The following is a 288,358-nucleotide window of genomic DNA, read 5'->3' on the forward strand; positions in this document are numbered from 1 at the left end:
CCCATAGTGCAAGTGATGCTGCACGTGGCGACTCTATTTTGATGAGACTGTGTGTGGTAATCTGGTCGGTAGCGCACTGACTGCTGAGGGGCTGGTTGTGGCCAGACGGTTTCCGACAATAATGGCGCAGTAATGAATATTAATGATTTATGTGGAGCAAAAATAGCAGCAGTTCCTAAGGGCAGTCACTTGAAAACAGTAAGGCAGCATAGTGGGTTACTGAATCTGCTGCATACATACGTTTGTAACATAGGGCCTAATTACGAGCCAGGGTGTTATCACCGACAGCACTGATAAGGATACCACGGGATATGGGTGGATTAAGAATACCTATTCCGAGTTAATGGGGATTAACATGGACTTTGTGTTTAACACGCCAAACGCCACATGATATGGTAAATACCACATGTCCCTGTTAAATTTCGTCAGGTTTGACCTGCTGAAATTTAACACTAATTATCGGAAGCTTAAATGCCTTCAAGCTCGTAATTCCGACCCGTGCGTAAACACAGTCTCTACTGACATCGAATCATCTGGCAACCTTGGCATAGTTTATGGTTTTCATGATTAAGTCCCAGTAGGAATGACTCTGCATTTTATATTTCTGAGAATGATAAATTGAGTACAGCTGAGCTGAATAGTAACATCATCTATTGATTAACAGTGGTAGTCACACAGCAGTAACATCTAGTGATACATAAAAGACTGTATTAATATTGTTCACGTCTCAAAGCTGTTTTATACAATTTCTCTTTAGAACACAGCTCTCAGATACAGCATGCCTGTCCTCCGTGGCTCCTTCCCCAGCGGCTCCTACTTCCAGTCAGTAAATACCTGTTGTGTTGTTGTTCTGCATGACACAGGCCTTCCTACTGACGTCTCACTCACCCCAAGCAGAGCTTGCGCTAGGTTATATATGACTTGGCGCCAACACTTCACTCAGCTGCCAGCTGGGTCACAGCGGTGTTTGCACAACACACCAATGACCTGAACCTGGAATAACAGCAAACAGCCGTGCACTAAGTCACTGAAGTATGACGTCACCGCTAGCAGCAGGCTTCCTCTGGAGAATGGCCGTAATCATACTCTAATTCCACAGTGTGCTGTACTTTCGATTTCTGTCAGCCACACACACACACACAAGGCTGCGCTTCACAGATAGTGGAATATTTCACTACAATCAGTGAGTAGAAGGCGCTGCTGGCAGACGGGTCTCCAAGCACTGAGAAGAGTTGCAGCTTGAGAGGTCTCCTGCTGTATCATGTGGTCTGGAATGACATGTAGAGTCATTGCAGTACAACAAGTCACACTCAAACTTCACTCCTATTTCAGATGATCAGACGGTGTCAATTTTTCCAAAAACTCAGAATAATGTGTCTGTATAACAAGCATAAAATACACCTGTGAGAAACGCCCTGAAGGGTACTTAAAACAAAACTACAACAAATATTGAACAAGCATTAGCCGCGCGGCCGAGCCGCAAAGAACAAAAAAACCAATGACGTACCCGTGGCTACCTCCCACATCCGGGTACCGGGGTGGGGAGCCAGCTGGAGCGTTTCCGGGTCAGCAGAGGCGGCTGCTACAGGCAAGGGGTGCACTGGGGACGCGGCTTCTGCTTCCACTCAGTCTCGGCGCACGGCTGTTGGGTGCCGTTTGAATTATGCAATCCAGGCGATGCGGCGGAGATACCAGGGGAGTCGCGACAAAAGAGCCAGGTGAGTGAGTGAGTGGAGGGGGGGGGGTGTGCGCGCGTGTGTGTGTGCGGGCGTGTGTGTGTGTGTGTGTGTGTGTGAGGTGTGTGTGGTGTGTGTGTGTGGGGGGGGTGTGTGTCAGAGGTGTGTGTGTGTGGGGGGGAGGGGGTAGGTGTGTGTGTGTGTGGGGTGTGTGTCAGAGGTGTGTGTGGGGGGGAGGGGGGAGGTGTGTGTGGGGGATGTCTGGGGTGTGTCTGTGAGGTGTGTGTGTGTGTGTGTGGGGGGAGTGAGGTGTGTGCGGGTAGGAGTGTGTGGGGTGTGTGGGTGTAGGTGGGGGTGTGGGTGTGTAAGGTGTGTGTGTGGGTGTGTGGGGTGTTTGGGTGTGGGTGGAGGTGTGGGTGTGTGAGGTATGTGTGGGAGGTGTGTGTGGGAGGGGTGGGTGTGGGGTGTGTGTATGTGGAGGTATGTGTGGGGGGTATGTGTGGGGGGTGGGTGTGGGGTGTGTGTGTGTGGGGGTATGTGTGTGTGGCACCCCCTCAAAAAAAGAAGAAAACAAATAATGAGTGTGTGTGTGTGTGTGTGTGTGGTGTGTGTGGGGGTGGGTGGGGTGTGTGTGTGGTGGGGGTATGTGTGTGGGGTGTGTGTGTGTAGGATGTGTGGGTGTGTGTGTGGGGTGTGTGTGTGTGTGTGTGTGTGTGTGTGGGTGTGTGTGTGTGAGGAGTGTGTGTGTGGGTGTGTGTGTGTGTGTGTGAGGTGTGTGTGGGGTGTGTGCGCGCGTGTGTGTGTGTGTGAGCGCGTGTGTGTGTGTGTAAGCGCATGTGTGAGCGCGAGTACCCAAGAGAGTCAGCCCGCCAGCAGAAGCGCGTCCTCCAGGCGAAATCGCCGAGGTAATGCGCATAACCACCCCCTCTCAGCCATTCCCAGGAAACCCACAACAATAGGTCTGTCGCCGGTGCAGCGCTATGCGCTGCTAACACCAGCGAGACCTAAAAACAAGCATGCAGTCAGGCTGATACAAGGAAGCCCCTCGGAGCAGTGAAAAAACAAACAAACACAGGAGCGTGGCGGCAAAAGTGGAAGCAGCTGCAGCGTCCCACGAGTGGTGTATGCGCAGCCAAGTAGCGGCAAAAGTGAAAGTGCTGCAGCGGTGCGCGCCGCTGTTCGTTACCGCAAGCCGTAGGCCTTTTCACATGCACAAGCGTGTGAAAAGGCCAGAGCGACTCCAAAAGGTCGTTTTCTTAGAGCAGCGCATGCGCGTTGCGCTAGGCTTGATCTAAAAAGAAGGTAGACAGTCAATCATACAATTTAGGATATCTGATCCTTTAAAAAACAACAATAATGAAATGCAGAGTAGCAGTAAAATACCATTGTGACACATTAAATTTCCAATTTTACCATTGCTTCGTTCATTCAGTGATTAGAAGAAAAATAAAGTACAACTATAACAGCAGCAATCAGTAAAGTGCCATCTGGCCTCACTGAATCACTATTTGTGAATTTACTTTATTGAGCCAGTTAATAGAAAAGTATACAGTATACATATGATAGAAGCAATGAGTAATAAAAACAAGTTGCTCGAGTCAGTTTGATCACTAACACTGCTCTTAATACCGGGAGTGGCCCTACGCCCCCGGCTCCCAATCAGGAGATAGAAGAATGCCACAACCATAAAACAAGATATTCAAATGTACACGTCATTTCTGCCTATCCGTATTTAGAAACTTGCTGATCGGTGGTAGCTGTTGAATTGCCCTTATGCAATAACCAATTGCACAGCTCCAGAGTCAGGGTCTGCCTTTTGTATTAACTCCAACAACTGCCAAAAAGCATTGAATCTTTATAATCCCCCCACCCGTCTTGCGTACACCTCCTCAAACATTTTTTGTCCTAAGCATTTTATTGAACCAATCTTGGTATGTTGGAACCCTAGATGTTTTCCACTTCTACAAAATCAATGAGTGAGCAATTAAAGACGCTATCCTTATAAACACCGGTCCCTACTTGCCAGTACCGGTACCCTGACTCTTTCTAAAGAGCTCAAAGAGTGCCACGCAAGCTTCTGGATCTATACTGACCTTTAGACTAAGACTAAGAGCTGAGAAAACCTTTCCTCAGAACTGCCCCAACATGTGCCAGGTATAGAAAAGGTGTATAAGTAACACACAGTAAAGCCCTTGTCGCACATTACATATCAAGTTAAATATTATTGAGTATCCCACTACTCGATTTCCATCTGGGAAAGTTCTAGTATATACCTATGAACCCACCCATTATTTGTGCTTTTAACACAATTGTAAAACAGGCTAGGTGCATCGTGTTGCAACATACATCAATGAAGAAAAGATGTGTGATAATAGGAAGTGCCTCACATAAGCAACCACCAGGGAGTGATTGGAAGGTTCTCTCCAAATTGCTCACTCTCTCATTATCAGTACTTTCCAATTTTAGGGTACGAAACCATCACCCAAAACACGTGTGGAAGTATCTTAGATGAGTGCAACCTAAACACTATTCTTTGTGTATGGTGTACATCTTATCAGCTCCCTATGAATCCTCGCAAAAGGGAGGGAAACTTCTTCTTCACAAGCACAAAAAGTTAAAAAAGAGTTGCTGAAAAGCGCTCTGCATATGTCTTTAATTTGTAGTGCCTGCACTCATAATTAAAACCACACCATGCTTTAGACCATTTTAAGTAGAACGGTTGACATGTTTCGTTGCCATATCAGTTTCTGGCAAATTCATCAGGGCCAGGGGACCTTCTTCCACCTTAAAAGTGCACTGGTTCATGCGGCAAGAAGGTCCCTGTGCCCTGATGGAACTGCAGTAAAGTTATATGGCAATAAAACATTTCAGCCGTTCTACTTAAAATTGTCTAAAGCATGGTATGGAGGAAGTCGTCTGCTGTGTGCTCCATTAAGGGTGACCAGTTGAAAGCTGGTGATGCACCAGTACTGAGTTCCCAACATACTATAGCATCGCACTCACTCACGTCACTAGATGCATTCGTAAAAAAAGCTCCTGCAATCCATGCATCATGTGCTGATCCTTTAATGATTATGAGTCCCACGATGGGACTACTAACAGATCTAGAGTATAGTATTGCAAAGGAGAAATGTCAAAGGTCAGTGAGAAAATTTCACAACAGGGTGGGAGTGTGATATAAGGGTGGCAAATGGCAAATTTCAAAGGCCAGTTGCAATTTTCTAAGAAAAAGTTTTGAGAGTCCATTCCATGAAAGTGGTTGTTCGTTAGCCAGCGAGATGTTTCTACCGGATGAACCAGGATCCTTACCCGTAGTGGTCTTCCATGGTTGGTCAGTGTCTTCTGGGCTAGTTCTTTGATCATGCCCAATGTATATCAGAGGCAGATGTTGTTGGTGAGTTGCAGGAGCCTCAATCCCAGAAGTGAGAGCAGCAGTGAGTTCTCTGTCCAGATCCAGGAGAAGCCTGGAACCCAAACATCAATAGGCCAATTAAGTAATCAGGTTTACTCATTTACATATCACACAAGAGACAAAAGTGCCCTCAGTAGTGGAAGCCTACCTTTACTTTTCAGCCTTGCCTACACCACTCTAAGGACTTCAGGCTGACAAAGCACTCATGGGCATTGTTGCAAGAAACATCCTCACCCACATACTATGTCCAACAAATGGGAGTAAGGAATATTTTGGGCTGTAAAGCTATCCTCTGCCAGCTTCAATGGCCAATCGCTGGCCTACAGTTCAGAGGAAGTTCATATACCTGTGTTTTTCAATATTGGTTCCCAACATCAGTTATATTCATCCATCTCCCAACATCAGTTATGCATAGTCCTTGTCCTGCACCTACTATTGAAACATCTGACCCCTTACACACAATAGCCACCATTATCTCTTCCCTCTTAGATAAACATCCTCTACTTGTCTATCACAAACATGCCACTCCTCTACACCTATTTGAGGTAACTCTTTCTCTTTGTATGGCAAATAAATCTCTTGATATTTCACTCATTAGTTGTCTGTTCGCCACACAAATAACATTAGGAGCGTCTGTACACCTTTTCTAGGTGTCAGTTTCTAATTATTAATCCAGGTGCCATTCGTCACTAACAGTCACAACAACTCATTGAAAGATCAGAGAATGACCAGCGGTGATCAAAACCCACATGTCAGAATTGCAGATGAAACCTTGACAACTCATTCATAGAGCGTAATAATGCCAAAGAAGTCCACAAAACTTAGTTAATCATTCACAATATTGCCAAAGGAGGCTACTACATTTCACTGACAATTTTAACATAGCAGCCATCTTTGTATGGTGCAGCCATTAGGCCTGCAGGTATGATCTGCACTGTGCAGGAAATCCAGCGTCATAGGGTATCTTAGGCAGTTTGAGACACCAACTCAACTAAACAAGGACAGATGTCTTTCTTGTGTACAGTTTTCCTTATGAAAAAATTAAATTTATTTTTTATTATTTATACTGGTTACATTTTCTGACCAAGGTAGAATATGGAAATTGCAAAACAAAAGTGTACAGTTAAGGCTAGAAGCCCCATTGCATTCATTTGGGTTACCTATGAGAAACATGCACAATATGCTTTTCGAGTCAAACATATATAGCCTTTATTATTTATTGCATACTTCAAACCATAGTTGCCTCATATCATTAGCTTGTATTTTCTCCATCTCATCTTATTGCAGGTGCAGACTTCGAAACCACTAGCATAGTGTTAAAACATACATAAAATTTTTTACCACACATGCAATGTTGAATACCACTGTGAATGGGTAGTCTGTCCCGGAAAAATACTTCATTGCAAAAACAAGCAAAATATATTTTGCTATGAGGAGAGGAGTTGACCTAACGGCTAGGGTGATCGATCTCAAATCTGGGGAACCGTGTTTGAGTCTCGGCAATGACGCTGAACATCCTGCGATTCTGGGCAAATCACTTAATCTACCCGTGCCTAACAACAACAAAAAAAGATTGTGTCCTCATGTAACACAACTGGTGCTCTTATAAAGCACTTTGATATCCGATGCCTGTGGGTCAAGTTTGAGCTATATAAAACTCTGTAAAAAAAAAAGAAAAAAGAAAGACAGTGGGGCATATTATCAAGGGGGTTTATCTCCGTTTTTTTGGCTTTAAAAGCCAAGAAAGCGGAGATAAAATTATCTCCCTATTACCTAGCTGTCGCTAACACCAGTTAGCGACAGCTAGTAGGAGATAGCGACCATCTTGGGCCCCACTTTGCATGTCAGTGATATTTATCACTAATTACATGCAAAGTGGGCGTGCCAAGATGTTAGCGACTGGAAACAGTCGCTAACATCGCTATCTCCTATTACCAACTTTTGGAGATATTCGCGTTTAGCCTGCCCTGAGCAGTTCTTAGCCATGTTATCCAATGGGAGGTGGATAACATGGCTAAGAGCATTAGCTTGGTAATGCATGAATATCGCTGACTTTTCAACGATATTCATGCATTGCGGCCGTTTTTTATCGCATTTGCGATAAACCTTGGTAATAACAATGTTTATCTGCGCTAAAAATCGCCGCAGCTCAGCGGTAAAATTTTGTCTCTAACCAAGCAATAGCGATAATTATCACTATTGCTTGGTAATATGCCCCAGTGATGCTTGTTTTTAAAAGAGTTAGTTTGATTTATGCACTTTCAATGCTTGAGATGGGCTCCAATAGACTTGTTATTTTGTGTAGTATCGGGCAGGTCCGCTGTTAAGTATGAAGCATTGAAGGCACCACCATTGCCAAGCAAGCGGTGGCCAACCCACACAGTTTAAAGTTTTCCATTGCTTGGTGGGGAATTGGTGCGGAAAGCCCTCACACCGACTCTGCGGAAGCGCTTCCTGCAAAACTTCATAGCACCAACCTGCCATGCTGTCACAATGGACTAGCTGACATTTTTTTGTTTTCCAAAAACAAAACTCCTAGCAGGGGCATAGCTTCAGGGTGGGGAGGGTGTTTGAAGTGTGACAACCCCCCAAATAAATGCATTCTTGGCTTGTCAGTTGGTTCTGGGGCCCTGAGTTGGGTCTGTTATCTTTGTGTCCTTTTTTCAAGTAGTGAGCCAGGAATGAAAGACAAAACAGGGACCTATAATGTAAAAAGAAAAGAGATATAGATACACATGTGGCTGAATTCAAAATATGAAACTGTATAACCTGGAATAAACAACAGCTTCCCTGATTATCAAAATTGTGTGATCCTGGGCACATATTTTATTTCACAGAGCCTCCTTTTTCTTTATTATCACATATGGTGCACTTTTAACTTCTTGAGTTCGGTATGTGAGCTGCACAAGCACCTCTTATACTTGTGCTGACTTGCCTCTTGGTTCACTAAAAACTTCCTGGTTGGGAGATGACCCACAAATGTTTCTAAACATCATGTTTATAAAATGTCTTTCTATGCAGTGGAATCATCTGATGTACTAAGTTGACATTGTTCCGCGTAATAGAGAAATATTCTTTATTTTGATTTTGAAGAGATTGTATCATATTTTTACATTATATTTGTTGCACGATATACATGCCAAATGTTATCAAGGCTTAGAGCCAAGACAGGGTTTACAACCATTACAACGAAACTTTTACCACGCAGTGCTGTTACAACGCAGGTTTTACTACGCATACCATTACAACGCATTACACTGGGGGGCGCTCTAGGATAGGGAATACGTTTAATTTACTATCCAACACCTTCCCTACTATCCACGGGGACTGGAGTTGGAATAGTAAATTAAACTATTCACTATCCAGCACCCCCAAGTGTAATGCGTTGTAATGGTATGCGTAGTAAAACCTGCGTTGTAACAGCATGCGTGGTAAAAGCATGCGTTGTAACGTCATACATTCCAAGACAGACCAGTAGCTCAGCTCCTGCTTGGATTGCCCTATTAATTTGCCTGCATGACTTGTGCTTGGTGCATGGGGCCGTCAGTCATTTGATCAAATGATTTGTAAAAGGCAAGGAATAGAATTAGGGAGCCCTGTCCCCATGCACTGATTTAACAATGCTACCACCAAGGTTTCTTGTAGTAGAGATGGCAATGAGTGCTTGCAGTGAAAATCCACTTCAAATAGGTGATCCAAGGACAGGGACTCCTGGCCATTGTGTTGTACAGGACTGTAGTCATGGGTTTCCAGGAAGAACTACCTGGGGCAGGTAGGACCCGCACAAGCGCAGTTTCAGCATAGTGTTTGAGGTGTGACACCCCTCAAATGCATTCTTGGTTTGGTAGTTGAATCTGTTGGCCCTGAGTTGGGTCTGCTATATCTGTGTTGGTTTTTCTGGTCATTCTTGTTTCACTTTGAACTTTGGCTTGTTTGTAAGGGTTTTAGATCTAAAAAATATATAGTGGCTGGTTCACCAAAAAAGTTGTAAATCTGCACCCCAGAAGTACTCCTTGAATGGGTGCAAAGTTTCTTCTTTTTGGTTATCACAAACCATGGCAGCGGTAGGCTATGAAAGCTGTGCCAGTATCAAGTTTCCTGGAATGCTATTGGCTAATCAAACACCCAAAGGGGATGGACCGAATGCTTGCAAATAGTTTAACCAGTGGAAATTGCTCTCGGTCGCATTCAAAACCACTATTTGTAGCATACTGTGCCACTCTAGACAAAGGTCCACCCAATGCAAATTAGTACAGTCCCTGCAGCTCATAGAAACAATCCATCCCAACCCTTGGTCATCTCACCCCTGCACACCCTGCAGCAGCCTATTGCATTTTCAGTTGGGACATTTCACATTTACACCCCCTTTTGGAGAAAATCAAGATCTTTCATTCTTTTGCCACTTCTGTTCATATCAACAAGATCATTATTATTGCCTGCTGTTTGTCATGCCATAAAAATAATGTTGTTTGTCCAAAGTTGTTGTAATAACTGGATTTTATCTAATTTCACGCAGTTTCACAGTGTCCATTATGTGGTACTACTATTGTCTAGTGATTTATGTTTGTGTTAGAATTTTAAAATTTTATATATATTATTATATCAATAAAATGAAAGTTTTAAATCTGTTGTACACTGAGCCTAAATGGTTAGCAAAGTCTTGTTCATAGGGCTTGATATGTGATTTTTGCCTTTTTGTTGCCTAGGATTGTTACTCTTCATATTTGTATTTTCCCTGTCCTAGGAACTTCTAGTATTTACAGGGGGTCCTTTATTTTGACCATAGGCTATGAAAGCTGTGCCAGCATCAAATTTCCCGGAATGCTATTGGCTAATCAAACACCCGAAGGTGATGGAATTAATTCTTGCAAATAGTTTAACCAGTGAAAATTTCTCTGGGTAGCATTCCAAACCACTATTTGAAGCCCACTGTGCCACTCTAGACAGAGGTCCACCTAATGCAAATTAGTACAGTCTCTGCTCCTCATAGAAACAATCCATCTCAAACCTTGGTCATCTCACCCCCGCCCACCCTGTAGCAGCCCATTGCTTTTTCAGTTGGGACATTTCACATTTACACTCCCTGAATCTCTTTAAACTATGCCCTTGACGCCCAGCCAGGAGAGTGTCAATGGATTACAAATAGAGATATACCGGACTAAGTACGTTTTTATTTCCAGCACACGAGGGATAGATTCATAGTTTTAATGCACAGTCTTCATTGGTATGCAAGTTGGTTCCAAGCATAAAAAACTGCCTGGAATGAAGTCAGAGGAGTCACTCTCCAAAGAATAGCCCCTGGAATACGTTTCTTCCCAGAGGATGGGAGGAAGTTTCCGATAGGAGACTTGCCTGAGGCCATCGGAAAAACAGCAATTTCCATGACTCTTAATGATGCGCGAGAAACAGCAAGAGTTCAAGCCACCCTTTTGCCTAATTTTGATTTATTTCTTATTATTGTTGGTACGTTTGCAAAATTCCCTCTTAAGGAAGTTACACAAATGTCACCCTGTCCTATTATCAAAAGTTTAGAGCTAGGGAAATGACCATTTTAAATTATGTTCCTACTACCCTCAAGTCTAGCTCTTCCTCCAAGTGCAGTGCTAACTTTCTGCGTCTTCAGTCACTCAGACACTCATTTAGAATTGTGTGGCCCAACAGACAAGTGCCTGACAGAGTGGAGGCACTGCCTCTGTGGGACCAGTGGCCCGCAAAATTTAGAATTCCCTGCCTGTCCATCACTTTCAGACAAATCTGTCAGTGCCGGTCAGCCTGTGATGAACCCGCTGACAGTTTTTTCATTTCCAAAAAGCAACTTCCAGTGAATGGTTTGCTGTTGAAAACCTAATGTTCCTCTTGCACTGGGACTTTTCTGCCTGTGTGTGAAGAATATCTTTCTATTCTAGGACCACCAGGCAGCGCATGAGAGGCAAAACAAGAAAAAATGGTGGAAATGGCATCGGAAGTCCAGCCGTAAATGGGCCATCCCACGCTATTAACAATGGGCTTAATAGTTTTTATTAAGCCCAGCTGGTACTCAGTTCACGGAGTTTGTGGAATTCTGGCTTTTTTCTGTTTGCGCTCGAGTATTCTTTTGACACTCAAACCGCTGGTGGCAAGACTCCTCGGCCACTTGCGAGCATGCGCAAGACTTCTCAAACCGCTAGCAAGACTTTGCACTCACTCGCATGGCTTCCGGCCACAACGGCACAAATCTAGCATCCTTAGTGCTGATAACAAATAAAATGGGTGAGCAGCTTTTCTGCTTGAGAATGCAGCTGAGAGGCATTTGGAGTGGATTTTCTTCTTAAGCTGGCTGTTGGAGTTGTTTTTTTGTGTGAAAAGCCATTTTTTTAAACGTTTATTTTCCAAACCAGAAGGAATTGCCCCAGAGACTCCAACTTCCTGTTCCTGTCCAGAAGGCTCCTCCCAGTGCTTTGTCCCTCTCCTGGTCACTATTCATTGGGATTTGGAGCTGGAAGGATCACTCTCCTTGTCTGCTGCATATATATCATTGGATTTAAGGACCTTGTTTTTGATATATCACAAGTTAGATGAAAAACTGGTGTATAAGGGTATTATTTGTTTGACTGGGGTCATGCACCTGGATTTATTTGTACTTTTATTTGATTTTTAACATTTATTGTGGTGGGTGGCCTACAGTTTTAGTAGGGGTCTAGTTATGTTTTTGCATTTGATTTTTCTTTTTTGCGAAGGAAAAAAGTTGCACAGTTTACTATATGTTATCCCTGTTTTTTAGTATATTTGTAATATTGATTTAATTAATTTTGTGGGCTAGTCTGCCAGTGGGCCTTCTAGCCAGAAGGCCCTGTACTCTTCAAGGGTGCATAAAACAACTGTTTCTGTGGTGTCTGTTGAAATAAAATATCATGCAGGCCATGGATGGTTTTGGATTAACATACAAAATGTGTTTCTTGTAGTATTTCACATTGTTTTCCCTGCAAACAGTGTTTAGATGAGGTAAGGCCTTTGAAGGATGTGTGTTGATGTGAACTTTTCGCCCTGTTAATTTTTGTCTTTGTCACTGCAAAATTAATGCTGTCTTCTCTGTGTTACCATGCCTCTTTTTTCTGACCAGTGTGTGAGTGTATGTGTGCATGGTATAGGCCTTTGTTGTTCATTATGCCATGCGCACATGGACCATTTGGTATAGTCAGTGTCCACCCTAGTGCCTGCATGTGTTCTTTGTTTTCCAGGCCTTCTGTTTGTTGTGAGTGACCAAGTGGCTGGCGGCCATTTTGAATGGCTAGTCAGTGTGCTTTCCCCATAGGCCTGCATGTCTGCTCTGTTTGTGACTATGCCTGCTTGCTGGTTGTTGTTGTTCTGACCATGTGGCTGGCTGCCATTTTGTTTAGCCAGCCAGTGTGCTTTTGCTATATTCCTGCAGTCTTCTCTGTTTGTGATCATGCTTCCTTGCTGGTTGTTGTCTCACCATATGGCGGGAGGCCATTTTGTGTAGCCAGCAAATGTGCTTTCCCCATAGGCTCATGTCTTATTTGTTTGTGGGCATGTCTTCTTGCTAGTTGTTGTTCTGACCATGTGGCTGGTGTCCATTTTGTGTAGCCAGCCTGTATGCTTTTGTCATAGGCATGCATATCTTCTCTGTTTGTGTCTGTGCTTCCTTGTGGTTATTGTTGTCTGACCATGTGCAGTGTGCTTTTGCAATAGGCCTCTTCTCCCTTTTGCGACCATGCCTCCTTGCTGGTTGTTGTTATTTTCTGACCTTGCAGCCATAGTCTTCAGCTAACCAGTTTGCTTTCCCCACAGGCCTGCACGCCTTCTTTATTTGTGGCCATGCCTTCTTGCTGGTTGATGTTGTAGTGACCATGTGGCTGGCAGCCATTTTGTGTATCCAGCTAGTGTGCTTTTGTCATATGACTGCTTGTCTTCTCTGTTTGTGCCCATGCCTCCTTGCTGGTTGTTGTTGTTGTCTGACCATGGTGCTGGTGGCCAATTGGTGTAGCTAGCCAGTGTGCTTTCCCCATCGGTCTTCATGTTTCTTTGTTTGTGGCCATGCCTTCTTGCTGGTTGTTGTTCTTGTCTGACCAAATGGCTGGCGGCCATTTTGTGTAGCCAGCCAGTGTGCTTTCCCTATGGGTCTTCATGTCTTCTTTGTTGGTGGCCATGCCTTCTTGCTGGTTGTTGTTGTTGTCTGACCATGTGGCTGACGCCCATTTTGTGTAGCTAGCTAGTAAGCTTTTGACATAGGACTGCATGTCTTCTCGGTTTGTGGCCATGCCTCCTTGGTAAATGTTGTTGTTCTGACCATGTGGCTGGTGGCCATTTTGTGTAACCAGCCAGTGTGCTTTAGCCATAGGCCTGCATGTCTTCTAGACATTCCTGAGGAGAATGCAGACGGACCACACAATTTTGCAATACAGTAAAAAAATTCTTTTTACAGTCATATTAACTAAGAGAAGTGCTGTTTGCCAGTGGCTTGTTACTGAGAGGTAACATATGATACCTTCCTACCCTTTTTTATGTGAGTATGGCTGTTTTGCTTTGGACGGTTACCTTTTGAATATGATATTATAGTGGAATTGTTTGTATCTATCGCTTATAACTACAAGCTTCTATTGTGCCTTGCACAAAAGCAGTTACAGTTTACCTGTATATTCCCATTATATTTGGAGCCACTCAGGCCGATATTGAATTCTTGTTGTTGCTACTTTTGGACTTAAATGTATGGTCTTTCGAATTTGGTGAGTCTCGCCATTTTTTACTGGCATCAATAGGTTATGCGGGACCTATGCTCTTACTTTCAGACTTTTGCTTCTTTGTTTCTTTGCTTTTCACTTTGCATGATTGTTAGAACTGGGATTTCTGGTTGGCTAAGGCTTGCGCCAAAGCCAGGCAGAAACCACCACTCGGGTCAGGGCAAAGAAGTTACACTCCAAAGATAACCCCTGCTGACCCCCTTGGTAGCTTGGCACGAGCAGACAGGCTTATCCCGGAGGAAATGTGTAAAGCATTTGCGCACGCACACAGCAACAACATTCCAGGCACACTACAAAAGGAACTCCACACAAGGTTATATAAAAATATCTTTTGTATTGTCAAAACACATCAGATAGTAATCACACAATATACATTGTGCCAACTGGCACGGGCAATATTCACAAGGGAATATTTACACGGGACAGGGCCACGTGGGCCACTGTCAGAATCAGCACTTAGCAGAAATTGGTACAAGTAACATAGATCATAAACCTACAACCAGCAACTACTGGTAATCACTGTACTCCACCTCAACCTGTAAAATAAACTACATTATGCACAGTCACCTCAGGCACGAATTACATTCTGCGCCAACCTCACCAGCATAAACACATTATGCCATCTCTCACTAGTCTAAACACATTAGACCCTACCTCCTTAGTATAACTCTCATTAGGGGCGGACATCACAGAGTGAAACATCTCACTAGCACAAACCTACATAGGTAAAACAACCTCATAATCATAAACCACAGTTTTAGAGGTATCAGATACAGGGTGCGCAAAACATACTATAAACAATACATTTCCTAGCACTACATCACTCTAGCACATAAATCACATTAGGCCATTATCATCACAAACATAGTAAGTAATCACATTAGGGCCTTGCGCCCTATCCATATACCAACCCCCTGGCCAACTGGTCATCTCATGAAGGGGCTCAAATGCCCTGTATCCCGAATGTCAGGGTGCGCTGTCAACGCAGCGCCAGTCAGCGGTGCGCCACTGCCGCAAACCTAAACATTGCAGCTGCCCACTACTTGCTGGGCAGCTGAGAACAAGAACAGGGCCTAAACTCTGCAGCTGGCACTAAGTGCTGTGCAGCTGTGGAAGGCCTGGCACCACTGTGCCACTTCTGTCCCTCCCAGGGACTCTCACTCAGATTGCGCCTAAACGGTGCAGCTGCCCACTACTTGCTGGGCAGCTGAGAAGTAAACTGCGGTCTGGGTCCTCCCTGGCCCTCTGAGCCAGCTGCGCCAAACGTTGGAGCCCTCTAGGCTCTGAAATCAACTGTGCCCAGGAGCACACTAGCTCCTTAGGAATAAAACTGCGCCACAGGTGGGAGCCATCTGGCTCTGAAAGCATGAGGCAAAACTGGGGCCAAAAACATGTGGGAGCCACTCGGGCTCTAGGAATAGCTTAGGGGCAGTGGAGCCATCTGGCTCTAAAATCAACACATGCCCTCGTGGGGCGCACCAGCGCTCTGAAAATAATCAAGCCCCCAAACACTGGAGCCGTAAATATACGAGGCCAGAGTAGAGCCACGCAGGCTCTGTAAACAAGACATGCCCCTCCTGGAAGCACTCGGGCTCCTAAACTCATTATGCGCCCAACGTTGGAGCCACATAGGCTCTGAACATGTCCACAAGCGTTGGAAATAACACGGACCCTCGACTGGGGAAACCCCGGGCCCCTCTAGCCCAGGAACCAACTATGCTCATCGTTGGAGTGGCCCACTGCCAGGTGGGGCCGCTCATGACTGGTCCATCAACACTGTGCCCCGACCTCGTCTCCCCCCCAACCACCTCTACTCACTGGCTGTGGGGGCTCTGTAGGATGTGGGGCTTCCTCAACGTGGGGCTCTCTCCATCACGAGAGCCCTGTATACCGACCTCATATCTTCACCCTGCGGTTGGGGGCAGGCACCGGCAATGTGCCTCGCTCCCCCCTCCGCCTCCGAGCTGCATTTTCTTGCACCTGCGGGGCTCTCCCTCAGCATGGGAGCCCCACACAGGCAGGCGCCATTACTCTCTGGGCTGCTTGAAGGACTTCCCTTCAAAACCGGAAGTCTCACCCGCCGTCAGGCACTATAGTGCCTGACTTCCTGTCCGCCCGCGGCTGCGGCGGTGAGTCTCGGGTGCAAGAACGAGGGGTAGGCTCCCTCTATCATTAGAAAATGCTCAGCGGGATGGCACCCACTGGGGATCACAGTAACCACGGGCAAAGCCGCGGGGTGGGCACCCGCGCATCCATTAAGAGCGCAGGGTTTGGCGCAGGGTGGGCACATGCATTTAAAATCACATATAAGCGGGGTGGCACCCGCTCGCAGTGGCATCAATGCGAGGTGGGCACCCGCTCTTGGCAGTGTTACAGGGGGATCCCTCGCCAGGGATTCCCTTTCCTCATCAGGCACAACACTGCCACGCCCTACACATTCATACTTCCTTGGTGCATTCAGAATACAGCGCTCCCTAGGTGCTCAGGCAAAGTAAAAGAGCAGCAAAAGGTCCCCAAGGTGCTGGAGCCTTTGAGGATGGAGCCAACAGCTCCCAACAAAGTAAAGTCCATTCACCAAAATTGACTCCCAATACTTAAAAGGCATGGATATAGCCTAAGGCTATTTCACCTGCCTTGGCAGTGTTCAAAGCTAAGGCCCAATCAGCGGCACTTTACGGGGCCGAGATTTGGGGTCCGTTTTGCAAAAAGAATTTTGAACCGGAGGAAAACAATTTTATACGGAGATTACTGAAAATTCCAACCAGAACACCCCTAATACCGTTACTTTTGTACACTAACATTAAACGTACTGACCACTTAGCAGTTTTAAGACCCTTACTATATTGGATAAGGATATGGACCACTCCAGAGCTGATTAATTATAGAGATGGTATGGTAGAGATCATGCAGATCAATGGGCATAAGAATATCCCCTGGCTAATGCAAAAACACGCTCCGTCCATCACCACCTTTGGTTTTTCTATCCCCCGGCTAAAACACATTTCATCCTTGGTGAATAAGCTAGATTTAACTTACTACTGGGAAGAGGCCTCAAAATTGACACCTCTCTGCAAGAAGCTCTTAAAGTCCACCTTCTGGTCCTACATGAATAATCAACTACTACATAGTTCATCTATGGGATCACTCACCCTGAAGTTCCTAACATTCAAAGATGACGCTCTGTCGAACCCTTTATGGATGAGATAGGCCCCCCGCTAGCGAAATCTTTATTTTTAAATTTTAGATATGGAATATTGCAAATAAATGCATATACGTCTAGATGGGGGGCTCCAAAGAAAAGGACTTATGTACCCTTTGCACACTGAAGGCCAAGGAAAATGATGTCCATCTACTTTTCTTTTGACCAGCCTACAAAACTGCTCGGAATCGATGGATCCGACCCCTATGTATGAATTTAGGTGTAAGGATTTGCAGTGAAGCAGAACGTATATTGAAGTCCAATACCTCGCAATTGGTGGTATTCTGGAGCTGGAGCAAGATTACCACCGAGCAGCTCACCACTTCCCTGAGCCAAAACCCTCCCACCAACACTACAGACTCTAACGAAGCAGCCCGCAAACTTACACAGTGGCTCACCAAATGCGCCGATGCCCTTGCACCGCGGAAGAATCCTCCCAGCGGACCCGGAAGCAAGAAAGCCTCGTGGTTCACCAACGACCTCAAAGACTCCAAGAAATCCTGCCGTACCCTTGAGAAAGCCTGGCGCCACGACCAGTCAACAGAAAACATGACAGCCCTCAAGAACGCCATCCGCAAACACCACCAGCTGATCCGCACCACCAAAAGGACAGCATTCAGAGAACGACTAGACAACAACACCCACAACAGCAAGGAACTCTTCAGCATCGTTAAAGAGCTCTCCAACCCCAGCGCCAGCAACAAAGACATCACGCCCTCGCAAGACCTCTGCGACGCACTCGCCTCGTTCTTCCACCACAAGATCGCCGACATACACAACAGCTTTGGCGCCCAGACCACGCACCCGACCACCGAACCAACGCCCCCCACCACCACCCTTTGAGTCTGGACCCCCGTCAGCACTGAAACACCATCAGCTTGATGAACACCATCCACTCCGACTCTCCAGCCGACCCCCGTTCTCATCACATCTTTAACAAAGCCGACTCCATCATCGCACCCCAACTCCGGAACATCATTAACAACTCCTTCGCATCTGCCACCTTTCCGGAGAACTGAAAGCATGCGGAGATCAGCGCTCTCCTGAAGTAACCCACCGCGGACCCAACGGACCTCAAGAACTTCCGCCCCATCTCGCTCCTCCGATTCCCCGCTAAAGTCATCGAGAAGACCGTCAACAAACAGCTAACCACCTTCCTCGAGACAAACGGCTCCCTGGACCCATCACAGTCCGGATTCCGAGCAAACCACAGCACCAAGACCGCCCTCTTAGCAGCCACCGTCAACATCAGGTCCCTGCTCGACAACAGGGAAACTGCTGCCCTCATCCTCCTCGACCTATCGCCCGCATTCGACACAGTCTGCCACCACACCCTAAAAAACGCTTCCACCACGCCGGGATCCAAGAAAGGCATTGGAATGGATCACCTCCTTCCTCTCCAACAGAACTCAGAGAGTCCGTCTCCCTCCCTTCCGCTCAGCGGCCACCAAGATCATCTGCGGCGTACCTCAAGGCTCCTCACTCAGCCCCACCCTCTTCAACGTCTACATGAGCCCCCTCGCAGCCATCGCACGCCAACACAACCTAAACATCATCTCCTATGCTGACGACACCCAGCTGATCCTCTCCCTCACCAACGACCCCGCCACCGCCAGAGCCAACCTCCAGGAAGGATTGAAAAATGTCACGGAATGGATGAAGCTCAGCCGTCTGAAACTGAACTCAGACAAGGCGGAAGTCCTCATCCTCGGACCATCCCCCTCCGCCTGGGACGACTCCTGGTGGCCCCCTGCACTGGGCACCGCCCCCAAGCCCACGGACCATGCACCCAACCTGGGTTTCATCCTGGACTCCTCCCTCACGAAGACCAAGCAAGTCAATACCGTCTCGTCATCATGTTTCAACACCCTGCGCATGCTCCGAAAGATCTTCCGGTGGATCCCCACCGAAACCAAAAAGACGGTCACCCAAGCCCTCATCACCAGCCGACTGGACTACGGGAACGCCCTCTATGCTGAAACCACAGCCAAACTACAGAAAAGACTCCAGCGCATACAGAACACTTCTCCACGACTCATCCTGGACATCCCCGACACAGCCACATCTCTGCCCACCTGAAAGACCTGCAGTGGCTCCCCGTCAGCAAGAGGATCACGTTCAGGTTCCTCACCCAGGCTCATAAGGCTCTCCACGACATGGGCCCCAAATACCTCAACACCCGCCTCACGTTCTACACACCCACCCGACAGCTCTGATCCACCAGCCTCGCCCTCGCCACCGTCCCACGGATTTGCAGAACCACCACCGGAGGAAGATCTTTCTCCTACCTGGCGGCCAAGACGTGGAACTCCCTCCCCACCCACCTACGACTGACCCAGGACCATCTCTCCTTCAGGAAGCTACTTAAGACCTGGCTCTTCGAGCAGTAGCAGCACCCTCCCTCCCATTCGTTAATCAATAAACTCTAGAGTTCTTTGTTGGAGTCTCTCTTTATCACTCACACATATGGTTCTTTTCACGACTTTGGTGGCATTGGCACTTGTGGCTTGGCATGTCCTGCTTGTGGGTGTTATTGTCCCTGTTTTCTTATTCACCTTGTTAAAAATCTTGGTGTATTGGTTTCTGCTATTTGATTTCTATATTCAATAACTATGTCTTGTTTTATTGTCAATCTTTTTATTTTAGAAATATTGACATGTCATTTTGGTATCGTTTTCATCTTAATACCTCTAGCCCTGAAGACGTCTGTGGTTTACTCCTAATAGATGAAAAAGGTGTTGGCTAGAATGGCTTGAAACCTCACCTTTGTTGAATTACATTGAATTACATTAAAAGAAAATAAAGAACTGTAGAGAACTCTGAGGATGACTGCGATTGTGGACTGTTCGCAATAATTCTGGACATTAACTGCTCAGGATATTCATCCATTATTAACTGAGAGAAGTGGGTGGGTGAGTTCACTCCCTAACCTAGAAGACAGAACATTTAGATATATGGTAAATTGGATCTAGGGGGCAGAAGGACTGTTTGCAATACATGTATCTGTACTCTGTCATACTCATTTATTTGTCTCCTAACAACAGACTGAAGGCGAATGCTGTGTGCTGCTTATTGCCCACACAAATGTTGACCAACTGTTGTAGTATTTGTCTTTATCAAATCTATCCCCAAATCCCATTACCCCTCCATTCATCAAAGCCCTAACCCTCTTCCCCAAAGCTGTGTGATTAATTGAGGTGTGGCTTAAATTACACCATAGATGGATCACATACTTGGTGGGGCGGATGTGGTGAAAGCAACCCAAACTTACTTCAGAATCTTCTAAGCAGCAGCCCACACCAGCCCATTACCAAACTGGCCATTAAAAATTATCCATACTTTTTTAGATATAGAATGAAGAACATCAGTCATCCGCATCATCATTCAGGCATTGTGTTGTGTAATCATGAACGCCTAACCTAAGCTTGTCGACTCCAGATTTGAGTCCATTTTTTTTATAGCTTGAGGATTTCCCTTATAATACTGATATCTCCACATTAGCCAAAACTTACTAGTATTGCTAGTTTTTCTATTTTAGCACATTCAGGCATTCTAATTATGCCATCACTACTTACTCAGGTGGTGTAATATCTTCGTAAATCTTTGATAAATATATCACCCACTTACTCAGTCGTTCTACTTCCATTTAGTTGCCTATGATGCTTAATCAATCATTCAGATCAAACCTACAGTTCGAGCTCAGCTGGGTGGAAATGGAAGTGAGACCTAACTTGTTAAGTTTTGATGCCTCCCCTGTAATTGTTTCATGTATATGATTGAATGAATGAGGTAGCACTTGTAAAGCGCCTGGTTACCCTAAGGTATCCCAGCGCTCATAGTTACGCAGACACCTGATTCAAGACATATCAAGGCAAAATGAGAGTTTTTAGCTGCTTACGAAAATTCTTGTAGTTTGATTGTGAACGAGTGTGGAGGGGGAGATGATTCCAAGTTTTGGCAACATTGTATGACAAAAGGCGACCTCCACTTCTCATTCGTTTAATTTTTGGAACTGTCATCCGATGTTTACTTTCTCATTTTAAAGTTCTTTTGGGCTGTTAAGGATGGATCATCGCACGAAAAATCAGGGATCCTTTTCTAGAAAGAGCTTTGTGTGCAATGCACATAGCCTTAAACTAAATCCTCTACTGAATCGGGAGCCAATGCAGAGAGGCAAGAGCAAGTTTGGCTGAGAAACGTTTCGGGACATTTAGGAGCAACTGGGCTGCACAATTTTGAACTGTCTGTAATATTTTGGTTGTAGAAAGTGGGGCTCCATAGTCAAGCCATGACAGAATCAGTGCTTGAACTAGCAGCCTTCTAGCCATGAACGGTAATAAAGGAAGGATTTCCTGATCATCCTCTGAAGGTCCTAACAGGTGGCTGCTATTTTCCGGACTTGTTCCTTAAAATCCAGGTTAGAGTCAAGCACAACCCCTAAACTTTTTATGTGCTTTTCCGGGGCAGGAGGAGGGCCCAGACATTTGGCCCAAAAGGATTCTATCTTGAGGGGTGCTCAATTGGCAAGGAGCATAATCTCAGTTTTTTCCCATTAAGCTTCAGATATGAGGTGTCCATCCACTACTTTTTCTTGACAGGAGGTTAAGCCCAGTCCAGAGTTGTCATTTTTATTCAAGGAGACGACCAACTAAGTGTCGTCCTCATAAGTGACAATCTGTACCCCAAACAGAATGACTATTTGTGCCAGGGAGCTCATGTAAATATTGAATAAGGTGGGACTCAGTGCTGATCCCTGAGGAACTCCACATGTAAGGGGCATTTGTTTGGACGAAATATCATCCTCAAAGACTAAAAGACTCTATTTTCTAAAAAAGACGTTAACCATTTAAGTGCCATTCCAGTCACTCCTACATCGTTGAGTCTACTAATCAACAGCGGGTGGTTTATTGTGTCGGAGGCTGCACTCAGGTGTAGTAAAATAGTTGCTGCGCAGCCTCCACAGTCAAGGATTTTTCTGGTTTCCTCCACTACCGACAGGAGTGCAGTCTCTGTACCCTGCTGTGATCTAAGACCTGTCTGTGAGGGATGAAGCTGGTTGTTTTTTCCCAGGAATCCAGAGAGGGATGAGGTCACATGCTTCTGAGCAATTTTTCTTATAGCTGGGAACAAAGATATGGGTCGGTAATTTGCCCATTCTACCGGGTCCAGATTATGTTTTTTTAACAGAGCCTTGACCATCGCCTCTTTCCACAGCGGAGGCACAATTCCAGTGAGAAGGGAGGCATTGATCAAGTCTAACATGATTGGAGAAGAGGTCTTACTAATCTTATTCAAAATGGTAGGAGGAAGTGGATCTGTTGGTGAGCCAGATTTAAGATGATTTGGTTTGGTCCAATGGGTGGAATTCCTCCAACAGGTCCTGTTCCTTTATTGAATCAGTAGAGGGTGTCATCTATTGGGCTCTTTTCAAGGGGAAGGATGTATAGATGGTTTGTATTTTAGCAGAAAAAGATTCTGCTAACTGGTTACATCGAAGTTGAGGATTATCTACAGTCTGTTGGGGGTCGGGGGTCAGGAGTGATTTTGCAATATAAAAAATTTCGCGTTGGGAGTTTACAGCAGATGTAATTCTGTCTTGATAATAGCAGCTTTGTGCAGATTTTATTTCTGACTTATATTGTTTTATGGCTTCTCTATATTTGACTTTGCTTTCGAATGAAAAGTTTTTTCTCCACTTACTTTCCAATATTTTACACTTTTGTTTAAGTTTCCGGATTCCGGAGGAGTACTAAGGATTTCTATTGAGTCCAGTTTTTATAAGTATCTCTTTTTTGGGAATGAGGGTGTTAAGCGAGGACTCTAGCCAGATATTAAATGTATCATTTGGGATGATGGGATTTGGGTAGGGTTTTGGTCTTGTGTTCTCCAAATTGGTCTCCCATAATTCCCACTGAAGTTTTGACCAAGTGCGGCTAAGCTTTTTAATTTCCCTCGCTGGTGGACTAATTTCACACATAACACAGGTAAATGGGAGCAGGAAATGGTCAGACCGTGGCAGTGGGATAGGTTGAGAGGCAACCAGCGTTTGAATATTTGAAAATACAATCAAGATCACTAGTATGGATGTAATTTAACTCATTTATCACACAAAATACTCCAACTGACCAACCAGTGTTCCGAGTTGCTGGTATGTTTTCTGTGCCCAAGTATAGGGACAGAGAAGGAGAGAAAAATATGAGGGGGGCCTCTCTAGTGGAAGGTGGTGCTAATCGCAACCGTGTGTATGGGAAAGAGAACCTTTTGTTTTAATTACCCTCACAAACCCTGGTGGTGTCATGCTTCATCATCGGGTCACCCCGACCCCTATGAGTCCCCTTTTCTACCCCAAATTATAATTTGGGGTAGAAAAGTAATAAAGGAGGAGGATTACAAAGATTAAGGACAGATTAAAATTTAGGCCCAGCACCATAACAGAGAGAAAAAGATGGCCGTGCCCATGTGGGCCGCGTGGTGATCTTGGGCACATTTAGATCCCAAGCACACTTCAGGACGGCGTAGTGCTGTTCAGGCGTAATCTTTGAGCGCAGATTCACTCAGATTCACCCAACGCAAACAGGTGTGCTGACAAACTCAGCCCGAAAGAGGAACTCTATGTAATGCAGCTGAGATTTTTTGCGACTCCACTGAATTTCGCATAGTAGGACTCTGCAAACTCCAACCACTCCTAGTTTTTATGCAGATAGGCATATGCCCCCCTAGGGCTCTACTCTAACAGACCCACTTAGTCTCTAACTTGTCCTTACATCCCTGTCTGGTAAGTTCCTCTCCTCTTTCTTGTTTTTTCGCTCCCCACTTCTCAAGCTAATGTATCTACGTCCCTGTTGTTGTAATCCTTTTTTCTCTCCCCTCATTCTGTGCAACATTTACAGTTTACCTCTCTAGCTTTTTTTCTATTCGAAACAATTACTCTTGTGCCTGTCTTTTTGACTTTCTTACTCGCTCTCCTTTTGCATCTCTTTGCCTTCACGTTTCTCTCTCTCTTTCATGCTCTTCTATCTCTTTCTCACACTCATTATCTCCCCATCTTCTTTCTCCCTTATCTTTTTATCCTTTCTCCATTTCTGTCTGTCTTTCCATCACTCCCTTCCTCTCACACGTCTTTCTCTCCCTTTTACAAACATGGACTCTCTGTGCTCTCTTTTTTCTGTCTTTGTTATCCAATCTCTTTATCACTCCCATTCTCCTATTTTTTTATCTCTCGACCTCTCAGGCTCGGTCTTTCTCCTTATTCCTCCCTCCCTTTTCTTCTATTAAGCTCAATCCCCTAAATCACTCATTCTCACAATGTCTGTCTCCCTACCCCCATTTCCCTGTCTTTCTCCCTATGTTTTGTCTTTAGATTTTCCCTTTTTTTCTGCCCCCAATTTCTTTCCGAATCTCTCTTTTGTATCCATTATTCTCTCTGAATACAGAACCTGCGGTGCCATCTCTCATGCCTAATCTATCTGCTTCCCAAGAGCAATGAGGCCTAAGCAGGACAGTGTATTACAGTGAAAACTCTGCTTATTTTGGCTGAGAGGAGTCCTGGTGAGGTAAAGTGGAGGAAAGACGTTAATATCATGCTGGGGTGGTGTTGTCATGTCCGTCCACTTCATAACTTGTTCTTTGCCCATTAAATAGTGCGAACTGCTGCAACAAGGCTGTGAGTATGGGATCTGCGAAGCCTCATAAGAAGGGGTGGGCATAACTCACGTAATACTGTCTAGCGTAATCACGTGGAATTACCCAGGAATTGTGCAGGATTATGCAGGATCATGAAAGTGTAATTCTGCATTTAGCACTATGCCCAATTGCACAAATGCCCCCTCACTTCCAAAATGGACTTAGCACTAAGAAATATCACTAAATGCAACTGAACACATAAAGCGAGCACAAGCTCCTTCTCACTGAATGTGCATTCGGAGTAGAATTTCCCCCAACGTACTCCTGACATTTATTGCTTTTTTCTAAGTGCACAATGCACTCTTGCATCCAAAATGGATGCAAGAATTCATTTTGCGCTAAGAAACAATGCTAACTGCAGCAGAACACAAATAGCAAGCATAAGCTGTCCCCTGCGATAGATAAATGAGACCTTGCAGTAAAAATTTTCTCCAGCAAACTATGTGATGAATTGTAATTGTGTATTTATTGGTAATTCCACATCAAAGAGTAAAGCAAATTACCATTATTACTCTGATTACTCCACCACAATCGAAATTCTGCCCAGGCACCCTCATATGATGCAGAAAGAAGAGGTCTCCGTGTCCATGAATGGCCCCAACTGTGCAGTCCTGCGAAGATAAGCTGCTGTGTTAGGGGGCATTCCAAATTACAAAGGTGTTTCATCCATGACATTGTAAAGCTTTTGGGAGGCCATTGAGTTTCCCCGCTGTCACTGAAACACAAAATCAGCCTCTCAGCCATGTCATCATTGCCTGTCGCATGTGTGTTTGCGCTGCAAAGGGAAAGGTCTTTCTGCTGCACATATCCTCTTTTTTAATGACTTCGCTTTTTAGGTCGATGCAACAGCGCTTACGCTGTTAGGTGATCTGCTATTTTTACTTTGTGGGGTCTGACTCCTCCCACAATTTGGATTGGCTTTCCTGTGTGTCCTTTAAAAATTAAGGCTTGCAAATGGCTACTGGTGGGTACATGTCCCACCTTCTCTAAGTAGTTCACTCCCATGGAGTATTGCCTCAAGAGCGAGCAGCCACACGCATGCAGTTTGTGTGCCTTTATCTTGTCTTTGTTTAAAAAGCAGTTCAGGCTGCAGTGCCCTTGATGGCTTACAATTCACTTCATGTCCCACCCCTCACTGCTTATTTTCAGAGCCAGATGCCCAGCGGTGCAGCAGACACCAAAACTGCTTAAGAAACTGAAACCATTTACCTGAATTAACCGCAGAAAGACAGATACCAAAGAATAAATAAAATGGCAGGAGGCTCTGTCCATAGGCAATTATAAAGGATGGAATGGTAGACTTCTCATCTCCGACCGTTATTCCCCACCTTCCGCATCCCCACTTGTCACCAGGCCTGGGCGTAGTTCGCTGAGTTTTGCTAAGCAGAACTACACGAGGTTACAAAAAAACTTCATGAAGTTCCGCAAGTGGCGGAGTGCAGTGCAAACTGCAGTTTGTGCTGGTATTCCTGCTGCTCGGGTAGAAATTCTACCAGTGCGGCAGCTCACGCGCACAAACTTACTGTTCACGATCGCGAACTTACGGTTCACGATCGCAAGCAGGGAAAAAACTCCGCCGCACATTGTGAAGCAGAGTTTTCTGCACTCCGCAAGCTACACAGAGTGTGGAGTGCAGAAAACTCCACAAACTCTGTGAACGGAGCGAGGTTCACTGGCCAGGCCTAGCAGCCTCTCCCTAGCCCCAGAAGTGAGCTGGAGGTACCGACGGAGAGTGCGGGGCCTCGTAAAACCTGAGCATGGTCCAGGTGAGGTGAGGTCCTTTCCCCTATCATGACGGAATCACACTTTCCAATTGATATGGAGGACTAGTATACATCGGTTGGTACAGGTTGTATCGTTTCCAACCTTTAATATTTCATTATTTTTTCGGTCACGAGTTTTGAATAACAAGTGCAACAATCATTGAACAGAGGCCCTGATGAAAGCCATGGGACAGGTTGTCCGCTAGTCAGAAACATGTTGGCCCTTTATTAGACAGGAATTAGTTACTGTCTTCTTTGCACTGTTCTGGTTTTAATTAGGGGATGTTGTTCGGCTAAGGAATAAAGGTTCATATATGGAGGACACATCATCCTATTTTAATTCACCACTTTTGTTGTTTTGTTGCACTACACTTTCTGTACAACCATCAATGATCAGCTATCAGTTGGCGGTTCAGAATTACTGGTGGACCACATCCAAGACCAGCAACTAACGGTGTGGCATTTCGGTCCCAATGATCAGGGGACTAGCCAACTCACACCTTTATGTTCCTTTATGTTGTTCATACAGAGTAGCTGGGGATTTGAACCAGGCATGGGTCTTTAAACTATGTATCCCTTTGACCCTCCTCTCACTGTTTATTTGTCCTATGCCCAGGCCTAGCAGCCACCTGACATACGCTTTCCTAAACATACATAGTTACATTGCTAAACATGCAGATACATACTTCTAGAAACACTTAGGTTCACAGGAACACTGCAAGACAGGCACAGCCATAGTCACACTATCAGACACACTGCTAGTCATACTCTGGCACCTTACGCATACATGTTGCTAGACACATAGTAAAGCTGCTAAATACACACACACTGCTAGAAACACTTAGGTACAAACAAACACTGCTAGACAGGCACAGCCATATTCACACTTTTAGACACACACACTGCTAGACACATTCAGGCACCTGACACATTCACATTAATAGACACATAGTTACACGGCTAAACACGTACACACTGCTAGAAACACCTAGTACATACAAACACTTCAACTTAGGCACAGCCATATTCACACTATTGGACACACACACACACTGCTGGATACACACATGCATCTGACACATACATGTTCCTAGACACATAGTTACACTGCTAAATACATGCACACACACATCTTAAAAACACTTAGGTACACACAAACACTGCAAGTCAGGCACAGCTATATTCACTCTATTAGACACACACACAGACATAAACACTGCTAGACAGGGGCACAGACAGAAAAGCTGCTAGGCACGCACAAACACACACACTACTATACATATGTGCATATACACACTGCTAGACACATGCACAGTCATGTACACACTGCTACACACACACATATACTCTGCTAAACATACACAAGCACAGAGATGTACACACTGCTAATCACACTCAGCACAGATACATGCCCACTCCTAAACACACCCACTGCTAAACACACATACATTTTGCAAGAGACACACATACACACTGCTATACGCAAATATGCACACTGCCACATGCACACAGGCACACATTCAAACACATTGCTAGCAACACATACCAAGGCATATAAACACTGCCAGAAACACAAATATACAATGCTAAACATACACAGGCACGGATACATCCATAGATACTGATTGGCACCTACAGGCACACAAACAAAGGCCAAAAGATGCATACAAACTACTAAACCCACAGATGCACAGATACTAAACACTGCTAGCCCCAAACAGTCACATTTCTTCACTGCCAGACACACACAGACACACACACATACGGGTACATACACACAAACACACTGATAGATCCTCATAGGGAAACATACACAGGAAAAGCGACAAAAGTGTGCACTAATGGAAGTGCCCTTTTGACTGGGGAAGAGTTAGTTTGAATGCTCTAATATTAACATGTTTTGCGTCGGTGCTTCCTATTACATTGAATGTGTTCTTAATACCATAAATAACATGTTACTATCGTAAATTTAATTTTACTCTCACTGAAATAATGAAAGGCTGAATTAACCTTAAGAGGAGTTGAACCTGTGACCTACACAGTCGGTCTGGCCGTCTGATAGGCCTGTGTGCGCGCACATATTTGTTGGCTGTATTCTAGTCTTGTGGTTCATGCATGCAGTCACCCATACCTTTAAAACATCTATACAGCATTTCATTACAAGTTCTAAACTGCCTCTATTTACAGAATGTGTACCACATAGGTCTCGCTTGCGGCGGTGCATGCGCTCTCACTTGCAAGGAATATTGTATACAACAAGGGGCTTGCAGCCCGGCCTTTGCTTAACATTCATTGGTTTCATCGTCATTCTTATTTGCTTACTTCCAATTGGCCATCATCTGCCGGCTACACTTTCTGTTCTTTCGGCTGGAGCATGGCCAAAGTACTGAGGGCTTCAGCGTAATTGCAGTCCTACCGCTGATTGCACTGCGATTGAGGTATTTTAATTGTTATTCTTCCCCTTTCATTCCTTGTTCATGTTGTTTTTCCCTCCCTCCACCATTGACCATGTAGCTTCTTCCCTTCCACCCCCTGCTGTCTGTGTTGCTTCTTCCCTTCTCACCCCAATCCCCCACTGTCTGATACTACTTCCTCCTCTTGCCCCCTTTGTCGGTGTTGCTTCTTACCCCTCTACCCTTCCGCTGTCCGTGTTCGCCATAAGAACAAAAAAGAACGATGGTGCACTTTTTTGCCCCACTGACCTTTATCTCCTATCCTCCCACTTGTTATCAGTGGTGCCTTGTTCTTTAGTTGCCTGTGCTGCTCACCCCCACCTCCCATAAGCAAAACAAGCATTTGCAATGCAATAGGTTTTGCGTTACTCAATGTTTGAGCTATAGGCATTGCAAATAATAATGTATGTTAGATTTTTTTTGTAAAAAAATATCTCTTCAGTAACATAAGCAATAAAAAAATACACCAAGCAAAGTAAGTGTGCAGTACCACAGGCAGTTACTAGGTGTCCCTGTGAAGTTATAAATGTATCTCTATTAGCCACAAAACGTACTGCATCCTTAATTCAGTTATAAAAAGAAAGATTGCCGCTGAATATGGATTTCCATGTTTTTTAAATAACTTATGCTACTGCTGAGATATTGTTTGATAAAAATAAAATCTAACAAACAATATCATTTGTAACACCAATAGCTCAAACTTAAACTAATGCGAGACCTGTTGCATTGCAAATGCTTGGTTAATTTGTAAGCTTCTTAATTACCATAACTGGTAGCATTATTTAAAAACTGCAGTTGTGAACCATCTGCCTTCACAACTAACATCCCTAGTTATTTATTTATTTATTTATTTATTTATGGGTTTATATAGCGCTTGAATCACTCCGCCAGGAGTATCTCTGCGCTTTTTGACCGGTAAATCAGCAGACATAATGTAGGGATGGAATTAGATTTCATTTTTGAATAAGATAGTTTTTAGAAGTTTACGGAATATTAGGTGCTCTTTGCATTGTCTTAGAGCCAGGGGTAATTTGTTCCACAGCTTAGGACCCATGGTAGACATGGCTCTACCTCCATGTCTGACCCTTTTGACATGGGGGACCACAAGGAGGAGATTGTTGCTTGATCTGAGGGATCGTGCTGGAACATAAGGAACAAATCTCCGCTCAAGATAGACGGGTCCCTGTCCGTTCAAACACGTATGGATTAGGCAACATATTTTAAATTTTGCCCTTTGTCTAACTGGGAGCCAATGTAGTTGATTAAGGAGGAGTTTGGAGGCAGTTCTTGGGGGGGCATTCAGAACAAGGCGAGCTGCCGTGTTCTGAATGACTTGTAGCTTATCCAGCACTCCTTCTTTGGCAGAGAGTAACAAACCGTTACAGTAATCGATCCGACTCAGGATCAGTGCTTGAACGAGAATTTTTCTTACTGAGTCAGGTAGGAGTGGAAAGACTTTGCGGAGCAAGCCGATGATGTGGAAGCATATCCCTGAAATATAGCTGGTATGTTGTTTTAGTGATAGGTCGTGATCGAGCCGAATTCCCAAATTCTTCACGACCTGTTTAGGTTCAGGGACTGCTCCTAACTCTGATGGCCACCATTCCGGAGTCCATAGTATCTTAGCCTCCCCAAATAACATGATCTCCGTTTTGTTGACGTTACATTGGAGATAGTTGGTAGACATCCATTTTGCCACTTCTCTCATGCCTGATGAGAAAGAGTTCCTAACCTCAGTGGAAAGAGTTTTGAAGGGGAAAAGGAGTTGCGTATCATCTGCGTAAGATACGGGAACAAAGCCGTATCTACGCAACACTCCTGCCAGGGGTGCCACATAGATATTAAAGAGCGTTGGGCTCAGACAAGAGCCCTGTGGCACCCCCTTAGAAATCTCAATTTCCGCCGAGCGATATGCACCCATGGTGACTCTCTGGGTGCGATCAGCTAGGAAACTCTTTAACCATTCAAGGGCTTTGTTCTTAAGGCCAGCGCCCGACAACCGCTGCGTCAGGATGGAATGAGACACGGTGTCGAACGCTGCCGATAGATCTAATAGAACCAAGATGACTGAAAGGCCCTTGTCCTGGTAGGCGTGGAGATCATCAGTAACAGACAGTAAGGTGGATTCTGTACTGTATTTGGGGCGGAATCCTGATTGGGATTCATCCAGGGCTTGTACTTGTTCAATATGTCCAGATAGGTGGCAGTTGACATGTTTTTCTATAATTTTTCCCAAGAAAGGTAACAGGGAGATAGGTCTTAAATTTGTCAGGTCAGACCATGATAAGGCGGTATTTTTCCTTATGGGTCTGACAAGTGCTCGCTTCCATTCCTTGGGGACAATGCCTGAGGTGAGTGAGAGGTTTACTAATTCCGTGATCATTGGACTTAGTTGTTCATCCAATGTGGGCATTAATCTAGCAGGGATAGCATCCTCTGGACTCCCACTTTTAATCTGTTTTATAAGGTTGGATGTTTCTTGAAGCGAAATAGGGGGAAAGCTGTCCAGAGATTGCGAGTCCGATATAAAATCAGTGAGATTAAGGTGGGGTGCCATGTCAGTCAATGAAGCCTGATTCATACATAGTATTTTATCATAAATTTTATCGATTTTATTAGTAAAGAAACCTGGTTAATTTATTGCCCTGCCTGCAACTTATTCACTCTGTACCATGAATGGCAATGCAATATAACAACCAGAAGGAGGTGCGAGTGGCACACAGTGAATGATATTGCCCAGTCTCCAGAGTCCAGCATTCATAAACAAACTATTTATAGCAGAAATCTGGTTCACTGCATTGATTATGTATGACTTGGTTATCGGTTGTTTCTCTGGTAGGAGCCCATGTAGTCTTGGCTGCTCCCTGAAGCTGGCGCTTAGCCACAACACGGCCTCTCAATTGTGAGAAGGCTCCACAACAAACAGTGGCTGGTCTCTGACAAAACACTTCTCCTAAGACCTTTGTTTTATTATTGAATCCACAACACACAGATGCATGACTTCCATCCTGATACACGTATATCCAACGGGGAAGTCGAAACAAACATGAAGAAGACGTACGCTCATTTGACTGATTTTCTTGTCACCCCTTTACTCCCATACAGTGCCATTAGGATGGCGACCCCATGCCCATGACCCGTCTAGCTACTAGTACAGCCCTAGCGCTACCAGCAATCCCAGATTAACAGCTGCTACCCAGGATACCTCAATTCATACTAGTGTTTCAGGGGTATATTATCAAGGAATGGCATTAAAATTATTGCCGCTTTAGCGGCAGGAAAAAGCAGCGATAATGGGCTTGATAATATGCCCTTGAGAATTTCCATAGAAGCCCATCTTCACACCAGAACATGGACTCATATGGAAATTCTCAAATGCATATTATCAAGACCATTATCTCTGCTTTAGCGGCAGTTTCCTGCCACCCAAGTGGCAATAATTTCAACGCCGTTCCTTGATAATATGCCCCTCAGTCTCTGTCCTTCTGCGTACAAACTCAAGGTTGTTTAGCCGCACCTGAGGTTTCACCAGTCTGACTACAAAAATGTTAGAATACATGTTGATTTTACATTTTGATACCATGTTTAGCTTGAGATTTGAGCCTTTTATCGAGAAAAAAAATTACCATACCAAAGTCCAATAATGTTATCAAGAAATAAAAAATTTAAAAAGGACATTAGTCCGTCCGTTTTTGTCCTTCCAAAGACCACTTGGTGTAGCTTGCTGTGATGTCATCAGGGAGCAAAGGTTTTTGCGATGTTGTGTCTTGCCCCTTTGAGTTTAATGACATTTGGCCATTATTTTCCAATGCAACATGCTACAACAGCAAACAAAGGGCATGTTATAAAATTTGGTAAATGGCATACAAATGCCCGGGAGGAAGTTGATCTGCTGTACCTGTGTAAATCATGTATCATATTTTGAGATTCCCAGCATGCGGATACATGCTTTTCCTCTACAGTGCTCCAGGTGACAGGGTGAGAGCCAGTGAGCCACGTTTGGGAGAAAGCCCCAATCAGCAGGCCCAACAGTCCTTGGCGGTATTTTGGGACTGCTGTCACAAATGTGGTAAACTAGAAATATAGCTCCCATACCGGTGGTATATTTTCAATAACCACTTAAAAATAGGTCCATGTAATATAGGAGTCTTCTCTTCGTATAGCAAGGACAACTTGAAACTTTTCTGTGCAAGATCACCATATTTTACAAGGCTCTCTTACCCACAAGGACCAGCACTGGAAATAGTAACTAGGCAGCAGCCATAAATCGGATGGGGGATCTGATACCATTGCTGGTGGCATCATGTCCACAGCATCTGTCTTCCCCACTGTTTAGCCAGTGGTGGACCCCCACCCGGAAGGCTCTCTTCCCCCATGCTCAAAAGGAGGATAGAGGAGGCTAGAGAATACAGAGAATTGTGGGTTGGACATCACCGTTTTTAGATGGAAGTCACGTTACCACCTTCGTCTAAATCAGGCCGAGAAGGTGAGTCTCCAACAGCGGTATGGATTATTCAAGTTCCAGTGCAGGAGAGAAGCTAACATGACACTGGTTGTGTCCCGGCATCACAGCCAGGCCCGGGGTTACAATATGTATTTACATCACATATATCAGTCATAGCGGATCAGTAGCTTAATTATAATTGTATTATGTTTTTATTGCTTGCATTTATTGAAACAAAAAGAAACCAATAAAAAGGTATGCTGTTTTGGACAGCTTCCACAATAGTTGTCATTCACGCTGTGAAAACATGAACATTAGGAAAATAATGTTACACACCTCGCTGAAAAGTCCACCAGACATTAAGACTGAACTTGTTGTGATTCAGCGGCTGCTGCTACTGCCGCAGGTCTGCAAAGCAAAAGAGGGAATTAAACAGCAGCATTCTCTCCACTGGATAATGATACAGAACCATCAATCAGGGACCAAAGTAGTATCGTACAATTAACCACCAACAGAGGAAGACAGCCTATTAATCAACCACCAATGCCTGCCATTCACATTTACACCGTGAAGGGAATGCAAAATAAGTTTGCCAGTCAGCCATGAATTCAGAGGATTACACAGCCATCCACCAGCCATCATTACATTAGGAGAGGACCACACATACCTATCAGGTTAGCACACGGCTGTCAAATACTCATCAGTGCAGGACAGCGGATGATTATCAATCAACCAATGCAGGTGGTTAACAGCTCCTATCAATCCATCAGTGAAGTACAACACATGCTTTCCAATCAGCCATCAAAAGAGAGCAGCACACAGCTGTCCATCAATGGTCAAAGCGTACGAATAGCACAAAAGCACCAACAGAGGAGAGCACATGGCTATGAATCCGCCATCAGTGCATCAGTGGAGGGCAGCACAAACCTATGGATCAGATATCAGTGGAGCACAGCGCGCCTATTAACGGGCTATTGATGGAGCGGGATAGAAAACAGAAATCTGTTTAAACCCGTGAAGTCACACTTCCATAAATAAATTAATAATGCTAACAATTTGTGTTGTGTGTGCTAATTCAACCTAGTTTAAAGTTACATTACATTACAGAACACGTGGGAAATTAACATGTGTGCTCATAAATGTGCATTATGTTGCATTCTTATGTATGTAGAAAATAATAAATTAATCTTGTCTATTGTCATGTCATAACTAATAGCAGCTGTTTTTAAAATAATGGCATGTGCTTATTTTGCTTCCCTTGTCTATGTAATGTCATTTCTACTATTATAGGTGCACATAAGGCTTTATGGATTTATGAAGACTGGTAAATATAAAATGCTGCTTTATTTGTGCTTTACTGCTAGGTAATTTAGACTAATGGGTTAATAATTAGCAATGATGGGAGGCAACAGAACAAACTGTATTTCTTTCACTAATTATCCTTTGTGTTTGTTTATATAATAGTTTTACAAATGAAGCTTAGAGATGGCTGCAGGAAAATTAGTACCCTTTTAAAAGTGACGCAGGGACGGTGGCGCAGAAAATTGACACTTTCTAAAAGATGGCCTAATGATGAAAATGGCTCAAGTGAAATAATTCTGAGAAGGATGGAAAAGGCCTCTGAGCTTTTATTTTGAAAGGTTTTGGATTGAACTGCTAAAAAGATGACTTTTTGGAGAAATTTGCTAACGTTTGCTAACGTGCCACGGGAGTTCAGAGCTGACTAGCTCAAGGTTAAAAAGGAAGCTGTCGCTACAAAATGTAGCAGCCTAAGGAGAGCTGCCAAGACTTCTAAATGAACAATGGACTAGTGAATTTGCCCGGGCATGTAAGAAGGAGGTGTCACAGTTTACTGTGGTACGAGGTGGTTCAGCCAATGGAGAACTAGAATTCGTCTGCTGGAATGTGAAAAATAGTTAGCTCAGCTAAATTAGGGTATAAGAATAGGTTCAGAGAACACATAGTTGGCTTACGCTCGAGAAATCTGGAGGACGATGTTATGCTGATGGACTTTACACGTGAGGACAGGAGTTTTTATTAATTACTTTATTACTAGGTGATGAGGGTAGAGACAGAGATATAGTTAGGATTTTGGGAAATGCTTAATTTTACTTATTCCTGCTAATGAATAATAATTCTTGATTTATGCTCTTTTTATTAATACTGAAAAATTCTTTCTTTATGACTTTTTCTAATGCTTGTTTAATAAAATACCAAAACCTAAGTTTTTCTAGATGTGTTAAAATAAACTTTCTAAAATGACAAGCTGGTCTTGATTATTGCAGATGGTTTAAACAACTATATTTAGATCTTATCGCCTCATGATTCAAGCGCTCTATTGTTAATATGGGCCTAGTGTTGTAGTGTAAGTTTTGTGGTAGTAGATAGTGTCATTTGTGCAATATTTTGATGAGAGCGCTGGATCAATTTCTGGTAGCAGAGGATGGTTTATATATGTTGTTTTTGACATACATGTTACATGCATGATACATATATGTAGGTAAATTCATAGGATTAAATTTTAACACATGTTAAGTTTGTTTGTTTTGTGGTATATGTGAGTTGTACCGGTACTGTTTGTGTGATGAGAAGGCAGTCACACAAGACATCTGTTCTGTTTGTAGTGATATCGCCGAGTATCACAAGAGGTATCGCCGTGTACCATAGTGTTGTCGCCGAGCAGCACAGTTTTAGGGCTAGGTGTGAATGTTGAATAGTGAGGGTTTTCTAAGAAATTAGAGCAGCATGAGAATAGGGACAAAGCGCCTTCCATAAAACTCACTGTGATAAGAGTATTAGTTATATTCAAGCTTGAGTGAAGGGCAGAGTAATGTCGGTGCATGATTATCTATAAACAGGTGAGAGTCCTGTACGGGTACATGTTTTATATCTATAAACAGGTGAGAGCCCTGTACGGATAACGGTGTTATTTTGCTAACGGTGCATGATTTCTATAAACAGGTGAGAGTCCTGTACGGATTTCATGTGTGTCTGAAGTTAGGGAATTTTCAGTGTGAAAGTGCGTGATTGTTTTGTAAGGTATGTTCAAGTGGAACTCTTAGAACTTTCACTTCGCGGTGGGTTCAGAGCAAAATGAGTTCATATTTTACGTGTTAGAAGGGTAGGGTAAGAGTTACTCTACTGGCAAATGAGAAATATTCTATGGGAATAGCGCCTTATATTCCGAGAATGAGAATACTTGAATGTATGTAAACTATCCTAATTAGAGAAACAGACAGATGAGTTTCGTTTTATGTATTGACTAAATTGTACCTAAAGTAATTTTAAGGTACTTAGGAAAGTTTAGGATAAAGTCTGTACCATTCTAAGACTTTTATGATAATGTGCAGTGTTTAAATACATTTAAAAGTTCTGCACGCTAATAAATTTCAATTCAAAAGTATTCAGCATAGTTGTAAAGTATAAAAAGGTAAACTGTGCTAATTTAAAACATTCAGGAGCATTTTAGAATGTTTTGTGTTAATTAGGCAATAATTAAAGTATTCCACGTTATTAAACTCGTTAAAATAAGTAAAAAGCGATTAGAATTAATTTTATAAACATTCCTCGCTTTAATTGTAGTAATAAACTGTTCTCCGTAGTTTAAAACCATTAAAATGTGCCCCGATCGAAAATTGTAAGGGAGGGGCTGGTTTTAGGAGTGAGAACGTGTGGGGAGAGAGTCTGTAGCTGCAGCAGCTGCCTACGTCAGAGCTTGCCGCGCTCTGGTTGGTAGAACTGTATGGAGCGTCATCATTAAGTAGCTCCCTGATTGGTTGATGTGCCCTGGAGTGTTAGAGCAAAGCAGCGCTCTCATTGGCTGAGGAGCGAGTATTAATTTAAATTGGTGCCTAGCCTTTGTGAATGTTTTCCGATCGCGCTGCATTTAGCATGTTGTGAGCGTTGTGTTGCTTGCAGCGCGAGGAGAGACTACAGTAGCAACAGTGATAAAATTAGCTGCAGCCGTGTAGTAATTGGCTGAGCTTACAGGGACAGTGCGCTAATTAGCTAGAGCGTGGTGCAAAAATTAGCTTAAGCACATTGTTAATATCTTGTATTCTATAAGTGTCCCCAGTGTATTAAATCATTGGCTTTCCTTTCCAATGAAATAGCGCTGTCCTATGTAATTGTAGTACATTTTGTGAAGGAGGGGGGCTGTTGAGGAGTGACTAGGGAGCGAGTGGGAGAGCTGCGAGCTGCAGCGGCTGTCTACGTCAGCCGCCGCGCTCTCATTGGTTAAAATATCGTAGCTTCAAGACAAGGCTGTGTCCTGATTGGTTAGGATGCCGCCGTGTCATAGAATGGCAGCGCTGTAATTGGTTAACAGCGTTTTTTATTAAAAACGATTGCCTGTCAAATAATATTTGTCCCAAGGTTTGAGGATGAGTTAAAGAATAATAAATAAGTGTTGTCGGCTAGGTCATCTAAAATAGAAATAAAATCCTGCTTTGATTTCTTCCTTAATAGGCGCTGTTGATTGGAGGGGAAAGGGCATTGCAACTGGTGTATATGGAGAGCACTGGACATTGTGTTTGAGTCTTAGAGTGTTTTTAAGAAGAGAAATTTTTAAGGTACGAGAGGAGTGAGCTGGAGCTGCAGCGCTCGTGTGTATGGAGACCGCCGCGCTCTAATTGGGTGAAGTAACGGAGCGTCATCAAAAAGCAGCTCTCTGATTGGTTGGAGCTGCCATGTCAATTTCAATTGTCCCCGTTTTTAATTAATTGTAATGGTTGTTGTGGTTGAGCGAGCGAGTTGACACGGGATTGAAATTGACATAAGGCAAAGTGAATTGAAGGCAACTATGCGCTGTATTCAGGTTGGAATTCCTAGAGGAGCGCTCTCAATGTTGGAACATTAGCGAGGGGGCTGAGCTGTAATTGGTTGAGGCCTTGCAAGATCGCGCACCCATTGGCTATTGACGCGTAGCGTCATACAAGGGCCGCGACCCTATTGGTTAAGGCTCTGTGAGCCCCGCTCTGATTGGGCGAGGCTCTATGAACTGCGTGTAGGTTAGTTGCCGAGAGTTTTTTTTTTAGAAACGGAGATTGCAGTGACTGTAGGTGTCACACGAAAGGCGAGTTGGAAAAGGCTGTCGCATCAAAAGAAGAGCCGCGCTCTGGTAGATTGTGGCATCTGGAGCATCGGGCCGAGGGAGAGCTCTGATTTGCTAGAAGGTTCACCCAATGATAGCGAAGCTGCCTTGTAATTGGTTGAAACATCGCTAACAGCCCTGGGATTGGCCGAGACAAATTAACATTAAAAAACATTTATGAGAGTCCTCTGCAGCCGTATTATTAATGTCACTGCTAATAATAATTATAGCAACTGTCAGCGAGCGTTGTTAAATAAATTAATTAAGCGCAAGGGTGTGATGGGAAAAAGTGAGCATCAACAGCAACTATAATGTGTTGAGATTGATTAAGTGTTGCGAGGGCAGTTCTATGATTGGCTGGAACTGCCATATTATTTACAATTGTCCCCGCTTTAGTTTCCTTTCAAATGCGCTATTATTTTAAAACGAAGCACATTGCAGCTAATGTAAAAACTGAGCGTTGTGCGCTGTATATTGTATTGGAGCACGAGGGAAGGTGCGCTCTGATTTACTAGCATAGTAAAGACATGCTGTGACTGGCTGTGACGTATATAGTCACGAGAGAGAGGAGAAAAAGGTGTGCAATGATAGAGTGTGTCCAAGAGGGGAGGGTTTGCTGTACATTGATCAGATAAAAGTGTCTGGAAATAAGGCAGTACATTGATTGACCAAAGCATTTATAATGATGTAATTAGCTGGGTATCCGCTTTTGTTTTAATCACACCATTGTTTTTAAAGACTGATACTGTGAATATTGCTTGCTGAGTAGATTTGCATGAAATAAATATTACTGTTTTGAAATTTTCCATCCTTCAGCGTTTTGTGAACATTATATATTATTCACAATTTATTAGAATGTCATAGTAAAATTTTATTACATTTTATTGATAAGGAGTTTTAAGGTTATTTACAAGCAAGACATTATATGTAAATTAAAGCAAATAGATTAGGTTTTCTTTTTACACAGGTATATTTTGCAGAAGGTGTGTAAGTAAAAAATAAGTACATTTAAAACACACATGTGATTATATGTTGATATTATTGTTATAAATAAATATATTACGTTGCTACTGTTTTTCCAAATTCATGTTTCCTTTACAGGTTTATAAAAATTAGTGATACAGGTGAATACACCTGATAGTGTTAAATTAATTAATTAATTGATCAATAAGCGTTGCAAGGAAAAATTAAAGAGTAAATTTACCGAATTATATAAAGAGAAAGAAAATGTCTTCCTTATACAAGAAAATGAAAAGGGTTGTTGCCAAATGCGAGAGCAAATTAAAGATTCCAAAATTAGCGAAAATAAATAATAAAAGCGTCAGAGTAGAAAATATAGATCAGTGTACAATAGATGTTGTAAATATGGATCAGAACAGAAATTCAAGAAGACCCCCAGAGCAGATTGATGTAACGCCAAAAGTATCAGATCAAACTGATAAAGTACCAGTTCAGAATTTTATTAAAATTGATGCGATAGAAAATCATGATGAAATGTCTGATACATCTGGAATTAATATTCTTAATTATGTAAATTCATCAAATGATTTGAAAGAGTCCATGAAAATTTGGGAAAAAGAGATAGTCCCTGTACTTAGAAAAGATGAAATTAATTCCGCAAATTTAAAGGTCCCATTAACTGAAAAGGTTTATTCCATTATACTTGAAATTGAATTAGTAGGGATTGCAACTCAACAAGAAACAGAAATGACTTCAGTTCTGGTAAGTGAGAAGTCTGACATTGACCTGATTAAATTGATACAGCCTGATGAGTCAAAATTATGCTTAAATGAAAAAGGAACTGAAATAAATGAGATAAATAGAGAGCTACAAATACAGCGACAGGTAATGGTTCAGCAGAATGACATGGCTTCATTGCCATTACAAATTTTTGTTAATAAGCAGTCAGAGAATACAGATACAGGATTAAATAAAGAACAGGAAAACAGTCCAAAAGGATTAAATGCACTTCCAGAATATTGGAATGAAAATGATGTTCTTTTGAGTGAAGACATTAAAATGAAGGACGCAATTGATCAACAGATTAAAACATTGACTTTTACAGATTCACTTTTCAGAAATGCAAATTTAATTAAAAGATTGATTGATGATATTCAATTGGCAGAAAGGTTTGCTGTCATGATATGTGCAGCATACAAAATGAATGATGAACATGCTTTGAGTTCACTAATACTAACATCTGTAGTTAAAACATGGCAGGGAGTCAAAGACTTACAAGATGATGCAACTCATGAGGAGGAAAACACATGGTTGAAAAACACATGGATGAGTACAGATTTTAGACAGCGAGATGAGGATAAGATTTTGTTACACAAAGATGGTAGAATAGTTTTGCTAAATAGCATGATTATTGACATGGACAGAATGTACCATAAAAGTGCAGAATTTCTTTACCAGAGGTGTCTGACATATCAGCAAGTGAACACAATTAAGAAAACAATTATGAGAATGGAAACAGAATTACAGGAGAGTGGTTTATTAACTGGATTACAAATAGATTTCTGTGAGATGTCACTGCATGATAAACTGTGCTACATTTTTGTGATTTACTGTTTGATTTCAAATTGGGTTGAAACATTTCAGATGAGACATGATGATGAAATTACTGTTGCAAAGTTATCAGATGGCAGAAAACATATCGAAAATAGATTGCTCCATTATACAGATAGAACAGAAATTTCAAATGTTGAGGAGCATGAGAATGTTACTATAAAAGACAGAGATGCAAAAATGTGCCTAGCTGCAGGTACAAAGTGGACAGATGTCCTTCCACTTGTTTTGATGTTTCTGAGAAACACTACTGATAAAAAGACAGATTTAAGTCCACGTGAGATTATGATGGACAAGGTCATGAGACAGACATTCATACTAGAGAAAAGAATGATACCTATCAATGATGGCATCAATTTGGAGAACTGCAGGAATTTATCAGATGAAATGATATCTGTGTTTGATGAAGATGAAACTGAAGTGCAAACTAGAGAAAAAGAGCAAGTACTTGATCTGTTACCAGGTAAAAGGATCAGGAAAAAGGTTCGTCTAAAAAGAAATTCTCTAGTGCCAAGGTGGCAGAAAAGGAGGCTAGTCAGTCTTGTCACAACAAATGCAGAGAAGTGCAAAAGACTGAAGAGGTGGATTGACACTGGCCATACTTTTCGTGTAACTACACCTGAAAATCCTGATGAGGATAGTGTCACAATTGATGATTCAGATTCTGAAGAAGAGCCTGAAGAGAATCCAGATCTTGAAGATCGACAAGTTGGTCGACATCTGGAGAACATGAATAGAAAACAAGCCTTGATTGAAGAAGACTTGCAAGTTGTGACTGAAGACTCAGAAAATGATGGAAATCTGCCAGAAAAAGAAGCAGAAGAAGAATGTGATCAGATTGTGATTCAAGACCAGGAGAGTATTGAAAAGCAGAAAAGTAGCTCTGAATGCAGGAACAGGAATTCTGAAACTGGGAAGTTGAAGGTAATTGAAGAAGAATATGAATTGCCAAGTACCAGCTACAAAGATGACATTCCTAACGGAGTGAAGCTGCCGAGTAAAGAAGTACCTGAGTCCAGAATGAAAATATCTGACACTGAAACTGATGAGAGTGATGAAGATTCTCAAATAAGAAAATTCAGAAAAGGAGCTTGGAGAACAGAATGTAATGTGACCAAGCAAAAGAAGAAATTACTAAGAAAAAGTGATAACTGGCCAGAAGAAAATGAAGGCCTAAAATTCAAATTGAGATACAGATCAAAGAAACAGATTGATGAAAAATCAAGTCAAAAGGATTGTGAAAAGAAAAGTGAGGCAGGAAAGAAAATAGAAGTGATACCTGTAATGGAGGTAAATAGTTGCAGTCAGGAAAAGATTGAAGAGAATAGTGACAATGATTGAAGTACATACCTGTTAAAAAATTTAGGTTTTCTGTTTTTGGCATAAGGCTGAAGAAATTTTGTTAGATGACACAAGGTCGAAGAAATTCTGTTAGCTGAAAAATTAATTTGTGACATTAGGTCGAAGAAAAACTGTTAGAAGGTTTAAAGAGTATAAAAAAAAAAAAAAAAAAAAAAAAAAATTGAAAAAGGGGGGTGTTAGAAATTTTTAGAAAATTTAGGTAACATTTTTAAAATTTTTGTTTTATTTTTCTTTGCAAGCTTAATGCAATTATAATTCTGCTTTGGTTAATTAAGGTTGTTGTTCTTTGAGAAATTAATAAGGAGAAGTTTAAGGTTAAAATGATAAGCAAGATACTGACATTTTATTAGTTATAGTTTTTGCAACACATTTATTGAAGCTTAGTTGTATGATACACAAGAGAATGAAATAGAACTAGAGGGGTTTCTTAAAACTCAATATGAGAATTGTAGATAAACTGATGAGATAAGTCTTTAGAAATACTAACACAGGTGAAATTGAATCATGTTCATCTTAGATAAATTCTTTGCTAAAATATTGGGTGGTGGTGTGGTGATTTGTTAATCACCAGATGAGGGAGTTGATGGAGCGGGATAGAAAACAGAAATCTGTTTAAACCCGTGAAGTCACACTTCCATAAATAAATTAATAATGCTAACAATTTGTGTTGTGTGTGCTAATTCAACCTAGTTTAAAGTTACATTACATTACAGAACACGTGGGAAATTAACATGTGTGCTCATAAATGTGCATTATGTTGCATTCTTATGTATGTAGAAAATAATAAATTAATCTTGTCTATTGTCATGTCATAACTAATAGCAGCTGTTTTTAAAATAATGGCATGTGCTTATTTTGCTTCCCTTGTCTATGTAATGTCATTTCTACTATTATAGGTGCACATAAGGCTTTATGGATTTATGAAGACTGGTAAATATAAAATGCTGCTTTATTTGTGCTTTACTGCTAGGTAATTTAGACTAATGGGTTAATAATTAGCAATGATGGGAGGCAACAGAACAAACTGTATTTCTTTCACTAATTATCCTTTGTGTTTGTTTATATAATAGTTTTACAAATGAAGCTTAGAGATGGCTGCAGGAAAATTAGTACCCTTTTAAAAGTGACGCAGGGACGGTGGCGCAGAAAATTGACGCTTTCTAAAAGATGGCCTAATGATGAAAATGGCTCAAGTGAAATAATTCTGAGAAGGATGGAAAAGGCCTCTGAGCTTTTATTTTGAAAGGTTTTGGATTGAACTGCTAAAAAGATGACTTTTTGGAGAAATTTGCTAACGTTTGCTAACGTGCCACGGGAGTTCAGAGCTGACTAGCTCAAGGTTAAAAAGGAAGCTGTCGCTACAAAATGTAGCAGCCTAAGGAGAGCTGCCAAGACTTCTAAATGAACAATGGACTAGTGAATTTGCCCGGGCATGTAAGAAGGAGGTGTCACAGTTTACTGTGGTACGAGGTGGTTCAGCCAATGGAGAACTAGAATTCGTCTGCTGGAATGTGAAAAATAGTTAGCTCAGCTAAATTAGGGTATAAGAATAGGTTCAGAGAACACATAGTTGGCTTACGCTCGAGAAATCTGGAGGACGATGTTATGCTGATGGACTTTACACGTGAGGACAGGAGTTTTTATTAATTACTTTATTACTAGGTGATGAGGGTAGAGACAGAGATATAGTTAGGATTTTGGGAAATGCTTAATTTTACTTATTCCTGCTAATGAATAATAATTCTTGATTTATGCTCTTTTTATTAATACTGAAAAATTCTTTCTTTATGACTTTTTCTAATGCTTGTTTAATAAAATACCAAAACCTAAGTTTTTCTAGATGTGTTAAAATAAACTTTCTAAAATGACAAGCTGGTCTTGATTATTGCAGATGGTTTAAACAACTATATTTAGATCTTATCGCCTCATGATTCAAGCGCTCTATTGTTAATATGGGCCTAGTGTTGTAGTGTAAGTTTTGTGGTAGTAGATAGTGTCATTTGTGCAATATTTTGATGAGAGCGCTGGATCACTATCACCAGAGAAAAGATGGCGCTCATTGGTCAGTGTTTAGAGGGATTACATATTACAGACGGGTAGGAGTGTTGAGGTTGGTCCGGAACGGGGAACAGCCTTTACAACGAATCTTTTACAACGCGGTACTGTTACCACGCAACTATTACAACGAAAGTCGTTACAACGACTTGCGCTGGGGGGCGCTCCAGGATAGTAAATAATTTAATTTACTATCCAACTCCTTCCCTACTTTCCACGGGGGCTGGAGTTGGAAAAGTAAATAAAAAAATTTACTATCCAGCGCCCCCCAACGCAAGTTGTTGTAACGACTTGCGTTGTAAAAGTTGCGTGGTAACGGTACGCGTTGTAAAAGTACGCGTTCTACCGTCATACATCCGTCAGGAACTGCTGTGATTGCAGTAGTACACCTGCGGGGAGAGCTTGGACCCTAACAGAAGGAAGTTGCTGGGCAAGGAGGTGTGTTGTGGTATCTGGCGCGGTTTCCTGTTCGACTGTTCCCAGGTATATAAGATGAGTTGTGCCCAGAAGCGAGGGGAGGGCATAAGTGTCGGAGAAGGAGGGTGCCCCTAAATCAGCACTGCACCCCTTAGGATGAGAGTCCTCGATTACACTGCACTGACCCTGACCAATCCCCCACCCCCGAGTTTGGTTGTTCGAAACCACGCTCTTCCTAGTTGCCATTCTTACCACCATCTTCCTTTCCACTGCCTGAAGGCGCATGGAGCGAGGGGCGCAGAGCGGCTCGCGCCTCAGTCCCGGGTCCTTACCTGGTTACAGGGGTTGCTGGTGCAGATCTCCACCACAGCGTGGAGGTAGACGCTGTCCGAGCCCGTGATCTTGAACGCATCAATCTTAAATCGAGCCTCGGTGTTGATCCCGTTCAGCACGACAGTCAATAAGAAACCCAGCTGAGCACTGGGGCACCTGCGGAGGAGGCAGAAGAGGGGGTTAGAAGGGGTACCATCCAGCCACTCACCACAGGCCCTACTCTGATCCTGGTGTCCTGACTCCAGGCTGCTACAGCCCATCCTCAGTCTATGCGCTGCCCCCGGTGCCCACTCTGCAAGGCTTGGTCGGGATAAAGAGGGGCCGGGGAAAACCCGAAGCAAGGGTTGGGCCCTGCTTATGACGCAGGTCTTTCTGTGCCCCACTCACAAGACGAAGTCATTGCAGGATCAACGAAGGGTCTGCTTCAACCCACACGGCAGAAAAAGATGGGAGACATTTAAGCTAATGCTGCAGGAACACTGAGCCCAGTGAAATGGATGCAAAAAAGACAACAACTGACCTTTTTCTATTCTCAAAGTGCAGCCCCGGGAATAAAAGGATACAAATATGAAAAATAAATAAGTAACTACATAAAGCAAGACAGAGTGGTCGCAAAGTGGCCAGATTGATTTTAGACTCACACAAACACATTAGCGCCACTTTACAGACTTTGCCACTGAAGCGCTACTTTTGCTTTCTTGTCTTTCTTTGAACAGCATTGTTTCCTCTGGGATGGGAACTAGTGCACCAATCCTGGTGGTACTGCAATGAGTGGATTGGAAAACAAAATGTGTACTGCGGCTCCGTGTTCAGGGATGTGGTCTTTTTTACCATACTGCTTACGTTTTGTAAGAATATAAACACTGGACATTGAAATGGGTCCATTCAGAGCTCTGTAGTCCTGTCCTTAACTTTTCAGATGAAAACATTCACTGATTTCTGAATAGTGGGTGCAAAAGCGTTAAGGTAACTGTGTTGTTCCTGCTTACATTTCACATGCTTTACTTAATTGTGCTTTCCCTAGGAGTGTTTGCTTTTTCCAGGATGTTGTTACTTTTTTTGTAGGCAGCATTTTGCTCTTGTCTAATGCATAATTTAAATTGAGCCGCATCCAGGTGTTTATAGCGGGGCACAATTGGTTTGTAGTTGAAGGCAGAGCCGGACTGGCTACCGGGCAGTTAGGAATGCTGCTGAGCTGGGGGATTATTTCGTTAATGGGGACCTGCTTGAGCTAAACGAAATTCGTTTTGCTTTCAGTATTTCGCAGCACATGCAGGTCTCCATGGATGAAATCAGCCTCCACTGCAGTAAAATCAGGCAGCAGCTCGGCAACATTCCTAACTGCCCGGTAGCCAGTCCGGCCCTGGTTGAAGGCAGTGCGAGTTTCTCTCAGTGGGGCAGTATGGTGTTCAGTGGGGGAGAGGATGTGGCACTACGGTCAAAGCTGCTGAATTTGGAACTGGGGAACCAGGTTTAGCCTTCGCGACCAGTTCAAAAGATCACTCCCCTGAGGGAGAACATTTCCATGCTAGACCTTAGAAGGCCTGCAAGACCTTAGAAGCTCTGTTGTCACTGGTGTCAGAACACCAGCGGGTGGACCACAGCGGGGGCAAGTGTGGTTCAACCTTCAAGGCTTGTCCACCACAATACATACTGAAGTTCACCGCCAGTTGTATGGGCAGGCCTATGAAGCAGCATACCCTAGAGCAACAGTGACTCGGTCACTGAGTTCACAGGACCCTTGAGAAGGGCTGGCTCTAGAGCTGTGCGACTGGCGTGACCGCACCGGGCGCTGACTTTGGGTGGGGGCATCGTGCTTGCAAGTATATCATGGTTTAAAAGCACTTGCTGACTCCTTTCTGGACTCCAGCAATTTTCGGCAACAAAATGTCATGATAACTGGTAAAAATATGTTCTTCCTAGGTGGAGATTGGAGTTTTGTCCATTGGAAGTGTTAACTCATGGAAATGTAGCACAGGGGATAATGCGCATGCTGCTGATGGAGCAAGGTTTCATACGTAAGGAAACTTGCTGGGATTCAGCCAGCTCAAATAACATGTAATTTATTAACCAACATGTTTGTAATATTAACAATTGCATTACACGACATTTTAGTATTTAGGGGAAGATTTCCTATGTGCTTTTACTAACAATAACCAGAGTGTCCTAAAATGGCGGCCGAAAATGCGGGAACATTTCTGTGCATGATTCTGCTACATCTACGTAGTGTGACATATCTTTGCTTTTGGTGAGAATTCTTGCAGCTGTGCACTACTGCCAAAGATGGCTGCTTCATGTTTCACATACTAATGCACATGCTCCTGCTCGTACTAAACTTTGTATGTCCTGCTTAACTATTAATGCTATAGTTAAAATAAGGTAATGGGGTTGGAGTAGAAATAAGTGGTATACAGTGCATTCATTTATTTTCATATTCTAACATGTCTCTCTTTGACTTTATTATTAGCTCGTATTTGGGCCTGAAGGGTGTTGCAAACTCCATTTTGAAAAAGCTGCATCTGCGCAGATTTTCACAAGGATCCTTAAAGCACTGTCATTGAACCACAGTCACGTCCTGACTTACTCGCAATGTTCCTGGGAACCTGAACGTCTAACCTTAGGAGAGGAATAAATATGGACTGTATTTAATACATTCTATATGATTTAAAACAGATATTGCTGGGTGGAATAAAAACATGGGAAAGTAAATTATGGGCGGGAACATTGATCAACTTTATTGAATGGAAATGATCTCATACTGGTATGGTGTGATGACCTATCCTCGCCTTTCTGACCAATCAAATAAAGGGGATACACAAATTTGCAACACTTGGGGTTGGTACCATGCCCTGGAAATGGTGTAACTAAGGTAGGTTCAGTTAGTTAGTTTGTCCGACATGTCACAGACCTGTCACTGACCCAACGTATGCTGAAGGAGAATCGAGAGCAGAGGCCTAGTCGAGCACTCTAACAGAAGAATCAGGGTTTTCTTTCAGGGAGGAGAATCGATTATCCAGTCGGAGTCCAAGTGTAGCCGCAGAGAGGGGTGTGACGCTGGAATTGCACTTAGCTGAGGTTGCCTGTCCTGCACCTGTCCTGTCCTGTTGGAACCTGATTAGTCGGGAGCCTCTTCTTGTCCCAGCCCGTTGCCAGTATTGGTTCTTGCACCATACTAGGTAAATATCAATCTGTGTGGTATGTCCTTGTACCGCTTCCCTTTCCCACCCTTCCCAGATACCAATGTCTAAAGGTATTCTCCTAAAGTCTTGCAAGATTTATGCTTTAATAGTTATTTTCTTACTTGCAAAGTCCCTAATCTCACTATTGTGGCACCTGACTCACAAAATATTGCATAGATAAAGTGTTTAAAACTTACCAAAGTCTGTGGTTATTTCATGAAGGTAAATGTCAATCGCTACCTATTATTCTAACTCTTTTGATCCTTATATTTAGGACTTAGAGCACAAGTGACAAGGATTTGGTAAGTCATGGTGTACAGGTATAAATCCTAAAAGGTAAATAATATTCTGATAGGCAGGAAGGATAGTTGGATTACCGGTTCAAAGTGTGAATGTTTATGAGCCCAGGTGAATTTGGTAAAATGAGCTGGTAGTCCCGCTCCATCACTGCAAAGAAGCAGATCACAAAATGCACATAATTAAATAGGTCAGTGTTTTTGTCATAGAAATCCTTTGTTACTTGCAGTTTATAAGTTAAAATCATAACATAGAACAGTGAGGTATTAACTGTCATCTAAGAGCTGAATACAAACTGCAAGACATAAATTAGAGAATGATGTTTTTTCCCCTAGTCTTTGATTATCCTAATATTAGATCCCCGCAGGATGCCATGAACCTGCTTATCTGTATGGAGGATCCAGGACTGTATTTCCACCTAACATCATTTTTACTAAAGGCCATTAATATCAGGAAATCAATTGTTATTAACCAGTGATTGTATTTTAAAGGGTATACTAGTCTGTGTACCATTTTGTATTTTGCACATTGCACTTTATCTTGTTCCTTGTTGGACTTTGCCGCTGGAATCCTAGTTAAACATATGAAAGGCTATCTTTTGCACCAACTGTATAATGAATTTGTGTCCGTCGCTTTTTATGGATGTTTTATATGGATGTAGTTATCCAAATTGATGACATCTTCTCTTTGTATGTTTTAACTACTGTTATGCTGTATGGCTGATTAATTCAACCAAATAAAGTTTTTAAACCTAAACTGAACTGATTATCCTAATGTTACAAAAAGTGTTCTTTTGGATAGACATCAATTCTGATTAATAAAGAGAACCCCCAACCATGGTATTACGTTTTAAATTCTGAGTTTGTGTTTCTCCAGACCAATCACTATTAACCCATTGGCTGCGGTGGTAATTTCGCCGCAGCGCTAGTGGTGAGGGGGGACCGCACGGCGCCGCTTTGCACTCGATGGAACCACTCCGTCACGCGCTGTGCTTGTGACGGAGAGGGTCCGTCACGGCCCCGACCGCTCAATGGAACGCTCAGCGCAGGCACAAAATCGCTGCCACGCAGGTGTGGTGGCTGGGCCGTGACGGAACCACTCCGTCATTAGCACAGCCCGTCCGAGGCTGGTGACGGAGTGGTTCAGTCAACAGCACCAAACGGGTAAAACTATATGGCCCTTGAAGCCAGCCAGCCTCACCCATTGGTACCTCCATTGCCTTGTTTCAGCAGTAGTAGCTGCAACTCACCAGGGATCCGCAATGCAGGATTTGCACGCACACCAAACTAAGTTCACAAACTTCACCGTCTCTCTGTTTCAATCACAAGCCCTTTTAACATGTGGTGTTTGCTTTGGGGGCACTGGAATGGTGCAGCAAAGGAGACCAAAATGATGGCCCGGTGTTAACTAAATTATGCAGCAAATAAAAGGCTGCAGCGTAATGCAGTATATTTTCAGATATTTTATTATTTTGATATTTGTACACATGCTAACAGTCTGTGGAAAGATTTTGCCTTATCAGTACCAGTGTTACATACAAATGCAGAAGTGAGAAAGGTGATGAGTCAACCTTTGCAAAGGGCCCTCCACTTTGCAGCAACACAAGTCACATTTTTTAAGTAACTTTTGATCCATTTGAGCTACAAGCATTATTTTTGTTGAAATTGGAAGATTATGCAGATGATCTACCATTATGTGGCAAATATGGCAGATCCATAATTATATAAAAAATGTTGCCATTCACGTTTGAACTGCTCTTGTGGAAAAAGAAAGGAGAAGTGCTGATGACAGAAACTCCATGGCTCTGAGACAAATGGCTTGTGCTTCCACTTTTAAGTGTATTTGGTAAATTCTGTGATTAGAAACATATCCTACTTTGTGAATGTATTTTAATGTCAATAACCTATATTAAACCTAAAATAATTATGTGCACCCATTGGATGAATTAAATAACATAATAAGCTGTAACTGGGCAGTGAAATGCCAAACGTATACTAAAAATTGGGATGTTTTGTGCATTCTGGCCACACCTCTGACTCTGCCCACTGATCAAATCCTTGGGTTATTCCAACCCTCTGATTCTCCGCCCACAGTCCCCTACTTTTTTCCTCCCACTTCGACCACTGGTTCAGTGAGTGTCATATACTTTACACTACACAGTGTTCACGGTGCAGCAACAGCGGGTATAAGTTACGTCACTTCGCACTGCAGGGACAATTCCTCTCACGCTACAGGAACAGCGAAGGAGATTTTCCATCTTGCACTGCAAGTACAGTGAGGGAGATACTTCACCTCACAAAGTAGGGTCAGTGAGAGGGATACCTCACCTCACACTGCAGGGACAGCAAGGGAGACACTTCATCTCACAATGCAGGGTCAGTGAGAGGGATACCTCACCTCACACTGCAGGGACAGCAAGGGAGACACTTCACCTCACAATGCAGGGTAAGTGAGAGGGATACCTTGCCTCACACTGCAGGGACAGCAAGGGAGACACTTCACCTCACAATGCAGGGTAAGTGAGAGGGATACCTTGCCTCACACTGCAGGAACAGCAAGGGAGACACTTCATCTCACAATGCAAGGTCAGTGAGAGGGATACCTCACCTCACACTGCAGGGACAGCAAGGGAGACACTTCACCTCACAATGCAGGGTAAGTGAGAGGGATACCTCACCTCACACTGCAGGGACAGCAAGGGAGACACTTCACCTCACAATGTAGGGTCAGTGAGAGGGATGCCTCATCTCTCACTGCAGGGACAGCAAGGGAGACACTTCACCTCACAATGCAGGGTAAGTGAGAGGGATACCTCACCTCACACTGCAGGGACAGCAAGGGAGACACTTCACCTCACAATGTAGGGTCAGTGAGAGGGATACCTCACCTCACACTGCAGGGACAGCAAGGGAGACACTTCACCTCACAATGCAGGGTCAGTGAGAGGGATACCTCACCACACACTGCAAAGTACAGCGAGGGAGACACTTCACCTCACAATGCAGGGTAAGTGAAAGGGATACCTTGCCTCACACTGCAGGGACAGCAAGGGAGACACTTCATCTCACAATGCAAGGTCAGTGAGAGGGATACCTCACCTCACACTGCAGGGACAGCAAGGGAGACACTTCACCTCACAATGCAGGGTAAGTGAGAGGGATACCTCACCTCACTCTGCAGGGACAGCAAGGGAGACACTTCACCTCACAATGCAGGGTAAGTGAGAGGGATACCTCACCTCACTCTGCAGGGACAGCAAGGGAGACACTTCACCTCACAATGCAGGGTCAGTGAGAGGGATACCTCACCACACACTGCAAAGTACAGCGAGGGAGACACTTCACCTCACAATGCAGGGTAAGTGAGAGGGATACCTCGCCTCACACTGCAGGGACAGCAAGGGAGACACTTCATCTCACAATGCAGGGTCAGTGAGAGGGATACCTCACCACACACTGCAAAGTACAGCGAGGGAGACACTTCACCTCACAATGCAGGGTAAGTGAGAGGGATACCTCGCCTCACACTGCAGGGACAGCAAGGGAGACACTTCATCTCACAATGCAGGGTCAGTGAGAGGGATACCTCACCACACACTGCAAAGTACAGCGAGGGAGACACTTCACCTCACAATGCAGGGTAAGTGAGAGGGATACCTCGCCTCACACTGCAGGGACAGCAAGGGAGACACTTCATCTCACAATGCAGGGTCAGTGAGAGGGATACCTCACCACACACTGCAAAGTACAGCGAGGGAGACACTTCACCTCACAATGCAGGGTAAGTGAGAGGGATACCTCACCTCACACTGCAGGGACAGCAAGGGAGACACTTTATCTCACAATGCAGGGTCAGTGAGAGGGATACCTCACCACACACTGCAAAGTACAGCGAGGGAGACACTTCACCTCACAATGCAGGGTAAGTGAGAGGGATACCTCGCCTCACACTGCAGGGACAGCAAGGGAGACACTTCATCTCACAATGCAGGGTCAGTGAGAGGGATACCTCATCTCTCACTGCAGGGACAGCAAGGGAGACACTTCACCTCACAATGCAGGGTCAGTGAGAGGGATACCTCTCCACACACTGCAAAGTACAGCGAGGGAGACACTTCACCTCACAATGCAGGGTAAGTGAGAGGGATACCTCGCCTCACACTGCAGGGACAGCAAGGGAGACACTTCATCTCACAATGCAGGGTCAGTGAGAGGGATACCTCACCACACACTGCAAAGTACAGCGAGGGAGACACTTCACCTCACAATGCAGGGTAAGTGAGAGGGATACCTCGCCTCACACTGCAGGGACAGCAAGGGAGACACTTCATCTCACAATGCAGGGTCAGTGAGAGGGATACCTCACCACACACTGCAAAGTACAGCGAGGGAGACACTTCACCTCACAATGCAGGGTAAGTGAGAGGGATACCTCGCCTCACACTGCAGGGACAGCAAGGGAGACACTTCATCTCACAATGCAGGGTCAGTGAGAGGGATACCTCACCACACACTGCAAAGTACAGCGAGGGAGACACTTCACCTCACAATGCAGGGTAAGTGAGAGGGATACCTCACCTCACACTGCAGGGACAGCAAGGGAGACACTTCATCTCACAATGCAGGGTCAGTGAGAGGGATACCTCACCACACACTGCAAAGTACAGCGAGGGAGACACTTCACCTCACAATGCAGGGTAAGTGAGAGGGATACCTCGCCTCACACTGCAGGGACAGCAAGGGAGACACTTCATCTCACAATGCAGGGTCAGTGAGAGGGATACCTCACCACACACTGCAAAGTACAGCGAAGGAGACACTTCATCTCACAATGCAGGGTCAGTGAGAGGGATACCTCATCTCTCACTGCAGGGACAGCAAGGGAGACACTTCATCTCACAATGCAGGGTCAGTGAGAGGGATACCTCACCACACACTGCAAAGTACAGCGAGGGAGACACTTCACCTCACAATGCACGGTAAGTGAGAGGGATACATCACCTTACACTGCAGGGACAGCGAGGAGAAGCTTCAGTTTGCACCGCAGGAACAGCATTGGATGGGCTTGTTGCAAAAACACTAGGAATAGGCCACCTCACCATATACTGCAAGAAAGAGGAGTGTTTCACCTCATAGTGCAGAAACTGCAAGTGCATAATCCCTCCCCCCCCCCCCAGGGTACAAGTCGAGAGTGGGAGTGAGTGGGAGGCACCTTTGCACTATTTGTAAAGATTGGACGCTTCTCTTCAAGCTGAGGGCAGGTGATATATCTACCCATTGATGTTAATAGGGTCTAGATGTCACCGTACGCCCTACCACAAAAGCTGCATATGCAATAAAGATATACTGCCTGAGACTTTCGTACACTTTCAGTCTGACCTCACGCCAGACTTTCTGAATCTGCTTCAGAGGTTCTTAATTACCACAAAGCCAATGTATTTATAAAAAGCACATTGTATTTACTAGTATCAGTCTTTTCTCAAGAAATGTTACAACTTTCAGTGATTTCGTTCCTACCCCAATTTGTTTATGTTTGTATGTGAAAACATGCATTTGATTTACCAAGAATTAAATTGAAACTTACAAAGTGTTTTCCGCATTTCTTTATGTGACTTGGCACATAAAGCGCTCATACTGTTCGTAGGCCACGTCGGAGCACTATTATAAAACAAGACACGACTACAATCCTCATGCACTAGGCCACATTTGTAATCTTTCACTGTTTCCTTTCACTTCATTTGTCATCCCTGATATGACACGATGCGTTTGTAACATAAACTGTAACAGTTCAAGAGGTGTAGCTTCTTAAGTAGATTCAATATTCCTTAATTTAAGTTTGAGTATCAGGTATCCACTCTTGAACTGTGGCTTCAGTTACCCACCCCCGCTCCCCCGCACCCCCTCCCCCCCTCGCTCCTTATCTCCTTAACTTGGACTTGTTTGAAGGAGACCTGCTCACCTTTACCCTGACCCAATGTCTACACTTGAGCAGCCTTCCCTACCTACCTCAAGCGGGGGGACAGCTCCTGACCCCAGGGCCCTGCTCCTGATAGGCTCTCATGTGTTTCTCTTCCGGTACTCACTTGTTAGTGATAATGTCGTAGGACTGGGCTGCGTTGGGGTCACTGGTCCCTGTAGCGTACAGACGCGTCACCAAAACTGAGAATCTTGTTGCATCGAGGTCTGGAATCGACACAGAAACATACAGGGGGTCCTGAACATTGACAGTCATTGTTGCATCGGTGTAAGGGATGGTGAAGGAGGAATCCGTGTAGGCCACCATGAAAACCGTCACTGCACCAGCCCCTCCAGGGAGTGGGATGATTGTCACACTGAAATGGTAAAAGACAAGAGTCAGTTGTCCCTTCTGCTGCTGAATGCGCCACAGACATCTTTTGTCTCATGTTCTGGCGTTCAGACACTACCTGCTGCAGCCAGGCAATATCAGGGTACAAATCCTCACAACTCCTTCACAAGAACCCTCACAGCTCCTTCACAAGGACCCTCACAGCTCCTTCACAAGGACCCTCACAGATCCTTCACAACTATCCTCACAGCTCCTTCACAACTATCCTCACAGCTCCTTCACAAGGGGTGTCCAAGTAGGTCCAGAACAGCTTGATCTAAAGAATAATATTGCGATATCCACAGAAGAAAATGTATATGTAAATAATCTCAATGGAAATCCTTGAAGTAAATACTTAGCCAGAAAACACTGGCATAGTTCCAACACTCCTGTGTCTACGATGCACACACCCTAATCCCTCACACACAGCATGACAGATCAACTATGTTCTTCTTCAGGGGATGGTTCTAAAGAGCTGGGTCCTTTTGTCCGTGGTGGGGATTACAGTTGTTCAGTCAAAATGGTTTCCAGTGGATACACTTGTACCGCATGGGGTTTGAACACTGGACTTTTAAATGTCCCTCTGGGGAAAAACAAAGGCATTGTTTAAATGAACCACCAGTTAAAACCAAATGCCACGACTGGCAGCTACAGTGAAATCAACTGATGTGTTCACAATAGCAGGTCCTTAGGACCCAGAATAACTTAGGAGAGACGCTAGATCCAGAACCATTTGTACTGGCATACTGGCACTTTCACCACGACACTTAGGGGAGAAGGGGCATGGGCTGTAAATATAAAGCCTGGGATAGAGCCATTCGCATGCCAAGAGTCAATTCCAATGCAGGAGGGCCCCACCCAGGGCACATTGCAGGACAAATACTGAATGTATAGATGATTCCCTTTTAGACATTTTGCATGTAAATGTGTCTATGTCATTATTACGGCAATATTTGGCATGGAGCAGGCTTGGACACTGTTTACCTACTTCTGCTAGTTCTTATCGGTAACGTTGTGCTTCTAACTGAATTTAGTATTAATGATTCCTTTTGAACAGACAAAGAACAACTACACGACTTCCATTGACCTGAAAAAACATGACAGCAGTGTGTAATTACCTTCCTATAGATTATTATCAATTAAAATGTTATGCTGTTGTACATTTTAAACAAAGGCATGTGTTCTTCTGCTGCAGTGCTATTGAAGGCAATTGAGCATAAGTTTGGCGAGAACAAGAAGGGGCCACTATTTAAGATTGAACCAAGAAAGAAAATTCGAGTAAAAGAAAACCGTTATGAATAAACCATCTTTTTTGTTTAAATGCCCAATAGGACACTGTGTAACTAGTGTCCACCCAAACGCCATATTGGATTGCATGTTACCACAACGCCAAGCGTTCAGCTGGAACCAGATTACATTGCAGCTCACTCTAACAAAGCAACCTTACACTGACATCTCCACTAACTCACACGTGCAGAAACATTTGCAGTAACTGACCGATGAAGATATGATATAATCTGTTCGGACTGAGGTAAATGTCCCCCCAGTGTCCGCTGATGTATATTTTGTTTTTGCACTGGCTGGGCAGAGAAACTGTCAGTGTAAAATGGCCCTGCAGGGGGCAAGTCTAGGTCGCCTGTGAAAGGGCCAAGACCATATAAAGGGATTATTACACTCATATTGCAGTCAGTACATCCGAAACATGACATACTAGTCCTCTTACACTGCTGGTGTAATCAGCCCATCCAGCTCATTGCATGCTGATCTCATCACAATCATTGTATATTCAGCCCATGACTCAGATTACATGCTCCCCCCCTCACACTCACGTGTGATAATCCTATGCCACTCATCACATGCTGGCCCCATCACACTCACGTGTGATCAGCCCATCTCACTCTTTACTGCTCACCCCCTCACACCTGTTAGGTACTCACCCAGTCACAATCATACTCACCCCATTGATACGTTTAATGTCGTTACGAGGGAGACGGGTATATTGAGAGGATATGAGCAGGAAAAGGCATAAGAAACGTTGTTCCTCGAAACGAGCCCTGACGAGCCCACCTTTGCCGGGATTGTGAGATTATTGGAGTAAAAGATATGGGTGCCGTTGAACTGCAAGTGAAAAAGAGACATTAAGAGATCACATCACGCACTCACGTAAAAAAGGACGTTATAACCGCATCAGGATGGCACACACCAAGGGACGTATGAAGATGGGCAGACACATGGCGGGGTGATTCAGGGAGATCAGAAGGGTGCCCAGTCCATGAGGATAGGAGACGGGGCGGGGGTCCCTATTAGGGCACAGAACAGCATCCCTGGGCATGCTGGACACTTTCATCAGATGAGTTCCTGCATATTAACTAATAGGTTGCTGACGAGGCAACAAGGTGCAGGGGTTGAAACAATGAGGAGCTCCATTTCAACTAGGACTGTGCAAAACCACTGGAGTTAACTTTTGCCAGTTTTGAAACAAACGCAGGAAGATGTGATTTCACCTACTCCATAGTTAAGACTCATTCACAATTACATACATTGTTTAGTTAATTCATTTTTCTCCATTTAACAAACGCGAGTATAGCTTCACACACACCTGGATCTAACCACTCTTGCTGATTGTGAAGGGCAAGAAAAGAAGGGGGTCTTCAAAGAACGGAGGTCCCTGTATGGGGCATAGACCCCACCCAGCAGTGCTTTCAGGCCAACATAAGGGCGGAAATGTTGTTCCATCCCACCACTGGAGCTCACGCCTCATTGTCTGTGACCTGTGGCCCGTGAACATGCATGTGCAATGAAACTCTTTCGTGCCTGCCTGTCATTCTGCTTAAAAAAAAGAAAGGTGTGCTCATTTCCCAAAGGCCCCAATGACCCAGTGTGCAGAAATGATCGATCGTGCATGTATGGGGCGACTGCGCAGAAGCTGCTCTCACCGTCAGTTTGTTTCCACAGACTGTAGAGGAGGTGAGGGTGGAGACAACCACCTGGGCAGGGCTCGCGCCCTCAACCACTCGTACACCTGTGCAGGTCGGGTCCAGAAGGTGCAGATTGGCCGAATCAAACTTGCTCTTCTCAAGCTGGCACTTGCTCACGCGCAGTCTCATAGAGCCTGACAGGCACTGCACCGTGGGGGGTGGAGGAGAAGCTGTAGAGGAAGACAGAGGCGGGAGAGTTCAAAACAGGGACACGCAGGAAACAGGTAAGGAATAAAAAAAAAAAAAAAAAAGGCGTGTAAAAGAAAATCAGGGGACACTGAATTTTTGCTCATTGGTGTTCTTTCTGGGGCTGCCACTTGCCCGCCTTCCTTACGCCCCAGGTATTCGTTTTGAGGCTGAGTGCGTGTGAATGGTCAACATATTTAATCAAAATAAAGGGCAGGAAGAGATAACTAGATATTTTATTGTTGCTGTAATTTCTGATATGTAGTAGCTTCTGCTGCTGCCATTCCTTATCGTTTGCTGCACTGTGGAGTGGAGTGTAATGTAGGGTGTCAACATACATTCTGTGGCCCACTTCTTTATGTCTGTTTTTTGTTATTGTTAATTAGCACTTGTATGACGCATAATCTGTTATTATTTTGGCGTTGTACTGAGCCAGGCAAGGAGTCCCCAGCCACTTTTGGACCTATTTGGCGAGACCAAGGATCCAAAAGCCTTACCAGAGGGCACTGGGGTTCTTGAGCGGGGTCAGAGTTTGATGTAGCACAGTTATTTGGTACTCAGTGGAGAATAAGCCTTGACGGGAGACTGGATAAAACCAGACAGCTGTTTTGCTTCCATTCTCCTAGCAGAGTCAGCATGGACTTTCTGCTCTCACTGGGCCCAGGTGAGTAGGTCTTCAATGTAGGAGATTAAATGTGGGACTAATGGGGACTACTCCCAACTGTATTGCCTTTCCAGGATATCACCACGTATAGCCACGTACATTGCATTCATTTAATGCATTAATTTAATGTACAAATGTGCAGCTTGGTTTGAGGATGGGTGTGTGGACTGGGAATATGGAATACAATATCATGAGCACAATGTCGAAGAACCAACTTTCTAAAGATAAGTTTGTATGCATTTACTATACATACCTCATATAGGTACCTCATATAGGTATATACATAACCTACTGGCGTACACCAGTATGTAGTTATAGTTAGAACCAAAGTTTCCATAGGAAAAGCATTTTTTGTTTTGCCAATAACTTTGGTGCTGCTTGATGAATCTGCACAAAATTCTCACAAAGCATTCCCTTTTTAGTTCAGCTGCTGTTTTGAAAGTTTCGGGTGATCCGGCAAGCGTGGGCTGAGAAAAAGGGAAGTCCCAAAATGTGTTTTCCCCATGTTAAGTCAATGGGGATTTTTCATTTTTTTTATCACAACTACAGCCCGATCTGCTGTACGGAATTACACCCCATTTAGCAGAACATTAGATTTTGGTCCGGAAACTGTGCTTTTTGTGATCTGGTGCAAATCTATTCAGTAGTTTTTGGGATATCTGACTTCAAATTATTATGGATTATGGATATCTGGGGACGTGAGTCCTTGCAGTGGATTCGCGGATCCTACTAAAATTTGATTGGCAGCCAACACTTCAACCAGGAAGTGTTGCCAGCCAACCTGAGACTCGGCTTGAAGCTGAATCCCCCCAAAAACGTAAAAATAAAGAAAAAGGGGGCAGAGTAGGAATACTAGGACCCCTCAGATATGGTGAGAGGGGTCCATCAGGGACACCGTCGGGGGTAAAAAGCGTTTAAAAAAAATATTTTGATGTGGACTCACAGATAGATCTGCAAATCCGCAGAAACATTAAAAGCAAAATTCAAGCGAGGGCTCCTACACTTGTTTTAGAATAAACCCAGGTGGGCCCGGTTCTGGGTGCATTGTGGAAATGTAGGAGGGGATGCACGGGGGCCTCCCTCCTAGGGCTATTCCAAGCAGTGGGGACTGCCACCTTCCCAGGGCATTAACATTAATACAGATGGAGATGCCTTGCATCTCACCTTCTGCCCTGGGACTGCCACCTCCCGGGGCACACATGTAATCTAAAAATAATGTGGAGGAGGTCCCATGGCCTCACCCGCAGCCCTTGGGACCGCCATTTTCCCGGGGCAGTAACTTTATTATGTACGGGGAGCCTCACAGCTCCCCCGCAGCCCCGGGGACTGTCACCTCCCTGGGGCACCGTTGTATACAAATGCAGGGGGGCCCACTCGGGCCCACCAATGCCCTAGGGACTGCCACTTCCTTGGGGCACATACAGTAATTAATTTAAAAAAACAATGTGCATTGGGGTCTCCGGATCCCCATGCCCCGGGGACTGCCATTTCCCTGGGACACAAATAAAATAATGAAGGGTGTCCGTTGCATCCCCCGGTCCCAGAAACCATCACCTCCCTGGCTGTATGGGAGTATGAGTGGACAATTATTAGCTGTATTAGTGAGTGAGTTGATGTATGATTTGCTATATGGGTGGCTGAGTGGATATGTGTGTAGACCTATGAATCAGTGAGTGGATGTGTAAGTACTAGTGTGGGTGTGTCAATGGTTTTGAGAATGGTAGTGTGGAATCTGGAGTGGGTGTATGAAAGGTTATATATGGGTGTGAGTGGGTGCATCAGAGATTCTGTGAATTATGTCATAAGTGATATCATTAGAGATGTCATCAGTGATGCCATCAGTGATGTAATATGTGAGGTCATAAGCAGTGCATTGCAAGGGTGCGAGTTATAGTTAACTCGGCTAACTACAACTGTTGAATTTCTTTGGTTGAGTATGAATGAAACCTGAGCTTAACTATAACGTCTCTGTCACCTTTGTTTTTTGCAGTGAATATATTTATATATTCACTTCAAAAACCAAAGGCTGCAGGGATGTTATATTTAGGCCCTAGCTTCTATCGAAAAGGTGATTTTCAGTTGCCTATATCTTTGGTGCTGGTCAATGAATCTTCATGAAATTTTACCCAAAATTTTGCCGATGAATTCAGCCGCTGTCTGGAAACTTTCCAGGCGGCTCAACAAGCGGTGGCTAAAAAAGGGGGGTCTCAAAATGCATTTTCTTTGTGTTAATTCCCTTAAGACCTCCAGAGACAACTACAGCCCAAACTGCTTTATATATCTATATCTATATCTATAGGAGATTCATTGTTTGCTGTTTGCCTAACCTACTGGACCCCTCCTGAGGCGTGAGCCGGGAGGTAGATTGAATTGTGTAATATTCTGTGACAACTTGCTGAATACTAGCGCATGTTACTTGTTTTTAGACGGCGAATTTTAAAAATAATTTCGTATTGATTTACACTTACCCCAGCCCCCGCTAACCCCTTTCCCTGCATTTTGTCGGTTGCAGCCGATTTTAGGGCTGTGTACTGTGCCGAAAGGGAAGACTCCCAACGGCAGCCATATTGAGTGGGAGGCGGCAGCTGTGACAGCGCTCTAGCCATCCCTTTAAAAGGAGCGTGTAGTTAGCAAACGCGAGATTCATTGTTTGCTGTTTGCCTAACCTACTGGACCCCTCCTGAGGCGTGAGCCGGGAGGTAGATTGAATTGTGTAATATTCTGTGACAACTTGCTGAATACTAGCGCATGTTACTTGTTTTTAGACGGCGAATTTTAAAAAGCATTTCGTATTGATTTACACTTACCCCAGCCCCCGCTAACCCCTTTCCCTGCATTTTGTCGGTTGCAGCCGATTTTAGGGCTGTGTACTGTGCCGAAAGGGAAGACTCCCAACGGCAGCCATATTGAGTGGGAGGCGGCAGCTGTGACAGCGCTCTAGCCATCCCTTTAAAAGGAAACGGACGCTCTCCGCGTCAGCGGACGCGTACAGTGGACGCGCCTCGCCAGCGCCGGAGTCACGCCAGAGTCAGCCCGTCTGCGCCCGTCCGCGCTAAGGACGAGCTGGGGGCTGCACTACCTGTCAAAAATGCTACCAGGTCAGATGTCCAGAGAAAAATTATTATCTTTTAATACCAGGCCTATACAATTTAATCATGTCATAGAAGTTGAGAAATGGCTAGGACCCATTACGTGCACTGTATGTAAACTCACTCTACAACCCTATGTCAAGGACATCCCCAAAATCACATATAAAACTATTAATGGTGGACTAATCAATACACACTCAATGTGCAAGAATGCATTACACATACATGATTTAATTTCAGAGAACAATTTGGACTGCCTCATGATCACGGAAACATGGCTGAGAGAATGGTCCAATCCAGACATTATATGTGCACTACCACCCGGCTATAGGATACAAAGACTGGACAGGCCTATACAAAGAGGAGGGGGGATTGCTGTTATACACCGTGAGACCCTCACATGTAGCATCTCTGAACTACCTGACATTAAAGGTGCTGAAAGTCTAGCCTTTAATTTACAGGCCCATGACTCCTTTATGTTCTCGGGAGCATTAATTTATCGCCCACCAGGTCAAATGAAACATTTCCTGGAAAGTATGGGGGAAGTACTTACCACATTGACGCTTAAAGCAGCTAATTTTACTTTATTGGGAGACGTAAATCTTCACCTTGATAACATGACTGATCCAAATGTACAATGCTTTAGAGATATTATGCATGTGTTGGGGCTTATAATTCTTACGAATGACCCCACACACATAGCGGGCCACGTATTAGACTGTGTTTGTTCTAATCTTAATACCATCAAAGTATCCACTCCCCTGCCCCAGACATGGACCGACCATAACTTTATTGCATTTCATCTCACAGCGGAAGAAACTAATAATACAAAACTAAACAGATTCAGAAATGAGAAACCAACTCCCTGTTGGAATAAAATCATTGAGCACCCGGACTTACCAAACTGGGCTAAAGAGAACAAACCATTGATAACTGGTAATGTGACTAGCGACAACCTCAGCTATGAAAAATGGATGAGATCCATAGGGGAGAAAATGACTTCTGGAGGAGCCAACAAATCTAAACCAAAACAAGGGAAAAGCTCAGCCCCTTGGTACACTAATGAATTAAAAGACCTATTACGCACAGTACGCAAACTGGAATGCAAGTGGCGTAAGCACTACAATAAGGACGACCAGGGCAATTTTAAAACTGCAAGACGGAATTACCATGCACAAATCAAACGCACCAAAACAAACTATTTCACAAATAAAATAGAAGCCTCTCAGAACAATCAAAAGGAAATATTTCACGTTGTTAAGAGCTTTCGGGATCCAAAATTCCTATCTCAGGAAATACCACCATCACAGACTCTCTGCAATGAAATTGCAGACTATTTTGCACAAAAAATTGTCAACATTACGAGAAATTTTCCAGTCATTCCTGTAAATAATGAAATTACAGCTCCAGAGAATAATTCCGAGATAATTAGATGGAACACCTTCACCACAATTGATTTGGCTGACATCTCGCAAACTATGTCAAAAATTAAATCCGGCTCGCCACTCGACCCCTGTCCCCCCACACTGGTCCATGCAATTAAGGATGAGGTGAATCCCATGATTACCGCCATTGTCAACGCATCACTCCAATCGGGAGAAATCCCCAGTACATGGAAGACTGCGATTGTAAAACCATTGCAAAAAAAGATCCTACACGATCCATCTGTTCTAACCAATCTAAGACCTATTTCACAACTCCCCACTCTGTGTAAATGTGCTGAAACCTTGGTCAATAAGCAACTCTCAACATTCTTAGAGGAAAATAACATCCTACATCCAAATCAGGCAGGTTTCAGAGCTAACCACTCTACAGAGTCAGCACTACTGTCAACAACAGAAACCATAAGAGCTGCATTTGATCAAGGGAGGAAGGCAGTCCTAATTCTCCTTGATCTATCTGCAGCCTTCGACACGGTGTCCCATGCAATTCTATTACATCGCTTGGTTGAAGCGGGCATAGGGGGCACCGTGTTGAACTGGTTTAAAAACATTCTGTTACACAGAAAACAGATAATCAGATTGGGTCAGTTCCATTCGGAGGAGAAGGAAATTGGTTCAGGGGTGCCTCAGGGCTCTAGTTTGAGCCCCACCCTTTTCAATCTTTATATGGCACCCCTGATCATTCTAATTGCCTCCTATAATGTAAGCACAGTTGCATACGCAGACGACACTCAACTGGTCCTAGTTCTGGACGATGATACAGATAGGGACGAACAGGTCCTGGATGAGTGTCTGACTGCGACCTTCAACTGGATGCATGATAATCATCTTAAATGCAACTCTGCTAAAACAGAGATCCTGCCATTCGGAAAAAACAATCTCTTTTTTCCACACACTTGTTGGCCTTCGGATGCGGAATCTCCCCCAAATACCATCAGTGCAACTCGAAACCTGGGCATAAAATTCGACGACATGCTATCCTTTAAACAACAGACTAAGGAAGTAGCTGCCGTTTGTTTTAACATCATTAAGAGCCTACGCAAATTTTTCGACTACCTGCCTTTGCCTGCCCGCCGCACAGTAGCAATTGCTCTAATTACATCGAGAATTGACTACTGTAATACTCTGTATGCAGGGGTGGCCAAAATCTAGCCTGCATAAACTACAGATGGTTCAAAATGCAGCGGCCCGGCTGGTTTTGAGATGGCCCAGAAGGTCATCAGCATCAGCCGCCTTGGACACATTGCACTGGCTCCCCATCCAGAAACGTATATCATTCAAAATCCTCGTGATCACATTTAGAGGCTTTCATAAACGCGGCCCAAAATATCTGGCCAATAAATTTCACACATACCACCCGAACAGAGAACTTAGATCAGCTACGGCCAACTTAATGTCTGTCCCTAAGTTCAGACTTGCCACCAAGGGTGGTAAATCATTGGCAGTTCTAGGAGCCAAAGCCTGGAATATACTTCCAGCTTACCTCCGAGCAACTACATCAGAGCAAACCTTTAAAAAATCCTTAAAAACGTGGATTTATGGACTGGCCGAATCAAAGTGTAAAACTCCTGTCTAAACTACGTACAACACCTAAAGCCCAGTTAAAACCATCTGACAATCTACTAGCAATGAAATCGCAGCGCCAAGATGCTCCCTGGAGTGTTCGTGCGCTATATAAAAAACCCCAAACATCAAATATCAGCTATATCTATATGCATATGTGTATATATATATTATAACGTCAAAGATCGGGAGGCAGCAGCACTAACTATGTTTTCCGACAGCTCACCCATCCCCAACAACCTTCGGGGGAGGGTTAATGATGGGGCCAGCAGCAGCAGCAGTACGCTGAAAGATATATTCAAAACACTGGAGAAAAAATCCAGAAGTGAACAAGCAAAATGGTGGGAGTCTAAATCCCTACAGCGATACATTGATGTCAATCGCATACCCCGTGGATTACGAATTTTAACTGCACCCACCTATGAAGACCCAAACCCTGATTTAATGAGGGAGTGGTACAAAAGGGGGTGGTGATGGACGGAGCATCTGAATCAATCAAACACTCACACCCAGTCAAAAGATCTGGGTTTAATCCATCACCGTTCCTTAGCCCACTCTGCCACCCCAGTTCAGACATGGCTATATGCAAATCAGTCTGACCCTGTGCCTCATGGGAACAGTCCAGCCCGAACTGCCAAGACATGTCTTCCCTGGACCGGAAACAAGCTTCCGAGGACCGGTTTCTGGCATTCCAGCCGTCTTCAGCCCGGCTTGCTTGAATCCAGTGGCAAAGTGAGCAAGGGACTCACGTCTGAGCATACCCTGCCACACTTATGGTGGCCAAAAGCGGTACAAAAGGGGGTGGTGATGGACGGAGCATCTGAATAAATCAAACACTCACATCCAGTCAAAAGATCTGTGTTTAATCCATCACCTTTCTTTAGCCCACTCTGCCACCCCAGTTCAGACATGGCTATATGCAAATCAGTCTGACCCTGTGCCTCATGGGAACAGTCCAGCCCGAACTGCCAAGACATGTCTTCCCTGGACCGGAAACAAGCTTCCGAGGACCGGTTTCTGGCATTCCAGCCGTCTTCAGCCCAGCTTGCTTGAATCCAGTGGCAAAGTGAGCAAGGGACTCACGTCTGAGCATACCCTGCCACACTTATGGCGGCCAAAAGCGGTACAAAAGGGGGTGGTGATGGACGGAGCATCTGAATCAATCAAACACTCACACCCAGTCAAAAGATCTGGGTTTAATCCATCACCGTTCTTTAGCCCACTCTGCCATCCCAGTTCAGACATGGCTATATGCAAATCAGTCTGACCCTGTGCCTCATGGGAACAGTCCAGCCCGAACTGCCAAGACATGTCTTCCCTGGACCGGAAACAAGCTTCCGAGGACCGGTTTCTGGCATTCCAGCCGTCTTCAGCCCGGCTTGCTTGAATCCAGTGGCAAAGTGAGCAAGGGACTCACGTCTGAGCATACCCTGCCACACTTATGGCGGCCAAAAGCGGTACAAAAGGGGGTGGTGATGGACGGAGCATCTGAATCAATCAAACACTCACACCGAGTCAAAAGATCTGGGTTTAATCCATCACCGTTCTTTAGCCCACTCTGCCACCCCAGTTCAGACATGGCTATATGCAAATCAGTCTGACCCTGTGCCTCATGGGAACAGTCCAGCCCGAACTGCCAAGACATGTCTTCCCTGGACCGGAAACAAGCTTCCGAGGACCGGTTTCTGGCATTCCAGCCGTCTTCAGCCCGGCTTGCTTGAATCCAGTGGCAAAGTGAGCAAGGGACTCACGTCTGAGCATACCCTGCCACACTTATGGCGGCCAAAAGCGGTACAAAAGGGGGTGGTGATGGACGGAGCATCTGAATCAATCAAACACTCACACCCAGTCAAAAGATCTGGGTTTAATCCATCACCGTTCTTTAGCCCACTCTGCCACCCCAGTTCAGACATGGCTATATGCAAATCAGTCTGACCCTGTGCCTCATGGGCACTTGGTAAGAGTATTCTGCATCATTCAGAAACTCTGTCCATCACCACCCCCTTTTCCATTAATGAGGGAGTGTGCGGAAAGTAATTTAGAAGCCTCACGCCGTCAAGTGCTCATTCTCATTAAATATGCTGATATCGACAGGGCTAACAAAATACAGGTGATGCCGAAGGTAATTCAAATTGAAACGTAATTATTTAGGACACAGATACAGTCAATTGTCTGTCTCCAACATATATATTTCTATACAGATTCAATCCAATCTTACATTTTTATGTTCATCTTATGGAAAGCTTAGAAATAAGAAAGAAATTAGAATAAGAAAAAGAAAGAAAAACCAAACACATAAATGGTATATCGTCTTTATGTATTAATCCATAAAGAACCGTTTTCAGATCTTCAATATTTAGATCCTGCAAATCAGAAATAACCACAAAATGTATTCATTAATTTTCAACAGGACATATATATACAAATTAATAATCAATCAATTTCCACAATCCTTAACCCTTGTTCCATGGGTTATGTCTGCAGCCCAAAAGTTAATAGCGGAAGGAAATTTTGATAATTTCTTTTGGCAACCTTAATTCCTTTTTCGAACACCATAAAGTTATGTATAGGATTCAGTGAAGTACCACTAAACGTTTTTTTTGTGGCTCCCAAAGTCACTCTGAAGTCCTGGGGAATATATCCGTTACTGTTTTAAAATCAAAAAGGTGTCGAAATCAATAACAAACTGTCGACGCATTTCGGCCTGTCAAGCAGTTTCAGGCCTCATCAGGACAAAGGGCAAACAAAAACACGAGATATTTACCTACAACAAAAAATCAAAAAATACAATAAATATTCATTATAAAAATCACAATATCATGTTAACTGCATTCATGGACACAGGCACCCAAAGGGTGCCCCTACCAATCTCGAGAGAGAGATACCTAAGGTTGGGGTCTCTTAATCATTACCACACCTAAAGAAAAAGTGAGTATAGTGGAAGCCACCACCAAGAAGACACCTAAATTGAATACACCACTAAACTGATATTACTTTAAACACCTACAGGTACCCTATTCACCAATCACCAAACTATTTTCTACACCTAAATAATCTGAATGCAAGTACATTATATTACCTACCGCATATCTCAATGCTGGAAGACCCAAACTAGTATCAGGATCGTATGTACAGCTATGTGGTACATCCAAGGTAATTAAAGGCCATTTTCCAATTAGGCGGTATAACCTGCAATGCAATGCATACATCAATAGGTCCATCTCTGACTGTTACGCAATTCAATCTCAATAATCCCAAGAATACATTCCACTGTGGTATTAGCTTCCACAACTTCCTACTTCTACCTTGTCCGAGGCAAAAGACTAACCACATGTGCACTGAGCAATACATAAATCCGAAAAAGCTCCTAATTGTCCCAATAATGTACTCCTAGTACAGACTCTATTTCGACACCAACTCTGCTTTTATTTAACTAGATGTGTCCAAGAATGGTATTTATTAATGGAGATTACTCCATAAAATGCATACATTAACACCGCATGTCACACTGCCATCTGCAAGTCTATATTACCTTATATACAAAGGAGCGTGATCTTTCCAAGTCACGTCAGCCACCGAAGAATCACTTATCGGCTGAAGCGCCAACCGTTCACGCCAAATCACAATCGGTAATCCTACGTATTACCGGAAACAGCGTACCGAAGCAACAAGATGCCCCGGATACCCGCATCTATTTCTAATCACCAAAGATAGTGGAAGGACTAACTCAAACAGTGAGCCTTAACCAACATGGCGGCCATTCCGCCTCACTTTGCGTGTATAAACAGAATAGCTCCGTGTCCCCATAGGAAGTATATCGGACTTCCATCAAAAACCGGGACTACTCCAAGGCAATAATCCGAAGGTTATAACTAAAACCACTCAAAATTGTATGTATCAAACCAAAAGCCAAAATATGAAATAAAAATAAGCTTAAAAATAAATTAATTAAAGTAAAAAGGAGGAAAACACTAATCACCCGTGTGAGACCTTGCCCCTCTTACATTCTATATTTTAAATGATGAAACCAGCAAATAATTCACTCAAGCATATCTATACAACTGTACATAGCATACAAATTACAATCAATCAGCAATATCTTTGTATAATTAAAGCTATACACAGCAACATCTCACAGTACTATTCCACCTACATTAGTAAAAGGAATTAGTGAGATCCCTATAAAGCATTCAACCTATTAGGGACCATATTTCATCTCTGTCATTCAGTCCAGTTTTAGAGGTCTGATATTTCTCAATAAGTCTTGCCTCCAATTGGTTCAGTTTTGCTTCAGTGTCTGGTCTGTTTCTGTTTGTCACCACACATAAAACAGACCATTGTATCTCCTTAAATGAGTGATTATGGGTCTGATAATGATTGACCAAAGGAGCCCCTAAGGTCCAGCATTTGATTCTAGATTTATGCTGCAAGATTCTTGCTTTAACAGCCTGAGTTGTCTGACCTATGTAAAAGCGATTACATGGGCACATGATGCAATAGATAAGATTTTTAGTGTTGCAGTTAGAAAAATGCTTCTGAATGTGTGAGTGTCCATTGATCTTCACCTCTTTGGAATCATGTGTCATTTCACAGGCCACGCAATTGTGGCATCTGTAATGACCCACAAGTGGGGGTAATTGAAGTAAATCCCTGGTAGTCGTGGATATTATTTTAGTGGGATTGCTTTTAGCCCTTACCAGTTGGTTGCGTACATTAGAGCCTTTTTTTAAAGCAAACAATGGTTTGGGTATTTCGACGTCCCCAAGTAATTTCCAGTTGTTTTGAATGTTTTCATTGCTCATTGAAATAGCAGCACTATATGAGCAGCTGGAGACTATGGGTGAACAGGAGGAAAAGACAAAATTAACTAAAGAAATGAATGCACGTTTGAAAAAAGAAGAGGCAAAAATCATGGAGAGAAAAAAGTACAAATTTCAACGGGATCGTAATGACTACGAACTGGGTCAAATTTTTACTTTTTCCAGAAAGTATGATGCAATGCGGGGATCTGCCCCTAAACCTCCACCGAAATCTAAACAGAATAGAAGGCAGAAGGAGCAAACAGACTCTTCAGCCTCAGCATTGAGTTTGTAAGTGGACACCGAATCTGAGTCAGAACGCCGCAGCAATGCTACCTTGGGTGCCCAGGCCAAACCGTCACCAGGGCAGGAAATACGTTTTTTATGCCAAGAAAGGTTGCAGACACTAAGGCCCTGTACTCAACAAAATTACAGAGACAAAGGGCCAACTACGAGTGGCAGCAGAGGTACAGGGCAAGGAAGATGCGGGAATTATCAAAAGCCAAAGAGGGGCAGGGGTCAGGGGACAAAGAACCATCAATGACAAGTGGCCAACGGAATCGGACAATAATCAATTTGACGCCCCTCATCCTTACTACCAATCAGGAAAATATTCTGAATCTGGGACTATCCTATGCGCCTCCTTGCAATTTCAACTATCCTGCCACCAGATGTGATGGCTATAAGGCAGTGAGAAAGCTAAAGTTACGCAAATTCTACGCCCTTAAACCAAAGACCAAAGGTTTGACTCAGCAGTCTAATATGACAACCATGGCTGATATTTCAGGAACCCCTATCTCAGAGGACATTGTTGAACTATGGAAGACTGAAAGGGTGGGGTATGTTGAACATCAGACTAGACCTACTTTCACCGGAGAGGTAGACGAGTCTGGAAACCGTATATCTGCCCTTACCCCGTTCAAACCTCCATCAGATTTTAATCCAGTTCTGCCACGTGATGCAACATACATCTTTCATGAAAACATGGTAAAACAGCTCAAAGACCTGCAAAAAAAATACCTGCTTGCAAAAGAAAAAATATGATAAACAGACACAGCAATATGAAGCCCTTGTCTCCCGCCTTGCCAAAGAAAAGAATATTGTCATCCGTGGAAGCGGGCAATATTGTCCTTATGACTAGGGGCAATTATGACATGGAGGCGTACCTCCAACTCAATGATCGGCAGTGTTATGAACGGATCAATATTTTGACACTAAACACTATCAAAGCTGAATTTCATCGTAAATTGCTAAGATGGAAAACTAGCAGAATGATCTCTGATGCTGAACTTAAATATTTGAAAATTGAGAACCCTGTGTGTGACTCCCCTTATCTACTTAATTGCTAAGGTACATAAGAATGTTAAGAACCCCCCTGGCAGGCCTATCATCTCAGCCAGGGGGGGGCTGTTGGAACGCACATCCGTTTACATCGAGTATTTTCTTCACGGTTATGTGCGTTCACTTGAATCATATGTACAGGACACAGGAGATTTTTTGCAGAAAATCCAACATATCAAGTGGGTAGAGGGCGACTGGCTAATGGCACCTAATGTCACCGCCCTCTACACCAGCATAGTACATACGGATGGACTGGCAGCTGTCAAACACTATCTATCCCGGCGTTCCCAACTGTTCAGGGATCATAATGATATGCTTTTGCAAATGCTGGAATTCTGCTTAGTTAACAATTTATTTATGTACAACAATCTCCTTTACCGGCAATTACAGGGGGTGGCAATGGGGGCCATCTTCTCCCCAAGCTTCGCATGTTTGCACATGGGAGCTTGGGAGGAGCTGGTCCTCTAAACCACACATCAGGAGGTCTTTGATGCCAATATAATTGGGTGGTATCGATTTATCTATGATTTATTTGTAATTTGGAGCGGCAGTGAAGAGCAGGCAAACAGATTTATCAGTGATATCAATACCAATGACCTCAATCTTGCGTTCACAGCAACACTGAGTCAAGAAGCTGTTACCTTTTTAGATACTGAGGTATATGTCAAGAACGGCAAGTTAGAGACCAAACTCTTCCGCAAAAATGCAGCTGGGAACAGTATCCTGCATGCGGGCAGCGCCCACTCAGCCCATCTCATTGCCAGCATACCCTATGGGGAAATGCTGCGCATGAGAAGGGTGTGCAGCAATCCAACGGATTTGGAGGCGGCCCAACTAGCCAGCAAAGGGAGATTCCTGGAGAGAGGATATTCTGAACAGTTAATTTTCGAGTGCCCGGGTCAAATCTATGGGACACAAAAGACAGGATCTTGCGAATTACAGAAAGGATATCAACCAAAAGGAGGTGGCTTTCGTAAATGAGGTGGAACAAGATGTCAGTAAAAGTAAGATCTTCAGAATATTTACAGGATATAGTAAGCAACACAAGGCCATTTACAATATTATCAATAGAAACTGGCCCATTGTTGTAAATGATCCTGTGATTGGGTCTACACTAAGTATAGGCGAATTTTGCGAATTCGCAAATTTGCGTATTTACAAATTCGCAATCCGCAAAATTCGCGAACTTTTGCGAATTTGCAGATTTTTTTTTTAGTTCGCAAGGGTTTCTGCCAGTTCGTGAGGGTTTTTTACTAGTTCGCAAACGCGAACTTACTTGTCGGGTCGCAACGGTCGCGACCATGTTGTTTCTACGTCTGGTTCATCACAGCACCCTCTGTTTCACCACTGCCACCCTCTGGTTAACCCATGCCACCCTCTGGTTCATCACTGCCACCCTCTGGTTCATCACTGTAGATTATGGGGGGAAAGGCACACCTGCCCTGCCTCAACTGACATGAATTAATTTGGGGCTGATTAATGTGTCACTGAATTTGAGCTGACACCTGCTTCCTTAGCTGTAAGTTCTTCCTGATTAATGATGAACTTGAACTTTTGCACCTGCTAAGTGCTTTCAGTTTTGCAAAATTCGTTAGCAGCCCTGCCCTGCCTCAATGACATGAATGAATTAGGGGCTGATTAATGTATCACTGAATTTGAACCTCCAGTCTGGCACCTGCTTCCTTATCTGTAATTGCTTTCTGTTGCAGTGTAATTTTTTTTAATAAGACCTTTGTGGCATACTTGTAGCTATTCTCTGAGCCTGCAGTGAGGGTCAGAGCAGGGTCATAGAATAGTTGCAAGTAGGCAACTGAACTCTGGAGGGGCCCCTCAGGAAGCACTACAGGGAATGGTTACTAATGATGAGCTTGAACTTTTGCACCTGCTGAGTGCTTTCAGTTTTGCAAAAATCATTTTTCTGCAATTTTGTGCGATTCGCGGGGCGCGAATTTGCGCAAGATCAAATTCGGAAGCCGCGAATTCGTGCGAATATGCGATTTGTTTTTGCGGCGTGTTAGTTCACGTGGTATTTTGCGTTTTCACGAGCCGCTTGTAGCGCAACGGCGCGAAGTTACCCTAGCGGTCGTACATGGGCGTGGCCATCTTGTTTGCGTTACGTATTTCCGTTTCCGGGCGCTATGTGTAATCTCGCGAAGTGTGCGGCTCGCTAGTACAAGTTTGCGTGTGATCGCGGGGGAAATCTCGCGCGAACGTACCCACGCGGTCGTGAACGGGCACGGCCATCTTGTTTTTCATTCATTGCTATGGTTCTGGGCATCCTTTCTGTATCCTCTCTCAATATCTGCCATCCTTTGCTTGTTTGAAGTTTTTTTTTATCTATTTTACTTATTATCTATCCCTCTATTTTTCTAGCTCTATATTTTTGTGTTTTCTGCTACTTTTGGTTAATTTTAAACTACTTTTTTTAACTCTTTTCTTTTCTTCTTCCCTATTCTATTTCTTATTTATTATTTACCTTCCTTTCTGCCCAGACCATGGTAAAGGGAGCCGGGAAGCAGCCCGAGAAGGGGAAGGGTCCCGCACCCCGTGCCCGGCTCCTGTGCGGGCGTTTGAGGGGGGAGCTTGTGATGCCACGGGAGATCTTTAGCGTAGAGGAGGTGGCCGCACTAGTGTACTATGTACAGCGCCACCTCCCCAGGACCATTGCGGCAGGCGGCAGGATCTCAAGCGGCTACGGGCTCCGGGAGCGTCGGAAGCAGTGGGAGAAGGTGTGCCAGGCCATGTATGAACACTCTCGGGTCCGGCGCACCTACAACCAGGCCACCCACCGTTGAACGGATCTCCTGGACCGGGAACGCGACCTGCTCGACCTGCTCCGCGTCGAGATCCCCGGGCTTGGTGAGTAGTAGTAGTTATTTCATCACTACTCTGTTTTCTCCTGCTCTGTGTGTTATTATATTGCAAATTTTTGTTTTTTACCCAGAGCAATAATGCTGCCGATTACATTGTAGGTAAATTATATTTCAAAATCTTCTGTGCATTTCAGGTGCACTACTCTCCTTCTCAGTAGCGTTGCTACTATGCTTATTTGTTTTCGATTTTGTGTTCATTTCATTGGCCTGAGAAATTATGTATGAGTGTAGTTTACAGAACTGCGTAATGCTAGACACTAAGGGGCAGATTTGCTATTACCGGCGCATCCCTGCAAAGTAGCAGGGATGCGCCAGTAATTGTGCCCACACCACCACCACCCACGGTGCGCCGTATTTACAATGCGGCGCACCATGGGCACAAAACGTCACCGAAGCGTTACGCATCTGTGCCGCAAAGGCGGCGCATTGCTGGAGTTGCGTCGCAATGATGGCGCAGCCCCAGCAATGCTCTGGGGTGCCCTATCTCCCCAATGCTGTGTCAAGCCGTACGTCTGCTTCAAGCAGGCGCAGGGTTTGAGTGACGCATCATTGTCCTAAAAGTGACTGATTGAAATCTTGTAGATTTCCCTCAGCCACTTTTAGGATGCGTTCCTGTGCAGGAACCCCCTCCCTTGCGCCAGAACGCCCCCTGATGGCGCAGGGCTTTACAACGTGATGCATCTTCCATATGCGTTACGTTGTTAATATACGCCGCACCATGGCGCCTCTTTTGTTCTGCTGCTGCATCACAAAAGTCACGCAACAACGGAGCGAAAGAGCAGCAAGGGGCTTGTAAATCTGCCCCTACAGACTCAAGTCCAGTCCTTCCTTTGTACACCTGGCAATAAGAAGAAATAATGGTGGTGGATTGATAGTTTGAGTATTTTAATGACTGGTTAATGTAGTAGGAAACTTTTTAGTGTTGTCACTGATCTGCAATCACAATGGAGTTTGGCTGTCACTTCACGTGCTGCGGACTGCTGCCTGCCAGTCCTAGGCAAACCTTTTTAGTAGTTTGTTTAGTGAGTTACATAACTTTCCAAGTCGACGGTCCGCAAATCAAGCAATACTAATATCGTAGTAGACCACATGAGATAGGTCAATATATCCCGTGGAATAGTTGTCTATTTGCTATTTCGCCAAAATATTTTGTTATTGTTCTTTTGAAATGTTTGATTTGGTTGACAACAATCATCCATGTTTTAGGGTCTTTCTTTCTTTCATGTTGTACATCAGCTCCCCCCAGGGGCAAGAGGACAGAGGAGGAGGTGGTGTCGGCTGCTGCTGCTGTAGAAGGCCAGGATCGGTCAGGTGAGGGCTCCTTTGCTGGCCCCGGTAAGTTTTCATTTTAATATAGAGTACCTATTTTTTCCTAGCGTTCCTCATTCGATTTTTTCTAAATCGTCTTTGATCTTCTTGTAGACTGTATCTAAATTCTTATCCTGCCTCTACTATGACTCCCTGTGGTATTACTAGATTATTCTTATTAGTTTGTCTGTGTAGCTAGCTAAGATTGCACAGTTGGCAAAAGGTGTTAAACGAAACTCCCATTCTAGTCAGCAATAGCTCTATGCACTGAGTGCAGTCCTCTGGGATTGTTCATAATGTCTTTTCAAGTCTTCTAAATGTTTATGCTTTGACAATTCCCAACAATAAAATGTGAATGACCACCAAGAAAGAAGAAGATACTACTTTACTTTTGGTTTGGATAGGAGGACAATCCATACTACTACTGTTGCAGGGACAAATCTGCACAAACAGAACTATGGACACTAAATAGTGCATTGTTTATCAATTATAATAGGTGCAGGTAGACTTTCCACATACCTCAGTGATAACAGACTTTGAAGAACCCCCAATCTCCTTACTGACTAGATAGTGTGGCAGAGTCATTTAGCTCCCGAATTCATCGATGATTGATCCCCAATGATAATTATCCAACGCAGGGCAAGAGTACGGAGTCAGAGTCCAGAAGTGTCAGAGGCACGGACTCATGCTTGCAAATTGCAAAACCTTTTGCTCATCACTCTTGACCAAAAACCACAGAGTCTATTTAAGTTTTAAAGCTTTATTAAAACTAAAAACATTTATTAAAATCAAGTTTGTCATAAAACATAAACGGTTGATTAAAAATGGAAAAGTGCTTAGTGATTTATTTCAAACATTTATTGTGGGCGAGCCGAGCCCTCACCTGGTTTGAACTTTAATTTTTCTTTTTCGTGCTGAATCGTTGGTCACTCTGTCCTAGTGATGATGATCTGATCTTGCTCTTGTTCTTAGAAGTGAAGCTTCTGTCTGTTATGAGAAAAATGGTGCGTGTTAAAAAGCAAGCATTCATCAGTTGTGCCAAAAAGTGCAGCAAGACAACACCCTTCCCTGGAAAAAGGGACATTTTTACTTTAGAGTAGACAGTCACAAATTATTAGATTGGTTTCTGTATTCACATTTCTTCATTCCTAGACAAAATACTAGTAAGTGGTGTATGTCTATGACATCTAACATTCTTAAATGTACTTTGTAGGTGGAACATCTGGTGCCAGGGCCAGCGCGGAGGTGGAGGAGGACACTTCTGGGGAGGAGGCAGTGCAAGTGCCGGAGGAAACTGCTGTGAGGGTTGCCACGGTAGTGGCGGGCAGTGGTAAGCTCTTATATTCCTTACTTATTGAGATTGCAGACTGCAGAGTGTGCTCTCTGCACGGGTGTAGTATATATGTTCTACAGTTAAGTTACTATACTGTTAAGAAGACTTTCAAATTTAGAACAAAGTTTTTATCAACCAGGTAGTAGCCTCCTCTAAATTTACTTCAACTCAGCTGTGAATTTTTTTTCGAGAATCCAAATCAGATCTGAGATGAACTTGATGGATGGGATGAACGAAAAGTGAAAGAAGGGTGTAAGTAAGTGTGGAAGGACGAGCAAGTTAAAAGTAATGATGACTGACAAAGAAGAATGATACGTGTTTGATTGGTGCCCGAGGTGGCTGGGAAGGAAAATGATGCATGGCTGGGTGAAGGATGAAGCAAGGATGGGTGGAAGGAGAACAGCCTGGGTGGGTGAAACAGAAACTGCATGTGTGCGCAATATATCCTTTGGTTGAAATTCAAATGCAAGTCAAGCACGGATGCATGGCTTGCGGTTTCCCAAATAAAATGAAAAGGTTGTTTTCCTGTGAGAAAACGTAAGGTTTGTCCAGATGAGAGACATGAAGAAGAATGATTGACATATAGTTTGAATGGATGGATGCCTGGATCATGGTACTATCTGACTCTTAGATAGCATATGTGTATCTAGAGAGAGTAGACGGTCACTGGATGAACTAACTGTTACTTTGAAGAGCATGTAACACTGCACCCACACGTCCGTTCCAGTGTAGGAAAGGCAAGGAAAAGAAGTTTTAATTTTGTCCGAATACTACCATGAATAGTAGCAGTAGTTTGTATTGCAAGCACAGCATATATCCGGCTATTACGATGGCCACTCACTATCTCTGTTAATAAGTTTAGTAGAACTCGGTCATTCATGTGTGGATGTATCACTGTTCACTCAATAAAAAGCAAAGCACCTAAAGTCATCCCATATGTAAGCAAATACATACCATGTGCAGTGATAGATAATCAGATTATTTATCTTCTTCATTTTCCTTTTCTAGTATTCATTGGCACTGTAGGGTGAAAGTTAAATTAATTAAGCAGTAGCCCTTGTAACAGAGTATTCTCAGTGCCACCCGTAATAGAAAATTAAGAGCATCACCACCTGCATGTACTGGACCGGTACAGCAATGCAAGTCTGTCTCACTCCTCATGGCGGGCATCTGTTTTTCTCGAGTGCAAGTTGACTGCGCTGGCATTATGCCGGCTTGCAGAAGTTAACGTACCAATTTTGCTAAACAAGAGAGAAGAAGAAGAATAAGACTGGTGTACTGTCATAGTCGACTCTAATGGAGTGAGTCTATAGTGCTCGTAGAATTGATTCCTTAAACCCCCACTAATGTTAGAGCAAGGATGAAGAAGTGGGAGGTTAGATAGATACTGGCCACAATAGTTATGTACTGTGCTTGCAAGTTGCTAGTTCTACTGTGACACAACTTTCTGTTGAATCATTTTGTGTTAATCTTAAAGAGCATTGGTTACAGACTATGGGGTCGATTAGGATGGCGGACGGAAATGGGTACTGTCCGCCATGGTGGGGGAAATTTTACTCCCGGCTGCGCCGCGGAGATTCCGCGGTTGGGATTAGGATAATCATGTCACGAAACTCCGACCGCGGCGGACGGATCATAACCAACACCGTCCGCGGTGGACGGAACACATCCAACTCCGTCCGCGGCGGACGGAGTCCAATGAACAACCACTGCCGCGGACGGAAATGACAGCGGAAAATAACACATGTACCGCCATACCTGTGAATACTCCGTGGCCGCAAATAGGATAAATCCGCCCGTACCACGGAACGCACAGCCATCCACGTCCGTGGCGGAAAGAATGCAACGATAACCACAGCATCACTGCGGAAGGCCAACACGCACAACATCCCTAGCGGCAAACAAATGTTAGAAAGTGTACCGCAAGTCCAAAGCAAACATACGAACATTGACAACGCCCCCCCCATACACCAACACCAAGCACAAGCCACCATGACACGTCCCAAGTATCCAATAATGCACACTAGTCAACACGCCCACCTACCACCTGACTGCCAACAACCATTGAGACACGACTATAAAATGACACCCACACACTACCACAATCCTTTGCATCACAGCATTGCTGCTAGCAAGAGGCCCTATTCGAGATACTGCTAACTCACATAGAAGACACACAACCACCACCCTACCACACCCACCACACAAACACCCACCACACAAATCCTACACATCACACACCACACACCTGCACCCCCCAACTCACTCAACTCACACACTGAGCACCACACACCATAGCACCCAAAAAAAAACCTACATTCACGGAGACAGAGTTGAGGGTAATGGTAGATGAAATAATCCGTGTTGAGCCCCACGTCTTCGGGGCCCAAGTCCAGCAGACGTCCGTGGCGCAAAAGAACCACATGTGGGACAGGATCGTCACTCAGGTGAATGCGTCGGGGACTGTGCCGAGGACGAAGCATGACATTCAGAGGCGGTGGCATGACCTGAAGACCAGGGTGAAGGGCATCCGAGCTAAAAACTTTGCTAGAGCCAATCATACTGGCGGTGGCACACCCCCGGAGCCCATACCCTACACCGATTGAGAGGAGAAGGTGCTGGTGATACTACACCCAGAGAGCCTAGACGGACTTGACGAAGGAGAAGAGACTGGTGAGTACAAACCAAGCACCACGATCAGCACGACATGGTCAGGCTCACACAACTGAGAAGAAACATCTCCTACGCCCCAACCCATGCACGTTGGACACCAACTCACAAACATGTACATGGCTCCCAACAGGCCCCCATGTTCACGGGGAGGGTGGTGGTGGTGGAGGGTGGGGTGTGTGAGAGGCCCAAACTACAACTCCCAACAGGCCCCCATGTTCACGGGGAGGGTAGTGGTGGTAGAGGGTGGGGTGTGTGAGAGGCCCAAACTACAACTCCCAACAGGCCCCCATGTTCACGGGGAGGGTGGTGGTGGTGGAGGGTGGGGTGTGTGAGAGGCCCAAACTACAACTCCCAACAGGCCCCCATGTTCACGGGGAGGGTGGTGGTGGTGGAGGGTGGGGTGTGTGAGAGGCCCAAACTACAACTCCCAACAGGCCCCCATGTTCACGGGGAGGGTGGTGGTGGTGGAGGGTGGGGTGTGTGAGAGGCCCAAACTACAACTCCCAACAGGCCCCCATGTTCACGGGGAGGGTGGTGGTGGTGGAGGGTGGGGTGTGTGAGAGGCCCAAACTACAACTCCCAACAGGCCCCCATGTTCACGGGGAGGGTGGTGGTGGTGGAGGGTGGGGTGTGTGAGAGGCCCAAACTACAACTCCCAACAGGCCCCCATGTTCACGGGGAGGGTGGTGGTGGTGGAGGATGGGGTGTGTGCGACAGGAAACAGAAATGTCTACAAATCTATATGACCATGTAATGTCCACATTACTGACCAGCTCTATCTTGTCCCTCAGGTGATCGTCAACTGACTGGGGAAACCAGTACCCGGCTGCCAGCCTCGCCTCCCACACATACAGGACTCTCTGGTGACGAGGACACAGGCAGCTCCGGTGCGGAGGATGGAGCGGGACCAAGCACGCAGCCAGGGCCATCTGGCTCACAGGGACTCCCGGGACCGACCAACGTCGCATGTGTGACTCCAGCGACACCTGTCTCTGTGATCTGCACAGTCCCCACCACCACCAGTACCACCAGTACCACAGGTACCACCAGTAACACCAGTACCACGACTCCTGCCTGTGCCACCCAGCATAACCCAGCGCACGACGCTGGTCCATCGGCCTCACACACAAGCAGGGTGAGTGGGCCACAAACACAGGCAACGGGACATCAGCCAATCAGGCGAGCCACACACCGCCGTGCAGAGGAAGGACAGCTACCCCATCCAGTGGCAGAGTCCCTACAAGCCCTTGCCAGGTTTCAGGCGTCATACGACCGGTCCCAGGCAAACGCTGATCGTGCACACCAGGACTCAGTGGACAGCACCAACATCCTGCACGAAATCTCTGGCTTCCTTGGCCAGATGGTGCACATCATGGGCCAGCAGGCAACGATGTGGAGGGAATGGGTTGGCCGGAACAACCCCCCTCTCCACCAATTGTCGTAGCGCCACCGCCACCGTCACCTCCGCCTCCACCGCCACCGTCACCTCCGCCTCCACCGCCACCGTCACCTCCGCCTCCACCGCCGCCACCACCACCTGTGCCCCTGGCGACGGATGTGGCCCATCAATAACCTGCCCTCCCAGCTGACTCTGTTCCACCTCAGAGACGGAGGGGCCGGCCGAGGCAGGAAGTGGCTGAGAGCAGTGTTGGAGCGCCATCCACACGCTCCAAGAGGGGACGCCAATGACAATGTCACTGCCTGTGCCAGGCATTCACCCTGCTAAGTATCCTGTCCCACAGACAATCATTCCCACTGGTCTGCTGGACTACCCTGACACCCCCCAATGTGGTGTCAGCACGGACATTTCATCTGCCATTACCTTCAACTCCAACTCCCTCCACCCCACTTACTTGTAAATATTCACCAGCACAAAAGCACAACCTGTAAATAAATTGCACTTACACACACAATGATGTTTTGCCTCCATGTTTATTCACATGATTGCCTTCAGAAACAGACGTAAACAGGTTCAGGGATCATAGTCGTACATGATCATGGCGCTGCGGGAGTGACCTAGGGAAAATCAGAGACAGCAAACACACGTCAGGAAACAGATTCACACACATCACAACACAATGCACAGCAACATTACACAAATGACAACCATCACAAAAGCATGGGATGAGAGCACACACATCATGGAGACTTGTATGTCCAAAGACATGAAGACACACATATGCAACCATCACAAACAACACCCAGCTGATGAAGCCCACATCCACACAACACCAGCAAACATACATGAGGCATTGTCAACCGCCACTAGAGGTAGTTACTCACTTTCAAGGGAAGTAGCGATCTATGAGCTGGCGCCTCTGGTCCACACCTTCCTCCTCACCACTATCCTTATCAGTCGACATGGGTGGGATGGGAGGCCGAGGAACTTCTTCGTCTTCAGGGTCCAACAGCAGTTCAATGTCATTGCGTACTGCCAGGTTGTGGAGCATGCAGCAGGCAATCACGATCCTGCATACTTTTCCTGGTGAGTAAGGCAGGGCCCCTCCGGTCTTATCGAGGCACCGAAACCTAGACTTTAGCAGTCCAAAGGTACGTTCGATGACTCTCCGTGTCCTTCCATGTGCATCATTGTACCGCATTTCACCCGCTGTTGTAGGATTACGTAGGGGACTGAGGAGCCAGGGCCGGTTTGGGTACGCCGAGTCGCCTATGTAGGGGGATGACAGACACAAACATCACAACAAGATATGGTGGGTACCCCATGCAACACAGAGATCACAAGAGTCCCCACTGCACACTCACCAACAAGCCACGCTTGACCGGGTCGCAGATTTGCCATGAGTCGTGGGACAATGCTGCTCCGCATGATGTGGGCGTCATGTGCGGAGCCAGGAAATCTTGCACACACATGGGAGATGATGTTATTTGCCAGGCACACCACCTGCACGTTCAGCGAATGGAAGTGTTTGCGATTCCTGAAAACTTGCTCCCGTGCCCGTGGTGGAATGATAGCGATGTGTGTGCCATCAATTGAACCCACAACGTGAGGTATGTGTCCCAGTGCATAGAAGTCAGCTTTGACTGCTGCCAACTCTTCCGGCCGTGGGAAATGTATGTAGTCATTCTTGTACAGCATCATAGCTGTTAAGACATCCAGAAGAACCGTGCTGAACATGGCCTGTGACATCCCCCCGGCATGTCCAACTGTGTACTGAAATGTGCCAGTAGCAAAGAAATGTAGTACCGCCATGACCTTTGCAGTGGGTGTAATCGACCCAGGATACGTCCTACGTGGCTGCAGATGAGGAGACAATTGAGCCACAAGCTCCAGCAACCGACGTCGATCCAGCCGGAATTTCCGAATCACCTCATCGTCAACCATATCCTCCAGCACAGTGTATGGGCGATGCACATTTGGAGCCCTCCTGTGTGGGAGAGAGATGTAACTTAGGTCAACTTACAAACGACGCATACGTGTACAACTCCATCACATGTGAACCTTACTGACAAAACTTCAGTCTTCACCCTAATGTTTAGTAGCCACATCACAGACACACATGCAACTGCATGCACACAAACGATAATTATACACACGCCATGTCATCAAGCACAAATGCCAACACCAATAATGTTGTGCATACGGTAATTACATGCATGGTGACACAACGTCCAAAACACATACACGGAATGCATGTGTACCACCACCACTGTAGTCACCTCGCCAGAACAAGACACTGACAACAGATGCATAATTTGGCCATACAGCCGTGATGTACTGTGTAGTTGTGAAGATGTAAGAACGTCTGTAGGGTCACACCCGACGTCAACACGCACAAATGCACATCTGTTGCCCATTGTGTGCCGACCGATGGGCATAGTATGGACACACTTGCTATATTGTATGACATATGACCTTTCCCTATCACGCTCACAACCCTCATGACGCAACTGCACACAACACATCACGGTGCAGCGTCTGACAAGATAACATAATTGGCGCCGCCATGGCGGTGCACAACTTCCGCTACTTCCCACCAAAGGCCATACGCGGCCAGCGTCCCTCTTCCCATTGGCTGCATGTGCAGGGACCGTCACGGGCACACATCGGCAACCGCACGTGCAAACTTCAGGCACGGATGCTTCAGTTGCAACAATGTTCTATCACTGGCGCCTCCATGGCGGTGCACGTACTCAGCGGGGGAGGTGCAGGCCTATACACCCTGTAGATGTACTCAATGGACATGCCAGTTCATGACCCCCTTACAGTCACATTGCATCATCCACCATACACCGGCCGGAGCGGCCGGGCCTAGGACGGCCGTGCCCGGCCATGTACACAACCGCCGTGCCCGGCCATGTCCACAACCACCGTGCCCGGCCATGTCCACAACCACCGTGCCCGGCCATGTACACAACCACCGTGCCCGGCCATGTCCACAACCACCGTGCCCGGCCATGTACACAACTGCCGTGCCCGGCCATGTCCACAACCACCGTGCCCGGCCATGTACACAGCCGCCGTGCCCGGCCATGTCCACAACCTCCGTGCCCGGCCATGTCCACAACCGCCGGGCCGGGCACGGCGGTTGTGTACATGGCCGGGCACGGCGGTTGTGTACATGGCCGGGCACGGTGGTTGTGGACATGGCCGGGCACGGCCGTCCTAGGCCCGGCCGCTCCGGCCGGTGTACGGTGGATGATGCAATGTGACTGTAAGGGGGGTCATGAACTGGCATGTCCATTGAGTACATCTACAGGGTGTATAGGCCTGCACCTCCCCCGCTGAGTACGTGCACCGCCATGGAGGCGCCAGTGATAGAACATTGTTGCAACTGAAGCATCCGTGCCTGAAGCTTGCACGTGCGGTTGCCGATGTGTGCCCGTGACGGTCCCTGCACATGCAGCCAATGGGAAGAGGGACGCTGGCCGCATATGGCCAATCGCAAGTAGCGGAAGCAGTGCACCGCAACAACAGGGCCAGTCATTGGCCCATTTCACGAACACGCTTCCAGGGCTGACCAATTGCTGGCGACGTATGCCACTGACACGTGCTGAGGGCCCTATATATGTGTGTTGGCCAAAATGACACTTCCTACCCTGGGGACCAGTGCTGCCTGTTCACCTCGACCTGCTGCTGCTGCTGAGCTGACCACCGACTGCTGCCTGTGACCATCACCTCGACCTGCTGCTGCTGCTGAGCTCACCACCGACTGCTGCCTGTGACCATCACCTCGACCTGCTGCTGCTGCTGAACTCACCACGACTGCTGCCTGTGACCATCACCTCGACCTGCTGCTGCTGCTGAGCTGACCACCGACTGCTGCTCTAGTGCCATACTCCGTGATCTTGCCATGTCGAGAGGCAAAGAGATCCGGTCTCGACCCTTCACCGCCGCGGAGCTTGATGTCCTCGTGGACGGTGTACTCCGCAACTATGGACGCCTCTACGGCGCACCAGGACGGGTGGTAAGTGCAGTGTGGGACATGTTGGTGTGCATGAGGGGGCCAAATAATCAGGCCTATTTCTATCTTAGCTGTGTAGTGTGGGCTAGACATATGTTCCTGATTGTGCATGGCTGCTGACAGTTACGTCTTGCCCCTATGTGTGTGACAGGCCAACTGTCCACTGACTTAAACCCTTTTGTCTCCCATCATGGTAGGTCAAGCTGCACCTTCGCAAGGACCTGTGGAGGAGCATAGCACGGGAAGTACGGGCATTGGGGGTGTGCAACAGACGACATACACACTGCCACAAACGCTGAGACGACATTTCCAGGCTGAGCAAGAATGTAGCGGAAGTAACACTGGGCATGATTCCAAGGACGCCCCGTCTGGCCCGACGCTCCATGACCCCTCTCATGCACCGTATCATTGCAGTGACGCATCCTGAACTGGCCGAACGTCTGAGTGCCGATCAACAGCAAACTAGCGGTGAGCATACTGTCTGTGTAGGAAACCTGTGAGTGCTATGCATGTATTGGTGCACAGACACAGTATTGAGTTCCGTGTTGCGTATGTATCTCTGTGATGCCGTTTTGGTCCCATTGGGTGGTTCTCATTTGACATCCAGGTCCGCCATGTTGACACGCCACTTGCTTAGTAGTTGAGTGTTGAAGCACATCCCCTAGTGGTCCATGGCCCCATGGCAGGAAATGTGAGGATGACTGGTAGAGGTGGGCCGTGTGCAGGATGAGGGCTACTAAATCTTTGTCAGCTATGTAATTTGGCAATCCTGGTCCTTCTGTACGTCAGTCTGCCCATGACTCACACATCTTTTATGTGCATTTCAGCTATGACAGAGGACACTCAGCCACAGACGGTGGAGAGTAGTCGAGGAAATGAGTCCGGCTCAGACTTCGCACACACGCAGACTGACACAGAGGAGGCCAGCGCCGGAGAGGGGGACAGGACCGTCCCTGAGGACTCGCATGTGGAGACACCATCGTCCTCCTCGTCGGACACTCTTGGTGAGCCTGCACTGTTGTCACAGACTGGGAGTGGGCACTCATCACCTTCTGTCGGAAGACAGCACACAGGGCCCACACTTCCGCCAACTGCACCATGTACTGTTCGTGGCCGGAGGAGTAGGGGGAGCAGAGTGGCGTTCGGTGCAGGCACCGCTGCCCCTGCCACGGTGAGCCAAAATGCACTGTGTGCTGAGGCCGTTGATCTGCTGCTACAGCTGTGTGTGGGGCAGACCAATATGACAAATGCTTTCCAGGACCATGATAGGAAGTTGGGGCAGGTGGTGACATTCATGGAAGGGATGCATGGCGATCTTGCAGGTCTACACAGGACAGTGCAGTCATTGGCAAGCAGTGTGTCATCTGCAATAGTACAGTCGCATGAACAGGGTGCTACTTCTGTTTCCCCATCTACACCACTGGATGTCTCAGGGGGTAGTGATTATTCTGAGCAGGACTCAAATACAGGTTATTGCACTAGAAGCAGCGTCAGACAGCACGTCAGGGCACGCAGGGCACAGACCCCATCCCCTAGATCAGCTAAATCTGTTCACGTAGACAACGTCAGATACACTGGAGTACACACACAGGATCCACAAGTGTTGTTGGGGGACATGCCTTCAGGAGCTACACAGGCATTCAACACAAAAGGTACTCCCAAGGCAAGGGATACTCACATGTCCATGGACTGTACCTTGGACAAGGCCAGTCAGAAGACAAAGGCACCTCCTAAGAGCAGGGAGACTCCCAAGGGCAGGCCCACAGCAGAGGAAAGGGACACTCCCAAGGACAGTGACAAGACAAAGGCACCTCCTAGGAGCAGGGAGACTCCCAAGGGCAGGCCCACAGCAGAGGAAAGGGACACTCCCAAGGACAGTAACAAGACAAAGGCACCTCCTAGGAGCAGGGAGACTCCCAAGGGCAGGCCCACAGCAGAGGAAAGGGACACTCCCAAGGACAGTGACAAGACAAAGGCACCTCCTAGGAGCAGGGAGACTCCCAAGGGCAGGCCCACAGCAGAGGAAAGGGACACTCCCAAGGACAGTGACAAGACAAAGGCACCTCCTAGGAACAGGGAGACTCCCAAGGGCAGGCCCACAGCAGAGGAAAGGGACACTCCCAAGGACAGTGACAAGACAAAGGCACCTCCTAGGAGCAGGGAGACTCCCAAGGGCAGGCCCACAGCAGAGGAAAGGGACACTCCCAAGGACAGTGACAAGACAAAGGCACCTCCTAGGAGCAGGGAGACTCCCAAGGGCAGGCCCACAGCAGAGGAAAGGGACACTCCCAAGGACAGTGAAAAGACAAAGGCACCTCCTAGGAGCAGGGAGACTCCCAAGGGCAGGCCCACAGCAGAGGAAAGGGACACTCCCAAGGACAGTGACAAGACAAAGGCACCTCCTAGGAGCAGGGAGACTCCCAAGGGCAGGCCCACAGCAGAGCAAGGTCCATCTCCCAAGGGCAGGGACACACACAGAGAGCAGGTGTCTACTGGAGACAGGTGCACCACAGACGACAAGTCTGCTGGCAGGAACAGGGCGGCGACCAGGGCACAGGCTACATCCAGAGACAACACTCCACCTAAGGATAAGGCACATCCTACGGACAAGGCATCTAGCATGGACAATGGCGCAATCAAGGACAGGCATACTTCACCCCTGGCTGCACTGAGGCTGATGTTTTCTACTGAACGCCAAACAGATGTCTCCGCGGCGGAGTCCCCCCATACCTCCACTCCCATCCAGGCCAGTCAGAAGCAGAGGAGGGTGTCCCCTGTTGTTGCATCCCCCATTACACATGATTCTGAGTCCAGGCGGCAGGCACAGAGCAAACGACAAGCAGGCTCCAGCACGTCCCCAGAAACCAGATCCCCGGCTGCAGATGCTCTACCTATGGTGGGTGGTGATTCTTTAGAGTCCCCACCACTTGGCAGTCCTGTCCTGTCCAGGGTGCACTCACACATCCCTAAGAAACGCAGACACACACCATTGACACCTGCCAACCCCGATTTGGCTCAAGGTCAGCTATACCCAGCTCCCAGGCCCACCCTGCCTCCTGGCCCATACAGCCCTGTGGCTCATCATTTCAGTTGTCCCAGTGGCGCTGGTGCAGTTGACTCTCATGTATCAGATGGTGGCACTGTGTCTGTTGTTGGCTGTCATGCATCATGTAGTGGCACAGTCTCAGTTGTGCCCTCTCCTGTTGCAGGTCCTGGCAGTGTATCTGGGTCTATGGCTCACGTGTCAGTTAGAAGATCTGTGGCTGTGTTGCACACTCCTGTTTCTGGTGCTGGCAGTCTGTCTGGGTCAGTGGGTCACGTGTCAGTGACTACATGTGTGGCTGTGTTGCACACTCCTGTTTCTGGTGCTGACAGTGTGTCTGGGTCCGTGGCACATGTGTGTGTCACTCGGGCTGTGGCTGTGTCTCACACTCCTGTTGGTGGTGCTGCCAGTGTGTCTGGGTCCGTGGCCAATGTGTGTGTCACTCGGGCTGTGGCTGTGTCTCACACTCCTGTTGCTGGTGCTGCCAGTGTGTCCGAGGCAGGTAGTTCACGCAGTCCCCCTGATTCTGTGATGTGAGGTGCTGAACACTTCACTCAAATGTTATTTCACATGGTGTGTCCATTGAGAACTGCGTGGCACTCTTGTGGTTCCTGTGACGGGTTGGTAGGGACACGTACTTGTGCTGCCTCTGATGTACCTGCTCTGTACTCCACAATGCCCTGTTGATGCTCTGATACTGCATTCTGCCCTCTCGTTAACTGCCTATGATGTACCTGCTCTGTACTCCACAATGCCCTGTTGATGCTCTGATACTGCATTCTGCCCTCTCGTTAACTGCCTATGATGTACCTGCTCTGTACTCCACAATGCCCTGTTGATGCTCTGATACTGCATTCTGCCCTCTCGTTTACTGCCTATGATGTACCTGCTCTGTACTCCACAATGCCCTGTTGATGCTCTGATACTGCATTCTGCCCTCTCGTTTACTGCCTCTGATGTACCTGCTCTGTACTGCACAATGCCCTGTTGATGCTCCGATACTGCATTCTGCACTCTCATGTGCTGCCTTTGATCAACCTGTTCAGTGCAATGGACTGTTGATGCACTTAGCCCCTCTCACGTGCTGCCTCTGATGGACTTGCTCTGTACTGCACAATGCCCTGTTGATGCTCTGATACTGCATTCTGCCCTCTCGTTAACTGCCTATGATGTACCTGCTCTGTACTGCACAATGCCCTGTTGATGCTCTGATACTGCATTCTGCACTCTCATGTGCTGCCTTTGATCAACCTGTTCAGTGCAATGGACTGTTGATGCACTTAGCCCCTCTCACGTGCTGCCTCTGATGGACATGTTCTGTGCAATGGACTGTTGATGCACTTAGCCCCTCTCACGTGCTGCCTCTGATGGACCTGCTCTGTGCAATGGACTGTTAATGCACTTAGCCCCTCTCACGTGCTGCCTCTGATGGACCTGCTCTGTACTGCACAATGCCCTGTTGATGCTCTGATACTGCATTCTGCCCTCTCGTTTACTGCCTATGATGTACCTGCTCTGTACTGCACAATGCCCTGTTGATGCTCGGATACTGCATTCTGCCCTCTCGTTAACTGCCTATGATGTACCTGCTCTGTACTCCACAATGCCCTGTTGATGCTCTGATACTGAATTCTGCCCTCTCGTTTACTGCCTATGATGTACCTGCTCTGTACTCCACAATGCCCTGTTGATGCTCTGATACTGCATTCTGCCCTCTCGTTTACTGCCTATGATGTACCTGCTCTGTACTCCACAATGCCCTGTTGATGCTCTGATACTGCATTCTGCCCTCTCGTTTACTGCCTCTGATGTACCTGCTCTGTACTGCACAATGCCCTGTTGATGCTCTGATACTGCATTCTGCACTCTCATGTGCTGCCTTTTATCAACCTGTTCAGTGCAATGGACTGTTGATGCACTTAGCCCCTCTCACGTGCTGCCTCTGATGGACCTGCTCTGTACTGCACAATGCCCTGTTGATGCTCTGATACTGCATTCTGCCCTCTCGTTAACTGCCTATGATGTACCTGCTCTGTACTGCACAATGCCCTGTTGATGCTCTGATACTGCATTCTGCACTCTCATGTGCTGCCTTTGATCAACCTGTTCAGTGCAATGGACTGTTGATGCACTTAGCCCCTCTCACGTGCTGCCTCTGATGGACATGTTCTTTGCAATGGACTGTTGATGCACTTAGCCCCTCTCACGTGCTGCCTCTGATGGACCTGCTCTGTGCAATGGACTGTTGATGCACTTAGCCCCTCTCACGTGCTGCCTCTGATGGACCTGCTCTGTACTGCACAATGCCCTGTTGCTGCTCTGATACTGCATTTTGCCCTCTCGTTTACTGCCTATGATGTACCTGCTCTGTACTGCACAATGCCCTGTTGATGCTCGGATACTGCATTCTGCCCTCTCGTTAACTGCCTATGATGTACCTGCTCTGTACTCCACAATGCCCTGTTGATGCTCTGATACTGCATTCTGCCCTCTCGTTTACTGCCTATGATGTACCTGCTCTGTACTCCACAATGCCCTGTTGATGCTCTGATACTGCATTCTGCCCTCTCGTTTACTGCCTCTGATGTACCTGCTCTGTACTGCACAATGCCCTGTTGATGCTCTGATACTGCATTCTGCACTCTCATGTGCTGCCTTTGATCAACCTGTTCAGTGCAATGGACTGTTGATGCACTTAGCCCCTCTCACGTGCTGCCTCTGATGGACCTGCTCTGTACTGCACAATGCCCTGTTGATGCTCTGATACTGCATTCTGCCCTCTCGTTAACTGCCTATGATGTACCTGCTCTGTACTGCACAATGCCCTGTTGATGCTCTGATACTGCATTCTGCACTCTCATGTGCTGCCTTTGATCAACCTGTTCAGTGCAATGGACTGTTGATGCACTTAGCCCCTCTCACGTGCTGCCTCTGATGGACATGTTTTGTGCAATGGACTGTTGATGCACTTAGCCCCTCTCACGTGCTGCCTCTGATGGACATGTTCTGTGCAATGGACTGTTGATGCACTTAGCCCCTCTCACGTGCTGCCTCTGATGGACCTGCTCTGTGCAATGGACTGTTGATGCACTTAGCCCCTCTCACGTGCTGCCTCTGATGGACCTGCTCTGTACTGCACAATGCCCTGTTGATGCTCTGATACTGCATTCTGCCCTCTCGTTTACTGCCTATGATGTACCTGCTCTGTACTGCACAATGCCCTGTTGATGCTCGGATACTGCATTCTGCCCTCTCGTTTACTGCCTATGATGTACCTGCTCTGTACTGCACAATGCCCTGTTGATGCTCTGATACTGCATTCTGCCCTCTCGTTTACTGCCTCTGATGTACCTGCTCTGTACTGCACAATGCCCTGTTGATGCTCTGATACTGCATTCTGCCCTCTCGTTTACTGCCTATGATGTACCTGCTCTGTACTCCACAATGCCCTGTTGATGCTCTGATACTGCATTCTGCCCTCTCGTTAACTGCCAATGATGTAGCTGCTCTGGTGCCCACTTTGCCCATGCTCACGCATACACTGTGATTATACCCCTATTTTGTACAATAAAGGTAGTCTATCAAGTCTCGTGGTCTGTCGTGGTCATTCCTGCTTGCGTACTACAAATGTGTATTCGTATTTGCTTCTCATCAGTGGTTTCGGTAACATGACACTCCCCCTCCCTACGTCACGTCCCTTGCTGGTATTCCCCTCCAGACAGCCAATGGTTTGTGCCTTACCTGCGTCGTCGTCGATAGTGGGCCATGACTAGGACGTGGTGGATCGCGAAGAGCATCGGGAAAGCGTGTAGCGCTGGGTCCATGGTGGTGGTCAGCTTGCGGTGGGTATCTCTGCTATGTCACCTACGTTCGCTGTGGGGATTCCACCGTGTTCAGACAGGTTGTTTTTCCGCTGCGGTTTTATGTGTATTTTCCGCCATCTTGATTTGGGGGACGGTCTTAGACGTCAGTACGTACGGCGGGGCCTCCGGATGTGTTCCGTCCGCCACGTGGTCGTGTGTAGTTCGGCGGCGGTGCGTGCTTTTCCGTCGCGGACGGAAATTTGACACGTTTTCCTATCCTGATATGGCGGACGGAGTATCCGCGGCAGGCGGACACGGAAAAGGCTTTTTCCGCCTACTCCAGGGCCGCGGTGGCTCTTCCGTCCGCCATCCTAATGAGCCCCATAGTCTTTCTTTCTTCATATAGATGCTCCTTCCAAACCAACACGGAAGGAGCTGGCTAAAAGGGCCCGGCAACGGAGGCTGGAGGCGACTGTCGCCGAATATCGGCGGCTGGTGGCCCAGGAGGAGGGGGACACGCAATCGACCGGGACAGCTGCATCCTCCTCCGCGCTCCCTGGGTCAGCCAGTCAGCGCAGCAGGTCTCCAGCGGTACGGAGCCGGGGTACCGCAGCCACCCGCCACCGCCGAGCAGCAAAAAAATCAGCTGTCCCCCACAGAAGTACCAAAAAAAGGTTGCACCGCCTTTCACTCAGGGTGTCCTACCTCGAGCAGGATCTGTTGAACACCAAAATCCTGCTCGAGACCCTCCACAAGGAGCATGCCGACCTGGCCTGAAAAGTGAACAGCAGCCAGCAGTAGGAGGAGACTGTCCCTTGCCCCTTTTTTAAAGACTTCTGGGGGGTGGGAATTGGGAGTTGGGTTTTTTGGACTCTTCACGGACATTTGTTGGGGTTAGGGAGGGGGGTGGGTTGGGTCTTGCGGGAGATTATTTATGTTAGGGATATAAAAATATATTTAAACTTTATCTTAGCATACCGGTTTGTTACTGCTTTTGAGGCTGGTGGGTGGGGGTTTAACAGTAAGTTTGTTTTCCTGAAACTTAAGTGGCATCTTGATTCAAGTTGTGTAAGTAATTGCCCAAACTAAGTGCCTCTCACAGAGTAGGTGAATTCAATAGTCCTAGGACTTTACTAGTACTACCGTCAGTCTCTCGTCTCTCCTAATACTCCATTATACTGCTTCCACCCAAACGCTTATCTTATCTGTAATTTGTGTTTGGAAATAGGGCTAGGCACAGGGCTGGCTGCACGGGAAATGGCGATTAAGGTTGGCAATCCTGGACGGATGAAATGTCATCATTGCGGTGGTACTAGTGGTGTTACACAGTGGCAGTTGCAGCATATGAAAAAAACCTTGTTTGTCCTTACCGTAGCATTAGAATGGTACGATAGAGAATATAGCAGGTGACAGTACACTAGAACAGTGCCACAATGTAGCCTAACAAATGGTAAAGTATTGAAAGTATAACTACTACTTGCGTTGAATTTCTTTGACATTGGCTACTACTACAAGAAATAGTACTGAAGGTGAAGGACACAGCAGCGTAATCATTTGCCACGTCTAGGAGGAGGATGTTCTTGATGATCAATCAAGTTGATGGCACACATGAAAATCTGCTTTCATTTGGCAATAGTCATGGGTCTGTGTCAAGCTGAGTAAGAATATATCCTCGGATTCCTTCACCAGCCTGTTGCTATGACCTTATCCTCCCCAGTAAGTGTGTGGAGTTATTGCTGTCATTTAGTCACACATCAACCGGGGGAAGAGGGTTAGGGTTTGGAAAATGGATGGGAATGGGGGTTTTTGGTAAAGTTTTGTTGAGAGAAGAAAAAAAAAGCACAGCATGTACAAACAATAATTGAAGATAAACAAATCTTTGGGTACAAAGCTATCCATAAATCTTTTAAGTGACATAAAGGAAGTGCATGCACTACTGCATTCATGCTTACTGAAAAGTAAGTAGTACTTTCGACAACTGTGAATGAAAAAATGCGACAGTACAGGGCTGCAGCAATTATGCGTTTTCAGTTGCCTATCTCTGCACTGAGAGAAACACTTCGTACATTAAATTAGGTTTGAAAAATAGCAGAAGTAAAACCTATACAATGGCTGTAGGGATGAATTTAGAAGCAGAGATCAAAGAAATGCAGAGTCACACTCATAGAAGTTCACAGCAATAACATTACTTAAAAGATAATTAGAAAAGAATGGATACTGTATCTGTATGTTGTTGTAGTTGTCCTGTTGAATTTGGGAAGTTGCATGCATCCAACCATTCCTCTTATTAGCGGGACTCCTCCATTCCATCTGACGCTCCGTCCATCAATGTTGGTGACCAGAAGACACCCTGTCCACTGCCTGCCTGGCGGATGCTGAATTGCAGCTCGCTAATGTGAAGCCTGACTTCATCCTTTTTTTCCCATTGCACAGGCTGAAGCCCGGCCTGTAATTATTGATGGAAAAACAGGAAGTGATATTTGAACACCACTGACAAATAAATATAAGGTATGTACGCTGTGTAGTGCAAAAAGTCACACTTTGAGTTTCCTAATAGACAGTACAATATTTTTGAAAGTGCGTACTCTGTCTGAGTCTCCTTTTGAAGGATAAATAAGTATGGGTAAATTAATTTAGCGTATCTTTCCCCTCAAGCTAGGTGTACTGTAAACTGTGTTTTAGAACAAAATTAGACCTTCCCAGCAGTACTCCCAGACCCTTACTAAACCCAGTCGCAAAAATGTAGAAGACCCCCAATCAGATCTCAAAAAACGTGCGATACTGCTACCTGTCAGAGGCCTAGTAGAAAATGGTGACAAAACGTACTTGGAAAGTAAAGTAGGCCCAAATCCCCCCTTACCCACCATGGATTGTATTCAAACCACTTGCAAGCAAGCAAAAGTATCCATACCCAGCATTGCTCCAAGACTCGCAAACCCCCCCACAAACACCAGGAACCCCCACAAACAGCCCCCCGAAAACGGTAGAGTGAGCGAAATCTCAGAAAATGCAAAAACTTTTTCCCCCAGGGATTGTCTCCAAAACACTTTCTTTTGGGTATTAGACCTTCCCAGCAATGGCCCCAGAACTGTCAACCAGGGCGAAAACAAGTTTAACACCCCCAACAAGCCAAAAGGCAAAACCCGGGAAAAGCCACACTTAGAAAACTTTGGACCTACCTGGAATTCAGTCCAAATGCGCTCTGCAGCTAGGCCCCAACTTCCCTTTTCAACCATGGATTTCCTGTAAAACAAATGCAATCAACATTAGAATGTGCCAGCAGTGCTCACAGACCCCAAAACCCACCCCCAACAACCTAAAAGCCCCCCAAACAGTACCCCAAAGACAGGCAAGTGATCAAAAGCACAAAAACTTTTTCTGCTCCGATTTTCTCCAAACCACTTTTAGCCGGTATTACACCTTCCAAGCAAGGCCCCCAGACCCGTGAACTCAGGCAAAAACAAGTTTCACCCCCCCAAAAATCCGAAAAGCTAAACCGGGAAAAGCCACACTTAGGAAACTTTGGGCCTACCTGGAATGCAGTCCAAATGAGCTCTGCAGCTAGGCCCTAACTCCCCTTTTCCCCACGGATTTTCAGAAAAACAAATGCAATCAACATTAGGCTGTGGCAGCAGTGCTCCCAGACCCCAAAACCCACCCCCAAAAACCTGGAAGCCCCCCAAATAGCACCCCGAAGACAGGCAAGTGAGCAAAAACGTAATATACTTTTTCACCTCCGATTTTCTCCAAACCACTTTTATCCGGTATTAGACCTTCACAGCAATGCCCCAGACCCGTCAACTCACCCGCAAAGAAGTAGAACACCCCCACAAGTGCAGAGTCTTTCTTCATTGGGCGTAATCCAGCCATCTGCTTTGAGGGAAATAGGAGTCTGGAGGAGGAGGATAGAGGAGCATGTTCTTGTGAACTTCTGAACCTGAGGAATGCAGACTGCGGACCTTCAAATCAATAAGCAAATAAGTGAAGACAGTTCTGCTGATGGGCTTGTTTTTGTGATTAGGTGATTAAAGTTTTTTTTTATATAGATTTTGCAAAACAAAGAAAGACAGACACACAGGAATAAAAGTGAATAAGGACGAAAAAGAAAGTTAGTGATTCATTGACTCATTTTCAGGGCTCGGTGTCAGGGAAGAAGAGCTCGTCCTCAAACTCTGCGAATTCAGACGGGAGTAGGTCAGTTAACAGAGAAGAACTTCCCTCATCTAAGTTGGTGTCCTCCTCGTCTTCTTCCTGCGTGCATTCTTGTATTTTTTAATCTGGTTGCATGAAGTGCTCATTCATCTTGATCATTGTTAACCTCTCCACATTTTTGGGTGAGAGGCGGGTCCTTTTGGAATTTACAATGCCACCAGCAGCACTGAAAACACGTTCAGAAGACACGCTTGCGAGTGGGCAAGACAAGTAATTTATAGCCAGGTTGGTGATCTCTGGCCACACATCTGTTTTCCCATGCCAATACGCCAATGGGTCATGATGAACATAGACCTCTGTTGAGTCATTCAGATAGGCCTGCACCATCGACTCAAGGTTCTCCAGGGTTCCTCCACTTTGCTTACTTTTTTCTGGTACCTTTTAAGAAGCAAACCCAAGCTGAGTTAGCCAATCCTCTTCTTCACATAATATTACTGTTGTGTCTGGTGCAGATGATACGGTTGCTGGTGTCGTTAATGGCTGAGAGGGAAAATCACTCACTTCTGCTACAGCCACAGATGCAGAAGTGGATTTTTTTTACTCCGGATGGCCGGCTGATGTGGATTTACTGCCTTTTCCTTCAATTTCCTGCCGTTCTCTTTCAAACCGAGTGGCTGACACAGCTAGCCAATGTTTGTACTTTGTAACTTCTGCGTCATCAAAAGGAAAGAATACTCTGCCTACCACTGCCTTTTTGTACCATGGATCCAAAATAGTAGCAGAAATATAATGCTGTTCTGTGTGGATCTTTTCAAGACGTTCATCGCGAAGTAGGTACTGTAATAACTTCTCCGCCAACTTAAATGCTTCTTGCTTTCCATCTTTTTGAAACGTAGAAGACACCGCCTTCAGTTGGGGCTCTAGCATGCGCAACAATGGGATAGCTTTTTCCAAATTACAGTACTCCCTGCTGACTGCACGCGTGAAGACCTCAAAAGGACGAAGCATGTCTGTCAGGCTTTTAACTAGCTCCAATTGATCCACCTGTATCATCACGTCTATCATAGGTGTACCCAGTTTAAAGAAATACTGATCAACTACCGCATACTGCTCATACAGACGCTCAAGCATGTAGAAGGTTGAGTTCCAATGTGTTACCACCTCCTGGATGAGTGCTTTCACTGCTACTTTACGTTCAAGTTGCAGGCACCTCAGCAGCTTCCGGGCCTTAAAAGAATGGTTGAAATGTGTGCACATTCTTCGGCAGGTGGTCAGTAACTCGTAGACTGGACTTTCTTTACGAAAGAATTTTTTAACAACCAGGTTTATATAGTGCGCCAAACACGCCACTCTGAAATAGTTACCCTCATCCATGGCCTTAACTACATTGGCGCCGTTATCCGTGGAAAGATAACCAATCCTGCGTTTTCTTGGGGACAGCCATTGAAAGACCTTTGTGTTAAACTCATGCAAAATGTTTTCTGCTGTATGAGTTTTCTCCATGGCAAACATGGCTACTGTTGCATGTTTCCGAGCAGCTTTATAAACTTTGTCAGTGTCAACACCTGCGTTTAGAGACCCAGTGTGCAGTGATGCACATGTAATCAAGGGCTTGGCAACTGGTCCACATGTCTGTTGTCAGATGTATAGTGTGAACAGCACTCTTCTTCAAAGCTGCCCCAATCACCTCCAGCACATCTTCATGTAGTGCTGGAACCGCAACTCTGGCAAAATAGAACCGGCTAGGAACCTTCCATTTAGGGCAGAGCGTTGCCACCATTTCAAGAAAACCCACCCCTTCCACAAAAGAAAAAGGGAGAAGGTCCAGCGCTAGCATTTTAGCCAGCTTAATGTTATACAGACGCGCCGTTGGGTGGTTGCGTTCAAATGGCGCATCTGAAAACAACATGCTTCTAATGGTGGGCTGGACCATTTTACGGGATGATGATGACTTCTTCGACCCAGTTAAGCTCAGTGATGATGAACTTTTTTGCATTGGTGTCTCACTCTCTCCCACACTCTCAGTGTGGCTCATATATCTTGCAGGGGGTGTGCTGCTGACAGGGGTACTGGGTGTAACTGAAGAAATGTTTGACGCTTCTTCCTCCTCGTCATCATCAGATGAAACATCAACGGATACAATTTGTTGACTTGCAATTCGGGCAGCCTTGATCTCCCTTAGGTGCGCATGCCATTTGACAGTGTGCTGTCTATCAAGATGACCTCTCTGGCCTCCGGTACCATAGTTGGTACCAAGCTTACCACGACTAACTCGAACCTTACAAATGGTACAAATGGCTATGTTTTCCCTTGTTGGGCTAACAATAAAGAAGTCCCAAACTGCGGACTTCAAATGTCTGTGGGGGGCGGAGGAGGCGATACTGGGAATGCTAATGGCAGATGAAGTGGAGGATGTGTGTTGCCGAAATTTACTACGTTGTGCACTTACAGCACCACTAATAGAGGAAATGGAGGTCGAGGTAGATGGAGGTCCCTTCTGGTGAGAAAATATGGAAGCTGTAGGTGGTGTTGGCGTACTAGTTAACTGCATTGGTGGTGGTCCCATTGCCACGTCACCAACTTCACGCTCAGCAGCATTTCGGGATAGGGTAAAAATGTCTGTTTGCTGCATGCCCGCTGAGGCTGGAGTGACGTCTATGATGACTGCGTCGTCGTCGTGGGAGTCTTCATCAGCAGGAGTATACGCCACTTCTTGTTCAGCGTCATCATCACACTCCATAACTTTGAGATTTTCGGGGACCTACCTTTTATGCTTACCTACCTTTGTCAGATCATGGTGTGCCTCACTCTCAGACAGCACTGGTGGTTCCCAATTTTGATTCATATCATCAGAAGGAAGGGGGCTTGAAGAAGATGTAGACACCATCCTTGATCTTTTCCTTGCTGGGGATCTGAAAGATAATGAATCATCAGGAGGAGTGGCTTCCTCAGATGATACCTCGGCTTGAATGTCGATTTCCTGATGTGCCCCTACTTCGGGAGGAACAACTATTGTGGGCACTTGTGCAGCTCCATGCACCTCTGCTTGCACCTCTCCTTGCGCCGCCTCTCCTTCCACATGTACTTGGGCTTGTACTTGCAGCACATGTGGTTGTTGTTGCGGCTGTGGTTGTTGAACACTCGTCAGATGAGTTACAACAACCTGTGTTGATTGAGGGATGCTGCTACTTTCTTGTGATGAGCCAACATTACTGGTCGATGGTGATTGAACAACTATACTGGCTGTCTCTGCAGCATTCAAGGGCTTGGACCTAAGTTGGCCTGGTGGTGTTGGCACTGAGCCCAATGGAGCGGAGGTGCTGCTCCCAGGTTGGTCCCCAGCAGACCCCGCTGCTGGTGCAGGCGTACTTTTTTTCCCCCAAAAAAATGTGGCGGTCGGCACACCAGTCTCCTTGGTAAGTGGCGCCACTTGCTTCTTCTGCTCCTTACTGGCAACTTTCTTGCTAGAGGAGCTACGGGCAACTTTTTTTGGGGCCATCTTCTTCAGATGTCAGAACAGCAGGCCGCAGTTGCACAAGTTGCAGAGTTGTCTGTGGCCACACGTGACGTTGTGCTGCACACACCGCAGCAGGACTTCTTCCTGGCACTGATGAGGAACGATGAGGCTGATGATTCGTCTTTCTGCACCTAAAAGCAAACGAAGTCAGAGGAACATCAGTTAAATAAATGTTGCATATGTAGTGCTTCAATTAATAGTTTTGAAGTAAGCATTTTTATTATACCCACCCCCAAAATGGAAAGACCAATAAAATGCACGAATGACAGAGTACCCCTGGGCATAATGGATGAAAGCATGGCAGACTGGGTGCAGGCCTATGGCACAACAAAGCACACTGTCTGGCTTCAAAATGGCCCCTAGACCCCCACCCACATGGCCAGGCCCTGCCTGGACCAGGCCTCAAAATGGCCCCCACCCACATGGACAGGCCCCAACACCACCCCAAAAAGTCAAAAAAACACACAAAAATCACCACAATCCAATGCCATCCATGCCCTCCATGATGTTTACATTAAAGAGACCCCACAGAAAGACTCAGTCCATGCACCACTGAGTACCCCTGGGCAAAAGGCGCCAACAACAGCCAAAGAATCGAAAAACACACAAAAATCACCACAATCCAATGCCATCCATGCCCTCAATCATGTTGAAATTCAAGACACCCAACAAAAAGACTCGGTCCATGCACCACTGAGTACCCCTGGGCATAATGGATGAAAGCATGGCAGACTGGGTGCAGGCCTATGGCCCAACAAAGCACACTGCCTGGCTTCAAAATGGCCCCTATACCCCCACCCACATGGCCATGCCCTGCCTGGACCAGGCCTCGAAATGGCCCCCACCCACATGGACAGGCCCCAACACCACCCCAAAAAGTAAAAAAACATACAAAAATCACCACAATCCAATGCCATCCATGCCCTCCATGATGTTTACATTAAAGAGACCCCACAGAAAGACTCAGTCCATGCACCACTGAGTACCCCTGGGCAAAAGGCCCCAACAACAGCCAAAAAATCAAAAAACACACAAAAATCACCACAATCCAATGCCATCCATGCCCTCAATCATGTTGAAATTCAAGACACCCAACAGAAAGACCCGGTCCATGCACCACTCACTGAGTACCCCTGGGCATAATGGATGAAAGCATGGCAGACTGGGTACAGGCCTATGGCACAACAAAGCATACTGCCTGGCTTCAAAATGGTCCCTAGACCCCCACCCACATGGCCAGGCCCTGCCTGACCAGGCCTCAAAATGGCCCCCACCCCCTTGGACAGGCCCCAACACCACCCCAAAAAATCGAAAAACACACAAAAATCACTACAATTCAATGCCATCCATGCCCTCCATGATGTTTACATTAAAGAGACCCCACAGAAAGACTCAGTCCATGCACCACTGAGTACCCCTGGGCAAAAGGCCCCAACAACAGCCAAAAAATCGAAAAACACACAAAAATCACCACAATCCAATGCCATCCATGCCCTCAAATGTTAAATGTTAAATGTCGTATACTTGTAAAGCGCACAGCTGCCCCAGCAAAGGGGCGTCCCGGCGCTGTATACCGCTGGGGAACCCATCCTGGCTTTCCCTGTGGGATGGTCCCTACTGGGAGTCCCCAAGGTGGAGTCAGGCATCCCCGGCGTTGATGGGGCCGTTGTGGAGATTAGGCAAGCTAATGCCCAGAGTTGCCGAGTGGGACCCCAGGTTAGAGTAGGCACCGAGGCGAGAATTGTCGAGTCCGCTGACCCTGGTTCACGACCCTGCCGCGTCGGGAATTGAACCCTGGTCCCGGGCCGACTTCTTCTCCTGGGTCTGCTGCCTCTAACCAGTGAGCCACTCCACTCAATCATGTTGAAATTCAAGACACCCCACAGAAAGACTCGGTCCATGCACCACTGAGTACCCCTGGGCATAATGGATGAAAGCATGGCAGACTGGGTGCAGGCCTATGGCCCAACAAAGCACACTACCTGGCTTCAAAATGACCCTAGACCCCCCACCCTCATGGCCAGGCCCTGCCTGGACAAGGCCTCAAAATGGCCCCCACCCACATGGACAAGCCCCAACACCACCCCAAAAAGTGGAAAAACACACAAAAATCACCACAATCCAATGCCATCCATGCCCTCCATGATGTTTACATTAAAGAGACCCCACAGAAAGACTCAGTCCATGCACCACTGAGTACCCCTGGGCAAAAGGCCCCAACAACAGCCAAACAATCGAAAAACACACAAAAATCACCCCAATCCAATGCCATCCATGCCCTAAATGATGTTGAAATTCAACAACACAGTTCTATCATGCACCTATAACTAACCCTGGTCCTACTGGATACTGTTGCTACTCACAATATATTTTATTTAATGTTCTGAAAAAGTTCCAAAATTGTAGTTGCAGCAACTGTAATGCCCCAAACAAACAACATCAACTTACTTGTGAAATTTCTAATCCAAAAGTGATCCAAAGAAAGTCAAAAAGGCCTCAAATCCAAATATCCAGCAGCATCCACAAAAAGTAATCCTTCCAGGTCAAGATCCAAATCAAAGTGACCAGGACATGAACAAAACACTGGGAGGAGCCTGCTGGACAGGAACAGTAAGTTGGAGACTGTGGTGCACTTCCTTCCTCCCGCACCCCCCCCCCAAAATGGACTCCTTGCAAAAAAAAGTGCAGGCAAATGGCAACCTGAGAAGTTATTCTGATAAAAATCATCATTTTCAGAAGGTTTATGCTGCCTGCTGGTGGATTTCTTGTGCAGAATTGCAAATTTTGCAATTTTCCGAGCGCGAGATTGTTGCTGCCCGCCGCATCTACGTGTTCGCAATTGTTTACTCCCGCGATGCGTGATCGTCGGCCTTTATGACGTACTCTCATTGACAAACTCTCGCTGTGCAAGGTGGCGGGCCGCGATGACGTAATCGCGGTCGACAAACTCCCGCAGAATCACGCAGCAAGATCCAAAATGGCGCAGCACACGCAAACATGGAGAAAAACAACTCTTCAAACGCTGAATGACGGTAAGTGAATGTCGCGCGCCGCAATATTGTATTTGTCAAGCGCGACCAAGCAAAAAAATTCGCTGCATGCGAATTTGCGAATTTTCGGCAAATTCGCAAGAATTCGCGGATCGCGAATTTGCCGAAAATCCGCAAATTCCGTGATCAGAACGGATTTTACGCCCTTGCTTAGACTACACTACCAAATAGGGCCTCATTAACATTCAGCAGAGCACCCTCCCTTAAAGACCAGTTGGTAGACACCTGTCCGGAGATCTTAGAGAGAACAACATGGCTGCAAAAGAACAGTGGCTTTTTCAGGTGTAAGACCTGTAAATCCTGTATACACGGGATTAATAAAAAGTCATATATGGACGGATTCAGTAAACAAGAACACCCTATCACACAGGTCTTGACATGCAAAACAGAATTTTCTATTTATGTATTACATGGCCCATGCTTGCTGAAGTATGTTGGGAGTACAAAATTAGCTGTACACAAGCGCATACTTCAGCATTTAAGAGCAATAGCCAACCAGGACAACACATATACGGTGGCGCGGCATTTCCGTGATTACCATCAAGGCGATAAAACCAGCCTGAAGTACTATGTCAGTGACGCAGTCAAGGCTAGTAGACGCTGGGGTGATAGGGAGGCCAAACTTCGGAAACTGGAGACCCGATACATATTGCAGCTAGATACTAAGGTACCGGGAGGCTTCAATATAACTGAGGACATGTACGCATGTCTACCCTAGCTCCAGGACACCTCAGTTTAATTAATTGAGAGGGACTTATACCTAGCCTCGGATCTAATGGGGCAGCAGGCTGGCGACGTCATAGAATCATGAGGTCTTAGTATATTAGTCATCATACATTATATATGAGCATAGTTCCATTGTTTTCTGACGCAGATCAAAGGTATCCCCGGCTGGGGATTACTCAAACTGAATATTAGGGATGATTTTGTCTGTTTACCATTTTTGCTTAAATATTGAATTTTACTTTATATATGTGTCTATGATATAACTAGTATGCAATTTGTGCAATTTGACGCACTGCTGTAGCTATGACTAGTAGAAACTAGAGGTAAAAATCAACACATAGGTTTTAAAATCATAATTTTGAAAGTACAAGCACACAAAAACATTTTTTTAATAAATTTTCCACTGTATGGGTTTGTCACAGGTAGTCTTTATGGAAGGTTTCCGGATTAGATTTATGTATTCAACACATCATGTCCAATGCAGTGTGTTAGTGAGACTGGAAGAGTAGGGGTAAGACCGGCAGTCGATCATCCGTTAAAACGTGTTTGGTATGTGGCCATTAGGCAACTGTTATTCGTACTGTATTCATAAGTCCAGAATATTGCATTTTTATAGTGGACTCAGGTCTGTTCGTAAGAAGATGATGAGTATATGTTTACTATTGGCATCATTTGAACATATAGAGATATTGTTTACTTTGCGAATTTGCACAATTTGATATGCACTTGCACTTTATTAGTACTACTATATCAGTAGTACGATGTATCAAGTTGTTTACATTGCATATTTGCACAACCCGCGGTATTTTGCACTTCAACTGACAGACTGGGCTGTGTATCTTTCAAAAACATATCAATGAAAATTTGTTATTGCCATTTGGATATATTTATTTGTTTTAGAGTGTGACAATTTGAATATTTTATCCATAGGACATGTATCCCAATTGTGAGCAGTAGTTTAGGATTCCATCAGTTAGCCATATAGGAATCCGTCACAAATATATGACTGATACCAAACGGTTTAGGTATTTTACCGACTTTGTAAATAATCATGACTATTGGAATATGATGCGAGAGGATTGGCGTTGGCACGCTTTGATTTTGATGGGCTTACAAGTATATATGGTTAAATGAGCTTTTCTTCCATGTCTACTATGTGCAAGTATCACGTGGTGTTGATGCAATTTGACACTGGTACTTTAAAAATGAGCATTTGTATGAGGGACGTTGTCATGTGAGCAAGGCTCTACGGAGCCGAAACGTCATGCGGCATACTCTACTTCAATAAAAATTACTACGCACTGAACTGGTCCGTGTCCGAGAAGTCTTTGGCGGCACGGCGGGAGCTGCTTGTTGCCTGTACTAAGTCGCGGTACTTCATGATATATATATATATATATATCCAAAAGACAGTCGTGCTCTAACGAAGAAGAGGCACGTACATCAGGTATGTAGGTATAAGGCTTATTTATTCAAAGTCAGGTCTCCTACGACCCCGCAATGACAGAGAGACGCGTTTCGCCTACGCAGCAGGCTTTATCAATCTAATTGGCGCCATAATATTTCAGATATATATAGCCCGCCTCCTTCCTTCAGGAATGATTAGACATAAAAGATAGACTGTGCAAAAGCAAATAAAACTGGCAACACACACTTTTCTAAAGATATGTATAAAATGCAAAGTGCAAAAAATTAATCAAAACGAATAACAGCATAATACATAGTCTGCTTGTATTGTCAGTAAATAAAGGGCATCAGCTTCCTAATATATGCAGAGTAGAAATCTTTGTAAGTCATCTGCCTCTCGATATGAACATGTCGTAATGGCCAGCTGAGATGCTTAAATGTTCACGGGGCATCCTGAGTAGCAACCAAGTAGGTTTTAACTCAAGACGAGCAGAAGCCGCAAGTGACGGAAACTTGCCGTCTTGGATACTCTGATGCCCATGAAGCGATAGTCACCGCTTCAAGTGTTTTTCTCCTGACCCAGGAAAAGACACATTTTTACACCAGACCATAATTTGTGGTCTTAAATTGAACGAGGGCAGGACGCACCTGAGCGTGTGCGGACCACCCCGTCCAATCTTCACGGTCCTGACGAAAACCAAGAATTTTTAAATGGTTGAAACATGTAGACCTAATTTTTCTAAATCACATAGCACACGTCGCTATTTTTAACTTATCACACTTCTTGAGACACCAAAGCCTTCCTAGTTAGGCACAGGTGCCACACTGATTTTATAAGGGTTCAAGCACTCAAGAATAAAGTCTTGAAGTTAGTAGTCTTGGCCCTTTTTTAACACACGTATCACTGTAATTTTTTGTACATATAAAAGAATAAGAAACCCGCTCCACTGTAGTCAGGTGTCGCAGCACACCCTATGGGCACTCGGCCTATGGGGTGGGACCCCGATGATGAAGCATGTCACCAACTAGGTTGGTGAGTGAGGGGTCTTCTTCAAGGACATGCACTGTCCGGTAACGGGTTGGGGCAAACTGTGCTAACCTGAGCTTCGTGCTCTAGATACAGAAAAAATTATTTTCTGTTTTTCCTCCCAGGGGGTACTCCTCCATTGTTACTACATTTAACCCTGGGGACCAGGAGTTCCCACCACACATAGTCTGTGCAATTTCCCTTACTCTCTCCTTAGTTATATATATATATGCTTAAATGTTTATCTGAATTATGGCGCCAATACTCTCAGAACATGCTGCCTTGCTGATGATAAATCAGATAATACAAAATAGAACTGCATAATTTAAAAGTGTTTTGTATGCAATTCATGCTGCCAATACTGTCAATACTTGAATGCATCCACCACATTGCCTCGTATCTAAACAAAAGAAAACCTGTCCGGTTTTAACAATAATGTTACACATAGTGAAATTTGAACTATGCTTCCAAATGCACGCAGGAACAAACACATGGGGTAAACAGATATTGGGCTTGTAACAAAGCCACGGGGCTCTAATTACACAGGCTGTGTCTAATTTTGACATAAATGCCACACCCGGGTAATTGCTACTCCTCCCAGCGGGACTGCAAGACCCATAATCCCCTTAGGCAGCCTTGCGTGTTCCGGTTTGGTTAGCGAGTGTTTTATGTGGGAGTCCAGATTGAAAGTGCTCCTTGAATAGTCTGTGCCAATAACCGGATAATAGATCAAACAAGAGGTATGAAGTCCCCAATCAAGGTTGTAGTTACGGAAATGTTGCAAGTGTCAATCGAGCAGCATGAAGTATAAAATAGTCGAAGGCACACATACGAGGTCGGAGGAGACCGATGCAAATAAATTGGTTATGCCCAGCACACCTCACCGCATATGCATTGGCAATCACGGTGCCCAGTCACCAAAGGGCGCCAATATCCCAGGCAAGGCATTTCTTGCTGCGGATATATATATATATCTATATATATATATATATATATTAAGTATGGGCGAAATCTGCAAAATCGCGTTCCACGAAATCGTGCGAATGTAAATTCACGATCCGCATAATTCGCGAATTTATGCGAAATTGCGAATTTTTGTTTTTTCACGTGTTCGTGGGGCTTTTTGCGTGTTCGCTGGGCTTTTTGCGAGTTTCCGAGGCGCTTGCATGGCGAAGTTACCCATGCGGTCGTGTATGGGCACAGCACCCTCTGGTTCACCCCTGCTGCCACCCTCTGGTTCAGCACTCACCACTGCCACCCTCGGGTTCATCACAGCACCCTCTGTTTCACCCCTGTCACCCTCTGGTTCATCACTGCCACCCTCTGGTTTGCTACTGCCACCCTCTGGATCATCACTGTCCCCCACTGGTTCATCACTGCCACCCTCTGGTTCATCACTTTCCCCCTCTGGTTCATCACTGCCACCCTCTGGTTCATCACAGCACCCTCTGGCTCACCAGTGCCACCCTCTGGTTCATCATTGCCACCCTCTGGTTTGCTATTGCCACCCTCTGGATCATCACTGTCCCCCACTGGTTCGTCACTGCCACCTTCTGGTTCATCACAGCACCCTCTGGTTCACCAGTGCCACCCTCTGGATCATCACTGTCCCTCTCTGGTTCATCACAGCACCATCTGGTTCACCAGTGCCAACCTCTGGTTAATCATTGCCACCCTCTGGTTTGCCACTGCCACCCTCTGAATCATCACTGCCTCCCTCGGGTTCATCACTGCCACTCTCTGGATCATCACTATCCCCCTCTGGTTCATCACTGCCACCCTCTGGTTCATCACAGCACCCTCTGGTTCACCCCTGCTGCCACCCTCTGGTTCACCCCTGCCACCCTCAGGTTCAGCACTCACCACTGCCACCCTCTGGTTCATCACAGCACCCTCTGGTTCACCCCTGCTGCAACCCTCTGGTTCAGCACTCACCACTGCCACCCTCTGGTTCATCAAAGCACCCTCTGGTTCACCCCTGCTGCAACCCTCTGGTTCAGCACTCACCACTGCCACCCTCTGGGTCATCACAGCACCCTCTGGTTCACCCATGTCACCCTCTGGTTCATCACTGCCACCCTCTGGTTTGCCACTGCCACCCTCTGGATCATCCATGTCCCCCTCTGGTTCATCACTGCCACTCTCTGGTTTGTCACAGCACCCTCTGGTTCACCAGTGCCACCCTCTGGTTCATCACTGCCACCCTCTGGTTTGCCACTGCCACCCTCTGGATCATCACCGTCCCCCTCTGGTTCATCACTGCCACCCTCTGGTTCATCACAGCACCCTCTTGTTCACCAGTGCCACCCTTTGGATCATCACTGCCCCCCTCTGGTTCATCACTGCCACCCTCCGGTTCATCACGGCACCCTCTGGTTCACCCCTGCTGCCACCCTCTGGTTCACCCCGGCCACCCTCAGGTTCAGCACTCACCACTGCCACCCTCTGGTTCATCACAGCACCCTCTGGTTCACCCCTGCTGCCACCCTCTGGTTCAGCACTCACCACTGCCACCCTCTGGTTCATCACAGCACACTCTGGTTCACCCCTGCTGCCACCCTCTGGTTCATCACTGCCACCCTCTGGTTTGCCACTGCCACACTCTGGATCATCACTGTCCCCCTCTGGTTCATCACTGCCACCCTCTGGTTCATCACAGCACCCTCTGGTCCACCACTGCCACCCTCTGGATCATCACTGTCCCCCTCTGGTTCACCCCTGCTGCCACCCTCTGGTTCGGCACTCACCACTGCCACCCTCTGGTTCATCACAGCACCCTCTGGTTCACCCCTGCTGCCACCCTCTGGTTCAGCACTCACCACTGCCACCCTCTGGTTCATCACAGCACCCTCTGGTTCATCACAGCACCCTCTGATTCATCCCTGCTGCCACCCTCTGGTTCAGCACTCACCACTGCCACCCTCTGGTTCATCACTGCCACCCTCTGGTTCATTACTGCCACCCTCAGGTTCAGCACGCACTACTGCCACCCTCTGGTTCATCACAGCACCCTCTGGTTCACCCCTGCTGCCACCCTCTGGTTCAGCACTCACCACTGCCACCCTCTGGTTCATCACTGCCACCCTCTGGTTCATCACTGCCACCCTCTGGTTCACCACTGCCATCCTCTGGTTCACCACTGACACCCTCTGGTTCACCCCTGCCACCCTCTGGTTTACCACTGCCACCCTCTGGTTCATCACTGCCACTCTCTGGTTCACCCCTGCCACCCTCAGGTTCAGCACTCACTACTGCCACCCTCTGGTTCATCACAGCACCCTTTGGTTCACCCCTGCTGCCACCCTCTCGTTCAGCACTCACCACTGCCACCCTCTGGTTCATCACAGCACCCTCTGGTTCATCACATCATCCTCTGGTTCACCCCTGCCACCCTCTAGTTCATCACAGCCACCCTCTGGTTCATCACATCACCCTCTGGTTCACCAGTGCCACCCTCTGGTTCATCACTGCCACCCTCTGGTTTGCCACTGCCACCCTCTGGATCATCACTGTCCCCCTCTGGTTCATCACTGCCACCCTCTGGTTCATCACAGCACCCTCTGGTTCACCAGTGCCACCCTCTGGATCATCACTGCCCCCCTCTGGTTCATCACTGCCACCCTCTGGTTCATCACGGCACCCTCTGGTTCACCCCTGCTGCCACCCTCTGGTTCACCCCTGCCACCCTCTGGTTCAGCACTCACCACTGCCACACTCTGGTTCATCACAGAACCCTCTGGTTCACCCCTGATGCCACCCTCTGGTTTATCACTGCCACCCTCTGGTTTGCCACTGCCACCCTCTGGATCATCACTGTCCCCCTCTGGTTCATCACTGCCACCCTCTGGTTCATCACAGCACCCTCTGGACCACCACTGCCACCCTCTGGATCATCACTGTCCCCCTCTGGTTCATCACTGCCACCCTCTGGTTCATCACAGCACCCTCTGGTTCACCCCGGCTGCCACCCTCTGGTTCAGCACTCACCACTGCCACCCTCTGGTTCATCACAGCACCGTCTGGTTCATCACAGCACCCTCTGGTTCACCCCTGGTGCCACCCTCTGGTTCAGCACTCACCACTGCCCCCCTCTGGTTCATCACTGCCACCCTCTGGTTCATTACTGCCACCCTCAGGTTCAGCACTCACTACTGCCACCCTCTGGTTCATCACAGCACCCTCTGGTTCACCCCTGCAGCCACCCTCTGGCTCAGCACTCACCACTGCCACCCTCTGGTTCATCACTGCCACCCTCTGGTTCACCACTGCCACCCTCTGGTTCACCACTGGCACCCTCTGGTTCACCACTGCCACCCTCTGGTTCACCACTGCCACCCTCTGGTTCATCACTGCCACCCTCTGGTTCACCCCTGCCACCCTCAGGTTCAGCACTCACTACTGCCACCCTCTGGTTCATCACAGCACCCTCTGGTTCACCCCTGCAGCCACCCTCTGGCTCAGCACTCACCACTGCCACCCTCTGGTTCATCACTGCCACCCTCTGGTTCACCACTGCCACCCTCTGGTTCACAACTGGCACCCTCTGGTTCACCACTGCCACCCTCTGGTTCACCACTGCCACCCTCTGGTTCATCACTGCCACCCTCTGGTTCACCCCTGCCACCCTCAGGTTCAGCACTCACTACTGCCACCCTCTGGTTCATCACAGCACCCTTTGGTTCACCCCTGCTGCCACCCTCTCGTTCAGCACTCACCACTGCCACCCTCTGGTTCATCACAGCACCATCTGGTTCATCACAGCACCCTCTGGTTCACCCCTGCCATCCTCTGGTTCATCACTGCCACCCTCTGGTTCACCACTGCCACCCTCTGGTTCATCACTGCCACCCTCTGGTTCACCACTGCCACCCTCTGGTTCATCACAGCACCCTCTGGTTTACCCCTGCTGCCACCCTCTGGTTCAGCACTCACCACTGCCACCCTCTGGTTCATCACAGCACCCTCTGGTTCACCACTGCCACCCTCTGGATCATCACTGTCTCCCTCTGGTTCATCACAGCCACCCTCTGGTTCATCACATCACCCTCTGGTTCACCAGTGCCACCCTCTGGTTCACCACTGCCACCCTCTTGTTCACCACTGTAGATTATGGGGGGAAAGCACACCTGCCCAGCCTCAACTGAGATGAATTAATTTGGGGCTGGTTAATGTGTCACTGAATTTGTGCTTCAAGTCTGGCACCTGCTTCCTTAGCTGTAAGTGCTTCCTGTTGCAGTTCTTTTTTTTACATGAGCATTGTGCCATACCTGTAACTATTCTCTGACCCTGCTTTGAGGGTCAGAGCAGGGTCAGAGAATAGTTGCAAGTAGGCAACAGAACTCTGGAGGGGCCCCTCAGGAAGCACTACAGGGAATGGTTACAAATTAGCTTGAACTTTTGCACCTGCTAAGTGCTTTCAGTTTTCCAAAATTCGTTTTTCTGTCATTTCGCGAGATTTGCGGGGCGCGAATTAGTGCGAAATCGAACTTGCAATCCGCAAATTTGTGCGAATTTGCTGATTTCTTTTTTTTTGCGTGTTCGCAAGGTTTTTTGCTTATTCGCGGAACGCTTGCAGCGCACCGACCCCGAGGTTGCCCATGCGGTCGTGTATGGGCGCGGCCATCTTGTTTGCGTGACGTGTTTCCATTTCTGGGCGCTCGTTGCATGCCCGCATCATATGCGGCGTGCGATTACGTGTTTGTGGGCGTTTTTGCGTGTTCGCGGGGGAAATATCGCGCGAACTTACCCACGTGGTCCTCTATGGGCGCGGCCATCTTGTTTTTCATTCACTGCTATGGTTTTGGGCATGCTACCTTTCTATCCATCTTACATCTTTGTAATCCTATGTTTTTCTGAACTTTTTTTTGTTTTTTTTGCTTATTATCTCTCTCTTCAATTTCCTACATCTATATTTTGTGTTTTTTAAAACTTTTTGTTACTTTATTACCTACTTTATTTCTTTCGCTCTCTCTTTTATTTTTTTTCACACCTATTCTTCTTTTCTTCTTCTTGTGCCCAGGTCCATGGCTAAGGGAGGCGACAAGGGCAAGGGGAAGGGCCCAGCACCCCGTGCCCGGCTCCCTTGTGGGCGTTTGAGGGGGGAGGAAGTCCAGGCCAGGGAGATCTTCTCTGCGGTTGAGGTGGCCGCCTTGATGGGTTTTATCCTAGTCCACCTCCCTAAGACCGTGGCAGCAGGTGGGCGGATTGCTTTCGGTTACGTCCTCTGGGAGCGTCGCCAGCTGTAGGAGAAGGTGTGCCGGAGCATGTATAAGGAGTCTGGTGTCCGGCGCACCTACCACCAAGTGACGCACCGGTGGAGTGACATCTTGGACCGGGAGCATGACATGCTCGACCTGCTCGGTGTGGAGATCCCTGGCCTTGGTAAGGAGCTATTTAATAACTACTTTTTTTCCTTCTGCTCTGTTATATTGCTAATCTACTTTTTTTCCTGAAGAGTACGAATGCTGCTGATTCGATTACATTGCAGGTAAATTAATGTTTAAATAGCTTCTGTCATTGCAGGTGCTCGCCTGGTTATTGGCATTGCTACTATGCTTACTTGTTTGCAACTTTTTAGTCATTTGAGAGCATTACTGCGTAATGCTAGAGACAGTAGACTCAAGTCTAGTCCTTCTTTGTACTCCTGCTGCTGCTACTTTGAAGAGATAGTGGTGGATTGATACGTTGAGTATATTATTTATTACTTGTTATAGGACATTTGTTAGTGGTCTGCAATCATGATGATGGACTGTGTCTGTCACGCGACGTCTCGTGCTGCTGAGTGATGGCAGTCCAGTAGTAGAACCTTTTTGTTGTTGATGTAGTGAGTGAATTACATAACTTTCCTATTAGACAGTCTGCGAATCCTGCAATACTGTACTACTATCCTAGTTGACCAGATCAGATGCAATTGATGTTAATTTGTTTCCCCAACATAATTTTAGATTGAGTACAAAGAAATCAAATATTTCCAAAAAAACAATCATCCATGTTGTGTTTCTTTATTTCATGATCACCAGCACCTCCCAGGGGCAAGGCGCCGGCGGCGACAGAGACTCCGGTGGCAGAAGGTGGACAGGAGCAGTCCCTTGCAGGCTCTTCTGCAGGCCCCAGTAAGTTGTTCTATTGTTATATTAAGACTTATACTTCCCTAACTTTTACAGCTCCTATTCATTACAAACTGGTTACTAATAATTCTATGTTTTACAAAATAGTCTTTGATCTTCTTCTAATGTAGACTACTTTCTACATTCTTATCCTGCCTCTACCATCACTCTCTGTGCTACTACTATTTACAATTATGAGTCGGTCAGTGTAGGTAGCTAAGCTTGCCCATTCGGCAAACGGTGTGAAACAAAACTCTGATACAGCAATAGCTCTAGGCACTGAGTGCAGTCCTCTGGGTTGCCCTTGCTGTCTATTCCAGTCTTCTTAATGTAAGTGCTTTGACAATTTCCAACAACAAAATATCATTGTTTACACCAAGTAAAAGGTAGCAGTTGCCTTTTTGATTTGAGAGGAGCACATCCCATACCGCTAGTGTTTCAGGGACTTTTCTGCACACAAAGAAGTATGGACAAGATAAATAGGACATTGTTGATGATAGGTGCAGTTCTACTTTCGACATACCTCAATCCGAACAGGAGTTGAACCCCCAATCCCCTGACCGGCTATCTAGAATGTCTGACCAATGATTTTACGACCCAGAAGAACAGAAGAAGACCTCCGAGTCCCGGCCTCTCTGAGTCACTGAAACATGACTGCCAAGTGCAGTAGTTCAAACCTTTCCGCTCACTCACTCGTAAACAAAAACCACTCAGTGTTTGTTAGTTTTAAAGTTTTATTTTCAATTAAGAAATGAAAACATTATTCTTTATTTTTAATAGCGTAGTATTCTGATGGATGAAGATGACGTTAAAGTTTAAACAACATTCCCATGAATGAAATTAGTATGACTCAAACTTAATAATAGTTAACAGACACATGAAATAATTAGAATAACTGTGCGGGAGCCCCCACCTTCTTTAAAGTACTTAAAGTACTGCTGGTGATGACTTAGTAGTAGTTGGTGAATCGTCTGGCAGAAGGGCAATGCAATCTTCTTTCTGTAATGAGAAAAATGGTGCACGTTAAGCACGCATTCATCAGTTGTCAACAGAAGAAGTGTAGCATTTAATGGAATAAGCATATAAAAGGTTAACACCCTCCCCAAAACCGTTACTTTTTTTCAATTCCAGTAATAAAAAATGTGTTATGTAACATTTTCTTCCATTACGAGACAAAATAGGGGGTTGTGTATGGCATCTGAAAATATGACATGTTTTTCCTAGACGTCACAACATCTGATGCGGCACAGATGACCACTAGTGCCGGGGCCAGCAGTACTGAGGGGTCCACTCTGGATGCGGCGACGCCAACAGGAGGAGCTGGGGGGGGAGACTCAGCGGCGGCGGACGGCGGTAAGTTAATATACTCCTTACTTATTGAAATGTTTTTGAGTAGGCTCGAAAAGGAGTGTATGATGTACTGTACAGTAGTACACAGTACACTAGTATAAGTACACTGTACTGTCAAGAACATTTACTAATTTAGAACTACTTTTTGGGCTATCACGGAGAAGACAGTCAACCTTGACTTTTAATAGCATTAGCGGCGTTACTTCTCTGGTAACCAATGGCCCCCTCTATTTCACTTCAACTCAGCTGGCAAATTTTTATTGTGAAGCCAAGTCATATCAGATGTAGTTTAGGGATGTGGAGAACGAAAAGTTAAAGAAGGGTGAAACGAAGGACGAGCGAGTCTTAATATTTATGAATGTAAAGAATGGTTTTGTTTAATGCAATTCAACATAAGAAAGAAGACGGCGGTTTCCAAAATATAATGAAAAGGGTGTTAGTTGGTTGTTGACAAAAAGAAATTTTGGTACATTTGAGACATTAAGAAGAATCATAGACGTACTTTGGAAGCCTGGATGTTATCTTCTTTATCCTCCTCGTCGATAGCAGAGGTGTATGATGTAGTAGAGCAGACGCTGAGTGGATGAAGTATGGCCAGTGGCAATGCAACCCCTATAGAAAAGTAAGACATTCTATCCCCACCTGCATGTACTGCTTAAAGTACTGCAAGTCTGCATCATCATGGCCTGTGTCTGTATTTCTTGGGTGAAAGCTGAGTGAGCTGCCATTATGGCGGCTACCACAAGTTCACGTACCAGTAATTTATTTTGCAAAACAAGAGAAAAAAAGTTAAAAAGGCCTTTTTCTAGTACTCTCTGACTATGTATGTAGTAGTGAGTCCACATATAGTGCTGCTAGTGGAACTGAAACTCACAGTGTCACAGGCTTACAAAGACGGCGGAAAGATACATGCCAAAATGTTATACTGTGTTTGCTACTTGCTGGTGTTACTGAGTGTCAACCTTCCGTTGAATTATTTTGACTTTATGTTAAAGACTATTGGCTACAGTATTTTTCTTTCATAGATGCTACTCCCAAAAAGCTCACCTGTAAGGAGATGGCTGTCCGGGCCAGGGCCCGTAAGCTGGAGGCTATTTGTGCCGAGTATCGGCGGTTGTGGGCTCGGGAGCATGAGGAGACATCAACATCTACATCCTCATCCACTGCCCCCGGGTCCACCAGCCAGAAGCCTTCAGCCAAACGGAGCCGTGGCCCGACAGCCTCCTGCCGCCGCCGCACAGCAGCAACAACATCAGCGGCCCCCCATATCCTGGATGGTTTGTGTGCGCCGGCTACGCAGAAGAGTGGACTACCTGGAGCGGGTGGCCGAAAAACATCAGCGCCAGCTCCGGGACCTCCGCAAAGAGCAGTGGGACATGCAGCAACAGCTTGCCAAACTACGCCACTGGAGGAAGTGACTGTCCCTTGGCCCTTTTTTAAAGACTGTTGGGGGGGTGGGAATTGGGTGTTTGGGAAAGGGGACTTTTGGACTCTTTGAGATTGGTTCGGTTCGGGAGGGGCGGTGAGTTCGGGTAATTTATTTTATTATTGTTGTGCTGAAAACAACACGAATATATATTTTTTAATAATTATTTTTCTTTTAAAAACACAGTATACGCGTTCATATATTATTTTGTGTGGGGGTTGGCGGTGGTTACTGGACGTTTGTTTTCTTCAAACTTACCAGCATGAATGAAACATCTAGTCCTGAAATATACCAAAATGCAAGTAACCGAGTTAGTAAATTTAGTAGCCCTACTACTCTACTTTACTAGTAGTACTGTCATTCGCTGCTCTCCTCCCAACTTAGTCCTCCTAGCCCATTATTCTACTACCTCTCCAATATGCTTATCTTACTTGTGATTTCTGTTTGAGAATCGGGGTAGCCCCAGGGCTGGCTGCATTGCAAATGGTGATTAAGGTTGGTTGTTGACTTGAATCCTCGACGGATGCAATATCATTGTTGTGCTGGTAGCAGTAGTGGTACACACTGGCAGTATCACCATATGAAAAAAAGAGGAAATTAAACATTGAGTGGCCTGAGCGTAGCATTAGAAACAGTACAATAGATAGTACGGTACAGAACAGTGCCCTAAATTAGTACGGTACAGAACAGTGCCCTAAATTGTAGCCTAAGCAGTGCCAACGTAAGGTAAGCATTAAGCATTAAGCATTTGATTGTTCACGTCGTGTAGGAGGAGGATGTTCTTATCAATCCACGATGGCGCACATGAACTTCTGGTTGATTTGACCTTATCCTCCCCAGCAAGTGTGTGGAATTTATTGTTGTTGTCAGTCACACCTCAATGAAATACCGCACAGCCCGGGGGAAGAGGGTTAGGGTTTAAAAATTGGATGGGAATGGGGTTTTTTGGGAAAGTTTGGTAGAGAGGAAAGAAAACACAGCATGGACAGTCAAACAACAAATGAAGAGAAACAAATCTTTGGATTTGAAGATATTGATAAATCTTTAAAGGAACATAAAGGAAGTGCACTACTGCATGCCAGAAGTTGTTTACTAAATGGATGGTTAGCTTACTGAAAAGTAGTACTACAACTTACTGCAACTTGCTAGTAACTACGAAGAAACAAGTTGACAGTACAGGGCTGCAGTCATTACGCAATTTCACTTGCCTCTCTGCCCTCAGAGAGAATAAACACTTAGAACATTGAATTAGTGTTAAACATAGCAAAGACGTATCAAATAGCTGGAGGGATGAATTTGAAGCAGAGATCAAACAAACGCACAGAGTCACACTCGTAGAAGTAAGTTCAAGTTCACAAGAATATCATTTAAAAGATAAGGAGAATTTTGGATATTGTTACTGTTTTTTGTAGTTGTCCCGTTGAATTTGTGAAGTTGATGCATCCAGCCATTCCCCTATTTCGCGGTACTCCTTCATTCCATCGGATGCTCCGTCGATCAATCTTGGTGACCAGACACACTGTCCACTGCCTGTCCACTGCCTGCCTGATGCGGATTTGCAGATCGCTAATTGTAAGCCTGAGTAGTACATCGATGGCACAGGGTAAAAGCCTGCCTGTAATTGATGATGGAAAAACACAACAGTAAGTGTTAAAGACACCTCGGAGAAAAAAATATATAAGGCACGCTGTGTAGTGCAAAAATTATACTGTCTCTTTCAGAGATGACAATCCCCAAAATCTAGAACACCCCACATTACCCTCCCAAAAACGTGCAGAATACTGCTGCTACCTCGCAGAGGCCTAATTTCAAATCGTGCCAAAACGCACTCAGAAAGTATGCCCAAAACCCCCCTTAACCACCATGGATTATCTTCAAACCACTTGCAATCAAAATTAGACATTCCAACAAGTGTTCCGAGACCCCACCCAGTCGTACAAATCTAGAATCCCCGCCCAAACACATGCAATACGATACTGCTAACCCTAACGAGCCCTAAGTTAAGAATAGTGGCAAACGCTTTCTTTAACTAGGCCAAATCCCCCCTTTCCCACCATGGATTTTCTTCAAACCACTTGCAACCAAAATTACACATTCCCACGGGCGCTCTAAGACCCCAGAACCCAGTTGCAAAAATCTAGAACACCGCCAGAAACATGCAATACTGCTGCTAACCCTATCGAGCCATAACTTTAAAAAAGTGCCAAAACGCTTTTCAGCATGGATTTTCTCCAAACCACTTTTATCCAGTATTAGAACTTCCCAGCAATGCCCCAAGACCCGCCAACCCACCCGCAAAAAAGCAGAACACCCCCAAACACGCAAAAAGCAAAAATGGAAAATCTCATACTTGGAATATTTTCGGCCTTCTTTCAATTCTGTCCAAACGCGCTGTGCAGCTAGGCCATATCTCCACTTTTCCACCATGGATTTCCTGAAAAACAAATGCAATCAACATTAGACTGTGCCAGCAGTGCTCCCAGACCCCAAAACCCGCCCCCAAACACCAGGAACCCCCCCAAACAGCACCCCAAAGACAAGCAAGTGAGCAAAAACGCAAAATCTTTTTCACCTCCGATTTTCTCTAAACCACTTTTATCCGGTATTAGACATTCACAGCAATGCCCCCAGACCCGTCAACCCAGGCGGAAACAAATTTCCAAAATCACTCCGTGTGCGCTCTGCAGCTAGGCCCTAACTCCCCTTTGCCACCATGGATTTGCTTCAAACCTCTTGCAATCAAAAGTATCCATACCCAGCGTTGCTCCAAGACCCCAAAACTCATCCACAAATACCAGGAACCCCCCCAAACAGGCCCCCGAAAACACTAAAGTGGGCAAAATGCCTGAAAATTGAAAAACTTTTTCACCTCCGATTTTCTCCAAACCACTTTTATCTGGTATTACAACTTCCCAGCAATGCCCCCAGACCCGTCAAACCAGGCGGAAACAAGTAGAAGACCCCCAAACAGCCAGAAAGCAAAAATACAAAAATGGGGACTTAGAATTTTTTAGGCAAATTTCCAAAATCACTCCACGCGCGCTCTGCAGCTAGGCCCTAACTCCCCTCTGCCACCATGGATTTTCTTCAAACCACTTGCAATCAAAACTACCCATACCCAACGTTGCTCCAAGCCCCCCATCCCCCCAAACACCAGGAACCCCCCCAAGTAGGCCCCCGAAAACACGAAAGTGAGCGAAAACTCTGTAAAGTGAAAAACTTTTTCACAACGTATTTTATCCAAAACACTTTTATCCGGTATTAGACCTTCCTAGCAATGCCCCTAGACCTGTCAACTCTGGCGAAAAAAAGTAGAAGACCCCCAAACAGGCAAAAAGCAAAACCGGAAAAACTCACACAGGAATATTTAGGCCTCATTCCAAAATCACTCCAAGCGCGCTGTGCAGCTAGGCCATAACTCCCGTTTTCCACCATGGATTTCCTGAAAAACATATGCAATCAAAATTAGACTGTTCCAGCAGTGCTCCCAGACCCCAAAACCCACCCCCAAACACCAGGAACCCCCCCAAACAGCACCCCAAAGACAAGCAAGGGAGCAAAAACGCAAAAACTTTTTCCCCTCCGATTATCTCCAAACCACTTTTATCCGGTATTAGACCTTCCCAGCAATGCCCCCCAGACCTGTCAACCCAGGCGAAAACAAGTAGAAGACCCCCAAACAGCCCAAAACAAAAATACAAAAATGGGGACTTGGAAATTTTTAGGCAAATTTCCAAAATCACTCCACGCGCGCTCTGCAGCTAGGCCCTAACTCCCCTTTGCCACCATGGATTTTCTTCAAACCACTTGCAATCAAAACTATCCATACCCAGCATTGCTCTAAGCCCCCCCAACCCCAACCAAATACCAGGAACTCCCCCAAGCAGGCCCCCAAAAACACGAAAGTGAGCGAAAACTCTGTAAAGTGAAAAACATTTTCACCACGGATTTTCTCCAAAACACTTTTATCCGGTATTAGACACTGTCCTAGCAATGCCCCCAGACCCGTCAACCCAGGCGGAAACAAGTTTAACACCCGCAAACAGCCAAAAGCAAAACCTTAAAAAGTGAGACTTAGCAAATTTAGGGCCAACCTGGAACTCAGTCCAAATGCGCGGTGCAGCGAGGCCCTAACTCACCTTTTCCACCATGGATTTCCTGAAAAACAAATGCAATCAGCATTAGACTGTGCCAGCAGTGCTCCCAGACCCCCCGACCCAGCACCGCAAATCTAGAACACCCCCAAAGAAACCCCCAAAAACCTGCACTACTGGTATATTCAAAACATGGCAAATTGCGCTGTTCACAAAAAACAAACAGCAATTGGTTTCAACAGAGACAGACAGCCATTGCTGTCCACTGCATGCCATCTTCTCATTATTCATTACCTGTTCTAATTTTTGTCTGCATCTTCTTCGGAAAGTGAGGGCCCACAGGGCAGCCTCTCCTGTAAATTTCAGAAGTAGGTCTGTCAACAATCAGCAAGCATGTAGTCAGTCAGTTATTTCAGTCCCACTTGAGGGGACTCGTCTATGAAGACAAAGTTTGTTTTTTCTCCATAATCCCTCCATCTGCCTTGAGGGAAATGGATAGAGGGAGTCTGGAGGAGGAGGATAGAGGAGCATGATTGAGTTGTGAACTTGTGAACATCTGAATGCAGACTGCGGCACCTTCAAATCAATAAGGAAAATAAGATGAAGACAGTGCTGATGATGGACTTGTTGTGATTAGGTGATTAGAGTTTTGTTGTGGTAAAAGTAGCAAAACAAAGAAAGACACACAGGAATAAAAGTGAATAAGTATGGAAAAAAAGGAACTGATTTTCAGGCCTCAGTGTCAGGGAAGCTGAGCTCATCCTCCAAGTCTATGAATTGAGACGGGAGTAGGTCTGGTGAACGAGAAGAACTTCCATTGGCGTCACCTAAGTCCGTGTCCTCTTCTTCCTGCGTGCATTCACGTATTTTGTAATCGGGTGGTATGAAGTGCTGATTCATCTTGATTATTGTTAACCTCTCCACATTTTTGGGCAAAAGGCGAGTCCTTTTTGAAGTAACAATGGCACCAGCAGCACTGAAAACATGTTCAGAAGACACACTTGCGAGTGGGCAAGACAAATAATTTAGAGCCAGGTTGGTGATCATACAGAGCTTTTCATATACCAATATCCCAATGGGTTCTCATTATGACAGACCTCTGTTGGATCATCCAGATAGGCCTGCACCACCGAATTAAGGTTCTCCAGGGTTGATCTACTTTGCGTACCATCTACGACCTTTTCATCAGTGGACCGAGCAAACCCTTGCTTAGCTAGCCAATCACCTTCCGACAATATTTGTTTGCGGCCTGGTGCAGGTGAGGATGATGATATGGTTGCTGGTGTCGTTAACGGCTGTGAGGGAAAGTGACTCCCTTCGGCCACGGATTGAGAAGTGGAACTTGACGCCGGATGGCCTGCTGATTCAGTTGTACTTGTGCTGCCTCCTTGAATGTTCTGCCGCTCTTTTTTAAACCGAGTGGCTGACACAGCTAGCCAATGTTTGTACTTTGAAACATCTGCTTCATCAAAAGCAATGAATGCTTTGCTAGCCACTGCCTTTTTGTACCGTGGATCCAGAATAGTGGCACAAATGTAATGTTGTTCTGTATGTATCTTTGTAAGCCTTTCATTGCGAAGTAGGCTCTTTAATAACTTCTCCGCCAAATCATATGCTTCCCGCTTTTCACCATCATCTCGGAACATTGAAGATACCTCCTTCCGTTGGTGCTCTAGCATGCGCAACAATGGGATAGCTTTGCTCAAAGAACAGTCCTGCCTGCTGACTTCACGCGTGAAGAGCTCAAAAGGACGAAGCATGTCTGTCAGGCTTCCAATTAGCTTCCATTCCTCCAACTCTAGCTTCATCTCTTTGTGAGTAGAATCCAGTTTATAGACATACTCATTTATTACCTCCCACTGCTCAGACAGACGCTCAAGCATGTAAAAGGTAGAGTTCCAACGTGTTGCCACCTCTTGGATTAGTCCTTTGACTGGCAGTTAACGTTCATATTGAAGGCTCCTCAGCTGCTTCCGAGCCTAAAAGAATGGATGAAATGTGTGCAGATTCTTCGGCAGATGGTCAGTAATTTGACGCTTCTGTTTTCAAGAACGATTCAGAAAAGGGGGTGGTGATGAACAGAGTGTCTGAATTAAGCAGACCACTCTTACCCAGTCCAAAGATCAGGGCTTGATCCATCACCGTTATTTAGCTCACTGCCCCATCCCAGCTCAGAACCTGGCTATATGCAAATTGGTCTGTCCCTGGCCCAGTGCATCATGGGAACAGGGCAGACCAAACTACCAAGCCAATTCTTCACCAGAAAGGAGACAATCTACCGGGGACCGGTTTCTGGCATTTCAGCCTCGTCGGCCCGGCTTGCTTGAATCCTGATGGAGCAGTGAGCAAGGGACTCATGTCTGAGTATACCCTGCCACACCTATAGTGGCCAAAAACGATTCAGAAAAGGGGGTGGTGATGAACAGAGTGTCTGAATTAAGCAGACCACTCTTACCCAGTCCAAAGATCAGGGCTTGATCCATCACCGTTATTTAGCTCACTGCCCCATCCCAGCTCAGAACCTGGCTATATGCAAATTAGTCTGTCCCTGGCCCAGTGCATCATGGGAACAGGGCAGACCAAACTACCAAGCCAATTCTTCACCAGAAAGGAGACAAGCTACCGGGGACCGGTTTCTGGCATTTCAGCCTCGTCGGCCCAGCTTGCTTGAATCCTGATGGAGCAGTGAGCAAGGGACTCATGTCTGAGTATACCCTGCCACACCTATAGTGGCCAAAAACGATTCAGAAAAGGGGGTGGTGATGAACAGAGTGTCTGAATTAAGCAGACCACTCTTACCCAGTCCAAAGATCAGGGCTTGATCCATCACCGTTATTTAGCTCACTGCCCCATCCCAGCTCAGAACCTGGCTATATGCAAATTAGTCTGTCCCTGGTCCAGTGCATCATGGGAACAGGGCAGACCAAACTACCAAGCCAATTCTTCACCAGAAAGGAGACAAGCTACCGGGGACCGGTTTCTGGCATTTCAGCCTCGTCGGCCCGGCTTGCTTGAATCCTGATGGAGCAGTGAGCAAGGGACTCATGTCTGAGTATACCCTGCCACACCTATGGTGGCCAAAAACGATTCAGAAAAGGGGGTGGTGATGAACAGAGTGTCTGAATTAAGCAGACCACTCTTACCCAGTCCAAAGATCAGGGCTTGATCCATCACCGTTATTTAGCTCACTGCCCCATCCCAGCTCAGAAATTAGTCTGTCCCTGGCCCAGTGCATCATGGGAACAGGGCAGACCAAACTACCAAGCCAATTCTTCACCAGAAAGGAGACAAGCTACCGGGGACCGGTTTCTGGCATTTCAGCCTCGTCGGCCCGGCTTGCTTGAATCCTGATGGAGCAGTGAGCAAGGGACTCATGTCTGAGTATACCCTGCCACACCTATAGCGGCCAAAAACGATTCAGAAAAGGGGGTGGTGATGAACAGAGTGTCTGAATTAAGCAGACCACTCTTACCCAGTCCAAAGATCAGGGCTTGATCCATCACCGTTATTTAGCTCACTGCCCCATCCCAGCTCAGAACCTGGCTATATGCAAATTAGTCTGTCCCTGGCCCAGTGCATCATGGGAACAGGGCAGACCAAACTACCAAGCCAATTCTTCACCAGAAAGGAGACAAGCTACCGGGGACCGGTTTCTGGCATTTCAGCCTCGTCGGCCCGGCTTGCTTGAATCCTGATGGAGCAGTGATCAAGGGACTCATGTCTGAGTATACCCTGCCATACCTATAGTGGCCAAAAACGATTCAGAAAAGGGGGTGGTGATGAACAGAGCGTCTGAATTAAGCAGACCACTCTTACCCAGTCCAAAGATCAGGGCTTGATCCATCACCGTTATTTAGCTCACTGCCCCATCCCAGCTCAGAACCTGGCTATATGCAAATTAGTCTGTCCCTGGCCCAGTGCATCATGGGAACAGGGCAGACCAAACTACCAAGCCAATTCTTCACCAGAAAGGAGACAAGCTACCGGGGACCGGTTTCTGGCATTTCAGCCTCGTCGGCCCGGCTTGCTTGAATCCTGATGGAGCAGTGAGCAAGGGACTCATGTCTGAGTATACCCTGCCACACCTATAGTGGCCAAAAACGATTCAGAAAAGGGGGTGGTGATGAACAGAGTGTCTGAATTAAGCAGACCACTCTTACCCAGTCCAAAGATCAGGGCTTGATCCATCACCGTTATTTAGCTCACTGCCCCATCCCAGCTCAGAACCTGGCTATATGCAAAAAACGGTGATGGATCAAGCCCTGATCTTTTGACTGGGTAGGACTGTTCTGCTTAATTCAGATACTCTGTCCATTACCATCCCCTTTTATGAATCGTTTTGGCCACCATAAGTGTGGTAGGGTATACTCAGATGTGAGTCCCTTGCTCACTGCACCATCAGGATTCAAGCAAGCCGGGCCGAAGACGGCTGCAATGCCAGAAACCGGTCCCCGGAAGCTTGTTTCCTTTCCAGTAAAGAATTGGCTTGGTATTTTGGTCTGCCCTGTTCCCATGATGCACTGGGCCAGGGCCAGACTAATTTGCATGTAGCCAGGTTCTGAACTGGGATGGTGCAGTGAGCTAAAAAACGGTGATGGATCAAGCCCTGATCTTTTGACTGGGTAGGAGTGTTCTGCTTAATTCAGATACTCTGTCCATTACCATCCCCTTTTATGAATCGTTTTGGCCACCATAAGTGTGGTAGGGTATACTCAGATGTGAGTCCCTTGCTCACTGCACCATCAGGATTCAAGCAAGCCGGCCGAAGACGGCTGCAATGCCAGAAACCGGTCCCCGGAAGCTTGTTTCCTTTCCAGTAAAGAATTGGCTTGGTAGTTTGGTCTGCCCTGTTCCCATGATGCACTGGGCCAGGGCCAGACTAATTTGCATGTAGCCAGGTTCTGAACTGGGATGGTGCAGTGAGCTAGAAAACGGTGATGGATCAAGCCCTGATCTTTTGACTGGGTAGGAGTGTTCTGCTTAATTCAGATACTCTGTCCATTACCATCCCCTTTTATGAATCTGTTTTCAAGAAGGCTTGCACCACGATGTTAATACTGTGCGCCAAACACGGCACTCTGAAATAGCCACCTTGCTCCATGGCCTTAACTATATTACTGCCATTATCCGTGGAAACATAACCAACTGTGCGATTTCTTGGATGCAGCCATTCATTGACCTTCCTGTTAAACTCCTCCAAAAGGTTAGGTGCAGTGTGAGATTTCTCCATGGCAAAAATGCCTACTGTTGCATGTTTGCGAGTAGCTTGAAAAACTTCCTCCGTGTCAACATCTTTGTGTTTTAACTGTTTTTGGACCCCTGCAAAAGAGATACAGTGTGCAGTGATGCACATGTAATCAGGGGCTTGGCAACTGGTCCACATGTCTGTTGTCATGTGGATAGTGTGAACAGTACTCTTCAGAATAGCTGCGCCAATCACCTCCAGCACATCTTGATGTAGTGCTGGAACAGCAACCCTTGCAAAATAGGACCGGCTAGGAACCTTCCATTTAGGGCAGACTGTTGCCACCAATTCACAAAAACCCACCCCTTCCACGAAAGAGAAAGGGAGAAGGTCCAGCGGTAGCATTTTAGCCAGCTTTGCGTTATACAGACACACCGTTGGGTGGTTGCGTTCAAATGGCGCATCCGATCAAAAACATGTTGCTAATGGTGGGCTGGACCGTTTTACATGATGATGATGATGATGATGATGCAGACTTGAAACCAGTTAGGCTCATTGATTTAGTTTTTTGCATTGGTGTCTGTCCCATACTCTTAGTGTGCCTCATACATGTTGCAGGGGTAGAGGGTGTGAGCGCTACCACTGCAGTGCTGCTGCCAGGGGTACTGGGTGTACCAGAAAAAATGTCTGTCACTTCTTCACTTCCCCCCTGCACGATCAGCCTCTCATCATCATCAGATGCAATATCAAGGGATTCATTTGGATTTGTTTTTGTTTTGGCTTCCTCGATCTCACTTAGGTGCTTATACCACTGGATAGGGTGGTGTTGTTTGAGATGACTACTCTGGCCTCCGGTACCATAGTTGGCACCAAGCTTACCCCGACTAACTGATACTTTACAAATCGAACAAACGGCCATGTTTTCTGCCTTTTTGATAACAGTAAGGAAGTCCCAAACTGGGGACTGGAGATGTCTGCTGGTGGTGGAGGCGCTACTTTGACTTTCAATGCCAGATGAAGTGGAGGATGGGCGTGGCTGAATTTGTTTCTGCTGTTCACTTACAGCACCACTACTTGAGGTAATGGAGGTCGAGCTGGATGGAGGTCCCTGCCGGCCCTTCTGACGAGAAAATATGGAAGCTGTAGGTCGTTTTGGTGTTTTAGTTAACTGCGTTGGTGGTGGTACCAGTGCCACGCCACCCACAAGATCATCCCGCTCAGCAGCCATTCGGGATAGGGTAAAAATGTTAGTCTGCTGCATGCCCGCTGGGGCTGGAGTGACGTCTGTGATGACTGGGTCGTCATCAGACTGTTCATCAGCAGCAGAAGACACCACTTCTTGGTCGTCGTCATCACCCATAAGTCGAAGCCTTGTGGGAACCTTCCTTTTAGGCTTAGCTACCTTTGTCGGCTCATGGCGTGCCTCACTGTCAGACTGCATTGCTGGGTTCCAATCACGATCAAGGTCATCAGAATGAAGGGAGCTTGAAGAAGAACTTGTAGTAGTAGTAGTAGCAGCCCTCCTTGACCTTTTTCTTGCTGGGGATCTGGAAGACAATGGATCATCCTCAGGAGGAGTGGCTTCCTCGGATGATACATCCACTTGAATATCAATTTCCTAATGTGCCCCTACTTCTGGAGGAACAAGCGTTGTAGGTAGTTGTGCCACTCCATGAACCTCTAGTTGCACCTCTACTTGCGCCTCTCCTTGTGCATGTACATGCGCCTCTCCTTGTGCATGTACTTGCGCCTCTCCTTGCCCATATACTTGCGCCTCTCCTTGCCCATGTACTTGTGCCTCTCCTTGCCCATGTACTTGCGCCTCTCCTTGCCCATGTACTTGCGCCTCTCCTTACCCATGTACTTGCGCTTGTACTAGTTGTACTTGTGGTTGTCGTTGCGGCTGTGATTGTTGAACACTCGCCAGCGGAGTTACACCCGGCGTTCATTGGATGGTACTTTCTTGTGATGAGCCAACATCACTTTTCGATGGTGATTGAGAAAATAAAGTGGCTGCCTCAGCAGCACTCATGGTCTTGGACCTAACTTGGCGTAGAGGCACTGACCCCAATGAGGCAGAGGTGCTGCTTCCAGCTTGGTCCCCGGCGGACACCGCTGCTGCTGCAGGCGTAGTTTTTTTTCCCCTAAAAAAGGTGTTGGTGGGCACACCAGTCTCCTTGGTAGGTGGTGCCACTTGCTTCTTCTGCTCCTTCTTACTGGCAGTGGCACTGGCAACTTTCTTCGCTGAGGCGCTACGGCCACCTTTCTTTGGGCCCATCTTCTTCAGATGTCAGAACAGCAGGCCGCAGTTGCACGAGTTGCAGATTTATCTTGTCTGTGGCCACACGTGACGTCGCGTGACGTTGTGCTGCACACACCGCTGCAGGACTTCTTCCTGGCACTGGTGGTTCTCTTGTGCACCTAAAAGCAATGGAAGACAGAGGAACATCAGATATACACCCCAAAAAGTCGAAAAACACATATAAATCACCACAATCCAATGCCATCCATGCCCTCAATGATGTTTAAATTCAGGAGACCCCACAGAAAGACTGTGCCCATGCACCACTGAGTACCCCTGGGCATAATGGTTGAAAGCAAGGCAAACTGGGTGCAGGCCTGAGCACACTGCCTGCCTTCAAAATGGCCCCTTGACCCCCAGCACATGGCCAGGCCCTGCCTGTACCAGCCCTCAAAATGCCCCCCACCCACATGGCCAGTCCCCAACAACACCCCAAAAAATCGAAAAACACATAAAAATCACCACAATCCCATGCCATCCATGCCCTCAATGATGTTTAAATTCAAGACACCCCACAGAAAGACTAGGCCCATGCACCACTGAGTACCCCTGGGCATAATGGATGAAAGCTAGGCAAAATGGGTGCAGGCCTGAGCACACTGCCTGCCTTCAAAATGGCCCCTTGACCCCCAGCACATGGCCAGGCCCTGCCTGTACCAGCCCTCAAAATGGCCCCCACCCACATGGCCAGTCCCCAACAACACCCCACAAAATCGAAAACCACATAAAAATCACCACAATCCCATGCCATTCATGCCCTCAATGATGTTTACATTCAAAACACCCCACAGAAAGACTTGGTCCATGCACCACTCACTACCCCTGGGCCTACTGGCTAGTGAGGCTTTACAGGCACCCCAAAATTTAAAAAACAACAACATATAACAGTGAGCTAAAATTTCATGACATAAATGAGAATTAAGTTAAGAAAAAATCAGAGAAACAGTTGTATCATGAACCCATGACTAACCCTGGGCCTACTGGATACTGTGGCTAGCTACCCACCACTATATACATTTTGTTAAAGTTGTGAAAAAAGTTTTAGAACTGGAGTTGCCTCAACTGCAATGCCCCAAACAAACAACACCAACTTACTTGTAAAATCTCAAGTCCAAATGTGATCCAAACTCCAAAGTCCAAAAAGTCCTCAAATACAAAAATCCCCCAGGAGCAAGAAAAAGTAATCCTTCCAGCTCCACAGCCAAATGAAAAGTGACCAGTACATGGACAAAGCACTGGGAGGAGCCTGCTGGACAGGAACAGGAAGTTGGAGATTCTGGGGCACTTCCTTCCTCCCACCCCACCCCAAAAAATGGACTCCTGCACCAAAAAGTGCAGCCAAATGTCAATCTGAGGAGTTATATTCTGATCAAAATCATCATTTTCACAAGGTTTATGCTTCCTGCGGTGGATTTCATGTGCAGAATTGCAATTTTTGCAACTTCGGGAACGCGAGCTGTTCAAACCTCCCGCCGGAAGTCAGCTGCGCGCCGTCGCGGGCATTTATGACGTACTCGCGTTGTCCAACTCTCGCCGTGCAAGATGGCAAGCCGCAATGACGTAATTGCGTTCGAAAAACTCTCGCGCGATCACACAGCAAGATCGAAAATGGCGCAGCACACGCAAAACCGGGATAAAAACAACTCGGCAGGCTCAGAGTCAATGGCGCGCGTGCGATATTGTATTTTTCAAGCGCGACCAAGCAAACTAATTCGTAGCTTGCGAATTATTGGGTAAATTCACGCGATTCGCGGATCGCGACATCGTCAAAAATCTGCAAATTTGCCCGCGAAATGGATTTTACGCCCACGCTTACATTTACTGCAGTCTCCTCAGTAGGAAATGCTTTCAGTTTTTTACTTTGATTCCATGAAGAAGGCATTCAGATGTGTCACACATTTGCCATAAATTCTGAATGTTAGCACTCTAGTTGTTCATTAGATCACTGTAGTAAAGCTAATGCTCCTCATGGAGTTAAATGGAAGTCTACTGCTGGTATTGAAAGTGATTGTTTCAGTCTGCATGTCAGAATTTTCTAATGAAATAGAAGAGAATTTGAGATCTCACTTAACACATGCCCTACATTTTCTTTCTGCAGCACTAACCATGATTTCTATGGCAAAATGAATCCCCTCATGTTGTTCCTTTTTAAAACAAATGTTTTAAGTGTTACCAGTTTATTCCAATCAAGATGGCTTCAGGTGTGCCATAATTTTGTAATGAGTAAGACAGTTAACGCTCTAGTTGTTCTTTAGAACACTATGGGAAGCTGCAGTAGAACACAAAGGCATCAACTGACAGGCTGCTCCTGTCGAAATATAACAGGAAGATATTTGCGATCACACAAGAAATATGTCCTAGTTTTTCTTTCTGCAGCACTAACCATAATTTCTATGACAAAATGAACCCCATCAATTTGTTCTTTTTAAAATTACTGCTCAATAGGGAGTTAACTGGAAGTCTACTGCTGGTATTGAAAGTGATTGTTTCAGTCTGCATGTCAGAATTTTCTAATGAAATAGAAGAGAATTTGGGGTCTCACTTAAAACATGCCCTAAATTTTCTTTCTGCAGCACTAAACATAATTTCTATGGCAAAATGAACCCCCTCATTTTCTTCCTTTTTAAATTAAATATTTTTAGTGTTACCAGTTTATTCCAATCAAGGTGGCTTCAGATGTGCCATACTTTTGTCATAAGTAAGGTTGTTAGCGCTCTAGTTGTCCTTTAGAACATTCTGGGAAGCTGCAGTAGAACACAAAGGAATCAACTGACAGTTTCTGCCCTTGTTTTACTAAAAATGTCAGACTTCATTCTCACATGACTGAGAAAGATAATGTGAATTTACAGAAAATATGCTCTCATTTTAGCTTCTGGAACCCCTTCCAAATCTCTATGGGACAAGCATGTGAAAATAGTTTTCTCTCAAACATGATTCATGATATCCCAGCAGAATGTTTTTCACAGGGTAAAATCACCTTAGAACACACCACAATTCCTGAATATAGTATGGTACCATCAACAATTGAATTCTAATGTAACTAAAGTCTGTTATCACCCTTTATAGTTCTCCTTTTGGTAACCCTCAAAATCTTCGATTCACTACAATGCATTTCAATGAGGTACTATCATGTATATTGGTCCCAAGATGGCTGCCAGCAATTCCAGGACGAAGTGCTTACAGCAATCAGATCTCACGATGACATGTGTGTTTAGGTTCCGCTCAGATATCAATATTATTTTTTTTTCAAATTTCTCAAGAACTACTGAATGGATTTACACCATTTAACAAAAGGAGTTCTTTCTGAACCAAGGGCTACCATTTTGCCAAATGTGGTTTAATTCCGTTCAGCAGTACGGGCTGTAGCTGCGGCTAAATTTTCCTATGGGAAATTGCATGCCCCCGCTTGCCGAATCAACCCAAAACTTTCAAGATAGGAGCGGACCGGAGGGAGCCATAAGTTTTGACAATTTTGCAAAGATTCGTCAATCGGCGCCAAAGTTATTTTGATTAGAATGTTGCAATTTTCCTATGGTAACCTGGTCCTAACTATATAAACCTACTGGCTATATATATATATATATATATATATATATATATATATATAGTCGCTCTTTCTCCGTTGTTTCACCAAGAAGATAGGCACTCCCGGGGTTCGTTATGTCATCCGTTTTTATTGCATTAGCAAAACATGATGCGTTTCGGCAAACGCCTTCATCAAATGTTTTACACGCACACCTTAAGGTGTGTGTGTAAACGCCAAACATCACATGTCTCGTCCAGCAAGGCAAGGTGGGCTGAGACCGTTGCCATCCGTAACGATTTGTATACATTTTTTCACTGCCATGTCATGCACCTCGACATGTTCCCATGCTGCGTGTAAGTGTCTCAAGCATGTCCCTGCATGTGGAGGCCCTTGCCTTTTCCGTACTGACAATAAAGTCCCGGCAACTTCACAACTGTCCAAATTTGATGAGTATTGATTAGATGAATGAATTGTGTGCCACAATGAGCATCGTCCCTACACTGGGAGGGACTGAGTGACGCCTGTACAATGGGGGTGGTTCCCTTTTGCCTGCTCCACCTCTGTGAGCAAAAATTGTGTTCAGGATTGTTGCTGGCAGGCCTGTGCACTTACGTGTCTCCAGCAATGTGAGTATGGTGTCCAACCTCTGACCAAGTGGATCAATGCTATGAATCAAAACAGATTGTGTCAACATCGATGTGTGTGAGTAGGTATGCCACATGAAGTTCTGGTGACACATGTGATGTAGGACACCACTTCTGGTCTGCTACCGATTTGGTCATTCCTACACACAGCCCTATTCAATACATGGACGTGTGCCTACAGATTTTCGTCAATGTGCAACGAGGCCACAGCTAGTATTCATCTTCACAGACATCCAACTGGCCATGTGGCTCAGGGTTCGACATGCACATTGATGTTATTTACATAGGTGTACCTTCTTGTGCAATCATTGTCCACACATACAAACATACTTTCACACTTGAGTGAACATAGTCATGTCACATCTGTGTGATTTCAAATGTTTTATTCACATTCTGGTGCATTCCGGAGCTGGAGCTGTACATGGCTATGCCAAGCCCACATTACTTGGGAGCCCAGTGGTGGGTCAACCAGAGTCTGCTGGGGATTGGTAAGTGATTTGGGAGAGGGGGAGTGCAGTCCACTGCAGTAGTGCTGTGCTATTGTCCACCAGTGAAGATATGCCAGTCCATGTTGGGGTCCAGGTGTATGTCGCTGAGTGTTCTGGGGGTCAGTGGAAGGTGCTGTCCCAGGCCATGATGCATAGGGCACAACCAGGCAGGGACAGGTCATATGGTGGTGATGGAGGCTACTACCTCCTTTCTCACAATCTAATTACCATCCACATCTTCGTCCTCTGATACTTCCTCAGTGTCCGGTGTGTGTGGCGGGGTAATGGCTGCATCACTATGTGCCACTGACACATCAGGGAACAATGGTGAAAGGGCTGCATCACTGTGTGCCACTGACACATCAGGGGTCGGAGAGGTGTGGGCCGTAGTTCCCGCTGCAGTCATCTGGCCCGGCTAAGTAACAGCAATGGCGGGATGATGAACTGCAAGGCATAGAAGATCCCAGCTACATCTCGCTGGTGTTCAGCCGTTGACGCCAAGAACAGCATTTCCCAAATCCGCAGTCAGATAATTGAGGTAGTAAAACGTTTAGATGGAGTTGATAACCACAAGAGATTATTGCAGAGGGAGGTTTATTGGATAGAATTCCTTGGTACAACATTTCCCAAAGGGCTAAATGACCACATTGATTATAGTTGTTTTCTGTAAGGTTTTCAGAAATGTAAATTTTTGGGAATTTTCAGAAGTTTGCGTTTGTCCTACAGGACATTTATCATTTATTGACACCAAAACCATCATAAGGCACTGTTATAGTCAATGCTATGTATTCTAACAGACGTTGTATAGTATGCGAACATGCAAGGTTTTCAATAATGTAATTTTTGGGCGATTTCAGAAGTTTGCATCTGTCATACATGACATTTAATATTTAATGACACAAAAGCTATTACAATGTACTCCCACTGTTTAATGCTATGTGTTTCAGCAGACATTGTATAGTATGGGAACAGTAGTTGATGTATGGACTTGTTGATTTAATCATAAGATTAATTCCTGTATATGTTCCTCTTCCTTTTTAATTTTTCTGGTCCACAATTCGATGATCTGCATCATCACGACATAGTTTAGCATTTTTTCACCACAGCACTCCATTGAGATATTGTCTGAGCGTAACTGAATATATATGCGCTCAGGATATTGACACGCACTGGGTACATTGAGTGCCACACAACACTTTTTGCACGTATTGATATTATTAGTCTCATTTTTATTTCTAAATCGTGTCGCGTATTCTCCCCAAGCAACTAGTCTTTTTTTAGTATCCAGTACTACCAGTTATATTTCTATCTCGAACTCATGTCGCGCATTTACTCTAAGCTTTGGAGCAGATTCATGTTGGGTGCAACAATATCGTCACGGCAATTTGGGTAAGCACAATAATTGGACACAGGTATTCTTAGACTTTACAATATTTAAGGGGGAACTGATTTAAAACTGTGCGCATTATTGCTTTCACAGTTTACGGCGTTAAAAGCTCAAACCTGCTAACTCCACATAATAACGACATTAGGTAAGTGACGGTTTGGTCCCCAACACACATAATTCAGACCGCACGTCGCATGTATTATATGAGGTCTTTTGCTCCCTTCGCAGGAGTTTATAAACCACAGTGGTCAACAAAAGAGAGGGAGACATCTCCCTTGGTAAGACCATTGTCCATTTTTTCACCACAGGTGTTTATTCTATTTCACGAACACATACATAGGCTAAAATCCAGCACTTTGATTCATAGAATAATCACACTCGCCATTTAAGCGTGGACCTGACCAAGACGGAGCGTATTGTTTTATCAATTAGTAGGTGAACTATAATACTGCACTACATCAACAACACTTTCGGCACCTTTTTTTTGTTTACATCACTACACCTGACACCTGATATTTGTATAAATGGCACACCGTTTCACAGTTTCATATAGTCACTTTTTGCATCAAGGCTTTTCTTTTGTGAGGCATTGGCATTAAGGATTTCTCTCATGGTTTTTAACTTTGCATGAGTGCATGAACATGATCAGGTCACATGTTGGATGTGGTACCTTTAAAATTAAATCCCTTGCCAGAAATATATGATCTTTTTTGTTGTTGAGGCATTTTCTTCCGTTTAAATGCATATAATAAAAGTGCATCCATTTGTTTGTTTACAGATGTGTCCCTGATGAAGGAACACCCTATGTCCCGAAATGCATTGGGCCACTTTTCTACATGTCTGCTAAATTCTGCAATTGATATATATTGTTTTGTTTTTAACAGATGTTGCATATTGCCAATGGAATTTTGAAAAAATGGGTGGAGTTGAAATCCACTAAAGTATATGTTTATATACGGTTTGCACTATATTTTCATGTATAAATATACTTTCTAATGCTGTGAGGTGAATACAGACAGAAAGAAAAATTATTTGTTTGTCAAATATTTTATTATAAAGTTTCTTTGATTGAATTGGATATTTGTTAGAATACTTTAGGCATTAATTACCACAGGGACAATGCTACCCACACAGGGAATTTTTCCTGTCTTAACACTGTTCAGCCGTGGCAGCCATACTTCCAGCCTGCATCTGCTCCATGGTCTCAATTATCCTGCGCATCTGTGCCAACTCTATGCTGTTATCGCTGGTGCCTGCATTACAAGACAGTTCTTGTATCCGAGAGTTGGCCCCTGCGATGTCAGCCAAGAATTGTCGTGGAGCATGGTGCCGACAGTGTGTGTCCGTTATGGACTGTAAGTGGTCCCTGATGGGACTCAGACACCCATGTATGGCATCGAGTTTGGCTGTCACGAGCTCAAAACCCACCCGCAGCTGATCAGCCAACTCCACCTAGCAACCCAACACACTGCGTTGGAATTCCAAGTGTTGTTCGTTGGGGGTCCTGGGAGAAAAAACTTATCAATGAACTTCCCGATAGGCTCTGAGATGGACCCACACGCTGAGACTATGGGTCTGAAGGGCGGATTGATGGGGTCCTTGTGGATTTTGGGCAACACATACAGTCGCGGTCTTCTCGGGTATTTCATGATCAAAAATGCGTGAGTTTTTTGGCTGATCCACTTCATTGTTAATGCGTGATCTAGTATTTGTTGCAAAATTTGTTGAAATTCTTGCGTGGGATCACTTTCCAATGGTAAATAAATGTCTTGATTCAAAACATGAAGGTTAACACTGTTCACATAAAAGTCAGTATCCATCACTATGAGCGCACCACCCTTATCTGCCTTCTGAAAAGTGAGGCTTTTTTCATGACTCAAGTTTTTGAGAGTAGACCGCGACTGTATATGTTGAAGTTCATTGATACGTTTTCACAACCAATTGTGCAGAAGTGTGTGGCATACATCAAAGACACCACAACTTTTTTGAACTTACTCAGATCCGTGTCACTACAGGAAGATTCTACATACTGGTTATGTACTATAGATGTCACGGCGCTATATACTTCCATCCCTCACAATGAGGGCATTGAAGCTCTAGAATGGAGCCTATTCAATAGCGATCTAGAAGAATCACAAAAGTGGTGATCTTGGAACTTATGCAATTCGCATTATACCACAGCTACTTTGAGTGGCAAGGTCAATTTTTCAATCAATGCAACGGGACCTCGATGGGCTTTGGGGGGGCACCCTCATATGTCAATATCTTTATGAACAAACTTGAGACTGATCACGTCTTACATAATCAAGAATGGACATCTGGACTGATAATGTTCAAACGTTACATAGATGACATTTTCTTAATCTGGCAAGGTTCAAGAGAGCAACCTGAGTCGAACATAGCTAGACTGAATACACATAATGAACGCATCAAGTTCACCCACACTATTGAAAATGAATCTATCGTATTTTTAGATGTCCAAGTGATGCTTGTCAAGAACTCAATCAGCACAAAAGTCTTCTCAAAGAAAACATACAGAAACGCCAGCCTCTTATTTCAAAGCTTCCACCCAGAATCTCTAAAGAAGCACCTGCCGACGTCGCAATTCATCAGATTGAAAAGAATCACGACCAATGATAAAGACCTTTCAATCTCACTTAATGAACAAACAGTGAAATATCAACAGAGGGGTTATCCTCAAAATATTCTAGACACGTCGTTAGGAAAAATTGCAAAACTCGACAGAATGACTTTGTTACAAGAGAAACCTAAGATTCTAAGCAAAAAAACAGTTTGTGTGATGAAATATTCTACGGAATCCACACAAATCAAACGGATCATCAACAAACACTGGCATCTAATTCAATCCGAACCAGATCTAAAAGACCTATACAGTGATAAAGTCACATTCGCATTTCAAAGATCAAAAATTTGAAAGAAATACTTAACACAACCAAGAAAGTGAATCCCAACTGGAAAGGAATGCTGAAATGCCTCAATTGCATTCATTGCAACAATGTGATTATTGGCAAAACTTTTACTCATCCTACCAAAGGTTATTTAATAGATCTGCATCATACCAGCACCTGTGACACCATGAACTGCATTTACGCAATCAAATGCCCTTGTGGCAAAGTATATGTCGGACAAACAGAACGTAAAATTAAAGTACGCATCACGGAACACAAGAGCAACATTCGACTAGCTAATGTCAAATCAATTGTAGCATGTCATTGGAAAGATGCGGGACATCAAATATCCCAACTCAGATTTACGGTTCTTGAGACCATCCCACACGCCCAGACATGGATCCTTTGAAACAAAGACTGAGAGCGGAATTTTATTGGATCAAAAAACTTAATGCTGCTCACCCAGCCGGGATGAATGATCGTGTAGAAAACTCTTGTTTTTTATAATTTTTTGCTTCATTGTCTTTTGATAAATACTGGTCCCCGCTAATACTGCAGTATTCGTTTTGCATAAACTTCATTGTGTTAAAATGTTACTAATTTTCGTCATAATTTTAGCACGGTCACAACCGTTTTTCTTTGTCAATTGGAATGCACTATGCCCCTTGCACGGTTTTCGATCCTAATTTTACGTTCCTATCAACCTTGATACTTCCCACACTTCCTTATTATGAAGCACGGACACCCTGATCACATGACGGGTGCTCCTTTTTCTCCCTCGTCACCCATTGGTTAGACTTCCGATCAGGTGACTCTCTATCAACACTGTTCTCATTGAACTGTGTACACCGGGATATTCCTCTGAAGATACGGCTTTGTCCGATCCCTCGTAAGTAGATGGTTTACACTAACCGGCACTCATCTCTTTTATTTCGGTCCTTTTGACTTTACGGTATGCATGTCGATCCCATTATTATCGCTTGCCGGCACTTCACGCGGTTTGTAATTTACACAGATGTTTGTTGTAGTAGGCACTGGTGAGCACGTTTAGGCACGGATTGGAGTTAAGAATAACAGCTAGTTTCCCTCACATTTCTTTTCACAGCGCATGTTAACCATTATCTAAAGCAGGGGCAGTACCCTTGTAGATTTTTGTGTTATTGTATAGTCAGTTCGGAGTAACTAATTTGGTCCTGTTTTACCCATTGTTTTCAGACCCCTGACGAAGGGTCATGGTTATTGACCCGAAATGCATTGGGTGGACGTAAAATCATGAGGAATCACGATATTGCAACATAAGATTATTATTATGTACGCAAGGAACTTTTGAATACTATTCATCATTTGCAATGAATTGAATTTGTTTATATTTGGATGAAATTAAATTGAACCTGGAGAAGAAACCCACGTGTTTCATTGTGTATCGAGCGCATGGTCGAGAGGGCAGGCGACCCTGCCCACAACACTGCACACTTCGGTAAAAGGCACGGTCTGACTACGTGTGACGACCAATGCACTCCCCTGACTTATAAATCTAAACCACAACCAAACTCATTGATCAACCACAACGAGTGCACGGGGATAACAAATTTGCCCAAGGGTATCAAGGACATGTTCCACTGTAATTGTGGGTGTGTGGGTGTGCAGTGTGCTTCACATGATTGTGCATGTGTGCCATTGTGCCCATCTCCCCCCGTCACCCCAGTCCCTGGTAGTCACTCACCCTGTTGCTGTTGGGTCAGGTCATATCGTGCTGTGTCCAGGCCCCGACTCCTGCCACCGTTTCCACACTGGTGCCTGTGGCCACCATTTCCTCCAGCTCACCCAGCTCATCCTGTGCGCAGGCCTCCCACCTCCAGTTGCCGTTGCTGCCTTCCAGTTGGCGGCGAGTTTCTGTTTGGTCTGCCTTTCCACATCGTGCCAGCACCTCTTGACCTCCTCCATTGACCTTCTCATCACTCCGACTGCATTGACGTTGGTGACGATGGTCTGCCATATTTCCGTTTGTGTTGCCAGTGCCGCAGTGTAGGTGACGAACAGTTGTTGGTAGTGTTCTGTCACCTCTGTGGCGATGATCCGATCTTCCTGCGGACTGAACCCCGTCTTTATCTTCTCCTTGCCCTTCCCTGAACACGGGGTTCCTGGCTGGTCCTCCGTGGGGCTTGGGGGGTTGGGCTACTCCTTTGAACACAGTCCGGGTGCATCGAAGGTGCTACGCTGTTTGAATTGGCTTTGGCGTGTTTTTTTTGTGGCTTTTATAGTGCGTTTTACCACATGATGCATAGGCAAGGGCGAGCAATAAATTAACCCGTCTCACCATTATGGCAGTTGTACTGGTCCCAGGGGGCAAGAAGGAGGTGGGAGCACAACCACCTCCCCTGAGCGGCCAATAGGCAGCATGAGGAAGGGCGAGAACCGGAAGCACTTTAGTGCTTCTGGTTCACGGGGGCATCCAACTTTGGGGTCTGACCAGTTTATACCGGCAGGGCCCGTGCCCCCCCACCTTCAAAGGAGGTGTGGGGAGCAGAACAGTCTCTTATTCCGTACCTCCCCACAGGCACGGCACCCAGGCCACCAGCGGTCCGTAATTTGTTTTCTTTTTCTTTTCTCCTATTACAGGTTGTGAAGTCATATGGAAGATGTGAAGCGGCTTCGAGGGCGAGGAGAACTGCACTGAAGCTTTTTGAGGTGAGGAGCTATCGGCGGGGGAGCTTGGACAGTTGCAGGTCACAATGTTGCTCGGCGGTTGACAGTTCCAGGTCTCGATGTTGCTAGGCTGGAGAGCACGAAGAAGAGACCAGCGATCGCGTTTAAGATTTGAGGCTGCTTCGAGAGGAGGAAGGATTTGCAGCGGGAGTGGAGTACGCTATAGGCGGAGGAGCTGCGCTATCGGCGGAGGAGCGTGGACAGCTTAAGACGTAGACCAGCAGTGGGTACATTCGCTGGCTGTGGGGTGCTCTCACGTTCTTCAAACGTTTAGGCCCGATTCACAGAACTAACTTAAAACAAAATCCTAAACGTACTACTTTTGGTATTCACAGAAGGCATTTAGTAGTAGTAAAGTTAGGATTTTGCCTTAAGTTTGACTTAAAACAAACTAAGGCAAACTTAAGACAGACTTAAGACAGACTTAAGACAGACTTAAGACAGACTTAAGTTAGGATTTTGTCTTAAGTCTGTCTTAAGTCTGTCTTAAGTCTGTCTTAAGTTTGTCTTAAGTAAAACTTAAGACAAAATCCTAACTTTACTACTACTAAATCCTTCTGTGAATACCTAAAATAGTAAGTTTAGGATTCTGTCTTAAGTTAGTTCTGTGAATTGTCCCACTAGTATTTATGGCAGATGGATCTGTCCGTGCACGAGCAGCTGAGTATTGTGTGCCGGTATAGCCATCATTGTCTGTAGATAAGAAGTGGGTTGTTTGGGAAGGCGACCTTCCAGTGTCCTAGAGATATGGCAGGGTGCATGTCGGTGTGATTTATAAAGTGCTTGAGGGGCGGGATGGAAGAGGTGTACGAGCCACTGCCAGCTCACGCCTGGCTCGCGCCCGATGCCTGCTTCTGGCTCGCTCGAGGCCCTCCGGGAACCTCAAGCCCAAAACGAGCCAAGCTTTCGTGTGGCTTCTACCTTCCACGCGCTACCCTCCTGTATAAAGCATTAAAAACAAAGCATTGACATTGTAGTTAAAAAGGAGGGACATAGTACTAATTTTGTGACTGATTTGTACAGAGTGAAACATATAAACATTTGGTTCATCATGCCTTCCCCGCTGGGCTATATTGGGTGATCTTAGAAAAATATTTTATTTCCACCGGTCCCCCTTTTTTCTGCTTTACCGTATATGAAAGCAACTTTCAAACACGCGAGTTCCAAATAGGAGCTGAGCAAAAAACGCCATGTGTTTAATAGAGGGCAATGTTGCGTTAGTCATAAGAATCGGGGTAACAGACACAGTGCAGCTGATTTGTCTCTTAGTTAATTAATGGTCTCGTCGCAGCGGCGGGGCGGGACTTAGTTAATTAATGGTCTCGTCGCAGCGGCGGGGCGGGACTTAGGTTTGAAGACCAAGCCAGACCCTTGGTTCGGCTTGTAGTCAAATTGCCTTCCAGGGAGCGCAGTACAATTTTAAGAAGATTTAAGCGGCCTGGGGGTTAGAAGGTATTGCACCCACATTGCTACGTAAATGTCAGGCCTCTGTGGAGCACTGGCAGGTTTGGAAGTCAGCATGGGGTGAAGTGTAATCAAATTGAAAGGGATGAGATGTAACTTTAAATCATCTCTGCCCTTCATGTGTTGCCTTAGGCAGAGTCACACTGCCAGTGTAATCAAGACGGAGTGCCGGCATTTCACGTTATCAGGGCGGAAAAAATAATTGCAAACTAGGGATTCTGGTAGCGGTCATAGCACACACAGACCCAATTCAATGGAATTCAGCTGTTTCTGATTGGTAATTAGAAATGCCTGAAGGCCGTCGGCTGGCCCATTTGATTTAGTGAGGGCTGTAACTGGCAATAAATGTGTAAACTATGAAGCTTGTGATACAGTATTGTTGCTTAAACCATTCTGCTTGGGGCTGTTGAAGTTTTTATTATGCCTTTACAAGACGCTCATCAGAATAATCTCTGTCAATTTAACATTCCTGAGCTAACATATTACAGAAGAGCACGCAGTTCACGAAACATTTTGGGAAGGAGACCTTTGAATAGTTACTTTTAATCTACAGTCTCTTCCAGCTGAGCTGCCATGATCTGATAGTGTTGGTTCACGTTCTACAGGGCGGTACCAGGGAGATAATTGCTCATTACTAACCACGTCTCTGCACGTGCGACAGGACAGCTTATTTCAGGTCCCCAAGAACTAAGGGGATGCAGTGCCGGTCCTAGGCCTTCTGAGGCCCTGGGCTAAAGGGAAGATGTGAGGCCCCTCCAAGTGACATCACAGAAAGTGACTTCGCAGGACTTTTGATCTTAGTTATTTGGCATCAGTGAAGCAAACTAATGTGGATATCAGTAACATGGACAAAAGTAGAGGGAATGGAAAACAGGTGAGCAAATATCCATGAGTGTAACACTTGCCGTCTCCTTGAATGATTAGTTGGACATGCCCCCAAATTCCAAAGGAACCAGAGAGACACCTTCAGTGTAATAATCATTGCGCAATAGGTGATCGAATGGCATAAGCACCATAAAGTCACAGGATCATGATCAGACACCACCACCACCACGCTTCAACTCATACTAATGCAGACAAAGTGAGAGAAGACCTCACTGGCGGAGAAGGTGAGCAAGGAGGTGAAGAAAAAAGTAACACTACAGGACGTACTGTACTATATGTGTATCTGACTAGGAACACGTCCCTTGGTGACTCATCTTGTTCATAATTAAGGCTTCCTGTTTTCCGTTTTTACTGATTTTGACAGATAAATACAGACAGAAAACATTTCTTTTCTTGTCTGTATTTATTTTTAAATGTGGATAAAACCAGAAATTGGGTTGCTTTTAGAGTAACTCCAAATACTGTCTGCCATGGCTGCCAGGCCTGTGGATTGATAGGTTATGGGGCTAAAAAAGAAAGGAATTTTAGTAAAGAGCCATTAACAGAAGTAGATATGCACAAGGTTAATTTTTAAAATAGCACATTTCCTTTTAAGTGCATTGATTTATCTTTTGCAGCCAGTGTTTACAGCATTGAAACATGAAAGGCATTCAATTATGACAGCATATTTACTGGTTAAATAAATGTGGAAATATAGTAATTTCAGCTTCATTTTTCCACAAAACCATAAATAAATAAATATGGATAAAATTGGCCACAAATAAATGTGGATAAATACAGACGGAAATTCCCCAAAAAATAAAAACCATAAAACCGGAAGCCCTATTCATAATGTACCACATCTTACTGTAGAAAAACACACCTCACACCATACACATTGTATTTGTACCTTTCACTGTAGTTATCAGAATTAAAATACACATCATACCCTGTCAAATAACCATCCATTGCAATATACTTCCTTTGGTGGAAACATCAGAAAGTGGTTACGAGAAAATGAAAGGGGTTTGGATCACACTTCTGTCACATAAAAGGCTTTTTTGAGAGATTTTGAAAATGTAGTGCCTGGTGAAAGGAAAAAGAAGGGGGAAACTTCACTGATCTTTACAATACCTAAATGGACTTTATTTCTGGTGCTCCTCCCTAGTACAGAAAGAGTGGAATGTTTAGCTCTGCTGGGATTTGCATGAATGTGTACCATTTGTACGATTTTGATTTAGGAACTAGCTAGCATCATCAAAGGTGGAAAGGCCCGGTGCCCCATAAATCCACAGCCCGTCAGAGCTGCTTGATTTACACATTGTATTCTCAGCATCGATCTTTAGACATTTTAACTTAAGACAGACTCACGTGGCGTGGCAGAGTTCTTCCTGAGCCAGACATCGGGGAGACAGACAGAAGCAACTACAGGTAAATTTACCAAAGAAGCGGTGTAATTATGTGGTAATATAATCCTAGGGTATGGGTTTGGATTCTTCTGTACAATAAGTGCCTAAGTGGGTTATTAGATGTACTCCAATGACTCAGTCCTTTTTCCCTCGCCTCTATTCCCAAGTTTATTTCGTTTCCAAGTCTCCTTGGTGCAGAAATACTCCAGTACAGAAGGCATTCCGACCTGTGCATCTAAAGTCTTCTAATCAAGCACAAAACCAGCATTGAGATACTTATGCATGCAAATGTATCACGAGCATGGGTGTTATTTATTTGTATTTATTTGGTTCTTGTACAGTAAGATCCTGACCTAGGCCAAGAGTGCTTTACGCAGCGGTAACATGACGTTTGTGGATACCAGAGGACATTATACAAGCAGTAAAGGCAACAACATTTTTTCAAGATCTAGTCATTTTATGGAGGCTCATACCAGTGCCACGGGATCAACGATCACACAGTGTGTCATTGTGAAGGAGGGAGTCATGCGGATTTCGCCTGAGAGGGAGCTGCAGGTTTTGGGGGCAGTTCCAGAGGAAGTGCGTTCCATGGTGCTGCTTTTCTTTCATTTTGGGAGGATAAGTCTTATTAAGTGTATATAATAATATAAATATAATACGATGGATTGAATGAACTGAAGCAGGTCTCTTACCTTAACCACACGGAATCAACGAGGAGGAGGACGGTGCCCCGCGACGACGACGTCCGACTCCTGCCTGCAGCCCTGCCTGGCCCCTGCCCACGCGGCCCGCCGCCCGATCCGAGTTAGTCAGCCAGTGTGCCAGGTCACGTATGGCGTGTCGTGTGCGCATGCTGAGTGCGTCACACTGAGCGGGGGCTGGCCATAAAATCATGTCCATGGCCGTCATTGGTACCGCTTTCGCACGCTACCATATTGATGGCCCTGGGACCCACTGTCACCCATGAAGATTCAAGGCCAGCGACGCCGGCGTCACGTCACCACCAGGGCACGCGCACCACCACCAACCAAGCTTGGTGGTGGGGGGTGCGTGCAGGCGTCTCTTTGCGTGCGTGCGCTGTTGTTCCCAGTTCCCTGTATTGTGCAGCCTGCGGCCCGGCCCCTGCGCAACTGCTGTGCTCACTCACTGCACTAGCAGCGCTTTCCCCATCATCATTTATTTTATTTATTCCCGCAACTGCGGGGCCGGCCGCGGGGCCCCCCTGAGCGCGAGGCCCTGGGCAGCTGCCCATACCCCCCATGGCTAGGACCGGCCCTGAGGGGATGGCTGGGTAAGCAGGTATTAATGTGTTTATCTATTTGCCATTCATAAACAACAGTTGTTTTGCTCATATCTAAAGTAGCTAATCAAGTGCCAACATGTGGCAGAGTCTCATAAGTGTGGCAATGACAATTAAGGGCTGGTGTCGTGAACCGGAAACCAATTAAGTGCTGGTGGAGAGCAGCGGAAACCACCAGCTAAAATTAAGCACTGCTTGTCATGAATAAATTCGGGCAGAATATCAACAGGTAAAATGTCTACAATTCTGGAAAAACTGCAAATATCACTAAAGAAACAACGCTTTCAGTAGTTTTCCCGGTCAGAGACACCAAAACTTGCAATCAGGAATATTTCCTACAAGGGCAGAGATCGATCCCCGCTTTATTGGTAGTTTGCGGGTGCCACTTATTGCTGTTTTTGGGCATTTTCTTCTCTCAGATGCCCAGTTTTGATTGGCCTCTAAAAGGATTGAGCTACTCTGCAGTTCACAGTTGAGTCCACCTGCCACTTCCGTACCATAACATTTGGTGCACATTGATCCTTGGTAATAGAGGGTCCACTAGCCGGGGAAAACATTGCGCGGAAAGCAGTTTATTTAGGCCTACAGGAAGCTGTACCTGTGTTGGCACTGTCGTGTAGTCAAAACAATTTGTAAATAAACATATTTATACATGTATAGAGGGGCTTCCTGTCACCCTTCTTCGCCCATTGGCCTGCTTACTTGTCATTCCCGTTTATGGTTCCAACTACCCTACTATCATACAGCGTTGGGCGAAGGCTCAGTAGCGTTTTTTATTTCTCTGTAGCAGCTTGTTGGAGATGTGGGTTGCAAGGCTAATATTAGGGAGTGTTAAAATAAGCCTAAATTATTGTACATCAGAGCATCTCTTTAGGGCCAGGGATTTTTCCTTCAGCCGCATTTGAAACAAACAGCCCCCGTTTGCCTGCAGCTCTGGTCCCAGTTTGCATTGGGCGCGAGTGGACTCCAGCCTGTCATGGTCAGTTTTCAATGTTCAGCAGATAATGCAACTGGTACTATGCTGTGCTCTCATTTGAAAGTCTGATTTCAATGTTCGTCAGGCAATGCAATTGGTAGAACGCTAAGCGTTCTCATTCGAAAGTGCATTGACAGTGTTCCTCATGTAATGAAACTGGTTCTATGCTTACAAATTGGGGTGGGGTCGCACACTACTCACACACCGGTGGTATCGCCCCATAGGACTCTGGTTAATGTAGTTACATGTTCCGCGATGCATCTTCTTTCGATTCTCTGCTATCTTCGCTGTCTTCGCCATCCCTAGACACGTGTTTCGGGGTATCGCCCCTCGTCAGCAGGGATAGGCCGTGTTCTGGGGTTGCCAGTGGCTGCCAAACATCTGCCAGGTTTAGTACCACTCAGGCGCGCAGGTGCGGGGTCCCAGGCTCGTCAGCCAACTGCTCAAGGGAGCTTTAACATTACAAATGGGGGTGGGGTTGCACACTACTCACACACCAGTGGTATCGCCCCTAAGGACTCTGGTTAATGTAGTTACGTGTTCCGCGATGCATCTTCTTTCGATTCTCTGCTATCTTCGCTGTCTTCGCCATCCCTGGTCACGTGTTTCGGGGTATCACCCCTCGTCAGCAGGGATAGGCCGTGTTCTGGGGTTGCCGGTGGCTGCCAAATATCTGCCAGGTTTAGTACCACTCAGGCGCACAGGTGCGGGGTCCCAGGCTCATCAGCCAACTGCTCAAGGGAGCTTTAACATTACAAATGGGGGGGGGTCGCACACTACTCACACACGGGTGGTATCGCCCCCAAGGACTCTGGTTAATGTAGTTATGTGTTCCGCGATGCATCTTCTTTCGATTCTCTGCTATCTTTGCTGTCTTTGCCATCCCTGGACACATGTTTCGGGGTATCACCCCTCGTCAGCAGGGATAGGCCTTGTTCTGGGGTTGCCGGTGGCTGCCAAATATCTGCCAGGTTTAGTACCACTCAGGCGCGCAGGTGCGGGGTCCCAGGCTCGTCAGCCAACTGCTCAAGGGAGCTTTAACATTACAAATGGGGGTGGGGTCGCACACTACTCACACACCAGTGGTATCGCCCCTAAGGACTCTGGTTAATGTAGTTATGTGTTCCGCGATGCATCTTCTTTCGATTCTCTGCTATCTTCGCTGTCTTCGCCATCTCTGGACACGTGTTTTTAATGCTGAGTTATATAGTTGAAATGTGTAACAGTTAATAAAATGTCAGTACATGAAATTTGGTTTCAGGTAATAATGTTGTATTTAGTTGTGTGTGTCTCTGGTCAGGCGGTAAGGTCATCATTGGTAAGCATAGTCTTCGGTTCTTAGCGGTCAGAACGATGTAACTCCAGGGTCAGTGCCAGCCAGTAGGTAGGCTGTCGGGGTTCAGGGGCCGGGGCAGATACCCTTTCCAGTGGGCCTGTGGCCACCCTCACACGTGGAGAATATCCATCCGATAAGCAGTACCCCCTGCGGAAGCCTACTCCGGCGAAGTAATTTGTAGTTTGCTGGGATCTAGAGGCTGCCAGTCATTGACCTTGCCTTAGGCTCTAGAGGGGACACACAGAAAGTGAATATATGCATTGTTAGATTTAAGGTAGGAGTGTCGTGTGTATTCGAGTTTAAGGTTAGCCATGTTACATCATCCGTCTAACAATGTATTCGGACTTTCTGCGTAATTATATATAATTTAAATAAATAATGTTTTTTAATTTTGTAATAAATACGGCCGGGGGGTTACACCCCCAAATCCAAAAGATGTTGTGGTCTTTTTACTTGCCTTGAAAGAGAGAGGGGGACCCCATCCGTACAAGGACTGATGCGGGTCCAAAAAGGAAATAGAGCACTTTGGGAGTACCAAGCCATATGGGTTTTACAGGGTGTTGCTGGTTATTGTTAATTTTGGTATCGCGCTTTGGGGCATCACAACATTTTTGGCGTTCGTGTTTCTAATTTTTTGATAGTCGTGTTGGATTTTGCGCAGTCATTTGGCGCATTGTCATGCTACTATAGCATGGTGCCACTGGGTTGCGAATTGGAAGTTAAGACCTTGTTAATTTCTCTTGATAGACTGCGATATGCACAGTTGTGGTAAGTTACTTTTGCAATGGTTATCACACGTTCTTGAGAATATGCCCCAAAATTGTTCATGACTTTGCAAGGCTTTAATAGAATTTCAGGAACACACATTGAAGGAAAGTGTATAAAGCTCCCAGATACCTGAACCTCTTTGACTGTCTCAAAGCTGCTTTGCTGCAGTCCCATATCATGATAAACGCATCACCTGATCTACTCTTCTTGTGTGCGTGAGCTGTAGGTTCACCTCATATTGGCCTGAAGTAAAGCTGTCATTAGATTTTCTTACAAGAGGGGCTCATGTGTGCTGAAATGAGTCACCTCTTCTCTTACCTGAAGAAGTGTACATGGTCAGGTTGCACAAGCAGGTGTTGGCAGTATTATCAAAATACTCATCTGTGGCACATGTGGCAGACTGGGCTGAGGCTGCAGAGAAAGAGAGGGAAGGAGAGAGAAAAGGTACACATTAGTGAAATCGCGTAGGCCCCTTATCCACCTCAAAGCCCTTCTTCAGGGTGCAACGTGCAACAATCCATTAGGGAACAAACAACACATTTAACCCACTCTGATACTGCCAGCATCTAGTTATTTTTATAGAATACAATACATATGCAGAAACATAGGTTCAGAATGAAACAAAGTTGCAGGATTGCAGCAAAAAAGTCCCTACTACTGAACTTTCTCCCACTGAGAAACACTCAAGTGTACCAAGTAAAGGAGTAAGGCTGTCCTTTTTCTCTGATATAGAGGTATACAGAAATTCACAGGAGAGGAGGTGAAAACTCAAAGGGTTTTAAATCCTCACCTGTGCACAAAAAATGCTGACAGCGAGTGCAAGACCCAGCCAGGTGTACATCTTCATGTCTCTAAACATACATGGTGGAGGGGAATGTAGACCAGTGTTCATTTGACTGATTTTCTTCTCAACCCTTTACTCCCATACAGTGTCATTAGGATGGTGACTGACTGGGATGCTACGCTGACTACTCTCCTCAGCTTTAGCCTGAAATGATGAAATGGTGAAGTAGGAAAGGATATAGGGCCTGATTACGGTGGCAGTGAGACCACTACTGACAGGCTGTGATGGCTGTCACACCACCATCTGAACAATTTTTACCGCCTGACACATTAAGATGGAGGGCGGAGGTGTGGCAGTTTAAAAGACCGGCTGCCATGCATCCGACAGGCTCCTTGAGCCCGCTGGTGCGGCAGAGGGGTTTGTGGTCACTAACATGGTGGCTGTGCCTACCAGTCTTCGATGTAGGGATTACAATGTCCCTTTCCGTTGGCCTTTTCATGGCGGTTAACCTGCCATGAAAATGCGGGTGGAAAGGGACTTTGGGGACCTGTATCGGGCTCCCCTTTCCCCCTGGCCCTTCGATGTGGGCACTGGTGCTCCCTAGGTGTCCCTGCACCATGTGGCAGGCACCACATGGTGCCTCCCACGTAGTGCAGGGATATGTTAAGTGACCCCATTTAGTATTGCAGGTTATGCTGCAGCAAGCAGCACCCGCCACAATACAAAAGGTAGGCATTGCATCCATGCGGTGGCAGTTGCATCATACGGGACCGCTGACTGCCTGTAGAGCCATCCCGAGTTCCGATAGGGTGTCCGGCCACCATCGTAATTAGCCCTAAATGTTTTCTCCGAGCTGGAGATATTGCATGGATTAACTGTAGCTCGAGTTCAAGACCTGTGTGGCCTGCACACAACTAAGGCACTGCGGGCTCAATTGGCAGCAGCATTGGAGTGGTTGACTAACGGCGTACTGGAGAAGCTATGCTACCGGCCTAACCAGCACTTAGGATAAAAGATGACACCCAGGCTGAGCAAACTGGCGAAGGAGAAGGAGAAGGAGCAGGCTGAGTCAGTACCATCACGAGCAGGTGCTAAGTCTTTTCCCCGTCGTATCGGGGGTAGGAAAGTGAAGGACGCGGAGCTTGGTGCTGACCAAAAACAAAAGCCGGGACCCGTAGCGGAAGCTTGGACTGCAGAAGGAGCTCCGGGGTAGCGCAGGGTTATCGGGACAAAAGCATCCATAGATTCACAAGATTTTCTCTGCTGCTTTGGGCTGAAAGCAGCCATTGAAGGGACTCGACCTGGAAAGTACAAAGGGTGCTGTGGTGTATGATATTTTATGGAACAGGACCCAGGAGTTGAACTCCACGGAAACTGTGAATACCACTGTGAGACTACAGCGGTCGAGGGGCTTTACAGTGGAATTTTTTGTCAACATGACCAGCAACCTTGGAGAAGGAGTGCACGAGATTAATTTGTTAGGGATAGACACTGTGGCTATTGCAATGGCCATGCGTATTTTCGAAAGGGGTGGAGGCAAAGAGCAAGCCAAGGATTCTGTAGGGGGGCCTGAAATGTGACATACCTGCTACATGTATAGATAGATTATTAAAGAGCCTTGATAAGTTGGGTTCATTGGTAGAGGGAGCTTCCCCAGAACAAGGCAATATGCTTTTTTGCTTGCAGATGATTCTGACATATCTGGTTTAAATAGGAGATTATTAAATGAATAGTCTATTTTAGGAGCCTATGGTCGTAGCCTCAAAAATGGTTTAGTAAGCCTGTTACTGAGACACAGCAACTGGTCCTGTAAAGGCAAAAAGAGAAGGACCTAACCTATGGGAAAGGGCAAGAAGCAGGTCAACCAGCAGTTAAAATGGGACTACTCAGCTACCCAACAGTTCTATGAAGATAATAATGCAGGGACAGGGGGTCTGTCTCTGGGTGAGTCATCAATGGGCACAGGATCTGTAGAAACGCCTTCCATTAACTCATTTATAGTGCACTGAAACAGATAAATGGGGAAGCCCGGTCAGAGAAAAGGAATGCTCATCTGGCTAATAAAAAGCTACATGGGGCTATCTGGAAGGTCAACAAGATCTGTTCAGGAATGGCAGAGAAAGTCACGGCAGTGGAGGACAGGACTATGGCAGTGGAAACAGATGTTGGGACCCTACAAGGGCATGTTGAAAAAGAGGATTCTCCATTTGTCGAAGTCCAATGGAAACAAGAGGACTTTGAAAATCACCAAAGAAGAATAATTTAAAGTGTTTAGGTCTGGCAGAAAATGTTTAAGTGAGTGATATTAGGGCAGTCATGCTGGGCTTATTAGTATGCCTCGTAACATATCAGGAGGTCTTTGTGTTTATTTGACTGCCAGTACATGGATTTGGAACGACAAACTACAAAGTTCTCTGCAGAGTAAGTAATTTGGACTTGCAGACTAATGTGTGATAGTGAGGAAAGCGCATAGCTAAGGAGGAGGGGGACGCCACTTGTGGTTTGCTTCCCTGGGGGTCCGACCTCGGAGCATCTTTTACAGAAGGAGACAGTGGGGCACTGATGTCCCATTCCTTGGAAAGGATTTATACCTCTGCATGGTACATGACGTGTAGGAAATAATGAGTCTGCATTGACCTTATGGTTGACAAATCAATGTTTTAACCTTGTCCTGAGGAGGCCTAAGAAGTTGACAGGCTGAAACGTGGTCCCGTCGACGAACCTGTTAAGGAGGAGTCAATGGAAATATAGTGTGTTGACTCTTAAGTGTGTCTCTGAGACTACCTCTTAGTGGTCTGTCCAGAATTGTATGGAAGTCACTATCAAAAATATAATATTTTTTGGGAATTACTAAGGGGCTCATTAGGATGGCGGGCGGACTTTGTCTGTCCGCCACCCTAACGGAGAACGGGACCGCCCGCCATAAGGGCGGGGGTCCCGTAGGGGGAATTAGGATGTGCCCGCCACTGTGGCGGGCACGTCCTAGATGTTTTGCATTGTGGCGGACGGTGCACTCTGCACCGCCCGCCACAATGCAAAACAATCATGCACGCATTTGCATGTGCAAAGCGGCAGGCACCGTGTGGTGCCTGCCGCTTTGCATATGCAACTGTGGGGGGGTACCATAGGTATCCCCCCTGTCCTCCCCCTACACCGGCATCACCTGGGGACCCCGCAGGGGGCCCTCGCAGCAAACACCGCCTGCCTTTCCGTGGCGGCATTGCTGCCACGGAAAGGCACTTCTAAGTGGCCGTTATAGTATGGCTGGCGGTGTCCATTGGACACCGCCACCATATTATTCCATTACCGCCGCGGACGCAAGGCGACCGCGGCGGTAAAGCGGCGGACGGTCTTTCCGTCCTCCGCGCTCCCCCCCGCCATCCTAATACGGCGGAGGGGGAATCCGGGCACAGGTGTCGGGCGGATTGCCTCCGCCAGGCCGGCGGTGGCTACCGCCAGCCTGGCGGAGGCAATCCGCCCGACATCATAATGGGACCCTATATGTCTCTATGTATAGTTTGTGTCCATGTACAGAATGTGATGATATGTCATTTTTTTTGTATTTCATTGATTAGGTGTTATTGGCTATGAGGATATAATTTTGTCTGTTATATTCTTTGTGAATTACAAAAACGGTGAGGGTAAATTAAAAGTACCTTTCTGAATAATTGTTCTGTATCTATTCCTTTATACCACTTGTTGTTTTCTCTATTACGTCTGATGCCCAGGTATAAAAGGGTCATTTGGGTATACCCCCGTTGCTTTTGACCTGGGCTTATTAAAAGGGGCATTCCCAGACCTCTCCCTCTGGGAATGGAATTGAGAAGTACAGCATGTTAAAAGCTAGTTTTCCCTTAATGATGAGACAAAATCATCAAATAGATCAAGTGGAGAAGCCAAGGGCGATCCTGGCTTTCTTTGATTATTTCCTTCTCCGTAAGGCAATGTATGACAAAGCCTGGCTTGAGGCACAACACTCCTTTCAAGGACATACGTTCTTTGTTCTCCCAGATTTCTGCCATGTCACAGTGAAAAGGAGGTGGCAGATATGGCAGATGTTTATTCCTTTCCAGGGGCTGGGAGGTCAGGTCTTTTTGATGAATCCGGACCATTTAAAAGTTATCTTTAATGGGAAAGCCTGGATGTTTATTTCAGAAATAAAGGCTCAAGAATATTTAAAGGAGATTTCAGGGGGGCTGACGGGCACTGGATTTGGCTGATAAGATGGTAGAAAGAGCTATAGCCTGGTGGGTATAACTGTAGCCTCCCCTTCCCTATTTTGCTCTAGATATATTGCTTTGATTTGGGGCTCCATTGTTTTCTTTTTTCTCTCTCTCTCTTCTTCTTCTTCACAAGCTAAAGAGGTCTTTGAATGGTAGGCTGGAGCTGGGAGGGCAGTGGTGGGGGGTGTACAGTAAGTGTCATCACTAGGGGCATGTTTGACCTATTCCTAAGTGCCGGCTTGTGGTAGGGGAGGTGCACTTTCTCAGGGTGGTGCGCAGTGGGTATGCATGGGTTGGTTGGGGAGGAAGGTGAGCCAAGCAGATAGATGCATGTTTATGTTAAAGCAGCATGTGGGTGAGGAAATAGAGAAAGAATCGGTGGACACGGTGTGGTATCTCTTTTTTCATTGCACTTTATGAATATTTTACAGATTGCTATTGTAAATATATGTGGGCTTAATAATCAGTTGAAGAGACACAAGGTGGACGTCAATCTACAATTTTTGAAGATAGATATAGTCTGCATGCAGGAGACGGATACAGAGAATGGACAGCGGGATGTTTTGGATGGTTTGGGATAATAAAGCGGTTTGTTGTACCTCTCAAAGTGCACTCGCATGGGGGTGAATATTTTGAAAAGGAAGGGTGTATGTGATGTTCCACGTTCTAGTTCAGACAAGTATGGCCATTGGGCTATTGAGGAATGCTGTTTTCCCACTGGGTCTTTTACACTTTGCTCTGTATATGGTTCAGTTGAGGATGACCTTGCAGTTTTTAATTGGTTGAATAATGAATTAGCTTTATTGCCACTTAATTTATGCAGGATTTTAACATCAATTTTGCCTGTGGGGTTCTCAAGGCGGGTTTTCAATTTTATCAATGGAGTAAGCCTAAGGTGTGTAGATCCCTGATAGATTTGGGGCTCACACACGGTTGGATGTTTGGGCTGAGAAGGTAATAGCTGACCCCAGCTTTCCATTCTTTTCTGCTTTCCACGAGGTGCATGATCGGCTGGACTATTTCTGTATATCTGAGGGTCTGGTGCAGGAATCTCAGGTCACTAAATACCCTAGGGTTATGTCAGATCATAATCCTTTGGTGTTAGGTAAAAATGGTTCACTCTCTGAGTCCTCGCCGGAGTTGGTCGCTTGAAAAGGCATTTCTCCTGGATGCAGATAACATAGAGTATATGAAAGAGTGGATCCCGGTGTTATGACTAATAATGTAGGCAGGGTTTCAGTCGGAGCGATGTAGGGAGCCTTCAAGGCAGGTGTGCGAAGGAAAACTATGAGGTTTAGTTTGTAACGCCAAAGAGAAATCTCTTGTTTGATTTGTTTGAGCCATTGGCAAAAGCAGAAAGTCTCCTGATCAATGCAGTTTCTGCAGGGTCTGACACTGATCTTGCACAAATGAATGTTGCAATTACTAAGGCTGCACTTACAGACATCTCTGTAAAAATAAACTGCTGACAAATATACTGTCTGCATACAGAACTCTTATTAATATAGTAAAAGGGTGGGTCATTTGTTGGCAAACCAAAAAAGACAATCTACAATTCAGGGGCAGATTAAGTAAGTTTGGGATCTGGAGAGGTAGATAATATCTGAATCAAAAGGGAAACTGGCGGCCTTCCAAAGGTTTCATCAGCAGTTGTATACTATTGATCCAGGGGAGAGGGCTGTTGACATGGGAGGAATACATGGATTCAGTGTTATGTGAAATTTTAAGTGCGGAAAACATGCTGTTACTAGAACTGTCTATTGCAGAGGAGAAAATAGGGATGGCCATTGCTAGTTTGAAATCAGGGAAGGATGTTTAGGTGAATTTTATACCGAGGGAATTCTATAAGACCTTTGTGGCCATCCTTAAAGGCTATATTCCGGAATTGTTCCAATAGGTCCAGTGGGGGACAGATCCACCTGACTCGTGGGCAATGGCTAATATAGTACTCCTCCTGAAAAACAATAAATGTGCCCGTGGAATTAGGTTCTTATTGCCCCATAAAGCTAATGAACAGAGATGCTAAGATCTATTCCAAAATCTTGGCTATGCAATCATCTGCTGTAATTAGCACTTTATTCTCCCTCGTGCAGCATGGATTTATCCCGGAAAAGAGAAAGAACTGACCATATCTGTAGGTTTATTACTTTGTTTGATGCTAAAGAAAGCATTTGACAGGGTCTCCTAGCCGTATCTCTGGGCGGCTATGGCAAATAAGTGTATTGGCCCTGGGTTTCTGAAGTCTATGAAAGCCCTCTATCAGAATCCAAGGGCTACGATCTTACTGTTGGCGGGGTACTCACAATCATTGATGATACAACGAGGTACAAGGCAAGGATTCCCTTGTTCCCCATTGTTTGCTCTACAATGATTCGTTTATCAGGAGTATAAGGAATAACTCAACAATTCTTCCAGTGTGTTTTCAGGGGTGGGGAACAAAAATGTTGGCATATGCTGATGATATGGCAGTCATCCCCCCGACCCCAAATCTGCACTGATAGAAATTGATAAAGAGGCAGGCAGATTTGGGAGTTTCGCATATTATCTATTGACTCAAGATAAGACGTAAGTTGTTAATAATGAGGAAATCGAATTTGTGGATAGACGAGTGGCTGAGTCTGCAGTTTATCTTGGTATCAATATCAAGGCAAAAACTGAGACAGTTGGATTTTGGGAGGTTAAATAACTTACAGCTGTCTTTAATGGGGACAAGTAATATAATAAAAATAATTTTCTTGCCTAAGATTTTATACTTTTTCCAGGTCATCCCTCTCGAGGTGGAGAATGCTTGGTTCAAAGAGCTAGATGCAATAATATCACGGTTCTTATGGGCTTATGCAAGGTCCAGCAAACAAAAGGCATGTTATAACATTTGGCAAATGCCATACAAATGTGTGTGAGGAATTTGACCTGTGTAAATCATCTATCATAGTTTGAGAGTCTCAGCATGCAGATACATGCCTTTCTTCTAAAGAGCTCCAGATTACATGGTGTGAGACAAATTTGAGAGAAAGACCCCAACAGAAGGCCCAACAATCCATGGCGGTACTGTGGGACTGCAGTCACAAATGTGGAAAACTAGAAATATATTGATACAGCACCCATAGCTGTGGTAGATTATCAGTATCCACTTTTAAAATGTCCATGTATTATAGGAGTTTTCTCCTCGTATATTAAGGACAACCTGAGACTTTACTGTGCAAGACCACCATGGTTTACAAGACTGTCTTAGCCACAGGAACCAGCACTGGAAATGGTACATGGGCAGCAGCCATGAGCTGGGTGGGGGGTCTGATACCATTGCTGGTGGCATCATGTCCACAGCTTCAGTCTTACCCATTCTGCAGCCAGTAGTGGGCCTCAACTAGGAACACTTCTTCACCCATGGTAAAAAGGAGGCTAGAGGAGGATACTTTTTAGATGGAAGTCATGTTACCACCTTCATCTGAATCAGGCCGTGAAGGGGAGTCTTCACCAGCGTTCTGGGTTCTTCATGAGCAAACACCCTCATGTTCCAGTAAAGGAGGGAAGCTAACATGGCACTGGCTGTATAGCAGCACCACAACCGGACCCAGGGTTACGTTATGTATTTTCATCACATACATCAGTCATCATTGCAGATAACTAAATTAATTATATTTGTATTATTTTTTAATGTTTGCACTTGTTTAAACCAAAAAAGCAATCAAACAGTATGGTGTGTTGGGCAGCTTCTACTATAGCTGTCATCCAAGCTGTGCAAACATGAAAACTAGGAAAATAATGTTACACACCTGCCTGAAAGGGTCCACTTGACAATAAGACTGATGTTGTGGGGATTTCGCTGTTGCTGCTACTGCCGCAGGTCTGCAAAGCAAAAGAGGGAGTTAAACAGCAGAATTCTCTAAAACGGATAATAATACAGAACTATCAATCGGTGCCCAGTGATGGATCGCACATAACAGCAATCAACCACCAACAAAGGTTACAGATATAAATCAGCCACAGAGGTATCACTGGAGGACAATATAATCATATCAATACATCAATGTGGACCACACCCACTTATCATTCATCCACTAAGGGAAGACTGCACATGCCTATCAATCAGCCCTCAAGGAAGTGTAGCAGACATCTATCAATCACTCATCTAAGGTAGACAGACAGCCTATTAATCCACCACCAATATAAGACACAAAGGGAACAATGGAGAACAACACATGCCAGCAATTCACAATTACACCTTGAGGGGAATTCAAAATAAGCTTGCCAATCAGCCATTAACTCAGGACATTACGCAGTAATCCATCAGCCATCATTATATTAGGAGTGGACCACACATACATATCAGGTTAGCACACGGCTGTCAAATACTCATCAGTGCAGGACAGAGTATGATTATCAATAAATGCAGGTCAACAGCATCTATCAATCCATCAATGAAGTACAACACATGCGTACCAGTCAGCCATCAAGAGAGATAAGCGCACAGCTATCCACCAATGATCAAAGTGTTAATAGTGAGAAACAGATACCTATCAGTCAGGCATCAATGGGATACGGCACGTGGCTGTCAATTAGTAATATTGCATCAGAGGAGAAGAACAGAGGCTATCGAGCTCCCATTGAAACAGAACAACATACACCTATAGATCTGGATAGCAAAGAATCACAGAGGAGAGCACATGGCTGTCATTCATCCAGCAGTGCATTAGTGCATCAGTGACGGGCAACCCAGACCTATGAATAAGATCAGTGTAGCACAGCAAGCCTATTAATCGGTTACCAAAAGAGAAAAGAATGCACTAGTTGTTCAGTGTTTAGGGAGTGCATGCTAAAAATGAGTAGGAATGTCGATGTTGCTCAGGAACTGCTGTGGTTGTAGTAGTACTCCTGTGGGGAGGGCTTGAACACTTAACAGAAGGACGTTGCTGTAAAAGAGGGTGTTTTTGTGGCATCTGTAGTGGTTTCCTGTTCGATTGTCCCCAGGGATATGAGAGGAGTTCTGCCCAGAAGCGAGGGGGAGGTTGAAGTGTTGGAGAAGGAGTGGTGTGAGTGGCCATGTGAGGTGAGTGCTTTTATATCAGCACCTCACACCTTAGTATGGGTTTCCTTGATTACGCTGCACTGACCATGACCAATCCCCCACCCCCAAAGTTGTTTGTTCGAAACCAGGCTCTTTCAATTGCCCATGTTTACCACCATTGCCCTTTACCCTGTGTGAGAAGTTGTCCTGGTATAGGCTGTCCACTAGTTAAAGTAGGCACCTTGCACCATTTCAAACATCCCTTATGGTGATTTAAAAGGTCAAAGATAACCTTAAAAGCTATCCAAGTGTAGCCGAGGAGAGCAGCATTCAGGCTTAGGACCCCATTAGGATGGCGGGCAGATTGCCCCCGCCGGTCCAGCGGTAGTGACCGCCGGCCCAGCGGGGGCGATCCACCAGCCATCCTTGCAGCCAAAGCCCCTCCACCATATTACGATGGCTGAGGGGTCCGTGGCGGACAGAAAGACCGTCCGCCGCTTTTCCGCCTGGTCGAAAAGTCGACCAGGCGGAAAAGGGTTCAATATGGTGGGGGTGTCTGTTAGACACCGCCAGCCATAATACAATGTGGACGGGAACATGCCTTTCCATGGCGGCATTGCCGCCACGGAAAGGCATGGCGAGTTTGCATGCAGGGGCCTGTTGCGGGCCTCCAGAGACTCTGAGGGGTGGGGGGGGGCACATGGGGGGTACCTATGGTATCCCCCTGCATTTCAATGTACAATGTGGCAGGCACCACGCGGTGCCTGTCACGTTGTGCATTGAAAGGCACAACCTGCCTTTGTGGCATTGCGGCGGACATGCTTTCAGCACCGCCCGCCACATTGTCACAAATGCGCCATGCGCCTGCCAGTGTGGCGGGCGCATTGGAATTGGGAGTGCGGGACTGCCGCACCCTCAGTGGGCAGTCCTGTTTTCCATGGGTATGGTGGGCGGACTTTGTCCGCCCTCCATACTAATGACCCCTTTAATGTTGAAGGAATGTTAAGCAGCTTGTTATACTAGAATGCAACCTTATAGTATAGGTTAAATGAAAAGAGAACCACACAGTAGTTATAAAACTATGGAGCCCATTAGGATCTCGGGCGGATCGCCTCCGCCCACATGGCTGTGGCGATCTGCCCGAGATTCGTCCCCGCCCGCCACCCATGTCCCCCGCGATATTACTATGGCGGGGGGTACTGCGAGTTGACCGGGAGGATAAGAGTTTAATATGGTGGCGGTGTCTGTTAGACACCACCAGCCATATTACTATGGGGGCGGAAACATGCTTTTCCGTGGCTGCATTGCCGCCACGGAAAGGCATGTGGGAATTTCTCGTGGGGGCCCATTGCGGGCCCCCAGGGACTCTGGGGGGTGAGAGGTGCACATGGGGGGTACCCAGGGTACCCCCCTGCAGTTCCATGCACAACATGGCAGGCACCGCGCGGTGCCTGCCATGTTGTGCATGGAAGTACACGACATGCCTTCTAGGCATTGCGGCAGGCGGTGCTGAGTGCACCTCATGCCACAATATCAGGAATGCTGGATGCGCCCGCCACTGTGGTGGGTGCATCTTAATGGCCCCCAAGGGACACCCGCCCTTATAGCAGGCGCTCCTATTTCACGATAGGATGGCGGGCAGACAAAGTCCACCCGCCATCCTAATGACCCCCTATGTATTTATTAATATAACACTCTCTAGTACGTCAAAATATCTGCTACAGACAGATAAACATAAAGTGCACAATACTGTAGCACAGAAACAATAGTAAATAGCACTAATACACAGTGAGCTCCAGGGGGAGGCCAACCTATATACTAAAATAGTGGTATAAGAACTGGTTCACTGATAGAATATCGACCCCCCAAATATCCCCATACACAAATATCGATGTCAAAAATATCGACACCCTATTTTTATAATGGTAAGTAAAAAAAAATATTGATGTAAAAGTATAGTTATACAAAATATTGATTTTAATATATGTATAAAAAACTAATAAATAAACAAATTAACTTCAAAAAAATGAATTAGATTAAATTAGATAAATGTTTAAAACAATTAATAAACTATTTATTTTAATTTATTTGATAATTGTTTCTTTACATGAAAATTTACAAATAAATATGTATAAATACATACACCAATAACATAAAATCTAATTTAAAAAACATTACATTATAAATTAAAACATTAAACTATTTAAAAGTATTTAAACTTACATTTTCCACTCCAGTTAGTGCAACAGTAGAGAAAGTGTTGGATAACAGAGGGGTAAAAATTACTATTCCAACTCCAGTGAGTGCAACAGTAGGGAAAATGTAGGTTAGCGGAGGGGTAAAAATTACTATTCCCAATCCAGTTAGTGCAACAGTAGGGAAAGTGTTGGATAGCCAAGGAATAAAAATTGACTATTCCCACTCCAGTGAGTTCAGCAGTAGAGAAAGTGTTGAAAAGCAGAGGGGTAAAAAATACCAGTCCCACTTCAGTGAGTGCAACAGTAAGGACAGTGTTGGATAGCGTAGGGGGAAAACTCCAGTGACTGCAACAGTATGGAATGTTTTAGATACCGGAGGGGTAAAAATGACTATTTTCACCCAAGTGATTGCAACAGTAGGGAAAGTGTTGGATAGCAGAGGGGTAGAAAATACTATTCCCACTCCAGTTAGGTCAACAATAGGGTACGTATTGGATAGCGGAGGGGTAAAAATGAATATTCCCACTCCAGTAAGTTCAAAATTGAAAACAATCACAATATCACAAACACAAAATATTTAAAAAATATATAAAATGAAAAATATATCAAAATATTCAAAAAATTAAAAAATAGAAACATAATATATTATTACAAATATGTGACAAATTCCTAGAAATATGATATGAAATACATTTAAAAATAATTTACAAATAACTATTTTAATTAAAAATTATGTATGAACAAAAACATTAATTATTACATGAATGTAATCTTTTTTATTTCCTACCCTATAACACCATACAATTCACAACACACATCTAAATAAAAAAAGATACCTCCATAATTAGCATAATTATCTATCAATTAGAGAAATATTTTAATTAAAATACAAATTAAAACAGATAAAAATGTCTTTACTCCCCAAACTTCACACCTATAAAACTAAAACTCACGCAAAAAATAAACAATTACCCTAATTAATTATCAATTGATGAATTTATATTAATGATCAACTAATTATTGATTAACTAAACATAAATTACTTCCCACCCTCTACCCCTATAAACCCCAAAACCCACACCAAAAATTGATACACAATTTCCATAATTAATTTTAAAATAAAAAAATATTATCAATTAACAACTAAGTAATAATTAATTACAAATACATTACTTCCCACCCTTCACCACTATAAACCCCACAACTCCTTCAAAAAATATTTACACAATTGCAATATTTAAATGTTTAATAATTAATTAGTATTAATTAATAAATATTTATTAATTAATAAAAAATTAATTACACCCCTCCTTTACCCCTATAAATTTCACAACCCGCTCCTAAAAAAAATGACACAATTCACATAATCAATGGCCAATTAATCAATTAATAATTAACAACCAATTAATAATTACCTAATAATACATTACTTTCTACAATTAACACTATGAAATCTAAATTGAATAAATATGAATACATTTTTTAAAAATCATTAATTTATGGATAATTAAATTACTTCCCACACTTTACCCCTATAAATCCCACAACCCTCTCCTAAAAATATAACATCATTACCATAATTACCAATCAACTAATTAATATTAATTAACAATTAATCAATAATTAATTAATAATACATTACTTCCCACAATTAACACTTTAAAATCTAAATTAAATTAATATTACAAAATAAAAAATAATCATTAATTTATTATAAATAAATTACTTCCCACCCTATTCATCTATAAAGCCACAACCTGTTATGGAATGAAAAAATGCAAAATGTTATTAAAATGAAATTGATAACTACTAAAAAATTAACACATATATTAAAAACCAAAAACAATTCTTATACAAAAAAAATAGATCATATAAATTTAAATCACATACCATATGCATAACACTACTTAAAAAATCGATGTTTTAAACAACTATATTTTTGCAAACAATATTAATGACTTCTATATTTTTTAAACAATATTTCCTACCTTAAAATCGATATTCTTGACCACGATATTCTTGCTGTCGATATTTCTGCGTCATGATATTTCCAACTCGATATTTGAGTAAGTCGGAATTTCCAACTCAATATTCTGCCTGTATACCATAAGAACCAAGATTCAAGTCAAGACAGTGTCTACAGGATGTAGAATAACTGGGATCCCAAGGACCACCCAAGGTGAGTACGTTGGGACCCTACAAAGACGGGTGCAGTGTGGGAACATGACCACGTGCACCGTACACTTCTATGGGAGAGTCGCGGTTGAAGTTTGAAAGTTTAAGGACCATTCTCAGTGGACTTCGAAGAAACGGAGTGGAAGTTAGGAGGTTGGAGAGGCACCTCACCCGTGGATACCATAGTACCAGAGTAACCTATCCCAGGAAAGCTGGGTTCATAGGTCTGAAGTGGCATCGGAAACCGCTGTCGATCTCCATGGAGCACCGCTGCTGTGAAAGCGAAAAGTGTCTGATGGAATCCGAAGGTGGATTCTCATTGAAGAGTACCTGAAAGCAGAGGGGACACAGTCTGTGTCACTCAGGAGTGACCAGGGGCTGGGTAAACAAATGCCCAATGATGTCAGGTGCTTCAGGTGCTTTGAAGAGGTTCTTGACTCTGCAGCTACTGGGACCAGGAGATATCGAGGACAACCAGGAGAAGGATACAAGCTGTCCCACGAAGGATGTCGAGTACTGATGGGCCGGTGTCTGGCTGGAGCACGAACAAGCCTTGGCAACGGCAACCCATGCAGCAGGTCAACGAAGATTACGGATTGGACCAGCAAGGTCCAGGAGACTCACCATACACAGGGGAGTCAGGGCAGGCCTGGAGCAACCAGGTAAGCTCAAGCAAAGCAGTGTTGACCCTCAAGAGGACCCACAGGCCTTACAATCGGAGTTCGGTGGTTTCTGTTTCAGAATCTTGTCCACGTCGCATGTAGGGGCCTACAGCCACGTAAGCTCTTTTGCACCCACAGGACAGGGTTATAAAGATTCAGAAGACCCTCCCAGGGGAGGGTCTGGACAGTGGGGAGGTTACTCCCCTGTCCTTTGTCCAGTTTTGTGCCAGAGCATGAGCTAATGGCTCCCAGGACTTGTTTTAAGTGGACTATGCACAGGGACACCAAATGTTCCCCTCGTGCAGACTTTCAGTCACTGGCAAGCACACACACCCAGGCCTAATACACTGAATCCTGTCTGGGAGGTGGTCACACCCACCTGTGACAGGATACCTATTGTACTGCCTTCCCCTGCTCAAGCTTGGCTCAGCAGCAGGAGGGCAGAAATGTGTCGCTGGTAGGCAGCAACTATTTTGGGCTGTCTGTAACTAGAAGTCTGGTACTGGAAACCCCAGGGACCTCACAAACCTTGTTTCTGAGGGGTGGAATCATACCTCCCACACTGGTTACTGGTGTGGGGGTATGATTCTACAATGTTTGACACCAAACACGATAGGGTTACTTTCAGCCATATTAGAGTTGGTCATCACGCGGTCGCATAATCACTCCAAATAAATAACTAATATCCACCACTCAAATTACTTTCATATTTCACCATACTAATTCACCACTAATCCTTTATGGGTTTCCGGAGTAGTGTGCTACTCACCAAAAAAAGTGCGTCAACACCCCATCAGGGGTAAGAAGTGCTATATAAATACAAACCTTTTTTCCTCTTCTATCCTTCTGCTATCCTTCCAAATCCAAATAACTGACTAACATATCCACCACTTAAAATGTACTTGCATGTTTCACTATACTAATTCAACACTAATTATCTATGGGTCCCGGAGTAGCGTGCTACTCGCCGAAAAACGCTTCGAAGCCTCATCAGGGGTAGTAAGCGCTATCCAAATGCAATTACAATACAATACAAAAATGCCACTCTATATGTTGAAAATGGCTGATACACTGACAACCTGGGAGAATGGACTCCGTAGGTTGCAGGGATGTCCTGCTCATGCAGTGGCACCCTCTCACTTGGAACCAAGCACCCGGCTTTCAGGATTGTTAAGGCAGACTATAGGGGTGATTAAAGATTTTAAGTGCAGTGACCCTTAGCTATAGTAAACCTATATCTGAAGTAAGAGCTGCATGCAACATCTTACACAGACTACAATGTCAGGCCTGTAGTTCTATTATGCATGGCCTCTAATGGGTGACATATTACATGATTCAGCTCATAGGAGGCCTCTAGTGTATCTATGCCATGGGTACATGGGTACCATATACTATGGACTGACAAAGGTACCCAGTGTCCAAACTGGAATTTACCTAAGTACATGACATAATAGTTTAGGGAGAAAGCAGACTGGGATCCTGATTACCAGGATCCCAGTAAGACTATGCAAAACAGTATCACATGCAGCAAAAAGTGGGGGTAACTATAAGAAGCAGATCCCACGTTCCTACTCAACCACCACCCCACGAACATAAGGAGATGAGACCAACCTTGCCCAGTTGAGTCTTAATTTTCTAAGTGGAAATATTTGGAGAGTCCATCTGCATTGGCATGGTTACTCTCAGGTCTATGTTCCACTATATAGTCCATCCCCTGTAGATGGACCACCTCAAAAGTTTGGGGTTTTCACCCTTCCTCCGTTTTAGCCATAGGAGGGGCTTATGGTCTGTCTGAACAATGAAGTGAGTGCTAAACAAGTATGGCCTAAGCTTCTTTAGGGCCCAGACCACACCAAAGGCTTTTCTCTCTATAGCTGGCCAACGTTTTTCTCTGGGTTCAACCTTCTGCTGATAAAAGCTACTGGTTGATCTCAAGCCTCTGCATTAAGTTGTGACAACACAGCCCCTACCCCCAACTCAGATGCATCTGTTTGGACAATAAATTGTTTCGAGTAGTCAGGTCTCTGCAGAATGGGAGCAGTGCACATGGCCTTCTTGAGACCATCAAATGCCTGCTGACAGCTAACTGTCCACTGAATCTTCTGGGGCATTCTCTTTGATGTCAGATCATTCAAGGGAGTCACTATAGACCCATATCACTTAACACGTCTCCTATAATGCCCAGTCAGGCCCAAGAAATCTCTGACCTGAGTTTGGGTAGTTGAAGCAACCCAGTCCATGATGGTTTGGATTTTGCTCTGTAATGATTGAACCTGGTATCCACCCACAAGGTGGCTCAGGTACACAACCTTGCTCTGCCCTATCTGGCACTTAGTAGCCTTGATAGTGAGGCCTGCTTTCTACAGAGCCTCCAAAATATTCTTCAGGTGGACCAGGTGATCCTCCAAGGTGGAGCTAAAGACAGCTATATCATCAAGATATGCTGTACTATAGGCTTCCAGGCCTGTAGGGACTTTGTTCACCAGCCTTTGGAATGTGGCAGGTGCATTCTTCAAACCAAAGGGCATCACAATAAATTGATAATGCCCAGTAGGGGTTGAAAATATTGTTTTTGGTTCGGCATCCTCAGCTAGTTATGTTATGTTATGTTAAGGTGTCTTATAGAGCGCGACACCTCCCCCAGCAAAGGGGCGTCCCGGCGCTAAACGGAAAACTAACAGACAGCAGAGTAACACCAGCTAGTTAGTGGGAAAAAGAAGAGGCTTAATGGCCTTCCTAAATTCCAAGTAGTTATTAAGTCCCCGAATCTGCACAGGGAGTGTATTCCATAAAGTGGCAGCTCTATAATGAAAAGAGCGACCAACAGCCCGGACTCTTCGTATCCGAGGGACCACTACCAAATGCTAACCCTCTGACCGAAGGGGACGTGATGGAACATACGGTGAAAAAGATTGGCAAGAATAGATGGGTTGGCAGATTTCAAAACCTTAAAAGAGGTACATAAGGCTTTGAATTCAATGCACCTAGCCACTGGAAGCCAATGGAGGCGACGGATGGCACAGGACACAAAGCAGAACTTGCGCAAGCCAAGGAGTGTTCTGACTGCTGCAATTTGTGTCCTTTGCACAGCATCAGCCTCTGTACCTCTGCTTTATTAGACCCTAAGTAGAGGGAACAGGCATAGTCAAGTCTGGATAAAACCACTGCTTGGAAGATGACCTGAAGTGTAGAGGCATCAAAGAAGCCCAACAGTAGTCTGAGCCCCCGTAAAAGTCCAAAGCAGGTCCCTGCTGTTTTTTTGGATTGGACTCGATAGTTTAGAGATGAGTCCAACCAGACCCCTAAGTTCTTTACTGCTTGTTAAGGGGAAGGGGGCATGCCCAGACTGGTTGGCCACCAGAGTTCACTCCACAGACCATGGCCTTTGCCTTCAAACCGTACCGCCGACTCGTTGGAATTCAGATGGAGGCAGTTAGCAGTCATCCATTTGGCCACTGCTGCAAGGTCACCCTGAAACTTGAGGGCGTCTTGCTCAGTTTTATTAGAGAGTGCCACCACTAACTGAGCGTCGTCAGCATATGAGATCATGGTCAGGCCCCTACTCTAGGCTACAGCAGCCATAGGTTGAACATAGATGTTAAAGAGTAGGGGACTAAAGGAGGAGCCCTGTGGCACACCTTGTTTGATACAGTGTTCACTAGACACAAATGGGGGGGGGGGGGGCAGATACAGAGAATGACCTCTCATGAAGAAATGAGGCAATCCACTCTAATGCCAGGCCCGTGATTCCTACCTCCACAAGGCGTCTCAACAGAATGCCATGCAACACCGTGTCAAACGCGGCGCTCAAATCCAACAGGATCAGCAACGATGTTTGCCCCTCATCCATGGCTGACCAGAGATGTTCTGTCACAGCCAGGTGGGCTGACTCCGTGCTGTGACCTGGCCTAAAGCCATTTTGGGAGGGATCCAGTATGTTATTCAGAGTAAGAAAATCCGACAGGAGGGAGTTCACATATGCCTCTGTGATGTTAGCTGCCCAGGGAAGCAAAGAAATAGGGTGATAACCCTCTGCTTTTGTTGGATCAAGAGCGGGCTTTTTGAGCAACTGGATTACTTTAGCCTGTTTCCAGGCCCTAGGCACTGTAGCAGTGCTAAGAGATTTATTGATCACCTGATTCAGAGAGGGTAAGATAGTCGACAATACCTTCTTAAATTGGTCCTGTTTGAGAGAGTCGGCAGGAGAACCCGACTTGATCCTACTGCACAGTACTCGCAGCTGATCTGCCGAGATGGGGGGAAAAGTGTGAAAGGTATTTAGCCGTTGAAAACAGGGTGCTGCCGGCAGATTACTGTGTGCGGTCCGGAAGGACCTATAGACATAGTCCACCTTTTTAACAAAAAATGTGGCCAGCTCCTCGCACTGCTTATTGGACTTGATGGTAGACCCAACGCCAGTTTGCTGGGATTGCAAACTGGCAAGTATAGAAAACATGCTCTTAGCGGGATTGACGCTTTCGGGTATTTGATTAGAAAGAAAAGCTACTCATGCCTGGTCAATGGCTTTATGATATTTTTAATGGCTGCCCTATTGATGTCATTGGCTACCGTGGAGAAGTCCCTTCTCCAATTCCGCTCCAGTTTCTTGCATCCCTTGCCCATATCAGCGAGTTCAGTCTTATACGAGGGCCTTGTTTTGGTTTCACGACTACCTGACCATTTCATGGGGATTAAGCTATCTAGTGGCAGCCTAATCCATTCTGAGAATAGTCTATGTGCCTCATTGATGTCCTCTGGCAAATCAGGCCGAGTGGCCAGGAGACCGACCTCATATTGATCCCAATCCAATTTGTGCCAGGGTCGTTTAAGCGAAGTCAACCGACCCTTGGACTGGTCGGGAATGACTCCGTGCAGGAACATGGAGACCAAAAAATGGTCCGTCCAACCCATCCTGACAGTTGCACACATTGTGATATGGGGTATATTGGTAAAGACAGGATCTAATAAATGACCCACACTATGCGTAGAGCCTACGATAACTGCAGCAGTTGACACGCTGCAAGGTCAGCTACAAAGCTCGCTATATCAGTGTCCTCTGTGTTGTCCAGATGGAGATTCAAGTCCGCCAACAACGTCAAATTAGAGGAATTGACTGCCAGTGTGTTAACCATATCTACAAGGGCCTCCCTAAAACCTGGGGAAGGTCCCGGAGGTCGATACACAAGGAGCCCAGACATAGTATAGTTTGCGTTCAAGGCAACCTTAAAATGGGCACATTCACAGCCGCTAACCGACTGTTTACTGAAGGAGCAAGGATAGCAAGATTTAAAAATTATTGCTATGCCCCCCGCTCTAGATGCTTTATTCAATGAAAGAATGCTGTAGCCCTCAGGGAGTGCCAGGCCGGGTTTGGCTATTGTAGCATCAGAGAGCCATGTCTTAGTGAGAAAGAGAGCATCCGGGGAACCCTCCTCCAACAGGTCAAAAATATTGGCATGATGTTTGACTAATGAGCAGCAGTTAAGGCTAAGAATGCTCACATGCATCCCAGACTTAGGCGGGCGGTGACACAAGGGGAGAGTATATGTGGCTTGGAAGCCACATATTAAGCAACAAAAAGGGCCCTCAACAGTGAACCCACACGTCTGCTTACACCCACTTACATAGGTCCTCAGCTCTAACGGATCCTCACGAATATATGTGGCAATATCCCTCCTGGAAGAGTCAGCATGTCTGGTGTCGTACTGGCGCGAACGGTGCAGATGGAATTGCCTTTGGCGCACCTTTGGGGCACCGCCGGCGCACCCGCTGAACGCGTCCGCTGTGCGGCAGCGTCATGGCTCTCTTTTTATAGAATGAAGCAGAGTGAGAGAAAAAGACTAGACCGCCCGTCCAAGATGGCCGACAAACTCGTGCCGCCGAAAGTAAAGGGAGCAGGCAATAGCCAGCAGTGAGGTCAAATGTACTTAGATACTTGGCTGAGGCAAAAGTATCAATAAGCTCATCTGCCTAGGAGTAGGATGAGCATCAGTCCTAGTGACTGCATTGAGTCCCCTGTAGTCCACACAAAACCTCATTTCTCTCTTACCACTATGGGTAAGATGTTTAGGTTCCAGGACTACTGGGCTAGCCCAAGGGCTATCTGAGGGCTCAATCATTCCCAGTTCCAGAATCTTTTGGACCTCTGTCCTGATACAATCTCTGCAAAAACAGACACAACTGTGTCCTTTGCCGGAATGCACTGTTCGAATTGGCTCAAATGCCGGGGTACTATACCCTTATTCTTAAACAATATTCAACATCCGTATCAAAATTTATATGCATTCAGTAAACCATCAATGTCTTCATAAAACATTTATTACTCAAATGAAAGCCTATATAGTGTTTCCATAAAGACTTTACTTAGTTTATTCAAAATTCTTCATTTTTGAGTTTTACTTATTAGCAAATCATACCATAGTCACAATTCATTTTCATTGTCAACATAATACAAATTGATTTGATAACTCAAAACTCATAATACACATCATTTTCATGTGACATGATAAATGTATCAAAACTTGCGACGACTCCCTCCCAATGCATTTCGATGCCGAAGCATCTTCGTCAGGGGAATTACTCTATGAAAAAAATGTACATCTCATGTAAGATAACATTAACTTAACTTCACATATACCATCACCTTACTTATTCATGCTTCACATGCTTTATCCATGCCTTGCAAATCAGTATCATGCAAATGATAGTGTTCCAATACAACCAAGCCTACTAGCAACTCAAGCAACATAGTGCAGTTCACGTGGTGTTCCCTATACATGCTATTCAATTTCATGACAAGTGCAACCTTTGTTTACTGTCACCTAAAAAGTGATCCCATTGTAACAGCCACCAAACCATCATGTGTATAATTTAACCAAAATAACCTACTCGTAACGAAATGTTAATACCTGAAGAGCGTTGTGAAAAAACGACTCTCTCTGCAATGACAAATGTACATGACTAATGAGTCTTTTCGTTGTATATATGGCCCATAGCCCTTCCTATTACCATTACACCCCCGTGCTTACTTGTAAGTAACGTTGCGCTCCACGCAAAATGGTTTCCTGCTACAGCTATCCGTCTGCAAAACGAAGACAATGCTTGTAACTCTCCCGTCTTAAACCAACATTCTCCCTGTACCCTCTCTACTCTAACCCTTACCTCGCTTCTTAGCTCGTTCGTCCTCTTCTCCTCTACGCGCTGCAAGTTTGCTAAGTGACTACTGCGCATGCCCGGACGTATTATAAACGTCTGTCATCAACGCGGGACCCACGCCCCACGCACCCGTGGGCGGGGCGTGGGTCCCGCGTTGATGACAGACGTTTAAAATACGTCCGGGCATGCGCAGTAGTCACTTAGCAAACTTGCAGCGCGTAGAGGAGAAGAGGACGAACGAGCTAAGAAGCGAGGTAAGGGTTAGAGTAGAGAGGGTACAGGGAGAATGTTGGTTTAAGACGGGAGAGTTACAAGCATTGTCTTCGTTTTGCAGACGGATAGCTGTAGCAGGAAACCATTTTGCGTGGAGCGCAACGTTACTTACAAGTAAGCACGGGGGTGTAATGGTAATAGGAAGGGCTATGGGCCATATATACAACGAAAAGACTCATTAGTCATGTACATTTGTCATTGCAGAGAGAGTCGTTTTTTTCACAACACTCTTCAGGTATTAACATTTCGTTACGAGTAGGTTATTTTGGTTAAATTATACACATGATGGTTTGGTGGCTGTTACAATGGGATCACTTTTTAGGTGACAGTAAACAAAGGTTGCACTTGTCATGAAATTGAATAGCATGTATAGGGAACACCACGTGAACTGCACTATGTTGCTTGAGTTGCTAGTAGGCTTGGTTGTATTGGAACACTATCATTTGCATGATACTGATTTGCAAGGCATGGATAAAGCATGTGAAGCATGAATAAGTAAGGTGATGGTATATGTGAAGTTAAGTTAATGTTATCTTACATGAGATGTAAATTTTTTTCATAGAGTAATTCCCCTGACGAAGATGCTTCGGCATCGAAATGCATTGGGAGGGAGTCGTCGCAAGTTTTGATACATTTATCATGTCACATGAAAATGATGTGTATTATGAGTTTTGAGTTATCAAATCAATTTGTATTATGTTGACAATGAAAATGAATTGTGACTATGGTATGATTTGCTAATAAGTAAAACTCAAAAATGAAGAATTTTGAATAAACTAAGTAAAGTCTTTATGGAAACACTATATAGGCTTTCATTTGAGTAATAAATGTTTTATGAAGACATTGATGGTTTACTGAATGCATATAAATTTTGATACGGATGTTGAATATTGTTTAAGAATAAGGGTATAGTACCCCGGCATTTGAGCCAATTCGAACAGTGCATTCCGGCAAAGGACACAGTTGTGTCTGTTTTTGCAGTTGTATTAGAACCTGACAGGGGTGAGTCAGGAAGCGGGTCTGCACCGATTACCAACAGGTAGATTAGCATTTTGAATCGAAGTGGTGTGCAGGTCACATAATTATTTCTGATACAATCTCTGACATGGTCAGGCTGCCTGTAGATTATATTCTTCATTGTCACCTGTGTTCACTTCATGAGTACACCAGGTGGTTTGACTGGATGTTAGAGAAAACAAATGCATGTATTGATTAGGAACTTTCCTACAATCACTCTGCTGTTGACCACTGAGGCTGTTTGCCAAGACGACACCATCCACTGATCCATCATTAGGGTTCTGTGAGAGGAGGTCAGAGGGTTGCTCACTCTCTTCCTCCTGTCCATCATAAGTTGCCACGAGCAAGCACATGTCAGCCCTGTCAATGTATGGCTTGAGCCTGTTCACATGAATCACCTTATGGGAGCTTCTGGAAGTACCAAGGTGACCCCTCTCTACTGCTCAAGAATGATATGGGGTCCACTCCACTTGTCTTGGAGAGCTGCTGGGCCCACAGGCTCCAACACCCACATCTTCTGCCCTGGCTGATAAACAGTCAGCACAGAATTTTGGTCATGCCAAGCTTTTTGCAATTTTTGACTTGCCCCAAGGTTTTTACTGGCCTTCTTCATGTACTCAGCCATCCTGGAGTGGAGACCAAGTAAATAGTCCACTATAGACATCAGGATGTGGGAGCACACCACTGACCTCTCAGGCAAGGTTTGGCCCTGGTATTCTGGGAAATACAGTCTCTTGTAGCTCGCTCTAGAGAACAGCACTACCTGCGCCAACCTTGGCGAAACACTCGAAAATATCGGAGTGAGCTACAAGAGACTGCATTTCCCAGAATGCCAGGGGCGAACCTTGCCTGAGAGGTCAGCGGTGTGCTCCCACATCCTGTTGTCTACATAGTCGACTATGTCTTGCTTAGGAGGTTTGAGATGTAACTCCTATCCCTCCAACACCAAAAACAAGGGACCCCTAACTGGATGCCCAAACAGAAGTTTAAAAGGGCTGTAGCCAACACCATTCTGTGGGACCTCTCAGTAGGTAAAGAGAAGGCAGGGCAATAGGACATCCCATTTTTACATAAGCTTTCCTGGGAGGCTTATGATCATGCCCTTGAGGGTTTTGTTGAACCTTTCAACTAACCCATTCATTGTGGGTGATAGGGTGTGGTGAACTTGTAGTTCATTCCACACTCCTTCCACATTGCAGTAATGTAACTGGGCATGAAGTTGGTACCGCTGTCATGTATGACCTCCTTAGGGAAACCCAATCTGGAAAAAAATTCCCAAGAGGGCCCTGGGCACCACAGGAGCTGTGGTAGTTCTAAGAGGTATTGCTTATGGGTACCTAGTGGCATGTTCAATCACCACTAGAATATACCTATGCCCAGATGCAGTAGGAGGGTTCATGGGATCAATGATATCACTCCCAACGCTCTCAAATGGAACCCCCACCACAGGTAGTGGTATGAGGGGGGTCTTTGTAGTGCGACCTGACTTACCGCTGGCTTGATAGGTGGTACAGGAGCGACAAAACTCATTTGTGTCCTCTGACATGTGAGGCCAGTGAAAGTGAGGGACCAACCTGTCCCAAGTCTTACTTTGGCGTAGGTGTCCTGCCAAGGGAATGTCATGTGCCAAGGTGAGTAGGTAGCCCCTAGCCTTAAGAGGTATGACCAGGAGTCCCTCATCCTAATAGATCCTGTGAAATCCACTGACACTACCAGCGGCTTCAGCTCAGCTTGCTGTCTGATGAGTTCAAGAGAGGGGCAGGTTTACAGCTCCAAAATAAAGTCTGCGCTGGAAGGGACCCCTGTCCCCAAGAACTTAACCTGATCAGGTTAAAATTCCTCTGAGACAGTTTCTTCACAGGGACTGAGATTATCTCTCTCAAGAGATTGATCCTCACACTGAGTCTGTGGGGAAGACACAGCCTTACCCCTCCTGCTCTTTCTCTTGGAAGGTCCTTGGTCTATTGTTCCAGGATCCAGGGCCTGTTCAGTGATAGCCAGCTTGGCCTGCGACCAGGTCACAGCAAACACATCTGCTGCCGTGATGCCCAGCATTGCTGCATGAGTCCTTAAATCTACTTAAGCCCAGGCTGACGTTTCCAAAACAATGCCCAACAAACACTCCACTGCATGGTCTGAGTTAACCACAACTTTCTTAGCGTCAGTTACCCCTTCCCCAGCTGAAGTTAACAACTGTCTAGGAATGATCAGTCCTGACATTGTTAGTCATTTGGTACATTACTCCAAGTATGATTTGGTCAGGGCCCAAAAGGATTCTCTGTCACCAGAGTGACACTAGCACCTGTGTTCCTGTATGCCATGGCCTCCTTGCCATTGATCAAATGCTTTCGTCTATATTTGCCCATGTTACTAGGATAACAAATAAGGTGGCAAGATCCATGTCACCATCATAGACAAGCACAGCCTAAGCTGGAGTTCTGACTAGTCCAGAAGCTATCTCAGAGCGCAATGTTAACCCTACTATTCCCTTGTTCCCTGTACTGCCACCTGTATTTGTGCTATGGGGTGCAGTTGCCTTAGGGGTAGTGGTGGTAGGAGGATTTTCCTTGGCTTTTGGACAATCAGCATCTCTTGTCCAATGTGTCTTCTGTTTACAGAGAAAACACCAAGGTTTCTTTTTGCCTTTTCCATTGTTGAATTGTGACTTCCCCCCAGGTGCAGGTTTTTGAGGCCCTGATGAAGCCTTCTGATCTTTACCCTTGTCCCCACCCTTCTCTGGATTTTAGCATCTTGCTTCTTCTGGTCACCACCATTGTTCTGGGTTTTCTGCTTCACACTGGTTCTGACCCACTTATCTTCATTCTTTCCCAATTCTTGGGGAGAAGTCAGATTTGAGTCAACCAGGTTCTGAAGCAATAACTGATTTTGGCAATTATCAAGGATCTGTTCCCTCATAATCAAATAGTACAATCCCTTGAAATCATTCACTTTGCTACCAAGCAACCAGCCTTACAGAGCCTTAATGGCACTATCCACAAAGTCAATCCAATTCTGATTCTGTGTCTTCTGGGTGTCTCTGAACTTCATCCTGTCCTGATCAGTGGTTAATCCAAACTAGGGGTGGGCGGAATTTGCGTAATCGCGTTACGCAAATCTCTGCGAAATGGTAAAAAATCTCTGCGAACACACAGAAATTCCGCGAACAAGCTGAACTGCTTGTACGCGATGCTATTTTACTGTTCGCAATTGCTGGTTGCATGCTCAAGGGGAAATATCTCGCAAACATGTATTTGAGAACGCGAACAAGCAAAAAATTTCGCAAGATCACGTAATGCAGAATTTTTGTCAATTTCGGGTTCTCCGCAGAACGCGAAATTACCCAAATTCCGCAAATTCCGCGAACGGAATGAAATTTAACGCCCAGGCCTAATCCAAACCCATCAACGAGGGTACCCTTCAAGATCCTCCTCTCTAACAGTGAGGAGCTTTGTCAGCAAAGGAGAGCCACAATATAGCTGCCAATTGCTCTTGAGGGACTCTCTGACCTTTACAGGCCCTCTTTAAAGCAGTTGTCCATATATGGATGTCATTCTCAACATGGTAGGGAGGGACTAGTGTTCCTATTATCAAAGGAATGTTCCTTAATTCTATGGTCACTATTGTGCCACCGTGGGACTCGAGTCCCAACTTTTTTCTAGCTTTCTGGACTTCTAAGGACACTTTATCAAGGGCCAATTGCTGTTGCCTGAACCTAAGCCTAGCTTTCTCAAGTTCAAGAAATTGGTATTCCCTATCAAAAGAGTGGTCCCGCTTGCTAGATATAGAGGTCCCTTCAGACTGTCCTGAGTGATTAGACTCCGCAGAGGGAAATCTAGATATCCTTGGTAAACTCTGCACTCTTCCAGGAGAGGTGAAGAGAGGGCCATCATGGCCTTCTCCACTGCCTTCTGGGAGATCTGAGTTATACAGGTGGGAAACATCTTGGCCACCCTGGTCAGGGTTAGATTCCAGGTCATAAAGGGTCCTGTTCATCTGACTCAGGAGTCTTCCTTAGGCCTTCTAACAGAAACATCTCTATTAGATGTTGAGTGTAGGCACTTCTCCCCCTCTTCAGCTTTCTAGAGGCACACAGGGCTTTCAATTCTTGAAATGAAACCTCACTGTATCTAGAGGGCAGAGAGCCACTGGCATCTCCTTAAGTAGACATACTAAGTGTGATGAGGTGTTGCACCTACCTAACCTCGTGGGAACTAAACTCTCTGAGATTGAAGAAAGGTTGTACTAGACCCTTGACTTACCCAACCCTAAGTTCAGTAGAACTTACTTATTCTTAGTTAGTATTATAAGTACCTAGTACTTAGTGGTTTTCAGTTAATCAATACAAAGATGTATCTAATAAAGCAATGCTGGCAGGAATCTCAACTGCTGCACACCAATATGAAAAGTTGGCCTGGTATATGCTGTCCACTAAATAAAGTGGGCACCTTGCACCAGTTCAAACAACCGGGTTCGCCGTACAATTCTATGGGAGAGTTACGGTTGAAGTTTTAAAGTTCCCAGTGGACTTCGAAGAAACCCCATGAAAGTTAGGAGATTAGAGAGCCACCCACCTGTGGATACCGTAATACCAGAGTTACCTATCCTAGGGAAGCCGGGTGCATAGGTCTGGAGTGGCGTAGGAAACCGCCCTTGATCTCCATGGAGGACATTGAAGAAAAGCCACTGCTGGGAAGGAAAAATCGTGCCCAATGGAATCCAAAAGTGGATTTGTGTTGAAGAGAACATAAAAGCAGAGGGGGCAGAGTCTGGGTCACTCAGGAGTTACCAGGGGCTTGGTAGACAAATGCCCTCCGATGTTGGGTGCTTCAGGTGTGTTGAGGAGGTTCTTGACTCTGCAGACACTGGGACCAGGAGATGTCGAGGACAACCAGGAGCTGAATTTGAGCTGTCCTACAAAGGATGTTGAGTACTGAGGGATCCGTGGCCATCTGCAGTACCAACAAGTCTTGGGAACAGCAACCCACGCAAAAGGTCAAAGAGGGAAATGGATCGGACCAGCAAGGATCAAGAGACTCACCAAACAGAGGGGAGTCAGGGTGGGCCTGGAGCAACCAGGGAAGCTCAAGAAAAGCAGTGTTGACCCTCAAGAGGACCCACAGGCTGGAGGCACAGGAGTCACAAGGGGACCTCATGCGGTTTCACAAAGCAGCAGCCCAGAGAACACTCAGTGTGAGAGGCCAGAGTTCTTTGTAGAAAATGATGCCAGAGGATGGGGCTACTTGGAGCCCAGTGCACTTGCTCGGAAAATGACAACAAGCATATGCATTTACAAATGAACATGTGCACAGGGGTACAGGTATTGCAGCTCCCATGAGGGATTCTGGGCTCAAACTTGGTAAGAGGGCACCTCAGACTTCAAAAGACTTGGAAACCCACCTCCTGTGTCGCTGGAGTCTTCGGAGTCTGTAGGAGACCAGGATCAGCAGACCAGTCAGTCGTGATGTGGTACCTCCGGTTGCAAGGGAGTGTCTCTTTCACTCCAATGGAGATAACTTTAGTTGTCCTTGATGCTTCACAGGTCCTGCACAGACCCTGTATGGTGCACGGGCACAGACGATGCTTCAGACTGAGACTGAGACAAAGTCGGGCCCAAATGAAGTCCAGCGAAGTCCAGACCATCAAAGTTCAATGGTTTCAGGTTCAGAATATTGTCCATGAAGAATCTAGGGTCCAACAGCCAGGTAAGCCCTTTTGTACCCATGGGAGACATTGAACAGATTCAGAGGACCCTCCCAGGGGAGGACCTGGACAGTGGGGAAGTTACTCCCATGTCCTTTGTCCAGCTTTGCACTACAGAAGGAGCCAACGGCTCCCACGACTGGTTTGAACTATACTATGCACAGGGACACTAAATGGGTACCTCGTGCAGACTTTCGGTTGCTGGCAAGCACACCCACCCAGGCCTAATACACCAAATCCTGTCTGGGAGGTGGTCAAACCTCCCTGTGACTGGATGCCTATTGTTCTGCCTTCACCTGCTCCAGCTTGGCTCAGCAGCAGGAGGACATAAATGTGTCTCTGGTCGGCAGCACCCATTTTGGGATGCCCTGGACTAGAACAAAGGTACCGGGAACACCAGGGACCCCACAAAGCTTGTTTCTGAGGGGTGGAATCATACCTCTCACACTGGTTACTGGTATGATTCCACATTGTTTGACACCATACACGATAGGGTTACTTTCAGTCGTTTTAGGGTTGGTCATCACACGGTCGCATAATTCCACTCTAAATGCCGTAAATGGCTTATACACTGACAACCCGGAAGAATGGGCTCTATAGGTTGCAGAGCTGTCCTGCTCATGAAGTGGCACCCTCTCACTTAGAACCAAGCACCCAGCCTTCAGGATTGTTAAGGCCTGCTATGGGGGTGATTATAGATTTTAAGTGCAATGACCCTTAGATATAGTAAACCTATATCTAAAGTAAGAGGTGCATGCACAATCTTACACAGGCTGCAATAGCAGGCCTGTAGTTCAATTTTGCATGGTCCCTCATGGGTGTCATAATACATGTGTCAGCACATGGGAGGCCTCTGGTGTAGGTACTATGCCCTGGGTACATGGGTACCATATACTAGTGGCATAACAGTGTAGGGAGAAAGCAGATAGAATGGGGTCTTGATTAGCAGGATCCCAGTCAGACTAGTCAAAAACAGGATCACATAAAGCAAAAATTGGGGGTAACCACAAGAAGCAGATCCTACTGTCCTGAGGGCTAATGGAGCAAACTTCTGCTCTTAGCTGGTGGGAGAGTACAAGCAAAGCACATGGTCACAAGTTCTTACCTGGTTACAGGGGTTGCCCGTGCAGATCTGCACCTCAGCGTGGAGGTAGAGGGTATTTGTGATCTGGAACACTTCAACCTTAAATCGAGCCTCGGTGTTGTGACCGTTCGCTACAATAGTCAATAAGTCACCCAGTTGACCACTGGGGCACCTGCGGGGAAAAAAGAAGAAGAGGGAAGTAGCCGGGATCGCATCCAGACACTCACCACAGTCAGCCATACTCTGATCCTTGTGTCCTGATTCCTGACTGCTACAGCCTATCCACAGTCACTGCACTGCCACTGGTGTACAGTCTGTAATGGTTGGTCCAGATAAAGAAGGTCTGGGAAAACCCAAAGCAAATGTTTGGTCCTGCATTATGATGCAGCTCCACTCACAATACGAAGTCATTGCAGGATCAATGAGGGGTCTACTTCACCCTACATGGCAGAAAAAGAGGGCAGACATTTAAGATAATGATGCAGGAATACTGAGCCCAGGACATGTAACCTTAAACTGCGGGTTCAGTAAGGGTCATACACCACGGTGGAAATGGGACCGACTGACCTCAGGTCGGCGGCCCCACCGCCTAATTATGATGCAACCGCACATGGTGTGGTATCATACTCTCATTCCTTGATGGGAGCTTGTGTTATGAGCATAAACCACCCATAACACAAGCTCTCATAGAGGAACGGAAGTCTATGTTCATCCCTGCACCCCGTGGTAGACTCCTCAAGGTGCCCACCTCAAGGTGTCTACAACAAGGTGTAGGGATCAACAAGAAGGCCCCTATACCGGCCCCTCAATGCAGAGAAAATAAGTGAGATAATATACGAAATGCAAGGAGAAGCTTCAGTTTGCACCGCAATACCAGCATTGTATAGACATGCTGCAAAACACTCGGGGTAGGTCACCTCATCATCTACTGCAAGAAAGGCGTGTGTTTCACCTCAAAGTGCAGAAACCTCAAGTGCATGATCCTTCCCTCCCTCCCAGGGCAGAAGTCGAGAGTGGAAGTGAATGGAAGGCACCTTTGCATTATTTTTAAAGATTGGTCGCTTCCCTTCAGGCTGAGGGTAGGTGAGATGTGTAACCATTGATGTTAATAGGGTCTAGATGTCACCTTATACCCTACCACAAAAGTTGTATGTACAGTAATGATATATTGTCTCAGACTTTTGTACATTTTCAGTGTGACCTCACACCAGACGTTCTTAACCTGCCTCGCAGGTTGTTAATTACCGCAAAGCCAATGTCTTTATAAAAAACACATTCTATTTAATAGTAGCAGCCTTTTTATTACAAATGTACAACTCTCAGAGGTTTCATTTCTAACCCTAATTTGTTTTCTCCTTATATGTGGAAAAATTTATATGATTTACTAAGAGTAGAACTGAAACTTATTAAGTGAGTTTTGTATTTCTATGTGTCACTTGTCATATGTATAGCACTCATACTGTTCGGGGGCCACGTCGGAGCACTAGTATAACACAAAACATGACCACAATGTCCACACACCAGGTCACTTTTCAAATATTCTACAGATATTTTTCTTCCATTTAATTTGTCATTCCTGATATGCATTTGTAGTGTAAACTGTGACAGTTCAAGAGGGGGTAGCTTCTTAAATAGATTTCCATATTCCTTAATTTCTGTTCGAGTATCAGGTATCCACTCTTGAACAGTGGCTTCAGTTACCCCCACCCGCACCTCCTTGCACTCCAACTCTCCTTGACATGGACACGTTCAAAGGAGACCTGATCACCTTACCCCTGAGTCAATAGGGCTTTGGGGGCTGGCCGAATAACGGGAAGCTTGCCCCCCCCCCCCACCCCCTGGGTTTTTTGGGTCTTGGTGCAACCCAGAGCCCAATTGGGCTTTTGCTGCTTCATTTGGGCTGGGTGGTACAAAACCAGATATTTTGTCGCTCTGTCACCATCTTAGTATGGTGACACAGCAGCTGGTTGGGTGCTGGGTTAGCTGAGCTGGGTGGTTGGCGGTGGGCAAAAAGATTTTTACTGAGGGAGAGGTTTTGGGAAATTAGGAAGAGATGGGAAATGGGGCAGAGAAAGGAGAGAAAGGCAGCCACAAGCTGTTAGATGGCAGGGGGAGGAAGGAGGACATGGAATGAGGGGTGTGGAGAACAGGCCATGCAACAAATGGGTGCCGGGGCACTAGATGGGCGCAGACACCTTCCTTGGGGATTGAGGGTTGGCTGGAGCGGGCCCCCGCAGAGCTTAGGTCATGCGGTCAGAAGATGGGGTTGGTCCAAAAAAAGACAGCCGCAGCACTTGCGAAGGGAGGAAAGGGAGGGATGATGGGCAGGGAAGAAGGTCAGGTAAGGGGCCCAGAATCTGCCACTGTGGCGGCAATGCTGGAATGGAGTGTGGGGAGGATCAGGGAGGGAGTGTTGGGGGGGTCATGGGGTGAAGTGTAAGCCACCGGCAACAGTAGATACGTACCGGGGGAAGGTCCTGCGGGGCTTCAGTGCAGCGGGTGATTTTCAGCAGGGTCTGGAAGGAAAGAGGCAAGAGAGAGTTGGGGCAGTGGGATGGTGAAGGGATAGGCAGGGTGAGCTTAGAAGGGGGGCAAGAGGGGGGATATTGGCAGTGGTGTCCGGTTTCTGGGCACTGATAGTAGTTATTACAAGGTAAATATGTCAGTGGGGAAGGATGCACAGGGGAGCAACGAAACAGAGGGGAGGTAAGCCTGCTGAAGGGTTTATACATGAATAATACAGGGGTAGGCCCAGGAAATGCAGGAATTTAACGGGGATAAGAAGAAAGGGGGGCGTGGGAAGTTGGCAGGTTGATGGGCAGGAGACAGCGTCAGGCAAAGAAGAGATGACAAAGGGAGGCAAGATGACACTGGGGGGCAAACAGACGAGGAAAAAGAGAGCCACGAGATAAAACTTAAGTGGCTGCCATACATGGGGGTGACAAAGCCATTAGGAGCCCACATCATGTTGTCGACAAAAGAAAACATTTAGAAAGGGGAGTATGTAGACATGCTGAACTGGCTGAACAGGAAGTTAAGGGCAAAAGAGGGCTCAAAGGAAGAATAATTAGAGTTGGCCAAAGGACCTAAAGTAGCCATGGCCATTGAGAATTGTTTGGCAGCTTTCTTGATGTTCTCAAGTGTATATTGCGAGAAATACCTAGAGAGGTGTGTGTCTATTTTTAAATACATGGATGTAATCAGGAGATCGCAGGTGATGTGTGGGGGCTACGCTTGGTCCCAATATGATGAGGAGTTCATGGCGAAACTTGCGTGGGACCCAGAGGCAAAGTAGGGAGAAATAGGAAATAGATGCAGACTTGTATCAGCAGACAATGGGGGCGATTAAGTTTGGGAAAACGACTTAAATGGCCAGTGGGCTTCCTCAGGTGTACGGCCCCACCTAAGGGGGGTGAGATACGCAGCCAAAAGCTCAGGGGGTGGACAAGTAGCGTGCTGAGATTTTACCAAAGGATCATGCACATGGGAATACTGCAAATTCAGGCATGAGTGCTCGAAGTGTGCAGGCAGACACCCATTAGTACAATGGTATGGGGCAGGCTATGATAGCCAGGGCCAGCAGTTTAGCCAAGGTGCACAGCAAAATGCAGGGAGGAGGAGAGGTGGAGGTGCACAAAGCATTATGGGAAAAGCCTCATACACTCATTAACAAGCAATGCTCGAAGCAGTGTTTTGCATACTGTCCCTATTGGGAGGATGCCACACTGTTGGGAGTTAGGTTTGAAGAAGGTTTCAACCTAGGATATGAGGGTCCACTAGGAGGGCAGACCATTTGCTCGGTATACAGTTTGAAGGGCAAATATTTGTGGAAAAAGCGCAACCAATGGGCTGCTCCTTATCCAGTGCATTGCTCGATCGTTTCAGCTCCTTATTGCAATAGATTTTCCCGTGGCAGACAGGTAAAGAGACAGTGGCACCCTACCTTGACATCTTTTCCTGGTGGGCCAACAAGGATCGACTGACTCTCAGCAACAGCTGACAAGTTTTCGAGAGCTCATGGGCCGGTTGGGAGTGCCCTTGGCACCAGAGAAGACACAAGGTCCAAATAAGGTTTTGTCATTTCTTGGCATTGAGTTGGAATCGGGGGCAATGGAGGCATGCCTACTGAATAATACGAAGTTGCTTATGATGAAGCTGATAGATGACATGCTGGCTAAATGAGAAGTGCTGGTCAGGGAAGTTTAGGTGCTGCTGGGACATCTCAACTTCGTATGCAGAATAGTACGGGCAGGTAGGACCTTTTGTAGAAGATTGGGAAGGACATTGGCTGGCCTTACGTTGTCACATCATCACTTGCATCTGCCCGAAGAGCCAAAGGAAGATTTACGCATGTGGCACACATTTCTGGAGGATCTTAATGGCATCCAATGGTGACGCTCAAAGAATGGGAGTGGGATGTAAACATATACTGAGATGCAAAATGAGCAGGGGGTGTCAGTTTGTAATGGCAAGGCAGATGTTGCGCGTAGCAGTGGCCAGGACCCTGGAGGAACAGAGGAAGAAGGATTGCCTTTTGGAGCTATTTCCCCTAGTAGTTACAGTTACAGTATAGGGACAGGACTTAGCACACAGGAAGGTCATTTCAGGGTTGATAACATGGCAGTGGTGCAAGTGGTGAACAGGTAATCTGCAAGGGATGCACAGGTACTTAAGCTGATGCGGGTGTTTGTACTCAGCTGTTTGAAACATGACATTTTGTTTCAAGCCAGGCATGTGCCAGGGGTGGACATGAAATTGCGGACGCTTGGGGACATATTAGCAACAACTTGCGATAATTATCGCAAACCGCGCTTAGCACAATTTTTTTATCGCCTCCTATCGCTAGATTTTATCGCGGCGATAACGCAATATTACCAACGTTTAGCACCACGGCGATAAAAAATCCAGCGATAGTGGCGAATCCCATCTTTAATGTGAGTTTTCCAGCAATAAAAATCCTATCGCTAAGGAAAATCTCGCTTATAGGCAGGGGGGGACTTAGCCGTGGAATCCACCTCCCATTGACTATCATGGCTAAGTCAGGTTTTTACCAGGTGTAAAATCCTGGCGCTAATCGCGGTTAGTGCACGTTTTTTTATCGCGCCGTGGGCATTGCTAATAGGAGATAGCTGTGTTAGCGATTGCTTCCAGTCGCTACCAAATTGGATACGCCCAATTTGCATGTCATTAGCGATAAATATCGCTGACATGCAAAGCAGGCCCCAAACCGGTCGCTATCGCCTGGAAGCTGTCGCTAATTGCTGTTAGTGACAGCTTGGTAATTGGGCGATAATAAAATTGCCACTTTATTGGCAAAAAGTGCTGATAAAGCAGCGATCTGGCCCTTGCTAATATGCCCCTAGATCTCTTTCACAATGGGAGAGGTTCCATGGTCTAGCCATGGAGGCGGACAGCTCCCAGAATCTAGTGCCGATAGGGATGTGGTCCATAGGAGAGAAGGGATGCTCCAATTGGTGGTAGGGACTTTAGCTGTATCCACTTGGAAGGCATATAAACAGGCATGGCGGAAATTTCTAGAAGGGGGCACAGAAGAGGACAGACAGGTGGACAAGGGAAGACGATGCGATACAGTTTATTATTTCAATGATTGACAGTGGTTTGTCAAGGGTCACAGTCGCAGGTGAGCTGGCAGGGATCGCTTTCATGGGGAAGCTGTGGTGGGGGATACCCTAACAGCGAATGAATTGGGCTGAAGCATTCTAGAGGGCTGTGTCAGGAAGAGAGGGGCTAAGCCATGAGGGAGGAGACCAGTGTCAAAGGCGTTGTTGTTAGGTCTACTAGGTGTCATTCCGAGGATTTGCAGGAATCATGAGGAAAAAGTATTGTTTTCCACATTAATGTCTTGTATGCATTTTGGGGCTTTCCATGTTTCAGAATTGCTGGAAAGGAAGGATGTTCCGGGTGTGCAATGGAACAAAGTAGCAATAGGGGAAGGGGAGATGGCAGTGAAGGTAAAACAATCTAAAACAGACCAAAGGGGAGCAGGGAAGTGGGTAGTGTTGGGAGCCACAGGTGACGGGTATATATACCCTGTCCTCTGGGGGCGGACTATGAGAGAGAGGGGCGCCAGCAGGTAACGGGGCAGTTTTTTGCAGGGGCTCTGGCCACATGGTGTCAGCGTCACAGTTATTGTGGGTGATGGGGAGAGCTCTGTTGTTTTACGGGAGGCCCAAGGCGACTATGCTACCCGCTCTTTTTGGATCAGGGTCACAACAGATGCAGCAAAACAGGGCTGGGAGAATGGCAGGTTAATGCACTTGGGGCGGTGGACAAAGGATTTTTTTTAAAATTCATCAAGGGGGGCGTGGCCATTTGCCCTTAAATACCCCCAAACAAGGCTGATTTGTGCCCAATATAGCAAGGGCACTCACCGACCGCATCTCCTGACGACGAGAGTCCACAGAGCTATCCCTATGCGGCACCCTTCTCCAGGCGCACCGGAGCACGCCGACCACTGCTGGGAAATGGCGGCCGGGACTCCAGAGTGATCCGCACCTCCTACCAACCGCGAACACACACCAGGTGGCGGCTGCCCTCAGAGCGCTAGCAGCGCCCAGCACTCCCATGAAGCAGCGTTCGACAGCCTGGAGGTCCGGTGAGTGTGCCCAGCAACGCGGCGGGTGGCCGAACGCAGAGACGGCGCCATGTCGGACGGCGCCAAAATCGAGCCCCCGGCTCTGCGGCCTACCTCGGGAGCGCGACAGCTGGGGACGCCGGCGGCGGCCCACGCTCCTGGTTCTGACGGAGGGGAGAAGAGCCCAAAGAGCCTGCAGCGAACCCCTGGGGACGAAGTGCTGCAAGACTAGCCTACGCCAGTAGAGCCACGTGCAGGTGAGGCCCCGGGACTGGGGGCCTCCCACGATACACGCGCCTGGGGAGGCAAGACCGGCTTGCACTGTTCAGAGACCTGCCCTGGGCACAGCGCTGGGGGGAGCTGCCACCTAAAACCAGGAGACTGGGCCGGGGAGTCTGGAGACTATAGCGACCTATCGGTGCTGTAAAGGAGCTGAGTAGATGGGGCCGGGCCCTGGCTTGGTCGTGGCTTCAGTGAGCTCGGCGAGGGGGCAAAGCACTTCAGGCCGCTTGCGAAGCACGCTCACAGCGTTGGCCTTTGAGGGACCCGGGAAACAGCGGCGGACGGCACACATATCTGGAGCGGCACCGGGCCCAGGCCGCGCTGGTGCCTGGAGAACACTACCCCACAGGTATCGACCACCCCCAGTCCCCCAGGACTCTGCGACCCCCAGGACACAGCGCTGCGCACATCATGGCGACAGGGCACGAGGTGGCCGATGCACCATCACAGACATGCTGGTGAACAGCGCTCCTAAAGGGCAGAAGAGCCCATCACCCCCCGCAGCAGTGAAAGACAGCCCGGGGAAGGAGGATGGCGGGGCCCCCATTACCAAATCGTTTTAGAGACCCTATTCAACTCCCTGCGGGAAGATTTTCAAACGCTAAAGCAAGATATGGCTGGGGAGTACCGCGAGCTGCGCCGAGAGGTGGATGGCCTGGGGGAATGAGTGGCAGCAGTGGAGGAAGCAGATCAGACTAGGAGCGAGGAGGTGGACCAGTTACAACAAGAGATCGTCTGCCTGCGCGAGCAACAAGTCAACCTCCAGGCGCACGTGGAGGACCTCGAGAACCGCTCTCAAAGAAACAACATACGAGTCCGTGGTGTCCCATCCAAAACAGAAGGGAACAAAGTCGCTCAATTCCTGCGGGAACTGTTTCGGGCGATCCTAGGAGAACCTGCGGACTTTGACATACGTATTGACAGGGCGCACAGAGTGGGCCTGGCGTGCCGTGCACCTGCCCCCCTCCAGATATCCTAGCCTTCTTACCGGACTTTCCGCTGATGGAACAGATCCTACAAGAGGCGCGCCGGAAGCAGTCCCTCCAATACCAGGGCCACCCGGTACCGCTCTATCAAGATCTCTCAGCCATCAACCTGCAGAAGAGGAAAGCATTCCAAATAGTCACAACGTTCCTACGCGACAAAGGGGTTTCATACTCCTGGGGTCACCCTTTCCGGCTCATTTTCAAGTGGAATGGAGCTTTGAAGCAGCTTAGGTCCCTACGAGACACGTGTAAGCAGCTAGGTATTGAGTTAGACAAAGATACCGGAAAGGACGATGCACCTTTACGTTCATCGCAGCGGAAATCACCGACAACCACGCAGGATGGCTGGCATCGAGTGGGTGGCAGACGCTTGCCCAAAGCTTCTCTCAAGCTGGACCCGCAGACGATGGCACAAGCACAAGCAGCGGCCGTCCAGGAAGTGCACAAAGACACAGCGGCACTGGGCTAATGCCGCAACCTTAAGGGGGTTTTCTACACACCTGGAATCAGCGGGCCTGGGAGGGGACGGGTGGGGGCCGAAGGGGTCGCCACTGCAACACACTCCGCCACGTACCGATACCGCTGGCCTGAACTGTGTACTGCAAGGCCTGGGACTATGACATTTCTTTGGGAGTTTCTGGTTGGGGTTCGGGAGGGGGGACGGCGAGTTGCGGGGGCTGGGGTTCGGGGGAGGTGAGAGGTGGGGTGGGCGGGGGGGTGGGGGCAGGGGGAGCGTTGAGGGGTAGGTTGGGAGTTGGGGTAGGGGGGGAGGAAGGGTGTCCAGTGCTCAGTGTTATGACTCTAATCCTGGTTGCTTTACCTGCACAGAACGAGGGGTTCCCCACGCACCTCGCTATCCCGCGCGGCTACACTCAGCCAAGTCGAGCTCCACACACTAGTGCTACCAGATCTACCATAGGTTATGCCTCCCACCACCTGTAAACTTCTGACCCTCAATGTGCAGGGCCTCAACAACCCCGTCAAATGACGAGCGATCCTGTCCTGCCTGGAAAACACGCACGCTGACTTATGCCTCTTGCAAGAAACTCACTTACTAGCGCGAGACTGCCACAGACTGCGGCCCTGCACATTCCCCACACAGTTCTTCTCCTCTGGTCCAGCCAAAACCGTGGGGGTAGCGATCCTGGTGGCGTGACATTTCAAGGGGGAGGTGCTCCATAAGAGCGCGGAGATTAAGGGACGACTGCTTTCATATCGCTTTACACTGGGGGTCACACACTCACGGTGGGGTCAGTGTATGCACCTAACGAGTACCAGGAACAATTTCTCCATTCGGCCAACACCGACATTACAACGACACCCGACAGACACATTATACTAGGTGGGGACCTAAACTTAGTTTTCGATAATGTTCTACACAGGTCGAGCCACCGCACTCATCAAGTAGGGGTGCTCTCCCCCGGAGGCGCTGAACGACTGAGGGATTTAGACCGCCACGATCTCTGGCGCACACACCACCCTCGAGATATAGAATACTCCTACTACTCTAATGCACACAAAACATATGCCAGACTGGACTACCTTTTAGCTTCAGGGCCAACATGCGCACTCACGACCTCGACAGAGATAGGAGTTATTTTACTCTCAGATCACGCACCAGTCATCGCCACGCTCACCCTGCCGCCTATATCTTACCCCCGAGAGTGTGGCACCTTCGGGACACGTTATTACATAGGAAGGAAGCGATAAAGCAATTCAATTCAATTCAATTCAAAAAAATCTTTATTTCGGTAAATATTTTACCATAAAAGACATATAAAACATACATTTTAAAACTGTGGTTTTGTAAAAATTTATACAGTATAAAATATAAGAGTCGGACAATAGCACAGTCACAAATTACACTGCGGTTTCTTGAAAACATAAAAATCAGTTGCCATCCCTGAGGCATTTCCTCCTGATACTCCAGATAGCACCCAAGTATTTGGCCACCGCAAACACAATATAATCAGTCAGATTGGTTTTCAAGACTCTAAAAGCAGCCAAGCACTTTACAAATCCCAGGTTTCTGCATAGTGGGGCTATCCATTGTTTGCGAATCTCTCGATAAGCAGGACAAAAAAAGAGAATGTGAAGTTCAGATTCGTCAGAGGAGTTGCATGCTGGGCAAATACTAGTTGCATCCTTGCTCCATTTACTTGTAAGTGATCGAATGGGGAGGGACCCGTGTCTCCACTGCAAGTATAATTTCCTGAGCAGGGGAGGGTGGACTTTATCTAAAGTTGGTTCGATGTTATAGGTGGCCTTAAAAGACATGAAGGAGTCTGTCAGGGACCCAGGTTTTAGTTCGTTGAAAAGCAACAATATTTTGCTATCGTGGTATGCCTGAGCTAAAGCCTTTTTGGAAATAAGTTGACAAGTTGCCAAGGGGTCAGACCACATTTTAGGAAGTCCCAAACCCTCCAGTCCCAGTTTGATAAATTTGAGCCAATGGATACTTCCAGCATTCGGCATGGCAAGCACCTCCTGGAGTCCCTGTCTGTAGCTAGTCAAATCTGGGGTTGCCCACAATCTGCGCCAATAAGCCAGCGGGCGAAAAGCCAATTCGTCGTCTAACGGACGCAGACCCAGATCCATCCTAAGGGGGACTAGGGGCGTGCTAGAAGGGAGTCCTATAAGCCTTCGAATGAATCTGTTCTCCACCTTCAGGAGGTCAGATGTTCCTACGTGCCCCCATAGTTCGGACCCATACATAACAGCCCCCTTTGCCTGTGTTTTGTAAATCTGCACTGGGGGACCAAGAGGCCTAATCGAAGATTTGTTATTCGCCAGGAGGCTCATAATGCCCCCCGAGTGTTGGGTCAGTTTAAGAAGAGCTTTCTCAAGGTGCGTGTTCCAGGATAGTTTGTCATTTAACATAATGCCCAAGTATTCAAAGGTTTTTACCCTCTCAAGCCTTCTTTGTGCGATACTGGGGCTAAAATGGAATTTCGATGGGGGATTTAGGACCATGAATTTAGTTTTGAGAGTGTTAATTTCTAAACCATGGCCCTCACAAAAGTCCGCAAAACCGTCCAGGATGCGCTGGATGCCCATTGCGGACTTTGATAACAGCAGGGTGTCATCGGCAAACATGATTGCCGGCACCTTCACAGCTGCCAATTTAGGAGCATCAGAGTTGGAGATCCCCTCCAGATGGGAGATAACCCCGTTGACATAGAGGCAAAACAGGGTCGGTGCCAGCACGCAGCCCTGTCTTACCCCCCTGCCAACGGGGAACCTCTCAGACAATACACCCATCCTGCCACATCTCACTTGTGCGAAGTTGTCGCTGTGAAGGCGGACTATCATCTTCAGCAACCCCTCAGGAACCCCCAAATTTGCCAGCACCTCCCACAGCTTGGACCGGGGGACCAGGTCGAACGCCGCCCTCAGGTCCACGAATACAGTGTAGAGGCTGCCACCCTCCAACTGCACCGTTTTCCAATAAATGAGGACAAGCCGAAAGACCTGGTCTATGGTTGAAACCTTCTCCCTAAATCCTGCTTGGAAGGGACTCAAGATGTTACAATCTCTAATCCACTCGAGCAGGCGATTTAGCAGCATTTTGGCAAAGAGTTTTTGTGACACGTCAATCAGGCTTATTGGCCTGTAGTTGGCCGGTAGCAGAGGCGACCCCTTCTTAAAGATAGGGACTATCTCTGCCCCCGGCCATGTCGAGGGGATTGGCATGCCATTCAGAATTGAATTAAATAACACCCTAAGGTAGGGAGCCCAGATCTTGGGTTCGTGTTTATAGAGGTCACCTGGCAACCTATCAAGGCCCGGCGCCTTCCCAGCGGCCAGGGCTGTGATTACCATGGCGACCTCCTCCACACTGAATGCATCCATGCTGGCTACACTTTCAGTGGATAAGTGCAGTGCATCTTCAGGGAGGATCATCTGGGGGTCACTACTGTGTGTTTTATAAAGATTTTTGAAGTGTTCCTCCCAGACGCAGGGTGCTATGTTGGCCTCTACTGCAGCGAGTGGTTCAGCTGAGCCATGCTTAACGATTTGCCAGAAGGTCCGGGAGTCTCGAGTTGCAAGAGCAACAGTCATTTTAGTCCAGTTTCCCTCATCCCAGTCCACCTTGGCTGCGCAAAGGGCTGATTTGTAAGCTAGTCGTTTCTCCCTGATTTCACTTTGGGTGTGTCGCGCTTTGAGTGATTCTAATAGTGCGGCTTTCGCTATCCTGCAGGAAGCGTTGAACCATGTGACTCTTTTCTGTTTGGGCTTCTTGAATCTGGCCACCGGGTTCAGCACCTCTGCCAGATTGGTGCATAGCTCGGAATGAATGGTCCCGAGCTCACTCTGTCGTGCAGACTTGCTAGGAGGGAGATTAGTTACCTCAAGGTTGCCTGGGGAAGGGGTTTCTGGATCATTAACTAATTGGTGCATACAGCGCTCAGCCTTTTCAAGGGCGGGGACAACTTGCGCATACAGTCTGCCAATATTGCTCGGATTCTCCAGTAATTTAGCCCATTTAATTCTGCGTCTATTGCTGGATAATTCAAGATCCGCCAAATATGCAGGATTTTCATCTACCTTAGTTGTATGTGGCCCCTGTAACTCAAATCTTAGTGAGAGGGGATTGTGGTCACTATCAGATCTTGGAGTTACTCCAAAATCTTTCACTTTCTCCCAATCCCTGACCGAGACCAAGATGTAGTCAATACGTGACTCGTGACCGGTTCTATTAAAGGTATAATTTGGCAGAATGTCCCCTTTTATTCGGCCATTGCAAGCCCTCAACGAGTGACTGAGCCTCAGGGATAGCAACTGATTTTTATGTTTTCAAGAAACCGCAGTGTAATTTGTGACTGTGCTATTGTCCGACTCTTATATTTTATACTGTATAAATTTGTCCGAAACCATAGTTTTAAAATGTATGTTTTATATGTCTTTTATGGTAAAATATTTACCGAAATAAAGATTTTTTTTAATTGAATTGAAACGATAAAGCACATTCAAGACGCGATTGAAGATTACCTCTCCCACAATGACAACTCCGACACCTCTCTTGCAACGCAGTGGGCGGCGTTGAAAGCCGTCCTTCGTGGGGAATTTATTGCCCTGTCCTCAGCCGAAAACAGGGACAGACAGCGTAAACGTGACGAACTCACGCAGCGCGTCCATTAATAAGAACAAATGCACCAGAGGACAGGGGCCCCGAGAATTTGGAAGCAACTAAAGGCCATGAGACACCAGGTGTCGGCCCTGGACATGGACTGTGCAGAATTTGCAGCCCTGAGGTTGAGGCACGCATAATATACGGGAGGGGACAGGTGTGGCCACCTGTTGGCGAATCGGTTGCGGGTTACACGTCAGCAACAAAAGGTTAAAGAGATCATCCGACCCGACGGGGTTGGTGTCTCTGACGACGCGGATATTGCTGTGGCCTTCCGCAAGTTTTATGCTTCCCTCTATACGGGTGACCCGCCGAATGGTCCAAAGGCGGCAGCATACCTAGATCCGGTCCCGCTTTCCTCACTGACAACATCTCAAGCAGAACATCTAGAACGGGACATCCGGGTGGAGGAGGTGATCGCCGCTATCTCCTGGATTAAACTGGGGAAGGCGCCGGGGCCAGATGGCTTCCCAGCCATTTTTTATAAGAAATTCTGCACCTCACTAGCTCCGCTCCTCACTCGTCTATTTAACACGTTTGCCGAACCCGGCGCAATACCCCCCGAACTCCTGCAGACATCCATAACGGTCATTCCCAAGCCAGGGAAGGACCTGACTAGATGCGGGGCCTATCGCCAGATATCATTGCTAAATGTAGACCTTAAACTCTATACCGGGATTTTGGCAGCCCGCCTAGTGCCCCATCTACCATGCCTAATAGACCCAGACCAGGCTGGCTTTATTCTGGAGCGTCAAACGGTCGACAACACGAAGCGCATTACGCATCTGATAGAAAAGGCCACCCGCCTTCCGGGAGAGAGTCTAATGCTGGCGGTTGTTGCCGAAAAAGCATTTGACCGAGTCCATTGGCCCTATCTAGACAAGGTAGGTACTGGTGAGAAATTCCGGAACCTCATTTTTAATTGTTACAGATCCCCTACTGCAGTGGTTCGGGTGAACGGATATAGTTCAGCCAGTTTTAGCATTGAGAGGGGCACGAGACAGGGGTGTCCGCTCTCGCCCCTGTTATTCTTCTATATTTGGAGCCTTTTGCCCAACGCGTGCATCAGAACCAAGAGATCGAAGGGATAAAGTTTGGGGGATTTACGCATACCGTCAGCCTTTATGCCGACGACCTATTACTCTCCTTAGACAGTCCACGGACTGCTTTGCCTGCCTGTATGGCGGAATTAGATGCATTCGCCAAAGTGGCAGGTTTCAAAATGAACCCAGACATGTCACTTGCCCTGGACCTATCGCTCCCTCCCTCCACGAGAACTTATTTGCAGGGCTCATTTTCCATCCAAAGGGCATCGGGCACAGTCCCATACCTGGGGATCCAGTTGGCCCCCTCACTTACCATGATGGTGGTGGCGAATTACACAGCACTCTGCTGGAAAATACGGGAGGAACTAGGACGCAGGCGACATTTCCCCCTCTCCTGGCTCGGTAGGATTGCGGCAGTTAAAATCACTAGCTTACCCCAAATTCTCTATCTCTTCCGGGCCCTACCCTTGCGACCGCCAGCCGGTTGGATTTGGCAAACGCAAGCCGAGCTTGCCCAATTCATCTGGTAGGGTCGGAAACCCTGAATGGGGAAAGCACTAGTCACCCTGGCTCCAGAATCCGGGGGTCTGGGAATACCGGACCTTCACAAATACTATCAGGCGGCGCAACTACGCTACCTGGTGGAATGGAGCAAATGGGAGTCGGAGAAACACTGGCTCTTCCAGTACCAAGCTGTGGCAGGCCGGCCGTTCCAGGAAATCCCCTTCCTCCGGAAGAGCCACAGACCTGCACATTTGTATGCTTCATTAATCACACACATCCCTCTGGAGGTGTGGGACGCCACTAACCTGGCACACGGACTCACGACTTTCCCCTCCCCGCTCACGCCACTGGTAGATGACCCAGATTTTATACCGGGCCTGGAGAGATCGGCCTTTGCACACTGGAGGCCGGCAGGTTGCCACTTTCTCTACCACATCTATAACCCGGAGGGGGTGCTTCCATTTACCCAGTTTAAACAAGAGTATACCTTGCCAGAGACGGACCAGATGCAGTACTTTCAAGTCAGACACTGGGCACTTCAGCCACTGGTACGGACAGACGCAGACAGACGATTTTTACCATATGAACGATGGCTTCTGACTCACACCTCAAATGCCAAACTCATATCTGACCTATTCAAAATGCTACAGACACCACAGACGCACATCTATAACCCAGGCAGGGAACGGTGGGAGAGAGAACTAGACAGGACTTTTAGCCATAAAGAGTGGGAGAAGATTTCATACAGGGCACAACACTCACCATACCACATAGGACCTACAGAGACACTCACGAAAATTACGGCATATTGGTATTACACCCCGGAACGCTTGCACGAGATGGACCGTAGCAAAGAGAACCTCTGCTGGCGAGGCTGCGGCCAGGTTGGCAACCTAGTCCACCTGCTGTGGGAATGCAGCTGTTTACAAGCGTACTGGACGCAGGTGCTGGATGATGTCGACAAACACTTTCAAACAGAGCTACCGCGCTTTCCAGCATTTGTGCTGTTAGGGCTACCTAACTCCCTCACATATCCCTTGCGATCTCGCAGAGGCCGCCAAATAGCCATTGCACTAGGCTCAGCAGTACAAAACATCCTCACACACTGGCACACGGATATAGTCCCTTCCTTCACCAGCTGGCTGCACAAGTTGTGGCATGTGCTGGGCATGGAAAAACTATCACTCGCCATGGCAGGGGAGGGAGATCAGTATGAAGAGCTCTAGCAACCATTTAGGTCACTCCTGATCACAGAATTCAGGGAACTCACCTGTCCCAGGTACCTCCGGCTGCTGAGGCTCACGGAGCCGCAAGAGTCAGATCCCTAAATGCCGAAATGATGGGGACAGATCAGCGGATAAGCGAGAACGGGAACATGGGGAAGGTTATGACCACTGGACGAGGGGGATGGGGGGAAGGGGAGGGCGGCGGGGGGGGAAAGTTCTTCTTATGTCACTATCACCTAGCCCGGCATTTTAGCGGGTGGGGGTTTCCACAATTATACCTTAGAGCTTGCAACGTACGTGCCTTGAACCCAGTTTGCTTTAATGTCATTATGCTTATACATGATCCGAAGGTGATTGTTGTACTTATTGCCTTTTCTTTTGCTGACATTGTCAATAAAAAAGAGTTAAACAATAAAAGATACATCAAGCTGCGGGAGGCAGGGTTGGCGGAAGCCTAGTTTTTCTATGATCCTACATATGTGTCTTTACAGGTGCGGTGGCATGGCCAGCAGTGGCGGAGCTGTCCATGTGGATAGTTGGCAATTCTTTCATTAAATGGGCCAAGTGCCATGAATTGAGCAAAGGGAAAGGTTCGATCCTTGGATTGGACACTTCATTTTTTAATGTTTCTTGGCAGGGAAAGGGGGGTATGCGATGGCACAAATTGTTTCTGGTTTTGAACAAGTTAATCAAGGGCAACATTTGTCCGGATGTTTTGATTTTACACCTGGGGGAGAATGACCTAGTGGTGGCGCTGTTGAAACAAATGAAAAGGGACCTTCTGGAGATTAAACAGCAGTGGTCAGGGTGTTATATCCTTTGGTCAGAGTTCATCCGGAGAAGACAGTGGAGGGGGCAGCAGGACCCGCTGTGATAAACAAGGCTAGGAGAAAAATAAATAGAGATATGAGACTTCTTTGCGCGAAAGAAGGTTTTGGGAGATTGGAGCACCCTGAGTTGAGGTATGCAGCTGTATATTTTTTCAGGGATGATGGGGTGCATTTGTCTCGCTACGGGATGGAACTCTACCTAATCCAGATAAAAACAGGTCCTGGATAGGTCATTGGACATAAAAAGGTATCCTAAGAGGTCCTAGTTTTTGGGGGTCAGAAAAGTCAGGGGCAGGCAGAGACTTTCTGAGTGGCGTTTGGTAACTAGTTTTACTTGTTTACAGGTTCACTTTATGATTGAGAACAAGTACTCCGGGAGCAGGCAATAAGGGTAAGTTAACATAGGAAATGGTTAGTTAGGAAGATGTTTTAGGGAAGTAGGTAAGAGGTTACAACATTAAAGTTCAACAGTTAATGACCAAGTGTGGGGTTATAAATAGTTGCAAGGAAGTGAAAAGGGAAACTCAGGGGTGGGGGCAGGAGGCATGGTAGGGGACCAAATGTATAGTGAGGTTTCATTTCGTACAGCGAAGGTCAAGGAAATTGTTTTTTGAGGTGTACCTGGCTTCAATAAAGCTGCCTCTTTCACACAATCAGAGCTTTTTTATGGTCTATGCTGTGCCCCCCTTTGGCCTAATGACTACACTTGGGCAGCCTGCCCTACATAGCACAAGCAGCAGGCCAGCTCCTCAACCCCAGGGCCCTGGCAGGTTCTTTTCCGATACTCACCCGTCAGTGATAATGTCATAGGACGTATTGGCGTTGGGGTCACTGGTCCCTGTGGCGTACAGATGCGTCACTAAAACTGAGAATTGTGATGCATCGAGGTCTGGTATCGACACAGAAACATACAGGGGGTCTTGAACATTGACAGTCATTGTTGTCTGGTTGTAAGGGATGGTGAAGCTGGAATCCGTGTAGGCGACCATGAAAGCGTTCACGCTAACATCACCCCCAGGGAGTGGGCTGGATGTCACACTGAAATGGTAAAAGACAAGAGTGAGTTGTCCCTACTGCTACTGAATGCATCACAGACATATTTTGCCACAAGTTCAGCCGTTCAGACACCACCTGCTGCAGCCAGGGAATGTCAGAATACAAACCTCCATAGATTCTCCACAAGAGTTGTCCAAAGAAGGCTCAGAACAGCTTGATTCAAAGGAGGTAAGTGGGATATCCATATGAAATGATTTAAATGTAATTAATCTTAATGGAAATCTTGGACACAGTAAGTGCTAATCCTATAAATGTGGCAATAGCTCCCACTCTCCTGGATCTATGATGCAAATACCCTTCTCCGACATAAACATCATAAGAGATGAAATATAGGGCCAGATGTAGGTAAATTCATTTTAGCGAGTCCTTAATAGCGATTTTACCGAATCGCTGTTAAGGACTCACTAAATTGAATGTAGGTAGAAATCGCAAAAATATCAGCGATTTCTAAATATACCTTAATTGCGAATCGGAAATTGAGATTTGCAATCAAGGAATACCGGGGCATATGTATCAAATTCCGTCATTTTGATTCTCAAATATCGATTTTTAGCGAACCGATATTTGAGAATCGCAAAACGGGATGTTATAAAAAATTTGCAAATATTTTACGCTACCTTGGCATTCCTTAATTGCGATTAGCAAATTGCGAATCGCAATTAAGGAATACCTTCCCATTCATTCCTATTCGCTAGGAGGCCCATAGGAATGAATGGGAAGACATTCTAAATTTGCGATTCGCAAATTGAGAATCGCAAATTGAGAATGCAATTTCAAGGGTGTCAAAAGGACACCCTGTTGCACCCCTGAATTATGTATGTGTACACATGTTGCGCACATACATGCCCTAAGGGCATGTGTGTGCATCACATATCACTTTGAAAAATGCAAAAAAGTGAATTTTTCAAAGTAATGGCTAATTACCATCAACTTGAAGTTGGTGGTAATTTGCGATTTCTTAAGGCCAAATTGCACTTTTTCTGTGCTTCATACATTGCATTTAAGGAATCGCAATTCGCGATTCCTTAAATGCAATCATAAAATAGAGAATCACAAATGCTGCGATTCTTTAATTTGCGATGCCCTTTTGGGATGATACATCCCAAAAGGCCTTTTCCCGTTCGCAAACGGGCCGATTCTGAGAATCTCCCTGTTTTGCGAACGGGAAAAGGGCTTGATATATATGCCCCATCATCCCATTCATTTCTATGGGCCAAGAGGCCCATAGGAATGAATAGGATTTGCGTCCGTAATGTAGTGTTTTATCTAGGAACCTAAATCGATATTTCTATTTTATGCCCTTGTTCGGCTATAATCAATAATATCCCTATAAAGGCATAGGGAATCATATCCATATTTAGTCGTAGCCCATGCAGTCACATTAAGCAAGGCTACTTCCCCGGACTCCTAGAAAGCACAACGGGTTCTCTAAACAAACCAAACCTCCAGCAACCTGGGAAATCCCCCTTGCTTTTGTTTTGATTTCATCCTAGAACTCCTGTAAAGCACTGTAAGAACGGCCAGTACTTAGTGACATCTTTATTGACGTCTTATGTCCAACCTTACGTCAAACCCGGCACCTTTCAGGTATAAATATACCAACGTTGCCTTAAGCAAACACACGGTGGTGGTTTTGGAGCAGAGCAGCTATCTGCTTGCCCGAGAGCCCAGCTGATGCGAGAGCCCACGGATGCTGCCTCTCCCTTTTGACGCACTGAGAGAGACGCTGTCTTTTCTCCTGCCGAGAAATCCAGCTCCGGTTTTTCCAGATACCTTCGCGGGTTACTGGGATATCGAGTCCTGAGAGAGAGATACAAGACCTCCTGCTTTCTATTTACCCAGGTACGGAGCTGACTAAACCCTTAAAGAGAATTCTTGAGTCTGGTTCTTGGCAAAACAAACTTAACTTAAACTGCTACTTACTTACTCCTTCCCACGTATTAGGCTTAGGTCAGGTACACCGGGGTAGGCGTATTTAGAAGCACCAGTTGAGTACGTTAGTCAATGTACATATGTATGTATATATTTTGTCTATTTTAAAGTATCATATGGCTCAGAAACCATATCAATGCTTTTACAGTATTATTTTATAATCCTCCTTTTACTGTACGCACTTTACTTTACTATGAGTATTGCAATTGTGGCAATTCATTTCTCTTGCATGAGAAAGAAGACTGCTCAATAAATAACACCTTTTATTGAAAATGCCCGTCTCTCTTTTCTCTGCACTCTGGTGAAACTAAGTATGCCCACTTGACTGAGTGAAATAGCTGTCTATTGTTTTCACACGACTCTAGAGATACACTCTTATTCTGAGGGAGCAAAGTTGTCATGTTTTATGGTTGTCAGAAGCTAATCCCTTCTTGTCTATCCAGGGAGGTTAAACTCCTCCTCGTTTATTTGAGAAAGTTTCTAATGACCTCTGAGCTAGCTGGCAAACCTTAAGTCTAATATAGTCAGTAGAGACCTAGTCGACCTCAGTCCTACGTCTACACTGCTGTTTATATTATTCCAATGCGCAGAGCCTATTGGGAATATAGGAACTACACTACATGGCGCCCAACGTTTGGTAAGGCGATAAATCTAACGCAGGACGTTAGAGTAACTCAGTCGTGCTTTTTCACACAGACCCTTTTTCCCGTAAATACTCCAAAAGACGTCTGGAGTGGGTAAAAGGTTAAAATCCGCCGGAACTTAGTAGGAAGAGATTTCTATGTATAGTTTTTGGTTTAGTCAACGTTGAAGGATACAGTGTTCCAAAAATATTGTGCACCTAATCTTTGTTTCCTTGAAACTTGATCTGCAACAAAAAAACTTTCTGCCAGTAAAGTGGGGGAAAGTGAAGACGAAAGAGAGGCAGCTAGAATAGCAGCTCGACTCCTAGAGGATGACACAAGTCTCCTACAGAATGACCCGAATGCTATACTCATTCCGGTCAACATAAGAAAAACTATAACTCTTAAACTTATAGAAAATGGACTAACATCGAGAGGTGGTATAGTCATATTCGTAATTGAGGCCCATGAATATCGGCAGACAGAGGTATTCTATTCATGGATAAACTTTCCAGCAGCAAACGCTGTCACACACGAATTCCACTATTACAAAATAGAGGAACCTCCGGAGGAATACACCCTTTTCGAGGAGGTGGAAATCCCATTAAAATACCAAGAGCACCTGCTCTGGTTTAAAGGCGCCCTAAAACCTAATAATCACATCACCAGGCTCGGTCCACTAGGTAGACCAGGAGCGACGTGGCCGGTTCTAGCCAGCTACAGACCACATCCTGACATTAATAAAATGTCAAGCGAAGAATTCTTAGTTAAAATAAAAGAATTAACAAAGGCATATAGAGAGTTAGTTCAATTGGCAATGGAGGATATAACTTACCTCCAGAAATTGAAAGAAACCGATATAGCAGACCAACCAATTGAACTTGCCAGAATCATAGAAAAATACCAGGAAGAACTAGGAAGCGATAGTTTGGGTGGGAAAACAGTAAAACCCCAACTAACTGATAATCCTGAAAAAACCTTTATTAAAAATAATCTAAACACTCCAAAAAAGAGCTGGGATGGAAATAAACAATCCACTCCCAAAGGAAAAAGATTCCAGTCCAGAGGAAGGTCTCCTCGGCGGAGAGAAAGATCTCCGGACCAAGGACACAAGTCTCCCCAGAGGGAGCCCTCTGAGAAAAGATACAACCTTAGAGATAGGGATAAATTAAGAAAACCTGATAGATATCAAGATATTGATACACGTCCCTCTCGATCTTTTCAGACTTTCTCGCCAAAATCGGAAAGAAGAGGACGGTCAGAACACAGGGAAGAGCACGTCAAGTCCAAAGACAAGTAACCTGCTCATCAAAGTAAAAAATTAAAATTTCCAAGAAAGAAGGTAGCCAGTATTAAAATAATCAAAAATGCCGAGGATACTGAGGACACAACTGAAAAACAGAGAGTGGGCCCAGAAAATGCTAGACAGTGCAGCAGAAGTGACCATAGCTCGCAAGATCCTGATGAATCATCTGGAGACAGTGGACACAAATGAATACATTCAGGTGGAAACTGCAGATACCAGAGTTAGCAAACCTCATAAAATATACGAAATAACATTACGTATAGAGGAAAATAAGACTAGGAAAGTAAAGGGTCTATTTTGGGATAACCTTTCCAAAGGCTATGACATCCTTTTAGCTGAGAAAGACTGGCCACCAGAGTTTGTCAGGGAGTGCCCTCATGGCGAAGAAATGATTATGCCTGCCTTCTCAAATCATATTCCAATTCATAAAAAATATACATATGCAAGAAAATGGGCAATAGCCCTAGCTCCGGCATTATATAAAAATCATGTAGGATGGGATGAGGACTCTCCTCCTCACAAAATCCAGTTAAAATGTCAACCCACTGCACAAAGGCAGTACCCAATTAAGCAAGAAGCTAAAAAACATGTCAGGGAGATCTTAGATCAACTTGAATACCAGGGGGTGATTGAAACATGCACCTCACAAATGAACAATCCTTTGTTTCCTGTCTCCAAGCCAGACGATTCATATCGTCTAGTTTTGGACTACAGACACCTTAACTCATGTTGCAAGACATTTGCAGTACAAAATTCACACAGTGCAGCACTAATGAATAACATCGTGCGCAAAAAATACAAAACAACATTAGACATCTCTAATGGATTCTTTTGTCAAAACATTGCACCTGAAAGCAGGTATTTGACCGCTTTCTCAATAATGATTTCTGTCGACTCCCACAGGGATTCAAGAATAGCCCAGGATTATTCTCAGCTAGAGTTACTACAAATATATGACGATGAGGCATTATCTTATGTCGACGACATCTATCTGACAGATGATGACTTGGATACTCACTTGAAAAGAGTGAACACCATAATACTTGGGTTCGCAGCAGAGGGTTACAAATTCAACTTTAAAAAGTCACAAATTGCCTATCTAACTGTCCTGTTTTTAGGATATGAATTATCAAGTGAAGGCAAAAGCCTAGCAGACAATTTCTTAGAGAAATGCGCTGTACTCCAAGCACCAAAAAACGCTGAAGAACTTACAATCAATACTAGGTTTTCTGAATTTCGGAAGAACTTACATTCTAAATTATGCAGAGAGGGTTAAACCTCTCTATGAACTAATAAAACCTGATTTTAAACCAATCAATTGGACTCAAAAACACACAGAAATTTTGAGATCATTGCAAACAGACATGTTAGCTAAAACAAAATTACAAACTCGCGATAATACACGCAACCTTGTAATCCGAGTCATCCCAGGAAGATGCGGATTCACGTACCTGACCTCTAATGAGGGAGAAAAGGTACCAATAGCTTACAAATCACACTTGTACACACAAGCTGAAAAAACATTCAGTCTTGCGGAAAATGTTGTAAATGCGGTTCAAACAGCTGTAGCAAAAGAAAGAGCCCAAGCCCACAGCAAACAGATAACTGTTTTAACAGCAGAATCAGCCTTTGAGGCATTAACAAGTCCACGCAATCTAACTACCGTGGCATTAGATCCAAAATGGATACAATGGGAAAATTCTCTTGCTACAGAAAAAGTGAAATACTATTTTGACCCGGAAATGAAAAAATTACTATATTTAACATATGAAAGAGAATATCCTCTGCCAATCGAGATTCTGCCTCTCGAACAGTACACATGTGTAATCTACATGGACAGATTTGCACAACATTACGATGTAGAGAAAAAATCCTACAACGCTGCGAGCGCGATTGTTAAAGGTCGCTGGCGCTGTGGTAAATTCAGACCAAAAATCACCAAAACCGAATCACTGAGAAACTGTTCGGCTCAGCGAGCTGAAATCAGATCTTTAAAGATGGCGCTTGAAAATGCAGATCGTGAATTCCCGACACTAATAGTGTGCGATTCGCATTAGTGCGTCAAATCTTACAATAATGACTTGCAGAACTGGATTCAACACGGTTACAAAGATGACAAAGGTGCCACAATCAAGCATAAAACGCTTTGGGAACAAATAGTTATTTTGCAGAAAGACCTGCAAAAGACTCACGTGATACATACACTGAGGAAACCATGCTGGCGGTAAAAACGTCTTCAAAAGGCGACTATGCAGCATTACCCCTGAACTATCCACTCAATTATACATACATAATCGATGCAAACTCCGTTCCTTTTGCTCGAATCCCTGGAGTGGGGGATAGAGTAATTCCAAACACGAACAGGAGAATCTTCTTGATTCAAGAAGCACATATGGGATTAGGTCTAAGGCACCAGAAGATCAATGAATCTCTGAAAGAATTACAATCAGAATACTGGTGGACGGGAATGAGCTTGCAACAACACAAATTTGCAATGAGCTGTCCAAACTGCAACAGAGATCGCAGTGGCGAACCGGCCCGAGTATTGCCAGGACCCCTATTAGAAAGCATAAGGCGATCTATACGCAAAATCAAACAGGAAAAATACGTCCCAATTTATATCGTTTAAGACTAGATTCGCTTAAAAATGTAAACACCAGCACTCGGCTGGCGCCAGAACTGTTGATTTGCGAGTCTATATCGGCACATACACAATTGGCATGCTACATTCTGACCAGGGTCCTGCTTTTAGCTCTCGAGCTTATAAGGGGGCCATGACCAGCATGGGCATTGCATTGCGGTACTCTTGTCCCTTCCGTCCTGAGGGAAATGGGATTGTGGAAAGAAAAAACCGAGACATAAAGCAATCTATAACGGCGAGGGTATTAGGTTCGGGCGATGGGTGGGTCCAACATTTAACAAGTGTCCAACGTAGTCTTAACAATCTGCCAAGAAATTCTCTACAAGGTTTCAGTCCGTACGAACTATTGTTCGGGACTAGAATGCATATTCAGGACTTAGATAGTCAGACTTCAGTGGTAGAAGAAAAATGCTTTGATATCAAAGATCGTTTGGCTATTTTACAGGACTTAAATGAAACAAGAAAAGACCTGAGCAACGTAAAGTTAAAACAGCAGCCAACAACCACTGAAGATAAACCACCTGTCCCAGCAAGGCCTGTCTGGATTCCAAAGATTGGGGATCTGGTCAGAGAGAAGATCGCGGTGAAGGAGGAATTTGGGCCTTCTTACAGAAAAGCAGTACCTGTCTTAGCTATCAGCGGAACAAGATCAGTAGTACTACCGCCCCTTGCTGGTAAAAAGGAGAACCGAGTTGTATCCATCGACTTGATAAAACCACAATCATGTGGCCAATAATAAGTAGTAGGCCCAGTGGACTCCCAAGAAATAGCAGAACACCAAAATTTGCTACAATACAAGAGGTTCAAACTGAGAGACTAATCACATTCGATAAACCTACAGTGAATCAAAAAGGACTATGCAACAATGCCATGGAACTTGTGCCTCTTGAAACCCAATTTGAACAGTTCGTCAAGAAACACCTGTCTACAATGATGTAGCCTCAGCCTATGCTAATAAAACAAAGACAATTCTAAAAGCAAATGAAAATCCGGAAGCGATTCCAACAATTGACAGAACTACATCTGGCTACTTCATCAATTTCGATGACTATTCTGAGGATCCAAGTGAGCCTGAAGAACAGCCAACAACAAAAACTTTTAAAGACAAAGCAACAGAACTCTTTCATCAACTCAAAGAAACCTATCTGATTTCTCCATGGATTGAATTTTGGATTGTGTAGGTGTACTTTTCCTCCTGCTTTGGCTCATCATGGTTCTTTGTTTGGGAAAATTCATTGAGGGAAAATACAGTACAATGGACACAGCAAGTCAGAACATCAACTTGGTCCTAAAGCCACACAAGTCATCTCACATCGAGAAAAGAGAACTATCATCAGTGAATGTCACAGCCAATCCAATACCCGGTGGGGTAGCTTGGGACAAAACAGATTACGAAATCTATGGCCCGGTCGAGCTCTTAAAATATTCATACCAGTTCAAGGTTTCATTAAGTGACTTTGTAAAACCGAGCACATTCTCTGATGATTGGGACTTTGAAAGTATTAATGATATGATGTCAGATTTAGGAATGTCAGCAAAATTTACAGAACATGATTACTTGCAGGGTTCATCGAATTATGATTAAATGTACTGCTACAACGACTTTGCACATCACTATTTGCATAAATCTGCTCAGCCTAGAAATGTTTTTAATTATAATCAATGGGAACATTGTGCAACTCCACCAAAAGGTAGTTCAAAAACATTTTACGAGAAATTCCCATACTTCTCAGGGTTTAACACAAGTGAAGCAGAAACGTTTTATTTCAAACTGTTAAATAAGACAGGGGTGAAAACAATGCTGACAAACACTAAATTAATCTATTCAGAAACATTTTATGCAAAAAATGACTACATTTGGATTTGATCTTTGGAAAAAGAACATTGAAACAAAAACCATCTGGGGTACCAAAGATTGGCATGTCCAAGGTTTAGAATCATTATTTAGAGCCTGCATGATCCAAGAACAAATTATATTCTTGAATGACACCATTCAACAGACAACCTGTCTTGGCCTAGCCAAGATAAAAGATTTAAATAAACCGTCTATTCCAAAGCCAACACCTGACAGTAATAGCACTACTGATGTTGAGATAGACATATCCCATATTTTTAACCAAAACAGAACACATCCTGATTGGAAAAAATGGTTGATCTGGCCCACAGACACAAATAACTGTCAAGATAGATTCCTGAACAAATTACAGGGGTTCAAATTGACCATGCCAGACCCTAGATACTCCCAGAGACAACATCCAGGGATAGTTACAACATACAGTGTAGGGAAACTCTGACTCGAATGGCTACAGAAATCCACACTGGCAGAAATTAAGCAACACTTGACTTTACTTAAAGACAGTGCTGACTTGCGTGATTTCGTAATGGGACCACGCAAACAGCGTCAAAAACGTTTCATAGCGGCCGGTATATACGCTGCGTACAACGAAGCTTGGAAAGAAACGCAAATTAAAACAGCAGAAAAAATACGGGAAATTGACCGTATTAATTTGGAAAAATCACTTTCTGTTGTGGACAATGGGTTAATGACTCTGTCCTCCAGAATATATTCACTGGACAGTATTGTATCATCTGCTATTGATATAATAGAGCAGGACTTACTAATGTTACAACACGGTCAATCCCAATTACGTTCTATTGTACAGCTTGGCTGGACGTTGCAAAATCTGCGTTCAGGCTACGTGCCCTGGCGTTTAATCAACACAACGTCATTATTCTCTATCTTCAACCTTACTGATACACAAATCAGTTTGGCACAAAAAGGAGTAGACTATACGATTCTGAGCATTGAAAAACTTGAGAGATTACCATTAACAATGTCAGAAAGACCTGTCATTGAATGGATAATACACGGAATCATAACAATTCCGATAACAACTTTCCAATTTAAATACTGTCAAGAGTATATACCAGCAGGCCAGTATGAAAGGTTGGGTAAAGGGTACATTAAGTCATCATGGAAATTGCCTTACACACACACTTGTTATAGTGAAAAGGAACAGAATGTATTTCTTAGTGGTAACAATTGTAAATGATCACTAAGCGGTATACTTCTGTGTCAAGGTATTAACTTGCATGGGCCCTGTGAGGGGACTTCAAATAACCTTTCATGTCACCAGCATGGCACACCTGCAACACGAATAGAGCCATTCTTTAGACGGCTTTCTAACGGGAGCTATATTCTAATAGTGGACCACAGCTGTTGTGGCATGGTGCCAGGAAAAGCTTATCTTGTGAGCGTTAGTTCCATGGTCACTTGTTGTATGCAAGTATTGTATCCAAACAGCACTCCAGACACGGAGGCAAAAATTTGGCCTTTTTTTAATATCTCTTCTATTCGAATTGATACTTTAAACAGAATGAAGTCTGTTCTTTTACAGCAACTGTGCCCTTGACGTCATCAAAAGAAACGTATGATCTGCAAGTTGCAAGGACAACGGCAGAAATACATAGCCTTTTATCAACAAATTGCCCCGTGCATTTTGCAGAAATGCTAAGCCAAATCCTAAATATGTCTGATACCAGCGGTATCCCACATATATGTAAGACAATTTTTTTCGGGACTGTTAACACCCTTCAAACAGTTCTGGGCATTTTTCCTAATTTTGTCCATTCTGTCTTTGGCGGCCTACCACTCCATTTGGGACTCGAAGCAGGAATTTTATTTTTGATACTTCTGCTCCGATATGGCAAGCCAAGTCGCAGACAAGACTCCAGCAATGATGGAAGAAACGATCCTAGCTATACGCTATCGGGACCGCATAACTAAAGTCCTTGGATTAGCCCGGTTAAGAGATCTGAATATGACCTGGTTTCTTTCATTCAGACCCATCTGGCAGAATTGCATCTTGCCTGTGCTTCGATGTATGCTATGCGGAGAAGAATGCGTGTTGGATGTCTGTCTTACACTACCATCAGCAGTACCATTGGATACAAAAACTTTGCTAAGTCCTGTAACGGCTCATGCATCATGTTGTCCCCAGCGGCTACCCATTCTGATGACGGCATTCGTTGAGACTTCACCACTACGATTAGGGGGTAGTGAAGTACGAGATGAGAGCAACATCACCCAGGTACGACCTTCTGTGAGCATTGCTGATCCTGACATCGACGATAGCAATCATGCTCAAGACTGCACAGTTGCAGCATTTTCAAACTTGGTTGAACTGTCACCTGAAGCCGTAGACAACTTTTTTGCAAGTCTGACTGAAATGATGTTCTCCCCTGAACAAAAAGAATAACCTTTAGGCAACAAGCACACAGCGTTCCCTGAACTCTGAATTCGGCCTTCAGCTTTGATAAACAAAAGCTGCTGAAAATATTTGGAACTATCTTATTTTACTCTTCTTCCCCTGAAAGCAGAATTATTATTTTTTTCTCCAATTCCAAAATATTTACCGTTTTTCTGGCACTTGTCCTCTGCTTAAAGTAGAACTATTCTTAGAGAACAGAGCTTCTATTTTTAGGAACTCTAGAGACAATATATTACCTCAGCCTCTAGCACATTTACAGCAACTGTATTTATATGTGATGGAATGGTCTCGACCTTCTTTTCTGTATTAAGAGCCATTTCATGTGTAATTTTCGCAATTCATTCGGCTGATATTGCATCTTTTCTACTGAATGATAACACTGCTTGAAAAACATACAGTACCTATAATCAATTTCGTGTATTTATCATTTACCATTTCAAATGCAAAATATGTATTTTGGGGTGGGTTGGGATACACATGCACCTTTAATATGTTTACTATTGCTTAGTTTTTAGTAATGATGGACATAAGATCGTGGAGTGGGTGTAGTGTTTTATCTAGGAACCTAAATCGATATTTCTATTTTATACCCTTGTTCGGCTATAATCAATAATATCCCTATAAAGGCATTAGGAATCATATCCATATTTTGTCGTAGCCCATGCAGTCACATTAAGCAAGGCTACTTCCCCGGACTCCTAGAAAGCACAACGGGTTCTCTAAACAAACCAAACCTCCAGCAACCTGGGAAATCCCCCTTGCTTTTGTTTTGATTTCGTCCTAGAACTCCTGTACAGCACTGTAAGAACGGCCAGTTCTTAGTGACAGCTTTATTGATGTCTTATGTCCAGCCTTACGTCAAACCCGGCACCTTTCAGGTATAAATACACCAACGTTGCCTTAAGCAAACACACGGTGGTGGTTTTGGAGCAGAGCAGCTATCTACTTGCCCGAGAGCCCAGCTGATGCGAGAGCCCACGGACGCTGCCCCTCCCTTTTGACGCACTGAGAGAGACGCTGTCTTTTCTCCTGCCGAGAAATCCAGCTCCGGTGTTTCCAGATACCTTCGCGGGTTACTGGGATATCGAGTCCTGAGAGAGATACAAGACCTCCTGCTTTCTATGTACCCAGGTACGGAGCTGACTAAACCCTTAAAGAGAATTCTTGAGTCTGGTTCTTGGCAAAACAAACTTAACTTAAACTGCTACTTACTTACTCCTTCCCACGTATTAGGCTTAGGTCAGGTACACCGGGGTAGGCGTATTTAGAAGCACCAGTTGAGTACGTTAGTCAATGTACATATGTATGTATATATTTTGTCTATTTTAAAGTATCATATGGCTCAGAAACCATATCAATGCTTTTACAGTATTATTTTATAATCCTCCTTTTACTGTACGCACTTTACTTTACTATGAGTATTGCAATTGTGGCAATTCATTTCTCTTGCATGAGAAAGAAGACTGCTCAATAAATAACACCTTTTATTGAAAACGCCCGTCTCTCTTTTCTCTGCACTCTGGTGAAACTAAGTATGCCCACTTGACTGAGTGAAATAGCTGTCTATTGTTTTCACACGACTCTAGAGATACACTCTTATTCTGAGGGAGCAAAGTTGTCATGTTTTATGGTTGTCAGAAGCTAATCCCTTCTTGTCTATCCAGGGAGGTTAAACTCCTCCTCGTTTATTTGAGAAAGTTTCTAATGACCTCTGAGCTAGCTGGCAAACCTTAAGTCTAATATAGTCAGTAGAGACCTAGTCGACCTCAGTCCTACGTCTACACTGCTGTTTATATTATTCCAATGCGCAGAGCCTATTGGGAATATAGGAACTACACTACATGGCGCCCAACGTTTGGTAAGGCGATAAATCTAACGCAGGACGTTAGAGTAACTCAGTCGTGCTTTTTCACACAGACCCTTTTTCCCGTAAATACTCCAAAAGACGTCTGGAGTGGGTAAAAGGTTAAAATCCGCCGGAACTTAGTAGGAAGAGATTTCTATGTATAGTTTTTGGTCTAGTCAACGTTGAAGGATACAGTGTTCCAAAAATATTGTGCACCTAATCTTTGTTTCCTTGAAACTTGATCTGCAACAAAAAAACTTTCTGCCAGTAAAGTGGGGGAAAGTGAAGACGAAAGAGAGGCAGCTAGAATAGCAGCTCGACTCCTAGAGGATGACACAAGTCTCCTACAGAATGACCCGAATGCTATACTCATTCCGGTCAACATAAGAAAAACTATAACTCTTAAACTTATAGAAAATGGACTAACATCGAGAGGTGGTATAGTCATATTCATAATTGAGGCCCATGAATATCGGCAGACAGAGGTATTCTATTCATGGATAAACTTTCCAGCAGCAAACGCTGTCACACACAAATTCCACTATTACAAAATAGAGGAACCTCCGGAGGAATACACCCTTTTCGAGGAGGTGGAAATCCCATTAAAATACCAAGAGCACCTGCTCTGGTTTAAAGGCGCCCTAAAACCTAATAATCACATCACCAGGCTCGGTCCACTAGGTAGACCAGGAGCGACGTGGCCGGTTCTAGCCAGCTACAGACCACATCCTGACATTAATAAAATGTCAAGCGAAGAATTCTTAGTTAAAATAAAAGAATTAACAAAGGCATATAGAGAGTTAGTTCAATTGGCAATGGAGGATATAACTTACCTCCAGAAATTGAAAGAAACCGATATAGCAGACCAACCAATTGAACTTGCCAGAATCATAGAAAAATACTATGAAGAACTAGGAAGAGATAGTTTGGGTGGGAAAACAGTAAAACCCCAACTAACTGATAATCCTGAAAAAACCTTTATTAAAAATAATCTAAACACTCCAAAAAAGAGCTGGGATGGAAATAAACAATCCACTCCCAAAGAAAAAAGATTCCAGTCCAGAGGAAGGTCTCCTCGGCGGAGAGAAAGATCTCCGGACCAAGGACACAAGTCTCCCCAGAGGGAGCCCTCTGAGAAAAGATACAACCTTAGAGATAGGGATAAATTAAGAAAACCTGATAGATATACACGTCCCTCTCGATCTTTTCAGACTTTCTCGCCAAAATCGGAAAGAAGAGGACGGTCAGAACACAGGGAAGAGCACGTCAAGTCCAAAGACAAGTAACCTGCTCATCAAAGTAAAAAATTAAAATTTCCAAGAAAGAAGGTAGCCAGTATTAAAATAATCAAAAATGCCGAGGATACTGAGGACACAACTGAAAAACAGAGAGTGGGCCCAAAAAATGCTAGACAGTGCAGCAGAAGTGACCATAGCTCGCAAGATCCTGATGAATCATCTGGAGACAGTGGACACAAATGAATACATTCAGGTGGAAACTGCAGATACCAGAGTTAGCAAACCTCATAAAATATACGAAATAACATTACGTATAGAGGAAAATAAGACTAGGAAAGTAAAGGGTCTATTTTGGGATAACCTTTCCAAAGGCTATGACATCCTTTTAGCTGAGAAAGACTGACCACCAGAGTTTGTCAGGGAGTGCCCTCATGGCGAAGAAATGATTATGCCTGCCTTCTCAAATCATATTCCAATTCATAAAAAATATACATATGCAAGAAAATGGGCAATAGCCCAAGCTCCGGCATTATATAAAAATCATGTAGGATGGGATGAGGACTCTCCTCCTCACAAAATCCAGTTAAAATGTCAACCCACTGCACAAAGGCAGTACCCAATTAAGCAAGAAGCTACAAAACAAGTCAGGGAGATCTTAGATCAACTTGAATACCAGGGGGTGATTGAAACATGCACCTCACAAATGAACAATCCTTTGTTTCCTGTCTCCAAGCCAGACGATTCATATCGTCTAGTTTTGGACTACAGACACCTTAACTCATGTTGCAAGACATTTGCAGTACAAAATTCACACAGTGCAGCACTAATGAATAACATCGTGCGCAAAAAATACAAAACAACATTAGACATCTCTAATGGATTCTTTTGTCAAAACATTGCACCTGAAAGCAGGTATTTGACCGCTTTCTCAATAATGATTTCTGTCGACTCCCACAGGGATTCAAGAATAGCCCAGGATTATTCTCAGCTAGAGTTACTACAAATATATGACGATGAGGCATTATCTTATGTCGACGACATCTATCTGACAGATGATGACTTGGATACTCACTTGAAAAGAGTGAACACCATAATACTTGGGTTCGCAGCAGAGGGTTACAAATTCAACTTTAAAAAGTCACAAATTGCCCATCTAACTGTCCTGTTTTTAGGATATGAATTATCAAGTGAAGGCAAAAGCCTAGCAGACAATTTCTTAGAGAAATGCGCTGTACTCCAAGCACCAAAAACGCTGAAGAACTTACAATCAATACTAGGTTTTCTGAATTTCGGCAGAACTTACATTCTAAATTATGCAGAGAGGGTTAAACCTCTCTATGAACTAATAAAACCTGATTTTAAACCAATCAATTGGACTCAAAAACACACAGAAATTTTTAGATCATTGCAAACAGACATGTTAGCTAAAACAAAATTACAAACTCGCGATAATACACGCAACCTTGTAATCCGAGTCATCCCAGGAAGATGCGGATTCACGTACCTGACCTCTAATGAGGGAGAAAAGGTACCAATAGCTTACAAATCACACTTGTACACACAAGCTGAAAAAACATTCAGTCTTGCGGAAAATGTTGTAAATGCGGTTCAAACAGCTGTAGCAAAAGAAAGAGCCCAAGCCCACAGCAAACAGATAACTGTTTTAACAGCAGAATCAGCCTTTGAGGCATTAACAAGTCCACGCAATCTAACTACCGTGGCATTAGATCCAAAATGGATACAATGGGAAAATTCTCTTGCTACAGAAAAAGTGAAATACTATTTTGACCAGGAAATGAAAAAATTACTATATTTAACATATGAAAGAGAATATCCTCTGCCAATCGAGATTCTGCCTCTCGAACAGTACACATGTGTAATCTACATGGACAGATTTGCACAACATTACAATGTAGAGAAAATATCCTACAACGCTGCGTGCGCGATTGTTAAAGGTCGCTGGCGCTGTGGTAAATTCAGACCAAAAATCACCAAAACCGAATCACTGAGAAACTGTTCGGCTCAGCGAGCTGAAATCAGATCTTTAAAGATGGCGCTTGAAAATGCAGATCGTGAATTCCCGACACTAATAGTGTGCGATTCGCATTACTGCGTCAAATCTTACAATAATGACTTGCAGAACTGGATTCAAAACGGTTACAAAGATGACAAAGGTGCCACAATCAAGCATAAAACGCTTTGGGAACAAATAGTTATTTTGCAGAAAGAACTGCAAAAGACTCACGTGATACATACACTGAGTCATCAGCGTGATGGCGTTCACGTTGAAGGGAATTCATTGGCTGACACAGCCACAGCGGAAGAAACTAATCCGGCTTCCGTAGCCACAGAAAAGCGTTCAGAAAAATACATAGACGGGGAAACCATGCTGGCGGTAAAAACGTCTTCAAAAGGCGACTATGCAGCATTACCCCTGAACTATCCACTCAATTATACATACATAATCGATGCAAACTCCGTTCCTTTTGCTCGAATCCCTGGAGTGGGGGATAGAGTAATTCCAAACACGAACAGGAGAATCTTCTTGATTCAAGAAGCACATATGGGATTAGGTCTAAGGCACCAGAAGATCAATGAATCTCTGAAAGAATTACAATCAGAATACTGGTGGACGGGAATGAGCTTGCAACAACACAAATTTGCAATGAGCTGTCCAAACTGCAACAGAGATCGCAGTGGCGAACCGGCCCGAGTATTGCCAGGACCCCTATTAGAAAGCATAAGGCGATCTATACGCAAAATCAAACAGGAAAAATACGTCCCAATTTATATCGTTTAAGACTAGATTCGCTTAAAAATGTAAACACCAGCACTCGGCTGGCGCCAGAACTGTTATAAATGATTTGCGAGTCTATATCGGCACATACACAATTGGCATGCTACATTCTGACCAGGGTCCTGCTTTTAGCTCTCGAGCTTATAAGGAGGCCATGACCAGCATGGGCATTGCATTGCGGTACTCTTGTCCCTTCCGTCCTGAGGGAAATGGGATTGTGGAAAGAAAAAACCGAGACATAAAGCAATCTATAACGGCGAGGGTATTAGGTTCGGGCGATGGGTGGGTCCAACATTTAACAAGTGTCCAACGTAGTCTTAACAATCTGCCAAGAAATTCTCTAAAAGGTTTCAGTCCGTACGAACTATTGTTCGGGACTAGAATGCATATTCAGGACTTAGATAGTCAGACTTCAGTGGTAGAAGAAAAATGCTTTGATATCAAAGATCGTTTGGCTATTTTACAGGACTTAAATGAAACAAGAAAAGACCTGAGCAACGTAAAGTTAAAACAGCAGCCAACAACCACTGAAGATAAACCACCTGTCCTAGCAAGGCCTGTCTGGATTCCAAAGATTGGGGATCTGGTCAGAGAGAAGATCGCGGTGAAGAAGGAATTTGGGCCTTCTTACAGAAAAGCAGTACCTGTCTTAGCTATCAGCGGAACAAGATCAGTAGTACTACCGCCCCTTGCTGGTAAAAAGGAGAACCGAGTTGTATCCATCGACTTGATAAAACCACAATCATGTGGCCAATAATAAGTAGTAGGCCCAGTGGACTCCCAAGAAATAGCAGAACACCAAAATTTGCTACAATACAAGAGGTTCAAACTGAGAGACTAATCACATTCGATAAACCTACAGTGAATCAAAAAGGACTATGCAACAATGCCATGGAACTTGTGCCTCTTGAAACCCAAATTGCAACAGTTCGTCAAGAAACACCTGTCTACAATGATGTAGCCTCAGCCTATGCTAATAAAACAAAGACAATTCTAAAAGCAAATGAAAATCCGGAAGCGATTCCAACAATTGACAGAACTGCATCTGGCTACTTCATCAATTTCGATGACTATTCTGAGGATCCAAGCGAGCCTGAAGAACAGCCAACAACAAAAACTTTTAAAGACAAAGCAACAGAACTCTTTCATCAACTCAAAGAAACCTATCTGATTTCTCCATGGATTGAATTTTGGATTGTGTAGGTGTACTTTTCCTCCTGCTTTGGCTCATCATGGTTCTTTGTTTGGGAAAATTCATTGAGGGAAAATACAGTACAATGGACACAGCAAGTCAGAACATCAACTTGGTCCTAAAGCCACACAAGTCATCTCACATCGAGAAAAGAGAACTATCATCAGTGAATGTCACAGCCAATCCAATACCCGGTGGGGTAGCTTGGGACAAAACAGATTACGAAATCTATGGCCCGGTCGAGCTCTTAAAATATCCACACCAGTTCAAGGTTTCATTAAGTGACTTTGTAAAACCGAGCACATTCTCTGATGATTGGGACTTTGAAAGTATTAATGATATGATGTCAGATTTAGGAATGTCAGCAAAATTTACAGAACATGATTACTTGCAGGGTTCATCGAATTATGAAGAAATGTACTGCTACAACCACTTTGCACATCACTATTTGCATAAATCTGCTCAGCCTAGAAATGTTTTTAATTATAATCAATGGGAACATTGTGCAACTCCACCAAAAGGTAGTTCAAAAACATTTTACGAGAAATTCCCATACTTCTCAGGGTTTAACACAAGTGAAGCAGAAACGTTTTATTTCAAACTGTTAAATAAGACAGGGGTGAAAACAATGCTGACAAACACTAAATTAATCTATTCAGAAACATTTTATGCAAAAAATGACTACATTTGGTATTGATCTTTGGAAAAAGAACATTGAAACAAAAACCATCTGGGGTACCAAAGATTGGCATGTCCAAGGTTTAGAATCATTATTTAGAGCCTCCATGATCCAAGAACAAATTATATTCTTGAATGACACCTTTCAACAGACAACCTGTCTTGGCCTAGCCAAGATAAAAGATTTAAATAAACCGTCTATTCCAAAGCCAACACCTGACAGTAATAGCACTACTGATGTTGAGATAGACATATCCCATATTTTTAACCAAAACAGAACACATCCTGATTGGAAAAAATGGTTGATCTGGCCCACAGACACAAATAACTGTCAAGATAGATTCCTGAACAAATTACAGGGGTTCAAATTGACCATGCCAGACCCTAGATACTCCCAGAGACAACATCCAGGGATAGTTACAACATACAATGTAGGGAAACTCTGCCTCGAATGGCTACAGAAATCCACACTGGCAGAAATTAAGCAACACTTGACTTTACTTAAAGACAGTGCTGACTTGCGTGATTTCGTAATGGGACCACGCAAACAGCGTCAAAAACGTTTCATAGCGGCCGTTATATACGCTGCGTACAACGAAGCTTGGAAAGAAACGCAAATTAAAACAGCAGAAAAAATACGGGAAATTGACCGTCTTAATTTGGAAAAATCACTTTCTGTTGTGGACAATGGGTTAATGACTCTGTCCTCCAGAATATATTCACTGGACAGTATTGTATCATCTGCTATTGATATAATAGAGCAGGACTTACTAATGTTACAACACGGTCAATCCCAATTACGTTCTATTGTACAGCTTGGCTGGACGTTGCAAAATCTGCGTTCAGGCTACGTGCCCTGGCGTTTAATCAACACAACGTCATTATTCTCTATCTTTAACCTTACTGATACACAAATCAGTTTGGCACAAAAAGGAGTAGACTATACGATTCTGAGCATTGAAAAACTTGAGAGATTACCAATAACAATGTCAGAAAGACCTGTCATTGAATGGATAATACACGGAATCATAACAATTCCGATAACAACTTTCCAATTTAAATACTGTCAAGAGTATATACCAGCAGGCCAGTATGAAAGGTTGGGTAAAGGGTACATTAAGTCATCATGGAAATTGCCTTACACACACACTTGTTATAGTGAAAAGGAACAGAATGTATTTCTTAGTGGTAACAATTGTAAATGATCACTAAGCGGTATACTTCTGTGTCAAGGTATTAACTTGCATGGGCCCTGTGAGGGGACTTCAAATAACCTTTCATGTCACCAGCATGGCACACCTGCAACACGAATAGAGCCATTCTTTAGACGGCTTTCTAACGGGAGCTATATTCTAATAGTGGACCACAGCTGTTGTGGCATGGTGCCAGGAAAAGCTTATCTTGTGAGCGTTAGTTTCATGGTCACTTGTTGTATGCAAGTATTGTATCCAAACAGCACTCCAGACACGGAGGCAAAAATGTGGCCTTTTTTTAATATCTCTTCTATTCGAATTGATACTTTAAACAGAATGAAGTCTGTTCTTTTACAGCAACTGTGCCCTTGACGTCATCAAAAGAAACGTATGATCTGCAAGTTGCAAGGACAACGGCAGAGATACATAGCCTTTTATCAACAAATTGCCCCGTGCATTTTGCAGAAATTCTAAGCCAAATCCTAAATATGTCTGATACCAATGGTATCCCACATATATTTAAGACAATTTTTTCGGGACTGTTAACACCCTTCAAACAGTTCTGGGCATTTTTCCTAATTTTGTCCATTCTGTCTTTGGCGGCCTACCACTCCATTTGGGACTCGTAGCAGGAATTTTATTTTTGATACTTCTGCTCCGATATGGCAAGCCAAGTCGCAGACAAGACTCCAGCAATGATGGAAGAAACGATCCTAGCTATACGCTATCGGGACCGCATAACTAAAGTCCTTGGATTAGCCCGGCTAAGAGATCTGAATATGACCTGGTTTCTTTCATTCAGACCCATCTGGCAGAATTGCATCTTGCCTGTGCTTCGATGTATGCTATGCGGAGAAGAATGCGTGTTGGATGTCTGTCTTACACTACCATCAGCAGTACCATTGGATACAAAAACTTTGCTAAGTCCTGTAACGGCTCATGCATCATGTTGTCCCCAGCGGCTACCCATTCTGATGACGGCATTCGTTGAGACTTCACCACTACGATTAGGGGGTAGTGAAGTACGAGATGAGAGCAACATCACCCAGGTACGACCTTCTGTGAGCATTGCTGATCCTGACATCGACGATAGCAATCATGCTCAAGACTGCACAGTTGCAGCATTTTCAAACTTGGTTGAACTGTCACCTGAAGCCGTAGACAACTTTTTTGCGAGTCTGACTGAAATGATGTTCTCCCCTGAACAAAAAGAATAACCTTTAGGCAACAAGCACACAGCGTTCCCTGAACTCTGAATTCGGCCTTCAGCTTTGATAAACAAAAGCTGCTGAAAATATTTGGAACTATCTTATTTTACTCTTCTTCCCCTGAAAGCAGAATTATTATTTTTTTCTCCAATTCCAAAATATTTACCGTTTTTCTGGCACTTGTCCTCTGCTTAAAGTAGAACTATTCTTAGAGAACAGAGCTTCTATTTTTAGGAACTCTAGAGACAATATATTACCTCAGCCTCTAGCACATTTACAGCAACTGTATTTATATGTGATGGAATGGTCTCGACCTTCTTTTCTGTATTAAGAGCCATTTCATGTGTAATTTTCGCAATTCATTCGGCTGATATTGCATCTTTTCTACTGAATGATAACACTGCTTGAAAAACATACAGTACCTATAATCAATTTCGTGTATTTATCATTTACCATTTCAAATGCAAAATATGTATTTTGGGGTGGGTTGGGATACACATGCACCTTTAATATGTTTACTATTGCTTAGTTTTTAGTAATGATGGACATAAGATCGTGGAGTGGGTGTAGTGTTTTATCTAGGAACCTAAATCGATATTTCTATTTTATGCCCTTGTTCGGCTATAATCAATAATATCCCTATAAAGGCATTAGGAATCATATCCATATTTAGTCGTAGCCCATGCAGTCACATTAAGCAAGGCTACTTCCCCGGACTCCTAGAAAGCACAACGGGTTCTCTAAACAAACCAAACCTCCAGCAACCTGGGAAATCCCCCTTGCTTTTGTTTTGATTTCGTCCTAGAACTCCTGTAAAGCACTGTAAGAACGGCCAGTTCTTAGTGACAGCTTTATTGATGTCTTATGTCCAGCCTTACGTCAAACCCGGCACCTTTCAGGTATAAATACACCAACGTTGCCTTAAGCAAACACACGGTGGTGGTTTTGGAGCAGAGCAGCTATCTACTTGCCCGAGAGCCCAGCTGATGCGAGAGCCCACGGACGCTGCCCCTCCCTTTTGATGCACTGAGAGAGACGCTGTCTTTTCTCCTGCCGAGAAATCCAGCTCCGGTGTTTCCAGATACCTTCGCGGGTTACTGGGATATCGAGTCCTGAGAGAGATACAAGACCTCCTGCTTTCTATTTACCCAGGTACGGAGCTGACTAAACCCTTAAAGAGAATTCTTGAGTCTGGTTCTTGGCAAAACAAACTTAACTTAAACTGCTACTTACTTACTCCTTCCCACGTATTAGGCTTAGGTCAGGTACACCGGGGTAGGCGTATTTAGAAGCACCAGTTGAGTACGTTAGTCAATGTACATATGTATGTATATATTTTATCTATTTTAAAGTATCATATGGCTCAGAAACCATATCAATGCTTTTACAGTATTATTTTATAATCCTCCTTTTACTGTACGCACTTTACTTTACTATGAGTATTGCAATTGTGGCAATTCATTTCTCTTGCATGAGAAAGAAGACTGCTCAATAAATACCACCTTTTATTGAAAATGCCCGTCTCTCTTTTCTCTGCACTCTGGTGAAACTAAGTATGCCCACTTGACTGAGTGAAATAGCTGTCTATTGTTTTCACACGACTCTAGAGATACACTCTTATTCTGAGGGAGCAAAGTTGTCATGTTTTATGGTTGTCAGAAGCTAATCCCTTCATGTCTATCCAGGGAGGCTAAACTCCTCCTCGTTTATTTGAGAAAGTTTCTAATGACCTCTGAGCTAGCTGGCGAACCTTAAGTCTAATATAGTCAGTAGAGACCTAGTCGACCTCAGTCCTACGTCTACACTGCTGTTTATATTATTCCAATGCGCAGAGCCTATTGGGAATATAGGAACTACACTACATGGCGCCCAATGTTTGGTAAGGCGATAAATCTAACGCAGGACGTTAGAGTAACTCAGTCGTGCTTTTTCACACAGACCCTTTTTCCCGTAAATACTCCAAAAGACGTCTGGAGTGGGTAAAAGGTTAAAATCCGCCGGAACTTAGTAGGAAGAGATTTCTATGTATAGTTTTTGGTTTAGTCAACGTTGAAGGATACAGTGTTCCAAAAATATTGTGCACCTAATCTTTGTTTCTTTGAAACTTGATCTGCAACAAAAAAACTTTCTGCCAGTAAAATGGGGGAAAGTGAAGACGAGAGAGAGGCAGCTAGAATAGCAGCTCGACTCCTAGAGGATGACACAAGTCTCCTATAGAATGACCCGAATGCTATACTCATTCCGGTCAACATAAGAAAAACTATAACTCTTAAGTCTAATATATTCAGTAGAGACCTAGTCGACCTCAGTCCTACGTCTACACTGCTGTTTATATTATTCCAATGCGCAGAGCCTATTGGGAATATAGGAACTACACTACAGTAATTTGTGAGTAACTTAGAGGCACTCGCAAATTCCATGCGCAATTTCAAGGTTTTCAACATGACACCCTGTTGCACTCCTGAAATGTGCATGTGTGCACATGTGGCGCACATACATGCCCTAAGGGCATGAATGTGTGCCACAGGGCACTTTTAAAAATGCAATAAAGTGCTTTTCAAAGGAAATCGCTAATTACCACCAACTTGAAGTTGGTGGTAATTAGCGATTCCTTAAGGCTAAAATGCACTTTCTTTTGTACTACTTAAATTGCATTTAAGGAATCGCAATTTGTGATTCCTTAAATGCAATTGCAAAATAAGGGATCGTAATTTTTGCAATTCCTTATTTTGCGAGGTATTTTAATCTTACCTACATTGCTCAGAGCCAAATTGCGATCGCAATGGCTTAAATTCTGCGAATTTGGGCGTTTGCGGTCGCTATTTGGATTCCTACATCTGGCCCATAATCTCAGGGGAGGGTTCTGAAGCGCTGGGTCCTTTTGGCAATGGTGGGGATTACAGCTGTCCAGTTAAAATGGTTTCCACTGGATACACCTGAACACTGGGCTTTAAAATGACCCACTGGGGAAAAACAAAGGTATTGTTTAAAATAAATCACCAGTTACTATCAGCTACAGTGAAATCAACTGATATTTTCACCATAGCAGGTCAATAGGAGTCCAGAATTCCGTAGAAGAGGCGCTAGATCCAGAACCATGTGTACTGGCACTTTTACCACGGCACTTACGGGAGAAGGGGCATGTGCTGTAAATATAAAGCCAGTGATGGAGCCAGTCACATGCCAAGACTCAGAGTCAGTTTCGATTCAGGAGGGCCCGATCCAGGCCACATATCCAGGACAAATATTGAATGTATACATGATTTCCTTTTAGATCTCTTGCTTGCAAATGTGTCTTTTGTGACTCTGATGACAATATCTGGCATGGGCCAGGGTTGGACACTGCTGACCTACTCCTGCTAGTTATTAGCTGGAAAGTTGTGCTTCTACCTGAATTTAGTATTAATGATCCCTTTTTAACAGACAAGGAACAACACATGACTTCCACTGAACTACAATAACATGGAGCTAGTGTGTAGTAACCTTCCCATAAATTAATATGAATTAAAATGCTATGCTGTTGTACATTTCAAACAAAGGCATGTGTTCTTCCGCTGCAGTGCTGCTGAAGGTAATTGGGCATTCATTTGACGAGAACAAGAAGGGGCCACTATTTCAGATTGAACCAAGAAAGAAAATTGGAGTAAAAGTAAACATTTATAAATAAAAAGTTAAAGCATCTTTTTGTTTAAATGCCCAATAGAGGACTGTGTAACTAGTTTCCACCCAAACGCCATATTGGATTCTATATTACCGCAACCCCAAGAGTTCAAATGGAAGACTTCACCTGGAACCAGATTACATTTTACCTCGTCGTAACAAAGCAACCTTACACTGACATTTTCACTAACTCACAAGGGCAAAAACATTTGCAGTAACTGATGAATAAATATATGATATACTCTGTTCCAGCAGAGGGAAAATGTGCCCCAGCAGCCAGTGTCGGATGTATGACATTACAACGCATGCTTTTACATCGCATGCTTTTACATCGCAGTTTTTACAACGCATGCTGTTACAACGCATAACGCTTTGGGGTGCTGGATAGTGAATAATTTAATTTACTATTCCAACTCCAGTCCCCGTGGACACTAGGGAAGGTGTTGGATAGTAAATTAAATCTATTCCCTATCCTAGAGCGCCCCCCAGCGCAATGCGTTGTAATGGTTTGCGTTGTAAAAGTTACGATGTAAAAGCACTGCGTGGTAAAAGTTGCGTTGTAAAGGATGTTTCCCGCCAGGGTCCACTGATGTATATTTTGTTTTTGCACTGGCTGATCACAGAAACTGTCAGTGTAAATTTGCCCTGCAGTGGGGCAAGTCTAGATCACCTGCGAAAGGGGCAAGACCATATAAAGGGTTTATACACTCCATTGCTCATGTTGAAGTCAGCACATCCGAAACATGACACTCGTCCTGTTACACTCTTGGTGTAATCAGCCCATCTAGCTCATTGCATGCTGATCTCATCACAATCATTGTATATTCAGCCCATGACACAGATTACATGCTCACCCCATCACACTCAAGGTGTGAGCACCCCACCCCACTCATTGCAGGATCGCCCCGCCTCATCACACCCCAATCATTATGGGCTCGCCCCATCATACTCACGGTGTGATCAGCCCAACCCACTCATCATCATGTGCTCGCCGTATCTCACTCATCACATGCTCACCCCATCACACTCATTGTGTGATCAGCCCATCCCACTTGTTTCCGGCTCACCTCGTCATAATCATGTTGTGATTAGACCACCCCATTCGTTACGTGCTCGACCCATCACCCGGTGTGATCAAACTCATCCCACACATTTACCTTTGTAGCGGTGGGAGGGAGACGGGTATGTTGAGAGGATATGGGCAGGAAAAGGCATAAGTAACGTTGTTCCTCGAAACGAGCCCTGACGAGCTCTTTTTTGCCGGGATTGTGAGATTATTGGAGTAAAAGATATGGGTGCTGTTGAACTGCAAGTAAAAAAAGAGACATTAAGAGATCACATCACGCCCTCAGGTAAAAAAGGACGTTATAACAGATCAGTATGGCACACACCAAGGGTCGTAAGATGTGACAGACACATGGGGGGTGATTCATGGAGATCAGAAGGAGGCCCAGTCCATGAGGGTCGGAGACGGGGGTCCCTACTAGGACACAGTACAGCATCCCTGGGCATGCTGGGCACTTTCATCAGATGAGTTCCTGCATATTAACAAAGAGGTTGCTGACGAGGCAGCAAGGTGCAGGGGTTGAACCATTTTAATTAGAACTGTGGAAAACGGCAGGAGAAACTTCCGCCAGTTTTGAAACAAAAGCAAGAAGATTTGATGTCACCGAATGAATAATTAAAACACATTCACAATTTCATAAATGTACAAGATAATTAATTTTTCCCCATTTCACCAATGCTGATTATAGGGTCGAACTACTCTTGCTGATTGTGAAGGGCAAGAAAAGGAGGGGGTCTGTCAAAGAACGGAGGTTCCCGTATGGGGCACAGACCTCACTTTCAGGCCACTAGAAGGGCGGAGGAGGTTTCCCGATCCCACCACTGGAGCTTACGCCTTATTGGCTGTGACCTGTGATAGCCCGTGGACATGCATGTGCCATGTAAATCTTTCGTGTCTGCCTGTTTTCCGGTTTTCTTTTTTATTTGGGGTGCTCGCTTCCCTACCGCCCCTAATGACCCAGAGTGCAGAAATGATGGATCGTGCATGTATGGGGCGACTGCGCAGAAGCTGTTCTCACCGTCCGTTTGTTCCCACAGAGACCTGAGGAGGTGGGGGTGGAGACAACCACCTGGGCAGGGCTCGCGCCCTCAACCACTCGTGCACCTGTGCAGCTCGGGTCCAGAAGGTGCAGATTGGCCGAATCATACTTGCTCTTCTCAAGCTGGCACTTGCTCACTTTCACCTTCATCAGGCCTGAGAGGCACTGCACCGTGTGGTCTGGAGGCAAAACTGTAGAGGAAGACAGAGGTGGGAGAGTTCAAAACAGAGACAAGCAGGAAACAGGTGAGGAGAAACAAACAAAAGGCATTTAAAGGAAAATCACGGGGCACTGAAACTTTGCTCATTGATTTTCTGTCTGGGGCTGCCCCTTACCAAACCTCCCCAACGTCCCAGATATTCGGTTTGAGGCTGAGTGCACGTGGATGGTACACAAGGAACCAAAAGCCTTACCATTGGGCCCTGGGGTTCTTGAGCGGGGTTGGAAGTGGATGCAGCACATCTATTTGGTTCTCAGTGGAGGATAAAAAGTGTAGGGGAGATTGGATAAAACCAGACAGCTGTTTCGCTTCCATTCTCCTGGCGGAGTCAGCATGGTCTTTCTGCTCTCTGAGCCCAGATGAGTAGGTCTTCAATCCAGGAGATGAAATATGTGACTAATGGGGACTATTCATAACGGTGCTGCCTTTCCAAGATATTACCTCTTTTAGCCCAAGTGCACTGCATTCATTTATTATGTGAATGTACAAGTTGCATTAAGGATGGGGGTGTGGACTAGGAATATTGAATTCGAAATATTGATGTGTCACAACATCATGACCATAATATTGAGGGGCAGACTATCTAAAGGTAAGTTTACATGTGTTTTCTATACCTACTCCATATAGGTACCCTGGCCTTATATATATATTTTATTATTTTTCAAACGTTGTTCACCAAATCCCCTGCTCTCCCCACAGCGGGTGCAGCAGCCGCAAGGGCGAACTCACGTAGAATGAAGTCAACACAGTTCAGAAATTGCTGTGCACTCCGGCCATAATTATCGATGTATTTTTTTTTTTATTTAAATCATTACAAACATGAGAATACTGACAAACGCGTTTCAGCCACCCACCTGGCCTTCATCAATGTCCTTGACGAAGGCCAGGTTGCTGAGTTTGGCTGAGTTTGTCAGTATTCTAGTGCGTGTGATGATTTAAATAAAAAAAGACATTGATAATTATTGGCCGGAGTGTGCAGAAATTTCTGAACTGTGTTGAAAAAATATATATATGACTCTCTCGCCGTATTCTTTTGTACCGAGGCTTGTCTTGCTCTCATTGGTTCCACGCTGGTCATTGATGTGTGAGCTCCACGGGCATGCACCCATCCTATCAAGACCACAAAGGTGCCATTAGTGAGTCTTTAGTAGAAGTTTTTCAGTGGCATTGAACCACAGTATCTTAATGCATTACATTTGGTGCATGCTAAACTATCTGGAGTATTTGATTTCCTCCATCAGCAATACGGTGGACCATCACCCCTGTGCCTCTGCGAGTCTGGCGCCAGACTCGTAATCTGCCCCTAATCCCTACTTCCCTCTGTGCACTTTCCTAGTCGATATTTCTTCCTAAATATTATGGTCATGATATAGTGAACAGTCAATATTTTTAATTCGATATTACCTACTGCCATTCAAGGAGGGCCATGTCAATGTTTAAGGTTAAGATTGATGAAGTGAATTAATTTCCATTATTTCACTGTATGTACAATGGCCAAGAAAATCTTGCATGGACCCTCATAGTTCTAGGTAGGGTATTTCTGACATTACAAGATGTAGTTATGTCTTGCTAATAATATTGTCAGTTTATTGGTCTAGGGGGCATATTATCAAGGGGGTTTATCTCCGCTTTTTTGGCTTTAAAAGCCAAGAAAGCAGAGATAAAATTATCTCCCTATTACCTAGCTGTCGCTAACACCAGTTAGCGACAGCTAGTAGGAGATAACGACCATCTTGGGCCCCGCTTTGCATGTCAGTGAAATTTATCACTAATGACATGCAAAGTGGGCGTGCCAAGATGTTAGCGACTGGAAACAGTCACTAACATCGCTATCTCCTATTACCAACTTTTGGAGTTATTCGCGCTAAGCGCGATTATCTCCAAAAGCTAACACCTGCCCCTGAGCAGTTCTTAGCCATGTTGTCCAATGGTAGGTGGATAACATGGCTAAGAGCATTAGCTCGGTAATGCATGAATATCGCTGACTTTTCAGCGATATTCATGCATTTCGGCCGATTTATATCGCTTAGGAGATAAACCTTGATGATAGCAAGGTTCCTAAGCGATAAAAATCGCCGCAGCTCGGCGATAAAAATATTGCCACTAAGCCAACATAGCGATAATTATCGCTAGTTGTTGGTAATATGCCCCTCTAGAGGTCTTTTTGAAAATGGACGGTATTATTTAGATTCTGGGAGTTTCATCCATGCTGACTCATTCTTACAGTGTGGCCTGTTATTCAAAATTTGCAATTTCAGATACTTATGTTCTCAAGAACTCCAGTGCCATGATGCCATTTTGTTATTTTTTTATGCAGTTTATTAATAAATAAAACATAAATAAACAAACAACCATTCTCAAAAAGAGGACCTGCTAAACTGCCACGCAATTCAAAATTCACCACCCGTTAAACCTCAAAGTGCCATGGCGGAAGGAGAAAATCAAATAGTGCTGCCTGCCCAGGGAAGGGACATCAGGATAGCTCATGACTAGACCCGGTTATAGTCAATATGAAGAAGACCAAGCAAAAGACGTTGAGCTAATAGCCAAGATATATATATGGCCATCTGTCATGGTATGGTGGTGCATGGCTGGAAGGGGTGTTCAACGGGGTACAACCTGCCCTGTGATTAATTGTGAGTAACTTCCTAACATCGAGTGCTGCTGAGGGCTGTAAAAACACAGTGGGACGTACACCTGCAGACATTGGGAAAATCTGGGCAAACGTCGCACATTTTGTGCAGTGCTTTGACATTCACAACTGTTTTAATGACAGGGAAGAAATAATGATCTAGGGAGAAGAAACATGCAACATTGTCTTTTTGTAGACTTATATTTAAGCAAAATATCTGCCTAAGTAACAATATTGCTGACCTCTATAAATGATAACTATGCTGGTATAATTGATTGAAATGTATATATTAACTATGTGATAAAATTGCACGTTTTCCTTTTTACAACAAAAATCTATTTGCAGAGTTAATTCAGCAAAATAATTTGGCGAAAATAAGTTTGATCATTTATGTTTTTGATTAAATACTTAGTGAAAAATTCTACGTAATGACTTTTTTGCTAATTTCTGTTCAAACAACGATTTAATTCAAATAAATGCAACAAGGCAAGCTGTTTTTTTCTCCTGAAGAAACTTTCTGCACACTTTTTCATCCCACAACAGAAAAATGCTCATGAGGCTTGCAAGTCTTTAATAGAATAGGAATGTACATGGAAGGAAAAAGTGTAAAGCTCCCAGATACGTGTGCCTCTTTGACTGTCTCAGAGCTGCTTTGCTGAAGATCCATCACATGGTAAACGCATGGCCCGATCTACTCGTCCTGTGTGCAAGCACTGTAGGTTCACCTCTTATGGCTTGAAGTAAAGCTGTTATTAGAGTTCCTTACTAGAGGTGCTCATGTGAGCTGATACGGTTCACCTATTCTCTTACCATAAGAATAGTACATGGTCAGGTTGCACAAGCAGGTGTTTGTGGTAGTATTAAGATACTCATCTGTGGCACATGGGGGGGACTGGGATGTGGCTGCAGAGAAAGAGAGGGAAGGAGAGGGAGACAGAAAGGGTACACGTTAGTGAAATCACTCAGGCCCCTTGTCCACCTCAAAACCATTCTTCAGGGTGCAACGTGCAACAATCCATAGGGGAACCAAAAACACTGTTAACTCGCTCCGGGACTGCCCAGCACTCAGTTATATTTTCATAAAACATGGGGCCATATGCATGAACACATTTTGGGACAAAATGGGCAAAACCATTTGATGCATCTGGCCCATAATACATATGCATAGGTTAAGAATGAACGAAAGTCGCAAGATTGCAGCAAAAAGCCTCTCCAGCTGAACGGTGCACAGACATAATATAGAGTTGCAAATATCGACATACAACAATACCGAGTTACAAATAGTGTGATAACAGAATATTGACTGCAAGAATATCGTGGACCAGAATATCAACTTTAAGGTAAGAAAAATCGTTTTTGTTAATATCGAAGTTACTAATATCGTTTGTAAGAATATAGTTGTTAATAATATCGATGTTTATATTTGTGTTATGTATTTTAGTATGTATTTTAAATGTATGTGTTCTATATTTTTTGTTTAAGTATTGCATTTGTTTTTTAATATATGCATTACATTTTTAGGAGTTATTAATATTTTTAAAGTCAATTTTGCGTTTTATTTCTGTAGTGGGTTGTGGGTTTATAGGGGAATAGGGTGGGAAGTAATTTTAGTATAATACATTTATTAATATTTTTTAGAAGTTATTCATTTTATTTTAATTATACGTTTGCTTTTTAATTCCGTAGAGGGTTGTGGGTTTATAGGGGAATAGGGTGGGAAGTCATTTTATTATAATTAATTTATTAATATTTTTTAGAAGGTATTCATTTTATTTTAATTATACATTTTGCTTTTTAGATCCGTAGAGGGTCCTGGGTTTATAGGAGAATAGGGTGGGAAGTGATTTAATTATATTTAATTAATAATTTTTTTGATTAATTAATAATTATGTATTTTCATATTGTTCATTGTGGTAATGAATTTATTATTAATTATTTATTAATTGGTTGCTAATTATTATTCATGAATTGGTAATTATGTTAATTGTGCCCTTTTTTAGGAGTGGGACGTGGATTGAGAGGGGAGTAGGGTGGGAAGTAATGTAATTATAATTAATGAATTAATAATATTTATTAATCAATATTTATTTATTTAATATTTAATACTTGTTCATTGAGGTCATTACTTAATTATTAATTATGTATTAATTGTTTGTTAATTAATATACATTAATTGGAAAGTATGTATATTGTATCATTGTTTAAGGAGCGGTTTGTGGGTTGATAGGGGAGTAGGGTGGGAATAAATCTCATTATAATTAATTAATTAATATTTTTTAATAATTAATAATGATGCATTTACTATTTGTTTATTATTAATTGTAGTTATTAATTTATATTATAAATTATGTGTTAATTGTTTAATTATTAATTAATTGTAATTATGTTCATTCTGTCATTTTTTTAGGAGTGGGTGTGTGTTGATATGGAGTATGGTGGGAAGTAATTTAATTTTAATACATTTTCAAATATTTTTACTATGATATTTATTTAATGTTATTTTATAGTGTTAATTGTGTGAAATAATTTATTAATAATTGTTTTTATTTTGTTTGTTAATTGTTATCAATAACTAATTAATCGTTAAATAATTATGTTAATTGTGTGGTGTTTTACAACATTGTTGGTGTGATTTATAATGGAATGTGGTGGAAGGTAAATTATTTATAATTTTTTTAATATTTGTAAATTAATGATAACTAAGTAATAAAATAATAAATATGCTAAATGTGGAATAAACTTGACGTGTGAGTTGTGTTGATTTTATTTATAAATGTTGGGAAGAAATATTTTTTAAAAATAATTATTGATTTGTTGTGAATTGTTATTAATGTATTTATGTTAAATTACTTATGGAAATAGTGTAAATATTTGTATGTGTGTGTTTTGGTAAATGTTTGGGGTACAGGGTGGAAAGTAATGTAATTTAAATAAATGAATCATTAGTTGATAGTTAATATCCATTTAAGAATTGATAAATGTTTTTGGTAATTGGTTTTTTTTTAATTTTGTTTTGGGAATTAGGTTCAATAAGAATTGTCCCCTCCGTTATCCAACACTTTCCCTACTGTTGCACTCATTGAAGTGGGAATAGTAATTTATTCCTCTCTGCTATCCAACACTTTCTCTACTGTTGCAATCTCTGGAGTGGGAATACTAATTTTTACCCCAGTGCTATCCAACACTTTCCCTACTGTTGTACTTGCTGGAGTGGGAATAGGAATTTCATCCCCTCCGTTATCCAACACTTTCTCTACTGTTGCATTCATTGGATTCGGAATAGTAAATTATTCCCCTCCACTATTCAACATTGTACCTACTGTTGCAATTATTGGAGTGGGAATAGTACATTATTCCCCTCCGCTATCCATAACTTTCCCTACTTTTGCAGTGGCTGGAGTGGGAATAGTAATGTTTACCCCTGCGCTATTCAACACTTTCACTACTGTTGCACTTGCTGTAGTGGGAATAGTAAATTATTCACCTCAGTTATCCAATGCTTTCTCTACTGTTGCTCTCCCTGGAGTTGGAATAGTAATTTTGACCCATACGCTATCCAACACTTTCCCTACTGTTGCACTTGCTGGAGTGGGAATAATACATTATTCCCATCCGCTATCCAACACTTTCCCTACTGTTGCACTCTCTGGAGTGGGAATAGCCATTTTTACCCCAGCGCTATCCAACATTTTCCCTACTGTTGCACTCACTGGAGTGGAATTTGTAACTTTTTCCTCTTCGCTATCCAGCATTTTCCCTACTGTTGAAATAATTGGAGTGGGAATAGTAAAGTATTCCTCTCTGCTATCCAACACTTTCCCTACTGTTGCACTCTCTGGAGTTGCAATAGTAATTTTTACCCCAGTGCTATCCAACACTTTCCCTACTTTTGCTCCTGCTGGAGTGGGAATAGTAATTTCATCCTCTCCTATATCCAACACTCTCTCTACTGCTGCATTCTTTGGAGTGGGAATAGTACATTATTCCCCTCCACTATCCAACACGTTCCCTATTGTTGTATTAATTGGGTTGGTAATAGTAAATTATTCCCCTTCACTATCCAAAACGTCCCCTACTGTTGCAGTAGCTGGAGTGGGAATAGTACATTATTCACCACCCCTATCCAATGCTTTCTCAACTGTTGCACTCGATGGAGTTGGAATAGTAATTTTGACCCCTGCTCTATCCAACACTTTCCCTACTGTTGCACTTGCTGGAGTGGGAATAATACATTTCCCCTCTGCTATCCAACAGTTTCCCTACTGTTGCACTCTCTGGAGTGGGAATAGTAATTTTTACCCCTGCGCTATCCAACATTTTCCCTACTGTTGCAATCACTGGAGTGGGAATTGTAATTTTTTCCTCTTCGCTATCCAACATTTTCCCTACTGTTGAAATGATTGGAGTGGGAATAGTAAAGTATTCCTCTCTGCTATCCAACATTTTCCCTACTGTTGCACTCATTGAAGTGTGAATAGTAATTTATTCCTCCCTGCTATCCAACACTTTACCTACTGTTGCACTCTCTGGAGTGGGAATAGTAATTTTTACCCCAGCGCTATCCAACACTTTCCCTACTGTTGCACTTGCTGGAGTGGGAATAGTAATTTCATCCCTTCCTCTATCCAACACTTTCTCTACTGTTGCATTCTTTGGAGTGGGAATAGCAAATTATTCCCCTCCACTATCCAACACTTTCCCTGTTGTTATATTCATTGGAGTGGGAATAGTAAATGTTACCCTTCGCTATCCAAAACGTTCCCTACCGTTGCAGTGGCTGGAGTGGGAATAGTAAATTACTTCCCTGTGCTATCCAACACTTTCCCTTCTGTTGTACTCCCTGAAGTGGGATTAGTAATTTTGATCCCTGCGCTCTCCCACACTTTCCCTACTGTTGCACTTGCTGTAGTGGGAATAGTAAATTATTCACCTCCGCTATGCAACACTTTCTCTACTGTTGCACTTCCTGGAGTGGGAATAGTCATTATGACCCCTGCGCTATCCAACACTTTCCCTACTGTTGCACTTCCTGGAGTGGGAATAATAAATGATTCCCCTCCTCTATCCAACACATTCCCTACTGTTGCACTCTCTGAGTGGGAATAGTCATTTTTACCCCTGCGCTATCCAAAATGTTCCCTACTGTTGCACTCGCTGGAGTGGGAATTGTAATTTTTTTCCTCATCGCTATCCAACACTTTCCCTACTGTTGCAGTCATTGGAGTGGGAATAGTAAATTATTTCTCTCCGCTATCCAACACTTTCCCATACTGTTGCACTCATTGGATTGGGAACAGTAATTTATTCCCCTCTGCTATCCAACACTTTCCCTACTGTTGCACTTGCTGGAGTGGGAATAGTAATTGTATCCCCTCTGCTATCCAACACTGTCCCTACTGTTGCTTTCATTGGAGTGGGAATAGTAAATGATTCCTCTCCACTATCCAACACTTTCCACTTTCCCTACTGTTGCATTCTTTGGAGTGGGAATAGTAAATTATTCCTCTCCGCTATCCAACACTTTCCCTACTGTTTCATTCTTTGGAGTGGGAATAGTAAATTACTCCTCTCGGCTATCCAACACTTTCCCTACTGTTGCATTAGTTGGAGTGGGAATAGTAAATTAATTTCCTCAGCTACCCAACACTCTCCCTACTGTTGCACTCGCTGGAGTGGGAATAGTAAATTATTCCCTCACGCTATCCAACACTTTCATTACTGTTGCAATTAATGTAGCGTAAAATGTAGGGTTAAAAATGTATAAATATTTTAATGTATATGCCTTTTTATTTTTATGCTACAGGTGTATATATACATATAATCAGACCCCCAGGATATAGCGGCATGGATTAGCAAATTTAGCGGCACAAATATGGAAATTTAGCGGCACAAATATGGCAATTTAGCGGCATTTGTGCGGCACTTTATTTTACTGATAATCATTCATTTTCAGCCTTAATCAATGGAAACTGTTTTAGCAGAGTATTCCACTTTGAAATAGGCAACCTGGGATATGGAACAGAGGAAGCTGCCCACAGGTGAAGGCTGTTATCCCTTGGAAATGCAATACTCCATTTGCTTTAGTGTAGGTTCTGTTCACTGTTGCGTTATCCACTTGGTCACGTTGTGTCATTTTTGGACAGCTCATGAATGTGCATCTGTCTCCTTGCTATATTTGTGAACATATGGTGAGTACTATTTCAATGACTTATTCATTTTTAAACCTGAGTCAAAAAGTTATCTCAAAGCTGCTTATGCATGTAAGCTTGGTTTACGTGTGTACGCGTTGTATTGGCCCGGAAAAGATTATTAACAGAAACCATATCTGTATGCACAAATCTACTGTAGCCAAAAGGATTCTGCTATTTGAGTCAGAGTTTCCTATTCCAGTGGATAAAATAACAAGCATTGGCATAGCCAATAGGTCTCGCTTTTGAGACCTTATAAGTATTTAGTTATCCAGCACAATATCCTTGGTGCAGCAACATCAACTGTTGCATGGCTAAACACTTATAAGGTCCCAAATGCGAAACATATTGGCTATGCCAATGCTTGTTTCAAGAGTTTCGGCACTTGTTTCTTTCGAGTCTTTCACCAATTTAACGAATTCACAAACTGCAAAGCCTGTCTGCAAAAAATGAGGCAAGAATGAGATAGGTGTTAAGCTCCCAGAAGCCCTGTATCTTGTTGCCGTGCCAGCTATGACGACAGTGACCAAACTTCTAGAAGCCGTGTACTGTGATGTCACTATGCACATATCGCAAAGCTCCCAGAAGCCAAGAGCCTTGCTGTGTCATTGCACGCTGAGTGTTAAAGCTCCTTGAAACCTGTAAACGGTTTCATATTACATGTACCATTAAAGCGCTAAGAAGCCCTGTATACTATTGTAAAATGTAAATGTAAAATTGATACTTGTACAATGCCATACAATGCCAAAGCTCCAAGAAGCCTGACTTATAGTGTAATATCAAGTGTTTTTGAAGTCTTATGTTATGCTGGGACATCACTGACAAATTATTAAATTACCCAGAAGCCAGTGGGTTTGCTGTGATGTCACACACAACATGGTTCATCTCCTAGAATCTTTGTATCCTGTTCGGATATATACACACATAACAGGTGTGTACAGGACTGAAACCCGTGCACCAGTTCCTATGTGCACCCTGCTGAACTGCATGTGTGTACTTATGACGTAAGAGCCCGTTACATGGGACAGGTCCTGGGTCCAACCCACAGGTGGCTTTGTAATGAGAGCAATCTGTTCGCACCGTTGTTGTGTAGCACCCCAGTACTTTGTAATTGTAATGAAAGTGATGACGACCCCGCCTGGTTTCAGCTTCACACGTGTCTCCCAGCTGCATTCTGTCTTTTGTGAACACAATACAGCCAATACTTCATGCTGGAAAATAAAATGCGTCTGTTTTGCATCTGTCCAGCCCGCCCTGAGTGATACCGAGGAGTGTTTTAAGGATTGCAAAGGGGTGAACCGGGGGAAATGGAGCCGACCTGTTCATTCCTTACTTACACTGATGTTAAGAACTTAATGCCGCAGGTATAAGCAGGCGGCTATTACAGCTGAACGGCGCCACCTAGTGACGAAGACGCGTACAGCCAGAAAGATGTCACCATCTTTTTTTTGATGCCTGCAAGAGACCTTTTTCGCAGCCAAAAAGGCCTATATCGCGGTCATCGTGCTCATCAGCCGATTTCGCGATTATTTTGCAAATCGCGAAATCGCGAAAAGCTGGAGGGTCTGATATATATATATATATATATATATATATATATATATTTTTTTTTATAATGTTTAATATATTACTAACATTTTATAATTTATTAAATTAATTATTTATTAATTATTAAGTAAATATATATATCTTATATTTTATATATGTATGTTTAATTTATTGTTACACTACATTCATTACTTATAAATATTAACATTTTCTAATAATTATAAATATGTATTTTTAATTTATATGTATTATTTAATATATTTTACGATTTTTTTATATATAAAAAAATGAACATTTTTACATCGATATTTTTAATAACTATATTTTTGTTTCTATATTTTTGTACTTACCATGATGTAGATAGCATGTCGATATTCTTGACATCGTTATTTAGGTCCCAATATTTTGAGACCTTGATATTGTGGTCTTCAATATTCTGTCAGTGATTCCTGCTGAACATATTCCCACTGAGAAAAACCTACGGGTACCTCTGAAAGGAATGATGTTTTCCTTTTTCTCTGAAATAGCTGTATACAGGAATCCAGATGGGAGATGGTGAAAGCTCAAAGGGTTTTAAATCCTCACCTGTGCACACAATGCTGACAGCAAGGACAAGAATCAGCCAGGTCTTCATCTTCCAATCTATGGTACTGTTGAAGCCTCTAGAAGATAAATGTGGCTGTTAGATCCTGTGTACCCAGCAACGCATTGACGTAGTGACCATCAGTAGACCACATGGTAGGACTGCATGCCCTTTAGGATTAGAAATGCAAATGAGGTGTGCTCCTGGAACCACTGGATGTTGTGGGCATTGGTCTGATCTTCTCAACTCGCACACTACCAGGAGTCAGGTCTTTACCTGATGAACCCATCCCTAAAACACAATCTATGGTCACCCATTCTCTAGGGATAATGGTAAAAGAGCAGTCTGGTCATGGGATCTTACAAGAACTTCTGCATGTACACAGCTCAAAAGAGATCCTCCATGACCCGCATCCTGGGGAGGGGGAGGGGTAAATATCCTCACATAGCGTCCCTACCTCAAAGCACACTCAAGGATTGCATACATCTTAGAGTTAGAGTTATTGGAGCAGTCTACTCAAATAAACATATAAGAACATCTGCTTCTTAAGAGCTAAGATCAGAGCACACTACTTAAGCAGCTGCTCTTGCGGCAGTGACACCCACTCACAGCAACCCTTTCATAAAAACTCTGTGTTCATGCAAAGACTCCGCTGGCAAACATACTCCATTCTCTTTGGAACTACTCACATCCTTCCTTTCTCCCAGCTGCTCCTGTGATGGCGTCTGTGCAAGAACCAGTCACAGATATGACGGCACCCGCTGAAGCATAGCACTTGTCGCATGAACCACAAGGTTCTAGACTCAACACTGTTCACCTTAGGAGTGTACTGGCAAACCCTGTTTTTCAATTACTACACAGCATTGGTTTATTCTACTTGAGGTGCATGTATAACATGAATTGTGTACTGATGTACAGTATTGTTAGACATCGTTTGTCCAGCGGATTTATCCACAGCCTCCTGTTTTGGACCCTGTTTTTGTTGGTTTTATGACTGCTGATTAGTGCTAAAGTGCATATGCTCTCCCTGTAAATTGTGTTTATGTATTGGTGATTCCATGACTGGCATATTTGATTTACTGGTAAGTCCCTAGTACAGTGCACTGTATGTGCCCAGGACCTGTATATCAAATGATGCTAGTAGGCTGCAGCACTAAGTGTGCCACCCACATGAGCAGCCTGTAAATGTAACTCAGACCTGCCACTGCAGTGTCTGTGTGCAATTTGGCATTGCCATGTCGACCTGGAAAGTGCACCCACTTGCCAGGCCATAATCTTCCCTTTTCTTACATGTGAGTCACCCCTAAGGTAGGCGCAAGGTACCCCAGTGGGAAGGGTGCAGTGTATGTGAAAGGTAGAACATGCCCTGATGTGTGTGGCATGTCCTGATAGTGAAATACTGCCCATTTTGTTTTTTACTATTTAAAGGCTATCTGTTCCAAACGATACAATGGGAGTTGTATTTATACTATCTTAGAAATATATCTTCCCCTTGGGACAAGATAGGAAGATAAAGTTTAGTATGTCTGAATATAAAGATGCATCTTTAATAAGAATGATTTTTCCATTTTGTATTTGAAAATACCTCTTTTAGAAAGTGGTTATTTTCCTGCTGAACCATCCTGTGTGCCTCTGCTGGATTTTGGATTGACTGTCTGACTTTTGAATGACAGGGGCTGCAGATGTGCATTCTCTCAGATGGCCACCTGGGTGAGGCCGTTGATGTGTGTTCTGCCTTTCCTAGATGAGTCAATGCTGGGCTGAATAGACCTGGGCTGCATTTAGAGTAGGGGGGTGATTTCCTTCACACCTGAATGGGCCTGGTCTGCCTTGGAGAATGCTGTCTCCAAATACTGCCAGGAGGCTGCACCACCGTAGAGAGAACTGGTTTGGGCTGGGCAAAGACCTTCTCTGCCACCAGAGAACAAAGGAATTTGTGCTATAAAAGGTGCTATATTTGTGTGCTCAACATGAACTTAACAACACGTGTAGCTGGAAAGGGCTGAACTTTAGATTAATGCTGAACTAAGGAACCTGCCAGAAAGAAGAACCAGGAAAGCTGGAGGAGGAGTACTGCCCCTGTGCTGTGTGCTGTTGGGGTTGGCCTGCAGTGGTTGTTTCTGTCTTTGGCAGGGTAAGGACTGGACGGTGCTTTCATCATCCTACTGTTGAAGGTTTCTCCAAGGTATTGAAGCAGAGATGCTTCTTGTTGAAGTCTCAGGGATAGAAAAGACTTCAAAGATTACTCCTGGGATTCAAGAGGAACCTTTGTCAAGGAGAAGAGCTGGAGACACTGAAGAGGAGGGTTACTGCCCGTATACTGTGCTGTCTGGGGTTGGCCTGCAGTGGCTGTTTCTGCCAAGGAAAGGACAAGGATTTTTCTGTGTGCGGTATGCCCTGCTTGAGGAAGATCTCCATGGGCTTGAAGTAGAGCTTGCATCCTGTTTCTGAAGTCTCATGATACAAATATTTCACCCCCAGCTCCCTTGAATTTCCTTACTGGGAGTTCTGATCGGCCAAGAGGACCATTCTGTTGTTCGAGGCCTCTGGAAGTTGTTCTTGCTATTAGGAACAGGAAAAGCAATGCAAAGCGCAATGCAACCGCACCTGTTTCTGATGCATCACTGAAGAAACTGACATAGCACCTGTCCCTGCGGCTTGAGAAATAGCCACACTCTGCATTGTGTGCACAGATCTACGAAGTTTGAGATAACCACACAATTCCAACGCAGGCCCGGCTGTGTGGCTGTAAGAACCATCACATTGTTGGACCTCGGCTGGAGAAACCGACACATCCCCGATCCTCACACATCACATCTGGACGCCATGCCTGCAAGAACACCCGGGCCACAGTAAGAAACTGATGCATCACTCCCCGGCACAGTAAGAACCAACGCATCACCACCTCTGTAATAAGGAACCGATGCATCATTGCCCCTCCGTGGCAGTAAGGCACTGACGCATCACCTCCACTAAAGTAAGGAACTGGCGCATCATCTTCCCTTGGCGTAAGGAATGGACGCATCACCATCCCTGCAACAGTTTTTGTTTGTGTACATGACGCATCCAAGGTACTATGTATGAAACATGTAGCATTTGCAATTTGCTTTGAAAAGAACTGTTTCTACATATTGAAAGTCATATTTTTATCACTGTATTGTGGATTTTGTCGTTTTGGTCTTGTTTGGTTTAGATAAAGATCAGTTACTCTTCTAAACTGGTGTGGTGTCCATTTGTAGTGCTTTCACATTATAATTGTATGTGTGTACAAATGCTTTAAACACTGCCTCTGAGATAGTCTACTCGTGTCATGCTACCAAGGGGGTGAGAAGGAGTTATTTTGGAAGTGTATCCCCTTACCCTGACTAGAAAGAAGGGTCCAAACTTGGAAAAAGGTGCAAACTGTTGCCAACTAGAGACCCCCATTTCTAACAAGTATGTTTACTTCCCTAATTGTACGTTGTATGGTTTGTTTGCTCACATCTCAGAGGAATTGACACCTTGTCCATAACCATACAAAAATAATACACAGTTCTACAGAGATTCATTGTGTGCTGTGTGGTAATACAAATATATATTCCTCAAGACATTTTCACATTCTGTGTAGTAATGTACCAAGGTTACAACATGTGCACCTTACAGAGATATAAATTCTGGACCAATTTATTGCTATTGCATCAAATATCCAGGTATATATACATTCAATGTGTTGTATAAACGTACAGAGTACTGTAAGTAAACCTGAGCCCCTCATTATGACTGACCCGGAAAATGGCCATGATTTGCCAATACCCGCTGTATCAGGAAATCTGGGGTTGGGGAAAACGCTATTTGAAAATTAGGAGTTTCCCGGGAATTCATAATTTCATCTCTGATTGCCCTGTTAAATCCTCATTTTCTCCAGGATTGTCACAGGTTTCAGCAGCTTTCACTGTAGATATCATAATTCTGATGAGGCCACTAACTCCTCTTACCAACTCAATGGGAATTAAGGGGCCCATCTTAATGGTAGCCAAAGTCAAGTATTTACCGGGGCAAGTACATATGTCTACCCCTTTCCCAAATCAGATAGCTCAGCTGCACGTATGAAGTGTCAGCAGGATGCTGGCCAAGGGCAATGAGGCACACATTATTAAAGGATAGACGAGAGGATATTATGACCTGTAGGTATTAGAAGTTCTCTTATCCGTGGAGACCTGCCTATTTTGGGAGTGTTAATAACGAAATAGTACAAAGAGCCATCCATATCCACACTAAGCATGGTACTGGACAAGGCTGCATCAGACAGTGAGTCATGTATAAATTTACTGAAGTTCCCTCCTTGATCGGTGTCACATAGTCCCTCCTCCAAATAAATGACAGTGTGGGAGGGATGGCAGTGCTATTCCAGCAATGGGGGAGCGGACCAGAGAAATGGTGCCCATCTTGGTGGCCACCAATTCCCTTCCATGATCACTTGGTGGCCAAAGATTATTTTCCGCGTCCATGTCAGGAAATGGCTGAACCTTTCCTACGAGTAACTGAAAGGGAATGTAAGATGTTTGTGAACCAGGACTGAGTCTCTGGAACTCACAAGGGCACTCAGCAGGTGCAAAAAAGACTTGCTCGGAGGACATAATTGTGTGCTCAACATGAACTTAACAACACGTGTAGCTGGAACGGGTTGAGCTGAGCATTGCACCAGCTTAGGAGTCCAGGGATTTTTCTGGCTCCTGGACAACAGGACAGCTGTAAGGCTAGCACGGTCACAGAAAACCTATGGAGAGAGTGCTATAGAGAGGCTTTCAGGGGGAAGACTGATACGTGTTTCCAAGATAAATTATGCCTCCGAAAACCTAACCTCATTAACAAACACCAATAGTTTCAATATTCCTCACTGCTCACGTTTCAGGACATTAATGTCTGCTACTTGCGAACAAGCCCGGTGGCAGAGGGCTAGCGCGAGGCTGCGAGCGCATTCATTTTTAAAAAACCTTACCTTATTCTTGGTCTACTGCTGAAGGCAAGCAGTCCCCTGTCTTTCATCCCGCTGATTACGAGCGGCTGCCTTGTGTTTTAACCCACCTCCCAACCCGCCCTGTTGACCCCGCCCACCCCCTCGCATCCGCCTATTTAGGCGTTCTTCTCTCTCGCCTCAGCGTTGCGAACAAGCCCGGTGGCAGAGGGCTAGCGCGAGGCTGCGAGCGCATTCATTTTTAAAAAACCTTACCTTATTCTTGGTCTACTGCTGAAGGCAAGCAGTCCCCTGTCTTTCATCCCGCTGATTACGAGCGGCTGCCTTGTGTTTTAACCCACCTCCCAACCCGCCCTGTTGACCCCGCCCACCCCCTCGCATCCGCCTATTTAGGCGTTCTTCTCTCTCGCCTCAGCGTTGCGAACAAGCCCGGTGGCAGAGGGCTAGCGCGAGGCTGCGAGCGCATTCATTTTTAAAAAACCTTACCTTATTCTTGGTCTACTGCTGAAGGCAAGCAGTCCCCTGTCTTTCATCCCGCTGATTACGAGCGGCTGCCTTGTGTTTTAACCCACCTCCCAACCCGCCCTGTTGACCCCGCCCACCCCCTCGCATCCGCCTATTTAGGCGTTCTTCTCTCTCGCCTCAGCGTTGCGAACAAGCCCGGTGGCAGAGGGCTAGCGCGAGGCTGCGAGCGCATTCATTTTTAAAAAACCTTACCTTATTCTTGGTCTACTGCTGAAGGCAAGCAGTCCCCTGTCTTTCATCCCGCTGATTACGAGCGGCTGCCTTGTGTTTTAACCCACCTCCCAACCCGCCCTGTTGACCCCGCCCACCCCCTCGCATCCGCCTATTTAGGCGTTCTTCTCTCTCGCCTCAGCGTTGCGAACAAGCCCGGTGGCAGAGGGCTAGCGCGAGGCTGCGAGCGCATTCATTTTTAAAAAACCTTACCTTATTCTTGGTCTACTGCTGAAGGCAAGCAGTCCCCTGTCTTTCATCCCGCTGATTACGAGCGGCTGCCTTGTGTTTTAACCCACCTCCCAACCCGCCCTGTTGACCCCGCCCACCCCCTCGCATCCGCCTATTTAGGCGTTCTTCTCTCTCGCCTCAGCGTTGCGAACAAGCCCGGTGGCAGAGGGCTAGCGCGAGGCTGCGAGCGCATTCATTTTTAAAAAACCTTACCTTATTCTTGGTCTACTGCTGAAGGCAAGCAGTCCCCTGTCTTTCATCCCGCTGATTACGAGCGGCTGCCTTGTGTTTTAACCCACCTCCCAACCCGCCCTGTTGACCCCGCCCACCCCCTCGCATCCGCCTATTTAGGCGTTCTTCTCTCTCGCCTCAGCGTTGCGAACAAGCCCGGTGGCAGAGGGCTAGCGCGAGGCTGCGAGCGCATTCATTTTTAAAAAACCTTACCTTATTCTTGGTCTACTGCTGAAGGCAAGCAGTCCCCTGTCTTTCATCCCGCTGATTACGAGCGGCTGCCTTGTGTTTTAACCCACCTCCCAACCCGCCCTGTTGACCCCGCCCACCACCTCGCATCCGCCTACTTAACGCCCTACATGCGTCAGCGCAGCGGACGAGCGCAGCGGGCGCTCCGGCTTCGCGCCGGAGTCGCGCCAGAGTTAAGCCCGTCTGCGCCCGTCCGCGGCCGGTCGGGGCTAGGGGCCCCGGACGCTGCCCGCCCCCACACATACTCGTCCTCCCAGCTCTACTCCCTCTGGGCCCCCGGGACCATCGGCGGTCATACCATCGGTCGCTTGAAGCAGCTAGACCTGTTCACCCTTCCACCCCGGCTGCCTCCCTCGATGGTAACTTCCTTAGTCCTACCCCCCACCACTACACCTCCTGTACTCACCTCGCCCCTTGCCCCCCCTTTCTCTGCACCTAGCACTTCTGTTACACTTCTAAATACTCGCTCTGCGGTCACCCACCAGTACGAGCTCTTTGACTATATTGACTCCCACGCACCAGACCTTTTTTTCTTGACAGAAACCTGGTTCAAGGATGACTCCCTCCCCAACCTGCTAACTGCCCTACCATCTACTTATTCGGCTATCCGAGCGGATCGCCCTGAGGGCAGGCGAGGCGGTGGAGTGGCTCTAATAGCTCGAACAACTTTCAACTTCCAGCTTCTCCCCTCCCCCCCAATTCCTGACGTGGACTACCTATTAGCTCGTTCGACCTCGCACCTGGTTCCTTTCACTTTTGCTTTAATTTATCGTCCCCCTCAGTCTACCCCCTCTTTTCTTTCCGACATTCAGTCCCTCCTAGCCACACTGGTGATCAATAACTCCTCAGTACTAGTTTTGGGAGATCTCAATTTTTGGCCGAATGACCCTGCTGAGAGCCCTCAGTCCAGGGACTTCACCAACCTCATGCTTAGCCTTAATTTTACACCAATAGTTCATGGCCCGACACATACTCACGGCCACACGTTAGATCAAATCTGGGTACTAAACATTCCGTCAACATCCCCCACAATAGTTCCCTGCCCTTGGTCAGATCATTCTATCATCGCCTTCTCTCTTGCCCTAGCCCCGATAACTAAACCTCAACTTCCCAAAAACACCTGGGTCAGGAAATGGGGCAAAGCCAACATGCCCTCTCTCTGCTCGACATTGGCGAACACCAGTCCAGAGTTATCGGGCCTTACAGCCGCCTCGCAACTGGCCGCCATTGACAACTGGCTGACCGTGGCAGGTGACGAATTTGCCCCTTTAAAACGTCTTACGGTCAAACGAGCCCATGCCGCCAACCGCTGGTTCACCCCGGAACTAAAAAAACTGAAGTTGGCCGCACGGAGGGCTGAGCGAGTCTGGAGAAGATCTTATAGCCCCGAGCAGAAGACAGTCTACTTGTCCGTGTTACAAGTTTACAAAAAGGGCATTCTTGAAGCTAAAACTGAGTTCTATACGAACAGGGTGATGGCAGCAGAGTCTCAACCCAAGGAGATATTCGCTACGATTCACGAACTGGCTTCATCTGGCAGAACCGCGCCTACCATCCCTCCATCCCAGTCCCTCTGTAACTCACTCAATGAGTTTTTTATTGACAAGGTCGTTAAAATCAAACTCAACATCCCACCTCCCTCCCCCACATTTGTCAACCCCTCCCCTCCTCACACGGGTCCTAAATTGACTACCTTCCCTCTGTTAACCACCGAGTCTCTTCTTCCGCTGTTGGTCCGAGTCAAGTCTGGCTCCCCTTTGGACTTCGCCCCAGCTTACATCCTTAGGGAAATTTATGTAGCGTGTCCCACACCGGCCCTGACCCTCCTCAACGACTCACTTACACTGGGCTCTGTTCCCAGTTTTCACAAATCAGCTGTGGTTGTCCCAATTATAAAAAAATCGGGTGCTGACCCAACCTCCCCTGCCAATTACCGCCCCATCTCCCTTCTGCCCTACCTAGCAAAAGTCCTTGAGACTCATGTTACGACCTCTCTGAGTGCTCACGTAGAAGCCAATGACTGCCTCTCCTCCCATCAAGCCGGGTTCAGACCCCTGCACTCTACGGAGAAAGTGGTGATCTCGGTGATGGACAGGCTACGGGAAGGCATCGACATCAAGATTCCTCAAGCCCTGATACTTTTAGATCTATCCGCCGCTTTTGACACGGTGGATCATTCCATTCTTCTCTGCCGTGTCAGGGCGGCGGGCATTGAGGGCTTGGCCTTCTCGTGGCTTGAGTCATTTTTAGCCGGGAGAACCCAGGCGGTTCATCTCACCGGCTTCTCCGCGGCCTCTCGTAGGGTTGAGTGTGGGGTCCCCCAAGGCTCGTCACTCTCCCCCCTTTTATTTAATTTGTACATCTTCCCCCTCATTTTTATGTTACAGCAGCTGGAGGTCACGGTGTTCAATTACGCCGATGACCTCCAACTAATTTTTAACCTCTCCAACTCCCCTTCATCTGCCCAGAACGTCCAGTCAGTGATGAGATTCATCCAGGACTGGATGAACTGCAACCACCTCAAACTTAATCCAGACAAAACCGAGCTGGTCTTGACTGGAGGTGGTTGCAGTCCATGGTCCCCTTCCTTCTGGCCCCCCTCACTCGGTGTCCCTCCTTCTCCTGTGCCTAAAGTTAAAACCCTTGGGATTTTCCTGGATTCACAACTTTCTATTCACTCACACGTTAGCTCAGTCGTCTCCTCTTGTTTCTTTTCTTTGAGAACAATTAGGAAGGTTTCCCGTTTCTTCTCTCTCCCCGCCTTGAAAATCATCGTGCTAGCCTTGGTATTGTCCCGTATTGATTACGGCAACGTAGTCTATAACGGGGCTCCCGCTTACGCGATCCACCGCTTGCAGCTGGTAATGAACCAGGCTGCGCGCCTGATTCATGGCCTCCCCAAATACCATCGGGCCAGCCCACTATTAAAGGCTCTACACTGGCTGCCGGTGCGGGAGCGTGCTCTCTTTAAGCTCGGCTGCCTCACTTTCCAGGCAAGAGCAGGGACTGCCCCTAAATTTCTTTGTTCCGCTGTCATCCCTTATCTCCCCGGCAGAGAGCTCCGCTCTTCCCACGCGGCCCTCTTAGCCATCCCTCGATTTAAGAAACTGAGGGCTGGCGGCGCGAGGTTCGCTGTTTTGGCCCCTACCTTTTGGAACTCCCTCCCTGTTGCCCTCCGCACTGTGCCCTCCTATACCCAGTTCCGGAAGGATCTTAAAACTTTTCTTTTCATTAAAGCCTATTCTGTTTAATTCCCTCCCTCTGCTGACATCCTGTTATCGCAATAGCGCCATGAAACCGCTAGGTAGAAGTGCGCTGAATAAATGCTTTTAAATTCAAATTCAAATACTTTATTTTTTATTTAATTTTAAAAGTTTTATAAAGCGCTAGCTTAACCCGTAGGTATAAGAGCGCTTTACAAACACACAGTAAACAGCAGAAGGACATTACATTCCATAGTAGGCTGGCAGTGAGGAAGCAAACCAAAGAAAAAAAATACAGCGAGGGAGGGAGATAAATATCCAGTGCATCGGAGGGGGAGAGAGCAATAAAAAGTTGAGAATGACATAGTCCAGTCACCCACTATCCTTGAATGTCCGGGGAGAGAGGAGACAACTCGGATATAGTAGTCTAGGTAGGTCGACGTTGGTCATGAAAGTATTTGTTTAGGAGATGGAGTTTCAGGTCCCTTTTGAAACAGGAGAAGGGGGGGTTGCATCTGAGGATTCCAGGGAGAGCGTTCCATATCCTGGGAGCGTTGCCAGAAAACGATCGGTATTGGGTGGATTTTCTTGGCGATCTGGATTGACCAGCTCTTTTCAGTTTGTTATTTAGGTAGTTGGGGGCAGGAGAGTGAAGGGTTTTGTGTGTGATTCAGGACAGTTAATAGATACATCTCCCAGGAAATGCGGCCCAGTTACACTGTGGTTTTGGGCTGCACGCCTGCATCTTTCTCTTATTCTTAAAATAAATAAACATGGCATTCCTTTTGCGGTGAACATAGATGACTACCTCTTTGTAGAGTAAATGTGGTGTAGCACTAAAGGCTCTTCTATAGATCCCGCTCCTGTAGATAACACGCGATAGTCCTGCTGGGAGGGAGGGTCTCGCACAGTGTCACCGGGAGGCCATTGGCATGCAATTGTAGAAATCTGGTTATAATAATAAGGCAGGTTGCATTATGTACATTGTTGCAAAGGTGGTTAATAAAGACAAAAGGGAACGCAAGGAAGAGCGGACCTCAAACTCTACATTTACCAAGTGTCAGTAATGCGACCCCGGAACCCGTCCCTTAAAAGGACGGTGTTTTCAGTGAAAATAAAATCGGTATATAATATTGTAAAACGGACATGACAGGAGCAATCAGTGGCCCATAGGTTCTCTCACCGCCCTACTACATCCTCATGTCGTTGCACCCTGTCCTTCTGATTGTGGAGGGGGTTTGAACATGTTGCTCAATCAGTTGCTTCCAATTTCGGGGGCTTCCGCACCAACCTTAGCACCGAGACTGCTCTCCTGGAAGTTTCGGAGGCGATTAAGGAGGTGCTGGATTCGGGTGGCAGGGCGATGCTGGTGATGTTAGATCTGTCGGCGGCCTTTGACACCGTCCCCCATGAGGATCTCCTTGCGAGACTCTCAGAGATTGGTCTCAGGGGGACGGTGCTTCAGTGGTTCCGTTCATTCCTGGCAGGCCGTCGACAAACGGTCTGGGCCTCCGCCTGCTCCGCCGAGATGTCGCCATTGGGTGTCGGAGTTCCCCAGGGCTCAGTATTGAGCCCAACTCTATTTAACATCTTCATGACCCCTCTGGCGGCTCTGGCGGAGTCTTTCGGGGCTCAGATCGTCTCTTACACCGATGACACCCAGCTCCTCTTCACCTGCGAGAGGGGTGCGGATTTCGATGGAGGTAGGATCCAGGGTTGCCTCGAGGCTGTATTTCAGTGGTTCCAACATCACAGCCTCAAGTGCAACTCGGATAAATCCGAGGTCCTCTTTTTCGGGTGCAGTTCGGATCCGGACTGGAAAGTGTGGTGGCCTGAGAACATGTTTCCACCAGCAAGTTCGTCCCAGGTGGCGAAAAACCTTGGGATTAAGATTGACAACGGCCTCACACTGCGCTCACAGATAATTGGCCTCACGGGCACCTGTTTTGGCTTGCTCCGGATGTTGCGTAAGTTTCTCCCTTTGTTATCGGAGGAACACAGGAAGATCACAGTGCAGGCGATAATTGGCTCGAGAATTGACTATGCTAACGCTCTCTATCTCGGCCTGCCAGAATATCTGCTTCAACGGTTACAGGTGGTCCAGAATTCAGCAGCTCGGGCCATCTTTGGACTATCTCGCCGTGCTAGAGCCTCGGGTCTCCTGGAGGCACTGCACTGGCTTCCTGTCCGGAAGCGGATAACTTTTAAGATCCTGACTCTGGCGCACAAAGCCCTGCACGCCTCCGGTGCGAAATACCTCCAAAAAAGGCTGACCTTCTACCACCCAGCCAGGTCGCTGAGGTCAGAATCCTTGTTTCTTGTTGCAGTGCCTCGTGTGAAGAGGGCACGCATCGGAGGCCGCTCTTTCAGACTACTGGCGCCCCAGTTGTGGAATAAGCTGCCAGTGGCCCTGCGCAGCATTTCAAACTTGTTGGCCTTTAGGAAAGGGCTCAAAACCTGGCTTTTTACTTCTTAGTTTTTTCTGGGCTCCGCTGGTTTTCTTTCTGCTTTTTATCTGTTTTCCTTTGTTATGTTGTGAGATCGGTGTGCAAAACAAAGCGCCGGGACACTCTATGAGTAGCCGTGCGCTATATAAAACCCCAGTATAACATAACATAGCATAACATTTTTCGCGGGCTTCTCGCCTACAGTGTCCTGGCAGCCCATCCCTCGGAAGGCGTTCATCGCCGTCGCTTCACGGGTCCAGCTTTGCTTTCCCATCCCACGACTTTAACACTTAGCCGCCTCCCTTTTCTGGTAGTTTACAAACGATTGCAAAGCTCACACTGCAAGTCACAGAAACATTTGTGCCCCTCAATGTGACTTTGATCTTTTGCATTTTTTCATTTTCACCCCCGCATATCCTGCCACTTGATGGCTTTTCCAGGGTTAACAAAATGCTCTCAGCACTCTTCTTAGACCCAAATGCAGTGCTTGAAATGGAAAAAATAGAAGTGCAGGTAATCTGTAGCAGAGTACCTGCTTGTTTCTGAGAAGTGCCGGTATACAAGTATACAAACAACAGGTGATGGACAGAATGCAGAACATTGTCATACATTCACCCCAGTACAGAGATCTGGGCCTAAATCCATAGTTTTTTTGCACTCCACACCACCAGTCCATCATCCCCTTTTGTTTCGCTTTGTTCGCCCTAAGTTGGCAGGGTATGCTCAGACGTGCGCCCCTTGCTCACTTGGCCACTGGATTCAAGATAGCCTGGCTGATGAGGATTATGAATCCGAAACCGGTCCCAGGATGCTTGTTTTCGCTCCAGGCAAGACATGGCTTGGCAGTTCGGGCTGGACTGTTCTCATGAGGCACAGGGTCAGACTGATTTGCATATAGCCATGTCTGAACTAGGGTGGCTGAGTGAGCTAAAGAATGGTGATGGATTAAACCCAGATCAGTTGACTGGGGGTGAGTGTTTGATTTGCTCAAACGCTCCGTCCATCATCCCCTTTTGTTTCGCCCAATTAAAAGTATAGCATTTCTCTTGAGCAGTGCCGGCACTCTCCCTCCCAAAATAAAACAAAGTGCAGGTACTCCGTACCGGACAGTATCGACCCAGCACGGCGCACATGGATTCTTGGTACTAAAAGGGACGAGATAGGGCAACCCAGAAAAGAACTGCAATAAGAGTGTAAAAAACATGCACTTAACTTAATCTCTTGAGGACGGTGAGAACGATGACACAAGATGAAGGGATCTCACCTAAGGAAGGACAGGATCCTTCAGAGCAATTTCCAGTCGGGAAAATAGATGGCATCTGTGACCACTTGTGGATGAAGCAGCAGATCGTAATCTCAGTTAAAACCCTGAGTATTCATTGTCCTAACAGGTTTGGGGAAGTACCCCTGTCATGATGTGCTAAAATATTAGTTGCAGGGTCCTTCCTGCAGGACACAGACATAACCTCAGCCTAGTCAGAGTTACGTTTGAACCAATTGTTAATAAAACAGCCATGAGTATCTCACATCCAGGGCTGAGATCAATGAGCTGGCGCGCTCCCTATCCATAAAAGCACTCTGTGCACATCAGAGTAGAAACTAATTGTATCAGATTACGACAGAATGCTTGGTGTATCCAGTCAGAAAACAGGGCTGATAAATCACGGGTTCCCAAAGTATCCCCTTTCATATAAAGCATCAGGTAATAAGCCGCATTAGATAATGCACAAGATAATACATCTCATCTTATTACACATCAACTAATGCGTCACATCTGTGCAGGCCCCTTGAACCTTTGTTGACAGCCACGGACCGTGGAGGGAGTTGCAGTGTGGCGGAAAGGCGGGGCGGGGGAGGGGCAGGGTGTGCTAAAAACCGAAATATGAATAATTGGAGGTAAGTAAACAATGTAATAAATAAAACAAAATGCGATGCAGCCCTCGCTACGAATTTTTTTAAATTAATTACAATGTTTACTTACCTCCAATGATCCATATTCCGGTTTATAGCACCCCCCACCCTGCCTCTCCCCCGCCCCGCCTTTCCGCCCCACCGCAACTCCCTCCACGGGCCGCGGCTGTTTGTTGATGTTGTAAACATTTTCAATCTCCGCGCAAATAAAATTACAAATAAAGCAGTTAAAAAGAAATGAATGACATTGATTAACATACCTCGCCAGGTAATACATATCATCATATATAGGGCATCCCATCAGATAACTATGGAAATACTACATGATCCCCTCAGATAACACAATTGTTAACCCGTGAAGCCTCGCTCCATGATTAGTATTAATATTTGTTTCTCACCGGAGAGTCTATTTGACTACTTTCTGTCTGGGTCTCCGGAAATTGTTGCAGAATGTTTCTTCATGTCACTCCAAGAGTCCTCCTTCTGCTCTGTGCTCTGCAGCCTTCTTGCTATTTTAAAGCCCTGGAGATGCTGCAGGGGAGAGAGTTATCAGTCTGGAGGCGAGGGGCGTGGCTTGTGAAGTTCACCATCGCAGGCTGCAGATAGAGGCAGTGGAATGTGACTCTTGTACTTGGTGATGACGTTCACCCCCCCGAGGGTGCCAGAGCTCCACCTCACTCGTGACGCCAGTAGACGAGATCTCCAGTAGCTAATGGAGCGGACAAGATGTTGAGCATGCGGGCCACATGGAACAAGTGAATACCTTGCTTACCTAGGCTGGGCCTTTAGAAGTAATCCTCCAATGTCACCTATATTTATATGCCTCTACCCTATGTGAGGTATGTGTCGTAATCACAATGGTACAATTCTTCATTATCTGTCTACCCCCTTTCCCTCTTTCCCATTGTTATGGTCCACATTAACAGTATGTTGTTCTTGTGTGTATGTACACACACATACCCATGCCCCCCTACACGTGTTACCATCCTTGTGGGGACTATGTGTGTGAATACCTGCCTTGTGGGGACTAACCTTTCCCAATGTTTTAAAAATATACCAATAATGCAAAACTGTTAAGAAAAATTCATAATACAGGTTCCTGCTTCAAATTTGCAAATATCTTGTTATTTAATCACGCGCACAGAACCATCTTTGTGGGGACTTGAACATGTGTTACCATCTTTGTGGGGACTTGCTGTATAATTATCATTTGCTATTGAATATAGTCATGCACACATGGCTAAATGTTTATTTTATCAGTAATATATGCAAATAACATGATCATCTTTTCATAATTCAATGGCTTCATTTATTCTATGGGTACACAATAGATGAATGTTTTTAATAAAGTGCCAGAAATTAACATATAGCAAGATTACAGAAGGGAATTTAAAACTGTATGCAACTCCTTGATTAGTGCTCAAGTTCTTAAGAGGAGTGGGAGTAACTTGCATTATTTTCTGTAGCGTAATTATACGAAATTACAGCAAAATTACGCAAATTTTTGCTGAATTACGCAAGGAGCATATCCCAGCATTTAGCACTTTATTCCAGAGTGCCGAAATGCACAAAATTGACCTGATGTTGTATTTCATGCTAAGAAAATAGCTAAGAAAATAGTTCTAAATATAACAGAAACCGAACGGCAACAGTTCGCATCCACTCATGCTCGCTATATTTGTTGTTCCTGTTCTCCTGCAACAGGATGCCTGTGCCAAATTACTCATAAGTACGCGAACAGGCAGAGTAATGTGAAATTGCTGCAATTGCTCTCATAGTGTGTGGAGATGTTCATGGCCAAATCCATACAGTGATTGTGTATAAAGATAATTGTATTCAAGTACCCACAGGGATAGTGTGTTATTATAGTGATCAAGTCCCCACAGAGATGGTGTGTGATTATCGGAATGTTCAAGTCCCCACAGTGATAGTGTGTGGTTACTGTGATTTTCAAGTCCCCACAGAGATAGTGTGTTATTATAGTAATATTCAAACCCCCACAGAGATAGTGTGTGATTATTAGAATGTTCAAATCCCCTCAGTAATAGTGTGTAGTTACACGGGACGTTCAAGTCCCAACAGAGATAGTGTGTGGTTATGAAGATTTTCAAGATCTCACAGCGATCATATGTGAAGGTAAGCATGTTCAATTTCACACAAATATAGTGTGTGTAAATAACGTCTCCACACAGATTGGACCTGATTCACAAAGATAGTGTGTTGTTATAGTGGTGTTTAAGTCTCTACCAACCGAGTGTCTTGAGAACCTCATGGTCACGTCCATATAACGATAGTATGTAAAGGCAATGATATTCAAATTACCACAGGGATAGTGTGTGATTATAGTGATTTTCAAGTCCCCAGAGAGTTAGTGTGTGATTATAGTGATGTTCAAGTCCCCACAAAGATAGTGTATGATTATAGTGATGTTCAAGTCCCCACAAAGATAGTGTGTGATTATAGTGATTGTCAAGTCCCCAGAGAGATAGTGTGTGATTATAGTGATGTTCAAGTCCCCACAAAGATAGTGTGTGATTATAGTGATTTTCAAGTCCCCAGAGAGATAGTGTGTAATTATAGCAATGTTTAAGCCCCATAAAGATAGAGTGTGATTATAGTGCTGTTTAAGTCCCCACAAATACAGTGTGTAGTTACTGGAATAATCAAGTCCCCATAGAGATAGTGCATTGTATTGGGATCTTCAAGCCCTCAAAGAGATAGAGTGCCATGTCCAAAACTCCACACACATAGTGTGTGACGATAATGTTCTTTTTTTGCAACATTTTTTTATTAATTTTACAGATTGTTGCTAACACCACTGCATTGCGGCCACCAACTCTGATGTATGAAGAGCTCATAAATTTATAACACAGAAGGAATAAGAAGAGACATATAAAGAAAAAGGACATAAACATAACAAACTATCTTGACCCGCACCATACCTAGTCAATGTGTTGATAAATGTACAGAGTACTGTAAGTAAACCTTAGCCCATCATTATGACTGACCCGGAAAATGTTTATAAAGAGTAACATTGGTTTGGGGTGGCCAAAAAAGGTCCTATTGAAACTATAATATAACTTTCACTCTGAAATCAATCCTGGGAGGGAGTCTTTGCAAGGTACCAAACAGTTATTATACTTTTATTAATCATTTCACAGTTCAATATTCACATTTTTTATATATATACACATTTCAGGTGCTCACATGTGTGACAAGGTGCTCATAGTGACTAAGTGAAAGGAATAAAAACAGCTATATACAAAAGTGTCACAAGCAAGGTTAGGCCCCACAGAAAAATATATACAATGCAATGGGGGAGTTCCCTTGATTGAGTCGACGGCGTTTCGATCTAATTTGATTTTTAGATCATCATCAGGACGTGAGCTTTCCTGAAAAAATAAATTTTAGTCCTATGTCCTTGCGTTAAGGATTACATTTTTTAAACTAAATGATATAGTGCTCCCAGTATCATCTAATTTGATACACATTATTATTTTAATGATTTAGGAAAGGTGAATTTCAGCGCTTTAATTAAATAATAAGTATTAATCTTTCAAGAATTTTATTTTTTTCTCCAATTTACGCGTTTTTTATTTTAGGCGTTAATACTGACTCACTTCAGAGAATCTTAGTAGAACTGTGTACATCCGTAATTAGAAAGGAGGGTTCTTTGGCTGTTAGTGAATCAATCCAACTGCCTACAATTTAATTAAAGAAAAAATTGGCATATAGAAATTTCTTTTTGTTATTGTTAAAAAAGGCGCATTCACGTTGGAAACTTACGCAGCGGAGGGAAGATGGCGCATGAACGTCGGGTGTGTGTGTGAGGTGCTCCGCTTGGAGTCCGTAAAAAAAGCTATATTGGAGCCCTATTTGTTGTTTCTTGCAGCTCGTATGCCCGCATGCCACCTTACTGGACCTGCGCTGCTGAATCCTGGAGCTGAGGCGAAAAACAACGTGTCGAAAAGCTCCACTGCCCACCATCATTGGAGAGGGAGAGGCACAGCTGAGACGCCGGCCGTGCCGTTGAGCCGCTGGGCGGGGAGCCTCGGGAGCGGAGGCGTGGACGACTGCTGCTTCTGCTGCGGCTTTGGCTGCGGCCACGGCGGTGTTTCGAGGCGGTTGTCGGGGAATATTCTGGCGGCCCGCTGCCCTGTCATCACGGTTGCGGCTTGAAGTCATTTGGAGGCTACGGCGGTACGGCAGTATTGACGGAGGTTAAGCCCGAGGTCCAGAAGACGCCTATGTAGAGGTACAAGTCAATAAATCTAAATGGAAAAAAAAATTATAAAACGCATTGAGAGGGGAACACCGAGGGAGACGGGCTGTTACTGTGCTCAGCTGTGCTGTGAGTAGCCCTGGCAGTCTGTTAGTCGGTGGACTCGACTTTAATAAGTACTTTTGACAATTGTCAACAGAGACTTTATATATTAATGAAGAAAAATACTGCTGATATTGAGAAAAACTCTTTAGGCTCTAATTGCTAGACTGAAAGCCCGTACCTTGCTGAGTGGTTTATAAGCTTTTTATTATGGCCCCAAAAACCGCACGTGGTGGGAAAACAAGACCCACCGGTGAGAATCAGATTGGTACACGAGCTGCTTTAGCAGCAAAGACAAAACAAAATGGGAGCAATGAAGCAGCAGAAGTAGATGCTAGCCAAACAGGCACCCCGAAAATACCTCAAATGTTTAACACAAAAGGGAAAACCCCAATGGTAAATACGCTCCTAGCAGGTGCTGGAGATGGAGATGGTGGGGGGAGTAAAAAGACTATTGACGGTTTAGGGGCTGCAATTGCCGAAAAGGAACAGGACAAGACTCTGGTTGAACAATTAATAGTTTCACCGATACCCCCTTCTGTTGCCTCACCTGTTACATTACAAGAGTCTATGCCGCCACATGAGCTTAGCGTGGAAGCCGCTGTTAATATCGATTTTGATGATGATCTTGAACTGGACCCCAACAGGGTCAAAGCGATAACGGGGCTGGAAGAAGGGATAGATGGAGGGGGAGGTGATCCAATTAGCAGCAAAGACAGTGAATTCTACTCGCTTTCTGAGCCTTCTGAGGGCTCTGATTTGGAGGGCGGCTTAGAGAATAATGGGGAATTTTCCTCTTTGGAAAACACAGCTGATCCACAAATGGATAGTAATTGGAGCGAGGAAATTTCTAATGGAGACGTGACTGCAATAGATTTGGACCAATCCCGTTCGGGAGACCAAGTAATTCTTACCGAGCAAAATGGCATTAATGGCATAAACTCTGGATCTCCTAGTCAAACTCCTGTAGACATTATTTTGAAAGCCATTACTGAGCAACGTTTGGAGGCCAGAGCTGAACATTTGAAAACTCACAATGCCTGTAAAAAATTGCAAAATACTGTACGACGGCTGGCAAAATCATGCAATGATTTTACCAGTAGGATGACAGAAGCGGAAGGTCGTATATCTGCATTAGAAGATCAGGTATCACTTAATAGAAAGGATATTGATGGAATCAAAGCTCAGAAAGATGACGTGAATATCAAGTTGGTGGACTTGGAGAATCGGCTTCGCCGCAATAACTTACGAGTTTTGGGTGTGCCTGAAGGATGCAAGGGATCAGATACGAGACAGTTTATAGTAGAACTTTTTGAAGAAGCTTTCCCAGAGGTTAAAGACTGGCAGTGGTCTCAGGAGATTCAAAGGGCTCATCGCTTTCCATTCCGTAAGCAAACTCCACGGGCCAATCAAAGCCAACAATACCCCCGTGCAATTTTGATATCCGTTAATAATTTTCTGGTGAGACAAAAAGTGTATGATCTCGCAAGACCAGATAGAAAGCGATCTGGAAAGGATATTGATTTTTTTGTTCGCCCTGACTACTGTCATGCCACCGTAGAAAACCGCTGGAGATTGCGTCAGCTGATTGAGCCATTTCAAAAGCAGGGTCCTCAAGCTTTTCTTCTTCAACCAGCTACCTTAAAAACTATATATAAAGGACAGAACCGGTTTTTTACAATGGAGGCTCCAGCGAAGGAATATCTAAACTCCTTAGCATGAGAAAATGTACTAATCTTAAATTCCTATTTAGGTATATTGTTTATCTCTCATGCTTGTTCTTTATTGGTTAACGGACTCTTCCAAGCTTGAGAGAGGATCTCACACGCATCAACGGGGCGATTGGCCCCTTTGCCTTAATGTTGGGGGAGGGTCACATGGGGTGGGGGGCGGTTTGGTGGGGGGGAGAGGGTTTGGGGGGCACGGGGGGTGTGTCTGGGAGAAACAGGGGAAAAAAAATTCAGTCAAAGTCACAAAATGTTTAGAATATACGTATTGTTTTGCTTTGGGTGTAAATATGCATGGTGTGTATTCAATAGCCACGACTAGCTGTAGTCTTCGCATATGTTCATTTAATGTATGTGGTCTTAATAATACCCAGAAGCGAAAACGAGTGATGCATGAAATTCGTTTGATTCAACCAGATATAATATGTCTTCAAGAAACGCATATACCGTGGACCAATAGAAAAGTTTTGAATGACCTTGGGTATTCGGTATTTGCGGTTTCGCAACAATCTACAATGAATCGAGGGGTGGCCATATTGGGGGGACAATCTATATCTACGACAGGTAGAAGCAAAGTGGATAGCTTGGGGCGCTGGGCAATTATTGAATGTGTTATAGGTCATGCTGTGGTTACTATATTTATTTATTTATTTATTTATTCAAAGTTTTATATAGCGCGAACAAGATCCTTACAGATATCAGAGCGCTTCACAATGACAGGGTAGGGGCAGTAGGAGTGAGCAGAGATAATGGAAGCAGAATAATAGTCACTGACATGGTATGATAATAATAACATACATAAAACATATCAATATACAAACAGGTAAACAAGTAATATAAGACGGCACCAGTCATTGATCCCACTACAGAGGTGTTCAGGTACACCTTGGGTGTGTGGATGGCTTATACCAATGACTTAGTGTAGAGAGAACACTGAGTGGGGGCATCGGGAGAGTGAATCAGTAACCCAAAGTGTATCATATATTGGTCGGTATTAAGAGAGTAGCGTAATAATGTCCCCCATCAAGTAGAAGTATAGTGCCAAAGGACCAGGTGAACAGAGATACAGAGCAATGCAGAGTCTCTGATCCAGCACCTATAAGGTTCAGGAGATCTTGGCCAGAAGGATGGTTTTCACCTCTTTCTTGAAGAGTGCAGTGGAGGAGATAAGCCTGGTTTCAGGAGGGAGCGCATTCCAGATCCTGGGTGCCATTCCTGAGAAGGAGCGCTTGTATGTTTTCTCTTTCCGGAATCTACGAGGTTTCAGGAGTAGATTTTTTGTACTTCTATTGGATCTCGAACCTCCTGATATAGACAACTTTTGAGCGAGGTAGTTGGGTGCATTGTGGTGCACGGCCGCGTGTGTCATACCTGCAATTTTTTGCTGTATTCTAGCTTCAAAAGGCAGCCATTTTAGAGACTTTAAGTCTGGGGATATATGCGAGTGTTTTCTTGAGCCAGTAATGAGTCTCGCGGCAGCGTTCAGGGAGGCTCTTATGGGTGCTGTTGTGGATAGCGGGAGTCCGCTGAGGGCCACAATTCCGTAGTCTATTCGAGGGATGACTAGAGCTTGTACAGCAGTTTGGAAGTCTTCGGCAGGGAGGAAAGGTTTAATTTTCCTCAGTGTGTTGATTTGGAAATTAGCTCCTTTTGTGGCTTTGCTAACGTGCTGCTGCATGTTGAGCTTGGCGTCGAGTGTGATGCCTAGGGATTTAGCCGAATCCACGATGGTAGGTTGGACATTGAGTGCTGTTAGATTATTGAGCCAGGTTTGGGTGGTGGAAATTTTCGCCGGGGGTGAGATGAGTAGGAACTCAGTTTTCAGAGCATTTAGTTTGAGGTGATTATCGGCCAGCCAAGATTGAGTGTTAATAAGTGTGGAGTTCAGATGTTTGATATCTTCCGGGGACTGTAGCTTTAGGTAAAGTTGTGTGTCGTCGGCGTACATATGGATTTGGACATTGGAAGCTTGGAGCAAGGTGGCGAGTGGTTCCATGACGAGGTTGAACAGTGTGGGGGAGAGGGAGGATCCTTGTGGGACACCTAGATCTGCAGGCACAGGTGTAGATAGCAAATTGTCGATCTTGAACTTCTGAGACCGGTTGTGAAGGAAGGACGAAAACCATTTGAGAACAGTTCCCGATAGACCCATTCTAGTGCTTAGCAGCTCCAGCAAGTTCTCATGTTTGACCGTGTCAAATGCTGAAGAGAGGTCAAGAAGGATGAGGAGGCAGGACTCATTGCGATCCAGAATTTGGAGGGCGTCATCAATTATGTGTGTCATAGCTGTTTCCGTGCTATGTTTCGCTCGGAAGCCTGATTGATGAGGGTTGAGGAGGTCAAATTGATCAATGTGTTTTGTTAGTTGGAGTTGGACACATTTCTCCAGCAGTCGGTAATTGTTTAGGTCAGACGGATCAGCTGTAGGTTTCTTGAGTATAGGCGTGACTTGCCCCACCTTGAGGGAGTCTGGAATTAGGCCTTGTTGTAGGGAGCTATTGATGATTTTGGTCCAGAGAGGGAGGAGCAAGGGGATGAAGTCTTTTACAGCATTAGCAGGTAGGGGGTCAGTGAGGTGATTAGAGGGCTTCAAGGTGCAAAGCAGTTTGTGTATTGCTTCTTCCGAGTAGGTATCGAAGTACAGCCAGGATGCCTTGTTTTTAGGTTGATTGTTAGACATTCTGGTGTGGTTGGGGAATCGGCTTACATCCATGAGGAGGTCATTTCTTATGTTGTCAGACTTTAGCTTAAAGAAAGCAGAGAAGGCTTCACAGTGTGGAGTTTCGCTTGTTGTGCTGTTTGATTGTAAGGGTTGTGCCTTTGTTTGGGTCTTGATTATATATATATATATATATATATATATATATATATATATATATATATATATATTGATTATATATGTACAGTATATGGATCCAACATGGATGACACTGCTGTGATAGAATTTTTGAATGTAGAACTGGCTTTATGGGGGACCCCACTCTTCTTACTGGGGGATTTTAATATCCATGGGGAGTTGAATATTTGGGACAGGGGGTTTAGCCGTTACGTAGGTAGGAAACCTAAAGTATTCAAAGAACTACGGCAATTGCTATTTCAACATGGCTTGATTGATGGATGGCCGTTGGCTCACCCGAGCGATCCCGGATTTACTTTTTTTTCTTCACCCCATAAGAAATTTGTGCGCCTTGATTATATTTTTCTACCTCGGTCTATGGCAGAGGGATCTAGAATGTTCATAATGCCACGCATCACATCTGATCATGCCCCTATTGTTTTAGATGAGCCCCTGCTTAAAATCCAACGTATAATAATGTCTTTTTCATTCAATAAGAAATTGCTTTTGGATGAAACATATGTCCAACAAGTTGTAGCATGGGCCAAACAGTTTTTTGATCTTAATAGAGGCTCTACCTCTTATGCAATGGTTTGGGATTGCTTTAAGGCAGGCCTACGTGGGGAGACCTGCAGCTATGGTTGGAGTTTGCAACAGGAAGGGAAAAAAAAGATGACACAACTTTTGCAAGATCTAACAAATGCAGAGCTCAACCTTACACATGATATAAGCCTACACAGAGATAGTAGTGTAGCACAAACCAGAGTTGCCAAATGCAAAGCTAAGATAAATGGGATATGGAGTCAGGATATTGCACGTCAATATAAATGTTATCGTGCTGAGCGATACGAATATGGTGAAAATGTGGGTAGATGTTTGGCCCAAAGAATGCGAGGGCGTCAGACAGCACAACGGATAACTTCCTTAGAACATAGAAACGGAAATTTAATAGAGTCACCAGAAGGCATTCTACAGGTATTTCATGATTATTATACAGATTTATATACTCAAGATAAATCTTCTAGTGATTCAATTGATCAATACATTGATAGGTGTGTGTCAAGACCGCTCTGGCCATAGTAAAAATGGACAAGACAAAATACAAGAAAACCCTCCAGAGAAAAGCACCTTTAAAACACAGACGTTGGAAACAACAACATGTGGTGTCCGTTTCTTTTCTTAAACAATGCTTGTCCAGCATAGGCGCTCCTGATCAGAAAATGGTGGGCGCTCTGCGCCGCGGCGGAGTCAGAGGTTACCGCTCTAGTGTCTGAGGCATTGCTGCTTCAGCGGTAAGGCGCGCGCTCTGAATTTCAACTGCGCACTTCAACTGTAGTCTGACAGCAGCAGCAGCGTCTTTCCAGTCTTCGTCGTTTCACTTCAGAATATCCAGGTTAAAGTGTCTACAATTATCGCATGCGCAACGAGGGAATCAAAGTAAGAGAACTCCTAGCCAAGGGTTTAGTTGGCGAACATTTTTCTTGTGGAATATTCAAAGTCACCGTGAACGTTGCTTGGTGAACTTTTCCTGCAATAATTCCGTCCTCAGTTTTCAAGTCACTGGTTCTTTTATTAACTGAAGTTTTCCTATTCATGTCATAGCGAGTTCAAATACCCATTTCATTCTTAGCGAGTGGTTCAACTCCTATAACCTCAGCAAGTTATTTTCAGGTAGACTTTCTCTTACCCTTCATGACAACGAACAAATTAAATAGAGTTTGATTGAAAGACTTTATTCAGTTGAAGGAAATTATAAACGCCACCAGAATCTGTGACAGGTATTTAGGAGTAAAATTCTTGTGTAAATTTAGTTTGGAAAAGTATAGATATATGTTAATGCTAATTGTGTTATATATTACAGTACCACAGATTCTGAATAACCACAGCAATATTGGGAGAGCAGCATTAGCCTTTGGTTCTTGGGGTAAGATTTAAAATTTAAAATGCAAGGTTGAGTATGTGCATAAAATTCTGGTTGTGGTGTAGTACATGTGTTTTTTCCTACAGGGCGCTACCACAAGCCTGACGGAACCAGCAGAAGTACCACATCCAAAAACAAAGGCTGTCTCTCTCTCTTTTGTTATTTTCTCCACTACCCCTTTCCCTTCTGCTTCTGGGATTACCTCATCATTTATTGTTGGGCGGTCACTGAGGTGGAGGGGCGTTGGGATCAGCATCGGCTCCTGTGGATTACAGGCATCTTGACAGATTGAAGTGCCTTTGTTCCACCTGAGTCGATATGGCTGAAGGGTTGGACCTGAAGTCGTTAGCAGGGGTATTAGAGGGATTACAAAATCAGTTATCACAGTCCGCAGAGGAGAATAGAGCCCTTAGGGATGAAATAAAACGCTCCCAGCATGAAACTCATCAAGTCAAATTACAGATGGAAAGGTTCATGGCGGAGTCTACCCCTCTGCCCAGGTTTAGTTCTATTAGCAGCTCAGCTACTGAAGCCGCTACTCAGGTCATACATTCAGTGGCTCCTGTGGTTCCCCTGGCTAATCCGGAAAGGTTTAGTGGGGACCCTAATAAGGCTCAAATCTTTCTTACCCAATGTTCGTTACATTTCTTATGTAGGTCAGTGGTGTTTAAAGAAGAGCATGTTCGGGTCGCTTTCATGCTGTCGTATATGAGTGGTGATGCCGCTGCCTGGTCTATGCCCTTGATCACTCGAAATGACCCTGCATTATACAACTTTGAGTTATTTAAAAAGGAGTTCCTGAGAATCTTTGATCGAAGAACTGCCAATCAGGCGACGGATAATGAACTCTTGGATATTAAGCAAGGGAATCGCGACCTCATTGCTTACATAGCTCATTTTAATCGATTGATTGTAGAGACCGACTGGCCTAATGAGAAACGCTCTGCAATATTCTATCGAGGCCTCAAGGATGAACTAAAAGACGCCTTGGCGCAAATTCCTAAAAGACCCCAAGAGATATCAGAGTTAATTGATCTGGTTCTACAAATGGATCATCGATTGTATGAAAGACGATCAGAGAAGAGAAAAGATTTCAAACCATACATTCCTCGCTTAGATCGGATGAAAACCGAAAGTACCAAACCTGATGCAGGTACCGCTGACGAACCAATGCAAATAGGATCCATAAGAGGGCCACTGTCCAAAGAGGAGAAGGAGAAGCGAAGAAATAATCAACTGTGTATGTACTGTGGTGCATCAGGACATTTCGTGAAAGAGTGTCCTAAAAAACCAAAATTCAGTGCAGGTTTAAAAGACCGATCCCACCAGTAGAGGGAGTTGCCCTGGCGGGATGTAACAAAGAGTCAACTCGAGAACAGCAACAATTGATCAACACCTTGCAGTCATCTGCTCCCCATCTCACTGTTTCTTTTACAGTGAAATTTGGGTCACATGAGATTAAAGGAGTTTCAGTAATGATTGACTCGGGAGCTACTGGGAACTTCTGCGATTTGGGTTATGCCAAAGAAATGGCCATTAACTTTATTAAGAAGAGAAATCCTGAAGTTGTGAAGGCGGTTGATGGTACAAATCTTACCTCTGGTCCGATTGTTGAAGAAACAGAGACTTTGGAATTGATGGGATTGCACGGGCATCGGGAATTTATAAGATTTAATCTGATAGATGCCCCGCAATTTCAATTGATTTTGGGATTACCATGGTTGACTGAACACAATCCCACTATTGATTGGGAACGGCGTACTGTGACCATGAGCTCGGAATATTGCCAGTCAAACTGTTTTTCTGGAGTTAAATCTAAGATGGCGGAATCCCCAGTTGCAACCCTTACTCAGTTTAGCACTAACATCTGCGTAGTTGAAACCCAATCCATTCCAAAAGAGTACCATGATCTGGTTGATGTATTCGATAAAAGGAATGCAGAAAGATTACCCCCTCACAGAGAATATGACTGCAAAATAGAACTGGAACCGGGAGCGACATTGCCATGCAGTCGTATCTACGCATTGACTGAAAATGAAAACCTATATCTAAAAGAATATTTGGAAGAATATCAAAAATTTGGGTTCATAAGGCCATCCCAATCACCAGTGTCCTCGCCTCTTTTTTTCCGGCCAAAGAAGGATGGAACTCTTCGAACATGTATTGATTATAGGGCCTTGAATCAGGTTACGGTGAAGAACAGATATCCACTGCCTTTAATTTCACAACTTTTAGATCAAGTTAAGGGGGCCAAAATCTATACCAAACTCGACCTTCGTGGAGCGTACCATCTGGTGAGGGTTGCAGAGGGAGACGAATGGAAGACAGCATTCAGAACTAAGTATGGGCTGTTCGAATATCAGGTGATGCCTTATGGACTGAGTAATGCCCCAGCAGCCTTTCAGCACTTTGTAAATGATGTCTTACGAGAATTCTTGGATCGGGTAGCCGTAGTATACATAGACGACATTTTGATCTTCTCCAATTGCATCGAAGAACATGTCGTACATGTCAGAGCTGTTCTGAAGCGGTTGCTTGAGAATCAACTGTACGTAAAGCTAGAAAAGTGCTCATTTCATGCTGAACGAGTGGAATTTTTGGGGTTTGTTCTGTCAGCAGATGGTGTGGAGATGGATGATTCCAAGGTTCAGGCCATTCAAGATTGGACCTCGCCGAAAAGTGTAAAAGAGATACAAAGCTTCATCGGCTTCGCCAACTTCTATCGACGGTTCATACCCAACTTTTCAGATAAAGTTTCGCCTATAACTCAACTGCTAAAAAAAGGGAAGAAGTTTGATTGGTCTCAGGAAGCGGAAAAGGCGTTTCAAACTCTAAAGAAGGCTTTTGTGACTGCTCCGGTCTTAATGCATCCAGACTCTGAGCAAGAATTTTTTGTTGAAACTGATGCTTCAGATTTTGCTACAGGTGGAATATTGTCACAAAGAGACAAACTTAGCGGGCAACTCCATCCTGTGGCTTATCGATCTAGGAAATTATCAGAACCAGAATGTAATTATTCAATTGCCGACAAGGAATTGCTAGCAGTCAAAGAGGCCTTTCAGGATTGGCGTCACTATTTGTTGGGAGCAAAACATTGTGTGACTGTGTTTACCGACCTTAGAAATCTACAATTTTTGAAATCAGCAAAAACGCTCACGCCTAGACAATTAAGATGGTCTTTATATTTTTCAGAATTTGACTTCGTTATCACCTATAAACCCGGAGCACAAAATGGCAAAGCTGATGCTTTATCTAGGATGAATGCTTCTATAGAAACTAGACCTCCAATTCCAGAACCTATTATTCCTTTGAGCAAAATAATCGGAGCAATCCATCTACAAGAGTTCACGGAAGATATCCTGAAAAATCACGCTGATGATCTGAAGGATTGGGCGAATTCTGATGAAAAGAAAACGGTGAAAGATGGTCTGCCATTCTATGAGAACAAATTGTTCTTGCCTACTAAGGAGATGCAAGAAAAGGCCATAAGAAGTTGTCATGACGATCGCCTAGCAGGTCATCGAGGAGTCAAGAAAACCCTGGAGTTGGTCAAGAGGCATTTCTGGTGGCAAGGCATGGCGGCTCAGATAGGACTGTATGTGTCGACCTGTGAACTGTGTATAAAGGGTAAACCTAGTCGTAGAGCCCCTCAGGGTTTGTTGCACCCACTGCCTAATCCCCCACATCCCTGGCACACTGTGACATTGGATTTGATAGTTGATCTTCCAGCTAGTTTGGGTAATACTGTCATTCTAGTGCTGATTGACTCATTTTCCAAAATGGGACATTTCATTCCATTAAAATCTGTGCCCACAGCCCCGCAGTTAGTGCAGATATTTAATCAACATATAGTACGTGTGCATGGAATTCCAAAGGTCATTATCTCTGACAGAGGGTCACAGTTTGTATCAAAATTCTGGAAAAAATGTATGCATAGCTTAGGAGTGGACACACGATACTCGACCAGTTTCCATCCTGAAACAGATGGCCAAACAGAGAGAGTAAACCAGGAATTGGAGCAATATCTTAGGCTCTATCTGCTGGAACAGGAGGGCAACTGGTCGGATCTGTTGTGGACAGCGGAATTTGCATACAACAATGCGGTGAACGATTCCACTGGTTATTCTCCATTCTACCTAAATTCAGGCAGGCACCCAAATATGGTTGTAGGTAGAACAGATGATAAGGTCCCAGAAATCACTAAAGTCATGTCAGAATTGAGAACGTCTTACAATCAGGCTCAGGAGAACTTGAGTAAGGCCAAAGAGTCATATAAGAAACAGGCAGACAAGAAAAGAAGAGTAGGGCCAGTTTTTGCAGTGGGTGATCAGGTATGGCTATCTACTAAACATTTAAAGTTAAAGGGAAATAGGAAGTTTCAGCCAAGATTTATAGGTCCGTTTAAGGTCTCCAAAATCATCAATTCAGTGGCTGTGAAACTAAAGCTCCCTAAAACCTTAAAAATCCACTCAACTTTTCATGTTTCACTATTAAAAAAGAACCCAGAAAATGCCAGGCTCAGAAACACCCCCTCACCTATTAGGTTGGAGTCAGGAGAGGAATTTGAAGTCAGCAGAATTCTGGATTCCAAAATAGTCAAAAAGAGACTGTATTACTTGGTGGAATGGAAAGGTTTCGGTCCAGAAGAAAGAACTTGGGAACCATCCACAAATGTACATGCTCAGAGATTGATCAACAGTTACCACAAGGCATATCCAAAGAAACCCAAGTTGGGGGAACCCATTTTGGAGGGAGGTACTGTCAAGACCGCTCTGGCCATAGTAAAAATGGACAAGACAAAATACAAGAAAACCCTCCAGAGAAAAGCACCTTTAAAACACAGACGTTGGAAACGACAACATGTGGTGTCCGTTTCTTTTCTTAAACAATGCTTGTCCAGCATAGGCGCTCCTGATCAGAAAATGGTGGGCGCTCTGCGCCGCGGCGGAGTCAGAGGTTACCGCTCTAGTGTCTGAGGCATTGCTGCTTCAGCGGTAAGGCGCGCGCTCTGAATTTCAACTGCGCACTTCAACTGTAGTCTGACAGCAGCAGCAGCGTCTTTCCAGTCTTCGTCGTTTCACTTCAGAATATCCAGGTTAAAGTGTCTACAATTATCGCATGCGCAACGAGGGAATCAAAGTAAGAGAACTCCTAGCCAAGGGTTTAGTTGGCGAACATTTTTCTTGTGGAATATTCAAAGTCACCGTGAACGTTGCTTGGTGAACTTTTCCTGCAATAATTCCGTCCTCAGTTTTCAAGTCACTGGTTCTTTTATTAACTGAAGTTTTCCTATTCATGTCATAGCGAGTTCAAATACCCATTTCATTCTTAGCGAGTGGTTCAACTCCTATAACCTCAGCAAGTTATTTTCAGGTAGACTTTCTCTTACCCTTCATGACAACGAACAAATTAAATAGAGTTTGATTGAAAGACTTTATTCAGTTGAAGGAAATTATAAACGCCACCAGAATCTGTGACAGGTATTTAGGAATAAAATTCTTGTGTAAATTTAGTTTGGAAAAGTATAGATATATGTTAATGCTAATTGTGTTATATATTACAGTACCACAGATTCTGAATAACCACAGCAATATTGGGAGAGCAGCATTAGCCTTTGGTTCTTGGGGTAAGATTTAAAATTTAAAATGCAAGGTTGAGTATGTGCATAAAATTCTGGTTGTGGTGTAGTACATGTGTTTTTTCCTACAGGGCGCTACCACAAGCCTGACGGAACCAGCAGAAGTACCACATCCAAAAACAAAGGCTGTCTCTCTCTCTTTTGTTATTTTCTCCACTACCCCTTTCCCTTCTGCTTCTGGGATTGCCTCATCATTTATTGTTGGGCGGTCACTGAGGTGGAGGGGCGTTGGGATCAGCATCGGCTCCTGTGGATTACAGGCATCTTGACAGTGTGATCTAACACAATTAGACCCTGTGAATAAAGAGGATTTAGACTTACCAATCACAATGCAAGAGCTTGAAAATGCTATTAATGAACTCGCGCTAGGGAAGGCCACTGGCCCAGACAAACTTCCATTAGAGATTTACCGTATATTGTTTCCCATTATTAAAGACGACATGCTGGCAACGTTTGTAGACGCTCAAAATGGAAATCCCCCTCCATCATGGGATAACGCTAGCATAATTGTATTTAAAAAGAAAGATAAACCGCAGCATCTTCCTGGGTCATATCGACCTATTTCTCTTATTAATACAGACGCAAAACTCTACTCTAAAATTCTTGCAAATAGGTTGATACAAGTTGTCCCTGCACTTGTCTCTAATCAACAACATGGCTTTCTTCCTGGGCGCGGTACGATTAATCACATACACCGCGTCATTGCAACGTTAGATTATGCAACTGTAAAACACGCAAACGTTGGCTTGGTCTTTTTAGACGCCGAAAAAGCGTTTGATCGTGTAGCGTGGGTATTTTTATGGGCGATTTTGGGTAAAATGGGGTTTGGACCTCGATTCATATTTGCTTTACAAGTAATGTATAGACATCCTAAGGCTAGGATATGTTTGTCAGGTCAAGAATCAATAGTAGTTAACATTACTCGGGGCACTCGCCAGGGATGTCCATGCTCACCATTATTATTTGCTATCTATATAGAACCACTTTTAAGAATGCTGATGATCTCTCCACATATACAATCTATGGCCCTACCTGGGGGTAATATACGTGTATTAGCTTACGCTGATGACGTAGCGATTATAACGTCTGATCCGGAAAATGCATTACATGAGATTGAAAATTTGACTAGTGGATTTGGTAAAGTATCGGGGTATAAACTTAACATTCAAAAAACCCAGGTCATATGCTCATCAGGACTTTGTCTTAACGATAATAGGGTCACTACTGAGGCTAAATACCTTGGTATCAAAATTAGACTATCGCTTCAAGAGCTAGTCATGGCAAATTGGTCAGATATTCTACATTCTACAAGAAATCAACTTGAGAAAATTGAGTGTTTACATTTGTCATTAGTTGGGAGACGTAATGTTTTAAAAATGACCATTTTGCCTAAAGTTTTATATTATTTTCGATCCGTGCCACTTGAGATACCTATAATACAATTGAAGAAATTGCAATCCGTAACTGATAGATTTCTATGGGGTTGGAAATCGGCACGGAGGGCATCTAAATTTATGACACTACCAATACTACGAGGGGGTTGGGGAGTTCCAAACTTCGCATTATATTATATAGCGTGTCTTATGCAGAATATTAAACATTTTGCGATCGGTGGAACCCCACCTATATTTGAGTGCCCTGATATCTTCTCTCTTTTATTAGGCCCACAATCTCAGCAAATGCTACTGCGTTTTCTAGAACCCAGTTACTATAAAAGAACTAGATTCAAACTGGTGATGGCTGCATTTAAAGGATGGCGGTTCATACGGAAGCTTACTTCATTTGGACCTATTAATTTCTATACCCCATGCAACTCTATAGAACTGCTTCCTTCAATATTTTGGGATCATACTATGGGTATATGGGGGCAAAAGGGTATTTTAACTTTAGGCAATATGGTCAAGGATGGTACAATTGCTTTGTTTCAGGAGTTAAAAAACAGCTATAATCTTTCTCAACACGATTTCTTTAAGTATCTACAAATACGCGATTTTATCTTCAAACACCCAAATGTGTTACCGCTTTGTCATAATAATTTCATTGACATTCTCAAAAAACCTTTTCGCATTGGAATTATATATAATCATTTGGTGAATCGATATCAGGACGATTTGGGATCGCAGGAATCCAAATGGTGTAATAGAATGGGCACACTGGTCGTACCTTTTCTAGAATCCATTTTTACAGCGGATAAAATTATCCTGTCTGCCAATTTATATTCACAACATTATAAAACTGTATTCAATCTTTATCATACGCCATTCAAAATGATGAAATGGGGTAGCGCTAATAACGGGAAATGCTATAGATGCCAATCTGATCAAGCAGATATTGTACATATATTTTCAGATTGTTCAGTGTTAAAACCCTTTTTCATATCTATAGAAAAATTTCTAGCTCATATTACTAAATGTGATGTTATAATTTCAAGAGAGATGATAATTTTTGGTTTATCTAATGATAATAATTTATTTTTAGGATATCAAAATAATAGATATCTGATATTTATGGCAATGGCGGTTGCGCGCCTATGTATATCGTCAATGTGGTTGAAGCCAGAAGCTCCTATATATGAAATGTGGCGCGCAAAGTTATATAATGTCTTTTATTTAGAATACAATCTCTATCGGATTGGATCTGTTAGCAAAATGCAAAAAGGGTATAAAATCTGGCAGGCAATGATTGATCACTTGGACCCATGAAAAAAAAAAATGATTGTCTTTTTCGATTTCTTTTTTTTTAGGTGAAAATATGATAATGTTGTTGTGTATATATAATGCCTTGCGGTCTGTGTGCTATATATATTTGATTATGACTGTGTAATCGTCATATAAATCTGTTTGCTTTATGTGGCTTTGAACTGAATCAATAAAAAATAAAAAAAATAAAAATAAAAAGGAAAGACTTCAAGCTTGGTGCAATGAACCAGAGACATGACCCTCCTAGGTCTCCAAAAATGGGGAGGAAGATCCCCAAGACAAAAGCAAACGTGGATGGTTCTGCACTCAGCTGCATGGGTGGGTTGATGGGCAGTGGATGTTGTCGTCCGTGGTCCATCGCGGGGGAGGGTGAAGTGGTGTCTCCCGGGTGGACCAGTGTATGAGTCGTTCTTTTGTTTGAAGAATTCTCTTTGTTCTGTGGTCGTTCTGAAGAGCAGCGCACGGTTGACAGCCGGCGCATTTTGTCTCACCTGGGACTTCTTCGGGGCTTGACATGTAGGGGACAGGAGAATATGTGGAACATGTCTTTTGCGTGCTACGCCCTGAAGGGGGCCCGGCCGGGACGGGGTGCGTCGGCTGTCAATTGTGTGCTGTGTTTTTAGGAGCGACCATTGAGTGAAGAGTGAAGAGAACTTTTCGGGGAAGGGAAGGACTCATGCAGTGGTTTGTTTGGGAGGTGCCATTTCGCTTTCTCTTGTGGTGGACTGTGGATGATGGGGTCCGTTGCTTGTTGGCTTGCCTATGTGGTTGATTGCGGAACCATTTGTGTTTACTACTATACATAGTCTGTTTCTGCTGGTCCTGGCCTTTATCAGCACCCTATTAAAGTTGGACATTTAAAAAAAAAAAAAAAAAAGGAAACTTACGCAGCGTCTATATAGCAGGGCTCATGAAGTCTCATTTCTTACTTCTAGATAAAGACATATACATCATTGTCTACAAATAAAAGAGAAGCACTATTTTTAGTCATTTAAATAAGAGTTCTCATTCTACAGGAACAATGAACGTTATTTTTATATTTTACCTATATTGTAGTATTGTGTTCATACTACCATGGGTAAGGAGCAATGTCCTACAATTTTCGATCTACAATTGAAAAAAATGGCAATAACAACGATTTTAAGTCAGCAGCAGATTAATTAATGGCACGTTTTTTAAAAAAGGAATGTTTTACGATGACTCGCATAACTTTACCCTTGTTCCTTCTAACTACTCTACGTGCAGTGGCTACACTGCAAGGGTTCCGCTCTTTGAGTGGTGTCTTTTATGACAAAATTGTACACTTGATATTCCGATTAATTTGGATATGTCTATACAAGTGAGCACAACCTATACAGAAGAATATATAGCAAGTAAACTAACTGGCCCATCATTGCTTCAGGGCACGTTTCCAAATACTAGAGTAAACACAGATCCAGCTAGTGATAAACTCTCTGAACTTGAGCATTTGAAGAAAAAACATGTAAGGACAGAATTGCATGCCCTTATGCTAAGTGATTATCTAAGAGCAGAAATTATACCAGTAGGTTTGCATGTGCGCAACGTCCCTGCCATTTTCATTCAAGACCCGAAATTCAAAGCTGGTTTTGCCCATATCGGAACCACATGTTCACGCCATTGGATGGTGCTCGGTATTGATACAGCGATAGAACACAGTAAACAAGAACTAGAACAAATTAGAGCCCTAGAACAGGCCATAAGAGACTTGGATACTTTGGCAGATGCAAAATCCTGTCTTGACAAAATCGACCGAACCATTAAAGATTTTGAAGCTTTTGAATTTCATAAAAAAACAACTAAAGTAACCAAAGATATTAAAAACTATAACAAAGAAAAAACCTATCCCTACCTTCAGGAAGATTTTTTCATGGTAGGTGCCCAAGAACAACAAAGCTTCCCAAATGTAATCCTTTACGCAAGGACATAGGACTAAAATTTATTTTATCCTTATTAACATTTCAGGAAAGCTCACGTCCTGATGATGATCTAAAAATCAAATTAGATCGAAACGCCGTCGACTCAATCAAGGGAACTCCCCCATTGCATTGTATATATTTTTCTGTGGGGCCTAACCTTGCTTGTGACACTTTTGTATATAGCTGTTTTTATTCCTTTCACTTAGTCACTATGAGCACCTTGTCACACATGTGAGCACCTGAAATGTGTATATATATAAAAAATGTGAATATTGAACTGTGAAATGATTAATAAAAGTATAATAACTGTTTGGTACCTTGCAAAGACTCCCTCCCAGGATTGATTTCAGAGTGAAAGTTATATTATAGTTTCAATAGGACCTTTTTTGGCCACCCCAAACCAGTGTTACTCTTTATAAATACTTTAACCCCAGGTTTTATTAATGGGGTACCCTTGTTCCTTCTAACTGACCCGGAAAATGGCCATGATTTGCCAATACCAGCTGTATCAGGAAATCCGGGGTTCGAGAAAACCCTCCTTAGAAATTAGGAGTTTCCCGGGAATTCATAATTTCAACTTTGATTGCCCTGTTAAATCCTCATTTTCTCCAGGCTTGTCAGAGGTTTCAGCAGCTTTCACTGTAGATCTCATCATTCTGATGGGGCCACTAACTCCTCTTACCAACTCAATGAGAACTAAGGGGCCCCTCTTAATGGTAGCCATAGCCAAGTATGTACCGGGGCAAGTGCATACGTCTACCCCCTTCCCAAATCAGATAGCTCAGCTGCACATATGAACTGTCAGGAGGATGCTGGCCAAAGGCAATGAGGCACACATTATTAAAGGGTACACAAGAGGATATTACGACCTGTAGGTATTAGAAATTCTCTTATCCATGGAGACCTGCCTATTTTGGGAGTGTGAATAATGAAATAGTACAAAGAGGCACCCACATCCACACTAAGCATGGTACTGGACAAGGCTGCATCAGACAGTGCATCATGTATAAATTTACTGAAGTTCCCTCCTTGATCGATGTCACATAGTCCCTCCTCCAAATAAATGACAGGGTGGGAGGGATGGCAGTGCTATTCCAGAGATGGGGGAGCAGACCAGAGAAATGGGGCCCATCTTGGTGGCCACCAGTTCCCTTCCATGAGCACTTGGTGGCCAAAGGTTATTGCCCGCATCCATGTGAGCAAATGGCTGAACCTTTCCTACGAGTGACTGAAAGGGAAAGGAAGATGTATGTGAGTCAGTATTGAGTCTCTGGAACCCAGAAGGGCACTCAGCAGGTGCAAAAAAGACTTGCTCGGGGGACATAACCGTGTGCTCAACATGAACTTAACAACATGTGTAGCTGGAACGGGTTGAGCTGAGCATTGCACCAGCTTAGGAGTCCAGGGATGTTTCTGGCTCCTGGACAACAGGACAGCTGTAAGGTTAGCACGGTCACAGAAAACCTATGGAGAGAGTGCTATAGAGAGGCTTTCAGGGGGAAGACTGATACCTGTTTCCAAGATAAATTATGCCTCAGAAAACCTAACCTCATTAAAAAACACCAATAGTTTCAATATTCCTCACTGCTCCGTTGCAGGACATCAATGTCTGCTACGACAGTCCCATTCCATATAAACCAGGAAATGCGGCCCAGTTACACTGCGGTTTTGGGCTCTGCGCCTGAATATTTCTCTTATTCTTAAAATGAATAAACAGTGGCATTCCTTTTGCGGTGAACATAGAGGACATCCTCTTTGTAGAGTAAACATGGTGTGGCGCTAAAGGCTCTTTTATAGATCCCGCTCCTGTAGATAACACGCGATAGTCCTACTGGGAGGGAGGGTCTCGGCACAGTGTCACCGAGAGGCCATTGGCATGCAATCAGGGCTCGAGTCGGGGTACCACGCGGGTGGACGGCGTCCCCCCACTTATTTTCCAGGGGGGATGCAGTCCCCCCTGCTTTTTAAAACGCCGTCCACCCTCCGCTGGATTTGGTCCTTCAAAATGCGATAAAGAGCGCACAGCGCGCACCGACCAAACCAGCCTCGGATTGCTTGCTGATCACCACGCCCACGCCCCTGATGGGCAGAGACAATGATGTGCTCGGGAGTCAGCGGCGCGTGAGCCCCCACTCCAGACTGCGGAAGCAGAAAGCACAGAGGCCACGCCGCTTTCAGGTTAAGGGGATTGATTTCACGCTCAGCGAACAAGCATTCCGCAGCTGAACAAACGTGAGGGAAAACAGTGATCTGGCTCAATGTCAAAGGCCATATAATCACCTCGTAATGCGAGCAGCAGGGGGGGGGGGCATCACCGGCAACAAGGATTCCCCAGGTTTGACCCCCACCATGCTCCCAGTCTGATGCATGGGCCTCACATCTTTCTCATTTGCTAGAACATTGAGGTGTCTATGAATTGGAAATCGGACTAATTGTTTTGAATGGGAACTTGTTTTTCGTAAAGGTAAAACTTTTTTTTTTTGTAACTGTTTAACCCGCAGAAGGGGTTACTGCTCTGATCACAATACCTTAAAATTGGGACAGTCTGTAACTTCAATCTTTCTGTGTGCACATGGTTGTAACCAGCTGTGTGCTGATGTTTTTGTATGTCATCTGCTTTGCCCAGACTTTTGGGAACTTAAGGGTGGTTCTCCTCTTGGAGCGAGTATTTACTGCCTATGTCAAAGCGGTTTGCTTGGTGTTGGTGGCAGTAAAATAAGTCTATTGGCATCTGTACCTGTGCTGATGCGTAGAGAGTTCTACTTACTTTTCTTTGCAGTGAAATGGAAGTGCCTTAATTATGCCTTGGACGTGCGTAAAGGATGGGTCTTTGGTAGAATGGACTAGTAAGTAACTGTATCCATGTAGACCCCCTCTGCATAGCCTAACGGATAGTTCGCTCAACCTTGGATCTGGGTTCGAGTCTCGGCAACAACGTTCAACGTCCTGTGATTCTGGGCAAATCACTTAATCTCCCCATGCCTAACAAAAATTAATGTGTGTACTCATGTAACGTAACTGGTGCCATGTAAGGCGCTCTGATACCCGATTCGGGTCAAGTTTGCGCTATATAAAACTCTGAGAAAAGGTCGTCTGGAGTATGAGAATGGCTCCCGGGGTCTGAGTTCCTCCAGGAGCTATGAGACCACTCGCCGCAGCTGCGTTGGCGGCCACGCGTTCACTCCACATGCGGCTCCACACCCGTGGGCCGTTTTTTAAGCCCCGTGTCACCTGGCTCACAGAACCCTGCTATCTTCGGCAGGGCCCCCACCAGGCTGCGGTATTGTAAGGCAGCTGCGGCGAGTCAGGGCAGGGACTTGTGTCACAAGGCTTGCCTTAGTGACCTCAGCTTAGCCCTTGGGGGGGGGGGCTGCACAGACAAAGTAGTGTTCCTTCTCCCCTGCTGGGCGGTCAAACAGAAACAGGACTCGAAGAATAAAGCAGCCTCACTGGGGGGTTAAGTGTCAGGTGATAAGGGCCGATGGCCCATCTTCACCTCAGCCGTCATTGCCCCCTCCACCCCACACCTCAGAGGCCGGCCCAGAAGCTTTGTTCTTTGCTTCCTTCCACTTCTGTCAGGCCATATCCCTGAGACTAAGTGGGCTGGGGAGGGGGTGAGTGGGAAGCGGCCTGCCTGGGGGCCAGTTGCTGCTCTGGCTGTAGGGTCATTTTCACATCACCACCTTGGGTTCGACCCAGCCCAAAAGCACTCTTTCCCCTGGCCTTTCCCCCACTGGGCCATCACATCATACTCAGGCGTTGGTGGACAGGGATGGAGGGAGTATTCAAGGACTTTGCTAGGGGCCAGGTGTTGTCATCTTAGGCTGTGTCTTTCTGCACTGAGTGTAAGGTGTGTGGGAGTAGGAGGGGGGGCACTGGCGTGTTTGCACAGGCCTAGCTGTGAAGCTACCTTGACCAGAGATTCCAACTTTGGAACTCGGGAACTATGTTGGAGTCACGGCATTAGTTCAACATCCTGTGATTCTGGGCAAATCACTTTGGGCCTCATTTACGAGAAGTGGCACATCGCTGCGTGAAAGCAGCGATGCACCACTTTTCAGTGCACCCTCCTTGCGACACCAAGGATGCGTCATATTTACAATATGACGCATCATGTTGCAAGGAAGTACAGATATGTCAGTGCAAAAAATGCGCATTGCTAGAGTTGTGTCGGAAGCCTATTTAAATGTGGTGTTCTAGGTAGCGTAATACATTTTATAGTTTTGATAATCACTATTGTGGTTTCTGGCATGTGGTTTTCTTTGGGTTATTTTCAACGCACAAACTCTGCTTTTGTTCATGGTGCCATGTTTTAGTATGCCTCACTTACAGCACTTAATGGCTTGACTAATGTAGTTGTATGCCAAACTTCATCCATATTTGGGCTGTTTAATTCCCCCACACAGGGACCTTAAGTCACAGGCTTAAGTACTGAGCAGCTTCAATTGTTAAATCTTGCAATATGTGCAAATGATAGATCTGCCTCACATGTGATGTCACTTCCTGCCGTGATGTCACTTCCTGCCGTGATGTCACTTCCTGCCGTGATGTCACTTCCTGTCGTGATGTCACTTCCTGTCGTGATGTCACTTCCTGTGTCACCACCTAAATTGGAGAGTCCCCCCACTTCTTTTTTTAGGACTTGAGCCCTGCATGCAATTGTAGAAATCTGGTTATATTAATAAGGCAGGTTGCATTATGTACATTGTTGCAAAGGTGGTTAATAAAGACAAAAGGGAACGCAAGGAAGAGCGGACCTCAAACTCTACATTTACCAAGTGTCAGTAATGCGACCCCGGAACCCGTCCCTTAAGGAAGGTGTTTTCAGTGGAAATAAAATGTGTATATAATATTGTAAAACGGACATGACAGGAGCAAGCAGTGACCCATAGGTTCTCTCACCGCCCTCCTACATCCTCAGGTTGTTGCACACTGTCCTTCTGATTGTGGAGGGGGTTTGAACCATGCCGCTCAATCGGCTGCTTACAATTTCGCGGGCTTACGGTGATTTTTCTCGGGCTTCTCACCTACAGTGTCCTGGCGGCCCCTCCCTCGGGAGGCATCGCTGTGGCTTCATGAGTCCGGCTTTGCTTTCCCGTCTCACGACTTTAACACTTGGCCGCCTCCATTTTCTTGCAGTTTACAAACTATTGCAAAGAATACCCTGCAAGGCACAGAAACATTTGTGCCTCTCAATCTAACTTTGATCCTTTGCATTTTTTCATTTACACCCCCACATATCCTGCCACTTGATGGCTTTTCCGGGATTAACGAAAAATGCTCTCAGCCCTCTTCTTACACCCACATACAGTGCTTGAAAGGGAAACAAATAGAAGTGCAGGTACTCTGTAGCAGAGTACCTGCTTGTTTCTGAGAAGTGTCAATAGGCTCCAATTAAAAGTATAGCAGTGCCAGCACTCTCCCCCCCAAAGTAAAATCAATCGGCTGCTTCCAATTTCGCGGGCTTACGGTGATTTTTCGCTGGCTTCTCACCTACAGTGTCCTGGCGGCCACTCCCTCGGGAGGCGTTCATCGCGGTGGCTTCATGAGGCCGGCTTTGCTTTCCCGTCTCACGACTTTAACACTTAGCTGCCTCCTTTTTCTTGCAGTTTACAAACGATTGCAAAGCTTACACTGCAAGTCACATAAACATTTGTGCCTCTCAATCTGACTTTGATCCTTTGCATTTTTTCATTTGCTAAGTGATGGCTTTTCCGGGGTTAACGAAATGCTCTCAGCACTCTTCTTACACCCACATGCAGTGCTCGAAATGGAAAAAATAGAAGTGCAGGTACTCTGTAGCAGAGTACCTGCTTGTTTCTGAGAAGTGCCGGTAGGCTCCAATTACAAGTATAGCATTTCTCTTGAGCAGTGCCGGTGTTCTCACCCTCCCAAAATAAAAAAAAAGTGCTGGTACTCCGTACCGGACAGTGCGGACCCATTTAAAGCACGGCCCACATGGATTATTGGCACTAAATGGGACGAGATAGGGCAACCTAGAAAAGAACTGCAATAAGAGTGTAAAAAAAATGCACTTAACTTAATCTCTTGAGGACGGTGAGAACGATGACACAAGATGGAGGGATCTCACCTAAGGAAGGTTATTCCACAGCTTCGAGGCCAGCACAAAGGGGGTTACAATGTTACCAATAGACCCGATTCAGGCGGGAGAATACCGATTTTTCAAGCCAACAATAGTCAAGTCAAGTCATAACATTTATATAGCGCACTACATACCCAGAGGGTTTCAAGGCGCTTAGGAAGGGGAGGAGGATTATTTGTCAAATATCCACGTTTTAAGCTGCTTTCTGAACGCTAGGTGATTCTGGGTGAGGCGAAGGTAAGCGGGGAGTGAGTTCCATGTTTTGGCAGCCAGGTATGAGAAGGATCTGCCTCCCATGGTGGTCTTGTTGATGCGAGGTACAGTGGCGAAGGCTTGGCTGGAAGAGCGAAGTTGTCGGGAGGGGGTGTAAAAGGACAGTCGAGAGTTGAGGCAATCTGGTCCGATGTCGTAGAGTGATTTGTGTGCGTGGGTAAGCAGTCGGAAAGTAATCCTCTTATTGACGGGTAGCCAGTGGAGGTCTTTAAGGTGACCAGAGATGTGTTCGTTGCGTGGGATGTCTAATATGAGCCTGGCTGAGGCGTTTTGGATTCGTTGTAGTTTCTTCTGGAGTTTAGCGGTGGTACCTGCGTAGAGGGTGTTTCCGTAGTCCAGTCGGCTCGTGACTAGAGCGTGGGTGACTGTTTTCCTTGTATCGGAGGGGATCCAGCGAAATGTTTTTCTGAGCATGCGAAGAATGTTAAAGCAGGAAGAGGATACGGCGCTGACTTGTTTGTTCATTGAGAGTGAAGAATCCAGGATGACGCCAAGGTTCCGTGCGTGGTCTGTCGGGATGGGTGCATTTCCGAGGGCTTCCGGCCACCAGGAGTCGTCCCATGCAGAGGGGGATTTACCTAAGATGAGGACTTCTGTTTTGTCTGAGTTCAGTTTCAGACGGCTTTGTTTCATCCATTCGGCGACTTCTTTCATTCCTTCGTGTAGGTTAGTTTTGGCGGTGCTGGGGTCCTTGGTGAGAGATAGGATCAGTTGAGTGTCATCCGCGTAAGAGATGATGTTGAGGTTGTGTTGGCGGGCGATGGCCGCGAGGGGGCTCATGTATACGTTGAAGAGGGTGGGACTGAGTGAGGATCCTTGTGGTACGCCGCAGATGACTTCGGTGGCCTCGGACTTGAAAGGTGGGAGGCGGACTCTCTGGGTTCTTCCGGTGAGGAACGAAGTGATCCATTCCAGTGCCTTTCCTTGGATTCCGATGTTTCTGAGGCATTGTAAAAGGGTGCTGTGGCAGACTGTGTCGAAGGCTGCAGAGAGGTCGAGGAGGATGAGGGCGACTGTGTCTCCATTGTCCAGCAGAGTTCGAATGTCGTCTGTTGCTGCGATGAGGGCGGTCTCAGTGCTGTGTTTGGCTCGGAAGCCAGATTGTGAGGGGTCGAGGGATTTGTTGGCTTCGAGGAAGGCGGCGAGTTGGTTGTTGACGGCTTTCTCGATGACTTTGGCCGGGAATGGAAGAAGCGAGATGGGGCGGTAGTTTTTGAGTTCGGTGGGGTCTGCTGTTGGTTTTTTCAGAAGGGCGGTGAGTTCAGCGTGTTTCCAGTCTTCTGGGAAGGTAGCGGAGTTGAAGGAGCAGTTGATGACGTCTCGGAGGTGCGGAGCTATGACGGAGTCTGCTTTGTTGAAGATGTGGTGAGGGCATGGGTCTGTGGGGGATCCAGAGTGGATGGAGTTCATCAGGCGGATGGTGTCCTCAGTGGAGATTGGCTTCCAGGCGTTAAGGGTGTTAACGGGGGGAAGATGGTCAGCTGATGGTAGGGTGGGTTGGCTTCCGGGTTGGTTGACAAAGCTGTTGTGGATGTCAGCAATCTTGTTGTGGAAAAAAGAGGCTAGGGAATCGCAGAGGGTTTGAGAGGGGGTGATGTCGTTGGAGTTGGCCGAGGGGTTGGAAAATTCCTTGACGATGTTGAAAAGTTCCTTGCTGTTGTGGGCGTTGTTGTCAAGTCGATCTTTGAATGCTGTTTTCTTGGCTTTTCGGATCAGTTGGTGGTGAGTACGGAGGGCGCTTTTGAAGGCGTCCTTGTTGCTGGTGGATGGGTCTTTTTTTCAGGCCTTTTCAAGGGAGCGGCATAGTTTCTTGGACTTCTTGAGGTCGTCGTTGAACCATGCGGCCTTCTTGATGCCAAGTTTGTGTTGACGTTTTTTCAGTGGTGCTAAGGTGTCGGCGGTGTTGGATAACCAAAGGGTGAGGTTGGAGGCGGCTTCGTTGGCGTTAGAAGAGAGGGCTGGGGAGGTTTGAAGGAGCGATGTGGAGATCTGTTCTGTGGTGATTTTGTTCCAGTTTCTTTGTAGAGTTGGTTGGAGGTGGATGATGGGTTTCGGCTTGTTGTAGGTGAAGTGAACGCAGCTGTGGTCAGTCCAGAGGAGATCCGTAGTGTGGCTGAAGGAGACATGGTTGCTGGAGGTGAAGATGGGGTCGAGAGTGTGACCTGCGATGTGGGTGGGGGAAGTGACCAGTTGTTTAAGTCCGAGGTTGTCGAGGTTGTCTAAGAGGGTGGCGGTGTTGCGGTCGTTGATCTTTTCAAGGTGAAAGTTGAGGTCTCCCAGAAGGATGTAGTCTTTGGAGGGGAGCGCGTGTGGGGTGATGAAGTCCGTGATGTCTTCACTGAATTTTGCACGTGGTCCTGGTGGTCTGTAGAGGAGGGTGCCTCTGAGTGTGGTCTTGGGGTCGATGTGGATCTGGAAGTGGAGGTGTTCGGAGTTGGCGAGGTTGGCATCAGAGCTGGTTGAGATGCGGATTGTTTTCTTATGGACGATAGCGATTCCACCTCCTGTATGGTCGGTGCGGTCCTTGCGTGTGATCTTATAGTCATCAGGGATGGCGATGGCGATGTCAGGGGCGGAGGAAGCGTTCATCCATGTTTCCGTTAGAAATGCGACGTCAGGAGAGATGGTGTCTAGTAGGTTCCAAAGGTCAATGGCGTGCCTGTGGACCGAGCGGGTGTTGAGAAGGATGCATTCTAGGTGGTTGGGGTCGGGAATCTGTGTTGTGGTCGTAGCGGAGTTGGTGACGGTGCTGCTGAATTTGCAGGAGTAGCAGGAGAAAGGTCCATGGGTGCGTCCAGGAGCGGCTTGGACGCAGGTGGGGGCGCGGCCGGGGTTAAGGGCTAGGAGGGTGGCGGCATCGTAGGTAATGCGGGGGGGGGGTGGGCGGCGAGAGGGGCAGGGGGTCTGGCGCTGGGCGCAGTCCAGGCGCGGACGGGCATAGACGGGCTTACCTTTGGCGCACCTTCGGCGCGGATTGGGCGCGGTCGCTGCGCGTGAACGCTGCGCGCGGGAATAACTGTCATATATGGATGGTGGAGGGGGAGGGGCGAGGGCGTCTCAGCTGGGAGGCGGGGCGGGCTCGGGATGACCAGAACAACAACAACAACAATCCGACAAAATGGAGGCGGAGGGGGGAAATGCGCGCAAACAGGAAAAGCGGCGCTTTAAATAAATGATAAAATGCAGTTTGAATGCAGCGTCTATCACGCGCACAGCAGGCAGCAATGAATGTCAAAAAGCAAGGCGGCGCTTTAAATAAATGATAAAGTGCAGTTTAAATGCAGCGTCTATCACGCGCACAGAAGGCAGCAATGAATGGCAAAGCGGCGCTTTTAAATAAATGATAAAATGCAGTTTAAATGCAGCGTCTATCGGGCACACAGCAGGCAGCAATGAATGGCAAAAAGCGAGGCAGCAACGATACCAGTGACGCAGCAGGACACTGGGGAGCGACCACTCAGTCCAGGGGAAACGAGCGAGTCACGGCGCTTTACTATGGTGGAGCGCTGATATGGTCAGTGGGAGGGCGTCTCAGCTGGGAGGCGGGGCGGGCTCGGGATGACCAGAACAACAACAACAACAATCCGACAAAATGGAGGCGGAGGGGGGAAATGCGCGCAAACAGGAAAAGCGGCGCTTTAAATAAATGATAAAATGCAGTTTGAATGCAGCGTCTATCACGCGCACAGCAGGCAGCAATGAATGTCAAAAAGCAAGGCGGCGCTTTAAATAAATGATAAAGTGCAGTTTAAATGCAGCGTCTATCACGCGCACAGAAGGCAGCAATGAATGGCAAAGCGGCGCTTTTAAATAAATGATAAAATGCAGTTTAAATGCAGCGTCTATCGGGCACACAGCAGGCAGCAATGAATGGCAAAAAGCGAGGCAGCAACGATACCAGTGACGCAGCAGGACACTGGGGAGCGACCACTCAGTCCAAGGGAAACGAGCTTTCTTTTAGCTGTCTCCCGCCTTAAATTGTATTTTCTACAATAAAAGTCAATAGGGAATTTTCATTCTCCCGATTTTTTTGTTGTATCTCCCACGTCCCTGTCCTAAAATGTTGGCATGTATGATGTTACATCCTCCCATCTTGTTGTCTTTGGAAGTGGTGCACAGCCAGTGAAGAGGAGATAGCAGATCTAGTGGTACCTGTAGACACAAGTAGAATATTTGATCATTTAGAAAGGGTTTTGTGATATTTGATGCTGGCTACCACACAGGGAACTTTAAGGTGAATCCTGTAGTGGACAAGAAGCCTTTGAACACACTTAAAAGGGGCGTGGCAAACTCCACACGACACCACCAAGCCAACGTTTGGTGGCTGAGATCTCAATTATGCCCATGCACTGGGAGAGATGTTTTAAATATTTCAGTGGTATAATCTAATTTTACTGATCACTGTGTTTGCCGAAGACCTCAAGCAACGTGTCATAAAGCAGGACAGGATCCTTCAGAGCAATTTCCAGTGGGTTAAAAAGATGGCATCTGTGACCACTTGTGGATCAAGCAGCAGATCGTAATCTCAGTTAAAACTAGTATTCATTGCCGTAACAGGTTTGGCGAAGGACCTCTGCCATGATGAGCTAAAACATTAGTTGCAGTGTCCTTCCTGCAGGACACAGACATAACCTCAGCCTAGAGTTACGTTTGAACCAATTGTTAATAAAACAGCCAAGAGTATCTCGCATCCAGAGCGGAGATCAAAGAGCTGGCGCGCCACATATGCAAAAAGCACTCTGTGAACATCAGAATAGATACTAATTGTATCAGATTACGACAGAATGCTTGGTGTATCCAGTCAGAAAACAGGGCTGATAAATCACGGGTTCCCAAAGTATCCCCTTTCATAAAACGCATCAGGTAATAAGCCGCATCAGATAATGCACGAGATAATACATCCCATCTGATTATACATCAACTAATGCGTCACATCTGTGCAGGCCCCTTGAACCTTTGTTGATGTTGTAAACATTTTCAATCTGCGCGCAAATAAAATTATAAATGAAGCAGTTAAAAAGGAATGAATTACATCGATTAGCATATCTCACTAGGTAATACATATCATCATATATAGGGCATCCCATCAGATAACTATAGAAATACTACATGATCCCCTCAGATAACACAATTGTTAACCCGTGAAGCCTCGCTCCATGATTAGTATTAATATTTGTTTCTCACCGGAGAGTCTATTTGACTACTTTCTGTCTGGGTCTCCGGAAATCGTTGCAGAATGTTTCTTCAGGTCACTCCAAGAGTCTTCCTTCTGCTCTGTGCTCTGCAGCCTTCTTGCTATTTGACAGCCCTTGGAGAAGAGGCAGGGGAGAGTTATCAGTCTGGAGGCGAGGGGCGTGGCTTGTGAAGTTCACCATCGCATGCTGCAGATAGAGGCAGTGGAATGTGACTCTTGTACTTGGTGATGACGTTCACCCCCAGGGTGCCAGAGCTCCACCTCACTTGTGACACCAGTAGGACGAGATCTCCAGTAACTAATGGAGCAGACAGGATGCTGAGCATGCGGGATACATGGTACAACTGAATACCGTGCTTATCTAGGCTTGGCCTTTAGAAGTAATCCTCCAATGTCACCTATATTTATATGCCTCTACCCTATGTGAGGTATGTGTCGTAATCACAATGGTACATGACTTCCTAATTTGTCTACCCCCTTTCCCTCTTTCCCATTGTTATGGTCCACATTAACAGTTTGTTGTTCTTGTTTGTATGTACACACACATACCCACACACTCACACACACACTCACACACACACTCACACACACACAGCACATTTCCATCCTGGCCCAATGCTCCCTGCTATTACAGAGCAATGAAACACAACAACCCATATCTGTACACATTTTGCAGTAATCCAACTCTATCTTTAAGGGATTTGGGGGGCAGCCGAGCCACAAAACTCCCTAGTTTTGTGTTTTTTTTCGGGGTGTTTTTTATCCAGTTTTTTTTTTTAACTAGAGGCGTTTATTGGAACAGTTTCATAGGGGCATGGATTGGTTGTATATTTGTCGCTTGGAACAGGTGCTGGTGGGGTTGTTGAAAGTTGGCCAAGATTGGCTGTAGTTTTTTGTTAAGTGTGGGAAGTTTGCGAACAGGAGCAGGGAAAGGGTTTAGATTAGAGGTTTGTTATATTACAGTTGTAGAAAGGCAGGTAGGGGTTTGGGTCATGGGAGGTTAGGATTTGTAAATGCTATATTGTGTAAGATTGTGTAATATTATTGTTATGTAATGTTATTTGGGATTTGGCAGGGTGGGGGATTTGATGTGGGGATCGTAGGGGTGAGGGGGCAACAAGGGGTCAGGTAATTTATGTATAGTGAGGTATTAGTTTTGTAAGGTAGTTGCCAGTGTTAATAAATTGTGATATGCACCTGTTTCAATAAAGCAGCCTTTTACATACACAAAAATTCGTCTCGGTTTGGCTTGCCCCCCTCCCTCCCAAACAACGATTCTTACTCCAGCACAGAGACCCCTAACACACAGCTCAGCCTCAGCAGTGCACCCACCTGCTGACATGTCGACCCCATCAGTACTTGAGCAATGAGAGTTACTGCGCCCAAAGTGAAGACACTGAAGGAGGCCCTGCAACACGTACCGAGATTAGAGATGTCAAATACCGGCACTGCACCTGGGATACTAAAAGCAGCAATTAGACACAGGTCTCAGTGAAAGTACCCTAGTGCCCAAAAGCCAGCAGCACCGCTAATTCTATGAGAAACTCCGCCAGAGAACAGAAGGGTACCGAGACCCAAGGGGCCAATACCATGAATGAAGAGTGCTAGCAAGCATCGCCTACAATTGCCTCTGAAAAGTAAAGGCAGGCATCACGAGTGACCCAACAACATTCCCTTGGCCCAGCGACATATGCGTGGGCAGGACACTCTCCGTGGCACCACGAAATCTTCAGAGACTGCGAAAGGGGAGTCATAGCCACATGTAGACAGGGAAAAGGTGAGCAAAACACAAAGCAAGTGGAATCTGCCTGAACTGTGAAAGGAGAGTCAGAGCCAAATGTAGACGGTGAAAAGGTGAGCACAACACCAAGCAAGTGTGCAGTAGCACAAGAACAGCTGCTACAGCTTCAGAAGCAGAAGACTGAACCGAATACGCAGCAAGCATATCCAGCGGAGAAAACAAAAAGCGCAGTCGGAAGCGCACCAAATAGAAGTGGCCAGGAAGAGGTCGAAGAAGTGGCTGAAGAGCGCCAAGCCCGAGGTGCACGACAGATGCACCCAGAAGCGTGACTACATGGACAAGCGCCCAGGAATGCAAGACCTCCTCGAAGAGAAGGAGGCATGCAGAAGGCATCAAGGAGAACCACTGCGGTATCACTAAACACAAGATGGTGCCAATGGAAATTCCCAAGAGGAAGTACAAGTCCTTCTGACAGGACAGTTCAGAGACGAGTCAACAGGAAAGATGAGATCGTCCAATGAACGTTCCCGAGAGGAAGTACAAGTCCTACTGAAAGGACAAACCTGAGACAGGCTCACAAGAAGGGTGAGACCATCTGGGCGCCCAGCGAGGTCCATGTGACACCACCACGAGACACGCAGCAGGATGCCACCCCCAAGTGAGATCTTGGTCGAACAAGAGAGAAGAGAGTGACATAATGCCACTCCGTGGAGAGAGAAGAAAGAGTGGCACAGCGTCACAGGGCAAATGACCACCACAGGTGGGCAGGAGGAAAGGAGCAGAGCGACAGGGCAGAAGACTCGTACCACAACACCGGTGGAGCACACCCAGAGACACCAGAGAGCCACCAGCCGGATCGGCGCCCCTGGAGACAGCCCAGGGAGAAAACCCAATGGAAAGTCGCAGCCAGCGCGTAGCGAGTTTCTCTCCAAAGTGTCCCAGTGAGACCGTCCAGTTCTGAAGCCAGACCAATGTCCCTGGGGACAGCCCAATGAGGAGAACCAAACATAAGCCGCCAGCGTAATGCGAGCATCTCTCTCAAGCTTCCCTGCATGACCAGTAAGTCCCGAGCACCGACAGGATAAGTCAGACGACATCCCTGTGTCTCACCGCAGACGACATGGGCAAAGACAACCTTTGCAAGATAAAGGCAAGCTGCGAAGACCCTCCAGCCTTTCTCGCTCCACAAACTCACCCAAGACAACAGACCGCCGCCTGCTGCCTAACTGAGAAACAACTACCGTTCATCATCACCACCAAGGAGCATCACACCACCAACGTGAATCCACACACTCCAAACAACCGGCGTTCCATGAGCGAGCCACCCTGGATGCCGGGAGGTCACAGTCGAAGACCGGAAGGCCTCATACATAGCGATCCTCCAGAGTGGACCTCACCACAGCTCCTGATGCATTGATGTTGGATTCTGTACAAAGACTCCGACACTGCAGGACCAGGCCGGTCTAAAGCATTTCGCCAAGGACAACTAAACCATCATGGCCATGCTGTCCAAAGCTCCAGTGACGCCTGGCTGATGGCCGAAGAAACTCTATCAGTGCTATTTAATGTTTGTTTATTTTTCTTCCAGGTTGGACCTTTGTTCCTTTCTTTCCATTAAGGTGGGGGGGGGTTGTTGTGTCTAGCCAGACACGTTCTAGTGTTCTACCCTCAAGTGTAACACACCTTACACACCCACCACAGGCGTCACCAGGCGATGTGGTCATTGTTCCACCATGAAAGCCTAGTGCCCGCCAACATGACAATCTGTATATCCCAGCAGTGACACCACTAATGCTCAAAACTGACTGCATCCCGACCTCTCATGTGCAACACCACTTACCTCCCCAGCACTAGCTTGCAGCCCAGCACCCCCCCATCCACCCCCGCTGCTACTCCTCCTAATGGGCCACTGAGGCCTATCTTCCCTTGTTGACCCACCACTGAAGCCACTAAGACTCAGTTGTGTCAATGCACATGACGGGTCAACCATTTATAGACATAGAAATGCGTGATTTGTACAGTATTAATCATACACCTCTAGAACTTTGAAAAGCAGGTCCCTGTCCTTACACTAGGAGACAGACAATTCCATTTAGAGATATTAATGACACTGTCAGATGTATGAGTGACTCTTCCTTGTGAATGTGTACTAACCCCTTTGGTAACCGCACCCATGAGGTAGAATTGAGTAAACTGACGGGCAGTCTGAGCACAGAGAGAGAAGCTTAATAACACTTGTTAGGTTCTATTTCTTTATTAGAAGGTCCATCAGCTCATTACTCATATTATGAGAAGAAATTCACAGTTTTTAAAAAAAATGTTTAATTAATTCCCAAGTATAGAGTATATCCACAGATCGTACACAACAACAATACTCTGCAGTGAATGACGGGAGCCAGGTACAATATTGTAGCTTAATATACATGACAAACAACAACCTAATCACGTGCGGCTAACTGTGCTCCAGTTCCCTTCCTCCCCCTGTAGCCTCCCAATCCTCCTTAGTGTCCCACTCTAAGATCAGTGTGACCCTGTCCCGGTCACTCCAGATGGGTCATGCCCTGTCCACCCTCATCCCCCCTAAGTGTGCCTCTCCATACATCTGCAGGTATGAACCGTTTAAACTTGATGAGCAGTGTTTTTATCGTGTCTATCAATCTGAAATGGGTCTCAGAAGCTTCAATGGGGAGGTTCATCAGTGTGTACTTCTAGATTCCCTAGCTAGGCATTCCATCTAAGCAGCAGGCCCTCCCCTTGTCCTCTATTCTGCAGCTTCCTGTGGACTGCCAGTTCAGCCACGGCCCATTTACTCAGTTCAGCACGCCATCTTTGTAGCAACGGTGCCACAGGTGATTTCCACCAATCGTTATGCATCCCTTTGCTAAAATCATTACTTAGGGGCTGATTACATTGTTGGGCGGCTGAGCCGCGCCTGCCGACCGCTGTTGCAGCGGTCAGGAGACTGCCCCACAATCAGTCAGGGTTCCGACTGCCCAACTACAATATGCCTGCCGTGGTGGTGGTCAGAAAGTGCTTTTTAGGTCTCGCCTGCCAATGCGCTTGCACATTGCTGGCAAGAGATATAGAGGACAAACCAAAGTCTGAAACCATCGCGGATTTCCTACAGTTCATGTGGTGCACTCGGGCGGAACGCGCGTCCACATCAAAGCAATCAGCCTCCCTCCCACTAGCATCTGAAGCTTCCCCCAGCATGCGCTCGGCCTCAGGCATTTCTCCTCCCCCCTAATTACTTTCACTTTCACGACCGCCAGGCCGTTTCTCGCATTTCTCCCCCTGCTTTCACTTTTTTTGTTTTTCCCTCTCCTGTCGGACCATGCCTCCTTCCTCTCCTTCCGTACCGCAACCTCCCGTCCTTTTCTGCCCCACTCTTCCACTCTGTTTTCCTAAACCCTCCCTGCTCAGCTTTCTTCTCTCTTTCTCCCGGTCTCTGCTTCCCCCACCAGCTTCTCCTGTTCGTAAACAAGCTCCGCACACACAACTCAGCTGCCCCGGACTGGCGCGAAGTAACGCACAGCATTGCTTCAAGTTACTTCCTTTTCAAACTCCTGCGGGCATGATGCGGCCGCCAGGCCATGTCTCGCATTTCTTCCCCTGCTTTCACTTTTTTTTTTTCGCTCTCCTCCTCTCCTGTCGGACCATGCCTCCCTCCTCTCCTTCCGTATCGCAACCTCTTGTCCTTTTCAGCCCCACTCCTCCACTCTGTTTTCCTAAACCCTCCCTGCTCAGTTTTCTTCTCTCTTTCTCCCCGTCTCCGCTTCCCCCACCAGCCTCTCCTGTTTGTAAACAAGCTCGGCGCACACAACTCAGTTGCCCCGGACTGGTACGAAGTAACGCACAGCATTGCTTCAAGTTACTTCCTTTTCAAACTCCCGTGGGCATGATGCAAAAGTGCGCAAAGCCACCCAAGCAACCCTTAGCAATAAAACCTACACTGTCTCATAGTGCTTTGAATTGGCCATCAGGCACCACGACAGCACTATATACAACAAACAATATTGGCCATTATCTCTGTCCAACGCTCCCATCATCTTCACTATGTCATTAAGATGCTACTGTACTGTTTTCACTCATGTTGTTATTTTAATACTCTTCACACGTCTAATTTGATTAAAGATGGGCGCATCATCTCTGAAGTCATTTGCACAATTTGTTTAGCAAACTGCATTTCGTGAATGGGCCGTCTGCACTCCAGCCATCTGGTCTCCGCTTCCCTCCTTTCTCCGCGCAGCTTCCCTTTGCACCCCGTCCTCCTCCACATCGCTGGTTTGCTCTGCCTCTGTCTTGCTCACCCCTTCCCCTCCGCAGCAGTCCTTATTGTCACCTCGGCTTACACACACCCCTCCTTTCTCCCCTTTCGGCCGCTTTCGGACGCTCTGTTAGCAGCAGAGCTTGTTTTTTTTTATTTTTGCTCTCCTCCTCTCCTGTCAGACCATGCCTCCCTCCTCTCCTTCTGTACTGCAACCTCTCGTCCTTTTTAGCCCCACTCCTCCACTCTGTTTTCCTAAACCCTAACTGCTCAGCTTTCTTCTCTCTTTCTGCCTGTCTCCTCTTACCCCACCAGCTTCTCCTGTTCATAAACAAGCTCAGCACACACAACTCAGCTGCCACGGACTGGCGCGAAGTAATGCACAGCATTGCTTCAAGTTACTTCCTTTTCAAACTCCCGTGGGCATGATGCAAAAGTGCGCAAAACCACTCAAGCAACCCTTAGCAATAAAACCTACACTGTCTCAGAGTGCTTTGAAGTGGCCATCAGGCACCACAACAGCACTATATACAACGAACAATATTGGCCATTATCTCTGTCCAACGCTCCCATCATTTTCACTATGTCTTTAAGATGCTACTGTACTGTTTTCACTCATGTTGTTATTTTAATACTCTTCGCATGTTTAATTTGATTAAAGATGGGCGCATCATCTTTGAAGTCATTTTCACAATTTGTTTAGCAAACTGCATTTCGTGAATGGGCCGTCTGCACTCCAGCCATCTGGTCTCCGCTTCCCTCCTTTCTCCGCGCAGCTTCCCATTGCCCTCCCGTCCTTTTCACCCACTCTCTGACTTTCCTTTGACAATTCGCGCTCCCCGCCCGCCTTTCCGCTCTCGTTTTCCACAGTTGCCTGGGGTTTATATTATCCCCGTCACACTTTCTCCATCTGCTGGTTCACTAGTCCCACAAAAATAGAGAACTAGTCCTAACTCCTGGATGGTTTTAGTAAATAATAAAGCCGTTTTCCCTTCACTATGGATAGTTTTAAAAATGAATCTAAGCCAAAAGTGCCGACGATGAACATGTAGTTCTCGTACTTGCCTTGGCATCTGTTCCAGGCGTTGTTTTCAGTTCTCAGATTGCTGGGAGGCCCTGGGGTCAGAGCTACATATGGTATGAATTGAGAAACACTTCTCCTGAACTTTCTTTCACACCCGCTAATATTTACGTTATGTGCCCTGGCTTCACGCGCTGCAGTGGCTGAGATGAACCGTTCTGTTCACCCCACCCCAGAGTGCCCCTTTATTGTATATTCATCTCAATCCCAACTTTTCTTTGCAGCCACCCACCGTCGATTCCAAGGCCCCTCCACAGGCAAGGTTCAATATGTGAAAGGGTCCGAAACGAGCTTCGTAAATCAAGTTTATAGGCTGAAATATCGCTTCAGGCACTGGTGAATTTAGGCACTCAACTCATCATACAATGCCCTCTGTCATTCATCCTTGCACTCATACACCCATTCATCTGCCCACTGACGCATTGTTGCCTCAGCTTACTCACCCATTAACAACACATACAAACTCAATAAGTGTATACACACACACATATCTATAAATTACAAGGAAAAAAAAATAAAAAATGGCACCTAAACTTGGCATGGGTATGCTTGCTATCAAATAATAAAGTTAAAAAGTCAAACACTGCAAAGAGTTACCATCCTGAAATGAAATTATATGTGTAATAATAAGCTGCCAACTCTTCCTGCATCCTGATTATTGCTGCCAGTGGGGGAGTGAGCCCTGCCGCACCGCTGGGGACTTTACTTCCCATGTTTGTGCCTTTCTGCACTCTGCATCACCACATCATCACTCAGCGCTACCCCAGCATCACTCAGCATCACCACATTATCACTCAGCACCACCACATTATCACTCATCACCACCACATTATCACTCAGCACCACCACATTATAATTCAGCACTACCACAGCACCACTCAGCACCACCACATTATCACTCAGCACCACCACATTATCACTCAGCACCACCACATTATCACTCAGCACCACCACAGCACCACTCAGCACCACTACCACAGCACCACTCTGCACCACCACAACATCACTCAGCAGCACCACTCAGCACCACCACAGCACCACTCAGCACCACCACATTATCACTCAGCACCACCACATTATCTCTCAGCACCACCACATTATCACTCTGCACCACCACTCTGCACCACCACAGCATCATTCAGCACCACCACAGCACCACTCAGCACCACCACATTATCACTTAGCACCACCACATTATCACTCAGTACCACCACAGCACCACTCAGCACCACCACAGCATCACTCAGCACCACCACAGCACCACTCAGCACCACCACAGCATCACTAAGCACCACCACAGCACTACCACAGCACCACCACAGCACCACTCAGCACCACCACAGCATCACTCAGCACCACCACAGCACCACTCAGCACCACCACAGCACCACTCAGCACCACCACAGGACCATTCAGCGCAACCACAGCATCCCTCAGCACAACCACAGCATCTCTCAGCGCAACCACAGCATCACTCAGCGCAACCACAGCATCACTCAGCACCACCACAGCATCACTGGTTCAAATATGTTCTCTCAATGTTTCAAGCTTTATTACAAATGTCACAAAAGGATGTTAATATTTCAATTCTGTTCTTGGAATTTCATCACAATAAAATACACTGAGCATAATCTTCACAAAAGTTATTTACAAAAGTTTAAGCTATAGCCATTATACATTACAATCACTTTTATTTAAGTATTCATTATTTAAAAAAATTAAAAGCCATTGTTATTTGTAATATTAATACATCTAAGTCACGTAAATACAATACATGTTGCATTACAAATGCTATAGGTGTCACATTTGCGAAAGTTATAACTAGTGGCATTGTAAATGACAAAGCTATTAATTTAGCTATTTTCAAAAACAACACATAAATAAAAAATTGTCATTTACAAGACCAATAGCTCAAACTTTCCTAATGCGAGACCTATTGCATTGCAAATGCTTGTTTTCCACTGCAGCTTGTGCTGCTGAATTAAGCCTCGAATATTTCTGGTAATTCTCCCTGTGTCAAGAATGCACCGCAATGGGTCTAGGAGAAACAAACGGCCTGTTACCTCCAACACTGTCTATGCGACCTGCTGCCAGAGGGAGATGGCACAACACATGACCATATCATATTCAGAAAGTCTGCTTCCTCACTACACTGGGGAACTTGCTAGCTGCCTCCTGGTACTGATCCTCCTTGGTGTCAGATATGT

At 45.2% G+C, this 288,358-nt stretch overlaps 1 protein-coding gene across 1 annotated transcript; it reads right to left on the minus strand.

The window, feature by feature from the left end:
- Positions 1-4,726: 4,726 nt before the first annotated feature.
- Positions 4,727-147,497, minus strand: LOC144825147 (pancreatic secretory granule membrane major glycoprotein GP2-like). The gene is made up of 8 exons (XM_078684018.1): positions 147,454-147,497; positions 146,975-147,072; positions 57,956-58,167; positions 56,977-57,137; positions 54,757-55,005; positions 45,198-45,354; positions 33,705-33,776; positions 4,727-5,140 (listed from the first exon to the last, which is right to left on the minus strand). Exons 1-7 carry the CDS (start codon positions 147,495-147,497, stop codon positions 33,750-33,752), a joined length of 948 nt encoding a protein of 315 aa, XP_078540144.1. The 3' UTR covers positions 4,727-5,140; positions 33,705-33,749.
- Between the last annotated feature and the right edge of the window lie 140,861 nt (positions 147,498-288,358).

This window comes from Lissotriton helveticus, chromosome 3_1 (genome assembly GCF_964261635.1).
Source record: "Lissotriton helveticus chromosome 3_1, aLisHel1.1, whole genome shotgun sequence".
NCBI classification, from domain to species: Eukaryota; Metazoa; Chordata; class Amphibia; order Caudata; family Salamandridae; genus Lissotriton; species Lissotriton helveticus.

What these genes read in the sequence shown, in the direction of transcription:
- LOC144825147 (XM_078684018.1), bottom strand. Translation starts at nt 147,497, where the DNA reads ATGTACACCTGGCTGGGTCTTGCACTCGCTGTCAGCATTTTTTG. An exon ending in TCTGTGGAAACAAACTGACG is followed by an intron (nt 57,138 to 57,955) that starts GTGAGAGCAGCT and finishes TTTCACTTGCAG; the next exon opens with TTCAACGGCACCCATATCTT. An exon ending in ACATTAAACGTATCAATGGG is followed by an intron (nt 55,006 to 56,976) that starts GTGAGTATGATT and finishes TTACCATTTCAG; the next exon opens with TGTGACAATCATCCCACTCC.